The sequence below is a fragment of the Sander lucioperca genome, chromosome 13, assembly GCF_008315115.2.
Source record: "Sander lucioperca isolate FBNREF2018 chromosome 13, SLUC_FBN_1.2, whole genome shotgun sequence".
NCBI classification, from domain to species: domain Eukaryota; kingdom Metazoa; phylum Chordata; class Actinopteri; order Perciformes; family Percidae; genus Sander; species Sander lucioperca.
Genome location: NC_050185.1, coordinates 5,721,413 through 6,009,770, shown reverse-complemented (window position 1 = coordinate 6,009,770; position 288,358 = coordinate 5,721,413). Strand labels below are relative to the sequence as shown.

The following is a 288,358-nucleotide window of genomic DNA, read 5'->3' as shown; positions in this document are numbered from 1 at the left end:
TTCATTTTAAGAATTGCTTTGTCTTTATTATTTTATCTGATTTTGTTTTTGTATGAGTAAATTAAATATGTATACTTCATACTTCATATATTTATTTTGTGTGTGTGTGTGTGTGTGTGTGTGTGTGTGTGTGTGTGTGTGTGTGTGTGTGTGTGTGTGTGTGTGTGTGTGTGTGTGTGTGTGTGTGTGTGTGTGTGTGTGTGTGTGTGTGTGTGTGTGTGTGTGTGTGTGTGTGTGCGCGCGTGGGGATCCGTTCTCCTTACCAACCCAGAATAGCTGATCACATAAAGAAATTAGTGCTTGTTTGGTAATCTAATCTAAAATGAGCTTTGTAGTAAAGTCCACTAACAGACACCATTGTTGGATTTCACTAAACACACTGATACAAATTGTCCAACACTTTTGTCTTGTTCATATTTCTATGTTGCACAGATGAAGCCTGCTGTGCGACCGCACTGAGAATGGTTTGGAAAAAGTGATAGGTCTGATGGCATTTGTAGGATGGTGATGGTTGTGTGGTTTCCCCTGGATCTCTGAGTGAGAGCTGTTCATGTTCAAAGATATTGATCAAACTGTGTTGGGTCACTTTGAATTTATTCTTGGATGAAATGGGATTCACGCTCTCAAAACAGTCATTTGGCATGCTGTAACAGGCTTGAACAAAACAAAGTGTGTAACAGAAAGTGTGTATGGATGGGAAATGTCAATTTTCTGTTTCATTTGAACTCATCTATCCAAAGGGATCCAGTTTTATACCTGCATCAACATAAAACTAAACTCTGTTGTCTAAACGCTGTTTGAGCTGCTGAGCTTCTTTGTTACAATTAGCTTCTGTATATTATATTACATCTGAAAAATTCATGAATACTTGATTGAATAATAATTGTTGCAAGTCTTTCAGAGATTTACTTTGGATTGCTATATTTCATACATTTGTAGATGCATGAAAGAGAACTTCATTCATTGATTTATTTAGTGTCTACATGGGAATCACTTGATGGAGCTACGATCATTTGCTCTTTATATCTAGAAGCCTGCGTGTTACCTAGTTGATGTTGATTAATAAAGTACTAATCACACACACTTCTTATGTTTCAGAATATGTGCAGGTATATAATATACAGCTATAGTGTTGATAATAAGCCACACATATTTACTGGGAATATTTTTTTGAAACCCAGGCAAGTGAAGCTTATGCTTTTTGCACAACTTCTGGAAGTAATTCAATTAATTGGAGAGCAGCTGTTATAAAGTTTGATAGGTTCCACACATGCAGTCTTTTATTGTTGTAAAACCACCTACATTTTAAGACGTTTCATTGTTGTTATTATTATTCTTTTTAACTATCCCATATTTTTTCTCTTTAGAAGAAGAGTGAGAAGGGTCATATTTTATACATCTGTTCGGATTAACTGCAAAGTGTTTTATATACTGCAATAAATCTGTTTTGCCCATTTATATTTTTGGGTACAGGTCCACAAAAAGGAGGATTATCATATAAAATACATAAGTAATTGCTTATAGTAATTGATATACAGCATTGAATAATGTGAAAATCTATAGTCGGTTTCTGTCCTTTACTGCCTTTATTAAATCATGAGAAAGAAAAGTTTGAAGAAAAAAAACTATAAATTGAACTTAATTTTAGGTACATTTATGTCACAGCTGTTTCAGCTGATTAAATAAAATTAGAGCCTATGAGTTTTGTTTTCATCATGTTCTGCATTTTATCAATTTAAGTAAGAGCTAAATTATTAGAACTAACATGCATGCTCTTCTACAGGACTACTTTCATATTTATTACCAAATTAATGCTCACCATAAATTGAGACATGATAAGTTTTTGTTATAAATGGGCCTTTACAGTTGAAACAGAAATTTGGCCAGAGCTTGTAGAGGGTGAAGATCAAACGTTCTGCCTTTTTAAAAAGTGCTGTAAATAGTTTTGTTCAAACTGAGTTATTTCCCTGTTTCTCGAGGCCATAGCGTTTTAGAGCCTCACCTTGGAAAAAAGATACAAGTGAGGAGTTTTCTGTTAGTCTCACTTAAAGCACAGGATTTTAACAAACCAGTCGTTAATGTTTGTTCAGTAGCTGCTGAGTAAACAGTTCAGGCGTATTGTTTGCCAAATTATATCTTATTGCTGTTGTAAATTTCAGCTTCTAGTTTTTCCCTTCCTTTCCCTCAACTCAACTTAGGAAGAACTCAGAAAATACTATTTCACATTTCCAAACTTTTACTTAGAATTAAAATTTACTTTTACAACAGTTACTGTACAACATAATACCATCTATTACAAATAGGTAATGCATGCACAAGTTACACACATTTCTCATTTAATTCCAGATAGAAGTAAAAAAAATTATCTTGGACTAAGAAATATAAACTTCTTCACAGAAAGAAGTTCAGCACAGGTACTCACGGGTAAATTATGAACACACTTACAGTAGAAATTTCTTAAATCCAACAATCTTACAACATCTTCTGCAGAAAGTGAAAATATATTCCCAAAAAGCACAAAATCCCCAGATTTTTAATGGAAAGACCAAGAGACGGTGCCGACTCTGAGGCATTAAAAATGTGTTTTAGACTGCTAGCTTTGAGCTTCTTTGTTGGTGGATTTGCCCAGGCTCATCATGACTCAGTATTGCTCATCGTGTAGGAGATGATTCGCCCGCCATTTCTGAAAACTGTTTCTCTCATTCTTTGTCCTTGCCTGTTTACTTTTATCTGCTGAACTAGTGTATTTCCCCTGTGTTTTCTAATCTCTCTTTTTCTTTTAAACTCATATTCAGCTTTTCATCCAGGTTATATATTTTTAAATTAGTTTTGGTAAGTTTCTGTTTGTGTAGATAGGTTAGGAATTTTGTGATGTGGGGGATGGGAATAGGAGAGGCTTTGTTTCCCTCCAAAAAAAAAAACAAAAAAAAAAACATGCTTGATTTTTGATACCGTATGTCCTAACCATTTTCTATTGTGTAATTTAAAGCCTGATCTATCTGTTAGACTTCCTGTCTGCTTTTCCCATTCACATGTAGGATATCCATTACCTGGTATAAAGTTAATCATTACTAAAAGTTTTCCTTGTTATAATCTCAGTCATTTAACACAATCTGTTTTTTTTCTCACCATAACATAGGTGTGTGTGTGTGTGTGTGTGTGTGTGTGTGTGTGTGTGTGTGTGTGTGTGTGTGTGTGTGTATGTGTGTGTGTGTGCATGCGTGTGTGTGGAGGTGGGGAGGTGGGGAGGGACGGAAATGACTTGCCTCCCTCAGAGAAAGTTGCCAGCTATAAACTCAACCGTATGTGACATGACTGCCCACGCAAACCTGCCTCAACATCTTTGATCTGTTGATGTGTCTCTGAGCTTTGATGAAGCCTCCCCAACATGAACAAAAGACGTAAAAGTGGAACATAGGGAAGGTTTTGAAACAATAGCTCAGGGGATGTAATTGACTGTGTATAGCCACAAAAGAGAATAAGTGAAGGTCTTTAGTATGTATTTGTTTAGTGATTAATCACTAACTCCAGCCTAGGGATGGGCCACTGATTCGCTATTCTAGGGCATTCTCTGCAGTCTCTCGCGTCGTTTTTCTATGTGTGTGTGTGTGTGTGTGTGTGTGTGTGTGTGTGTGTGTGTGTGTGTGTGTGTGTGTGTGTGTGCGCGATTGGAGGGGAGGGGAGGGAGGGTGGGTTCAGTAGTATGCTTGTAGTTGGTGGCTAAATCTTGTAAAGGGTTTCCTAATATGGGCTGTCTTACAGGAGTGCCCTCCCTCTGTGGGCCATCCCCCCCAGATCTCAGCCAGTGATGACACAGTTTGGGTACGACTCACTTCCTCATTAATTGGCTGAAACCAGTTCTTACAGGAACCGCCTGTGATAAATGTGAGAGTTCTGAGAAGTCATTCATTTCTCCTCGCTGCAGCGGCAGAGGAGGCACTGCAGGGGAGTTGAACGAGTTCACCGATGTGTGTGTGTGAGAGAGGGAGAGGAAGCCGAGTATGTTTGTGTGTGTGTGTGTGTGTGTGAGTGTGTGTGTGAGAGGAGAACAGAGCCGAGCAGAGCGGGAGAATGTGGGTGACTACTGCTGCTGCGGCTGCTGTATGAGGACCGGCCAACTTTATTTATGCCTATTTTGATCGTCTTTTGAGTTTTTTTTTATTTTGTTTTTCAGCAGCACTATTTTCTATAGCTGTGGTACAGTCTGTACTTTTTTTTTTCCGTGTGTTTGTTTATGTGTGTGTATCTGTGGGGATGAGCAGTGAAGGGATCGCACTCGTTGCCCTCTCCGTCTTTCTCTCTTCTCGGAGAGAGGAAGCAGGGGAGAGCGACACTATACAGGACATAGGACAGCATGCCTCCCTTTGTTGCTGCCCTTGGGCTGGTGAGTAACAATGATGTGACGTGATTTGTGCCCCCCCCCCTCCCATGACCCCCTCCCTCTCTCTCTTTCTCTCTTCTTCCTTCCCTCCCTCTTTCCCTCCTTTCCCCCCCCCCCCACCCCCTCTCTCTCTCTCTGTTGGTTGAGGCAGAGCTGTTCCACTGCTGGGTGCGGCACTGCAGAAGCCCTTCAGGGAGTACTTGGAGGCCCAGAAGGCCAAGCTGCACCATCACGCTGGAGAGGGGATCCCAACTGTAAGTACAGGGGCCTCAGCCCCCCACTCACAGCCTCTATTCATTCACGTGTACGCCCAGAGAAAAGAATGCAGCCCCCTCACTTTTGCCTCTTTCACTACTTCTCCCTCTACTTTTTGTGTTCCTTTCTTCTCTTTATCCAAGCCTTCCTTTATATCTCTGACCCATTTTCTCTCATGCACACAATTCTGTTTTCACCCTCTTTGTCTGTACCATTTGCTTTCAGTTTAAACATTTTAATCAGTTCAATATATAATTTCATGTTTACACGAGAAATGTTGATGTTGTAGATTTTACTATAACCTGTAGTGGTACAGTAGATTACAGAGGCTTGTTTCGGGCCAGAATGACAGAGTAGGTTAGCGCTGCACTGGGCGGGCTAGAGGGGAGGGAGGAGAAAGAGGGGAGGGGTAGGAGAGGGGCCAGTGTGGGGTCTGGCTCCACTCGCTGTATTGAACTGTAATACTGTAGCGCGGGGCGTGCTGACTCATGCTCCATCTTACCAATTGGGAGTGTGTGTGTGAGTGTGGTCACTCCCCTATGTGTCACATACACACACTTGCACTCAGTGCCCCGCCTGAACCCAGCACTGGCTGTAGACTGGGGCGCCCCCCCCCCTGCCAGTGACAATCCATCAAAAAACCCTGTCTAGAACAAAAAGAGCCAGTTGTAGCTGTAGCCTATTTCTGTTTCAAAGCTTTTTTTCCCTCTTCTCCATTTCTCACTCCCTTTTTCTCTCTCTTGCCCTAAGTGATCCATTAAAAACGATCTTTCTTCTCTTATTTGCTTACTAGGACGGAGAAGAGAAAAAAAGGATAAACTTTGAGTTGCACAAGGACAGATTAAGGCATTTCTAGAACAATGTTCCTTTTTTTCTTGTAACTTGAGCCTCCTGCAGTTACAGGAGGAGAGAAGCGAGGCAATTTAACTTGGTGGAGGCAGGCTGCAGGCTGGGGTCAGTGAGGGCGTTAGGAGGGAGGCCGGTGGGGGCTGCCGCGTGTTTTATTACCCCTGATCTCTATCTGTCCTGCACATGGAGCTGGATCCCCACCTAGCCTACAGCATCAGGAGCAGAGGGGACAGCAGGGGGGGTTAGGGGGTGGCCCTCAACTTACTGAGCGAGCTCCTCTCCTCTCTCTCTGTTCTTTCTGTGGTTCCTTGCAGGAGGAGAGCGGGCTGTCGTGGCTCTTTGAGAAGGTTGTGGTCATCATGGTATGCTTCTTTGTCTGCTCCATTGTTAACTCCATGGCCCAGAGCTACGGCAAGCGCAAGCAGCAGGAGAAGTACTCTGAGGGCAAAACGGAGTGAAGGCCAGATAGCGATCACAGCCAAGCATCAACTTCAGAAGCTCCCACTGATCCTTTACTCATTTCAGCTCTTCCTCCTGGCTGGTACCCCCACCATTATCTAAAGCAAAACATCAGCCTCTATCTGGTTTCTCTCGTTATTGTAGCAACATGTTTTTGTTCTCTGTAAGGTAGGTGCTTGTTGGAGTGTGTGCGAGTAAGCTGTTGTGTTGTTTAAGCTTTCGTGTCGGTGCTTTTAGCAGCTCCCGAGCACGTGAGAAGAAGCTGCTGGCAATAATTCTCCTCAGTGAGGCCTTAAGCTGCACTGTTTGTTCAACTAGAAGAACCTTAAAGTCTTATAACACGTCCGTAGTGAACTTGAATTCACTTGATTTAAATAAGCTACTATTGTTACTTTTGATTATGCGCTGAGTGTTCTGTAAAACCAGCGCAAAGTTATTTGTTCAATAACCTAATTATTTATCATCTATATTTGCTGGTTAATTAATAAGACTTTCTGTACTGTAGAGTTGTAGTGCAGTATCTGATGTGGTTAGATAAGACTGTAAATTATTGTGTGATTTCTATATATTGTAGAGCTCGTAGTTAGTTGTTGTAGAGATGTTAATGAATGTTTCAAGCTGTTCGTGGTGCTTTAGATGACCACTTCTTTTGTGTGTGCAGTAAAGCTGCTCAAGGTACTTTTGGATGAGAAATGATAATGAATCACCCTACTGGTCCCTTTGTCTGCCCTTATTGTTCGGCTTCCAGGAAGAGAGCACATGAGTCAGCCCAGGGCTACTTTACCAGATGCAGCCATATATTGAATCAGATCTACGACCGTGTGTGAGACGGAGAGGAAGAGGGAGATAGGCGGTTGCGTTCGCGGGGCTGCCACATTCGTTGCTCTCCCTTTTATCTTTTATGGATTAAAGCAGATTGTACTTCACTCCTGGAAGACTTAGTATAGCCGATAGTAGCTGTTCCTTTAACTTCAGAGACAGTCTGTGTCGTGGTAAGTGTTTTTCTTTGTCTTCACTTGTCCACAGATTTTTTTTTTTAATCCTTTTCTCTTTTTTTTTTTTTTTTTTTTAACCCCAGATGAGGACAGCGAGCTCATGTTTAATATTACATGAGCATCTCCTCAAACAAAACTCTGCATGCGTTTTATGTGTTTTAGTGTTCCATTTTTTGCCTTTTTTTGCTTAATGGATAACGTCAGCTGGCTCTCGGTATATGCAGTACCTTCTCTTTTTTTCATATTGCCGGAGAAACGTGCTATTTTCCTCTCCCTCTCTGTACCGCTGCTGTGCTACGCTGGACTGAGCACAGTGGGCGCTAGAGCAGGCACAAGCAGGAGAGAGAGAGAAAAAGAAGCCCTTAAGCGCACAGTGAAAAGCGTCTGTGCCGTTACCTCAGCTGAACCTTAGAATGAACTCGTTACACTGCCCCAGTCACGGAGCCAGGAGACGAATCACTCGAGTAGATTCAAAACAGAGGGGTACTGTTGAGCGGGCTGAACTCTGTGCTCTGTGCAGCTCTAGTCAGAACATTTACATCTTCTCGTTTCTCCTGTCATGGTAAGTCGGATGAGGATTCTTTTTTTTTTTTCTCTTCATTATTGTCGTCTCTGTACATGCATACGTCTCAGACATGTCCTCCACTCTCTCGGCCTGTCAGATAGCTTATCAGACTGGTGTTGGCTGTTAAGATTGCAAGGCGACAACAGTCTGTAGGCTGTCTGACATTTCGGGCTCTTTCATCTGACCAGCATCCTGTTTTGTCCTTCTGTTATTGTCATTGTCTCAGTTAGCATCAGTTCCCATTTAGAGGTGTGTGCGACGATGTCACTTCCCTTTATCCCAACCGCTTGTGAAACGTCAGAAACATGGGTCTATTGTTTATTTCCTCCATGATGACGTCTGTGAGGGTTTTTATGTGGTTTTATGTGGGGAATTGTGTTCGCATGTTTGCAAATGCAGATGTAGTGATGTCAATAGTGTACTTCTGTTAGAGAGTGTGTGTGTGTGTGTGTGTGTGTGTGTGTGTGTGTGTGTGTGTGTGTGTCTGTGAGAGTTGGCCCTGTCCTCTTGAATTTCCAGAGAGATCTAGACAGTACACACCTTATTGCAACACATCACATTGTGACACCCAGTCCTAGGTATGGTACACGCAGTGCTCACCCAGCCCCCCTCTTCCCTTTTACACTTCCCTCTTCTCTTTTACTGAGAACTTTCTTCTGTTGCTCAATACGCACTTTTTTGTAGGAGGCTGCATTTTATTGGAACAGCTCTCTTGAGGGGGTGTTTTTCTAACGGCCACAAATTGGTAATTATACAAAGCTGAAAATCATTGCTTGACCAAGCGGATACTTTTGCCGCAAAGCCTCCTTTTTATTTTAGATTTCTTTTTTTTCTAGAACAGAGCAAAAGGGTAAAACCTTTTCCTGGTCATAAAAGCAAAATCATTGAATAACACTGGAATGGCTCGCTGGCTTAGACAGTGTTTTTCTTGGCACTTTCAGGATGTCCTGTTCCATAAGGGAGCCCTCTTTTGGCATGCCTGTCTGAATGTGTGTGTGTGTTGTCTAGAATTTCTGTTTATATTTCAATGTGTAAGTGCCACTATTTCTTGTCGAATATGTCTGTACCGGGGTTATTTTAAATGTATGTATGCAGTGTTTTTTTCATCTGCTTGTACTATAAATAAAGTCTGTTAAAAAGAGGATGGGTTTTCTGTTCATTATGTGATAAGTCTTGACCACACACAGGCATCCAAAGAATCTCACATGTCAGCCGAGAAAGAGGGTCAAGAAGGATACTGAGTCCATTACAACTCTGATTTCCCCTTCTAATGTTTCACATCCAAACGGTTATCACGTTACTGATTTGCTCTCTCCACACTGACATCATCTCCATTTCAGATTCCAAGTTAAGCCTTTGCTGTAAGTTTTGAATATAGCTACACTTGTGCTCTTGTGACAAATTGAAGTCGTATTAAAACTCTACACTCTAACTATCTTACCATAAACAAAAAGTTTGTACTATTATTTGTAAATGTCAAACATTATTTGTGTGTTTCGTTGCAAAATGAGTGAATAATCCGACCATTTATCATGACCTAAATTTGGGTTTGAAAACAATTTTAACAAAATTATAAAATAACTTGAATTATGTTTGGTTGGTATTGTTTCACAAGCATTTACAAAAATCCATACATGAATCAGTTAAATCCATTTATCATACATTATACACTATACATATTGATTTCATGAGGATATGATTGGGGTATTTTTGACCTCAGGTTATGAAGTGAAAAAAGCAAACGGGAACCTGACATCGGTGTGTGCGATTGCCGTGTGATTTTGTGTCCTGAGGTCAGATGTGTAACCTGTGCTAAGAGACCGCTGTTGAGAGAAGTCCTGTTCCCAGAGCAGCCACACCCTGAGCACCACGAAGACGACTATTCCCACCCCACCCTACCCCGGGGCTCCGGCTGAAAACTCAACATGCAAATCCTGCCTGTCCAAACAGGCTGGGGGCCTGATATTCAAATAATGACACTGCTTTTGTCCTTCCCTCCTTTTTGTCTCTGATCTCTCCACATGCTGTACATATACTACAGTTGAATCCGGTGGCGCTGGTTTAATTTCTGGCACATAGACACATCCCCCCCCCACACACACACACACACACCACCTCCCTCACTGTCTGTCACTCTCCAGTTTTTTCCCCCTCCCTGTCAGCAGGCTAACCACAGAGGGATGCTGAAATATCACTGACTTCATCCACCACCCACCCACAGGCCCACTCTGCATTTGGTTATCCACTTAGTTCCTTTCACACTCTGTCTCATTACATTATGCTGACCAAGTGGATTTTTTTTCCTTTCCTTTTTTCAAAATTCAAAATCACATTAAGGTCCTTTGTTTTTGGGAGTGGCAGTCAGGGGGTCATATCGGGCCACAGTGGAGTGAGCAGGCGGGACGAATGGTACAGAGAAAGATGCTTAGCAAAGGAAAGTTACAACATCACTCTGGATTGCCCACCGTTTTATTTGTGGAACACACTTTTTTTTTTTTCACATTTTAGAATGAGAGTAGATACAATATCATACAGTTTGATATGCACAGTAGTATCAAACTAATGTAAGGTTAACTGTAGATTGATTACAAGAATAATTCTAAAGTCTAACAATAAAACCTCAAACCTGTGAGGAGCATAGAAAAATGAATAAATGTCAGCTTTATGTGTGTGGATATCTCTTCATTACCACGTTTATATGTGCGCACGCACACACACACACACATACACACCTACATACATACATACATACACACATACATCATAACTGTGGTTACTGAAGCCCCAGCTCCAAAAGCCTTTGTTTCTTTTATTGTGGCTTTGGCATGCCAAGATCAAACAAGCTTATCAGACTCTTCATAATTCACTCCATCTGAGAGGAGACATATTATTGGTTTCATTTGAATTGGATCACTAGGTCCATTCAGAAAGATTGAGTGAACTTATCAACAGGCACTTGGCTGGCCTCTGTTGTTGCATGATTTACAATGACTTAAAATACCAAACAGTTACTATCTAACAATGTACTGTTTGATTGAATTTGATACATTAAAACACATTCTTCCTGCACTAAATGATGTGAGGGTATTTTAACAGAGCATAGTTAAGCAGGAACATCTGCTGTACCGGGACCAAACACACACACATCTGTAGCTCTTCCGCCTGCCTTTGTCTCAAGGAGATAACACTCCAAGATCCAAGTCAGGTTGTGTATTGGTGGTTGTACTTTCAAAGAAAAATTCGACAACAGCAACATAAATCACGGTGTAGCTGAATTTAAGCTAGCTTTCAGAGGAAAATATCAGTGACTAAACGCTTTGTCCTCGGTTGTCCCAAACAATTACAGTTTTGGGCTGTATGACTTCATTCGTGTGTTGAACACAGAAAATCCTTTTGTCTTTATGTGGCTACATGCCATAACAAGAGAGAGGAGTCATAGACCTGCATAATGGCTTGTTATGCTTTTTCATTTCTGCTTTCTTTTGTGTCCCAGGTGTTTTGGCAAGGAAACTGCGTCATTCAGGTGTGTCATAAAAACACAGGGAATGTGACTGCTGCAGTAAGAACAGAAAGCAGCAGCATGCCTGAGAGTAGAGTGGGGGTAAAATTCTAGAAATGTACGTAATACTCCAACACACACACACACACATTGTGAAACAACCCTTTAATGTGAGAGGACAGCACTGAGTTTGGAATGCTTGAAATCTGACAGAATGGACTCCCCTCTGCAGCAGATTTTATTCTCAGGTGCTAAGTGCAGCTTAAACACAGCATTACGTGTCAATGCAGGTTTCTGTGTCATGATATGATGCCACCTCAGAAATATTACTCAGGAAGGTCTCACACATGCCTTCCAAGCATTCCAATGCTGCGAATGTGTGGTCTGCACTTTCTGTTGATGATGCAAATTAAGTAACACAACAATGAAGTGGTAAAATTGCCTGATGCATATTTGGACAAAGGTTTAGCTTTTGTAGGTACACTGGGTGTAGGGGTGCACTATTGAAGGGTGTGGGAAATTGTCACTTTCCAGCCTCAGTTGAATAGAACCACGGTCCGTGTACTTGGCGGCCAACGGATTTTCGTTTTGAAAGGAAAAAAACAAAAACGAAAAACGGCCAGTTTCCCAATTACCATTAGTAAATAGGAAAACAAAAAACGGAAAACAACCCATTATTCGTTTTTTGTTTTGATATTAAAAAACGGAAAACGAAAAACAATCTCGTTATCCGATTGTCTTTGATGTATTTGTAGATGGAACTCGGAAATTAAAATGTGTGTATAAATCTTATTCCTTTGTCTGTACCCGATCCGTACCGCCTGTAAAATCCGTTCTGTGCACTGCCTGATCAGTTCTACGCTTGCGCGAACACCGGCAAACTTCACAGCTCTATGCACGCATTGGCATAAGGATGTTTGGACATTCCCGGTTACCGGAAGAAAACATTAGACAGTGACAGTAGACCGTTATGATGGCAGAGATGAAGTTTACAAGGTGTTTGCTGGAGTTGCCTAAAGTATCTGTTAATGATATACGGAGCGTCGTCTGGCCATCCAGTACAACACCATGTAGCAAATTAAATAAAGGCTTCAAATTTTACGTTTCATCATTTCTTTGCAACTTTGAAGGTAATTTGCTAACGCTAGCTAGCCTGAGCTAGAAGCCTTGCTTTGGTGTTTTAAGTCATGACTCCGTCCTGCTTCAGGTTAACCATGTTTTAATAAAGTTTAAGCATGTGTATACCTCTCACTTCATGTGTTTGTACTTTTATGAAAGTATCGGGTAAAACAGGGCTACAAATGAGATCTCTGTGAGAGACCAGCATACTCCTAGCTAACTATTATGTAGCTCAATGCTGGACATTTCACCCCTAATTCCGGTCACTTTACTGTATTTGTATTTGTTTAGTATTTGGTTTAGAAGCCTTTATTGGTGATTTTTACGGTACAAAGTCCTGCTACATACGTACATAGCTAGCTATATGCTCCGCTATGTCGCGTTAGCATGTAGCTACAATAGTTAGCTATGAGTATGCTAACGTTAGATTGTAGTGGAACGAAGCAGCACTTTCTAACGTCAAAAATCACAGATAAAGGCTTCTGAACCAAACACTACACAATTGGACATGTTTCAGCAGGAATGTGACCCAGAATTGGGGAGAATTTAACAACATTGCCAGCTAAGATGACCGTTAGCATATAGCTACTATAGTGTTTACTGCCGTTAGCATGTAGCTACTATAGTGGTATACAGCAGTGGTGGCTGGGAGAGCTGTCATCCCATCTTCAAAAGGACACTTATGTACGTTTACACTTCATCACATTAATAATAGACAGTCTATGGTTATTAGTCAAGAAGAAGTATTAAAGTGCCCATATTATGAAAAAATCACTTTTTCTGGGATTTGGGGTGTTATTTTGTGTCTCTGGTGCTTCCACACACATACAAACTTTGAAAAAAATCCATCCATGCTGTTTAGAGTGAGATACAGTTTCTGAATGTGTCCTGCCTTCAGTCTCTGGGTGAGCTGTTCAAAATCGGCACGGCTTGTGACGTCACAAGCCGAAACGAGCAGGCTAACCGCAACCATTAGCTCGTAGCGTTAGCTAACGCTAATGCTAACGCTAGCATGCTAATGCTAGCATGCTACCTCATTCTCAATAGCAAAGCACTGCTACAACACACACAAGTTCACCATAATCTACAAAAGAACTACTTCCATGTGCGCCCTCATTTAGAAGTCTCCCAGCTAATCCTGCCTTGTAACTGACCGAAGTTGTAGAAACAGCCTTTCTTTTACTGCCTATGGAGCTAGCTAGCTGACATGATCTACATCTGAGCTACTGGGCATGTGCGAGTGCAATCAAAGATAGTACAGAAGAAGAAGAAGAAGAAGAAAAGAGGTCTCACTCTGTAGCTAAAACAGAGACCAGCTGAAAAGAGGATCTGCAGCAGTGAGAGAGAGCGGTGCAGTACAATAAAAATATGGTGTTTTTTGAAAATTAAACCATGTAAACCTATTCTGGTACAACCTTAAAATACAATTATGAACCTTAAAATGAGCATAATATGGCTGCTTTAAAGGTAAAAACATTAATGTAAACAACACAACAACGATGTCCCTACACGGTTTTGGATCAGTGACAAGTTTCGAATGTTTGTAGCTATGACTATTGTATAATAAAGATTTAATAAAAAAATATTTAATAAAAAAGTTGTAATGTTTGGTCGTAAAGTGTTGACACATGGTACAAACATAGACTGTAAATCGCACATGGACATTGTTAGTTTTCTACTACGTAATTATGCGCATGCACAGAACGGATCTTACAGGCGGTACTGGCTGTCACTGCCCGATGTGAGTCGAGTGCAGATGTGAGTCGCGCATGCTCAGATTTAAACTATTTACGGCATAACGTGTCATACTGACGTTTGTGAAATCTATAAAATAATAAACGTTTCTCTTTACATACAATAACAGAAGATGGTAATCATTTCAAAAACGTTGTAGCTATCTATGACGGTTTGGTTGCTAACGTTAGCTCAAAATATCATTCAAGTGACAGCCTTTGTTGTGTTTGATTAACTTTTAGCTAGCAGTCATTTCAAAAACTTTTTAGCTATCTATGACTGTTTGATTGCTAATGTTAGCTCAAAACGCCATTAAGTGACAGCCTTTATTGTGTTTGATTGCTAACTTGTAGCCAGCAGCAGCAGTCATTTCAAAAATGTTTTAGCTATCTATGATTGTTTGATTGCTAACGTTAGCACATAGACTGTGCGTTAGCTCAAAAAGCCGTTAGCATCTTGTAGGCTACTTGTCGCAAAGTGACGCATGCGCGACTCACATCTGCACTCGACTCACATCGGGCAGTGACACTGGTCAATAAATGCTATTGAAGGGTGGGTCTTGGCGTGGTGGGAGTAACTTCCGGGTCACGAAAAAATACCAATGCAAAATTAAGGAATACGACTTATACACACGTATTTTAATTTCCGAGTTCCATCTACAAATACATCAAAGACAATCGGATAACGAGATTGTTTTTCGTTTTCCGTTTTTTAATATCAAAACAAAAAACGAATAATGGGTTGTTTTCCGTTTTTTGTTTTCCTATTTACTAATGGTAATTGGGAAACTGGCCGTTTTTCGTTTTTGTTTTTTTCCTTTCAAAATGAAAATCCGTTGACCACCAAGTACACGGAACTACACGGACCAACCACAAATGTCATCCTACTGGTGGCACTAGAGGAAGTCAGGTGATCATCGACGTCAGTAGGATTCTTCCTCTGGGGACCATGGGTAATGCTGTGGCAATCCATTAAATAGTGGTCGAGGCAGTTCACTAAGAACCAAAACTGTCAACATGGTACTGGAGAAAAAGTCAGGAAATCCGCAAAATCAGTAAGATTCTTCCCCTTGGGACCATAAATGCTATCATTACTGTTAGCATGCACAGTTAGAATTTTAAAGCGCATGTTAACAGTCCGATGTGTAGGAATTTCTCCCATCTAGCGTTGAGATCATATATCGCAATCAACTCTCTCGCGCCACGCCTGTTCCTGAAATTTGGATTTTGAATATGTGTGGTCCTCCATGTTTCCTTCTTCAAACTTGCTACGATACCCATTAGCAGCATTAGCAGCACCTGTCAGTTTATCATGTGACAGCGAAAACGCGAAAGGCAGAGCAGTACGTCCTGTATGTCCCTTACCGGCTAACGTATTTCAAGATGGAGCATGAATATGGAGCGTCTACCCCAGTTCATGCGAATGCAAATGTAAAATTTCAAGCCAAAAGGAATACTTGGAATTGATGGTGGTGGTAAATATTCATGAAAAAGGACAAGTTTGTGGACGGGCAACACAGATTTTGATAATGAACAACTAAACATGTTACACACTGGACCTTTAAAGGAACAAGTTTCACATTTTTAGGAAATAGTTGCTTTCTTTTTGAGAGCTAGATGATCTGCCATATCAGATTGGTTTAAGTCCTTCGCAACTAAAGAAAAAAGAACTTTTTTCTAAACATTTTGCCCTGATGTTGAACAAAACATCTTTCAGACACACCACAGTAGCCTCTGTGTCTATATACCGGCATCACAAACATATGACATTACTATTACCAATAAGCTCTCGGCCTTCATGGCATTGCAATCAGTGCTAATTTTAGTCTTGTCCACATACTCTGCATGAGGTCTGTTTACCGCATGCAGCGCGGTTGTATGCAGCGTGCCCATCAACGTGCTGCAAACAACCACAAAGAGCAAACAAAACCAGACATATCCATGCCAGACTACACAACACACTGAGCTCCCAGCTCATCTGGACTGGCTTTTCTGCAGTGATATTCCACCAAAGGACTATTATTGCTTTAACAACCTCACCTGAGCCCCCAAAAATACTTTATTACTTTAACAACCTCACCTGAACTCCCAAAATACTTTATCTGTGCCTGTACCTCTATCCATTGCAGTGGGCCGCAGAATTAATATCCTTTCAATACCAAAAAGGGGGACTTCTTTAAGAGGACACAGGACTCTGTAGACAGGAGGGTTTCTATATTAGTCTCACATACTAACAGGATTTTACAAAACTCTTTCTGGAAGTCCTCAAGTATCAAGGTACATCAGTGCTTGACTTTATTTCCTAATCCAATCAGTATCTTCAGGGAAATTGAATTTCTTGAGGGAAATTAAACATTTATGTCCTTACCTCTCTTTTTATGTTCCAGCAAATTCTCAGTGGTATGGAAGGCCATTGTTGCCAAAAAAAAAAAAATTTGATGAAAGTTGGTTGTGATAAAACATTGAAATACACGAGGGTTTTTATTTTTATTATGACTTTTAATCATGACTTACTTCATCTTTCAGGTAGGCTAAGGTAGTCAATACGTTTGCTTTATCTTAGTTTTTACCTTTTAGCATTTTTCCCCCATGTTTTTCTGTCAATAAAAAAATTAGCTTCCATACCTTTACAATCATCAATCCCTGCTAACATTTCAGCTGGACACCTTTTTTAAAATGTATTTTTCACCTTTTTAAGCGTATTCTGTCAAACTCCTGTTTAGAAACCAATGGCAAAACATTTGTATATACATGGCTATGCATGTGAGCTTCAGCCCCAATTCTGTTGCACAATTTATTCACCTCTCTTACTTTGAGGCATTAGGTTTAGACATTTCAAACATGATTTGCTGTTTAATTGCTCCGACACATCTGAGCCAAAATCCAGCACAGCTGACCTGTCGTATATATATTATGGCTGAGCCCTTTGCACAAAATTAACATCATATGCAGGGGTTAAAGGCACTACTTTACCAGATGTTTAGATATCTGGCTTTCAAAACTGACTTTGCGGCCCTCACAAATACTCTCCCTCACCTCCTCCTGTGTGTTACAGTAAATTTAGCTGTCACCTTTTCACTAGATGTTGCTGTTGGATCTCAGCTCTGATCCGATATCTTACTCATCCATTGTTCATTTGTTCACATCCATTTTTTTTTTTTTTTTTCTGAATCAAAATCAGTGTAGTTCTTTTTTTTTTTTTTATTAATATTTTTGACAGACAGTACAACCTATGTCACCATCACAACTAACAAGACATCGATATCATCCACTGTCCCGTTTTATGAATACAGAAAAAAGAAAAGACAAAAAAAAAAAACAAAAAAAAAAAACAATAGATAACAAAACAAACAACAACCTCATATGCCTTACATTACATTACATTATTCTACCAGTCAAACACTATATTGGATTGGATCAGATTGTTATATTCAGACAGACAACCCATCTATTGCCATCAGGAAGGAGCCCCAAACCTGATTAAAGATATCCTCTCTCCCCATTACTCTGTAAGTGACTCGCTCATACGTAGCCATTCTTGTCATTTACTCATCAATTGTGATAATTTATGTCAGTTACAGGTTGCTGTTCAGTTAAAGGAGAACACCTGCTATTTTAACAGTTTAGTATTGTTCACGGGACAACTGAGCATCATAAAAAAAAGATATGGTACTTTTTTTTGTGATCAATTTTTTATTGGCACCTTCAGACATACATCACAAATTCCACAACGTGTGACAGGTAATAGCAGATGGTGCACAGAACAGAGAAACACAAATTGAACAAGAACAAAAACCCTCTCCCGCCCCCCACCCTCTGCGGTCTCGAGGAAAACAAAACAAACAAACAAACAAACAGAAACCACTCCTTGCCTAATCACTCTCCTCTACTTCTTGTGGGGTTGAGGTATGGTACTGTTTTCTGAAGGTATTATTGTTCACATGAAGGACATTCAGATTACGAAAGAACAAGTCTTTGTCCTGCAGTAAACACCAGGCATGTGCATTCAAGGAAAAAAGAAGAAAAAAAATCACATCAAGATGCTGACAGCTTTCACCCTCCGTTTTGAGTTAATGACCTTCCATATTGAGTCCAAACATGAGAAGACAACGCAGTCCGTTGATACGCAAAGTGATTTTTGAATGAACACAATACTGACCTCAAGTCATCACACAGACCCACAACAAAGCTCTGAGACTTTCTAACAGTGTCTAGTCTGTTCTTTTGTAAACATAAACCAAGCTAAACAAAACAGAGAACACACACAGAAAACATATTTTCTTACCCAGTGCAGCTGGTTTCGATCACCCGGGCAATCAAAATAAAACAAACTATCAGATGAAATTGAGGCAGCGCTCACAGTCATGCTGCCCTGCAGGGGGCCCGTCCTGAGCATTTTGGGAGTGAGGTTTCAGGCAAACCCCCCCACAATAAAAGAAGCTGTGGTAAAGATTGACCTCCTAGCTCCTAGACTGAGGACCTAGTGGGAATTTCATCTGCAATCATTGTCACTTTTACTAAATTATGGTGGAGATCAATGGTTTAACCGTTCAACGCCGTTCTCTTTTATAAAAAAAAACCCCTCATCACTATTTACGTCATGCTGCAGTTAGGACGCCCTGCTGATTGCTTTCACATCAGCTGTATTGGAGGGAAGCAGCAGGAAGGGCTTGCTGAAGATTAAATGTATTTAATTTGCACTTCCAACAGGCTTTCCCGTTTACCCCATCATCATTATGAGTAATCATACCCTTAGATTTGGAAAACAACTGACTTAAAGAGGGGAACTGTTTCCCCCATATCATTATAAAAAAATCCTACAGATGACTTGTTTTATGACTTTTGGAGTTTCATTGCTCAGCAAGTCATCTGATGTTAATTGATATGACTGTGTCCTGTGTACTGAATTAAGTTTTTAAAGTCCCCCTTCACTCAAAAATGCATTTTGCTCATTGTTACTTTACTCTGGGTTTAGTTTAGACCATTTTTAGGGGGTCTTTAGAAGCCACACATTGGCTTTTTGACTTATTGTTGAAAGTAATTTAAAAATATGAATGAAGATATTGCTGGGAAAAAAAATCATTTCAAAATGGCCTCTGTACAAAATTGGGATTAACATATTTTCAATTTATATAAGTGTCTAAATCTCTATGCAGCACATTTAAAAAAATAAAAAATCTTACAAAATATGTAAGGCATGGATTTCTAGTTTTTTACAGTCAATACAGATTTTCTTTCCTTGATTAAACCCTTTACATTTTTTTTTACTGTGTAGTGAGAAATGCCTATCAATTTATCGTGTTAGCTGTACTTCTGATATAGGCGACTGCATTTATAAGAAAACGTCATATTTTTTAAGCTCTTTTCATGTTTTGAATGCAAAAATATTCTGTATGTACAAGTAGGATGCCACAAATATGTATTCCATCATTGGAATACTACATTGTTGCATTTAAAAAGGATCAATGACAGTGTGACTTGCACTAATAATACAGCTTATTTTGAGTGAGGAAAAATATATTTTTTTTTTATTAAAGGGCAGCTGACTCAATTCTATTGTATATGAATCATTCCCCTTCCATTATTATTATTATTGCAAGTTGTCACTTTACTATGTGTTTATGTCTCTAAGCCAACCTGAGCCGAGTAGTGCCGGTGGCCGACACTAGAGGCTTGTTCTGCCCGGTTCTTGTTTTGGTTAGCTGGATGTTAGCCCATGCTTTCTGCTGCCGCCGGTTGTAACGGTGATGGCTCTCCCATAAGGCGGGGGAGCAGGACTGTGTTTTGTGACTGAACACCGAGTGAAGTGCAGTGGCCATGGCCGGGGTTTTCGACATCGATTTGGATCAACCGGATGAGAATGTCTCTGACGACGAATTTGAGGACGGGGTGAGTTCATGTTAACGTTGAGGCTAATACCGCCGCTGTTAGCCAGTTAGCTATCTAGCACTTAACAACTCCGAGGCCTGCGCAGCTAACATCAGCGTCCAGGGAACAGTATCCGTTATCCGACATGTCCTGTCCTACTTAACCCCTTTCCCGCGGAATCTGGCAGTGTCCCATTAAACAGTCACTCCACTGCATTGAAAGATATTTCCATTGCATTTTCTTAATTTAATATGATGGCCGAGCACGGTTTCGTTTTATCAACGATACCGGCCGGTAAAGCTCATCGGTGTTGACTGTGGACAAGTTGGTGTTGTGTTAACGTGACCACCGCTGCGTTAACGTTAGTGAAGCCACAAACGCCACCATGTCAACAATGTGTTGTCGGAGGAAAAATGAAAAACGACGCCAGGAAACAGTCCTAACGAAAGCCGAATACAAAGGAAAGTTGCTACATGTTACTGGGCTGCTAGCTAACTCACATGTCCGACAATGGAGTTGTAAATAAAGCGGTTTGCATTTGCATTCGTCTATTGTAGGGGTGTACATTAACATTACCGTGTAGGTTAATTAGTGACATGACTGCAACATGTATGGTTTGGCAATGTTAATAAGTGGGATATAAATAAACTCACAGTGAAATGGAGATAGGTCTGGCTATGACTAGCTAGCTACAGTAAAACTGACCAACAACAGGCTGAAATCCGACCGGTGCTAGCGGGACTGTAGCTAAAAGCACTGTTTGCACCACACTAACTTAACGTGAAGTTAGTAGCTAGTTAGCGTTGTTATCAGATACTACTTTGGTCATAGGTATATGACCTATAAGTTACAGACATGGGCTTTTTTTAAAATATGTTGCTAGTTAATGTTAAATAAAGTGTGTGTTTATTTAACCAGCCTGGTAATTAGTTACTTGCCTGATTACTTAAAACGAATTAACTAATTTTAGGCTAAACTGTTTGGCTGTGAAATAAAGTAATTAACACTCGTAGTAAAAAAAACATGTCATGTTCATAATATCTATAAATAAGCTCAGGTTGGCTGGTAAGTATCAGTCCTTCGCATTCCTGTATGCTGAGATTTTCTATCCGGTGCCTCTTGTTTTCAGGTCCAGCTCGGTGAATACATGGACCAGTGCAGTGGATTTGAATTGTAAGTAAAAGCAAAACTGTAATGCACTGGGTCCCGAAAGGGGCAACATTTTTTTATGTGATATGTAACGATTTCCTTTTTTACCGCAAGATGATACAATGACTTTACAATGCGTGATGTGGTTGTATGTGTCGGTACACGATCCGTTCTGCACATGCGCGAAATCTTCGCGCATGCGCGGTTGTACGAGTACTAACAGCTAATTCCGCTAACCGCTAGCTGATTGTAGCAGTCTGCCGTTAGCCTCCACAGGCAAGCTAACATTAGTTTGGCTAACAGATAATTCGGCTAACTGCTAGCTGAGACAGCATGTAATAACTTTAAAAGACCCTCAAAATAAAACTTGAAAATAAACGTTGACATATATAACAAACACCTAACATATATAACAGCTGTTACGTCAGTTCTACTTTACTTGTGCTCATTTAAAATACAATCACTCAATACTTGTCTTTATTGTTATTACTGTGAAGTCTTAATTTAGCTGTAGCTGCTTTTCCCATTAAGTTTGAGTTAACGTTATTTTAGACTGAATCTAGCTGTCAGCTAGCGGTTAGCCGAATTAGCTGTTAGCTAAACTAACGTTAGCTTCCCGGTGGAGGCTAGCCATAGGCTAGCGTGGAACAGATCGTGCAGGTCGTATCCTCGGTAAAACAGTATTATCTTGCGCATGTGCAGAACGGATCGTGCAGGCAGAACGGATCGTGTACCGACAGTATGCATTGTTCTATATCTATGGTTGTATGTAAGTAGCCGACGTTAAATTACGTCGTCCTTCTATTTAACGCGGACGTTTTATTCCTTTTAGCCCGGATTTGTGTTGGCCTACTATTTTCTTTTCCTTTGTACTAGAGTGCGGATCGGGCAGCATTTTTCTGTCCGAGCCCGGCCGACAGAGCAGTAACCGAACCCGTCCCGAGCCCGACAGGTATTAAGATATTTATGTCCGAGCCGACCCGAGCCAGACACAGTTAAAATCTCATTTTTTTCTCATAATGACACATGTATGTTTGTTTGTGTGGAAAGCTCGCTTTTATTAAGCAACTGTAGGAAGGCATTCGGAAATGTCAACAGATGAGCGCATCAGCGCACGTTAACACAGGCGCGCACTTACATAATAAGCTGTTTTAAATTTAAAATGTTCAATGCCTTATCACGCTGATGTGACCGAGCCCGACCCGAACCCGAACTTAATTTCTTAATATCTGTGTGAACCCGGCCGTCCCGACGGGTTCGGTTCGGGTATCCGTCCTCTACCTTGTACCCCTGTAGTTGTGTAAAGCGTCCTTGGGTCTCATGAAATGCGCTATATTAAATAAGTTATTATTATGTTGGTTGCTACAACAAACTTAAAGCAACACTATGTAACTTTTCCCGCTTCGGTCCCCCTACAGGTTGGAAGCGGAATTGTCCATTACATTACATTGTCCAGTTCATTTGAACTACAGATCTGCTACCCGATCTGGCAAACTTGCGTAATGTAATGGACAATTCCGCTTCCAACCTGTAGGGGGACAGAAGCCGGAAAAGTTACATAGTGTTGCTTTAATGCTTTGGCTCTTAACACAGTGACACCCGGTTTAGCTTAGCTAAGTTACTGTATGCAACACTTTAAATGCATCTGTAACATATTCTCTTATTGTAAATGAATGATTTTCTGTCTGAGTAAAATATTCATTGCAACTATATGACCTCCCCGTAACGCTAACTCCTAGACCTTTACGACAGCAGGTGTGGTAGAAACACTAGCACTTTTGTCCAAAGGGGCCGCTGAAATCAACACAAACTGAAAGTTACATATTAGCCACTTTAAGTGCTTTGATAGCTTTTGTGGTAATGCCTTTTTAAATTAATCTAGCTACAGTAAAATGTAACCATACACCAAACCATAAGAAATTAGAGATGGGTGACAGCTTAAAAGGGAAAACTACAGAAGGTGTGTTGGACCATCACAAGCCTCCAGAATAGCTTCAGTGCTCATTGCCATAGTCTGTGAAGCTCTACTGGAGAGATAACAGCATTCTTCTTAGGGCTGGGCGATATATCGATATGAGACTAGATAACGTCTTAGATTTTGAATATCATAACATGACGTGTTGTCTTTTCCTGGTTTTATAGGCTGCAATTAGGTAAAGGGATGACATTTTCTGAACTTACCAAACTGTTCTAGCGGTTCTATTATTTGCCCTTACCCACATAGTCAATAAATCCACATTACTGATGATTATTTATCCAAAATCTCATTGTGAAAATATTTTGTGAAAGCACCAATTGCCAACCAATACCAAATATTGTGATATTTGATTTTCTCCATATCGCCCAGCTCTAATTCTACTCTTCAGATATTCCATCTTTTGGTGCTGGAGAGTGATGTGTAACAATGGTCTAAGGTCTCCCATAGGTTTTCAATTGACATTGACTGTGAAAGCCATAACATGTGATTCACAATATTTTCATTAAAATCATTCAGTGACCCCTCATGCCCTGTAGGAGAGCATATCTGCATTTTTCTCCACTAATTTTTCTTTTATCTGTCACTCATCCATATGGACCCAGTATTAGTTATATAATCTTGGATAGGGTATTTTAAGGCAGAAATAATCAAATTGGGAGTCACTGCACTATTGTGGATCTATATTTAGGCCCATATGTTTGTAACTCATGTTGTTAATGTTGCTGTTTGTCTTTGAAATTGTAAACACTATGCTGAGTGACTGTTTCAAATGTGATTATTTTTTTTTCTTTATTTTTTGTTTTGCCAGTAACATGGATGACTGTGAGAAGTTTGAAATTTCAGAGAACATTGTGAACAAGGGAACAGAGCAGATCAGGCCTGAATGCTTTGAGCTGCTAAAAGTTTTGGGGAAAGGTGGATATGGAAAGGTAAGGCATCTAATTATCTGTAATGAAAATCTTCAAACTTATGAATTTGACTCCCTCCATTTTCCTTTATGATGTAACATGACTTGACATTTGGATTTTGAAGGGTGGAACCGTGTATTCTATAAGCAGGTTTTTTTAAACCAAAGCATTGAGTGCAGAGCTGTATAGCTGGGTGTTTAATTCTCAGTGGGCTCTGTGTGTGACCCTTGTCATTTCATTCAGTGTTAATAAAAATATTAGACTATGTCGACTATGTCCTGAAAAATTAGTTTTTAAAAGTGTGGAAAATATGGTTTGTTTTTTTGGCTTGGGCCCTGCCATCACGTGGGTTTATGGGGGAGGACATTGCAATTATCTTGAAATTCCAGTGAGTGGGGACTTTTTTTAACAAAGTTTCAGGAAATTGAGTTTTGCATGCTAGAAATCTCAGCTTTTGCTTTCAACAACCTTTTCAATCCCCAGAGATATATTTCAGTGTCTTTTGCACCTTTTTAAATGTAAGATCTGGCATCCCAGAACCATCTCCTCCATTATCCACATCAACATAATGCAGAACTGTAATCGCCTCCACCCCTGTATCTAATTGTAAAACCATTGAGATGAGGAAATCTGTCTTGTTATGGTTATATTTTGGTGTCAACAATGTTATTTTGGTATTATCAACCCATAGAGCTCTGGGAAGTTTCTGATGTTCTCATTTCTAAACCTGACAATGAAAGTGCACAACAGTTATTTTGGAAACACTTTTCACTTAGCAAGCAGACACATGACTTATTCTTTCTTGAAGTGGTTTTGTGTATGATGACTAAGAAGTAATTTTCTACAGCTTGAGAACTTCTCAGCATTACAAAGTTACTATACTTTGTCATTTGTTTTGATATTCTTGTGTAGTTACAGTATATGTTTATGGCACAGATTCCAAGTTCCTTGGCCTTTAAACTTAGAGCAAATAGTCTTTCAAGAATAATGTGGGTAAACTGATGCCGGAAACACAGACTTTGGCTCATGCAAAATCAGAGGTCACATGAAGACCTTTGTTAATTCCTTGCTTAGTTGAATGAATACACATCATGCACAATAGCAGCTTCTGAACTTAATGTCAGTGCTAAAACAAAATGCATGTTTGTGTGCCCCAAAACGTTTCTCTGAATTTCCCCAGCATGACCTTGTGTATTTTCTCAAGCCATAGTTGAGACATAGAAGAAAACATCTGGTCTACACAGCCAAAGGAATCATTACACTTGGGTATCTGCAGGTCTTGGAAAGTCTTCCAAATTATTGAATTCAGTTTCCTTACAAAAGCCACTTAAATATTTTCTCTTGCCAGCCGTAGGCAATAATGTTAGTAAATGTAAAATGTTTTTTTATCCTGAACGTGCTGTTGGGTGGTGATGATGATGATTATGATGTACAATTTTACAGGTGTTTCAAGTTCGGAAGGTATCAGGTGCCACCTCTGGGAAGATATTTGCTATGAAAGTTTTGAAGAAGGTGAGTGAATCTGCCTGTGAAGATTTGGCTTAAGGTTTTAATATTCAGTGAGAAATATCTCAGTGATTAGATATTAAAGTGCTCATATTATGCTTTTTGGCTTTTTTGTGCACGTAATAGGTTTACAAAGTGAAAAAGCCCAAAGTCCACCCCAAAGGGACTTACCATCTCCAACAGCAACATGGCATCATGACTTTGCGTGAACATACACGCCACTTTCCTAAAGCCAAATGGTGTGTTATCTGTACGCATTTTGAGCTATCCACGTGTATGTCTATGCTGTATACAGCAGATGTAAACATACATGGCGTGTTATCGCGAGAGCGTGCCGTGCTATCGTGAGAACAACGTCACACGTGTGTTTAAAAAAAGGGTTGGGTTTAGAGAAAGAACTTTGGGAAAGGCTTTAGTAACACTAAAAAACGACAAAAGCACGACGGTGACTAACGTCATGCTTAGGAAAACAATATACGGTTGGGTTTAGGAAAAGAACGTTGGGGAAGGCTTTATTTAAAAAAATAAAAAAATAAAAATAAAAGGTTGATAAACGCCACACGTGGGACACAATCCCAGCTCTCCTAGGTGAAAGTCCTAGTGTTTTACCCATCCGCCACCCCATCCAACCTCCCTCCTTTCATACTACTCGCTACGGCAGTAATTCACATGTATTGTAGGTCAATGGAGGCCAAACGGCGTTGATAAACACGCTAAACAATGATTATGCGTCTTGATAACACGCAAAAATGGCATACGAATTGGCGTGTCAAACATACGCCACTTAGTGAGATCAGTCTGCCAACAGAAAACACTGTTCACAAACTGCTCCAAACAGCTCTATTGTAGTCCAGCCTTTACTTCAGAGACGAACGTGCGTCACTTTGTAACACACGTTAGCTTCCTTACCTAGCTACTGAGCATGTGCGGCTCCCAACAAAGATGGAACAGAAGTGAGATGTCTCACTCTGTAGCTAAAACAGAGAGCTCAACACACAGGGTGAAAAGAGGAGCTGCAGCAATGTGCACTACAACACAAATATGGTGTTTTCTGAAAATTAAACCATGTAAACCTATTCTGATATAACCTCTAAATACAATTATGAACCTGAAAATGAGCATAATATGAGCACTCTAAGTTCTTCAATTACCCAGTAAAGGTGGGTCTAGCTCCCCCTAGTGTACATACAGAGTAGTGTAGTGAGAGGAATAGCATCTGCATTATCTAATCCATATGTAAGCAAACACAACTAACCTATATCTATGGGGAATTAGCACATTACATACTCAGTTAACTCCCAGGCTCAATGCAGCTTAACTGTGTATAGTGTTTCACATGTACTTTTCTGGTGACACGCTGGTGCATTCAGCTATGAGGCCAGAAGTTAAGGGCAGACCACCCAAAATAATAGCAGCAGGCTTTTTCCCATGAAACCTCAGATCTGCTGCTTCTGTTCAGCTTGGCCTCCTCACTGCAGCTGACACAGAGCTGGTGCCAGACTTTGCTTGAAAAGCCAGCTCTATTCCCCGAAGCTTGAGGTTTCGGTTAATGACTTGACTGTGGCTACCAACCTGGTGTTGTGATTCTTGCTCTGCCTCTGCAGCTAAAGTTAAAGCTTTGACACTGGCTAATGCCAAAGCTAATGGGGTTCAAGTTATTGCCTGAGTAGTTTCGCACCCTGACTCTCTGTGCTTTTCTTTTGTCCCTCTCCAGGCCATGATTGTGCGTAATGCAAAGGACACGGCGCACACTAAAGCTGAGAGGAGCATTCTGGAGGAGGTAAAGCATCCTTTCATCGTGGACCTCATCTATGCCTTCCAGACGGGGGGGAAATTGTACCTTATCCTGGAGTATTTGAGCGGTGAGCATAACACTCTTAATTGTCGTAAATGTTTTTGATCATTTAATGAGCTTGGGACGTTGTGTGTGTGCGCTGGACACTGGATGGGCGTAAACTTTTCTTTCAATAAAGTGAAAATGTCATTCTCCATTTCCACTGTGTATCAGTTTGACTGACTTTGTATGTTGTGAATGCAGGAGGGGAGCTGTTTATGCAACTGGAAAGAGAGGGCATCTTCATGGAAGACACAGCATGGTGAGTTAGTTTGTCCGTCACCTGTGAAGCCTTAACCACCTGGCCAGGGATAACGGTAGGCTTTAGCTTTCCTTGGACTAATTTCTGGTGATCAAAGGGAGTTTATCCCCAGAAATATAAAATAAAGATTTGAGTTTTTTTGAAACTATCCTCTTTCAGGATGTTATGCTTAAACTTGTCAAATCTTGTCATCCTCTTTTTCACTCCCTTCCTATGTTCGTACACATAATTTATAAAGGCCACCCCCATTATTTACAATGTAAAACTATTTCCAAAAAGCAACAGTATGGGCATCTTAACAAACATCCAGTGTTTTGCCTGTTGTCTCATAGAGGTCTTTTCTTGCTGACTCATGATGTACAACAGGGTCAGGAATGCTGGATTATGTCTCAGTGCCAGTGGGATTTGTTGTCTCTGGCAGACTAATGCTAGCAATTAAACATTTTTTTTTTTTTCTACAAATTTTAAGTGGGAAGCATTTAGTTTTGTAAAAACAGGCAGATGTGTGACACTGTGTCTGAGGCGGTGTGCGGGTGACTTGGAACAGGGACAAAACACTTGCATTACCTGCTGTTCTGTTTTTATAAACACAGCCTGTAGATGAAAACGGTGATTACATGAACCAAGCTGCTGAGCAAATAAGGGTGTGTAATACTCTGAGGATAACCTTAATGACATTGAGAATTACACCTCAACTGCAGATCACTGAGGAGCATGTAGAAAATGTATAAATATACAGATTCAGTGATGGGTCAAAAACAGATTCACATGATGTCAATAAAAGTTTGCTGAATTTGGGACCTGCGTCTTGCTTTTTTTTTTTTTTTTTTCTGTTGACAGTTTCTACCTGGCAGAGATCTCGATGGCGCTGGGTCACCTGCACCAGAAAGGCATCATCTATAGAGACCTGAAGCCTGAGAACATCATGCTCAACAACAACGGTACGCAAACCTCAAGTGTCCCTCACAACAAAAGGCAGATTAGAAAACACCAAGATACACTAAATTCTTTCTCTGGGTAAAATGTTACGTATCTATTGTGTAGTTTCTCTCTCTCATATTTTGGCTTTGGTTCTGTTTCCTTCTAGGACATGTGAAGTTGACAGACTTTGGTCTTTGCAAAGAGTCCATCCATGACGGAACGGTCACCCACACCTTCTGTGGCACTATCGAATACATGTATGTCACACAATCATCATGCAGATTTTGTAGATCCATTCTTGTAGACATATCATGCACATTCAGTCACATTTCCTACTTTGTAGTGTATCTGCTGCATCACCTTGGACATTCCCTCCTCCTTCCTCAGGGCTCCAGAGATCCTAATGAGGAGTGGACATAACCGAGCAGTGGACTGGTGGAGTTTGGGAGCTCTCATGTATGACATGCTGACAGGAGCAGTAAGTGCACACCATTAGTAGCATTGCTAAAGAACGTAAAACTGTAAAAAGGTAAATTCAGGTAGGAGGCATTTGTTACTATTGCTAACTGTTGTTTTCTGTCCTGCTTTTCATAGCCTCCATTCACCGGTGAAAACCGAAAGAAGACAATTGACAAAATCTTGAAATGCAAACTCAGCCTTCCACCTTACCTCACACAAGAAGCCAGGGACCTTCTGAAAAAGGTGAGCTGCAAAAGTCTTCCTTCTGCCTCATGCTTCATGGATGTGTTGTCTCTGCTGAAACATTTGGGGTGGTAGAAAAATAAGTCTCCAAACCTCCTCTTTCAGCTGCTTAAACGAAATGCCTCGTTGCGACTCGGGGCTGGACCAGGAGATGCTGCTGAGGTCCAGGTAAATATATCCGTTGAAAGTAGAGTCACAAGTGTATGCATGCATCTGTGACTTAATACAATAACTCAGAACATGAGAATGCTTCTTGGGAAACCCTGTAGTAGTCACAAAATATAAAAACCCTGCTGCTGTCTATTGTGTTTCTAAGGCCCACCCATTCTTCCGGCATACAAATTGGGATGACCTCTTCGCTCGCAAAGTAGAGCCTCCATTTAAACCATACCTGGTGAGTTTGTCTTTTAATGCAGCAACGTCCTCTGTGAGCCGTCTTATGTCCCTGCAAGATGATTATCTGACCTGCTTCTTTTGGCAGCAATCGGCTGATGACGTGAGCCAGTTTGACTCCAAGTTCACCAGCCAGACTCCAGTGGACAGCCCCGACGACTCCACGCTCAGCGAGAGTGCCAATCAAGTCTTCCTGGTGGGTAACTAGTGCCATACCTCCCAGTAAACAGTGAACCTTTCTGCTTCTCTGTCTCAGTTTCTGGAGTACAGAGTTTCCAGAATTTGTCATAACTTGATAAGGAATAATCCATGATAAAAACCTACAAAAATAATGCATGACTCAGAGGTCCATAATAGATTATTTTGTTTATGTGTCCACTTACAAGGTTAAAGTAGAATTATTGTTTATTTCTTTTGGACCCGTACTGACTTGTCAGTCTTGGAGTGTATGTCTCTTTACAATAATGCCCAGGAGTGTAATGTGTATGTATATCATAAAGTAAGAAAGTTGATCAGACATCAATATCAGTTATCAAAAAAGATAATCCATAGCCTGGGGCCAATTTAGAGTCAAGTATTTTAAGTGTTATTTGACTCATGTTAAGTCTTTAAGACCAAATTTAAAAATAGGCTTGCATAAGGACCTCATTTTGAGTCATTATAATATTATATATAGATAGTCCTGAAGGTGACGTTGCCAAATTTTGGATTGGGCATTGAAAGGAAAACTGTGGCATTGACTCTAGCCCTTTACAGTTTCTGTGTTGTCTGCAAACAAACATACAAACATAGGCCAGTTCTGGACATAATGTTTTTTATTTCCCTTTCAAAAAGTAGGTCTTACGAGAATCTGTTAATGCATCCCATCTGGTGTAGTCCTGTTGGTTTTCCTGGAAGCTTCACTCACTGTTCCACCACATTGCATGATATGGTTTACTCAGCGTTTCATTGCTCATCATCAGCTGTGGGTTGTTTTTGGAAAGATGGTCTTTGAAGAGGTGGACTCAGATCTGTTTTTTTTGTCCCTTCACCCCCCCTCCCCAGGGTTTCACATATGTAGCTCCATCTGTGCTTGAAAACGTCAAAGAGAAGTTCTCTTTCGAGCCAAAGGTGCGCTCACCACGGAAGTTCCCAGGAAGCCCAAGAACACCTGTGAGGTAACAGCAAGTTGTTTTTCTCTCTGGTCCCATTGAGTTACTTCTGTTATTTACAGATTTTGCACACAGCAAGTCTGTACCACGTTGATTACTCATTTGCTGTCCCGAGTAAATGTAGCCGGCTTGACCTCAATAAAGCCATCATTAGAAGGATAAATAGGGAATTTGAGGTAAAAGGTGAACGTTGGCTTGTCATGCAGATAAAGTAAATTGATTAACTTTTGTCTGAACGTCTGCTAACTATTTGAACAATGGTATGATCTATTGAAATCATTCCTCCATTGTGCAGTTGTCTGGTTCCGGTTCTGACTGCAACATTAAAATATTACTAATGCAACAAATATAAAAAAATCATTTTGGGGTGCAAGAATGGCCAAGAATTGGTTGCTAATGGTAACCTGGCAACTGTTAGTTTCGAGGCCCTGCAGAGATAGGCCTATTTAATAGGCTATTTATTTTAGATCAGTTTTTATTTACATGTGTTGCAGCTATACATTTTCAAACAGGGAAGAAAACCCTCTCTTTGCATTTTATTTTAAACACCTCACATCTCACATGTGGCTTTGACTTACCCCTGAACATTTAGCCCACTTCGTAGAAAATACTGAGATATATATCATGTATCACCATTTAGCCTAAAAATCCAGAGATATATTTTGGTCCATATTGGCCAGCCCTAATACAAATAGGAGCTGGTGCGTCACAGACAATAGCCTCTCACATCTTACTCTACCACAGTCCGTTGAAGTTTGTTGGAGGGGAATGCTGGCCAAGGGGACCCACGCTGACCAGGGGCACTGCGGGGCAACCCATGGAGGTGTCCACAGCGGAGCAGATGGACACGAGCAGCAGCGGCGCCTCTGAGGCCTCTGCACCACTTCCCATCAGGCACCCTTCGGGCATCAATGCAGGGTCCTACAAAAAGCAGACCTACCCTATGAACTGCAAGCGGCCCGCTCATCTACGAATGAACCTATGACACTCGGCTCACCTACGAACATTAGGACTCTTCCAATTCCTCAGCCTTCTTCCTTTTGTTGTTTCCTTTCAAAGAGACTTGTAGATTTTATTTTATTTTTTATTGACTGACACTGTCGGTGCAGATCACCAGCTCTTCCAGCAGCGCCTTCCCATCCCTCCTGACTCAGCCTGGCCTCCTCAGCCTGATGTAAATAATCATCAGTAGAAGTACAGTAGATGTGTAGTCAGTCGGAGGAGTTGTGCGAGAGACGTGACTTGCTTGTTGGCTGGCTAATGCCTGCTGACGAAGTGGGCTGAGGCGGTTTCAGTATCATATGATTTACTGGTGCTCTTTTATGCTCAAATCTGGACGTTAGTTTTTAGTAATCACAGTGAGAGAATTTGGTTACAAAGGGCATTTATTTCTCCTTCAACATGCCCGGCTTTGTTTTTGTTTGACAGTTATCTTGCGATAAGAACTTGCAGGTTGCACTGTCGGGTAGAATTATTGAACAATTCCACGATGAACACAGTATTCCTTTTATGTTTGAGGAAAACATTGCCTTTGCCACCGTAGCGTGTGGTTAGGAGTAGGTGAAGCACGGCTTACGGAAAAGCAGCTATAAAAAGATAAAGTTAACGCCGTGGACATAGACTATAGGGGGATAAACCTAGACTTAAATGAGTGGACCATCTCCCAATTCCTGTTTGAGCTGCTATAAGAGCCTCTGGAGTCAAGCCATTCCAAACCCCTCGCCCTAAAACTGACCATGCTGTCGGATGCAGATTCCCACGAGGCTAACTGAATATTAGCTTCAGTTTGAATGGCTCCCTGATGTTTCTTGTTATCCTAATACTTGGTGTTTAATGAATTGACCAAAAGCACTGTTTCAATGAACCAAATGAGTTCTGCTGGTAAACAGACAAACCCCGAACAACGATGTTTTTGTAAGAACGGCAAGGTTTCAAGGGTCAAACATGTTCATAACGTCATATTTGATCAAACTGACTTTGTTTTCCACATTGATGCTCAAAGAGGCAGTTTAATGTGTTCCTTTAAGTTACTTTGCACATTTGTAACCAAGTGAAGCTAGCTTAGATGGCGGTTCTAATATGGATCAGTGCCAGGCTGAGCCCATTGGTTTTCTTCTTCTGCCATTCCGGTACAACAATTGTGTTTTAAGACCAGTCACTCCACTTACTTTCTTTGTTACAATATTTATTTAAAGTGCCATTGTGTTTCCCCTGCATTGTTCACACTATGCAAACTATGTATTTATTATTTAGATAAAGCAGCAGAATGTGTGATCATTTGATTTGGCATTCTTGTAAGAGACTTATTTTGTCATAATAATAAGCATATACAGTATAATTTTGTTTCTGCAAAACATGTCTTACAACTTTCTTTGATGCATTTTTTTTATTATTATTCCAAAATTGAAGACCATGACCTAAACGTCGTACAGTATTGATTGTGTGCAAACCAATGCAAAAAAACCAAGGATGTTCATGTCTTCGCTGTCAGTGTGTCTGAGAAAGGTTGGGAGACTAAAGAATGATTCTTTGTGCTCCTGTACTTGAGTATTCTCCACACTGAGAAGATTGAGAACCATCTTTTCAAGCTTACTTCCAAGTTGGAAACACCATCTTTGAGTAGAATGGGTGTTTTAATCACTGGTGGGCATTAAATAACATTGTTTATCACCCCTAAATCTGCCCCCCTCAGATTGGGTATGTTAATATGTATCATGTACATAATTGAGTCAAAATAAAAAAAGAAATGGATCTAGTCTCTGAGCAGTGCCACTGTAACAGAATGGATAGTACAAAGCAAAGTGGCAAAATCTGTTAATTTTAGCGGTTTAGTCAGGCTATCTTGTGACATTTTAAGGATTCATCACTTAATTTTAAGCAGGCTCTACTCAACCTCTGTACATCAGTCTAAATACTATTTAGACTTTAACGATGGTCTTAGACGGTTACTGTAAGATTCTCATTTTGTTACATAAACGAGTCAAACATTAAAGTTGTAGATCTTTATTCAGATAGTTTATGCATCTAAATGGATAAAAATAACACAGTGAAATGATTTTTGTACATATTAAAATAGATGCTTCTCCCAGTCTTTGGTTTTTATAAAAACGAGGTTATGTCACCTCCATAGAAAAATAATTTGTGTAAATCAATATCTCACAAGCTCTGTTGCATGCTTTTTATCAGACATGAAAAAAAGTCACCAAAAGCTGAAAAGCTAAACTGTTTACCTTTTTATCACAGAAACTTATTTTAGTGCAGAGGCTTCCTAAAAGCCTATGCAGTCTCATTCAAGCTCAAAGATAGTTAGCACTCCTGAGCCGAGGTATGCAGCTGCTCACCTCTACACTTTGTTGTTACAAATCAGAAGTCGCTTCCACAAAATTAGAAAACACTGGATACAAGAGGGTTCATGTTTGTTCACACATTTGATAAGAGGAAACCTCTGTTTAAAATATATATATATATATATATATATATATATATATATATATATATATATATATATTATATATATATATATATATATATATATATATATATATATATATATATATATATATATATATATATATATTTTATTATTTTTTTTTTCTCTGATGTTCCCATTTTCTGTACAAGAAACTACGGAAGTAGAATAATTTGCTGCTCCATGAGGAAAGTTTATATGAAGATAATTAAAAAGGTGAATAACAACACAAAAGGAAACAACTTAAAATACAAAAATCACTTTGGGACGTGAAAATAATCAACTTTCCGTTGTCTGTGAGAGTGACAGCTAGGGATGTACTGGTAAATAAGCCAGAAACACATCATCTGTGGGTTCAAGTTGTGTGTCCTTATTGACCACAGCCCTTAACTCATTAATAAAACAGTGTGTACATTACTTGTCAGTGGGGTTTGACAGCCACAGAAAATAACCTATTAAAACAAACTAATACCAATGCACCCCACCCAAAAGCCCACCACCTGTACCCTAACAATCAATAAATCTGCAAGTGTGACGATGTGGCTCCATCCCTCCATTTGTAAACCTTCTCTGTGATCACGGTGCGACATAGAGGGCAGCTCTTCTCGCGGTTAAACCACAGAGCGATGCATTCATCACAGAATATGTGCTGCAAAGCAGAAAAACAATGGGACGTCAGCATGTCCTGCACTTACCAAACATGACTAGATCTACGTAACTGATGCACTTCAGTTTATCTGATATCTAATTTTAAATAAAGAAGAACATGGCTTATTATTACAATAGCAAATAATTGAGAAGGGTAGTGAATAAAGAGAAATTTCCAGAAAAACTGAAAATTCTGATTTAAGTTTTTCATTGTCACATTAGTTTTCTCTCTTAAGTAATACTGCTCCTGCTCAATGAATATAAAGTTGTGATCTAAAGCGCATGATTTCCTCAACTGCTGTGTACTGAATCAAATTTGATAACATAATTGAAGAGGAGGGATGTGTAACAGATGCCTGAAGGACCCGTAGTGCACACTTGTGTGGTTTTACCTGACAGAGTAGGACCCGAGGCTCCCTGTACTCTCCCTGACAGATGGGACAGATGTCTCCAGCCTCGCTGCACTGACTCCTAGTGGCTGCTGTGCCTGTATGCTGAGAAACAAAACAAACAAAAGGAAACACTTCAACATAGCCGGTTACTGGATGTGACCATTTACCATCTAATCAAGAAATTGTTTACCACTGACCTCGCCTTTTACAAATATCCTCACAGTTTTCATGAAAGACGTCCACTGTCCGTACAATCCTAAAAGCTGAAAGAGAGAAAAAGGACAACAAAGTTTGAAAACCCCACTTATTTTAACCATGAAAAGGACCCGTGTGTAGGATTTAGTGGCATCTAGCGCTGAGGTTGCAAATTGCAACCAAACTAGGGATGCCACGATGAGGACATTTGCCCACCAGTTAATAACTTGTGACAAGACCGGTGTTACTGATTAAACCGGACATTTTACAAGACAAGATATTCCCTGATGATGCTCAATATCTGTAGAGTGCTTACTTTAATCTCTAGACTCGGTGTGGAGCAGCTGCCGGAGCTGATTGTGACCACTCTAGACAAATGTTGCCACCTTCAAAGTTCACAGATTGCCTCATTAATGTTATCAGGTTCCCTCTAAGCATTGGGTTTAAATATAAATAATTTAACAACAAAATAATAACAGACAAACAAAATATTGCCAAATAGGCACCTTTGCCTTAGCAGACACTTTTCAGTTTATATAATTGTAGCGTCCGTCGTCTGTTTAAAAAAAAAAAAAAAGCTGAACTTGGGCGCTTATACGCAAAAATTAACTACATTTTATTTCTATAACCCAAAAAAGCAAGCTCTGTGGAAGAGGACCTGCTCCCTGTGTAGATATGAACAGTTCATTCTAAACTGAGGAAACCACAACCATTCTTAGTTTCAGGTGATTTTACACTTATAAAAACCTAATTGTGAAGATTATATTCCATTTCTGCCAATACACCCCCCTAAACCCTTTGATAATACAAAGATCTACTGCTGGTTAGTTTGACTGTTCACACCTTTAGTATGAGGTAGAGCAGAGCCAGCAGGACCCCCAGTGTGAGTCCGGGGATGCCGTCCACCTCCTCGTATGTGACCAGGTAGCGGAACCACAGTGGAACAGGAGCCGTGGCCTGGTGTACCTGACCCAGCTCCTCCGTCAGCATCACCCAACGTCCCTGGAGACATAAGCACGCAAAATAAGAAATACTGAACCAGCATTGCCAAGACATGACATCAATATGTTTTTTCTTAACCAACAATCCAAAGGATAAATCCACCACACTCACCTGGGTTCTGTAGGTCACCAGTGACGATGGCAGCAGCAGAATAAGGCACTTAATCCCCATAAAGAGAAACTTTATTATGAAGTTGGTGATGCCGACAACCCACAGAACCTCCCAGAAACCCAGCGGCTCAATGCTTGGGCTGAGGAAGATGAGGCTGGAAGGAGGTTGACATTCAGGTTAAATGGCATGTTCATTTTGACACTGTCCACTGCATTCCAGATTTAGCTGTTTACTAAACTACAGTAGGTGGACAATACGGACGTACAATATTGATTTGACTCTTCTGTTTGTACCAGTAAAGAATGTGTTTTGATGTTAAAGTCAGGGGTTCTGCTGGATGAAAGAGCTGTAGTCAAGTCACCCAAAGTATAAAGAAATCACAACAGGGTGTTCTGGCTGCTTAAACTCACAATCCACAGACTAACTAAGATTATACTCCAAGAACAGGTAATTGGTTGAAGGAAATAGCCACATAATCTTGTTCTTTGGGGTTATTAATGTGAAATGATGCATTCACACTTACCAATGGTGAAGTGTCTCAGTGAGAAAGGTGTAGTAAAGCAGCAGGGTGGAAGAGATAAGGAACAGTAGCAGCCAAACACACTGCAGCTTTGACTGACGATCCTGAGGGAACACGCAGGCAAAAACATGGTTTAGGAATCTATGAAATGCATAAGGAATCAACAAATGCTTTCTGTTCTTGACTTACCTGAAGAAACACTTGACTTTGAAGATTTTTATTCACATATAGAAATGTTGTGAAGAGGCCAACCCCAACTGCAAGACCTGGTAAATGGAGAGAAAGAGTATAAGTTGTGTTGAGTCCACAGTTGCAATAATGGTGTTTGCTTAGCTCGTACTCACCCAGAGCATGTTGGATGACCAGTTTAGCACACAGTAGGACAATGAAAGGAAGACTCTTCTGGAGCCAGCGGAAGAGACAGCGAAGCTCAGACATAGAGCTGCTGGGTTCTCCAGAGTCCAGATCAGAGTCAGGCGGGTCAAGCTCAGGCTCCGTATTCGAGTGGTGCGGCACCTGATTATGTGCATGTGGCTGAGAATGAGTGTGGCTGTGGGAATTGACTCTGGACCTCCTGGATGATGCGCCTCCACTGCACTCCCCAGGATTGCTGGTCATGGTTACCCGCACCTCGTTGCTCTCAGGGTTAGCAGCAGCAGCAGCAGGGGCTGGTGTCCTGGTAAGCTCTGGTTGCAGAGTAAGGGATAAACCATTTCCTGCATGAGCACCCCGCTCACTTGAATTAGGCTGCATTACAGTAGGAGACTCCCTCAGTTTCAGTGCTCTTCTGGAATCACTCCTTTGACATAAAAGACAGCCCTTTATAGCCTCAGTCACAATGTGCCCAGCATCAACTGCGTTTACAGCTACATTAACAAGTTGTAAAACGAATGGAAGTTGCACATGTGTTCATCTAAGATACAGACTGAATAGCACTATGTTTTATTGCAGGACTTTGCATTCATGTTTGAATAGAGGATTCCCAGCAAGCAAACAAAACAACGATGTCACTATTTAATTATTATTTGACTAAGTTCAAGTGTCTAAGTGACAATATATTAACCTTTTGATCGTGTTTCAGGTAAGCACGGAGCCCCTGCCCCGTCCGGGACTTAAGGGGCTCCGTAGAGAAAAAAACCTTGATAAGCTGAGTTCACTCCACTAGCTAGCTATGGTGGCTGTGTGGATCTGACGTTGTCAGAGACGCATATGAATGTATAGTAAATTGTCTTGCTCCCACAACAATGCAGGCTAATTAAGGTAAGCTGGACTATACGTCGGTTACGTCAGTCATTTTCAGGCAATCAATCCAAAAGTATAGTGACAGACAGACGATCAAACAGCTGACCCGTGTCCTACACAGCGAACTGGGCTAGCATTAGCAGCTAACAGATGTTCTCTATCATACCAGACTGGCGGTGGTAACGGCGTCAGCTCACCTGTCATTCTGCACCCGGAGTTTCATGGTAAGCTATCGGTCCCCATCTAATACAATGTCCAAGTCGCCAGACGAAACAAAACAAAAGTAAACCAAAAACAAAACTAAGCCGTCATGTGTCAGGCTAAGCTGTGGTTAGCAGACATCTTTACGTTGTTTACGACAGCAGACGTCGCAAACTTCTGTTGGAGTTTTACGGCGTGTCGGATGTAAAATGCGGCAATGCCTCCACCTACTCGAATGTTTTCAAATTACCCTCGACAGATTAGAATAATTAGGAAAGTTAACACAATTAAAACGCACATAAGTGTGTCACTGTTGACTGTAGTATACAGTACTGCTACACATCATCAGAAACCTGTTATTATTACTACTGCTACTAATTATAGTAGTAGTAATGTTATTGTTAATATCACATCCATTTTATTGTTAGTCGATTGTATTATACAGCTTTAATCATAATCATTAGCTTGGCTATATATTCAAATATTTTACTTTTATTAATCATAACCATACACTTTATTATTTTTGCTGCTGCAGGCCTGTATCTTCCCTATTGTAGGTATTCTTATACTTTCTTTTTTTTTGTCTCTTTAATGGTATTGGGGAGAATCCCCTCTCTACATGGATCACCATGTTTATTCTCCCTTCTTTTCATTTCACTTCCATCATGGCACAGGGGATTACTAGTGCAGTAAACTTAGTTGTGCTCATATATTCCTATTGTGGCTTGACCTTTACAAATGGCTTCACATCTTCAGGTAGGCTGGGATGCTGAGGACTAAGTCTGTTAATGAACCAGGCGACGCAGGTTCGCTTCCACTCTGTGTTCTTCATTATCTGCTGGCTGTCTTTACACTCCAGGAGTCATCACTTGCTCACCAGACAGTAGAACTCTTTCCTCTGGGTACTGGCATCTTGTCTTTCCATGGAGCCACCTGCACCTCCATCTGTACTCAGTCAGAGGAGGAAAATTGAGCAAGGAGCCTTATAACTTCAGGTTTAGGGTCATGTTCTTTATCCAATGCAGTGTTTCCTACAGGTTGAGAATTTACTTGTGGTGGTGGGTGGCACAGGATGTGACAGCGCAGCGCGTGATGGCTGGGTTCAGTAATAAACTAGTCAAACAAAGGTTTATGAACTATTTTTTTTAAAACCAATGACTAAATAACAGATAATTTAGAAATAAATAATTATTTACATATTAAACAAATTAGACTAAAAGATGATACCGATACAGATGAAAATATTGCGACACTATGCTGCATCTGACACAATTCCAGACATGAGGAAAATATGCAATATGCCATAAATGTGTAGAATCTTTAAAATCAATTTTTTTTAAAGAGACAAAAATCTTCATTTGAGGGTAATATTGTAAAATAATTGTATGTATGATTGTTGTGCTGGCTGTCACCTTACTAGGGAAAAAATAAAAAAAATAATCGTGTCTTTTATTTTTTTATGATAAATTTTTATTTTTATTTTTTTTTTTTTTTTTACATACAGAACAGAAACCCTCTCCCACCCCCCACCCTCTGCGGTCTTGAGGAATACAAAACAACACAGAACAAACAGAAATCACACCTTGCCTCTCCTCTGCTTCTTGTGATGCTGAGGTCATTAGGACTGATACTTGTGCTGCTGCGTTTTTCCATAAGTCTATAGTTGATTATTTGGCTTTGTTAATCCTTGCTGTAGAGAGCTCAAGCATAACTATGTCTAGAAAATACGCCAACCACTGTTTTATACAAAGCGAGTAGGGGTGGGGGGGGGGGCAGCGTTGAGCTATCATTTTCTTGGTTGCGGTCGAGCCGGCTAGCCAAATTTTCTTCTGTCTCCCAAGCAGGTGTAATTTAAAGTCATCATCATCGGGTCAGAAGGAATTTGACATCCTATCACATCAGATATTATTGATGTTGTTTCATTCCAGAACTCATGCACCTGTTCACACTCCCAGACCATGTGCAGAAAAGATCCAGTTTGTTCAGGTTGACAGAACCTACAATAGGGAGTGGGAATGGCTTTAGAGATGTATCTCTTCTGAGGAGTGCATGTGTCTTTTTTTTATGACTGTAACATCTTCCAAGCTAAAATGCTAAATATTTGCTGGTTCTAGCTTCTCAAATATGAAGATTTGATGCTTTTCTTTGTCATTTATTGTCATAAACTTAATATCTTTCGGTTTTAGAAAAATAACAGTCATGGGGAAAATGACAACATGATATAAAAGACTTTTGCAAGAGTGCATTTTGCTTCTTAATAAATAAATATAACACACAATATAGTTATTGAAAAAATGTTAATGAAATAACAATGAATTGTAATCATTTCTTCAATTATTTAACAAATTGTTGGTTCATTTAAATATTTTACACACTTTTATAGATAAAAGTCCTTTGATTTGATTTGACTGTAAACTAAATAAATGTTGACATCAGTCAGCTAGAAGTGTTTTTCTGCGTTTTTGACCGAAGTCTCTCTCACCACTTCCTCTTTATTTACTCTCTGTTCGACTGATTTATTTCTTTGCTTTATTTGATATATCTATATATTAAACTAGACTTACTATTCATATACCATAATATTATATACATTGATATCCAATGTTACACTGCTGTACTATACAAAGGGTTAACCCTCCCAGGTCTAAGCCATTTTTCCCCATCTTTGGTACGCCTGGTCTCCTTGTGTAATAATGCTTGTGTAACCTCAACCCTGTTATGCACAATCAAGTTATAGACACCTGGGCTATCAGGATATATGCTGCAGGGATGTCACATACATGTCTAATTTTTATATCACTACAAAGACAAAAGAAAAGACGGAATGGAAATGAAATCTCACAGAAATGTATTGAAATAACACAGAGAACATGACAAACTAAACATTTTGGCTTTTGAAAATTGTTCTCCCAAGTCTTGGCAATCAGGGGGAAACAAAAATAAACTAGTTTCCCATAAAAGTCCATACACTTATATCCAAAAAGTAGTTCTGTCATCTCTAATTAATTTTCTGTCAGCTATCACACATCTGTAGGCCAAATCACACTCATTTCAGCCTCCAGGGGTCCTCCTGGCCTCTCTGTGTCTATTTCCAAATACACTGAATACAAGTCCCTACTGACATATCGCCACATTCAGCTGACAAACTGCATGTGATAGGTCCATCGGCCCATCAGTCAGCGCCATCTTGGCTCCTGCCCGAAGCGAGCCAAGAGTGGCTGCAGCCTGGAGACCTTCTGTCTCATGCCTGGGCGTGTCCAATTCAGAGGGTCAGAATATGAAATCGCAAATTATTTTCTAGATTAAGTCACGGTTAAGTTAGTGAGCATGATGCAATTAATTGAAAGCTGTTTAAACTCTTAAATTAAGGATAGCCATACATAGCCTATAGTTGGCAGATTTGTGGATGTTAATGTTATATCCCTGATGTTAACATATATTGTTTATTTGATGAAACCTGCGATGACTTTACAAGTTTTTTTTATTAATGTTTTATTTGCAAATTCACAACAGTAAAACAAGGACAGGCATAACATAAAAACCTATGCCAAGTGAAAAAATATAGCTCAACAATGAAGCCACCCACATAATACTAAAATGAATACACTTTTACAATTATAACCATATCATATCATATTATATATATGAGACCACATAAGAGTAGGCTACAATAAAAATGTTTTCATGCATCCCATTAGAAGGGGATCTGATATTATCTAAAATTTAGATAAGAGGAGGTTAACCAATATTTTATTATAGGCTAGATCTTTTTTTTCTTCTATAATTTTGAAAGCTGCATTTATGGATATGAAATTTGGCAAGAAGAAAAATTTGGATTAATATAAAATATTGGTTAACCTCCTCCTTTCTGAAAGCATAAAACATTTAAAACTGCATCAGCGTTTAATGTTGACGTTTGTTTAAGCCATATTACATGAGAGGGTTTCATCTCGTATCACTGAAGTGTAGGCCTCCTCTTTGAGTGTAATATTGCAATTATACAACAATGGTTACCAACAAAATAAGTGATCAATTTGTATTCATATTGTGGAGCAATTCGCTCTTGAAATAAACTTAGCACAAAAAGTAAGGACATTTCTGTTCAGTAGATTATTTCTCTGTGGTAACAATGTTTTTTGGCAATAAATCTTATACCGTTGGAAAGCCTGTTTAGTTCCCTTTCAAATGGTGCCCTATTTGTAAGAAACATGCATTTGTGGGATGAGCAGCAGTGCTGAGTATGTGGGTTGCGCCCATGAAAAATTTGCTAAATCTTCTCTGCCAATGCCAAACATCTTATTTTGCCATTGACTCGTTTGGTGTTTGGTGGACTGGATGTTTGAAGTTTGAAGAAACAAGACATATTGGCAATTTAACAATTTATTCATTTTACAAACAGGAGCCTCAGTAGCGTGTGGAAGAACCATACACAGCCACAACAGCCTGGCACCTCCTCCTCATGCTGGCCACCAGCCTGGTCACACACTGCTGTGGGATGGCATCCTGTTCTTCAACCAGCAACAACGTGGTTGTGTTGGTCACTCTGGCACGAACAGCACGCCCAAGCTGATCCCACAAGTGTTCAGTGGGGTTGAGGTCAGGACTGCTGGCAGGCCATTCCATCCTCTCCACTCCCACATTCTGGAGGTAGTCTCTGATAAACCCCGCCCTGTGGGGGCGAGCGTTGTCATCTTGGAGGATAGAGTTCGGTCCCAGACTGTGGAGATATGGGATTGCCACTGGTTGCAGAATCTCATCTCTATATCTCTCTGCATTGAGATTGCTTCCAATGATGACAAGCCTCGTTTTTCCAGCGAGGGAGATGCTGCCCCACACCATTACACTGCCTCCACCAAAAGGTGTTACTCTATCGGTGCAGCAATCCGCATAACGTTCTCCGCATCTTCTCCACACTTTGACCCTATGATCCAACTGCCGTAGGCAGAATCTGGACTCATCACTGAACATAACGTTCCTCCACATGTTCAGGTTCCAGTCCACCAAACACCAAACAAGTCAATGGCAGAATAAGCTAGCTTGGCATTGGCAGAGAAGATTTGGCACATCTGGACATTGGAGCCTAATAATTCCTGACAATGGACACGGTCCTCGAAGGCATTTATCCACTTATAACCATGGTCACTTGCCAAAGGACAATTTTTAAAGACCATTAATTTATATTCTAATGTGTTTTACAATCAAAATCAAAAGTTTTTTTCAAATAATAACTCAGTTTCTCTGGTTACACCTGAGGGTTCGACTAATACCTGGAACAATCAATCCCATCCCATAAGGTTCGCAATGCAAACATTGTTCACTGCTAGAGATACGATTTAGCAATGGGAGATATTTATAATCCGCTCAGCCTATAGAAACCTTTGGCTAAAACAGCTACGGGCCAGAAAGCTGGTAAAGCATTGTCAGTTCAATGGGGCAGTGGAACTTTCTTCCTGCAGCTTGTGTGTTAGCGCCATCATGTGGTGTTCAGAGGAAGAGGCACTTAAGGACTACACATGTTGGAAATAAGATATTCACTTTTTCTGCGCATTAATTTAGAACGGTAAAGTGTCACCGGAACTCCCTTAGTAGGTGTCTTATATCAATGGTTTGGTTTAGTTTCAAAGTTTAGTTAGTTGACGGGCAACAGTGCGGCGAACTAGTGAATCTACGGCGCAAAGCTAGCCGAGCTCCCCTGGTTTCGGTAAGTCCTGCATATTTTTCTTGTTAAGTGCTAGGATGTAGTTGTCTGTTAGCTGCTGGTACGGCCATAATGCTCAGTGGTGATTTGAGGGGCTGTGCTTGATATTCAGAACATTAATATAGCAGCAAACAAATATTTGCTATGTAAAGATATAGGGGAGTAATGGGCCTGGCGTCCTGAGCTTTTCACTGTGCATATTTGAGTTTTTTGACTTGATATTTGTCAGGCAAAATGTTATATAAAATGTATCCTCATTCCACAGACATTGTTGGAGCCATTACACCACTTTGTTTTGTTTATATACCGCGTTGGTTATGCTAATGAATCTGCAGTTTTATGTTTGAGCACTGGGTGGAGCATTCCCTTTGGGAAGGCATATGGGTAATTAACAGCCAGGGAAACACAGGTGTGTGGCTAGGGGGAAAAGCAGACAGCCGTGTCAGGTTTGCGTGTCATTATTAGATTAGTGTGCAAAAGAAAATAAATGGGTCACAGCACCGAAATGCATACAGATTGTGGACATTGATTATTGGCACGCAGAACACGCGTCCAAGCAAGTTCTTCCCTGGTCCCACCTCATTGGCCTAATGTAGGAGTTGGTAAAAGACTCTACAGACACTATATGGCTTTGTTAGGCCTAGTAAAACCAAGTAGGCCTAACAAAGCCATATAACATCCCTAGGTTTGTAGTTTGTGCTAGGAAACTTTGTTACAATTAAGGGAAGCATCCAGTGGACTTTTATAAGTAATTGTCTAACATGAAATAACCAAGAGTCTGGTGTGGAAGAACAGAGCCCTGATCTCAACCCGATCCATCACCATTGGGATGAACTGGGACGCCTTCTATGAGCCAGGCCTTACACCATCAGTGACCAACATCACCAATGCTCTAATGGCTGACTGGGAGCAAATCCTTGTGGGCATGTTATAAAATTTTGCGGAAAGCCAGATGAAAAACACTAAAATCTAAATTGAAGCAGCAGAGGCAGAGATACAGTATCCTGGCTTTTAGTGTCTGAAATTAATCAGTACCAAAAACTAGATCCTACAATTCCCATAATGTGACTCGATAACTGCTTTATTGTGCCACATTTTACCCCGGGTATGTAACACAGGCTTATACATTTGCAGTCTCCACGCCAACGTGATGACATCAGTGTTACTTCGTCAGACTTCATGAAAGACAGAAGACCTACCACTGGCTTAAAGTACTCCTCGTGGTTAGTAAACTAATGTTAAAATTGATGGAGTGCACCTTTTTAATGCCTATGGTTTTGGATGATGTTCAACAATCTCATATGGGTGTAATGTTTGACAGTACACATTCCTTTGGCCGTATCTGAGCCATTTTCCCATTTGAGTTCTCCCTAAGTTGACAAGTTTGATTTGTTGGTTTGATTGTGAGATGAACTGGAGTTGGGAGAAGTGATGAGGCTATTTCATTCTCTTCCTGCAATCAGGCAGCGAGCGAGCTAACAAACTTACAGTATGAACATGTCATTAGTCTTCCTCTACTGCCTGTTGCCTCTGGGCTCCTGGCTAGGCCAGCCATCTGTTTTTTTTATCCAACAGCCATGTCTGCCTGCTTATGCTCACCTGCAGCTTAAGGCAGCTGATATGATCTCCCGCAGTTTAATAAATTGGGAGAATCAAAGCAGAGGAGGGGGAAACTGCTTCCCATAATCTCCTGTGTGACAGACTGTATTCGGTAAATTATACTGTGCACTTATCGTCCCTCCAGTTTATCCAGTGGGATTTAACTTGAAAGAGTAACTCCTCAACCACTTTTTTAATTTGAAAATGTATATGGGTGTTTAGTAGTGTTGTTGATGGATTCAGTTCCAAATCTTGACATTTTAGTAGAAAGTATTTGAATTCTACATATTGTGTTATACATATGCAAAGAGATTGCCCTGTACTGGTTGATACCAGGATATTGCAATTACATTTAGCTATAGGCTGATCTGGTGCTGGGTGACGTTTATGGTGCTGGCATTGCATTTCTCTTTCCTCACCAGACAACCAAACCTGTATGCTTCCAAAGCTTTTAAATGAAATTGTTTTTCAAAGCAATCACCTATAAATCATAAAATATAACTAGGATCTTTTTTCACAGAATGCGATCTGAGCCTGTATTGAAGGTTTTTAACTGTACTCTTTTGACCTTTTCTGTTAAAGAGGTTTTGTTTTATCTAAAGCCTGCCATGGCATTGCCCAGACACTGTATGAGTATAAAGTCAGCCATTGTGGTAAAAGGAGGTTAATGTACTACGGCTGTGAGAGCTGTTCCCCAGCTCTGTCCCGCGCCCTGTAATTGTGTTATTGCACTATAGAATTGTCAATGGAGTTGTACTTCCCCAGTCGAGGCATCGGAGCCAAGTCTGTGGAGAGAGGTTAACTTGACATATAAATTGCTATCTGCCAAGATGAATGGAGCATGCCATAGGGCAGATGAGGAGAGCAGTGACCTGACATTGCTTCTGACAGATTCTGTATATCCCCCCCGTCATCTTTCTCCCTTCCTTTCCCTGTACACAGTGCCAGCTGCTGCTTCCTCTGGTGTGTGTGTGTGTGTGTGTGTGTGTGTGTGTGTGTGTGTGTGTGTGTGTGTGTGACCAGAGTAATTCATGATTTTCAACTGCCTCTTCTTGGGTTATTATTTAGGACATTTATACTATGAAATAATTCAGAATCTGAGTGCATATTGAATTGTTTTCGAGAGCAATTTCCACAATAGGAAAAAGATCTGTTAAGTTTCTCAAGATGATTTTACTGTGAAGCTGTTGGCGTTATCTATTCTATCATAACATGAACTAATAACACAAGCAGGTTTAGTTATTGCAGTTAGCTCGTTTTATGGCTGTAGCTTGTTCAACACCTGTTGCTTTTATGCACCAATGACTCAATAATATGTCTTGCTGAATCTTGTTTGTGTTTGATGTTGCAGTGTGTACATACATACCTTACATGAAAGTAAGCAGACTTGTGTTTATGGTATTTGGGGGATGGGAAGAGGAGGATTGGCTGGCCTTTTATTTGACATTAAAATATTACTGATGACATAATAAACAGGGACAAGACACACTTGACAAAAATAACACTTTTTATAGTATCCATAAACATTTGTTTTGGAGACACATATTACCCGTTACTGGACTGTCAATGTCATGTCCGCCTGTCCGGTGCCGACAATGAATGTGTGGGAGGCACAGTATCTCCTCTACTGCCTTGATTTATGTCTGTGTGTCCCCAGAGGAGTTGTCTGGCTGGTGTGTGAGCTGTGTCCTGTTCTATAAAACTAAATGTGTCATACCAGTGTTGGGTAAGCAATAGAATTACTACTTATACCTACCTAGTTCCTTGTTCGTCTTAATCATTTGCAGTTTTCCTACCTGTTTTTGGCCTCCTCTATTGCTGCTGCTTCTCCAAAACCATTGTACCTGGAAATAACATACAAAATGACCCCAAAGCATTTTATATATATATATATTTTTTTAAGATTATTTTTTGGGATTTTCCGCCTTTAATTTTTGACAGGACAGCTAGGTGAAAAAGGGGAGAGAGAGGGGGAAGACATGCAGGAAACCGTCACAGGTCGGATTCACACCCTGGACCTCTGCGTCGAGACATTAAACTCTCAGTATATGTGCTCCTGCTCTACCCACTGACCAACCTGGCCACAAAAGCACTTTATATTTAACCCAACTGTATACTACTGACTTACTGTGTGTTTCTTTAGTTTCATTTTTAGTACTTCTTAGAGAAAGGGTGAAAAGTAAAGTAAGACACTGTTTGCCTGGGGTCCCTGTCGTGTAGCATAGCCAGAGCGTCAAAGATGGGCAGGCAGATTTCTTAAAATTCCAAACAGCGCAGGTTTATTTGCAGGGTGCCAAACAAGTATAAATAAAAAGAATGCAACACTTGAAAATATCAAAAGAAACTGGAACCAAAACAACAATATCTAGGCCTACTTGTACGAAATGGGACAAGCATGTGTTTGTGGCAGCACAACTTCTCATCTATAGGCTGTACCAGAAAGTCCCTAAAGAACGTGTTTGTATCAGCACGGCTCTTACTTTCTCTTTGTACACCTAAACAGTCAATCTTTCTTTCCTATCTGCACGGCTTTCCTCTCCCTAAGCAGCAAAAGGCCACTGTCTTTATAGGGCTCTAATCAGCCCTGGACTGCACCACTATCTTCCAGCGGTGAGTCTACCAAACATTTCTAACTTTACCAAAGTCTGGACAAAGCTACAAACAGTTGCACTCATTTTACTCAAATAAAGAAAACCTTTTGAGGGACGTAACTCATATCAATTATGAATTCTGTGTGATCAGGTGATCACCATGAAGCACAATGACAACGTTGAGATCAAACTCTCTATATCTAAAATATGCTGGATCCCTAAATTGGCACTGGGTCACCATATATTTGAGAACCCCTGAAGATAATGCTACTAAGTAGTATTTGTTCTCTTCTGCCACAGTGCCACTTTTATGCACTATGCATCATATAGTTCACCCAGCTTTCAGGGAGGCATACATCTTTAGGATGGTGATTCTTTAGTATAAGTATATGAAATTGATCTTGGATTTTGAAACAGGGCAAGACACTGAACCCTGAATTGCTCCCGATGCTGCGTCATTGGTGTGTGAATGTTTATCTGATGAGCAGGTGGCCCCTTGTATGGCAACCTCAGTCACAGTGTACAGTGTGAATGGTGAATGGTTCCTGTACGATGCAAAAGCGCTTGAGTAGTCGTTAGTAGTAGACTAGAAAAGCACAATATAAATACAGTCCATTTACATTTAGACAAAATTCCTCTTAGAGTATATTTACATACAAATTTTGGCAATTATGTTTTCATAATGCTTCTTTTAACAAACGTGTGACATTTGATGATTATGTTGTCATAATGCTTCTTTCAACAAACATTTAATACATGTAAAATCAAAAGGGTGCACTACCATAAAGCAGCCAGTGGGTGAGGTTATTCGATTGATTATTATATACTCATTTCTAGCAGTGTTTCCCGTTAGGATTTTTTTTAGCAGTGGGGGCAGGTCTGTCTGAACAACAACCGGAACCCCCTCATTTAAAAGGAAACCGCGACTACATTGTGCGTCTGCCCTATTTCTGATACCGTGGCGGCAGCCGTTTTGCCGTGGCGTGCCGCCACTTCCAAATCAACATAGAGGAAACACTGTTTCTAGTGCAGATTAACTTGTTTTATCATTTTTCATCTTGTGCAGAAATCCTTATTCTATCTTGTTTATTACATGGATTTTTGGTTGCTGTATTCTGTGTGAAATCCTCTTTTACTTCCACTGACACAGTTTCCTGGTGTGACTTTGGTAGATACGCACTTAATTAGTCTGACTGCTTAAGCCTGATATTGCCTTCAGCTGAATTTTGAAAGGGCTGTGGATTTTGTCCCCCACTACTTTTTGACCAGTATGAGCAGGAGAACCAATTACAGCAAACAAAAGCTTTTTTTCAGTGTGCATGCAGGCATGTGAGTGTTATTTTAAGACTAACTTTGAAAAAAATGTGAAGCTATCCTTTAAAGTTTACTACATAGTAACATCTCACCCCATTTCAAACATACAGTGAGGAAAATAAGTATTTGAACACCCTGCTATTTTGCAAGTTCTCCCACTTAGAAATCATGGAGGGGTCTGAAATTGTCATCGTAGGTGCATGTCCACTGTGAGAGACATAATCTAAAAAAAAATCCAGAAATCACAATGTATGATTTTTTTTTAACTATTTATTTGTATGATACAGCTGCAAATAAGTATTTGAACACCTGAGAAAATCAATGTTAATATTTGGTACAGTAGCCTTTGTTTGCAATTACAGAGGTCAAACGTTTCCTGTAGTTTTTCACCAGGTTTGCACACACTGCAGGAGGGATTTTGGCCCACTCCTCCACACAGATCTTCTCTAGGTCAGTCAGGTTTCTGGGCTGTCGCTGAGAAACACGGAGTTTGAGCTCCCTCCAAAGATTCTCTATTGGGTTTAGGTCTGGAGACTGGCTAGGCCACGCCAGAACCTTGATATGCTTCTTACAGAGCCACTCCTTGGTTATCCTGGCTGTGTGCTTCGGGTCATTGTCATGTTGGAAGACCCAGCCTCGACCTATCTTCAATGCTCTAACTGAGGGAAGGAGGTTGTTCCCCAAAATCTCGCAATACATGGCCCTGGTCATCCTCTCCTTAATACAGTGCAGTCGCCCTGTCCCATGTGCAAAAAAACACCCCCAAAGCATGATGCTACCACCCCCATGCTTCACAGTAGGGATGGTGTTCTTGGGATGGTACTCATCATTCTTCTTCCTCCAAACACGGTTAGTGGAATTATGACCAAAAAGTTCTATTTTGGTCTCATCTGACCACATGACTTTCTCCCATGACTCCTCTGGATCATCCAAATGGTCATTGGCAAACTTAAGACGGGCCTTGACATGTGCTGGTTTAAGCAGGGGAACCTTCCGTGCCATGCATGATTTCAAACCATGACGTCTTAGTGTATTACCAACAGTAACCTTGGAAACGGTGGTCCCAGCTCTTTTCAGGTCATTGACCAGCTCCTCCCGTGTAGTTCTGGGCTGATTTCTCACCTTTCTTAGGATCATTGAGACCCCACGAGGTGAGATCTTGCATGGAGCCCCAGTCCGAGGGAGATTGACAGTCAAGTTTAGCTTCTTCCATTTTCTAATGATTGCTCCAACAGTGGACCTTTTTTCACCAAGCTGTATCATACAAATAAATAGTTAAAAAATCATACATTGTGATTTCTGGATTTTTTTTTTAGATTATGTCTCTCACAGTGGACATGCACCTACGATGACAATTTAAGACCCCTCCATGATTTCTAAGTGGGAGAACTTGCAAAATAGCAGGGTGTTCAAATACTTATTTTCCTCACTGTATACTGTATTTATGTCAAAACATGTTTGCCTTGCTATATAAACTATAAGTAATTAAAGTGGACTGAGTCGGATTGTATACTGCTTGAACAGTAGAATCCGTTCCGTCAAGATAAACCTGAGAATTACAATTGTACATATTCAGCACTATCTGGTAGACCTACAGTATTACTCACACATTAATGGATTTTTATAGTATTCCATACAGACATAAAAGCCAGGGTCACCGTGTGCAGTGTCATCAAATATTAACCTCAGGCTTATAATGTATATATCATAAAGACTGCAGAGCATCAAAGACACTGAAGGACATATTGTTTTCTCTAGTACTTCACACCAGTTCCTTGTTGGTCACTATTTTCCTTCATGTCCAGCAGGTGGTGCTGTATGATAAGTGATGAAAGGAAGCTTAAACTCAGCACAGATGAATTATTCTGATGAATTAATATATTTTCGTAGCACACAGTAACAACACAGCTACTACTGCTACCAAATGATGATGAAATTATTCATATATTTTTAAGACTGATAATTGATACACAACAATAGCCAGAATAATTAAGTAGTGTACATGTGGGATGCAAACACAGTTGTTTCTTCTTATAATTGGCTATCCTTAATCAGCCATCATAAATCATCTGAATTTACTGGTTTATACAGATGAAGCGCACAACTCCATATTGGCTCCAGATAGATGTGGAGAGCAGGTTAATGTAGTGCTGTGCTCTTTGCACATCCTCGCAGCACACCGGTGGCCATCAAGGTGAAAAGACTCATCCATGGTGACCTCTGTGTGCCTCTGCTTATTCAGAACATGCCCTACCTCCCCTGTCCTCCTCTTCAGCCCTGGTAGCCACTCACAGCAGTTTTTTGCAATGCCACTGGCTGCACAGTTGTTGTCCTTTTCCCTTTCATCTTAATAGATAAGCTCCCCAGCCGCCGTAGAAAAAAAACAGCTTTATCGGCCACGACACAGCCTCTCAATTGTCAATCTGATCGATGTGTGCAGCCCGGATCTAGGCCACTGCATTAGTTGTGGAGACTGCTAGCCGCTCACCATGGATACACATCGCTGCTCACATCTTGTTGCTGTTGTGGTGTAATTGTTTTGTTATTGTGGCTCAGACTGGGCATAACACGGTGTCCATTTAAATGTTCACATAGCACCGGCTGGCTTAATGTTCATGGTTTGGAACATTTGTTTAATGTTGTCGTGACCAGAGACACAATGGAGGATCCACCTACAAACAATCTACCTTTACTTTGTGAAATAGAGTTTATTAAACTTTAGAAGCCTATACATGATACTTTTTAGCTGAAATAGATTTTTGTTCTGTATTGGTGGCTGATGGTGTGCATTATCTTAAATTGGAGGTCATGTCTTACTGACCTTTTTATTTTCTATTAAATGATCCCCGCTTCCATAACTCTAAGCATTTAACAACCACCTATAGCTGTCAGAGTGAAGAAACCTGCGTGAAGAAGGCATCTCAATGCCAACTCAAACACAAGTTTAAAAAGCTGTTGCAGGGCCCATTAAGAGGCCCCATGATGGTTTGCATTGATGGTATGTAATATCTCAGCAGAGGTCCTCCTCTTCCACCACCCTCTCCTCCTCTTTCCCCTGCTAGCTGGAGGCCAAAAGCTTGGGCCGCCGTGCCAGTCCTAATAAATCCTCAGCTAAGAGTGGCGGCGGCAGCAGCAGGACTGCATTCTTCAGAAGCCAGCACTTCCCCTAATCTGCCCCGGAGATGGAGCAACAGTTGGCCTGGCTGGTGGGGAAGGTAGAGGAGAGGGGGTGGGGGGGAGGCTCCCTGGTGACAGAAGCATGATGTGTTTGTAAAAACATTGGGAATGTTGGAATTGGATATACTCACACTCTTGCTCTCCCTTAAGCAGAGGCTGATTTTGGCAGGTATATTAATTTTCTCCAGCATCCAGTGCTTAACACAGAGACAAACAGAAATCATTACCCTACCTGCCACACTTGGTTTTTTCCACGATGTTCAACTCTTTGATCTCCTCTGGTGTGTTTGTGTTGGGGAAAGCACAAGCACGAAAAGAGAGGAAGAAACTGAGGCACTGAACAAGGAAATGCCTTACAGATGTGTGCAGCAATGGAGCCACTTGTGTCAGCCAAGAGATTTTTGATGGTGTTAAGAAGAACATAATTCTATGTCGTAAACGGGTTGAAGGGTTTCATACACAACATGGAATAACTGAAATGTATTTGCATCTCTTTATAAGTGCATCCAGTTAGCAGACTGTGAAGGTGATTAACAGACTGATTGTGTGACAGACCCTGGTCAATAGGCACGGTTATGTCCAGTTATATAGCTGACACAGCCTGTGTGGTCTTTATAGAGAAGTTCAGGCCCCCATGAATAAATTCCTGCTGGTCTCTAGTTTCAATTGATTGCTTTAATTTGGCCTATAATGAGTAGGATGCCTTCTGCCTGCAATTAGTGTGTGTGTGTGTGTGTATGTGTGTACTTGTGTGTGTGTGTGTGTGTACTTGTGTGCTATGTTTAATTACTGCAGTGGATGGATGCTGTGTGGCCCAGCAGGAGCCTGCAAGAATGGGAGGATCCATGACTGTACTTGGCATCCACTAAAACCTCTGCCCACAGTGTATCAGGGTCAGGTATTCACTTTATGCCTTCCTTTCTAAGGGAAGTAGCCAGATTTTTTTTTTCACCTTAATACCATGAATCCCAGTGTTTGACCTGGTAAACTGAGCTCCAATAGACCCGGGGCTGAAGCTTGTGAGAGTAAATTGGGACTAAATGCGTTTAGTAGAAAGTTCCACATAACTTTACCTTACTGTATTAAGCAATTTGACCTCAGTAGCTGAGGATCTGTTCATTAAACTGCTGTTAACGTCGTTAGCACCCGGCGCTGGTGTTAAGTTCTGGCCGCGTTTGGATTGCTATAACGATGGTGGCTGGCTGCTAGCTGGCTGGGGGCTGACATTAACTATATGTCCCGGGGATGTTGTCAGCTCTCATTCCAACTGAAGTCTCTAAACACCTGGGAAGTGAGGCAGACAGACCAGGGTGTGCTAGCTGGCTAAATTAGCATTAGATTAGTCTATCTATACAGCTAACGTTAACGTTACTGGTGAACTTATTAGTGGGTTAGTCCAGTGCTGTTAACCGTGGTCAAAACAATCATACTAAAAATAACTTTATGAGCGTGTTAAACGATGTTGTAACCTTATGTTTCCCACCAAGCATTAGCATTAGCTACTTGTCAACCAGCACATTTTAGTAACGTTAAGCTGGATGATCGATATTGAAATATATCAATAAATAAGGCTTTATTACTGTGTTGCAAAGTGGCATGTAATTAATGACAAAATGATACCGTGTGGCAGAAAGAAAAGCAGTATTACGGAGTATAACTCTTTCTGTGACATTGTATGATTTACAATTACTCTCGAACGTATCATCTGGGTTCCCCTGTTGTGACGGAAGTTAGAGTAACTCGAGGGGTCAAAAGTTATATGACGCCACTGACAGGCGACTAAATGAAACGTCCTGTGTCAGAAATAAAATTACAGATATTTCTGGGTTTGAAAATTGTTGGAAACATTTGGGATAGTGCAAGTACACAACTCAACAAAATATATAACATAGGTATAGTCATTTTTAGACATTTTAATGCTGAAATGTTGCATATTGTACCATTTAACTATATATAAGCCAATTAAAAATAGCTCCATCTCAACCAGCTACAATAGTAAAATGCTGATTACGCATTGATGCATCAGTATTACCAATTTAAATGTAATATATAATAAAGTGTGAGTCACACGGGCCAAGTAAAAAATCTTCCATAGAGACGTTTGTTATCTCCTTGTCCATCTCCATATTTCCTCTTACCCTGCCTTTTCCTCTACCCCCAATGACAAAACAAGTTCTAAAGTGGTCATGATCTCCAAAAAAGAAAAGTGAATGTGTCGTAAAGTAATTCTTCTACAGGTTATATGCTGAAAGAAATAATTAAAAAAATATTTTTGAAAGTAGAAATACATATGTACACATATATTTTAGGCTGTCCTTTTGGAGACATATCCCTACAATGAATACTATTATTATAAACAGAAGTTGAAATAAAGATACTGTTTCTGATTGTATTATGTATAGTGCTCAAATTTGAGCGCATGTGACAAAACACGAGGGAATGCATAGAAAGCAACAATAATACAATTGTGAAACCTGCATCCAGACACCCAGATGGTAGGCTACCAAAGGAGCTCATGTCCTCAGCATAATGAAAACAACATTCACCCCCAGACACCCTCTGTCTCTCAGTTGTCTCTCTATCGCTCTGTTTTTGTTTAATAAAATCATGCTTGCTCATCAGCAGAGGAGGCCAGGCGTCACCTTTTTATGGGCGATAGCAGCAGCAGCTCCCTTGGGGCATGGTGGTGGCGGTGGTGGGCTTGGTTCGGTGTGTGCCGCCGCTGTCGGTCTGTAGTTAATGCAAATGAGGCTCTGCTCTCTCTGATATACTCGCTGTGTATACCCAGGCACCAACTCTATCTCTTACTATCACACTCTCTCCCTCACTGTCTCTCGTCCCATCTATCTCAAGGTCCTGAGGGTACACACACTCTCCTCCACCTTTGTTTAAATCATGATAACAAGGTGCACTTAGCACTCAGCTGTCACGCTTTATTACACTATAGGCATGCAGACTACTTGGGAGAGATACCAGATAGTGATCATGCAGATCATGAATGGTTTTTGACACAATGCCCGACAAGGTTGCACTATAGTATAGTCCCAAAACAGGCCTCCCGATAAATAATAATTTATTGTGAAATGTACTAATAATGTATGACACCCTTTCATGTTTTCATTATTAAATCCCAGACAGCTGGGCACTTGGTCCCTAGTTCTAGTTCAGCAGGTTAGACTTCCAGGACTGAAATGTCCACTTACCTGGACTGAGTCCTTGATTGGATTTGAATGCTTGTATTAGCTGAAAGCAAGTAGACCTCTCAAGCATTAAAAAGCCCTTTTTAGTAAGTGGAAATATATGAAACTTTGGATGATTGTTTATGCCTCATTAATAAGCAACTGTGATTATTTGTTCACAATTCTCCTATCTCGGTAGGCCTAACCTCCACCTTAACTTAATTATCTTCGAGCTGTTTCATGCTAATTTGAAGTGTAAAGCAGGCTTCTTAATGATGTTGTGTGTTTGATCGCTCTAAAGCTCCTTTACCAGTAGGATGAATACTATTTGTTTTCCTCAGTCATTAAGCAGATAATCTTATGTTGATTGCCAAAAGCTAATTACAATAGTCAATGCTGGAGTTTTCTGTGTAGTATAGAATAAAAAAGCCATACATGTAGAGCTGAAGAGCTTTTAGCGGAGCGGCCCTGTTGTGCCGCCATCCACATTCTCTTTATAATCCTCATAAATATTACTTGTTGTTTCCAGAAGAATAGGAAATCATATAGTTTTTTATTCACTGCTGCTCATCAGCAGTGCAATTTTATAAGCTGATCCTGCAGGATATTTGTGCCCAGGGAGACTAAAATAAGAATTATACAACAGCAGCATTGTCATTTATTTATGGCCTGTAAAGATCATGTGATAAAATATGACACAAGGAAAGCATATTGCAGATGAAAAACCTTGTTTTTCCCCCAGCTGCTGGTTATTCAGAGCATACATTATGGGCATGAAGACATCTTCGTACTGTTATAATTTACAGGGTGACTGTTTGTGTTCCATTGAAGTTAAACAGATATGTTACAATAAAAAAAGGTCTGAAAGGTCCCTGTAGAGGTCTATATGCTTTTTAATGCAGATAACCTTGTGATCTGAGCCTTCAGTTTTGAGGCAAAACATAATTTATGCTTCACAAGAAGTTGAGTCAGCTCTAAAATATGATCCTGTCCTTGTACAGAGTATGGCAAGAAACATCGCCGCTGCAAGTGAAACCGAGGGACCGAATAAAAGGAGGCAGATGATGCAGTAATGGCCAGCCCTTGTGCAATCAACTCAGTCAAGTTGTAAAGTCAGCAATAGAAAATCCAAATAACCAGTGAGTGTAGTACTGAGTCGGTTCCTTCCCAGGTGTTAAGAATCTGTGATATGTGATCCTGGTTCAAGTTACACGGTTTATGCCGTTATTGCAGGAGGAAAACGCTTTGGTCATGGTAAAATCATCTTAAGCCAAATAAAATGTGGACAGCTGTCATTTTCATATCTCGTCACGGATTAAGTAACAATTTTGAGTAATGATAAAAAAAATCATTGAATCTCTTCATTTTACAGTGTGTGAAAACACTGCCTGCCTGCATCTGTTTCCTGTGATCCTCCTTGAGTGTCTGCAGTTATTTCAGGACATCCACTGGCAGCCATTCACCTTAGGGGATCTCTTTCTTACTGAACCCACTAAAGACAGACATTTCCAACATCTCTCTTTATCCCTCTCTTTTACATTCTCTGTGTATGTCAGCCATGTATACCCATGCTTCAATCCCTCTATGTCTATACCATCATAATTGTTGTTATTGCCCTTGGCCTCAGCTGTGGTGGCAGATATCTCTGAGATAACAGCTTACTCTATCTCTCCTCCTCCCTCCTCAGGGACAAAACAGACTGATGCTCCTGGCCCTGGAAAACACTGTCTAGCAGGATGGTAAACAGTCCCGTTAGTGTAACTTACCTCTGTAACAGATAAGGACTACTTAGTGTATTTATATTGTAAGATGAATCACACTAAATAGAATGGATTTGGAATGCATCCCAGTATCTAAACCATGAGGATAATTCTTCCATGCAGGTTAACTGGTTGTGTAAAGGAATGCAGCTATATACAGCAGCGCTGCACTGCTGTAGAAATAGTCAGTGGTTGTGTGTGTTTGCAAATGAGCCCACACAGCAAAAATTTAGCAAATTGTGTGTGTGTGTGTGCACATACTTTTGTGAACTTGAACTTATGCACATGCATTTGTCTTTGCACCTGTGTGTGTCTGTGTTGTTGATTGACTTCTCTCTCCCGGCTGTGTTTGTATAAGCTGAATGTTGTTGCCTCTGAGACCTGGCCCTTCCAGCGCCTCCAGCTGTGGGCTTTAACCCAAGTTGCTGTGGGGTGTGTGACCCAACACATCAAACACACACACACACACACACACACACACACACACACACACACACACACACACCTCTTAAGCTCTAATTTATGCTATCACTGATCTCAATTTACATGCATTACCATAGATCATACATGTTAAGGCTGCTTGCAAGGTCACTGCTGAAACGCTCCCTCCTATTTAAATGGGAGGATAACATGTATGACGGCTGCAACTGTAGTATATCCTTGATTTATTTCAGTAACTAGTGCCTCAGATTTCTGACACTCTATAGCGCTATATGCTACTATGCCTTCACGTTCTCAGCTACCTGCTCTTACCGCTCAAGTAGATGTGAAATGCATAGACCTCATTACCACATAATTGCAGGGTGCACCAGCGAGGATGTCTCTCTTAGCATAAGAGCCCTTAATGCTAAACAATGGGCCCTGTGTTTTCTCTGCGGAGGTATGTAATGGCATGTGAAATGTGCTGGTGAAAAACATGTTGGTGAAAAGGGGAGTGGGCTAGAGCCAGTGATGTCTCCCTCATTCCCCTTTTCCTATCCCTGCCTCCCTCCCTCCCTCTCAGCTGGTTAATATGCATTTCATTAGGCTGCCTGCTGTGGAGGAACCATGCTCTTTTGGCTCGTCTCCTCCACTCGCAGCGTGACTCCTGCCAGGTTTGGTCATAATGACTCTCCGAGATGGCAGCAGGTCCAACCCCACATTCCACTTTGCATCCAGACACAGAGAAAGCTGCGGATAATTCACCTCTGCTCACTCCTCTGTCTCTAACTGAGATGGATGCAGATGAGCTTTTGTGTGTGTGTGTGTGTGTGTGTGTGTGTGTGTGTGTGTGTGTGTGTGTGTGTCTTAAGCAAGAAATGGATTGGTCTGTGTCTTTAGACTCGGCCCGGTGAGGAAGGCGGAGAGTATAATCTGATTTAAAGCATGTCAAGGATTGTGAATAATTTCCTCATTACCCCCACCCCTCCTGTCATTTTCAGGGCATATTTAATTTACCAAGAATAGGGAGAGGGCTTGTATGTGTGTGTGCCTGTATTTGTGCATGTTTTTTGTGTGTGTGTGTGTGTGTGTGTGTGTGTGTGTGTGTGTGTGTGTGTGTGTGTGTGTGTGTGTGTGTGTGTGTGTGTGTGTGTGTGTGTGTGTGTGTGTGTCACGTCTATGCTGAAGACTGTCTCCTATCTTCCCGCTCTAGGAAGAATTACTCCGTGCATACTCTCTCTCCGTCTCTCACTTTGCCTCTCTTTTTCTCTCTCCGACCCCCTGAGAGCTACAGCTGTCACAGTGTCACTTTTCCCATCCATAATTGAGGAGTGCGCACTGCACAAAGCCCATGAAACCATGTCAACCACTTCCAGTTGCTCCTGTTAAATAATCAGGCAGAACCAACAGTGCCAGGGGGGAATCTGCCTGTGCAGCTGCCTGTATCACTGGCTTGTGTAATCAGTCCTCAACGTCCCCCTCTTCTATCTTCTCCACCCGACTACACCCTGCCCTTACCCACCTACCCAAACACACACAGTCCACTGGCCCAGACTTGTCCAATCAGAATCAGGTCACAGTGTCATGGTGGAGCTAAACACCTGCTTTGTTTCGTTATCAGGTAACAGCAGCCAAGACAGTCCAGGTTAGAGTTCCAAGACTTTAAGACTAAGAGTCTTCAGCTATGTCAGCAGCTCTTTCAAGCTGTACCTAAGCACAGAGGTATAATGTGTACCATCTTAATTTAGTATGATTAAGCACTACGGGGTTGCAAAGGGGCGGACATTTTCCGGTAAATTTCCGGAAACTTTCCATGGAAAGTTTAGCTGGGGAATTTTGGAAACATTCCAATTTGGAAACTTTCATGGGAATTAACGGGAATAAACGGGAATTAATGGGAATAAACTGGATATTTTTAATATTGCTTTCCATGGAAAGGTAAGCTGGGGAATTTTGGCAACATTCCAATTTGGAAACTTTCATGGGAATTAATGGAAATTATGGGAATTTGGATGGGATGTAGTCCTTGGGCTCAAATGCAGTACTGTCTTCAATCTGTCTTCAATCAGCTTCAGTCAAACCCTATTAAGCACTAAACACGAAGTACAACTAATGCTGATGATGGGAATTAGTTTTGCAGGTCCAGTATTTGGTTATAAACCAAAGTATTGAATGAACAGATTTTTTTTTTTTTTTTTTTTTTTTTGTAAAGATTTTTTTGGGGGCTTTTTCCCTTTATTACAAATGACAGTGGATAGACATGAAAGGGGGAGAGAGATGGGGGATGACACGCAGCAAAGGGCAGCAGGTCGGATTCGAACCTGCGCCGCTGCAGGACTCAGCCAACATGGGGCGAATGCTCTTACTGGGTGAGCTAGAGGTCACCCCATGAACAGATATTTTGTTACTGATGATGGTGCTACATGAAAGTTTTTACAAATCATCCACTGGGGGAATGTCTGTACCAAATTTCATGGCAATCAAGCCAATAGTTAAGTTGTCAAGATATTTCAATAAAAAAAACAAAAAAAAACATGTCATGTCTCATGGTGGAACTGGAGGAAAGAAAAGCCAGGGGATCACCAAAGACATTAGTCTTCACTCTTTGGCGGCCCTGAATGTATGTACAACATACTATATAATGTCAATCAATCCAATACTCATCCAGTCTGGACCAAGATGGTGGTCGACTGACATCCTTAGAGCCATGAATATAAGCAAGGGATGCTAACTGCACATCAAATGTAATTCACTGTTGCAGCACTAACAAAGATAGGTGTAAATTAGATTAAGTTGCTTTTTGCTTCTGATGACGCTCTACATTGGCGTTTGTCATTTTTTAAATTAAGTCTGTCATAATTAGATCACTATTAGCTAGATAAGGGAGCCACAAGGTACAAGGTGGTGTGTTTTCTTCTTTCACCTCTTTTTATCCCTCCTGTCTACACCCTCCCTGCCCACATCTCTCTTGCTCTCTGTTCCCATTTCCTTCGCCCCCGCCCCTCTTCTCTCCTGACCCCTCCTCTCTTTCTCTTTCCTGATGGCAGGTTCTCGCTGGCATCTCGCAGTGTCATGAATCAAAGCAGGCGGAAAGCTCCCAGGAAGGCATATGGCGTGCTGTGTAACAGGCACCGAGCTCCTACCCCCCCCCACCCACCCCTTCTTGGGTCTCTGTATAATTAAGCATCACCACCTTCACTGTGGAACTGCAATGAATCACACTGTTCACAGATACAGCATCCATTAGAATAACACTACCTACCCTGATGATTGTTAGGCACACACTTCGCTCTCACGGCAAGGTCGCTTATTGGAGTACGTGTGCAGACAGGGGAAAAAAAGGCTGGTTAAGATGCAATGCCGTGTAGCTAGACATGAAAGCAAACCTTCAACCACTTCAAAACAGAGCACAGCTTACATTTACAAAATAAGCGGTGCTGCCAAGATAGGAATTGAATGCCATACAGCCTACGTATATAAATATTCCTATGAGTGTGCGTCTGTGCTGTGTGATCATAAGAGCTGTCTGGAAATGTACACCCCCTACAGATAGGTAGAGTATAGTAAGGCTTCGTAATGAAAGATCTGTAATTACTGTGTAGTGAACAGTAATGGTAACCTCCCACTCTACAGGCTTTTGACAGCCACACAGCTCTCTCTGGGGAGCATGGAATTCTTTATATAACATGGCTCTCTAAGTCCTATAAGAGCTAAAATATACTATACCAGGCCCAGTCGAAAATGATCTGTGAATACAAACTGGGTAGGACATTGGAGAAGTTTGGTGTTGAGAGAGAGAGAGAGAACCGCCTCTGCATTCTTGGTATAAATCCTGTACGGCATCCCACAGTTGGCCTCAGATAAACCGTAAGGGAGAGATGCCTGAAATACAGTACAGTTTGGTACCACTTTCTAATAAGGCATTCTAACTAAATAGTTGATAACTACTTACTAAACACTAGTTTAATTAATAGTTAATACATTATTTAATTAATATGTCAAAGATTAGTAACTAAACAGAACAACATGGGTTGCCAGGTTGTGAAAAAAATCCCATTTGTCTTTGTGTCTAATCATCACACAGAAAGACATCCCGAATGGACAATTCAACAATTTGCAGAGCATCCAGACTAAATGTAATTTATTAAGAAATGATTAACATTGCAAACTAACTACAAACAGTTTTTGGACTTCTTGATTGACAGTTTTGAACAAATAATTATACTCACTTAAGTAACTTTACTTAACAACAAATTTGATGTACTTGTATTGTTACTTTATACTCCTACTCTACTACATTTTAGATGGAAATATTGTACTTATACATCACTTTATCTATTAGACACCTAAAGTTACTAGTTGCTCTACAAATTAGTTTGTTTTTCTTTTAAAACAAAACATGTTTTGAGCTTATGAAATGTGATGCATTGTTAATGATTAAACTACCCAACATGATATAAAGTAGACCAAATACAACGGTAAATTGATACCTACACATTGATCCGTCAGTAATAATAATCCGATGACATACCGGTAATACATAATACTATAACAGTCACAGGGCCCATTTTTCTGCATTGCGTACTTTTGCATTAGACACTTTAACTACCTTTTGCTGATGATTCTTACGTACTTTTACTAAAATCCTTTTAAACTGCATACTTGATGAATTATTAGGGTGGAAGAAGCCTTTACGTATTAATTGGTGGGACTGGCATTCAAAACTATAGCCTTGATGGCTTATTATACATTTAAAAAAATGACTCTTTTAATTTGTTTTTCTCTTTTGATCTTTCATATCACTTTATTAACTCCACTGTTTTTACATACTTAACATTATTTACTACCAAGATACTACTGGTCCTAGTGTTCCTGTGCAATGAATTCCTCTATGTTCTACTCTTGTGTGTAACCTGAATGATTATGTCTGGGCCACAGTGCCTCTCTGCCAAGCTACTGCTTTGTTGTTATTTGCAGTGACACATGCAGGGGCTGGAAAAGGTCAATGGCTTCTCCCATAGAGGGGAGTAAGAGAACCTCTGGATCATAACATCTGCATATCTATGAGCCAGAGAGAGTGGCTGTGACTCGCTTCCGTGGATTTATTGACTAGCATACAGGTCTAAATGGGGAGTCATAATTGTGTGGCGACGAAGGAATCCAAGCAGGCTATATTATGTTAATGTGGGGTCTGCTATAGAGAAGAAAGGACTGTGGAGTAGTATTTGTGTTTTCCTGCCACTCAGAGTCTGCATCTCATGAAAGCCATCAGCTTCAAGGTTTTTCGCTCTCTGTTTGTACCAACTGGAGCTATTCATAGCTGTGATTGCCCCTGAGCAGAGCTTTGTCTGTGTCGTTGATTTACCAAACTACAAAAATATGTCTAAGAAATGTGTGTGTGTGTGTGTGTGTGTGTGTGTGTGTGTGTGTGTGTGTGTGTGTGTGTGTGTGTGTGTGTGTGTGTGTGTGTGTGTGTGTGTGTGTGTGTGTGTGTGTGTGTGTGTGTGTGTGTGTGTGTGGCACTGATCCGACTTTTTCAGTACCAATGCCTATGCTTTGTGTATCTGTCGATACCGATCCGATACCGTTGTTGAATTAATAATATACTGTGTACCTTCCACCTTATACCTTCCTTCAACCATGTGGAAAAGACTAAAGGGACCAGACTTTCCTAACTAAACATTACTGTAACCTAGATGTAATGTATTGAATTGTTATTTATTTGTACACTCAACTCTTCCAGCATGCGACACACGTGCGACAGAGGGAAAAAAACTAACAAAACTGCATTGGCCCGTGGATCTGTTCATTTTTACGATCCCCAATCCAGCTATTTTGTCAATATCGGGACCGATATCCAATCTTAATATCGGATTGGTGCACCCCTAGTGTGTGTGAATCTTTTAATAATTAATTCATTTTTAAGAATTATTTTTAGGAATTGGGATTGGATGTTCAACTCTGTTTGCTACCTAGTGGCGGGAATCTGTACAAAGGTGGGCCCTGCTGAAACAGCCAGCCTCTGACTTGAAAATGCTACTCTACCTTTCCCATGCAAACTTTTGGATTTTGGCTCCTTTAGCAATGACTGGAAGGCAGCTGCTGTCTTTAAGCCTGCCCATCCTCATTACTGGCTGAAATGGAGTAAATTGATTGTAAAGACTTTGTCATTTTCTCTGAGTGAAAGAGTGGACTCCCTGGGAACTGGTCTCACAGTTTAGTCTGTCTGTTTGATGGAGCCTATCCTGTGTAATGGTTTGTACATCATGTGCAGTGACTGGACAATATAGTAAGACTACATGAGAATATATTGTTAAACATACATACGTACAGAAGATCCCTCAGGCACTCGCACATAGAGGAGCAGAATGATGTGGAGTTTTGATTGAATAGTTTTATTGGTTAAATGGCTGGTTCATGAAACTATAAAATATAAAAAAAACTTGGCAAATCATGGTTCCAATTTAATTAAATTTGAGTTATAGTGTCAAATCATAACAGGAGTTATCTTTGGACACTTTACAGATAGATTAGGTCTAGACTTCACTCTGTAATTTACAGAGAGCCAACAATTCCCCCAAGAGCAAGCATTTTAACAGGCAGAAAACTCAGACAGAACCTGACTCTTGGTGGGCAGCCATCTGCCGCTGCTGGTTGGGACACAGATATACAAAAAATATGATTCAGAATAATTATAGCAGTAAGCATGATGAACAGTGCCAATTTTAGTACAGTAACATTAAAGATAATAGAACTATGAGTAGTAATAAAAGTAGTAGCAGTACAGGGCTAAGCAGGGCGTCGAGCAGGACCACGGCAGCAGCTGCAAACACGATCCAAGCGTTGCACTTGGATCGTCAATTTAAGGAAATCTGCGAAGCCAAATCAGGAGACATGTCCTTTTTAAGCATTGGGAATCAGGAGATAATGGCCGTCATTCATAAAATATTGCTCCATGACAAATAGCAAAAGATTTTAAAGAGCAGCCGTTTTTGATTCGTTGTTTTTTAGAGTTATTTGATTTTAGGGAAGGGCCTTCCTAATGGTGCTCATTATCTCTCACCTGTTGTCCCATTCATCCAATCAGGACACTCTCCTGAATGATTGCATAAAGGACAAGCTCTGGTATTGTCTTCTGATTTGAAGACAATACCCCCCTCTCCTTCTAGATGCTCATTACATATTGCTGGAACTCCAAGTTGGCATTTTTGAAGCCAAGTTTTCCCCTGACACAGGTGTGTAATCTGCATCTCCTACGTGTAATCTGGTCGGCTCAGTAAAGGGCAGATTGGATTTGATGTCTTATTGTGTGATAAAGGGAAACAGATTGTGTGGTGTGTGGCATGCTGCGCAGAAGATAAATATATGAACAGTGCACAAACAAATATTCTCCCTTTGTGGTTTCAGGGGAAGCCCCCTTACACGTGGCTTCACAGCCAAGCATTAAGCAACCTATTCTGTGTTCCATGTGTGGGATTAGATGTGACATGGTAGTGGATGGGGGGGATGTCATAGTGATTCCTCCCGCGTTGTTTGTGTGTGTGTGTGTGTGTGTGTGTGTGTGTGTGTGTGTGTGTGTGTGTGGATGATCACTGTGTAGATCGGGAGACTGCTGAGCACATATGTAAGTGTTATTTAGAGGTCAAGCTGTATTTCATGAGGAGTATTGCAGGGGCCTTGCACAACATGATGATAATCTGACGCAGTTTGTTTATTCAGACCGTTGCGATAATATCTGGATATCACATAACGGCGTCCAGTGCTTCCTTGTTTCACGTATTTGCCCTCAGTTAAACATTTCTCATCATAACGAGGTAGTTTAGGGGGATTATTTTGCCCCACACAGGGATGCTTTCTTGCTGAGATGTGTGTGTGTGAGAGGATCGTTCTTAATGACTTTTTGTGTTTTCATTGGCCCACTAGTCAGTGTGTCCTTGACTCTGTCAGCTGCTTGGAGAACATAAGGAACATAAGGAGAATATGATCGTGTGTGTGTGTGTGTGTGTGTGTGTGTGTGTGTGTGTGTGTGTGTGTGTGTGAGAGATATCTGATGTGTATGCATGCTTAGTAGAGATGTTTCTCTCTTTATGCCTATATGTTTGTGTGTCTGTACTGTGTGTGCAGGCAGTGCAGCAACCCCGTCCTCCACTACAGCACAGGCCCAGGCTCTGCTCTTCAGACATCTTGTGTGTCTCTGGTGAGTAATCAGGTAATTGATCATAGAGGCAGGTAATTATTCCTGTGCCAAGCTCACTGGCAAATGAAAAGTCTGGCAAAAAGCATCCGTCTCATCCAACACAGCCTGGAGTAAGAGCACAAGGGAAGAGTAAAAATGGGGCTCTGGGAGGATAGATGGCCAAACAAAAAGGCCTTAAATCAGAAGCGAGGTTTTTTAGCACATTGAGCCAGTAAGAGTATTAGAGAGGCGTGTGTTCCACATGTTCATAACCACAACCCCTTGATGCAGGGACAGATGCAAAGATTGGAGGAGAGAAGGGATTCCTGTTGAGTAACATGAAAATACAGTTGTCTTCCACACAAGCTCCCATGGTTGCCCTTTAGAAGTTTGAATAGAAGCCTGAAATCGTAACGGCAGCAATCCAGTGATTAGAACATTTTAATGGTCATGTAGTGTGTTTTACTTGGGCCTGCAGTCTGTGGGTTGTAAAAGGTGAGCTACTGTCGGCGTGACAAAGTGCTTACAGGCAGAATTTTACCTCCCCCTGCCTACATCTGTGATCTAGATTGCTTGCTTCATTGGTGTCATTTAGGTTTGTTCTGGAGCAGTGAGTAAACCAATCTTCTTACATACACCCCTGTCTGCAGTTTGCCTTGATTTATGAACAGGGAATAACCCAGCCAAACTTGAGGCTCATTTGTCACCTGTCATTAAGATGTACTGGTAAGGTGTTTTCCTGTTACAAATAGCCCCCCTCAGCCCCCTTAGTAGTTGTGCTGCTGCTGCTGCTTCTGGGGCTGTGTTGTGGAGGAGGAAGAAGAGAAGAGAAGAGAGGAGCTTTGCTGCCTCTCCAGCTGTGTGTAGCTCGCACGGAAAGGAAGGGTATTATGTGTTGTCCAGTTTGTCTGTTGTAATTGCATCGCCGTCTATACCAGAAGATCTCGTTCCCCTCACGGCGATCACTCATTGTCATTTTTTATCTTTGCGAGTGAGTGTGTGCAGTGCCTTTTCCTCCCTCTCCTTTCCTCACGCACCCCTCCACCATGTACAGAAGTGGTTGCGCTCTTGTGGGCTGAAACTCCCACAGGAGACAGACACTTATTTGGCTCCAGGATAAAGCTGTATGTGTGTTGAATTGAAATGCTAAGTCTAGCATGAAACTCGGGGGCCATGGGAGACTAATCAGTTGTTGAAAGGCAAATAAATAAATAAAGGTACGCTGCAAAACTAATTTAGCCCAGACGTATGCTCCTGCATTTTGTGAGCCTGACTGCTGCTAAAGCCTTAGTTGTAAAACACAGGCAAGTGCATGAGTCCCCCCCCCCCATCCTTTTGTTTCAGTGCGATGGAGGAATTGAAAAAGGAATAAGAAGCATTAGCCCTGAGAGGTGACAGAGGGAGAAGGAGGAGGAAAAAAGGGTAAAACTGGCTGAATGGGTGAGGTTGAAAAAGGCACAGTTGCAGATATGTCATTAAATATGTATTTCATCCAGCAGAAATCCCTCTAAACACACTCCCTGAACTGACATTCACTTGGTATCCTCCGAGCTGTACGGAGGGAGTGAGGCAGGTGGAAAGAGAGACACAGACACACAAAGAGAGACTTACAGAGAAAGAGAGACAGGAAAATATGTTTGACAGAAATAAGAAACAAAGGCAGGAGAGGCTGTCTGGGGGGGGGGCTGAGCCGACATACCAGGTAATGTAGCTTTAATCAAACAAGCGAGTAAAAGTAAACAATGACAGAAAACCTGAAATACGAATGGGAGCTTTGTTAACCAAATGCAACTTCAGATTTTTCTTTCCAGCGAAGACTAAATTGAGGCTACTGTAAGGAGTGAAGTAATTGGAGCATGTGTGACAGCTAAGATTACACATAGCTACACAGCTAACACTCATTAATATCTGAGCCTAATTTAAGCATTCAGAATTGAACTTGTAGGCTTAACAGTCAGTTTATTTCCACAGAGGCTGAGGTGATACGGTGGCTCGTAACAGAGGCATTAATAAGGGCAAACTTCAAGTGGCTTTTAAAGACATACAGACATGCTAACAGTTAACATATTTGGCATTAATCCCTCAGACTCAAACAGCTTGGGCTTCTTTCCAGAATCATAATTTGCATGAATATTCAACAATCATGCACAGAGGAATAGATCGTAGGAGATGCAAATAAATGAATTTCTCCACCAGCAGTAGCCTCAGTAGCCCAGTAAGCAGAACAACTACAAGGCATGTTGACTTTTGAGTAACGGGCCCAACTTAAAAACCCTGTCTCTCATTCTCACCATCTCTTCTGCTCTCTCCACCTACATGCACTATGATACGACAGCTGTAGGCAACAGGTTGAAGCCCTTTCATTGGTAGGTGATAAAATGTAGAAAACTTTTAACATAGGTCGAAGGAAACTGAATTCACCAAAAAAGTGAATCAAACAAGACAAGTATAAAACCAGCTTTCGTCTGCAGCCATGCTAGCAGCACCGCGAGGCTTGAGCTAAATGCTAACGTCAGCATGCTAACAAGCTCACAACAGCAATGGTAAAATGTTGATGTTCAGTAGGTACGGTATGATGTTTACCATATTCACCATTATAGTTTAGCATGCTAATTGGCACAAAACAAAAAGTATTGGACAAACTGAATTATTTATTTTTTTAGATTATTTTTGGGGCTTTCCCCTTTATTTGATAGTGACAGTGGATAGACAGGAAAGGTGGGAGAGAGATGGGGGATGACACGCAGCAAAGGGCAGCAGGTCAGACTCGAACCCGGGCCGCTGCAAAGGACTCAGCCTACATGGGGTACATGCTCTTACTGGGTGAGCTAGAGGTTGCCCCAACAAACTGAAATTTACACCTGCTGATGGAGCCATATACAGTATAACTGAAATTACTACAGCATAAATATATGCTCTGTACTGTAAATCATATATCCTGTGTTCTAATTTGAGAAAAAATCAGAAGCCAAAAGGGAGAAATTTATATTTCGACAGAATACCGTTAGCAATCAGTAGATGTGAAGAGTCAGTACCTACTAAAGGCTAAAGCCACCAGACACAACATGAGGATCTATGTGTGAGGAACGCAAGCCAGCAATAATGAGTGGAAAGGCACTGGCTTGCATGTTACAGTTATATGTATATAAACTAAGAGGCTACAGAAATGATGATATTCATAATCCATTTTCTTTCTATTAAACTCAATCACTGGTATATTTTTAGCATGGCTCGCAAAAGGGAATCTCAAGTTCCTTTCTGGCTCCTTTATTCTTATGGTCTCGGGCATTTAGGAGCATTACATCCACACCATGTGTATTAACGTGCTATTAACATAATAACATCGGGGATCGGGATGTGTCGTATATGATGTATTCTGCATAGATTTGCTTTGGAGAGTAATAGTTACAATATTTATATACTGTGTTTGTGTGGCACACAGGTCTTCTCATAAGATGTGACTTCTGCTGTTCTACTGTATTTGTTTTCAAGAAATTGATTTCCCTACTGTTTATACAGTAAATTGCTAACATGAACATTATTCCATGCCACCATGATATTGTGCAGCCTGACTCTGGCAGTTATAAAAGTAATTGCATGCAAGATTGTCAGAAATTGTCCACTTGTCCTAAAAAAAACAACCATTTCCCTTAAATAATTTAGCACTCACTCCGCTCATCTGAGGTCCCTTCATCTATTTCTATGGGGAAGTAAAATCTACATTCTCCTGATAGTATAAACCAATACTTACCCCTCCACACACACACACACACACACACACACACACACACACACACACACACACACACACATATTTAATATCCCTGTAGAGAGCTAAGTGTTCCAAATCATCCATTAGAAAAAAGATATCCACAACCTTTATGATTGCAGAGCTGGATTTGTCATTTAAGCAATGCAGGGAAATGTCGTATTGGCTTATTTAAAGTTATTGAAGGCTGAAGTTTGGTGCTGCTATCCAAGGAATTATGTGACGTCACAAAACTCTACGTTGTTATAACAATGATAGTTGGGTAAGTTGTCCCGCCCTAACAGGTGCAACAAAGCTAACAGGAGACTGAGTGAGATGTCAATGAAGCGCACTCACTATGCACACTGTCCAGACATGTTAACAGGGAACATAACTGAAAACCCCTGTGTGGGTGCTTTAAGACAGTTGTTTGGAATTACACTATCCCTCCTTTCAGTATCTGTCTTTCAGCACCCTTATGTTTTCTGATTTAGAATGTCTACCTCCTCTTACTTTGTAAATCCTTGGCAAATCTGGGAATACTGGACCATTTTTAAAAAATCTCTCAAAGTGATAGGGGGAAGCAGGCAGGGTCTACTGCTGTTTCCATCAGTACTGGTACTGGGCTTTTCACTGCTGATCTTGTCAAAAAAGGCGTAAGAAGGCCAGTGAGTGAGGGTTTTTAAATTCTGTCTCAAGGCCAGTTCCTGTTCCCTGAAGGGTTAATCATGAGCTGAGTGCAGCAAGACCTCTCTGACTCTCAGCTGGAGCTCACCCTGATGAACACAGGTAGTGGCCATCCAGTTTGCATGACTCCCTGCTGTGGCTAATGGTTGGAGAAACATTGAAATTGCATTCACAGGCTCGCTGGGAGCTGCTTCATCCTCCCTGTTGGCCTGAGCCCACAAGTTCAGCAAACCCCAACTGTTTAGTGCCTAAAATTGCCTTTTTTGTTGCTTTCTTCCAATCCCCACCAAATGTGGTATAACATATTTTGAGGAGCCTATAAAGCTTTTCATTATTGTTTGACATGCTTGTAGGTAGGACATATTTTACATATCTGCTCTTGTCTTCTGCACATTGTGCAATTACATTTGGATAGCATGTGTAGATTGTATATCAACTCTGAGGAATCCTGCAAAGTTGGATGGCATTTCACCTATACGTGGCACTACAGCAACATGATACATTTAAATGGCTGATGAGTCTGACTTAAGGTTCGCACAATTCAACCTTGTACAAAGCCCTAATGTTCACAGACAGGATGTAAATAATCATGTGGCCATCTGCCACATCCGCATCGGTTTGTTCTTCTATGTATATTTCTAAACGTTTTTAAAATATTTAAATATACTTTTTTTTCCTTCTTTTTTTTTGGTTTAGCTAATGTTATAATTTATATTAGCCTTGTAATAGAGGTATTTTTTAATGCATATTTTATTTATTCATATAATGGTTTAACTCTGTTTATGTTGAATTCATTCTTATTTTGAACACCTAATACATTTGAGAAAGAATGAGTCTGAGAAAAGGCCAGAGTGAATGGTGAATGCTGTGTGCACTGTATGTGTGTGGGCAGTGGGTAGAGGTGCCAGGAGTACAATAAAAGGTTTTAATGTCTTCGAAACCACATCAACACCGAGCCTCTGTGGCAGAGACTAGCAGGCAAATGTTTATCTCTAATCAATAAGAACACAAAGAGATTACTGCAAAGTCTTATCATCTGTCATCTATTACAGCATGGCTCCAGTAAATATACTGTTGTTGTCTGTGCTACCTGTTGTAGGGGAGTAAAACCTGCAGTAGAGAACTGACTAAGCAGCTTTGAGTTCCAGTGGCAGTGGATCAAAGCTGTGGTGGTGATGATGATGATGATGATAAAGCGAACTCAGCCGGTTATGCCCTTCCCAAGCTTTGTAAGTGACATCATGAAAGCACTCGAATGTGTAAGGGCATATCTGATTTGCAAACCAAATACCCTCAGCTAAAACGGTCTCTTTCAGTTGTTCAGAGTATATTAAAAAAACACTTGACACTAAATTATATCATTTACAGTGTGTATATACAAGCTTTTTCACAGCTGCCACAAGCTGCAGATAAACAGACAGAATGATGAGTTAAACATTTCTATTCCATCTACAGTTGTCTTGAGATAAGGCTGACAGAAGCTTTAAAAAAAGAGAATATTGCTGCTGTAAACACTGTAATTTCCCTGCTCTGCTTTTTTTCCTACATAAATTAAAAGTTCACATGATCAACGATGACAATTTCTGAAAATTGGATTCTTAAAATTAACTTGCCTTTTTTCCCCCACATACTGGACAATCATATTGTTAAAGTGCCCATATTATGAAAAAATCACTTTTTCTGGGATTTGGGGTGTTATGTTGTGTCTCTGGTGCTTCCACACACATACAAAAAAATCCATCCATGCTGTTTAGAGTGAGATACGGTTTCTGAATATGTCCTGCCTTCAGTCTCTGGGTGAGCTGTTCAAAATCGGCATGGCTTGTGACGTCACAAGCCGAAACGAGCAGGCTAACCGCAACCATTAGCTCGTAGCGTTAGCATGCTAACGCTAATGCTAACGCTAGCATGCTAACGCTAGCATGCTACCTCGTTCTCAGTAGCAAAGCACTGCTACAACACACACAAGTTCACCATAATCTACAAAAGAACTACTTCCATGTGCGCCCTCATTTAGAAGTCTCCCAGCTAATCCTGCCTTGTAACTGACCGAAGTTGTAGAAACAGCCTTTCTTTTACTGTCTATGGAGCTAGCTAGCTGACATGATCTACATCTGAGCTACTGGGCATGTGCAGTGCAATCAAAGATAGTACAGAAGAAGAAAAGAGGTCTCACTCTGTAGCTAAAACAGAGACCAGCTGAAAAGAGGATCTGCAGCAGTGAGAGAGAGCGGTGCAGTACAACAAAAACATGGTGTTTTTTGAAAATTAAACCATGTAAACCTATTCTGGTACAACCTTAAAATACAATTATGAACCTGAAAATGAGCATAATATGGCTGCTTTAAAATAGTGATGAGACAATACCTCCATAGCTGACTCTGAGTTTCACTCAGTGCAGAAATGGTGCAAGCTGATCACACATTACAGTATGCAGACCATATTGCCCCTCGGAACAAGACACTCTTCACAGTAAATGTAAGACACAGATGCACACATGCATAATGCATGAGTGTTGAGCAAGTGTTCACATTGCGATGCGAGTGTGCTATGTTGAGAGTATTTATGGCATATTGCAACTAGAATAATGACTCAAAACACACATATGTACACACACATTTGCATGTAAACTGATGCTTGCAAGGCTGCAGACACACTGAACAAACTAGTCTGCTGGCAGTACACACGCATGTCTTTTTGGCAGCTTATAGCCCTTATCAAACTACCTGCTTGGCTTGCACTGAGCGAGTAATGACATGTACACTGTATTATTGCATGCATTAATAGAAATGTACACTACAGTCCTCGCCAGACTGTCAGTTCTATTCAGTGTTAATAATGAGAAGTTATTACTATGCTGTTCTTTACATCCAGAACAGATTTAGTGTACTGCATCTATTGATCACTGAGCAGAGGAGGATTCTGTATCTGTCAGTATTCTCTGTTGGGAAGAGATTGTTTACAGAGGCCTTGGCTGCTGCACTTGGTAAACTTATTGACCAGTGGGTAGTATGTTCAAATAAACCCTGCTCATGAATATTGACCGACATCCCATAAAATGTTTGCGAGTGTGCTCTGCTGGATCCCTGAAGATGCATAGATGGGTGGATGTATTTATGAATGTTACAGTCGGCTGTAGATATTGTAAAAGTCATTCTTTACCTAAATGAAAAGATGAAAACAAGAATAATTTTAGTCGTATTTTTTTGTATGGTTAAAATCTTGAAGTTGTTTCCCAAGCAACAGTATTTGTATAATTTTAATAATTTGTAATAATTATGCATTGAAGCACTAAAATGTAATTTAACTTTAAGACAGGATTACAATTCTAAATAGAAAATGTATGAATCAGCTATCAAAAACGAGAACAAAAAAATCCCTCTTGTTTCTAGTGTAAAGTAACTAGTTTACAGAATTTTATAAACATTTATATTTCTATATTTCATAGATATAGTATATGTCTAAGATATAGGAGGACTATAAATAAAACTTAAACTGCATGTTACTCACAAGTAAGTTGTTTTCAGAATGTTAAGGTAAAATATAATTTTAGTTACTTAAAATTAGGAATAGGAATTGATTTAATGTATGCAATATTTGTATTTAAGCACTATGACATAGGCATTCTCATGATCTAGACTTTGATCTGACAAGTATGAGTGCTTTGAACTTTTTATGAAACATGTAACAATAGACTCTTCATCAGACTCTAAATGTATGCACTATATTGACTGGATTCATTTGACCCCAACCTGTTTCACAACCTACTCATGAGTAGACTTGATTTGGGGTGTCACACTGGAGCTCACACTTTGACATGTACTGTAAAAGCTGTAAATTGTATTTAGACTCGGACCTCACGAGTTAAGTGACTCGAACTAAGGTCGTCGCGTCTCACATCTGTTGTTTGTTTGAAATAGAGATTTGGTAAGGTGGCCAACCAGGGCAAACGTGCTACAGCGGCCTAAAACACTTCCATTAGGAGAAACGTGCTGCAGCTTCACAAACGATACAAATTCAAAAAAATGTAAAACAAATACCACAACGGAACCGTGCTGCAAATGAAAAAAACGTGCTGCAGAAAGCCAAACAAATACATAACAAGCAAACAGTTGCAAATACAGAAACAATGCAAAAGAAGAACCAAAAACACATGCAACAGAAAAACACTGCAAATGTAGGAACGATGCAAAGTCAAAAAATTGCATTAATGAGGGTTGACTTTTAGCTCCTATAACGTACAACGTAATGCTCTATACTGTAGTCAATCTACTTTTTGCAGTGATGTCTTTGCTGCTGCTGCCGCATATATTATACAACCATAATCTATTGTTGACCTCATATCGCCCGATAAGTGTCAATTTTTGTTTGTTCGCCTCCCAGTCACATCCGTCCACAGTTTGTAACAACTGTGGACAACTGTTTGTTACATGTTTGATATGTACTTTCCATGTAGGCTTATATTTGTCATCTAGCCACAGACCTAGGTAGCCCCACTTTAATTCGGACATCCTCTCCATCGGCTGACCATATAGGCCTATGATAGGGCCAGCCGCACCAAAAAACGATAACTATAACAACAACGATCTGAGCATCCACACTCATGAACGATTAGTGGTGCCAAGCACATGCGTAATACACTAATACAGCAGCAGTGACTACAGGAATGTCACTAGTAATATCCTACATATTCATGGGCTCGGGTACATTTTATAAACCTAAAAATAAGGTTATTGTCTACTGGTGGACTGCCTTGCTGCCGACACCACATAGTACAGAGCTCCAGAGAGCCAAGGATTAGTGCGACCGGGCAGGCTGTCAGATCACTTATGCGACTTTGGGGTGGGTAGTATTTTTAATTACATTTTTTACTTATACTTTAACATTTTTACGACATACCGACTTTCTTGAATGATCTTTTAAATTTACAAACATATGTGTAATTCATGGCTTAATTCAAGCGGGATCAAATAATTTATCTTTCGCCATTCAATGCCGTTAATATTTTGTCCTAAAAAAGGACCCTGGGTGGTCCACCGCAAGGGGAGGGACTTTGCTTCTCTATCGTTCCTGGTGTGAACGGCCCTTACTTTACTTTTCTTCCAACTTCAAAAACAAACAGTCGTCTGGTCTCTCTCTCTCTTTCTCTCTTTCTCTCTTTCTCTCTCTCTCTTTCTCTCGCTGTTCCACTTAGCGCTCCCCCTAGAGGCCTGGAGAACCTCTGTTGTGTTGACTGTATTTGCAGCGTTTTTCTGTTGCATGTACTTTGGGGTTTTGTGTGTTTTTAACTTTGTGTCGTTTCTGTATTTGCAGCACATTTCACTTAATGGAAGTGTTTTAGGCCGTTCTAGCGCGTTGACCACTGTAGTTTGGCGATATCCATCAATCACAGTGCTACTTTAATTTACACATTTCTGCAAGTGTTGCATTTTTTTTCCAGCACGATCAACTAATGTAATGAGCTCCATACAGGAAGCTAAGGGGCAAGGTTGGGAGGGGGCGGGGGTGCTGATGTGTTGCTGATGGGGCAATGAAATCCTGTCATGATAACTGGAGGCCTACTGGGTAAACAGGCCTCTATATCAATCAGCTGAGGAGAGGAGAGCACATGGGCTCTGGAACCTCCTCCATCCCACACACAGCCTCCAATTAAACAATTAGGGGCCGAGGCTGCTCTAATTGGAAACATGGCTGGTCCTGTTGCACAAGGGCCTCCACTCCATCAGCAGCCCCTTGGTCACCCTTCCCCATGCCACTCAGCATGCCCTGGAGTTGAACTCTAACATCCCCATTGCTCTCTGTCTCACTGTCCCCTCCTTCTCTCAACTCTCTCTCTCTCTCTCTCTCTCTCTCTCTCTCTGTCTCTCTCTCTCTCTGTCTGCTTGTCTCTCTGTCTCTCTCTCTGCTTCTGTTTCTGATCTAATTGCAGCAGTCCATATGGATAAAACTGCAGTGTCTGCAAACTTGGCTGTATTTCCTGTGGCTGCTGTGCCCTTTATTATGGCACACGCTGCTGTAAGCCAAGAGTAAGGATTCAGGATGGCACCGTACATGAGTACATTCTGCATGAGACTGCCTGTAGCCTCCTGCATGTGTCCTTTTAAGTGTACTTTAGCTTTTTTCCAAGATAAAAACTATCATGACAAATATTCATCATGTTCTGGAAAAATAACTCCACATAGAAGCAGATACTGTAAACCTGAGTAATTACACCACCTTTCAACACAGTCAGTGTGAATGCTGCTTCCTCGGATGTGGCCCGTTCCCTCAGTGTCACTGTGAGGAAAATGACAAAGCACCGTGTCACAGAGGAATGCCGGGCATGTTGTAGCCAGTCACCCAGGTCAGCCTCCTGACAGCGGGCCAGTTTTATGGTTTTGCTGACTGCTGCTTTTGATGGTGTAATTGTGACAATGATCTCATTGTCTCCCTCTCTCTGCCTGGTCTCAAGGAGCTCTGTCTCAGCTCCCAGTGGCTGGCAGTCCGGAGGGAGAGGTGGGGGTGCACATTTCATTAGCTTTCAATTCATATTGGATTTATTAATCCCATGCTGGTTCTGCAGGGTGGGAGGCCGCTTTAGAAGGGGAAAAATATACTCTATATAGACACCTTTCCCTCCATCTGCTTGCAATGTGTGGGCAAAAGTGTATGAAAGAGAGGAGTGAGGGGAGGGAGGGAAGTAACCAAGAAGGCGGGAAGGGAGAGGGAGAGTAACAACGACAGCCTAACAACAAGGGCTTGTGAAAAGACTGCAGCGGAGAAAAGTGTGTCAGATCATTTACCAGCGGGGATGCACGACTTCGTCTCTTTAAAGGCAGCAGCCCTGCAGAAAGGCTCTTGTCTAGTCAGCACTGCAACAAAGGCACAGCTATGGCTTTATTTACACGCCTGGAATGTTCCTGTGTGCACAGGGGCAGCACCCGAACAACTAACCCTCAGCTCCATCAAGGGAGGGAACATGGCGCTAACCTCAGCCAGACCTCACCCCAGATAGAGAAGCAAAGAATTGTTGCAACAACTGAGCTGACAAGCACGTCACACTATTTAACTACAGAAGTGACTCAACAAAGAGCAGCGCTCTGCCTAACTGCCTCTGAATAACACCGTTTGACGCCGTTCTGAAGAGACTCATGTTGTAGCACAGTTGTCCTGTTACAAAGCAGGCTGGAGAGTTGGATTTGAGCAGGTGTCAGCTGACAAAGAACTGAAGTTTATCCATTCCTTGTGAAGACAGTTAAATAAGCAAATGGCCCCTATTTGTTCATGTTATAATGCATTGTTGACCTGCACAACTACCCGGAGTAGCAGTACTTGGCTTTTTTTTTTGGTCAGAGCGCTTCTAGTTCACAATCTGCTTTGCCGGACCCCTCACTCAGCGAGCCTTTTCACACTCCACCCGGCTGCTCAGATGGAGGCTGAGGGCACAGAGCCAGCCCCTCTGCATCCTCAGCACTCAGCAGCCCTCTCAAGCTAATGACGAGGGCTGCTCCCACTTTGTCATACCAAGAACTCTCAATTTGCCAATTCTGGGCTCGTTTCTGTATGTAGGAGGGGCTGGGAGGTTCCCATTCAAGTTAAGGTGGTGTTAACTCTTTTTACAGTGGCAGCAGAATGGGGTATAATGTTAGAGTAAAGAAGAACTTGACACACTGCATTTTCTGCCTGTTAAGAACATGTTTCTCACTCCACTGCCTAACCTTATAACATCATAAAACCGTTTTATCGGCACACCTAGCACCTGCCAATCAGCCGCCCCCAGTAACAGCCACCGGTGCCTGTAGCTTACACCAGCAGCCATCAATGCCAGATATTCCATTTCATTCATGAAATGATAATTAGACCTCTAGACAGGGTTCCTTGATAGGATGTTCTACTTCTGTAGGTGTTCATATTTTGTAGAGATCATCAAGAAGAGATCACTGCATTTTGATAAATGTCTTGAATCTTTATGAAAGTGGAATTTCCCTATTGTGACTTCTGCAATTGTAATATTTGTGCGCTTCCTGTGCCTATTTTTCACATTTATGTAAGCTAAAATAATACCTGTATTTATGGTGAACACAATGCAATGCCAAAACATTGTAGCAATAGTGCCACAATGACGCACTGATACTTGACAGTAAACTTGTAAAGAATACAATTTCAAATATGTCTGAACTTGAGCCAAACAAGAGCCAATTAAATGCTGTACATGATGTTCTCTATTTTCCTCAGTTCACGGGTCAAGTTTTATTTTCATTGCCAGACTTACCAGCCAACTGCATCATTATGTTTTATGTTGCAGTACAAGTAAGATTTGCTCTACTCTTTCACAGATACAACTTCATCAGTACACTCTCAAACTGGTACTTTTATTTTCAAGCTTTACTTTTCAGTTTCCTCCTTTCAAAGGGGAATTCCAATATGAATTTAATAAGACACTGTGCCTATTTCACAGAAGAAAAAAAGCTGTATATTTCATTTGTTACTTCTATTTTATTTATTACTGATTACTAAAGGGTTATATGCAATCTAGGGAATATGAACCAAATAGAGTAGGTAGTTAAATCGCATGCATTTATTTTTTATATTTCAAATCCGCCTCGTGGCTCCTAAAACATTCTATCACTGTAATTCAAGCACAACCTTGGCTCTCAAGATGTTTTTATTCCACATTTTAATAACTTTGCAGTCAGGGCCAAGTGCCATTATGTGAGTAAATAAATGGAACAAGTGCTCGTTCTCATTATTTTCAAAAGCTCTCCTCAATCCTTTAGACAAGGTTTGTGTGTGCTTAGAATAACAGCTCAATAGGCTGTGTGTGTGTGTGTGTGTGTGTGTGTGTGTGTGTGTGTTTGTGTGTGTGCGAGAAAGACAGAGGGCAGGAGAGAGGGGAAAGCAAAGAGCACATATCTCTGTGGTCATTAACATGGGGGCTGGGAGGAGGGCTACTTTATTTGAACATGGCACGCTTGTTGACCCTCTTCATAACTATTCCTCCTCTGCAGAGGGCAAGAATGGGATAGTACCACTTAGCCTCTGTAAACACAAGTTAACTCTGTTGAACTATGGACCTCGGAGTCGCGCTCTTAACTGCTGGATGCCTCAGCTCTGTCTGCCAGTGAAGGGAAAAACCTTTCCTGTTGGGGTGGTCAATTTTATTGATTTACAGAAAGCTTTTCAAATATGTCACGTGGCTCTTGTGATCTTTCAGTAGCAGCGCTGTTCATCCTGTCTCTTGCCCTGTGTATAAGGTCATAGGACATACACAGCTTATGCACACACACACACACACACACACACACACACACACACACACACACACACACACACACACACACACACACACACACACACACAATTGACACAAACATGAGAGAATGAAGCCTCACATTACTTCGAACTGTATTCTTACCTTGAGTGTTTCATGCTCGGCTATGTGAGCATGTTAAATGAACACAGACTCTAAATGTGAATGTTCTTCTGTCGTATCTGACCACAGGCACTCATTAAAGTCAGCACATTGTTCTCTTTCTGGCTGAATCTCAGATTTATTATTCACTTTCTCATGAAGGATTTAGTCACACAACAGTGGGGCAGGGCCTTCTGGCAAATGCTTCTATATAACAGAATGGCATGGACCACAGAGCATGTCAAATCAAATGTCAAAAGAGCAGTTGGCCAACTCCAAACTATCTTTACACTTTCATTTTCCCAATATTCTTGAGTGCTGCTGGGATAGAATATATATGACAGAATGTCTCTGTGGGACCTAGATAAGAAGGAGCTGGAGATAAGTGAGAGAAACCCATCAACAGATATGATAGCAATCTGCTATCATCATTAGTTAACCTGCTACGACAACTGTGCTCATCGGCTGTGCTATTAGATGTTTTTCTGTTCAACAATCTTATACAGATGGTATCGTGCCACAATTGTTTGTTTTTTGTAACAAGGAGAGTGGCGATAAAGCGTGGGAAGAACTGAATATGAGATTATCATTTATTCCTATGGGGAGATTTAAGGTTGAGAAAGCTGCTCGACCGTTTGGGATGAGATGAAAGACACAAAGCTTATGTTACATGGCCTTGGAGACTGCACAATACAAGCACACAACTCTTGTTATACATTGTATTGGCAGTTAGTTTGAAGTGCTCGCATAATTAGCCTATCTATGCCAGATCATATCATTTTGATCTGGAATATTTCCTGTTTCTTCATGTGAGGACAGATGCTTCTTTAGCTTTGGAGCAGTGTGGACAGTGGTGTTATTTAATGACGAACACTGTACTCTGTACAATGGAAGAAATAGTTGAAATAGTAGAAGAGAATGTAGCCTACAAGTGTCCACAGTGTTTTCATCCTCTGCAAGTCATGTTGGTGAAGTGTCCCTCCATGGGTCCTTGGAACTAATTGATCTCCTCACATGTTGCTGTTTGATACAGTGTCACTCTTCGTCAGGCTGCCACACCTTCATGACTCCATCAGTTTTCTGCACCCAGGACTTGCTGTCATCTCCACCTTTATGGCCTGGTTTTCCCAGCAGTATTGCAAACATGAAATGTTACGAAGGAAGAAATTTGGTGTTACAGAACCTGAACTGGTTTCCATCTACACATACTTGTGTCTGGTGCTGGAGTATGCAGTCCCTGTCTGGCACAGTTCCTTGACTGTAGACCATTCTAAAAGGCTGGAAAGTACGCAAAATAAAAAAATAAAAAATCCTACTTGGCCAGAGGTACTCAGGATACCCAGAGGCTCTCTGCACTCTCATACTGTGTACTTTAGCAGAAAGACACACTCAACTGTGTCTTGACTTTGCCAGAAAGCAAAATCTTAAGTCCAACTTCATCCCCTACTGCATGTGCAGACTCCTAAATGACACAGGATTTTAGATTTCAGATTTGTGATCAGAGATATTAGTTTTTAGCTTAGATAATTGCAATTTGGATCTATTTTTTTAACTCTTAGTCTATTTTAAATGTGTGGTCTACTTAGTATTGATGTTTCATTGTAATAGTAAAATAATTGTGTGAATTAGGGGCTAGCTGGCCAACCAGTTGCCATTAATTTCTAAAAAAGAAACTACCCTGACTAAAGACAGCTTACATTGTATTATAATTAGGAGGCATTGCACAATGATGAGACTAGGGCTTGCTAAAAACTCATTAATCCTACAGCACTCACTCTTGGAATTAGAGGAAGTAATATTCTGGCTAAGAGTGTGCCCTGGGGTAAAAATGGAAGGAGAGTTCTGTTTGCTAAATTCTGTTCTAATTCCTGGGTTGCCTGAAAAATTGATCATACAAAAAAAGAATATTTGAACCAAGAATAAATAAATAAGAGCGATCATGATGGAGGAGTTTGTTAAACTATGTTGTATAATTCATAATAACATTTTATCCATAGTATAAGAATTGTATTCATTGTTGAAATGAGCTTAATGTCAGCTCCAATAGGACTGACTGTAACTATTATTTGTATGCCTACTGAGAAAAACGTATGTACCCGGTGGTAATGCAAATTCAACTGAACACACAGGCCCTCTAAAATCAGTTAGCCTCAAGCTAAATGCTGAAAAAAACTGCTTTTATTTGGTTCATTCCTCTTACAATTTGCAGATGTAATTGAAGCCCTTTTGGTTTGGTCTAAAACCAGCTTGGATGCTGCTTGTATGAGATCAGAGGTGGAGCTCTCAATTGTGTAATGTTTTGCAATATTTTGGAAAGATTATATGTATAACTGAGCTCATTCTAGAGCAAAATATATGTCATTTAATGAAATACTACTGTCTGGTTTTAGCGACAAATTATTTAGAAGGAAATGGTGGCTGCAGCTGAAATCTACACAAAAACAAATGCAGAGAATATAGTTAAGACAACCATCCATCTTGCTAACGTGTCCTTGAGCAACGTGCTGGTTGTATGGTTGCTGCTCCAAGGCAGTGGCAAGAAAACACAATATGTAAAGAATAACAAACCAAAATATAGTTTGTCAACTGGATGAAAGGTGACCAATTAAGTTAGATTGATTGATTTCTGTTGTGCATAACAGTTACAGTAAATACAAAATATAGTTGATTTGTTACCTTAACAAATTACTGTTATGGGACTCTGAAATGTATTGGTTTTATTTTTGCTCATCTAAAACAATATACAAAAGGGATCAATGTGTGTGCGTTTCAGCCATACTGAGGTTCTATGACAATCTAACTGATATTGTGTCAAAGTCAGTAAAAACCTGTTAGAGAGCTTTGTTTTGGCAATAATAAACTTGGTTTGGCCGTTAGGTTTGCTAATATTAAACAGTTGCCTGTTGTGGCCATCATAGAGACATTTTAAGTTGGTTCTCTCTGTGTATTTGTATAATTCATAACCTTGATCTTTTGTTTTATTTACCTTTGCCTATATTGGCGTTTATATTGCAAGGCTTTGAAGCAAACTGATCCATAATTGTCTGTAAATAGTCAAAAAACACATTTTATTCATTTTTGTGTTGAACTCTGTTTGTCTTCTTGATTTAAGTGCTTCTTACATTTTCTTCAATAATATGCATTTTATTCCTGTAGTTCTGCGCCTAATACATATTTGGTTTTACTGCTTTCTTTCTCACACAAGCCACACTGTTAAATTGAGGTCAAATTAATGTATTTGATTGAAATAAATCAAATCAAAGGGCGCATCAATTCATCTTGGTTGCACATGTCAATTGCCAGTGCAACATTACATGCGCTAGGTGGTGCACTGTGTAAGTGAGCAAGTTTATATGGTTTGATCATTGGTAACAAAATCTGTTGCTCAGTAGCGCCACTTGCGCTGGCTTAGCGGCAATACCTATCACTCTTGTGTTATTACAGCCCTCATGACCACGACAGTGTCAAGTTAGCCATACCAAAACACGGAACGTTTTGTCAGGACTGTCAAAATAAAAGGCGCACCGTTTGTTGCATGCTGCAGCATCTTTTTGGGACACAAAGTACCTAAAGGAAATCAAATATATTTTTCAGTAATGATAAATATTATTAACAACTTTAGGTTTTCCTGATGCAATGTTCATACTCACTAGTCATAACATTAACTACATAATTCTATACTTTTACTTTGCCGGAAATGTTGTCTACTTTCTGATGTGTGTCTGTCTGTCTTCAGTTGGCTTGACAAAGCTTTGACCACGAATGAGCCAATAGGCTGTGGAAGGCAGAGTTGTCCCTGTGGCCGCCATTAAAGAAAGGAATCCATGAATTCAAATGGAAACCAACAGGAACCGAGGCTGAAATTATGACCGAAATAATCGTTAAAATATAGGCCGATGCCATCTTTCGAGAGGTTTTTACAGGATGTATTTCGTTTTTAGACTAATGTTTGCGATGGAGGAGTAAGGCAGGACGTCTTTATTTTTTTAAGCAGAGACCGTTTTAGGGCTAAGGGGGAGGGGGAGAGTTGCTTCTTTGCTCTCCTTTTCTTTTTGTTTTATGAACATTTTTCGCTTCCGTTAATTAGTTTTTACTGTGTGTTTTTGAGATGTCGACATAAAGCCAACACAGTCTCTTTTATCCGCTTTTAGCTCCGGTGGAGGAACTGCAATCGGAAGGTTGTTGAATTAACTATCCTCCAGCCAAATGTTACAAAAAATATTTCTCGTTGATTAAGCCTGCACATCTTTGAAAACACAAATTCGCGAATTGTTCTCTATTTCCCGGGAAGTGAAATGATGGAGTGTTGGATTTCGCAGTGAAGAAGGATGAGTTCTTGTTATGTACCAAACGGGGCCAGCTTGGAGGATTGCCATTCCAATCTATTCTGTCTGGTAAGAGATTTAAAACTAAAGGAAAGCAGCCATTTTTAACTAGCTGAACAGGGGCTAAGCTAACGTTAGCCACACACAGACATCAGTTGATAGGAGCTTAGCTAGGCTTACGGCCCTATCGAGCTGACATCATTTCATGGCAACAAGGTATCCCAGTTCGCTGATGTTGCCGTGTTCCCTTGTTGTAACACTTTGTCACTTAACCTAGTTGTAACGGCCTGTCTATCATAATCTTCTTTCTGCTAACGTTACATTTCCATTTTCTATTCACAAACCAAACATTCAAGGTTAACGCCACTCGCTTCTTGTTAAGCTTAATTTACTACATTTCTCAGGATGGACACAGCAACATATCGCTTACTAGGCACGGAAATAAATGTTGTGCATTTTACTGCCAAACACACGACTATGTTTCCCATTGAGTTAGTTGTTGGAGCACTTTCTCCCTTTCGCCTCAACACCTTGTTTATTATTAACTTGCTATCTCGTTGTCATTACATTTCCTCTATGTTTTATCAAGTGCTGACCCGTAAACCAAACACCTCTTGTAGCTACTTCAATTTGCAGTTTAGTGCTATCGCAGAGACTGGGAAACCGCTGAGCGTTTTTCTGTGAAATACTGTGTTTTTGCAGAACACTGACAACTCCTGGAGGGACGAATGTCAATGCCCAACTCGCACACCTTGCCGATAAACGCACGCCCCTTATGCCTTGCCTAGAAAGCTCTTTTTCTGCAATAAGCATGTAACAAGATTGTTTCTGGTAACAGTATTTGTTTGCAAACGTTAATTATTTATGTAATAAGTCAATTTGTCAATGGCTTAATCTCCTTGACTTCATTTTCTAGTATTCACACCAACTAGGGCACAGGCCCCAGGCTGATTATATAATCTCTGGCATGCATTCCTGGGCATTACAATCCTGGGCATTACAAACATCTAGGTAACTACATATCTAAGCTACACTTTCTACTACCATAAACTACACTATGAATTGGGAAGCGTATCATGTTTTCCCCTTTCTCCTTTTCATCATATCATGTTGTCAGTTTTGGCCAGTTGACATCCACACCCTAAATAGTTGTGATTGTGCTCCTACCCACTTGGAGTTTACAGGTATTCTTTAAATCCGTTGTGAGATAAATAGTGCAGTAAGCATCCCCTGTGTAATCCACAGTCTTCACCTCTACAGCATATGGCAAGGTGTTGCTTGTGTGTACAGTTCCTCTTCTGACTGGATAATCAAGAACATGGTCTGAATGTGTTTGTTGTTGCAGTTAATTGGCTTGTCAGCAGGCTTAACACACATTGACATGTAGGTTAGGGGAAGAGTGTAATGCTGCCTCCATGAGCTCCTCTGAACATCCTGCCTCCACAGTTGGAAGTTGGAGATGTGTTTTGTCAAATGAAATAATGTAACCCTAAGTTTTCTTATAGATTAAATGATACAGAACCACTTTGTGGTGCAGGGCCAGAAGTTAAAGACCACAAAGTGCATCGATCTAGATTGATTTCTTAATATACTATGCAAAAAAATGTTATTAAAAGTTAAGTGAAGAGTCAGAGTCGAAATGCATCAATATGTTGACATAGAATGTAGTATAATAACAACGTAATGAAATACTACACTGCTTCTGCCACAAATTGACACAGCTTCAAACTGTCCGCCCCCTAAAGGTAACATTTCATTGCAGAAAATCCCCATTCTCTCAATACTACTTAGCTGGGTCGATTGTGTGTGCTGAACTCGTAATTACAGTGTTTACGACAGCACTTGAAGGCAGCGTTGGCTACAGTGGACAGGCGAGGTAGAGGCTGGTAGTTGTGGTGCTGTGCCTGTCTGGCTGACATTTTCCTGCACACTGAGACTAAGCATAACACCACTGCTGTTATGACTCACTCGCTGAACAGACTCCACTTTGTGGTTTTATAGTGAAAGAATGCGAATACATTGTGGTACTTTTTTCCCTCTTAGTTTTTCAGTGGATAATCTTCTCCGGAGTATGATACTACTTGTTACTTTTTTTTTTTTTTTTTTTCATTTTAAAGCGGGCATATTGGAATTAACTTGGGTGTGTATGCATTCAGTTTCTGTTTCTGGATTATTATGCACCAATGTAGCTGGCTTTTCCTGACATTTGTAGTTTACTGTATGCTTCCATGCATTTCAGCGCCGTAGGTTCTAACCTTTTAAAAAAGCACTTTGCAAAAATCTTCTGTTTGGTGATATCGTTGGATGTGGCATACACTAACTTAACAAGAGTTCTGTTTATAGTTGCGCAAATGAAACTGATCGAATTTGCATTCTCTTCAGCCAAAATTGCAAACACACACTTGTTAGTTTCATGTTAGCTCCATGACAGAGAGTTAACTGAGAGAGAGAGGTGACAAACAGGCAAAGAGACTTGGTACAAGAGGAGCATCTGCGGCATGATTTGAGCAGCTTCACCTGTTGCTTGTCCCATATCTTGAAAGGCAGGAAGGCAGCTGTTTGAACACAGCGTTCCCTACAGATACTCAGAACCTTAAGTGGCCAGAAGGAAGGTGAGCAGCTGGCAAAACAGGGGTCATAACCCCCCCAAGTACGTGTCACCTCAGGAAAACTTTTTTCCCCGTATCCAGTGCCTTTTGGCAGCAGTGTGATTTTGCTTTGGCATATGAAAAGATTAAACTTCTTATGACCCACAAGCAGTTGCTCACATACTTTTAATAACATTTACTAAGACACAGGCAGGTGGAAAACTTGCAGATTAATAGTAGTGCATCAAGTGTTGGAGGCACACTTGCGCGCACAGCCTGCAAAGCATGAACGTTGGAAGGAAATACACTGATATCTGTGGCAGCCTCTGTTTTTGCACACATGCTGCCACTAATTTATTTTGAAAGGATAGAGAGAAGAACAACTGCAGAAGGCACATTTATTCTTGATAGAGCAGTCTGCCTCTTGGATATTGTTGATAAGGAGTAGAGTACTGACGTGTCCAGTCTTCTTCAGTCTCAGGAATACATAAGGACAGAAGTTAATGTTTTGTCTGTAGTCCACAGTTTAGTTCACAGTCTCATGTATTTCGTACGAAATCTGCCAACAGAACAGAGGTACAAACTACAAGCAATGTCACTAAATGTTTCTACACTGTAACTTTTTTTAATGCTATAAAAACAGTTTAACGCCACGTTTTATTCCTAAATAATATAGCCTACTGTACATCTGTACAACTAGAGAGATTGCTTGTTTAAGAAGTAGTGTCTTCAAAGACCTCTGAAGGTTTTACAACATTCAACCTAAATATCAGTTAATGTAGTTTTCTATTGGGATGAAGTTGTAGAAGAAGCATCGTGTTGCAAGAGTTAATTGCAAGGCAGATGTTTCTTACAATGCTTGCAATCAGTCTTTGTTTTTCTGTTTCCAACCCAGAATGTTGTCACCCAGCAGTGCTACACAAACCTTAACAAATCATCTCTGTGCTCAGTGGAATGTGCAAATACAAAGATAAATGTTTAGTGTGCCAACAAGGACAGTTGGTTTTATTCTATTGTTTGTAGAATCATAGTTTACATAGGCAAAATGTTCAGTCTTCATCATTAGTTACATCCACTATGAACCAGCAGTGCAACTATTTGGCTCATTTCCTGTGTAAACAAAACAGATTCTGCTTTAAGTCTCGTGAGAAGAGACCTGTTTCGTTGAAAGTGACTTCAGACATTTTTGTCTAATTTTCCCAAGTAGTGCACTGCCCTTTCACAGACTGATCTCATGAAGTGGCGTATACATGACACGCCAATTGGTATGCCGTTATTGGCATGTTATGAAGACGCACACTCGCTTTTCAGCGTGTTTATCAACGCTGTTTGGCCTCCATTGACTTACATTACCTTGCGTTTTCGTGTGAATTGTCGCCGTAGCGAGTAGTTGAAAGGGCGAAAATCCGCGGACTTTCACCCAGGAGAGCGGGGATCGCGTCTCGCGTGTGATGTTTCCTTCGTTTTCCGCATGTGTTGTTTCCTCACGTTTTTCTTTTCCTAAACCCAACCCAGTTCTTCTTTTCCTAATCCTAACCGTTTTTTCTTTTCCCCCGCGTGTGACGTTAAAACCAACCGTAGCCTCGCGATAACACGCCACGTGGCGTGTATGTTTTACGCTGTGATATGGCAGACTGCCGTCTGCTGTATACAGCGTAGATATACACGCGGATAGCTCAAAATGCGTACAGATAACACGCCACTTGGCTTTAGGAAAGTGAAGTCATGATATCACGTTGCCTTTCAAAACATGCCTGTTTGGAATGGGGTAATTAATTGGCCTTCTGTATTGCTGCTTGCAGCTTTCTCCAGAACCATTGTACTCTGAAATAACTTACAGAAGGCCCCCAAAGCACTTAATATGCAACTGTAGGCCTATACTCCTGACTTACTGTGTACTTGTACTTTAGAGGAAAACATACATTAGCTATCCAGCATTCTATTAGAGTTGAAAATCTCCACCTTGGGGTGCCTGGATAGCTCAGTTGGTAGAGCGGGCGCCCACATACAGAGGTTTACTCCTTGATACAGTGGGCCCGGGTTTGACTCCGACCTGCGGCCCTTTGCTCCATGTCATTCCCCCTCTCTCTCCCCTTTCATGTCTTCAGCTGTCCTGTCAATAAAGGCCTAAAAATGCCCCAAAAATAATCTTAAAGAAAAGAAAATCTCCACCTTGAAGTACATTGTGCTGAGTGATAATGCCTCTTTTTACTTCAACTAAATATTTGAAAGCAGAACTTGCACTGTGCCGTCACAGGCGGTTTTATATGGCATAAGTAAAGCACCTCCTGAATGTGTTTTTATTTTTTTGTAATTAGTTTTATTTTTTTTATTAAACTCGGCCTGTAACACATGTTGCAGGTTCAGTCAGTCGCGGTTCGGCTGCGGCTCACGTAGAGATTCAACGTGTCCGCTTTTTTCCATGTTGCAGTCACACGTCGTGGTAGTTTCAGTGGTAGAAGCAGGGAACCCGACTGAGCAGCGCGAAGAACGGCTGTAGAAATGTGCGCAACAAAACAAGAGCTGGAGAGCCCCAACCTGTAAACACATGTTGCAGCGCGGCTCAATCAGTCACAGCTCTGATGTGGCTTATCTAGAGATTCAGTGTGTCCCCTATTTTATCATTTGCATGTAGGGTAGACAGCATTGAGTTCTTGGCGGATGATCAGTTTTTGGCAAGACACTTGTAGCCGGTGAACCGCAATCAATGAGCCTTGTAGGGATTCAGCAACTCCCCGCCCCTGCTGCTGTACTGCGCATTTGTGGGGACACAGAGATATCCCAATTTATATATAGATTAAGTTCAGCAGGTTTAGACGTGTCATTAAAATGAACTCATCCAGTGGTAGAGCTGCTTTAGATCTTCACTTTCCTCAAACATGTAAGCAAACTGTATATTTGAGACTAACAACTGATCAAAAGTCTGTGTAGTCACTTCAGAACTTTATAGAGTTTCAGTTTCTCACCACATCCACATAGTATTAAGCTCAGTATCTCACTAGAAGTGGGAGGATTTGAGGTCAAACTTATTGGCCTTTCTCTAGCATCCCTACAATGCAGAAGGGAAAAGACTGATCTGATTGTCAGTGATCTGATTGTCAGTGAACACTTTTCAACTCCGCACTGCAGTGGGTCAACATCATTGTATCCGTAACAAACGTTTGCAATACTTACTTCTGTTCTTTAGTGAAATCAAACTTGCACTGTACTAGCAATCGCCAACTTTTGGTAAAACAGTGTTTTTCATAGTTATTGTCACGATAGCACTTAGTGGTTTTCAGTATTGAATAGATTTCATATTATTTTCATGTTTTGGATGAGGGTCCGATAGATCTTAAACTATGATAGTGTTGTAATTTCTTGTTCTTGTTATCTTAAAATAACTATGAGATGCATCTGCAGTGATCATTTATTACAGAGTAATGATTATAAAGATTTGATGTGGCTGTGACAGTTTAATAATGCAGCATCTGTTAATGATAATGTCAGATATTGAGAGTGGAGATTTCATATATAGACTTAAGATAACACAATCCTTTTGATAAGTCATTTATTGCCGAGGATAATTGCTTGTTGACAGTAACACACAGCATTTGGTTATACAGTTTCCTGCACGGTTGCTTTAGTGAAGGTTAGTTTTGTGCCATATATTCTCAAGGAAAGAGTCATTATGTATTCAGTTGCCCACTTGGCAGAGAAACTGCAGCATAGATGCAAACATCCTGATGGTGACAGAAACAGTCCAGAAAAGGTGATGAATAGAACTGCAATGTAAGATGTAGAGTCTAGCCTTCTGCTCTTGTAGGCTGTTGTATTTCATTCACACATTAACAGCGCAGCAGCAGCAGCAGCTTTTATCAGAATTGTAGCCGCGACTGCTAACAGTTACTAAATCTCAGAAATGAACCAGGTCGTGGCCGGGTTAGCTACGCACATAGAGGTTTATTCCTCGACGCAGAAGGTCCGGTGTTCGAGTCCGACCTGTGACGAGTTTCCTGCATGTCTCTCTCTCTCTCTCTCTCTCTCTCTCTCTCTCTCTCTCTCTCTCTCTCTCTCATATATCTAACTGCCTTATCCATTAAAGGCGGAAATGCCCAAAAAATAAATGAACCAGGTCAAAGTTTCTGTACCCATAGGATGTGGTCAGTTGGTTCAAGTTGCCCAACGTGTACAGTTGTACCACAGTGACTGTAGTCAATAACAAGAAGCATGTCAGGGTTTTCTCTGAGTGCCATTTCAAAAGTCACCTGATACCAGGCTGACTGTTAATTAAACTATTTTACCTTCTCTTGACCCCATGTGCATAGGGTTGCTTGTTTGCTTGAATTCAAAGATTGCCTTACGACTCTGTATTGCTTTTTACACCAATTAAAGCTGTTTGTCAGCTGAAAAAGTGTAATAATCAAATGTTTTTTTTTCTATTGTTACTTTTTGAATAACTTGCAGTTAGTTCATAATCCAAGTTGTCATCAGTTCATTTTCATTTGAATGACTAATCAATTAATGGTCTAATGGAACAGAATGGAACTGCTCAATTGCTGACTCGCGACTGAATAGAAAGCCGTTTGCATTGCCCTATAATCTTTTGTTCTTGTACATTCTAACGTTTTCATGGAAGAAGATACAGTAGGAAATGCTTAGGTTGAGAGGCTTTTTTTATCCTCTATATCTATACGAGAAAGGGTTTTTAACATGGCGTAATGTTAATGCAAATACAAGACAATGCAGTCTACCTTGGCAATAACAAAATGTTACAAGGAATTATGTTGCAACTGTATCCACTTCAGTTTACAACTGCATTAGGTCTGGCCTGTAAGAGCAATGGCGATGTACATCTCCCTTCTATTAAATGGTCCTAGGTTACAGTTAGGTCATCTTATAAGGTTCGAGAGCTAACTTTATAACATTAAGTTATTTTTTAATGGCAAAGCAAGCACAGTTGGATAGTATTATTAGCAAAATGTATTATTACCACCAAGTGTGGAATGGGCTAAAAAAGAGAGTTATAAAAGAGTTAGTGAACACTTATTTGAATAAGAGTTATGTAATTCAAAGAAAGGTATCAGTGCCCTGTCTCCAACTTGATGCCTGGCTGTGTTCTGTGTGCAGCACATTGCAATGTCTAGAAGTGTGAAACCAATATCTATGAGGAGAGCCCATGATAAAATATGTAGGGCACTTGAACAAAACCTTTTACACAATGAAACCCAACATACCACTGGGGACTGGCCATGGTCAGTAAGATGACAGGGGTGTTCACTTGCTAATTGCCTATCTGTACTGCTTATGATGTGGTTTCACAGTTAACCGTTGTCCCCGCCATCCTTTTGCATTGTGTGCACAGTTTCCTAGCAAGATGCAGGTGCAATGTAGTGCTTCTCACACTCCAGCAGGAAGGAGCAGCCTAACCCCTGCAGCTCTGTCGTCACACACAGACCTAGCTCTGCTGTTTGTACCTTGGGACTTAACCTCAGCATGTGTAGCAGCTTTTGAATTCCTCAGGAGCCAGATTGTTCATCAGAGATCATGATGTTTTGATCATGCATCCCGACCGCTGCTGCGTTAAAGTTAGGATGACACCTTGGGCTTTTGTATGCTTGTCAGCCACTTTTCCCCTTGAGTTAGTGGCGGAGAACACCTTTAACACATGCCTTCTGTTTATTGATGGTGCATACAGTGTACTTTGTGGAATAACAAGCTTGCCTGTATGCTGCTGTTGTGTATAACTTGGACGTGTACAGGAGTCATAAATAATTTTAGGCGAAACTATTTTTAACCTCAGGTTTATTAATGATTTGTGCGCCAGTGTGTGCTCACTTCGTCTTATTGCTTACTAACTGGTTGTGATCCAGCTCTGCTCCAGCTGACGCCACACAATGCTCTGATTTGACAGTCCCCAACCTACCCCCACCACCACCATCACAACTAACACCACAAAGCTCCCAGCTTATCCCTAGCCAGGCGAAAGACCACTGCTTTCGCCACAACCCACGGGTAATCACTTGTTCAGGCTCAGCGCCTCTGCACTTGAGTTAAGATATCCCCTGAATTGTAATGGATTAATTGGTTGAATATACAGAGGGACAGCTTGCCAACTCAGCCTGAACGGAATAGGGCTGAACGGCATGAAAATAAACAGTCCATGTTCGCACAGTTGCCACAGGATTGCCAGCGGAAATGGGGTTGTACGCCTTAGGCATTGTGTGTGTTTTTTGGGGTAGCTGGTGTGTGTGTGTGTATGCGTGCATGCGTTAAGGTAGACGTGGGTAGTCTGTCGGCGCTTGGATGATAAGCAGCAGTGCTAGCTAGCAGTGGAGCGTAATGTTCCTGCTTTAACACTTAATAACCCCGCCAGTGATTTACTGCCTATGAGGCTTTTTCCTGTGTGTTTTGTTCTCTCTATAAAAGCCAGACAGCGTTTATAGAAAGGCAAAGCACCCCCCAGCACTCACCAATAATGAGGATTAAGGTGGTGAGACCACATTTACCAGCATTAGGTTTTTCCTATTTGTGTTTCGAACATGCTGTTCGTGGTGATATTGAAATCACCTGAAGCAAGTACATAGTTCTTTGCAGAAACAAACAAATGTCCCAATTTTTAAGGGCAATTTCTCGTTTTTATCAACACACTCTGTTTTCTTGTCATTTACTGCGTATCTTTCAATCTTCCCCTTTTCCCGTTTCTGTTTTGACAGCCCGGGTGTCTTGTACTAGTTTGTGGGTGAACTGCCCCATAAAAGAGGATTAATACTTACTCGTTACACTGTGCTCAGCACATGTTTACTCCAAGGTGCTGAGTGGATCCTGAAGCAGCGACTCTGCAAACTCACAATCTCCTTCTCTCCCTCTCTCCCCCTCCCTTGTCTTGCAGGCTGACTTGACAGGGATCAAATGGAAGAGGTTTGTGTGGCAGGGTCCCACCTCTGCACCCATCCTCTTTCCAGTGACGGAGGAGGACCCCATCCTATGCAGCTTCAGCCGCTGCCTGAAGGCCGACGTGCTAAGCGTATGGCGGCGCAGTCAGCGGCAGGGGCGGAGGGAGCTTTGGCTCTTCTGGTGGGGGGACGACCCCAACTTCGCCGATCTCATCCACCACGAGCTTGCAGGTGGGAGCCCCTTTGCATACACATAAGGGCATGTCATTTGGAAAAACAATGTATGTTTTATGAAGCTGTGCATTTACATCCTCTTTATGCTGCTTCCTCACTACATGGAGATCAGAGGTCAGGGTCAGAAACTGAACAACACCCAGGGTGCTTGTAGAGATTCAGTGATTGAGTTCAAGGGAACAGGGAGGTGGTTCTTATAGTTAAGGAGCAGTAATTTGCCCTTCTGCTGCATGATAGTTACAGATAGTAGTTTTTCCAGTTGTTTTGGCAAATTAGATGATTAAAGAGATAGAGAGAGCACTGCTATTCTATGTCTGAGCCTCTATTCTGGCAAGAAAAATAATCTATGAATATGAAATTCACCTCCCCCCAATGCACCTTTTGTTGGATTTATTCAAGGTTATAAAGCTAAAAGAGTGATGGCTGTAAAAGATAACGTGAAGTGTAGAGGGCTGGCAGCTTTTGTAAAAGAAGCACTTGAACATCGATCACTCTGTCAAGATATCTTATTGGTTGTACACTGAAAAAGGATAGAGATTTCACTGCTTGATTGTCAGGTAGCCACGGGGTAGGTACCCTGTAAAGGCCCTGACACACAAGGCAGATGGCAAAATAGTAGTAGCGACGAAGGCCGACTGTGGCGTCGCTTCGTGTCTCCTCACGTCGCCTGTGCTTTGGTCAAAAAGTTGCACTTGAACACACTGCAAAGATTACAGTCGACGGCCAACTAGCACGTACGTTCTGCAACTCCAGCAGGCGGCGGTTATCTGTTCGTCATTCAAAAAGGGAAACCGGATATATAAACCGTTAATATGATACATACAACAAAACGGCGTTTGCCTGGATCAGGCAGCAGCAGTGCAGAGCCTACGGTCCCTCTGCTTCACTCCCCGCCTGGACGACCGCGGACTGGATTGTCCGTCTCTCGGGCTGTCATCCATTTCTCATGGCAAAGAAGTCTCCCTGCGGTGGGAAGTGGAAGGGCCGAGCGGCCCGCTGCATCCGGCTGACTAGTTAGCTAACTTGCTAATTCCACACACCATGCCTTCATGCTACACTGGTTACAGAAAATGAGCCGAACAAACTGGTCAGTCATCTGGCGAGAGCAATGTGCTTTCCTACGATGTGACAAGAGTGTGTGAATAAAACACTTACTAATTTAGTGGCTTGTTTACGCTTCTGTGTGGCTCTCTCAACTTTAATTGTTTGCTTGCTTTCTTCACTTTTGTTTTTCTTGTCGTTCACTAATTCGCTTAAGCTGAATAGCCAATCAGGGGGATTCCTCTCACTGATGGCAAAAAGAAGTCGGGCGAAAGTCAATGAGTTGCGACGGTGCGTGACACACCGCAAAAACTAGGGCGACAGATGCTCACTGTCCGCCCAACTTGGACCTGCAGCCGACGATCTTGGTGTGTCAGCACCTCAAGTGAGAGCCTTAGGGAAACATTAAAATCTGTGTAATTTGATACCTCCCTAATGCCCCCCCTACCCTCCTCTGACTGAAGCCAGCCAGCCAGGCTGGTAGTGCCAACAGCTGTAGGGCAACTCCCTCTCCCTGGAGACACTGGGCATCAAGCTGTCTTATTATTTCATGTTTGTTTGAGAGAGGGTTATGATATCTAAGTGACCGCTACTGGCACAGTAGAACAAGTAATCTAAATTCGCCATTTCACAAAGGATGAAGAAGTGAAGAAGGTATGAGAAACTGAGCTCAGTCCGATTTATAACTTTCGTGATAAACACCGCAAACAGGAGCAGCCATGCAGGAACGAGGCAAATGCATCCACCCCTCACTTTCATCTTTTCCCTCTTTAGTAACAGTAACATTAGTGGTGGAAGATGGAAAAGCCCACCTTTATGTATGCTCTCTGCCATGTAGATTGAACTTTGGAGGCTGAACCAAGCACAGCCCGTCTGTGACCCTCCTTCATTATGGGACATTGTGCCTGAATTGGACTCAAAATGGGACCTGAAGGCAACGATGGGCAGCTCATTCAGGCCTTACAGGTCCTGGCCCTCTAATAGTGTGCTACATTTGAAGTGGGATGGGGTGGTATGGAGAATCTATATTTGGAAATTGTTGAAGTCACTGCTATGTTCTTAAGCCAGTTTTGGGGAGATTAAACATGATATGTATGTGTTTCAGGAGATCGAAATTAAATAGTTGAATATTGACCAGAAAATCTGCGCAGCATTTTCCTCCCTGGTATTTAAAAACCAAAAGATGAATCATATTTTGGCAGGATTCTTGGCAGGTCTTGTTTCAGATCTGGTGTTCTTTGAATTTGTATATAAACAACACGTCTAGAGCACATCTGTTCCTCTTGAGAATGATGTTGACGTGGACATTCACTGAGACGTGCATCCATGTGAGATTTTGCATATTCCCCACTCACCATGTTTCTCGAGTGTTTTGCACCCTTTATCTCAGTGTGAATGGTTCCCAGAAGGGTGGTGTAATCTGTGTTTCCTGTTGTGGAAGATGCTGCTCCCTTCTCTCTAGTGGAAGATCTCTTCCTCCTGCTTCTTGAGCCTTTCCCTCCTGTAGCCGCTGTGGGGCTCTGCCAGTGAAATGAAGCGAGCAGCCTTTCTAGATGGATCTTAAGTCAGCCAGAGGGACTCTTTTTCTCCCCCAACCTCTGATCTGCAGCTGCTGATCAGTCTGTTCAAGATGGTGTGTCCTGAGACCTGATAACACAGCTGAGGGAATGGAGGAATGTCAGGACCTCTGTCTAGATGGCTTTACCTGTATATGTGCACATGTTTGTACCACTGAGGAGTGGATGCCGATACAGATACCAGCATTTTAGGCAGTATCGGAACATCTCTAGTTGAAACCTGTGTCTGGCAATTTCTGTTTTCCCAAACCGTCAATCTGACATTCACACCCACTTCACGCTGTGATTGGCCAGCTGTAGTATGTAGCCTATCTCTCTAGCTCTCTTTTTGATTCTTTACACATCTATTTCTGTCACTTTTCATGTGAACAACTGAAATGCTATGAATGCCTTCCTGGAGAGACTATCTGAAAATATGTGCCATTATCCCCATATTTAAAAAATATTGTTGACGATCAGCTCTTCACCCTACCTCCATAGTGTGGCCGTTCTGAACCGCTATGAACCCCTTTGCCTTCCGATTCGGCCCTTAGTGCAGTGGTCTGCAGTCAGTCCTTCTCTTATGTCCCCAGATTCCTGCTGGTATTCACTCTGACCATCTAATAGGGATTAAGGGGAGGTCACGTGAATGCTGATAGAATAAAAAAATGTACACTGAGCACCAGGATTGAAGCTCACTGCTCTGGCAGAGTGTATGCATGTGTGTAACCCAAGAAGTAGGATGATGTTTGACAATCTATTGCGTTTGTGCACTCTCCTGGCTGCCTGTTGCCTGTGGAAGTGGAAATGGTCAGATACCAGTGGTTACGTTAGACTTTCTTATTGTTCGTCACTTTGACGGACAGGGTCGTACAAATGTAGTCATAATCTATTATAACCTGTAATTTAGATTTTTTTTTTTTAATGATAAGACATACATTTAATTTTCATTCATTCGTTTTGATTTTTAAATAATTAATGACACTACCACGGTGTTTTCCTAGTTCAGTGTTTACCATTGCACTTTACACTGCATACATTAGCCTAGCAGCAAGCTTTTCGGGGTTAACGCGCTTCACTTTACCGGCAGTATTGACAACAGAAGACACCACTGTGTCTGAGAAGCTTGTTGTTTTCTGTTCACTTTTAAATCACTTAATTTGTCTTTGCTATCTCTTTTTCTTACAGCCGCACTCATACACTACTCTCACCGCTCGCTCTCCTTGCGCGACCACACAGGCACTGATGTCACTCACTTAAAGCACCCTGCCATTCTCGCTCTGACTTATGCTACTCTCGTAAAGGGGTTACGGTTAACCGCCATATCGCGGTGATACATCGCTTCTTCACCGTGGTAAGAAAAACTTCATTCTGTCACAGCCCCAATAATTAAAATATACAAAACAAGAGACATTGACCGTGCACTTTTCATGTCAACACCACATGATGCAGGTGAATGATTTTTTTTCTTGCAGCAGCCGCTCTGCGAACGGTACGCATAGCATTCATGTTCAATGTAGCCTGCCTGTAGCATCTCCATCCACAGAGCGGAGCAGAGGAGAGACTGGTGAATGCTAAGAGGGTTGTCAGTACTAGTTACAAACAGGCTTAAATTATTAAAATTACGGTAGATAACCCTCAGTGTTCTGATCTGTCAAAGTAACGGACGGCCTTGTGATTGTTCCATCATTGTTAAAAATATTCTGCCTTTGGGGGCGACCATTAGAGATGGTCCGATACCATTTTTTGCTTCCCGATACCGATTCTGATACCTGAACTTGCGTATCGGCCGATACCGAGTACTGATCCGATACCAGTGTGTCATATATTTTATTATGTTTTAACAACTGTATACTACTATCCCTGTATGGATGTGATATTATTTCTATCTTTGTTGTCAGTCTGGCTCAGGTTAAACTCTTTGTGAAACATGAAGAAACACAAACAATGAACGCCACAGAACTTTCTTTTATTCTCCAGTTTGACAGCCAGTTATAACGGAAAAAGAACATTTTATTTTTTTTTATTATTTTATTTTAGCTTTATTTAACCAGGAAGAGACTCATTGAGATTAAAAATCTCTTTTTCAAGAGTGTCCTGGCATAAACATAAATAAACTACTTTAACGTAGATTTTCTTTAGGGCTTTATTACGTGGTATCGGATCGGTGCATAAACTCCAGTACTTCCCGATACTGATACCAGCGTTTTAGGCAGTATCGGAGCCGATACGATACATCTCTACCGACCATTGCGCCACCAGCCCAACCCATGCACTCAACTGGAATGTCACAACTGTTGTTGCCTTTGAACCCCCACACAGTTTTCTTCCACTAGTTTGATGGATTTGTTTGCCTTTGGTCCGAGCCGGTCTGGGGAATAAAAAGCTTTCTCTTCTTTTTGGGTTTTGAGTCTCTCTTTAGTCTTAATGCAATGTTGGTGGTAAACATGAAAATCCACTCTTTTCCTTTCATTTCGGCAATCTGAAATGGCGCTTACGCATTCCCCACACCCCCTTCCACCCTCATTAGATTAGCGGCCTGTGAAAGTCTTTTAATTTTGAGCAAGTGCCATTTTTGTATACCAGTGTGCCAGTAATCCCTTCTCTCCAGGGAGATGAGGGGGAGAAGGAGCGAGCTAGGGAGATGAGAGTAGTGAAGGGCGGAAAACTTGAGGGATCTTTTAATGTTGGACCCTTAATCACCATTGAAGTAAGGGTAACCATCAAGCCCTTTCTCTAAACTGTTGGACAACCTGCCTTGCTCGTTTTAACACAACAAGAAAACTAATTCCAATCTACCCCTGGCCATGCCGACAAATTATTCCCAACAAGTGATTGCCTTCCCCCTCCCACTGGTAAGGCATGTTTTCTTATGCAAATGCCATGCTCTCTTCATTGTCATCTCACCTCAAAAGCTGGTGGAATCTCCTGATCAGGGGCATCCAAAGCGAAAGATAAATGGCTGCCTTTTACTCCCCTCAGAGACCCACTGATCTTTTTTTTTTTTTTTGCCTAAAAATTAGGAATGGATGTCTGTCTCTGAGTGTAAATGCTCTGTGGTACATTTCTTACTAGTCTCCCCCTGCCCATTTTCCCACCCTGCATAGCGTCCCTCCCATGTATGTGCCCCACTTCGGCTTCCACAGCTGGCAGTCTAGCACCACGTCTCCCTTGTGTTTCCTAGTTCCCTGTTGGCTTAGCTGCATGTGACCCTAGAGTGGTAGGCTTCACCTTGCAGCCATTCTTTACCTTTCTGATTAAGTTGAAGGGGAAACTCAAAGAACACCGATGTAGGAAAATTAAGCAAACGTCTGTTTTGATAAATCCATTTAATTTGGGTGTTGCATGCTTAGGTTTGTAAAACCTCTATCCATGCATATTCCTCTCTTACTGAAGGTTTCGAAGGGAGAGATGATCATCTGCTGTCTCCACCGTGGTCCCTGGAGCTCACACACATCCATTCAACACTGGGTGTTGGGTCAGATCTCTAGAGTAGGAGAGTGGGGGAGGGAAGAAGAAGACTGCTTTTATATTGCCCATCTCTTCCACTAGTTGATGAACACAGTTTGGGATCCATCCAGGGATAGAGGGAAGAAAAGCTTAATTTAGCAGCACTCTGTGAGCCTATTTTCCACAATGATCTTCTTACAATTGTTTTTGTTTGTGCTAGTATGCAGTCATTTCTTTGATTTTTTTTTTTTTCTTGCTTTGCTAAGTTCATAGGATTTATTGTGTTCTTGTTTTAGCCCTCTCCTCTGTGCCTATTTGAATCAATGTTGAAATGAAAACAACCCTGCTCTGCACCTCAGGGCAGAATATCCAATTCCAAAGGGCATATTTCAGTAGTCTGTGGAGTTGTGTTGGCTGAAGGTCTCACTGTTTTACAAGTCAGACAAGTTTTTCCCGTCTTCTGTGAAGAGCTCACAACTTGATAATTATTGAACTGCCCTCATATCTGTGATCTATACTCAGTTTGAAGCACTACCTGCAGAATACAGATGTTTGTTGACAACAAATTTCCACAGAATTGAACTTGTGTTGAAATGATATGTCTGCTCTTTATTTCGGAGGGTGGAGACATGATCATCATTTAATTATAGGGATAATGGCGCATATTTTCAGACAGTCTCTCCTGGAGGACATTCATATTGTTGGGGGAGGGGGGGGTCAAAAAAATATTTGACCATCCAACATGCAGTTGGTGAAGTATGGAGTATACTAACAGCTTTACACCTTTTGTGGCACAAGCTTTCATTGATCATCAGCGAGCCTGTAGTGAAAAGTGATCTCCATATAATCATAAGACTATTCCTGCCTTCTCATATCCAATACAGAGAAAACCCCAAGTGTGTGCGACAGCGAACATCAAAATGCATCTAGAAATGCAAACGGGTCTTACCGATGTGCGATTGGTTTAAGGTTGTTGAGAAGTACCCTTTTAAATATACTCAACAGGCTGATTTATTGGTTGTGTGGCACGCTGATGTGTTGCTCTTGGTACACTTTAAATTCAGTTTTTTTTTTGTAATCTTTGTTAAACAGCTGTGATTTTAAAACACTTATTGTTTTAAAATAAATAAATCATGTTTGTGTGATTGGTGCTGCTGCCATGAAGCTGCTCTTTCTTTTGTTACCTGGTGCTTGTTTCCCATAGTAGTATCTGCTTTCCCCACTTGTCTGCTTTGAGAAACTTGCCTGTGGATTTTAAGCGTTAAATCTTTATGACTTGACACATCTTGACAATATGAAAATGTAGAATCATATTTGTCTATTACAGAGCCATATTCTTAGCAAAATGTCAAGCCATCTGATATGTGGTTGTGGTTGACTTTGCACTTGCAATCCTATTTTAAAGATTGTAAAAGCATATTTGCTCTCTTGGATAGTGACAGGAGTGATGACACAAAAATGAATGTGATACAGATTCAGTCCCATGTTGATGTAAGGCTCATTGTATACACTGCAGCCTAGTGGATGCCCAAGGCAAGGATTCAGAAAAGACAAATGCCACCTACTCTTTAGAATTTCCAAATGTTATTGACTTGGACAGCTTGGGAAAGTCAAACTGAATTTTAAAACGGTGTCCAAAAGCTTTAAAAGTGGACAGTGAAGTGTATACGACATGAAGTCCTGGCTATGGCTAAAGGCTCAGACACGCCAAACCGACATCAAAGAACTAGTGGCGACGAAGGCCGACTGTTGTAACTCTCCATACCAGCAGGTGGTAGTAGTCTGTATTTTTATTCAAAAAGAGAAACCGGAAGACTGACGGGGCGGATTCAAGATGCTAGTTAGCCAGCTAGCACATCAACAACACATTCCGATTTTGAAAGAACAAATTATGTTTACAGTGCGCTCGCAAACTATAACACAAAGAATTGCATTTCTTTCTTTTTGGAATGAGATTTAAACTTCCTGTTAATACCGTAAAAGCTGTATTTTCTCTTCAATTGGTCCCAGCAAATGGCATATTCTTATTTTCTGTACTTTTTGATCACCACCAAACAACACTGGAAATACTGAGTTTTGGTGAAGGTTTGTTGGTGTGGCTGTGGTCACAGAATGGCCATGGATGTATATCACAGATAATTATGTGGTTAACCTTGGCTCAGGATTTGTGGTGCCTTTTTTTGTTTCTCCTTCAAGGATGGTTCTAACTTGAGTGTACAACCCAGAGAATGATGAATAGATAAACCAAGACTCTCAGGAGAAAAAAGTAGAGGAGGCCGATGGCTTTTGTGCTTGGGGGATCAATTTTCCAGGGCTAATATCCTGCCTGTGAACCACCCTCCGCTTTCCTCTTTTCCTCCTGCTTCATCTCCCTCTCCTGCTCTCTCTCCGTTGACTGGCACAGCGCAGGGACTCGACCATGCATGCAGCTCTGGCCCATGGGTGCAGTCGCTCTCTCTATCTATCTCTCTTTTCCCTCTCTGTTCAAGAAATATTCATTAATAAGTAATGGAGCTTTTACAGAGCACCATTGGTGCTCTCTCTCTTTCTTTGCAGATAAGGATGAAAAGGAGGAAGTGGAGGAGAAAACCTTCTGGCCAGGCTTGGTAGAATCCCCCTGAGCACAGTCGATCACAAGGCATTAATCTTGCTGTTTAATGACCGACTGCAGCTCTAATTGCTAATACACAGACGAGCAACTGGGAGGGGGGCTCAAATACTTTCCCCTTAGCTTTTACTAACTTTCTACCAATTTTTACTTGTCAGTTTACATAGACCCCAGAAACATCCATGTGCTATTTTGTGATAAAAACCGTAGAGTGAAGATATTGGTATATGAAAACTACACGACCTAAGGAATCCATTGGTACCAACCATGCCATGCTAGCATGTTGGGAAGGCGGTTCCATAACAAATTCAAAATTAGGCAAAATTAGGCAAAATTTTGGCGAGGGAAAAATTGGCATGACCATTTTCAAAGGGGTCCCTTAACCTCTCACCTCAATATATCTGAATGAAAATGGGTTCTATAGGTACCTGCGAGTCTCTCCTTTAAAGACATGCCCACTTTACTTCCATTCTAACTTACTTTTTTTTTGTAGCGTCTTAAAATATGAATGAGGATAGTGATAGGTAGATACTTGCTACAGTTGCATTTCTAGTAGTGATAAAAAGGCAGAAATGTTTTCTTTGATTCACTGCTGTAGTCTAACGCCGCTTCTTCTCTTCAGTCAATCTCTAGCTCGCTCGACCACATACTGTGCTTGCGGGCGCTCGTTAAACCTCGGTCTGCCATTTCAACCAGTTGACCGTTTGTAATTGACTTGACCAGCTGACTTCGCAATTGGCTGTTGAAACAGGTGACGCCCCAGCTGAGTCACAGGCACCACCATCAGCTGGCCTGAGTCAAGCTGAGACGGGCCGGTTCAGACCACTGCAATGTTCTAAAACGGTTTCATCTTGTTGTGAATCTTTGGTCTGAACTGGGCTTTAGTCCCCATAGTAGCCATTTCATTGTAGTGAGACCATTATTTGAAACTTGACCTCACCGTATAAACTGACCAATTGTGAGCTCATGGATAATCACAGCCTCATGAAGCTTTACAACCACAAAGTAGAGAACGAGGGCATTCAGGGAATGTATTGCTTTCCTAGGTATATTGACAACAATTTCCAGAACAGAAGTGCTCACCATCCAATTGCCGAAAAATGCAATTCTTACAGAAATCTCCAAATGTCCTAAGGTTTTAATACCAAATCAAAGCACGGACTTTTCTATGATGTTCCTTTACGGTCTTGGTGTCTTAATGTGGTATTTTGGAGGGACTTTTGACCATTTTCTAAATCAATTTTCGAGTGAGTTTCGAGGTTAAATTTAGCAGCAAATCTGTGTAACAAATGGTAAAAAAAAAGACAAAAATGGTGGGGACAAAAAAGAGTGTGGAGTGGAAGAGGTTAACGTGCGTTTCATTTTGGGATAAGCAGAGTACGGATGCTGCACTGTATCTCGATGTTATTAGTTTTGTTTTCTTGCTAGAGGTAGATGCAAGTATTCTTAATAGAGCCGCTGTGCAACTGCTTAAGAGCTCTTATAAAGGTCAGCTCATCTGGGCCTGCTACACAGGAGGCAGAGACATGAAAGTGTCCTAGCCATCAGCTGATCTCATAAATCTTTATCTAAATGAGGCCACTCATCTTTCACCCTGTGCACTGACCACCGCACACCATGTCCCACCCTCCCATTACATGTGCACTCAAAAAGCTTGCATTTTGGGTCACATATAAAAAAAATAAAAAAATTTATATATATATATATATATATATATATATATATATATTTCAACCATGGATGCCTAAAGTGTTCATTATAACCATCTACTACATTAAAACTGAATATGTGCACAAAGTTAAGTACATGAGGTGAACCTTTTTAAATAGAACGTAGCCCTGCAAAAAGCACATTTGCTACAGGCAGTTTGGGTAATGTTAATGTACTCTAAGGAGGAGGTGAGGATTTAATGTTTTTAAAGTGTTTTTAAAGTGTAAGTGTTTTTTTTCATACATGTTATGTCTGCTATGCGATAGTAAACGTCACGTAGGGCTCTAAGAATTTTGTCAATGACATTTCAATGATTAATCGACGATTAAAGAAAATAATCGGTTGATTAATTTATAATGAAAATAATTTTCAGCTTTTAATTCCAAATAAGATTGTGCAAAAAGATGGTTAAACTGAGGATTTGTTCAGTTTGTTGAATAGCTCTGTGCTACCCTTTGCTATTTTGCAGCTTGCAATCTCTGTACACGAATCAAGTGTCACAGGACAAGTTATAACCCACCTTTTTTTCATCAACTATATCTGCGGACTATCTTTTATCTTTCGAAGTGTAAATGGTTTTCTATTCAGGGGAACGTCATAAGATGCTGCTGTTTTTAGATGTTTTTTTTTTTAATGTGATTTGGAGAGTTGAGGCTTTTGTTCTTGCTTTTTTCCCCAAAAAAAAGTCTAATGGGTTTCACTCAAGGACCTGAGAAGACAAGTGCAAGAAAGAAAACAAACAATGGGGGGGGAAGATTTGTCATAGGGCAAAGGCAAGTCCTGTCTGTCCCGGAGCAAAGAGTCACCCCTGCCCTGGATGTTTGGTTTTGTGTGGAAAATAAGTTTTTTTTAAGAAGTTGCATTGCCATTTCTAGTGTCACATTGTGTACATCGAACTTGCATAGACTTCAACTGCAACATTTTTTGTCTCTGTGTCTATCTGAAGAGGGGAGTGTTGCTGCAGGCGCTGCATGATGAACGTGAGGTCGTTAGGAACACTTGATGTAAACCAGACGCCTGTTTTAGAGCTGCTCGGCGCTCAGGGGAGAGACTGAGGAGGAACAAGTGACAGAGAGGAGGAGGCACGGGGCAGATGTGGTCTTGGCAGAGGAAAGCAGATGGGATCGCCATGGCAGTTGATGTAAAAGTAGGTGTAGGGAGATTTCTGCCAGTTTTACAGAAGAGCCATCGTCCACAGAGTACTGGAGTAGGACTGAAGGTATAACTGCAAAATGCAAGCTGGGTTGATGTCACTCTTGCCATAGATTTGAGCCCTGCTGCTCTCCTCATTTTCCTCTGTCTTTCAATTATCAGTCACACTGATCTGTCTCTTCAGCCAGCAGTTTGGCCTAAATCCTATTTTGTTTTATTTTTTTCCTGTCCTTTCTCGTAATCTGCTGTCAGTGCCTTGTTGACTTTTTGCCCTCTTGCCTGCCAGTCTCTCAGAATGCCAGACCAGCTGCCAAAAAAGCGTTCCTGATCCCATGCATACTCGATCACATCTACATTTACTAGAAAGTTAAATGGCTGTATACTGTTGTTGATTTTTTTTCCTGCAGTTGCTGTTCGTTTTGAATGGGAAATTGCTGTTTTCCTTCCTTTTTCCTGCCTTTGCCTTGCTTTTCTGTGTTCCTGATCTTATCCCTCAGGATGTGTGTGTGTGTGCACCTGATGAATTAGTTTGTTGCTCTCAAAATCAGTGGGCACGTAGCCCTCTACTTGGCAGCTAGCCTGAGGTTGTTTTCCCTTGGTTCGATGTAATGTTTTAAAGGCTAGCTGAACTCTGTGTCTAGTAGAGCTGTGGCATTTGGCAATGGATTTGAGGGGGATTTAATTGTGGATGCCTATTTCCCGTTTAATTTTAGAATTTACACTCTTTTTACATTTTTCCAGCAGGTTTACAATTGCATCCATGCAACATAGCTGGCTGTTTGCTCTAAGTCAGGAAAAATGCTCTCAGCATCTCCTTAAACAAACTTTTCAGACCCTGCCAGGCTGGCAAACGGCCCATGGTGTCTCTCTTCTGAAAGGAAAGAAATCAATGTAATTTCGTATTTTGTAAGCCTTGGAATCATCTCAATTTAAAATATATCTATCTACCTTTACATTACAACGGAAAGCCATGTATTCCCTTAAACATGCAATACTTTTTTTATGAACTTGCTTCTGGGCTGGCTTTGACCTCCCTAGTGCATGCCAAGCTGACACGAAGGGTGGGTCACACGCCGGTATTTATTTCGTCTGTGTTCAGGCAGAGATGGCACACTTGCGGAGATGTTTGCTGGAGTCTTTGACTGAAAGGAGCTTAAGTGCTGTATGATGTGAGCAATGGCTGTTAATGAGATTAGAGCAGCATTCAGGCCAGCGCAGACTGTGATTCAGAAAGCAACTCTGATATGGGTGTAACGGTACATTTATTCATCCTGTGACTTGTTTGGATTTGATGCACCATATGCACCAATTAATTATTGTCCTGTGAGCCTTACACAGTCTACTTACAGTCTAGAACAGACAAAAATAAGTGCAAGTTCTACCCGAGTGTTGGCAGTGTGTCACTTCCGCTCTGTTAGCTAAACCATGCTAGTTTGGCTTCTCTTTGTGGTCACGTGGTTTGTACTGATGCATTTTGGGGTTCACTTGGATTTTTCTGTGTAAGGTGACAGAACCAAGGGGAAAACACTCTTAAGTTTACAAAACTCATCAATGTTTCGGACCAGAGCAAACAAAACGGTGTGAAAACACCCTGGGATACATGTCCTTTTCCCCCATGGTATTTAAGCAACGACCCGCTAAAACAGCAACAATGACAGTGAGGCACTGATACACACAGCGGATATGTTAACATGAAAACATATACTCGCACACAGCTATTGCTTTTTGATTAATGCCCGTTACCTTTCAACCATTTGTAAATGTCTGGGTACGTTCATTTTTACAGCGAAATGATTGGTTTTCCCCCACTGTACCGTAACACTCCTAAACCCTGATATCAAAACTCAAATGTGCAGAGGAGCAGAAAGCACCTGAAACCTCCACAGCCTAAAAGCAGGCAGCAGCAGGTTTCTGTCTCCTCTGTCTCAGTGAGAAAACTCCTGTTTGCAGTTTCATTGCCTATTTACAATCTTTTTATGATTCCCAGATGTCACTTTAGAAATGACTTACTCTTTTGCATGTCAGGAAATGTGCAATTTCTGCATCCAGGTGTCCAGCGTTAACTGGCAGGTCATTGAAAATGGCTTGTCATGCTTATTGGACTGCCAGAGTGTGAACATGTCACAATTCTCCTTCAATTGTTGTTCTTAAAAGTGATCGCGCAAGATCCTATTCTGAGTTACCTGTGTGTTTGATTGGAAACCTAATTGCTCACAGCTACATCTGTTTATTAGAAAGTTCATCAGACTGGAGTTGCAGGGTGTTTCATAATGTGATCCATAGGACTGAATTTATCCAGTTTGTTCAGTCAGTGAGCTAGTCATTGTTGATGTCATCCACACAAACAGTGATTGAAAATACTCTTGAAACACCTACATAGTTATGTTTGTTGGAGTTCCAGCAATTTTCTCAAATTGAAGTGCCTTCTTCAAAATGAAAAACAAATTGCTGTTTAAACAAACAAGGTTAAGCTGGGTGATAAAATAAAAAAAGTTTTTAACTTCAAAGCTTGATTTTGGTGATACAGTGTAATGTGACAATACGTTTGGTATGACCGTTGGTGCTCCTATACTTAATCTTGTAAACACTGATGAATATCTCTATCAGTGACTGTGCCATCAGATGCACCATTCTCACTGTAATTGTCAGTTGAGTTTTTGTGCTGTCAAGACTGACATCGTTTGCCCTAGAGAGTTCGTACAGGTTTGTAAATATGGCACCAAAACTCCTAAAGCTTTCCGCTCCTCTTACGTTTGTCTGTCTCTCTTTTTTTCTTCGCAGCTGAGGATGATGGGTTGTGGGAGAACGGGCTTTCCTACGAGTGTCGAACGCTGCTGTTCAAAGCCATCCACAACTTGCTGGAGCGCTGCCTCATGAATCGCAGCTTCGTTCGCATCGGCAAGTGGTTTGTCAAGCCCTACGAGAAGGATGAGAAGCCCATCAACAAGAGGTACGTTCGCACCACTTGTTCTGCTGAGTTCTTATCCACGTTGGCTCTCTGGTATGGCAGTGCTCTGCACATGTACCTGCACTGTGGAAGTGGGTATGTTTTTCTTACCGTTGCCCTTTATGTCTCTTGTTGTCCGTTGTGATGTGGTCTGGTGCAGCTCAGGCTCCAATGGACACAGGTTACACAGTTCTTGTGTGGAGGTCAGTGTGTAGGCTATTGAACCCACACTTCCAGGGTAGGTGTTATGTTTCCACTGGCAACACTTATTACAAATATGTGTTCATATGGATGCTCTGGATGGAGGCAGATATTGAAAAAGCGTATATTGTACCGGGGATTTCCTGCTTATGTTTTATATAGTAGTGCAGTGCCTGTTAAAAACGTGCCTGTTGGACACCGGTTGATTGCCTGGCCTGTGATAATGCTGCTTGTCCCCCCGTAGTAACTTACAGACGGCCCCCAGCACTTAATAACCCAACTGTATACTACCGACTTAATGTGTACTTATACTTCAGATTTTCTACATTTACCTGACAATTTTCTTTCTCTCCAGCATCAACAAAATATTGAAGTTCAAAAGCAGCTCACCTGCAAAATGTTGCTCATATATGCAAAATGAACTTGTTTTTATACCCTAAGCGGTGCAATATGCTTGCCCACCCATCACCATATTATTAGTTCAGTTGAAACCGCTGGCTGCTGGGTTTTTTTTATTTTGTTTGTGTTAACTTGCGGGTCACTTTCTTGCAGGTTGCTTTGCATTTAATTTTTTAATGGAGAGCAATTGGGCACTTTTGACAGCTGCTTTATCCAAGGCAAACAATTTATAACATTGGCCCTAGTCCCGATCCTGTGGATCAGCTCAGGACATCCCTATGTTGTGCACTACATTACAGTTGTGATATGAGAGTTTAAAAAAAAATGAGAGAGGTGCTGTTGTGCCAGCATAGTCTGTATCCTATCTCTCCTCTCTCTGTGTGTTTGTGTACAACTGAGGCATCCTCCACCTCCTCTTTGCTATCTGCTGAGCTGGATTTCTTGCTCTTGGTGTCTGTGTTTATTGATAAGAGATGAAGATGCGGCTAGTGAGGAGAAAATGACTGTAGCGGTTTTTACCCTGCACCCCCACCAACTCCCTGACTCTTCCTACCTTACCCCGTCTCCACATTTAACTTTTTTTTTTAATTATTATTTGTTTTTGATAATTATAGTTGTAGTGTGAGGTGTGACAGATTTTTGTTATGCTTGCATGTGTAAAACCTGCAGGGCAGTATTAGATGAGGAAGCAGACAGCACCATCTAAATAAAAGAAAAAAACCTAGAACTCTCAGCACTTTTTTCTGTGTGCCACTATGCCAGTGTTATTGTTTTTGGAGTTGTAGCCAGATTTCCCAGTCAGGTGACTATGGGGGTAACCTAATCTTGCGTGTGCTAGGACACGCATGTGTTTGTTTGCGGGCCTGTTGCTCCAGTTGTTTTGTCTCTATCATCACCCCAATGTGAGGTGGCAGATCAGAGTTGCCAGCTTTAATGCAGACTGTTTCAGGGCCTTGGTGCTGTAGACAATGACTCTTATCTGTCAGGACAAGCGTGATACATTTGAACCTAACTGGCAGAGTAATAGACAAAAGGATAGACAAATAATACTGAAGAACAAGCCACTTCTCTTTTAAGCTATATTCATGGCTTGTTTTTAGCTCTATTGCCTCTTTAACCAGTACGTTGATCACAGAGGGCCCCAGTCAAGAAAAAACAAAACAATGGTCTTTTCCTCTGCTCCGGAATTCACAGGCCACCCTCTGTCTGTGTGTCTGGTTTTCGCTCTACTTGCTCTCTCTCTCTCTCTCTCTCTCTCTCTCTCTCTCTCTCTCTCTCTCTCTCTCTCTCTCTCTCTCTCTCTCTCTCTCTCTCTCTCTCTCTCTCTCTCTGTCGCTCTGTCTCTGTCTCTCTCTCTGTCGCTCTGTCTCTCTGTCTCTCTCTCTCTCTCTCTCTCTCTCTCTCTCTCTTCATCCCCCTCTGCTGTCACAGAGCAGACTGGGCAGGTTATAAATAGTGGTGCAGCCACCCTGAATCTTAGTTGTCGTCAAGGATGTTTTTCCTCTCCCTTTGGTGTGTTCTGCTGTGCTCCAGCCACGCTGGAGTTTCAACAAACAAAGCAGCACAAAACTCTGACGGAAATTTACAAGTACCCTTTTGTGTTTTGTTTTTTTGTCGCTGCTGCGCCCAGAACAGCTGGTCTGACAGTGAAACGTTTCCTGAGCTGTTTTTGATGTTGTAGGGCTGTGGTATTTGTAATTATTAAATCGCTTTAAGTACTTTAAGTACTTCGCTTTAAGTTAGTTTTTGTTTCTGTGTACACAGTGATGGCTCCCACTCTATTATGCTTGCATATGATCCAGAGCTCCTACCTTTATTTGCATCTTATTAACATGAAGATGCTCAAGTTTGTCCTAATAGTACTGCCATGGCGAACTGAGTGTTCAACCCTAGGGAGAATTAAATCTGCATGCATGGGATTGGAAATTTCCACTCTTATTGTACATTGTTTTACACCCGTCATTCTGGGATACTTTACCTTCTTCCCTAAATCCAGAAACTCACAGTAAACAAATCAGTTAACAGTAGGCTTGCCACAGTTGTTGGTGTTACCTTTTAATTACATGGTGGTCGGGCATACACAGAATGAATTACTTGCCCACCACCGTCGGCTTTTTTTCCCCCAATACTTAGTTGGGCGCCGGCTCTGCAGCGAAAGCTCAGCTGGAGAGGCCAGAGATCAAAGTGAGCGCTCTACAGATATTGATCGCCACTGACGAATACCTTTTCTTGTCAAATGTCTAGTGTAATCAGTAACACCGGTGTTACGTTTTTTAAAATCCTGGGGAAATTTCCTCACCGTGGCATCCCTAGTTAACAGTGTTTGCCATCACCTCATTTGTCTTCTTAAAGCACTCTGTTCACCTTTTATCGAGAAGTAGGTCTTCCTCTTAACCACAAAAGGATTTGCAGCAAGGAAAATCAACAGCCTTTAAACAAATATGGGACCACAAAATTCTGATAAAATATATTTGTATAAGGAAATTGTTTTCTTTAGAGCATAATCTGGAGGGTCATAATAAAACAACCATTTGAATTGGGGAATACCACACAGTTTACTAAGGGGTATATGTTATTCTTGTCTGCAGGATGAGTGATATTCATCATTAGAGCTCTGATAGTCAAAGATATTGTATTTCCCAAAGTTTAAAATTTGGGCCGGAGTGTTTTTTTTTTTTACGTGCTGGTGGAAAACTCCAACATCAGACATGTCTGTTGAGGAGAAAGTCTTGATTAATCTGCCCATTGTTTTCTTGATTAATTAATAATATTTATAACATTATAGTAAATTGAATATTTCTGGGTTTTGGACTTGCGCGAACAAAACAAGACATTTGATAACATCCCCTTGGGCTCTACGTGATTGTGTTGACCAGTTGTTCTGACAGAGTTCCATATAGTTATACAGTCCAAACAATTCATTAATGAATTGAAAAAATGATTGGCAGATTAATGGATAGTGACAATAGTTGCAGAATAAATTTCTGTCTGCAGTTCTACATGAATGCACCATTGTGGCACACAAATCATTGTCAGTCACCAGTCCGAACCTTCGGACTTTTGAAAGCTAGAAATAAGAATTTACTAAAAGATTTTTTTGCGTGGGCCGCTCAAATCAAATCTGCTTTTGGGAAACACTGGCTACCCCTCTGATCATCAGACAACTCCTCTGCAGCATCCAAAGTCTCCAGTTGGTGGAGGCTGTGGCCAGCTGACAGTGTTCATAACCTCATCCCCAGACCTCAGCCTGTGTTGAAATGCTTACATCATCTCTCTCTCTCTCTCTCTCTCTCTCTCTCTCTCTCTCTCTCTCTCTCTCTCTCTCTCTCTCTCTCTCTCTCTCTCTCTCAGTTTAGCCTGATGTGTGTGGTGAGCAGTAGGCAGCAAACTGAATTCTCAGAATCTTTAAGGATGATAACCTCTATCAGTGCCTCCAGTTGCTCCTTTTGTCTTCTTTTGGTATAAGTTATTAGAATTAGCCATATATGTTCAGACTCCCATTTTTTTTACAAGGATACACAAAATATGTCAAGATGGACGTTAAAATGAAATATTAAAAACAAACTGTTTTTTACTATATGTTAAATACATAAATCAACACACATTGATCTGTGGAAGCTTTTGTTTTGAATGGGAACTGCAAATGCAGCAGTATGTGTTGATACAGCTGACAGTAATTCTCTTTGTCTAGAGTACGGGCGGCTCCAAGTTGTGCAGCCTGGTTGTTTCTGTGAACCTTGTGCTGCTAGGTAGACTGGCTTCAGGAAACAGAGAGCGCGGGAGAGAGCAGAAGGGAGGGAGGGAGTGATGGAACGAGCAAGGGAGAGCTCCTCTCGGTTGTCATGGCAGCAGGGAAAAGCACCATGGGATCGTGTGTTTCCAAGGTGAAGCGGGATGCTCGTGCTCTATTGGTCAGCTTAAGGGAGACTAACTCGTTGACTTGCTCCTAGTTTGCTGCATTTACCAAAATTCAGAGCAACACTAAATCTAGCCGGCTCTGATGTTTCAATTTGATCAGGACAAAAAGGATATGATTTATTTTTATCTGCTTGATAAAAGACCTACTATGTACTCCTCCAACTGTGCGGCAATCAGGAGAGTGTTAGATTACTACTCTACTGTATTTAATATGCGTAGTCGGTTGTGCAGTTAGTTGATGTTGTCTGACTGAAAGCATCATTAACAAAATCAAGCTGTTATGAAACGAGGCCAGTATGCAGCAGTTCATGTTACAAGAGTGAATGGTAATGAATGAATGCAAACCATAATTATACAATAACAAATATGCCTGCATAAACACACGCGACTGTCTGCATTATTCTGCATGACTGTGCGTTATGTGGCTGAGCACATTCTTCTTCTTCTATTGTTTTGTTCCCACGTTGGGGGGGTGAATGTGTGCGTCCTGGTGCGCTGTGGCAGGCGGAAGCAGAGAGCAGCATTCTGTTAAGTAGGACAGTGCAGGATAAAGGGCCACTGCCTCCAGTCTGGGGCTAAAGCACTAAATTTATCCCCTCTCTGCTCCCAGCGCAACAAAAACACACAGGGAGACGGCCACACAAACATGCACGTCAACAATCGGCATGCGAGCCAGTCCACACCAAGGGCAGTCGAGGAGTTGGCACATTCACATTTTGGTGAAATGCAGCCAGACAAAACTGCATATATACCATGTAGTGTGCACATGGACTGATACTGCTGATGTAGATATACAGGACAACTCAGTACCTCTCCTAATTGCCCCGCCCCGCCCCCAACACTCCACCCCTTACCCCCTGGTCTTCCCTATACTTCATCAGTCTCTCTAACAGCAGGAACCCCAGGGAGACCGGGCTGTGGGGCCATGTGACCCGGCGCTCTGGATATATCAGGTTGCTGGAGAGATCTTGTCCACAAGATAAATATGGCTCTTAAAGGAAAATACCAGTGCTTCTCATTGGTATGGGTCATTTCCTTAATTGCTGCACACTTATACATTATTAATAGTCAATTTCCCATTGCATCACTTTCGTATTTAAATTTAAAGCAAATTCTTTTGCATCCCTGACCTTACAAAGACCCTCCAATTTGTAGCACTCTGCCAATATACTTATTTTAACCCTATGCCCCCATTTGAACTGCCAGCCTCAAGGCAAACCACATTATTTATACTGACTGCACTGGTTGATCCATCCATCTTATCCGGTAACGGGTCGCGGGGGTAGCAGCTCCAGCAGGGGACCCAAACTTCCCTTTCCCGAGCCACATTAACCAGCTCCGACTGGGGGATCCCGAGGCGTTCCCAGGCCAGGTTGGAGATATAATCCCTCCACCTAGTCCTGGGTCTTCCCCGAGGCCTCCTCCCAGCTGGACGTGCCTGGAAAACCTCCCTAGGGAGGCGCCCAGGGGGCATCCTTACCAGATGCCCGAACCACCTCAACTGGCTCCTTTCGACGCGAAGGAGCAGCGGCTCTACTCCGAGCTCCTCACGGATGACTGAGCTTCTCACCCTATCTCTAAGGGAGACGCCAGCCACCCTCCTGAGGAAACCCATTTCGGCCGCTTGTACCCTGGATCTCGTTCTTTCGGTCATGACCCAGCCTTCATGACCATAGGTGAGGGTAGGAACGAAAACTGACCGGTAGATTGAGAGCTTTGCCTTCTGGCTCAGCTCTCTTTTCGTCACAACGGTGCGATAAATTGAGTGTAATACCGCACCCGCTGCGCCGATTCTCCGACCAATCTCCCGCTCCATTGTTCCCTCACTCGCGAACCAGACCCCAAGGTACTTGAACTCCTTCACTTGGGGTAAGGACTCATTCCCTACCTGGAGAAGGCACTCCATCGGTTTCCTGCTGAGAACCATGGCCTCCGATTTAGAGGTGCTGATCCTCATCCCAGCCGCTTCACACTCGGCTGCGAACCGATCCAGTGAGTGCTGAAGGTCACAGGCCGACGATGCCATCAGGACCACATCATCTGCAAAAAGCAGCGATGAGATCCCCAGCTCACCAAACTGCAACCCCTCTCCACCCCGACTACGCCTCGATATCCTGTCCATAAATACTACAAACAGGATTGGTGACAAAGCGCAGCCCTGGCGGAGGCCAACTCTCACCTGAAACGAGTCCGACTTACTGCCGAGAACCCGGACACAGCTCTCGCTTTGGTCGTACAGAGATTGGATGGCCCTGAGAAGGGACCCCGTACTCCCGCAGCACCTCCCACAGTGTCTCCCGGGGGACCCAGTCATACGCCTTCTCCAGATCCACAAAGCACATGTAGACCGGTTGGGCATACTCCCAGGCTCCCTCCAGGATCCTTGCGAGAGTAAAGATCTGGTCCGTTGTTCCACGACCAGGACGGAATCCGCATTGTTCCTCTTCAACCTGAGGTTCGACTATCGACCGAACCCTCCTTTCCAGCACCTTGGAGTAGACTTTACCAGGGAGGCTGAGAAGTGTGATACCCCTGTAATTGGCACACACCCTCTGGTCCCCCTTTTTGAAAAGGGGAACCACCACCCCGGTCTGCCACTCCTTAGGCACCGTCCCCGACTTCCACGCAATGTTGAAGAGGCGTGTCAACCAAGACAACCCCTCCACACCCAGAGCTTTAAGCATTTCTGGACGGATCTCATCAATCCCTGGGGCTTTGCCACTGTGGAGTTGTTTAACTACCTCAGCAACTTCCACCAGGGAAATTGACGACAATCCCCCATCATCCTCCAGCTCTGCCTCTACCATAGAGGGCGTATTAGTCGGATTTAGGAGTTCCTCAAAGTGCTCCTTCCACCGCCCTATTACCTCCTCAGTTGAGGTCAGCAGCGTCCCATCCTTACTGTACACAGCTTGGATGGTTCCCCGCTTCCCCCTCCTGAGGTGGCGAACGGTTTTCCAGAAGCACCTTGGTGCCGACCGAAAGTCCTTCTCCATGTCTTCTCCGAACTTCTCCCACACCCGCTGCTTTGCCTCTTTCACGGCAGAGGCTGCAGCCCTTCGGGCCCTTCGGTACCTTGCAACTGCCTCCGGAGTCCCCTGGGATAACATATCCCAGAAAGACTCCTTCTTCAGTCGGACGGCTTCCCTGACCACCGGTGTCCACCACGGTGTTCGTGGGTTGCCGCCCCTTGAGGCACCTAAGACCCTAAGACCACAGCTCCCCGCCGCAGTTTCAGCAATGGAAACTTTGAACATTGTCCACTCGGGTTCAATGCCCCCAGCCTCCACAGGGATGCATGAAAAGCTCCGCCGGAGGTGTGAGTTGAAAGTCTGTCGGACAGGGGCCTCCTCCAGACGTTCCCAGTTCACCCGCACTACCCGTTTGGGTTTACCAGGTCTGTCCAGAGTCTTCCCCCACCCTCTGACCCAACTCACCACCAGATGGTGATCAGTTGACAGCTCTGCCCCTCTCTTCACCCGAGTGTCCAAAACATACGGCCTCAGATCAGATGAAACAATTATAAAATCGATCATTGACCTTTGGCCTAGGGTGCTCTGGTACCAAGTACACTTATGAGCATCCCTATGTTCGAACATGGTGTTCGTTATAGACAATCCATGACTAGCACAGAAGTCCAACAACAAACAACCACTCTGGTTTAGATCAGGGAGGCCGTTCCTCCCAATCACGCCTCTCCATGTGTCTCCATCATTGCCCACGTGCGCGTTGAAGTCCCCCAGCAGAACTATGGAGTCCCCTACTGGAGCCCCATACAGGACTCCATTCAGGGTCTCCAAGAAGGCCGAATACTCCGAGCTCTTGTTTGGTGCATACGCACAAACAACAGTCAGAGTTTTCCCCCCCACAACCCGCAGGCGTAGGGAGGCGACCCTCTCGTCCACCGGGGTAAACTCCAACGTAGCGGCGCTCAGCCGGGGACTTGTGAGTATCCCCACACCCGCCCGGCACCTCACACCCTGGGCAACTCCGGAGAAGAAAAGAGTCCAACCCCTATCCAGGAGTATGGTTCCAGAACCGAGACTGTGCGTAGAGGTAAGCCCCACAAGATCCAACTGGTAGCGCTCCACCTCCCGCACAAGTTCCGGTTCCTTCCCCCACAGAGAGGTGACGTTCCACGTCCCCAGAGCCAGGTTGGAGAGAGAGGTGCCACGTAGCTTTTTCGGGCTGTGCCCGGCCGGGCTCCGTGGCAAACCCGGCCACCAGGCGCTCGCTGACGGGCCCTCCATCTGGGCCTGGCTCCAGACGGGGCCCCGGGCTTCCTCCGGGCAGGGTCACATCATCTCTACCTCGTTTTTTCATGGGGTTTTTGAACCATTCTTTGTCTGGCCCCTCACCTGAGACCACTTTGCCTTGGGAGACCCTACCAGGAGCACAAAGCTCCAGACAACACAGCCCTCAGGTTCATAGGGACACACAAACCTCTCCACCACGATAAGGTGATGGTTCCCGGAGAAGCACTGGTTGATTCCTTAAGTTATTACCGGACATAAATAAGTCAACCATTTCTATAAAAAAAGAAAAGAAAATTGGTATTATGGATTTCTATCATGATTAACAAAGTAAAGCATTTCCAAATGAATGAAACCTATGATTTACAGAAGCCAGTATGTCATATCTCATGACACTTTTTGCACAGTGACCAAAACGCTTAGTTTAGTAAGATCTTAGTAGTGGGAAGAAACAAGAGACCATCAGAAAACCTTGCTATAATATTTTCCCATCAATGGATGTTTGCCTGATTTCTTCTAATGCCAGCTAGAGGCCCAGAGAGAACAAAGAATTTATATCTCATTACTAAAGTTAACAGTCGTTGTCGTTTTTTTGTATGTGTTGTAGCACTGAGGAAACCCATATTGTGTCAGCAGTGTAATTCAAGGGTAGCAGCAGGGACACATTTCACTGTTCAGGAGGGAATCCTATGTCCTTAGGTTTCCTCTGCACCCTCTCTGTTCCCCTATTTCTTTACACGCTCCTGCCTCCTCAGCCGCTGTAGCGTGCATTCCTCCCATCTTCCTATGTGACCAGAGGCTATGGCAGGGTTGGGGCCAAGTGAAGGTCTGAAGAAGTCGTCATAGTTAATCCGTCAGGCGTCTCTCCTTCCCTGTCTCCCTCTCTCTTCCTCTCTGTCCTTTTCTAAGTAACTGTGATTGCTATGGTACCATCTTTAATCAAGACTTTCAGACAGATGGCCACATTTAAAGCTAATCCCTTATATGGTGTTGGACCTTTCACATCATCACTGTAGACTACAAGGTGGCTGCCTTTGTATTTAAAGGAAGCTTAACACAGGGTATGGCAAAGAGAAACCTTGAAGTTTCTCCAAACAGATGTGTGCTAGCCAAATTAGGATTTCAGTTTAAATTCTCTGTATCGGCTAGTAATGCAAATAAAGCGTCCTGAAGACACATTTGACGGTTGCAGAATACGTAATCTTGATTTAGAGCGCAGGATCAGGAAGCTGTAAGTGATACTGTCTTTATGTTTCTTCTCACTGTTGAGAAAACACTGCACAGCCATCAGCCAAAAAAAAAAACCTCATGGCTCATCCTTTTTTTTCAAAGCTCAATTGATTTAACATGGGATACATTTTAGTAGAAGTAATATCTAAGAAGGGAATGTCATGCAGTTTAAGTGGAGTGAGGCAAAAATGCATTTTAACATCTAGCCTGTTGGAATACAGCTTTGTGATTTCAAACTGCTCAGCTGACTTAAGGTCTGTAATCCAGTTTTCCAGTTTCTTTAATGGAATTAGACAATACAATACAAGCATACTGCAAGTCAGTAGTTGTTCTGATGCGCTGCTGATTATAAATCTGTTGTAGTTACTACACACTTGTTTCAATGCTGTGTTACGCCCATCATTAATTGAGAGTGTGATTAGTGTAACAGATGTTTTCAACACTTCAACAAGCAAACTTCCATTGCCAAGCACAGAGCATGAAGAACATCTTATTTCTCCACGAAGAGAAGGTGACATTTTCTTGATTAGTCGCCTTTCTTACATTTCACTGAGGTCAACACACATGGTTGATTTACTTGGAAAATCTAGCAGCTAATTTTGCCAGCTAATACTTTTGAAAATAATAAGGACATTTACTGTTTCTTATGTCCCCTTAATTTAACATAAAAACAAAACTTACTACTTAAATTGAGTTTTACATTTTGTGAGTCGAAATAAAGCACAATTCTCTGTAATTTTATGAGACATTGAATTATTAGTTCAGTAAAAGTTTACATGCACAGTGGCCTGGAACCTGAAATCGAAGTCTATTTTCACTACATAGAGTCACCAGGCCTCTGATATGACATTCTGCAAGGTAATTATTTTGTTCAGTAAAACAAAGAGATTATGTCGCCCTCTTAACCTTTTCCGCGTTTTTCTGGGATACAGTTAGGGAAACCCATAAATTTGGTAATGGCTGTGTCCCAGCTGGTGGTAAAACATTTTTTTAAACCACGGTAACTACAGTATAACATGATTTTCAAAAAATCATATCAGCTAATTTGAAAGAAAAAGGGCAAAAGTAGACCTTGGCTTTGTGGGTTAACTGCAGAAGTTCAGCTTTAATCCAGGATGAGGCTGACTAATTGGCCATGGTTCTGGATAATGAAGCTTTTATTATTACAACTGCACAACTCGTATTACTAAGGGTATGATGACCTAATAATCACTCAACGTGAGCATGGCTTAAACAAGATTAAAATTCCATTATTTTTAATCATACTACCACAAGTGCAGTTTTTCACTGGCAGGTTTATAGGATGTTTATGCTACACAGTTAAAGATTGTTAGCAAGTATGTTCTGTTCTTTGAATAGAGTGCATATTTTGGCTATTAAATGCATATCACACTGCAGTGATACTAGGGCTGGGCAATATATCGATATTATATCGATATCGTGATATGAGACTAGATATCGTCTTAGATTTTGGATATCGTAAAATCGTAATATATTAAGTGTTGTCTTTTTCTGGTTTTGAAGGCTGCATTACAGTAAAGTGATGTCGTTTTCTGAGCTTAGCAGACTGTTCTGGCTGTTCTATCATTTGCCTTTACACACTTTGTCATTAAATCGACATTTCTGATGATTATTTATCAAAAATCTCATTGTGTAAATAATATTTTGTTAAAGCACCAATTGTCAATCCTATAATATATCCTACTATATCAAGGTATTGATAGTGATAGTAGTGATATTTGATTTTCTCCATATTGCCCAGCCCTAAGTGATACATCAAGTGGTGCCTCTTTCACAGGAAGGAACAGATGTGGCATCACGATGCAGTTGCAAAGTGATTATGTGAACATGGTAATGAGCATAATTACTGAAAATATGTTTTTTTTTCTTCCAGAAGAGCTAAGGTATCTGGCTCAGAGTGAAACCGTTGCTTTTTAGCTGACAGCAGGTGTATTAGAGGAACCCTGGGGTGTGCATGCTTCTGTGTCTGCATTTGCATGTGATACAGCCTAAACCGGGAGCGAGCAGGAAGCTGACTTGTTGTCAGGGTTATGTCAGTATTGTCTTTAGCTGGCTCCAGCTGTATCTGTGTGTGGCTATGATAGACTTGCAGAGGATCGGATTTCTCCTCTTTTTATGCACTTGTCGTTCTATCTCTTTCCATGTCTGTCTCCCTTCTAAGTTTAATCTGACATATACAAAGAGGCCCACCCCCCTCTCCAATTGTGAAAGAGGGAAATCAATTCAAAGTAATAGAGCTCTGAGTGTGTGTACGTGAATGTGCTTGCCTTAAGAGTTTTAGTTCAGTGTTTTCTCTAGCACCTATTCGCCTGTGTGAACTGTGTGCTAAAGCGGGAGCTGGTGTGTCTCTCAGGGCTTTGTGTGCTTGTGTTACTTTGGCAGCAGACAGTGCTGTTGTTTCCCAGTGGTCAGATGGCTAGACAGTAGGGAAGATGATATCACCCTGAAAATGTGTCCTCTAATTCAATGCTGTTTACCACCTTCATTCTTTTGTTATCTTTCCTCCCTCATTTGTCTTATCTCGGACTCTTGAACAAAATGCCACCTCCATTATTTAATGAAAATATGTACCATTCTTATGATTTGGTATTTTTGGTTTCTTGTCCCATGTCAATTTGTAATGTGGCTTTGATATGAAAGTCAAATTTGCACTGCCTTGAAAAATTCTGCCATAAAAATTGAATGAGTGGAAAGGACATTGAACTGTTTTCTGTGGTCATTTGACCAGTGCAAAAGAAAATGGCTAACGTTGTTAGTCGTTATGATGACAACACGTCATTGGGACCGTAAAGTGTGTTGCAGCTCGCCAGGAGAAGAGCAGACTCCGCTTGGGAGCATCAGGGAGTGAGGAGGAGGGACACAGCCTGCAGTTCGGCTCATTTTCTTTAACCAGTGCAGCATGAAACCGGGGTGGAACCAGCGCACCAACCAGCGGGCGGCTGGCTAGCTAGCTAGCCATGTCCCCACACCACATTGGTCACAGAAAACCAGCCAGACAACATTGTCTGTCATCTGGCTATAGCAATGTGTTTTTATACCCTTTGACAAGAGTGTGTGGATGAAGGATTTAATTGTTAAATTTAACGCATTTAGCGGTTGGCACTCTGTGCCTCATAAGGTTTCTACTCCACTGCTTGTTTGGCCGTTACTGCAAAACTTCCTTCCGCGACTTGCCACAAGTTGATTTATACGGAAGTGAGCCCGTTGCAATGGCAATGGAACACATAAAAATGGCCACCGCTCTGACTATCCTGCTACGTTGATTTGAATGGGAATGCCCTCTCTACTCATTCTATTTCTATGTATTCTGCTGAAAGGTGACTACGGCTATCATTAAAACAAGTATGCAAACCCCCTAGTACCACTGCCTCCTTGCGCCTTCCAAGAAAATGCTTTGATAACTTACTAGAGCTGCAAAGATTAATCAATTTGTTGTTAACTAGAGATAGATCGATTATCGTGCCTGGCCAATTATCGGTCTGTTTTTTGGTAGTTTGCAGATTATCTGTATCAGCGTTTTATTTGCCTGATAACTAGGGCTGAAACGATTCCTCGAGTAATTCGAATAATTCGATTACTAAAAATCCTCGATGCAAAATGATTTGCCTCGAAGCTTCGTTTAATTAATGTTACCAACGTTGTATCGCTCACGGTGTTTCCGCACAGAGGATTATTACTGTCGCACACTGGGCTGACGCTGCTTGCGACACATGCCATGAAGACTGATTACAAAATGAAGAAAGAGCGTAAGGGGCTAAGAGAAGAGACAGGCTGGAGAAAATGACAGGAAGTGTCCAAAGTTTGGAATCAGTTCAAACGTAATTAAAACGAGAACTCTGTACAGTGTGTCTACTGCAAAATGGAACTAGCTTACCACAATGATAGCACGACGTCAATGCTTCAGCATCTCAACAGAAAACATTGAGTCTAACTTATTCATCCATTCCACGAAGCGGACCCAACGATGAAACTACACCAAACACAACCACTGCCAAAAACAAAGACAAGAAAATATGTAGTGGTGACCACAATTTGATCTAAAGAGCCGACTTGTTGACTATCCCTTCGGAAAAACAGCTGATTGTTGCGCACCATTTTCTCTCACTCTCTCTCTTCACGGAGAAACAGCTGATCAACGTTTTAGTAGCATAAGTGTAACAGAGCTGTGTAGCATTGTCATCAAATATATAAATGAAAATAGGTTGAGTATAACTAATATTTACATATAGGCCTATATACAGATCAGTCTCAGGTTGAAACTTGTAGTTCTGAAAGTTATGTTGCACAACTTAAGGTAATGTTTATGTATTATTGGATGTTTAATGTATGCCTTAGTTTGAGGTTGTTGTTGCATTTCAGAATTTTTTTTCTTTAATAACAATGTAATATGGCACTTAAATGCACTTAATATGTTTAGTTTTTTGAGAGATGATATTGTAAGCAATGTAGGCAATAAAAAAGTTTTTTCCGAAAATTAAACCAAACTATTGTATATTATTGCTCTTCAATAAAACAGAAGTATTTCTTATCCGATTACTCGATTAATCGATGGAATAATCGGTAGAATACTCTATTACTAAAATAATCGATAGCTGCAGCCCTACTGATAACCGATAAAGTTAATGAATTAAAGAGTGCGCTACTTTGGCTCCGCAACAGCTCTGTGTCTGTCCCTCTACTTCGGTTTCACTCACCACTGAGTCTGACGTAATGTCCCACCCACAACATTCCAAAATCTTAATTTTGACTAAAAGATTTTAATTGTAACTGTAAATGCATATCGGTTCAAAATATTCTCTGATTCCAGCATCTTAAATGTGAATATTTTCTAGTTTCTTTTCTCCTCTATAACAGTAAACTTAATATCTTTTAAGTTGTGGACAAAACAAGACATTTGAGAACGTTATCCTGGGCTTTTCTAAAACACTAATCAACATTTTCCACAATTTTCTGACATTGTATAGACCAAACAACTTATCGATTAATCGAGATTTTAATAGACAGATTAATAGACAATGAAAATAATCGTTAGTTGCAGCCCTGTCCATAGTCAAAACGATTCAGCCTTGTTCAAGTGGTGGCTGATTGGTATAGTAAGCTTTAATTCCAGGAGCATTGTTTGATAATACTGTGCCAGAAACTGTGCCCATGCCAGCACGTTCTGTCACTGCAGCAGCACATGACCAGTAAAAACATGTTTACATGTCCCAGATCGTAACACGCTGCTGCACATGGCAGATATATCCATGTACACAACAGACTAGAGCTGATTGCTGTGTCCAGCCCTGCAAAATGGCCAGAGATGGAAGGGTGACTCTCCCAGTAGTAAGGACACTACTTGCTGTTGTGTACATCAGCTAAACGGAAGCTCCGTTCATAGAGTGCAGCCAGCCAAGCCCAACAAACATCTGTGGAATGTTACAGCTCTGCAGTCTTCTTCCCTTTTCTACCCTCTCTATCGTCATATCTTCCATGAATAGTCCTTCGGCTTTCATTTGACTTTTGATTCACCTTAAATCAAGGTGCGTGCGTGCGTGCGTGCGTGTGTGTGCTGCCACAATGCCTATAAGTGATTATGTCCGGAAAAATGTGGATTAGTTAAAAATGTCAGAGGCTTGTAAAAACAATTACCTCGGTACAGATAACTCACAGAAGATAATGAGATGGTGTTTCTTACAGAGTCATTGTTCTAATCAGAAAGAACAAGCAATTTGAAGACGTCATCTTGGGCTCTTAATCCAGAATATAATCTGCAAATCAATTGTTAATGAAAACATAAATCAGTCATCTAGTTGCATCCCTAGAGAGTTTGAGAATTGTGGCAAACAGTGGGATATGGAATATAGTGTCCAGTACAATTTAGGAATGTTTGAGGAAACTGAAAGCAGTCTGAATTTTGACGCAGGTGGATGCTGTTGTGCTTCAGTGTGTCAGCTGGTGCAGGTAGAGTGAATAAGCTCTCAGATAAAGTAAAATGTCAAAAGGCTTATTCTTTGTACTGCCAAGAAACGAGCTGTAATTCACCTAAATGTCATATAATGGGATGGTTAAATGGCTGATCATCTGTTTGTGTGCTACACAGCAGACCATCAATGTGACACTGATGGACGCTGTCAGTCCCAAGTGGCCCACTCCCTCCTCAATCCCTGCAGCCGCACAGGTCGCCGCTGGCCTGTGGCACCTCATTTCCATGGCATGCCAGCTGAAGGCAAATGTGCCCACCTGCCCTCCTTTGTGTGTGGGGCCCGCTTCAAATCCTCACTGGATTATCTTATTGTCTCCTTACCGAGCCAAAGGCCACCGGCTATTTGCATGTGAGAGGTGGAGCAGGGAGTGCCTCTGTGGGCAATCCCAGTGGCGTGTGAGCAAGCGTGCGCTGTGTGTGACGGCTCGGAGAGGGAAAGGAGAGCAGTTCAGAGAGCAGCCCAGTCTATTTGCCAGTTAATAGATGAAGAGCAGAGGAGAGGGGAGTGGGAGGAAAGGTGGAGACAGAGAAAGAAAAGATGATTAAAAGGTCTTGTAGCTTTTTGTCAGGCTACAACGCTAACCCTCCCTCCTTTTTATATTCTCTCTCAACATAGAGAGAGAGAGAGTGAGAGAGAATCCCACACATCTCCTTAATGAACAGTATTCTGACAAGCATCTAGTTGTTTTGCAGGCTTTTTAACTGAGTATTTTGGGTACACTGCAGCCTGCTGTATCTCATATTTTCTTTCCATCTTTAAAATGATGCATTTAATTCCTGTAATAATAGATCAAACAAATGAGGTAAGACATATTTAGTCATTTAAAGAGGGACAGTTTAGTTTTCTGTGGTACTCAACACTGGCCTTGGGTTTTGGCCTTTTTTTGAAGTGCAAGCAGTATCTCGCTGCAGGGGAGATGACATTCTAAAGTCCCTGAGAACCTAAGTCTTGAGGCAGGTTTGACATACTTAAACAGATACGACATGTCCTGGAGTAGGGCCCTCAGGGGGTTCCTGGAGACCCTTAGGCAAAGTAAGAAACCGTTTCCAAATGAAATCATAATTTCATTATGATTATTTCATTTGGAGTTATGGCAGATAGAGAACGTTACAGGGGTGCCTATGTTCATTTAAAGGAATAGTTCAGGACGCCACTGTGCCTGGCCAGCACTGACTGCTTGCTGTAGCTTTGATATTTACTGTACAGACATGTGAGAGGTGTGGATCTTCACATCTAACTCTCAGCATTTAACTCTCGTTTCAATGTTACATTTGCTAATTTCACAGAGATTGTTGGTTTGATCACTGAAAATAAAAAAAAGCGTAGTGGATGAGTTTGTTGATTGGTATAAGAGTAAGAAAATGACATAACATTATTTATTATACGTTTATTTGATTCACAGCTGCTATATAGTGTTTTGACCTCGACAACCCAACTGCATTTTACTGCAAACTTGCGACTAGTTAACTTTCTAAAGCAGGCGCAATCACTTGTTTGCTAAGAGTCGGGTCGGTGATTGTGAATGTGTGATTGTGTAAAGGTGTTCACGAGATAGATACCAACCTTTTAGTGAACTTGTGAATTTCGCCAGCCGTCTTCTCTCCTTTGCGGTGTGCACGGTGGGCTCAATGGTGTTTTAAGCCTCCAATGTCGCCTTACAGGCATTTCCCCATACCTACATAACAAGTGAGGTGTATTACTAATTGATATTCAAAAACAAATGTATACCTTTTTATTTTCTGTTTTAGGGCCTGCACACATACAGTACGTCTTTGGAAATCACTCAAATAGTCTCTTCGGTCTGTAATAATATATAGGAAAATACTTAAATCAGTGCTTCGGCTTCCCCATGCCTACACTTGCCTCAGTCACCTAATGTCAGCTACCACACACCACACACATTCCCACCATGCTTACCAGCTGTTGTTTGCGTGTGTGTGTGTGTGCGTTTTCTCTTGTGTTTGCCTCACCAGCAGACTGTGGGCGTTTGCAGAAGAATTGAATTTGGCACGATGCTGCGTGTTTGTGTATGTCACACGTGTGGACAGGGCAGTGAACACTCCTGTACACGGACCCACTGACAGATCCAATAGGCTTGTGCTGCAGTTTGTCACAGCACAAGCGTTGCTAAATCCTTTTGTGTGTCAGCGAGAGACGCAGTGGTAAGGAAACTTGTCATGTGCTGGTGTTGTTTTCGTCAATGTTTCGGTGCTTACTTGGCCAAGGGCTTACCAAGCACCTGTTGACATTTGAATCACCCTTCTGTCGGCAAACACTCTGCAACTTAGTGGCAACTTAGTGTCCAACTGGTCAATACAGGATTTTCTCCGGTGTTCATGTGACCTGAAATATTCAATTTAAATAAGCAAAAAGTAAAATCACTGAAACTTTGTCTGCACCGCAATACTTCATATTTGGTGTTTATACAAGTAGACAGACAGATTTTTTAGAATCATTAAGTGACATTTAAATACGTAAAGAACATGCCACTCTCTAATCACTACGGGATAGTAATGTGATCATTTAGCATGTGCCAGTTTTAATGTCAACAGCTGGCATGTCTGATAATCTTCTTAACCAATCAGCTGACACAGACAGTATCATACCGGATTTAAATCAATTCTTAACAAATGTGATTGTACAGACTGCTCTGTGTGTGAGGGAGCCGGGTTGTACTTCTGCCTGCTGAGCCACAGATGGCAGCCCTCCACCTCAAGCTTACAAGTGCCCTGCAAACACAGATGTGTGTGAATGTGTAGTGTCAGGTTTTCTATGCGTGTGAGAGGAGAATGGCAGACTGCAGTTCTGTTGAGCTCTGCAGAATACAACAACACATTTTTTGTCCATCTGTTGTCATCCATGTCTCACTTGCTTTTCCTTTCCTCCCCTTCTTGTCATTCTCTAGGCCATTTCCTGTACATAAATACACCACAGTGATAGCAGAATGGCCTGCTGGTCAGCTGCTACGTTCTTGTAATGGCAACATAGACATTGCTTGACAGGGCAACCAGCTCATCCATCTCCCCCCAAAAACAAATGGTTTATTCTTTTCAGGTTAGCCTTAAATAACCCCACCAGCCCTTTCCAGCCTGTCTCATTCCAAGTTTGCCACTGTTCTAGTATTCAGCTCAATGCTGTGCAAATGAGGACGAATCGTGCCTGGCTACCATTCTAACCTCCATCTTTATTTTTCGGCGTGCTGTTTCTCACACACGCTCCAGGTGGTTGGGTGACATGCCCTGCCCCAGCACTGGAGGGTGTTTTACACACACACACACACACACACACACACACTCACATTACAAATATAAATGCACACCCTAATTACCTAAATGGTGAGCAACATTTTCTATTAAATGAGGCCCAAAACAGTACTTAACCACCTTGTTAACTGGTTTTTTTTTTTTTTTTTTTCATCAAACCTTTTGTTATTTCTTAGGGTTAGGAATCATAACGACTGAATCGTCACACAATTAGACTTGCACGTTCAACTAAGTTCTGATATTTGCACTTAAAATGTCTTTGTTTCAATACTGATATTGCAATTACCATATGAATCACGATATTGTAGGGAATGATCATTTTTGCATTGTTTTCATTGAAAAAAACATTAGGCTGGTATTTGTCATGAGCGGGTAATATTTTTCAGTCGTGCCTACATTTTCTTTCAGTTTGAATTAAAACATAATTACTTGATATAATCTTTGTGCCGCAAATGTAATTAATTTGGAGGATTGGATGCTACTGTAAACTGGCTTATCTGATATCTGATAGACAGCAGTTTGCTCCACAACCTGATCTGGCCTGCATGGTTGACATGACATTACGTGACATTCTGGTGTTAAGCCTCCCTTTTTAAAGGATGGGTTCAGATTATTTTTTTCAGAAACCACAGTTCTTCTTCCGTGCAAAAATGTTCATCTCAAGCTGATGTGAGGCTTCAGCAGTCACAAATAAGTGGGCATTCAGACCTAAAACGGCCCTGCATTAAAAGAAAATGCAAGCTGGTGAATTGGTGGGGGTGTGTACCTGAGTTTGAAGGCTTATCGGATGCCAAAACACTGCAGAGCAACTCTGGAAAGCTGGCATGATGAAAGATGAAATGATTGCTGTCGCTATGATAGCGAGCTAAACACTAGAAATACGGCGTTCTAAAGTAATCTTCCAGGAATGTGCGCTTACATTTAGGCCTGTCGCGATAGTCAGTGAATCAATTAATTGCACGATAAAAAAAATGAGCTCGATAATTTTTCCGGCCGCAATAATATCCATTTGCATGCTTGTTTGGTTTCCTTGTCTCTCTCTTTCTCTACCAAAGAGACTGGAGGACCACTCTCGGTTCCTTAGCGTAACGAGGAGTGAACCCTCTTGTCAGTCGCATGGTCTTTGTGTGGGGGGAGGCGGGACTCCTGGTGGAGAGAGAGAGACAGAAAACGCTAGTTGTTGGAGCAGGGTTTCCCGCAGCACTTCGCAGTTAAGGCGCCATCCAAAAAAAAAAATAAAAAAAAGTATATGAGCAATATCCGCCGTGTTACTCGGCGTCCCGTTTTCTCCCTTTTCAGTGCAGGTGGAGGCGGTGGAGACAGGCTTGGACATACACGCTGCTGTGGACTTGTCAGTCTCGCAAGCGGTTTCAGGAAAGTGGCTGCATGTGTCCGACAATGCACAGAACATTAACGGAACAAGCCTACAGCTGTCCGCGGACACGGAGTGCGGAAAGTGTGTGTGTGTGTGTGTGTGTGTGTGTGTGTGTGTGTGTCAGCCCGCCCCCACGAAGCTCCGACCTGCAGAGGAGCAGAAGCATCACCTTCGCCAAAATGAAGACTGAAAAACAGAACTATTGGTATAAACATTTACTCGCCCTGTGGCAGATAGCCATATAGATAGATTTAATTTATTAATTATATATTATTTAAATTTAATATTTAGTGTTAAATAATTGTTAAATGTAGTACAGAGTCTGTAGTCTATCGCACAAACACTCGAGGAATGCTGCAAACATTTGACAGCCAGTAGGCTATGAATTGCCTGGGAGAACAAACGTGTCACAAACGGCAATTCCACAACTGTCCAACAGCGTGAAAGACGACATACTAAAGGAGATCAAAGACATATTGTGGATATTTAAAATGTCTTCCAGTTCCAGTGTTAAATATTCTTTAGAAATAAAAGTGCTTTGAAAAGGTGTACCTGCATTATTACGCCATTATCATTATATTAGATGAAAATGGTCTCGGAATGACAATATTATCGTTTATCGCAATAATTTCTGGGACAATTTATCGTCCAGCAAAATTTGTTATCGTGACAGGCCTACTTACATGTATTTGATTGGCCAACACAGCGCCTTTCTGGATGTCCCATTGTGGTCAGGCAGAGGTTGAGTCAGGTCCAACTTTTCAGCTGGACAACCGAACATTATTAGCAGCTGCATCAACAGTGACCTTATTCAAATGACTGAGCTGGCAGTGTTTCTTCATGCAGTGTGTCATCCAAATGCAGCCTTAAACAAATTAAGTGGATATATTTCAAAGTTACTGTCATTTTAAGTGTCAAGTTCCCTTTCTGTATTCCCTTTATGTGCAGCTCAGCAAGGAAACCCTGTGTTGAAACTTAACGAGGGAATTTAGTACTGAAAAGACCATAACTTTGAAAGACACCCACTTGATTACTTTAATTCAGACTGCCTCATATTTGCTTCTGCCAAACTACAGAATGGAGGACTGTTTTGTGTCTAGTTTTACAGGATAAGGACTGTGGATTTTGTCCGGCATGACTGACAGTCACGATAGGACAGGATTGCTATACAGCCAGTACAAACAGGAGGAATGATTACCGCGCTATGAATATCATACATTTATAGCCATTAAATAACTACCACCTTATTTTTTTACAGAAAAAGGGGTGTAAGATGAATGTCAAGCTCTGGGGGGCTTAGGGCATCTCTCCACTACGTAGGTGGTATTATCTTATTGAAGTGCGCTCTCTCCCTCCATATCTCTATCTGCGTTGCTCCCCCTCTCTGCTCCTTCTCTTTAATCCTCTGCAGAGTAGGAGAGAGAGAGAGAGAGAGAGAGAAAACTGATATTTGCTTAACCAAATCCTCAGAGGAGGCAACCCTCTTTGATCCACTTCCAAATTCACAGCGTCCATTTTCATTTGGTCATCTGTCACTTGCGCTGTCTCTCGCACTCTTTGCATTTGTGTGCGTTTGCGGGTGTCTATGATGGATGAGACCGGGCTGAAAGAGAGAGGAAAGCCTGCAGACAATGGCCTGCATTTTGCTCTGCTCCTCTCTCCTTCCGTCTGCCTTGTCCTTGCTTTCTGTTTCTTCTTCAACTTGTCACTTTTGTTGTGTGCTGTTGAGATCAGACTGGCGCAGGCGTTGTTGTAAGCAGAGAGAGAGAGAGAGAAATAGAGGGGGAGAGGGAGAGAGAATATACCTTTGTGTCTGAGTGTATTGCCTAGAAAGCCAGGGTTAGTCAGGGCTTGCCCCTTTGTTTTAAACACAGCGCTATCCACACTCGACGGACAGATGCGCGCACACACACACACATACCACCTGTGAGCACCGCTGTGTCAACTTACTTGCATATTGACCTTTATGTAGCCGTTTAAGTCTCTAAACTCAAATGGAATGAAGGATGCAGACACTTCACTATTGTGTGTAGCAGTATCAGAAAATAGACTTGTCCAGCCATCAGAACAATCTTTGTATCACCAGAGGGTACACAGATTACTAGTGTCTTCTTTTCTATCTCTGGCTTAATCTTTCCTATCAAGAGTCGCAGTCATGTTGAAACAGAACTTGAATGAGAGGAAAGACTTAATTGTAGCCTTTGACAAAAAAAAGACACAGGCTTTTATGTCATACTTTCTGTCTCTACCTTTCCTCTCTCTGCCAACTCTTTCTATTCCCTGTGAACAGCAACATGAACTAGACTATCTGATCTGCTCCCCACAGCAGTCACTTCTCCACCTCACACTATTGGAGTTATTCATTGCACATAGTAGTTCCTTTCAAAGGTGCATATTAAAGTAACTGATCCCAAATGACTCTTCTCCTCTTTCTTTTTCTTCTCTTTTTCCTCCCAGTGAGCACCTATCCTGCGCCTTCACCTTCTTCTTGCACGGTGAGAGCAACGTGTGCACGAGTGTGGAGATCAACCAGCACCAGCCTGTCTACCATCTGACGGAGGAGCACCTCACTCTGGCTCAGCAAGCGTCCAGTCCCTTCCAAGGTGAGTCTTTAGTCCACTACACCTGGCAGCTCAGAATGCACTGGGAAAAGTGAAGGCACTGTTTGAGCTAACACAACTAATCCTTTAGGAGTTATACAGCCCCCTTTTGGGCCCGTTGGTAACAAATACCGAAACATTTCTCGTCCTGCTATGTAATTATGTGGCAAGTTGGGTGCTGGTGGTACACATCATACCCACATGTTTCCTAATAATCTGATCAGTAGCGCAATAGCTGGATAAACAAATGAACAGTGTTGTGCTATAATGTGTCACTTTGATTTGACTGTCAAGTGCCACACAGTTATAGTGAGACACATCATTACCCTCAAGCATGCATGTGATTAGGTGGGAGGAAATGAATGCTCTGTCTTTGCTTTAAGACGGCCATGGAATTCCTCATTCCAAAACAAAGGGCCGTAATCAGCATTTGAATGTCTGTATGCATGCCTGTGCACTCAGACAGCCAGACCAGAACTACTGTTTTTGCTGTTTTTACTGCTTTGCAATTTCAGGAGGATTCTTCACACACTGCAGCCCTGCAGAAAACATTTCACGATAAATTACCAAATGTTAATATTTATTTATTTATTATTAAGACAAATACTAGCCTTCTAATCAATACAAATGCACCAAACTGTGCAGAATGGCCCCGTCTGACCTGGAATTGTGAATTGGGAAACATTTCCCTGGTGGCTGATTGAGTTTAAAACTTTAAACTTTTAGCTAAATGTTTGAAGTAAGAAGAAAGCTGTATTGTTGCCTGAGATGGAAGTTTTTTCACACTCAGTTGCAAAGCTAGTAAACGTTTTCCATGAATAGGTTAAATGGTTACACTTTACTTGAAGGTATCTACATAAGAGTGACATGACACTGTCATGAACGTGTCATAAACATTATAAACAAGTCATAAACGTTTATAACATAACGCTTCTGTCATTAAGTGTCATTCGTTTTTTGTCATGACAAGTTAGGGTTAGGGTTAGGCTTCATGTGTCATGACTGTGTCCTGTGTTCATGACAGTGTCATGTCACTCTTATTTAGATGGCTTCAAGTAAAGTGTTACCGGTTAAATTCATTGTTGAATCATAAGTGGTTACATCTCTGCTGTCAATGATAAACAAAAAATAGTTAAAAAAACAACAACAAAGGCACCATCTATCAATGGGCCAGTGTTTTTGCCAAAGAAACAACATGCCTATTAACAGATATTGAAATGTAATTTCCTTAAACCTGTTGGACAGGTTTTTCCGCTACTTTTACTTTCAGGAAGCCAATTGAAACACACACACACACACACACACACACACACACACACACACACACACACACACACACACACACACACACACACACCAGTGTTGAGCACAGCACCCAACCTGTTGCCTCAAGGAGATAAGTTGGAGTATACTGGAGTAGATAAGGGAATTATGCTTTCAGAAGCATTTCCTTGAATATTTTTTTCTTGTAAACATTAAATGCTCAGTGCAAGTGTAAGAGTGTAGATTTTTTTGAATACATTATATTAATAAGTTGTGTGTGTGCTGTTGCTAAGATAATGCATATACACTCTTCTGTCAGGCGGGTTTTCATTACAAATTGGCCTGCAGCCAGTTCAAAAGAGAACAGCCTCTGTAGTCACTTTAAATTATAGTATGGTGTAGCTGTAAAAATGTGTGGCTCTAATGATATTCCATCATTGGCTCTAAATTCATTACCCCACCCTAAGCCAAACACTATATAATCCCGAAACCATTGTTTGCTTGCATTTCCACTCACACAGAGAAATGTTAATGTAATGACTGTAATATACATTTACTTTGTGAAGGGAAGGAAATAGTTGGCTAGCTAAACAACACTATTAGAATAAAAATGAAAGAATCACACACTTATCCTGTTTGTATTTGTAACAAAACTGAGGTATGAATATCTGCGTCAAGCATTATTTCACCTGCTCGTCGCAGACTTCCCCTGATCCTTCTGTCTTGCAGAGAAAAGGACCCTGTCGTTGACTTCACGACATGCCACCTGAACTAGACTCAAGATAACACACACACATTTTAAACCCATGTGTTTCCAAATAGAAATGAGTGCTGCCCAGAAAACTGACAAAGGAGCACTTTGTGAGACTTTTGATTAGATCTTGAGAGATGATTATACTGTCAAAATCTTAAAATTCCTGAATTTACTCTTTCTACAAGAAAATTGAGGTGAGCGACAAACTAGGAAACATCTCCCTCTTTTCCCTTTCCCTCTATAGTTGGACTGATGTGATTCAGCCCTCCCCTCTCCCTACACCCCTCCAGAGTCATAACAGCGATCTCTTCCTCCTCTCACCACAGTAATTCATGTATAGCTAACCCCTTTACTATGTCTAGAGCTTTCCTTGCTCGTTACTTATGACTCATTTTATTGGTCAATGAATGCCTGTCCTTTTGCGTTTTTTACACACACACACACACACACACACACACACACACACACGCACACACACACACACACACACACACACACACACACACACACACCACCTCTTTGTCCATTGTGAGATTACATTGCTTTAGTTGAATTGCTTGCGTGCGTACTGAATTCTTGTGGATTATCTTGAAATTGAACTATTAAAATAATATTAATTCTCATTTTGATGGGACGCACAGAATCACTGATTTATATGCACCCAATGAAGCAGACACGCGTCTCTATAATGTGAATGTATTTACTGATCAGTGTTTTGTCTTTGAGTACGATGTGTGTCTATGCACAGGTGTGTGTTTTCACCGCCGCAGTGCATCTCCTCCTGGCTAACCAAGCATAGCGTCGAGGAAGGGCTGACTTCCACCCCCCTTCATTCATATATCTCTCTCTCTCTCTCTCTCTCTCTCTCTCTCTCTCTCTCTCTCTCTCTCTCTCTCTCTCTCTCTCTCTCTCTCTCTCTCTCTCTCTCCCTCCCCCCCCCACCTCTGCCAAGCTTGGTTTACTGTGCGGCAGAGCGCTCCGGCAGGCAGACCTTTCCAGGATATGACCTCATAAAAGGGCGCAGAGTGAATGTAATGAACTCTCAGCCCATTACACTGATCTGAGCACATTTGACATGTCTTCAGGGAGCCAGAGATAGGTTCGCAGTCAGACAGAGAGAGAGGCAGAAGGGATGGAGGGTGCGGTGGGGTGGGGTGGTGATGGGAAAAACGGTAAACCATTTCCATAATTGTGCCGAATTTGATCTCTCTTCCACAACTGGCCTCAGGTCTTGTGTGTGTGTGTGTGTGTGTGTGTGTGTGTGTGTGTGTGTGTGTGTGTGTGTGTGTGTGTGTGTGTGTGTGTGTGTGTGTGTGTGTGTGTGTGTGTGTGTGTGTGTGTGTGTGTGTGTGTGTGTGTGTGTGTGTGTGTGTGTGGGAAATGCAGAAATGAAAGGGAAAAGGAGTGGGGTTGAATTAAATTAACGATCGACCGTAGCTGGATGTTGCTGTGTACCGCAACACAACCTTTTGTTCTTCCCTTCGCGGGGTCCTTTTTGCGGAGGTAGTTCTGTAGGCTAGGGTAAAAATGTTATTCTGGACAACATGTTTCATGCTTTAGTTTGTTCCAGTATGTCACCAGGGTTAAGGGTAAATAATCTCTCTCCGTACCAAACTTTGCCTAGTAATGCTCCACAGTGCTCTTACTTCACTACCTTGTTACTAATCTTCCACCACCACCCTCCAGTCACTACCTTAAAACACCCAAAGTGTTGGATCTGAATATTACATTTTTCTATCAAACCAGTAATTTCCAAACCTTCCCGTTTAAAGTTTTAATCCTGAAGATTTCAGTCCAGGTTGATTTGGTGACTCCTGTGGTTAAAACAAAGTTATATATTTATATATATAATACTAGATTGAACAATTCTTTTGTGTGACAAAGCAGACTTTCTCAGAAATACATTGGAAGAGCAGCTAGTGTATCTGTTTGCAGTGCAGCCAAACAAACTCACCTTGTTTTAAACAAGAAATCAGTCAATAATAATTGTAATCACGATCTGATTTTATGCTGCACATGCTGCGAGTAGTTTTCCACACAACAGCACAGGACAGTAAAGTTGGTTACCTTGCAAGGAGTTGGAGGTTTGCAGCCTGTCGCCTGCAGCTCTTAATCGAACAGCTCCCATTTGTTCCATTACTGCAAAAATGAAACTGATCCGCTGACATTAAAATGCCAAAAAAGGACTTGTCTTGTTTACATATTTGATGAAGAATAGCGCTCAGTGCCATAAGTGGTGATTAATACATTGTTTCCTGTGCCTGCTTAACAATAAAAGCCACCCTGTGTTTTGCCAGTAGAATGCTTTTCATGTGAAGCAGTGGTACTAGGAAGTAATTGGTTTGCATTAACAATAGAGCTCTGATTCAGTAAATGGTAAACATTGAGGCTGATATCAATGAGATACAATTGAGCTGGATTGATTCCCTGTAAATCTCTCGTGCTGAATCCTGTGTGGGAATGGTGGACTCTGAACTATATTTAGACTGGGTATAGCAGATAGAATTTGCACCACAAAAATGGGGTTTGGTTTCATGACCGTCTTAATCATAATAACTAATAAGTGTTAGAAGATTTGCGAGGTGAATCACTGCTAATGCATCTCATCTCATCTTCCTTTTCCTATTCTTTTCTGTTCCAACGTCTCCCACCATTTTCCTATACTGGAAGCTGTTCTTTGCTCCAGCCGCAGGATCAATACCTGGGGACAGAGGCCATCTAGTCTAGTAATGACACACTAGATAAGCAGTGCAGAGAGGGACGTTTAATGCTCACTCACACACCCAGCCACCCAGCCTGTCTGTTTGTAGAACCATCTATACCCCTGCTCTCATTCAAATGTATGATATACGCAGAGAGAGAGAATGAATGCATAACAAGCTGACAGGTTGTATGTGTGTTTATATATACATTTGTCTCTAAAGTTGATATGCATATGGTTTCTGTGCTCATATGTATGCATTATGCATGTTAGTTCATGGTACTATCTGCATTCTCTGATGGGTGTAGGTCTGTGATGGGCTCTCTGTGTGACTCTCATATGTCTGTGCAGTCAAGTGTGTTTGCTGAGGAGTGGCCCTTTTTTATAAGACTCTGTTTATGGTCTCTGAGAGGCCACCACTTGCCAATAATTGACGTCTGGATTGCTCTGTAAGTATTTGGCAAGTCAGCTCGGACCGACTGGGTCCAGCGGTGCTCTGGAAAGGTCAGAACGCTGCTGATTCGGCCAGATAGGGCAAAATGACAGGGAAAGGAAAGCATGTGGGAGAAGACAGATGATCAAGACAGGAATTGGATTGTTGCAAGAGTGAAAATAGGAACAGAACATTTATAAAATCTGAAGGCAATGAGGGAAGGCATGAGTTTAAGGCCAGAACTTTGGGAAAGGGTGTAAGGAAGGACTAATGATAGAAAGGAATTAGGACAAGATAGAAGGATAAGTTTAAGGATGAGGGAGGGGGGAATGAAGTGTGAAAGATTAGAAATCAAGTTTGTTGAAGAGGAGACAAAAGGTATGGCAGAAGAAAGAATGAGGACTATGGAATGGAAGGATCAAAAAGTGAGTGAAAAAATGTGGAACCACTGCAAGGAAGCTGTTTAAGGATGTAGAAAATGGATAAAGCTGGAAGGAATAGCTTGGAAAAGAGGAAAGATGGCAATGAATGTAAGAACAAAAAATGGGAAGTAAAGGATGCAGAGGTGAAGGAAAGAAGATGGGAAAAAAAAATTGTTTATATAGTCCAATATCTCAAATCACCAATATTCCCTAAAGGGGCTTTACAATCTGTACAGCATACGACACCCCCCCTTAGACCCTCGATTGTGATAAGGTAGGAGTTAAAGATGTCCATTGACTAACATTATCTTGTCTTTCTCTTCTTCTCTCCACCATTTCCTTCTGACTAGTGATCCTGAGTCCTTTCGGCCTGAACGGGACACTGACTGGCCAGTCGTTTAAGATGTCAGACCCACCCACACAGAAGCTGCTTGAGGAGTGGAACCAGTTCTATCCCATCAGCCCCAGTGCCAAGGAGGGTGTGTCGGAGGACAAGGCAGAGGACATGGACTGGGAGGATGACTCTCTGGCCTCTGTGGAGGTCCTCGTAGGTCAGTTTTTGAAATATATATGATTTCATTGATTTTGATTTTGAAACTGTTTGAAATGTAGAGCTGATTTCTTTGGTTTTGACTGGTTTGGCTCCTGAACATCCACCTCTGTGTGCAGGTGGTGTTCGGATGGTGTACCCAGCCTGCCTAGTGCTGGTACCTCAGTCAGACATCCCTGTTGTGGCCCCTGTGGGGTCCTCCCACTGCACTGCCGTCTACTCGGGTGGCCACCAAGTGCCTGCTTCCCAGCGAGAGCCCGCCATGTCTTTGGTGACTCTCACCCCTCCCACATCGCCTGAGGAGGCACAGACAGGTAGTGGGATGACCACTGTGTACATTTACAAGACAGAACTACAAAGTCTTCAGTTAAGTCTTTAGGGTGAGGCTTGCTTTTGAATTGATCCATATCATTAACGTTTTTTTGTCAAATGTTGCCCCCTCCCCAGTGGACTCTCACTCGGCCCAGAAGTGGGTTAAGATGCCTTCATCATGTGATGCGTTCAGCGTGGACAGAACAAGTCACCATGGAGGCAAGGTTCCACGCCGTCTTGCCAGTCAGGTGGTGGAGCGCGTGTGGCAAGAGTGCAATATCAACCGAGCCCAGAACAAGTGAGTCTGCTTTTGTCTCTACAAAGTAGCACAGATTGATCAGCCAGGCTATAAATGAAAATGAGACCCAAAAGATTTTCATTGTGTATTGATTGGGGCAGCGGTAGATTAAAAAAGGCTAAGAGAGTTGCATGGAAAACATCAGACAGTGAATGAATATTTATCATCTACTGGCATTGGTCTTCTAGTACCAACAGTCAAGGACTTGTTGCAACTCCAAGGTGTGATTTTATGCAGGTGCTTTAAAATGAAGCAGGGTATTACCTGGTACAAAGTGTACATTCTCACTACTAAATGAGCGGGATCCCTACACACAAATGGGTTGTCATCAACAATGGTAGAGGGTTTAAGAAATTATGTCGGAAGCTCCTCTGGGGGGGGTCACAGTTTATGTAAATTAAGCACACAAGCATACAAATAAGGTACCAAAACAACCTTTATAAAAACGCCACCTCACCTGTCTTCCTCCTTATCTTGTGCTCTGTAAAATCATCAGCAGTATGTTCAAACCATTTGCTGACTTTCATCTCAGTAGAGCGAACCAGTCAGCCTCTCCTGACGGTACTTTTTAAAAAAAAAATAATTATGAGCACTCACAACTTATTGGTGTAACAAGCTGAGTAAAGAAGAGCGGTTGTGCGGCAGTGTTCAAGTACTCTTGGAAAGTTGGAAATCTCATTTTCAGTTTAAAACAATACGATTAACTCAACTACTTCAGTTAGTTCAAGTTCTACACAAACCTAGCACCACTTTGAATGAGATGTGTTTTGCATGGGAAAGAAGCTGGTCAAGACTTGAACGTTCTTAATTTATTGTTTGAACACTCTCTCTTGGTGTTATTTTCCTGCAACTTTTGACTGCACATCTATCATATACACTAGATCAACAACGTTCTCAATAATGTTTTATTATTCATACATAAACCGTACAAAAATACCAGAAGAACCTAGATGGAAATAATAATAATCAATAGTAATTAGTGCTGGGCAGTATGTTTTTCCTCCAGATCCTGGAGGTTTCACGGTGTACCCCTTTCTTTTGCATGACTGGGCCTTTATATAGGTTTATAATGGTAATAATATATAAATATTCTATGTCAGGAGTACATAGAATATAAAAACATTTTAATGTCATCATATTTACTGAATGCTTTGATTACCATAGGGTTTGCTTGGCCCCACAAAATTATACAATATATTAAGGAATCAGAATGCATGAAACCGTTGCAGAATGTAAACTATTTTTTTTTTTTGTGCAAACTGCAAAGTAGTAAAAAAATAAAAAATAACTTAAAAATAAATAGATATGCCAACAACTTTAAAATTGCTTTCCTTTCAAAACCAAATATTGTAAGATAGTTGTATGAACACCACCTTGACCACAGGTATGTAGTTGTAGAAAAGTGGGCAACTGTACGTAGCGCCGTTTCTAGCTTGCTTCGGTGTTGGTATAATTTTTGGATAGTAGGTTGGCTGAAGTATTTTGGCAATGGCAAGACATACCTTGAATCCAGTGTTTTTATCATTGCTCTGAACCCGTCTTTCTTGACTGTCTGTAGCAGGACCATAGGTGGATTGTTATTGCATTCGTAATGTCGCTCCAACCCCCTGACAGAGTAGCGTTGGTTAGCACGAACGATTATTTATTTTTTTAAACCATAAAAAACTTTATTAGAACAGCAGACGGCTCCTCTCTTGGGCAGACTGTTAGAGAGAAGACACACCAGCCCGATAATCGGGCGTCGGGCCGTCTGGCGAGGTCAGTGACTCGAGTCTGTTCGGTGTGTCCCGTGCCGTCGGCCGTCCGAGGAGCCGTCGGCCTTCATTTGGGCAGGGCAGTCGGGACTCACCCGGAAATGGGGAGCGGATGAGCCGCTCAAAATCTGACGAAAATCTTTTAAACTGACCTTTGTCAATCTGAAATGAAGACAGATTCAGAAACTACATGGCCTATTTCTCGCTTAAAATGTTTTCAGAAACACGTTTCGGTGAACTATTTTAGTACAATATGAGATCGTATTCTGAACAAGCCGCCATGACAGTCTGGCTGTGTATTTCCGGAGAAAAAAGAACCATGTGACGCGTTCGTCCAATCAGCTGCCGGTTTTCATTTTCTGGGAAATAATCAGACTGTTAATGGAAACAATACAGAGCAGCGCCGCCTGCTGCTATGGAGACGTATTACGTTTCGCGCACGCGCAGACCGTACACTCTAGTCGGCGTCGCCTCAGTGTGTTCTGAGGCATTTTTTGGACCTCGGGACCCGACTGATCAGTCCGACTGGCTTTTCTGCCGACGGTCGGCCCGTCTGGTTGGTGTGTCAGGCCCCTTATGCTACTTGGCTAGCTAGCAGCTATAACGTTACCCAGCATGCCGTTTGGTGGTGTTAATTTGTAGATGTAATTATTGTTGTTAGAAAATTGTGTTGTGCCATGTGTTCTACCACGTTAAAGAGAGTTAGTTGTGGGTTAAACATTTCATGTTATAAAGGTATAACAATGAGTTAGAAGGGAACACAGTTAACATGCTTCTAAATTCACTCACAGCTTGGCCGTAGTGCTCTTCATGACTATGCACCACTGTGGCGGTAAATGAAAAATGTCATATCGTACGGGAATTAAAATTGGTTTACCGGATAAAGCGGTATACTGCCCAACATTACTAGTAATTAGGGTTAGCTTGTAGTTTTATCATATGGTCTGTTGTATAATTCACCATCAGTGAATCTGACACATTGGGAGCAACCCGGGATCTGTTGCCCTATGACCAAGCACAGCATGTCGGCTGGAGTTAGCTATTGGGCTTGTCAGCCAAAATATTATTGCTCCAAGCAGGGAGATGAAATCCATCAGCACTAAGCTTTTCCAATTCACCACTGCATACCAAAGGAACATCTGAAAGGACTGCACTTTTTGGAATTTTGTGTCACAGTTTTAGGATTTGTGTTTAAAAAATGAATTAAAAAAAAAAAGAAGCAGAAGATGGCTCTGTTCACATGAATTACAAAATTAGTAGAATTGTGTTAAAGCTTTTTTTCCCCCCTTCCCCAGGCGGAAGTTCTCAGCCGCAACCAATGGTACCTGTGAGGAGGAGCTGGCTGAGAAAGCGGCAGCCTGGGATTTTGTGGAGCATTCCCAGAGGTCATATTGCAGCTGTTCCAGGTCAGTCACTTCCCACGTGGATGTACAGTATGTGCGGGTATGGCTCATACTGTATATATGTGTGCTTAGACATTTCAAAAAGGGTACACAGAATGTATATGGAGATTTGAACAAAGGCACAGAGGGCCATAGTCAGCAAAACATCTGCAGGTTATATCCATGTCTAGACTTTGACAAGCATATTATTCTTCATATTTTTCAATTTATCACTATTTTTGTCTAAGTGACAGCCTTGCCGGGGCTGTAACCTCTCCTGGGCTGTGTGTTTCTGTAAGTCAGACATTTTTATTCCCGCGCTGATGGGAATAATTTGAGGGAGAAAAAATAGCCTGAACTCTGATGGAGCACTTAAGGGATACTGTGGTGGTAAAAGGAGCGTGGATTGTTGGATGCTCCTAACGTTGACAAATTAGCTCAAAACATGTTGAATGAGTTCATATGTATTTGTTTAATGTCACTGTCGTTGCTATCTACTAGGACAGATAGCACAGTTACAGTTGATGCATGTTGTCAGGACGTAGGCAGGGAAAGACAACTGAGAGCATGAATCCCCTCTGTATTTCAATTGCAAGCACCCACACTAAGAATAGCACTACTCACGTGCAGGCGTATATTTGTCGTATTAATTCTTTCGTATGACTATTTACTAAACCCAGCCTCATGAAAAGCTTGATTTCAGCAGTATGTTTGTTTTCTTGTTAATCACATTTTGACAAAAACCAGCAAATCAGCTTACCCCTGCATCCCCAGTCTTCAGCTAATCATCTGTCCCGGCCAACCACAGTTGCAAGCAGCTGCTTTACTCACAAGAGCAGCATGTAAACACAAGCTTGTGCCATCCACTGCAGACTGCAGGTCCAATCAGTGAGCTGGATAATTGTATGCTTGACTGGCCTCTGTAGGGGGAGCCTGGACCAACCCAGTGGATTGATAGAAAAATCAGATTCATGGTTAATGAACAAGTACTATCTAAACAGAATTTTGTGCAAGTGTGGGCATACTTCCATTGGGGAATCCTTTGCACTAGGCATTTTTTTCACCTAGGGAGAGGAGAGCCGGCTTGGGCTGCAGACCAGAGCAGAGTGGATTTGGCCAGTCAGCTGGAGCGTGTTAATTTGTTGGAAGCACCCAGCACTTCAGCGACACAGATATGGGAAGCTCTGTTCATTGCCAGTTTTATTGGCCATTAGCTTTGTTTTGTAGATGGAAGCCTTCCGTGTGTCTGCTTATCTTGACATCTAATTGTCAGCACACGCAAGTACCCTGGCAATTAAAGAGACACAGCTTCCTCGTCAACACCCTAATGTATAACCGCAACAGGCCGAGTGGTGACCCAGCAACGGAGAGGCTAAAGAAACACTGGTGCTAACCCAACAGAAGACAGTGGTAGATAAGAGAAGGTGAGAGGTTTGGCCTGGTTGGCTGTTGGCAGCCAACCCTGTGGTCTCAGAGCAGGTAGTCCACAGGGTGACCATCAGATCCTGAACCATGGTGAAGACTTGGCATAGTGTATTCCTGTGTAATGCATGTGATCAGCCTCATTTGAACTAGCCGAATAGGCAATGGAGCTAAGAGTGAGGTATTATTTCTTTTCTCCTGTCAGCACTTGGGTTATTTGCTTTATTGATCTTTTGATGATCGTTTTGTAAAAATGTAGAAGATGCAATTTGTTTGTCATGTGTTTGAGTGTGAATAAGGAAGAAAACTATGACTGTGTGATAGCATTTGTGTATTAGATGTTGCAGTCTAACAATGCACCCTAATTGTTGCCTAATGTAGGTGTTTTTTGCTAATTAATTTAAAATGAATTAGTGGGGCTGCCACGTTACAGGTGACAGTAGTTGTTTTTTAGAAGAAGCAGATGTGAAGGTTTAGAGGGAGATTTTACGTAAGCTGCATGTGATTCTGTGAATCGTGAAAATGAAACATTCTCATTACACATCTTTATGTTTTTTATATATGATCTCTGTCTCTGCTGCCATTTTGCTTAGTTTCACCAGTCTCTCATAATCTCAACATATTTCCCTGTTTGTCTTCTCCCCTGCAGATACAAATCAGTGAAGCAGCGAACAGGCAGCACCCCAGGCCAAACTCCGTCAGCGGGCCAGCCCTCCCAGCCTCCTACAAAGCACAAAGCTGGGGGAGAGAAGCCAGAGAAAGGTGACAAGCAGCAGAAAAGACCCCAGACGCCCTTCCATCATCGCAGTTTGACCAGCGACGACGCTTCAATAGAGGCCGAGGCAACAGCTGGCCAAAGGTTAGCCATGAGGGGCCAGGATGGAGGACGATTCACTAGTATACGCTCTACGGATGTGTCTGGCATCCAAAAAGCCCCCCAGCTCCACAGTGGGGGGGTCAGCGCTGGACAGTCAGAACAGGCCAACTCCCCCCAACCCCCACCACTTAGCCCCCACCCCTGCGAACGTGGCGAGGAATCAGGGGAGGGCATGAAGAATCCTTCAACCCCCAACAGCCAACACTTTTACCAGCCGCCCCCGGAGCCCTGCCTCGTCAGGGTGAAAGGTGGCGGCGAGGAACCTGGAGGGCCAGAGGGTCTAAATCAGCACTTCCACTCCCATCACCCCCACTCCCACCCCGGAGCTTCCACCTACTCGGAGCCTCCTGAGCCCACTGTGTATGTGGGCGCAGCGGTCAACTTGGAGGAGGACAGCTCCCACACACCGTGGAGGTTATTCAACCTACCCCGCAGGAAAGAAGCCGAGCTGCCCACCCCACTGCTGCCAGGGGACAAGCTGAGGGACGAGGCCTCAGCATCACAGGACAACCTGGTGTCGGTCACAGAGTGAGTGACACTTGCCAATTAAAAGTCACTATTCAATGCACTCTCTGTCTCACACACACACACACACACACACACACACACACACACACACAGGGCGATAAAGGCTTCAGCCCTTTGCAGACTGACTAAGCATATAGGCATTTAAACCCTCCATTTCCCACCTTTGCCCCAGTCACTGAGTGGCCCCAGGATGCTTTGAAGCACTTTTAAAACAAAAAAAAAAATGTTTTGAAAGAGTAATGATGCAAAATCCACCTTCTCCCTCTTTCTCATTCTCTCACTCTCAGATTCCCCCACCTCACTCCCACTCTCTCAGCCTCAGAATGTTCGGTATAGCGCTTAGCTGCATACAGCATGTTAATCTCTTGCTATGTGCCCTTTTGACATCATACATTACCAACATGCAGGGCCAGCACTACTCATCGATAAATGAGACACACACACACACACACACACACACACACACACACACACACACACACACACACACACAGACAGAGGAGCGCGGAGAGAGGAAGAGTAGTGGTAGGGTTAGATAAATATAAACCTCTGCCTTGTAACACAGTTGAAGATGAAAGAAATACTTTCTGCTGGCTATCAGTTTGCCAGGCACTGGAGAGAGGCTTGCAACAAGAAGCTAGCCAGGAAGAGAATCATAGATGGACAGAGCGGGGGGGGCTTGTCCAGTGTGAAGGCAGGCAGAGTGACCAGCAGGCTGTAGAGTGGCCATAGTGGGAATTATCGACAGGGTTATGCAATCCCAGCGGGCCGGCCTCTTGGAATGGCTATTCTTGTGAGCTGTAATCCTCCCAGCCACAGCTCTGAATGGCAGCTAATCTCTGGCCCAGGCCACTGCACACCATCACCTCACATCAGAGCTGGACAGGCATGACGAAAGGACAGAGGTGCAGAGAAATACAGAAGGGGGAGGGATAACACACATGTTGGGTCAGTCCCTCCTCTCCTACCGAGCAGCCAGTAGTTTTCTTCTTTTCCCTCCCTCCCTGTCCTGTTACATACAAGTAGGCCACAGTCATAGCCACATTTTTATGAGCCAAGTCACAGTAACAGGTGATAAATGTGTCTGTCTGTAAGTGTATACGCAGTCAGTGCTGCAGTCACTACGTCTATGTAATTGTCTGACAACAAACATGATGCCATCCAGTTCTGATGTCTCACAGCTGTCAGAATTGTTTGCAATCACTGCCATTTCTGTTCTGCAGATAAACATGGTAGCATACAACATATGATATCCGGCAGAATGAGGCAAAAACAGAGCAGCTGAGGAAATGTTGTTGTTGTTGTTGTTATAATAATAATAATAATAATAATAATAATAATAATTTTTGAAGTAGTTAGTTTTCTACTTCTCAACTCACATTCGACTATAATATTTGGAATGACTAGGTGGTATCTGTTGCCTGTGAATTGTAAATCTCTCTGGTGGTCTTCTAGTGCTACTAGCGCTACTTATACCTCAGTGTTTCCATCTTCCTAGGGTGATGTCCACATCTAAATGGCCCCTGAAGGTGTCTGAAGAACGCGTACAGATGTATCGAGCCAGGAGGAACCAATACCTATCTGCTGCCATAACAGACGGAGATCACGAACCCGAGGTGGACCCCTACGCCTTTGAGGAAGGAGATGTCAAGTTCACATTCTCGAACAAGAAGGATAAGGCAGGCGGGGAGCGTGAGCCAGGCAAGAAACATAAGGTAAGCCAAGCCAAGTCGAGGAGTGTGGAATGCTACATAATTGCTGAATATACCAAACTAAGTTTTCTTCACTTTTCCTGGAGCACAAGCCGATAGCTGAAAGGAACATAGCGACTGTGTGGAATAAGGTTGGCGGAAAAAAAGGCCCTACGCTTTTCAGTGTCTATTATTTCGCTAAGGGGAAACTCAATTAAAAACTATTTGCCAACACTAAATATCAAACAAAAGCTAGACACTATATAGTATTAAGTTGCTGTGAGCTGTAGCCTACATTCACCACTTCTAAACAGAGGCAGAACATAACGTGATCTGGGAGATTGTTCCTTCACAGCGCTGTGCAATGCGAGAAAATCTCAGAGCTGAACCGGGCAGACACAGCAGTTTTCATCAGAGTCACCCAGGGTGGGGTTAATAAAGTCTACTGCTAACTTACAACACTAATAACATTACCGTCGCCAAAATACCCCCACGAATCAAATCCCGTACTTCACCGTTAACCGTCAAGCCACTAAACTTGTATGGAAATTAACACCTCTGCTGAAGTTAGGGCTGGGACGGTATGGATTTTTTCCTACTGCTGTTGAAAAGCAAGAAATTCCTGCGGTATACCGCAACCCTCTTACGAGAGTAGAGTAAGTCAGAGCGAGAATGGCAGGGTGCTTTAAGTGAGTGACGTCAGTGCCCGTGTGGTCGCGCAAGGAGAGCGAGCGGTAACGGAGAGTAGCATATGAGTGCCGCTGTGAGGAAAAGAGAGAGGAGAAAGAGATAGCAAAGATGATGTAAAGTGAGTTAAAAGTGAACAATAAAACAACAAGCTAGAGCTCCTCAAGACACGGTGGCTTTATCTGTTGTCAATACTGCCGGTAAAGTGAATGGCGTTAACCCCGAAAAACATCGGCTTAAACCTTAGCACAGTGTTTCCATTTCAGCTCAGAGTCTTTACTGAGTTTTGCTGTCATTTAGGGCCACACTGGTTTCTCTCCTCTCCGTTGATCCATTCCACAGACAGTTCAGAAAGCTCTATTGTCAATAAAGTAAAATATAAAAAAATAGTTTGCCGAGTGCAGCCCATCTAGCAGCTGAGCAGAGAGGGCGACTCGGCAGTCCGATAACTTGTTGCTCTCTCTACCAATATAAGCCGCTCTGTTTTAGGCTACGAAACGTGCATGCAGGCTGAAATTCAACCGTGCCGTTTTATCGGGATAAAGCTATAAACAGAAGGAAACTCCGCTAGCTGCTAGACTAATGTGCAATGGTAAACACTGCAGCTGTAATGTTAATGTGTTCTACCTCAGCTGAGAATGGAGAAATGTCTTTGCCTTTCCTACGGTAGGAAAGACGACACAACACAAGACGCCATCTCTCTCTCTCTCTCTCTCTCTCTCTCTCTCTCTCTCTCTCTCTCTCTCTCTCTCTCTCTCTCTCTCTCTCTCTCTCTCTCTCTCTTTTTGTTGTTTAAATAACAGCTAAACTTACATTTGAACCTCAATCACAGTAACCAACACACATGGTATTGAGGACATCCTGTGTCTTAGGGACCGCAACTCCAGAACAATTTAGGATATAAACTTTATACATCAATCCACAAAGGGTATATTAACACCCTTCCATTTCTTCATAGTGACTAGTCTACTTGAAAATCTGCCCACGTTGAAACTCCGCTTTGCCTACAAATAAGCCACACACAGTGCCTTTTCCAAGTTGGTTGCACACCCCATTGGATTTTTGTACTGCATAAAAAAGGCATGGACAGCTTAGCAGTGTGAAGCCTTCCTAAAAGGCAGCATGGAGAGTTACCACTTCATTCATCCTTTCCTCGCTAGTTGCCCAGGGTAAAAAGGGGACAAGAGGGCTGATTTTAAGATCAGGGAGCAGGCGAGGTAGAAAATAGGCCATCAGCTTCTTCTGCAATACTGCACTAAAAATACCAGTACAACCACTTTCTGCATACATCCGCTTTCACTGCCCAAGCCTAACTGAACAGGAAGCTATCCCTGAATCTCCATTGTTAGTTGAGCCCAGAGGAACACAAACTAGTTAGCCTGTCCAATTTCCTTTTAAGTTGTTATGTTTTTCCTATTTGATCTGCCTTCTTCTTCCTTCCCCTTCCCACTGTATTCCTCTGCTCTGCCTCTGGGGTTGTTGGCTCTGGCTCCAGACAAGGGCCACCTGTTAACTGTGGATCGCCCCCAGCATTGAATGTGTGTGTGTGTGTGTGTGTGTGTGTGTGTGTGTGTGTGTGTTTTCGGTCCTTGGCTGCATGCAGCAAGCTTCACAGAGCCTGGAGTCTAACCACAGCAACAAACCTGGCTCACTGAACCATTAAGCTTAAAAAGCACACTCAAATATTTTGCTTCTCTTCTGGAATGTAAGGGTGAAGGCAACTCTCAGTGGAGTGGAGAATCCCCGAAGAACAGTCTGTGCAACAGAGCCCTTCCACTGTCTGTTTTATGTGGTGTGTGTGTGTATATATCCACCACATGTGTGTGGGTGTTCCTCTTCAATTTTTTCTTTTAGATTGATAACACCATAGGGTTAGGGCCCTTTTGAACCGTGCGGTTTTTGTCCTGAGACTGATACATGTCATTTATTAGCCAGGATATCCCCAGCTCTGGCCCCTACAGTATGTAGGGAAAAGTTGTGATAAAATCAGGTTAACACAGTAGCTTTCAAGTTGTGTGTGTGTGTGTGTTCATCTGCTGGAAAGAACAATAGTGCGACCCATTGACCCGGAAGCTATAAATTTGAATAAAACATCCACAGTTCGATGAAAGTAGTGATCATTCATTTTATTTGTGAAGGGCGTAGTATGAAACCAACCAAACACATTTCTGATATAAAAAACATTTCAAAACAAAGGTCAAATTTGACCTGTGGACAACAGGCAGGTTACCTCCTACCAGGCTGATGTGGAATATAAAGCTGGAGCACCATTTTTAGTTTGGGATTCCAGCAATTATTTCTAACCATTTTATCCCATTTTGTGAGTTAGTTTGGAGCTCACCAAACTGTTACATCTTCTTTATTCATTGCTCATCAGACTATTAAACCACTTACTGGTGGCTCACGATAGAGGGCCAGAGAGCTAGTGTGAACCATACATTAGAACCATATCTCCAGCTATCAGACTAAGAAATCCTCTAACCAGAGAGTTATTGATTCTGCTGCAGGCTATGTGACACATGCTGCAATGGACCGTCGTCTGATCATCATGTCACTGCACAGACGTGGCACACCTATGTCAGAGCCTATTGAATTATGAAGTACCATAATTCCTCAAATAACAACCGGGGCCTTTATTTACCTGAACTGCAGAAGGTACCAGGCTTTTATTTTAAGCAGGCTTTTGTTAGAGGCAGGCCTTTTATTTCTAATTCTATCTGTTTGATAAGTATACTTGTTTTAAATAAACTGTTTTAAATGAAAAGCCGTAGCGTTCCAGTGGACAGAGATCATTCATTTTTTTAAGAAACATTTGCAAAAAATATCACCATATACAACAACAGCCAGAAGGACGACAAAGTAATTTGGGTCCGAATTAATCAAACACCACCACTGTCAGTTTGAATCCTGTAAATGTACCGGGTATTTATTTCAAATACAGGTACTACAGTATTGCTGGTAGATTACAATAAGAGCATACAGTAGTTACTGGTTTGCAGCACACCAGTATTTGATTAACGTTACAGACGGTAGCTATTTGTTTCTAGCTCCAGGCTAACTTTTTTCCTCCAGCTAGCCGTGCTCTGCTCGTCGGCTAATCTTGTCAGCTCATCCTTCTGTTTCTTCCGGTATCGGATTCTCCTGGGGTCAATGTCGAAATGTCTCGCAGCTTTTTTACCCGAGTTTTCCTCCGCATACTTTAAAACTCTTTTCGTTCTGTTGTTGAAAACTCCGTCACTAGCACCAGAGCCCGTCGTTCTCTGCTACCACTAAATGAGACCCATGTTACATCCAATGTAGCTACTGCCATCTATTGGCACCTGTACATTACTACAAACTACACTTGGCTGAGTAACACATACAGCTGCATTGACTAAAATACCGGTAGGACAATAATCCAGAAAAACAAAGTGTGGAAAAAAGCATGAATATATTGTTTAATCTGTTAAATTAAATTGGTAGAAACATTTCAATTACCTTGAATTTGATTACTGAATATTACTTAATATTATATGAAAGGCACTTAGGAGATTATCCACACTAATTTTTGCCTGCCTTTATTTGTCCGTGTTGACCACGCCCCCGGCCACTATCAGAGCCCCGGCTTTTAATTGACTACCGGTTTTTATTTGAGGAATTACGGTATACATGCACGGAGAAGCCTCAGATAAATGAGGTAAGCAAGTGAGGTGGAGGAAAAGGGTGATGGGATGCTTTCATGTAGGCAGCTTTGAAACCAAACAAGCTTTTGCAATATGTAAGAATTCGACGCATACACACTTTCCCACCCAAGGCCAGGTTATTGATAAGGGGTTAAGGCATCATTACCACCCATAGATTGGGGCCTTGGTGCAGATGTTGTGGACTGGTCCTTTAAGGGAGACAGATTAAAGCCTGCGTTACTCAGAGAAAAGCCCTGGAGCGTAATGAAATCAATGGCTAGGACATAACATTCTTGCTCCCCAGCTAGAACTGCTCAGCGCACAGTGTACACAGTCACACAACCCTGCATAAGAGCGAACACGCACGCACACAGACACAGACACACAGAAGTCCAGCCCTCCCAGATATTGATGTCTGGGGGAAAGCTCTGATCCATATTGGAAATCTAATTTGCCACAGCAGAGACAACCAGTCCCTTTTCTCTGTTTGTCCTTCTCTTTTATTATTACTATTATTGCTATTTATTTATATTTGCCTTAATTGGAGAAAGGAACCCCCTTTTTGAATCTTGCTGCTTGAGGACACTTATTATTTTTGTGTTATTCTGTATTGTGATTTATCTCAGCTTAGGTCCAGTCAATTTTATTTGTATAGTTCTTCATCACAGTTATGGGCTCAAAGGATTTCACACACCCACATTTTAACGCAGTAATGACGCAGACTCTGCTCAGCCACTGGCCCTCGTTAAGTACAAGAAAAAGCTTCATCAACACGGGATTGATGTCATCTGTCTGGACTGTATATTCTAGGCATTGTTTAGTCAAAAATGTACAGCTTGATGGATCTGCGTGGTCGCATTAGTATGTGTGTTTTTTTTCCGTCTCTATCTGACCTTCCCGTCTTTCTTTTTCTTTTTCCTCACAGGGTGAAGATGGAGGAGCTGGTCCGTCAGATGGTAAGGAGCCTCTTTATTTTCTAATAACCCCCTTGACTTTTTCTATGACTTGGCGGCTGTCACATATAAATATAGTCAGCGTCAAACTTTTGACTGGTATTGTAGTCATACTGCCACCCTCAGAAGACCCAGACAGTGAGACCAAAGCGTGCACATTGCATCTTGGTGTTTATTCAGATCTGGGGTCTTGGCGTACCGAATGAAACTTGTCAGTTACACTTTTAGTTCGGTCTTTTCAAATGTGTCAATAGAAACTACATTCAATCACTAAACAAAGGAACATTCATTTTCGATTCAAATTTTTATATAACCTATCCGTCATGACACAAGCATTTCAGTAATTGAATTGAGGAAATCTACTTTCTCAATTGATTGAATAGAGAGTAAATTGAGGCCAACCTGGGTAGTCAGTTAGCCTAAACAAGATTTTCTCCTTTCATTGAGTTCTGAAGAACCCAATATCTACTTGTGGACATTAATATTTTAGTATTAACAGTGAGTATGTTTGTCTATGCAGATGCTCAGCGGGCAGCTGCTCACAACCGCATGGCTTCCACCAGTCTGATCCACGAGACAGACCTGGCGGTCTCCATCAACGACTTGGACAACCTCTTTAATTCGGACGAGGATGATCTAGCGGTTAGTAGACACCTTGGCTCACACCGCAACGAATATCTCATTACACAGTGTGGTCTGGCAGTGTGTGTGTGTGTGTGTGCGCGCGCGCGCGCGCGTGCGTGTGCGTTTATCCACTGGCATGCATGTGCCAGAGTATTCTGTCCATCATCAGCTGACAATTTTTACTACGCACTCACCAGTTACTCTAAGAAGCTGTCATGTGTGATACTGACTTGCAGGCCCCACAGGTGTGAGAAATATAACGGGTGAATTTAGAGGAGTGTTATTAGCTGACACTTTGAGTTACCACAATGGTCAGGTGCTAAAATACATTTTTTTTTTTTTTTTTTTTTTTCTTTTTTGTGTCCACAGCCTGGTTCCAGGCGACCAGTGAATGGAACGGATGAGAAATTTGGCAACAAGGAACCAAAGCCATCCACTTTGGACCCTGTATCCTGCATTAGTATGTATCTCTACATCTGTCTCTACTGATGTCTCTCTCTTTTCCCTGAACACTGATGTGCCGTGTCTCCTTAAAGTACAAGGATGGATTTACCTCAAATGTTAATCTAGAATCCGATTTTTCATACCCCTGAGCCCCTTGAAAATTAAGAATTGTACACTGAGATTTTTACCTGAAGCCACTTGACAGTTTAAAATGTCGTATTCCCCCCTGCTCACAATATCAGCTAAGTGAAATGGCATAATTTCCTTTTAATCCACTAAATAATAGGCTTTTACTACTCCAGCATCCTTGATGCTCACCCTTGGCTTTGCCACCTAGTGGTGGAGAATATGGCTGTAATTAACTTCACTGTGCATCAGTGTTTAGCTCACAACTGAGAGCTGAGAGTCTCCCTTTGCCTGCTGTCTTGTTGTCTGGCTTTCTATGCTTACACTAGAGTCTTGCCTTAAAGTCCCTCCCTATTCGTTGACTTGAACACAGCTGTACCAGACAGTATTTTCTGTGTTTTTTTTCTTCTTTTCTTGTCATTTATTCTGAAGTTAGAGCTCAGGGACACTAATGTAAAGCTAAAGAGAATTTAATGACACTTAATATTTTACTGTGAAGCAAATTGGTCTCAGATCAGCCATTTTACTTTTCATGAACAGATACTGTACAGTTCTAGACTCTGCCCATTTACCATGAATTGTGTTTGTTTGCCCCCTGGAAGCATCTTGCAGTTACAGCAGTTTGAGGCCTTGGGTATTCCCCACATAGTCTCTGGGCATCTTTACATAGTTATATACACATCTTTACTAGGAAATGTGTCCTTGTAGTGTAGAGTAGAATTATCTTATGAAAATGAATCAGTTTAAAACCCACCTTTCAGCTTTGCCTGAACCTTTCAACCTTTAGCTCAGCTGGATCCGTTAAATAATCTTGCTTATATATATATATATATATATATATATAATTTTTTAAATGCGAACTAACATGCCAAGGTAACTGTGACAAACTATGTAAACATTTCATCGGCCGTGGGCGAGATGCCTGTCAGACTTAAAGCGTGTCTAATAAGTATTCATCTGTTTGTATTTACATGGTAGCTGCCTATAACAACAGCTGCTTGTCACATTTGGTTTGCCGAACAAGAAAACATACATCAACAAGCATCTTGACAGAAGTGGTAACAACGCAGCAGAGTCCTAACAGTTTAAGATTACACATCTTACATTGTTAAGTCAGCCACATGATTCACATAATCGTTATCTTAAGAAATGGTTTGTGTGTGCTGTTTGTAGGGCAATTAAGATACTGTAGCAAAATTTAATTATTAGCATCTCATTATCAGCGTGTATAGCAGGGTAAGCTGTGTGACATGGGCAACAGTGTTGCAATAGATTTTTGATACACCTCCTGTACTTGTTTCTTTACACATTATATTCCAAGTCATATTTTGATGGCTCCATGTTCTTCTCTCCGCCCCAGGTTCAGCAGACCTGCACCAGATGTTTCCCACACCTCCCTCCCTAGAGCAGCACATCATGGGCTACTCACCCATGAACATGTGCAGCAAGGAGTACGGCAGCATGGAGCCCAACACAGGCATGATCTCGCTGGACGGCACCTCATCTCTGGCAGGCCACTTTAAGATTGAGGTGGAGGAGAGCTTCTGCAGTCCCAAGCCATCTGAGATCAAGGTGGGTGTAGAGACTCTGTAAATTATCGCAGGGTCAATTACAACTGACTGAGCCCATATTGCCAGAACCTGTAGCTGTCATAAGTCAGTGAATGCTTGTTGATGGATATGTTTTCTTCACCATGCTCATTTTGAGGCAGCTGGGTGGCCACATGGTCAGAGACTGCCCTTTAAGTCAGGAATACAGGGTTCATTCCCCATCTCTACAAGCATCTGTCTAGCTGAAGTTCCCATAAGCAAAAAAACAAATCCCCACCAGTTCTGTAGTTACTGAGATAAAGCAGCCACATATGTTGTATTCATGGGAATATAAGGTAGCAAAGTATCAGCCAGGAATGCCCTGATTATTTATCATTATGGTGGTTCATCCTATTTTCAACAAGGCATTCACATTTCTAAGGTTGCCGTTCTGCATTTCTCCCTGTGCCCTTACCTTTTTATAGAAGACAGCAGACATAAACGGATGTTCTCTGCAAGGATAACAAAAAGACATAATTATTTTTCTGCCTTGTTTTCTCTCGATCTTGTAGGACTATTCATTTGTGTACAAGCCAGAGCTGTGCCAGCCGTTCGTAGGCTGCTCCATGTTTGCTCCTCTGAAGACGTTACCCAGCCAGTGTCTCCCACCTGTCAAAATACCAGAGGATTGCATCTACCGACCGAGCTGGACCATGGGCAGGGAGATGCTCAATCCCGTGCCTGTCATGGCCTTTCTCAACAAGGACAGGTATGCCGCTGTAGTACTTTTCAATGTGGGTGATGACCCAATGAGTGGGTGTTTGTCTTCTTCAGAGAAGTCCTCAGGTGTTGCTGTTATCACACAGCTGGGATCTTTAATATGAGAGTAAGACCACAACTGTGTGTAGGCAGTACCATGCAGCTAGTGAAATGATCCACTTAAATTACAGCTTAACAGAAGCACATCAAGTGATTCCAGTGAAGAGTCTTTATCATTTTATGATGATCTGGGCAGAAGGTTACTAAGGCATTCTAATTTAGACTTGCAGAGGAAATGTCAAGGCTGTGCTGGCTGGTTGGCGTTTTGTGTGCACAGAAGCATAAACTCATACTCTGCCCCCGTTCTGTCCACACACCCTCTGGTCTCTCCCCAGACACCCCCTTAGCAGGCTGCTTGATTTCCCATGCATGGCTGCCTCAGGCGGAGCAGGGAAATGAGTGTAAAATGCCGTCTTGGTTGAAGATGAGGATTATCACTGGAGTGGTGAGATGAGCCCCCACAGCGGCTCCATGCCACCTCACTGCTCATAGCAGCTGGGAGTCTCTAGTATATCTGTCACTGTTCCTCTCAACTACACACGGAGACACCTCTGCTACTTTCCACTCACATGGGAATTTGTTATTAGCTTGTTAAGCAGAAAAATCCCCAAACAAACCTTGTTTTGTTCAATTGATTTTGTGGTTTTCTGTAATCAGGGCAGTAGAGTAGACCCTTATTACATTTGTATGGACTAGGGGGGTCCCCGGCTAAGAATTTACATAGTCAAATCTGATTGGTCACGTCTTGCCTGTAATCGACTGATCGTCAAATCATGTTTTTATTCCTTTTTTCGCCTCTCATTTGCGACATTAGGTTAAATTTTTTTGCACACAGACAAAAGAGCTGATATGCCCCCGGTGTCACGAGTTGTATTTTCTGTTGAAACTTTATGTATATATATATATATATATGTAACATCGACGTTATTGGCGGATATACATATGTGACTTTTGCTTAGCTGTCGTTTGAGACAAATGGACAGCGCTTTTTGTTGTGTGGAGGTGCAGCGCTGTCTACCTGAAATGGAGCGGAGGAGATTGATAGACAGAACACACCACTTAATTAGCCCGCTTGCTTTTCGTGGTTGTAAATAGAACTTTTGCCCCTTATTCTCTCTCTCCCCCCCCCCATTGTAGCAATCCACAGATATGAGAGAGAGAGAGAGAGAGAGAGAGAGAGAGAGAATGGTTGTGATTGGATTTTATGAGAAAGGTGAGACACGTTGCTTCTGACTGAAAAGTGACCTGTCAGCTGTTTAAGGAATTAATTATTTTTGCATCAGAGCTAATTGCAATACTTTGGGGTTATACTTTTGCCTGATGATTATTAAGATTATTTTTCACATTTCTCTTTTATTAGAGTACACTGGAGCATGGCAGGAAATGTAGATCAGAACAAGCAACAAAGGTGGTCAAATTTGTAATACTTTAAATAAGATTATTTATAAATTAAATTATTTATAAATTTATATTATTTCCTTTTTTTTAAAGTGTGTAATAAGTGTGTCTTAGCATAAAGTGCTAAGACTGGTTATGATGGATTGTGCAGGCAGGGAGAGTTGTCCTTGGTGCACTGGTCATTGGTAAAGATCTTATAATGTGCTGGTGCTGCCTTCGCATCTGCAGCCCATGCTGAACGTGCCCTGGCTGCAGGAGAGAGAGAGAGAGAGAGAGAGTTGTGCTGGGGCTTCCTTCTAATGGGTCCGTGCCAGGAGTTGTTCCCCACATACAGCTAGGGACATGATGTGCTCATTCTCCCTCCCTCCGTCTCTCTCTCATGCACTCTCACTCTCTCTCTATCTCCCTGCTTCCTCACTGTTGCTTGCCAGCCCAAAAATAAACCTTACCTCAGAGGGACACTCTTGAAATGTTTATTGAATGTCTTTCTCTCTCCCTCTGCTTCTTTTCTCTCTCTCTCTCTCTCTCTCTCTCTCTCTCTCTCTCTCTCTCTCTCCCACATTCTTGTTCTATCATGTGTAAACATGTTTGCAGTCTAAGCTCACTCTGCGTTCCTTATGTAGTGAATGTTGTCGTGCCCTACTGCCTTATTACTCACTATCTTCACAAACTGTGAGGCAGTTGGATAACGGTATTTTATTGTTTGATGCAATGTACTGAACATTGCTGTTCTGGGAAATCAAGTATGTTCTGCGTACTAGTGCTTCCATTTTCATGCCACAATTACATGTACAGTACATCAGGACCACAGTTGAGATATGATTTTTTTTTTTGTGTGTGTTATGGAAAATTAATAGCGTTGAATTGAAAGCTGTGATTCGAAGAGTTATTCTTATTCATTGTCTAATAGGGATCATTTCTTATTGTCCACATTCTCCCACGCTTCGTTGGGCTTTACAGGATCCTCTTAAGGACCCTTGGGCCCATTTTAAAACCCTGTCCCCTGTCCGAAACACGCTTCTTTTAGTTCTACACCGTTTCTAATTCATGTCCTTTTGTCTTTCTTCCCTCAGTAACATCCCCAGTGTGGGCAGCACCATGGACCAGGACTACAGCCAGACCTACACCCCTCAGACCCACACGCCTTTCATGTCTAACAGTGCTCCACCAAGTAACAGTGGCGCTGGTATCCTGCCTTCACCTGCCACCCCGCGTTTCTCTGCCCCCACGCCACGTACGCCGCGCACCCCACGCACACCTCGAGGCCCATCCAGTGTCCAGGGCTCGCTCAAGTACGAGAACTCGGACCTGTACTCGCCAGCGTCCACCCCCTCCACCTGCCGACCGCTAAACTCGGTAGAGCCGGCCACCGTACCCTCCATCCCCGAGGCCCACAGCCTCTACGTCACCCTCATCCTCTCCGAGTCCGTCATGAACCTCTTCAAGGACTGCAACTTCGACAGCTGCTGCATCTGCGTATGTAACATGAACATAAAAGGAGCCGATGTGGGCGTGTACCTGAGCGACCCCGTCGGCGAGGCTCAGGAATCCTGCAGCTGCGGCTTCAGCGCCGTGGTCAATCGGCGTTACGGCAACGGCTCGGGCCTCTTCCTGGAGGACGAGCTGGATATCATCGGCCGCGGCTCAGACGTCAGCAGAGAGGCAGAAAAGCGCTTTGAGGAGCTGCGGCTCTCCTCACTGGAAAGAACTGGAGTAGGGAGGGGGGACCGTGTCCCAGATGAGCTGATTCTCCTCCTACAGGACCAGTGTACCAACCCCCTTTCACCCATTTCAATCCTAGAGCATGACATAGTGACACGGGGGCCAAGTGGGGCCCCTGTACCGCCGTGTGTGAGGGTGGAGGAAAGGGACTACCACAGCGACTGCTACATGGCCCTGGAGCACGGGAGGCAGTTCATGGACAACATGTCGGGTGGCAAAGTGGACGAGGCGCTGGTCAAAAGCACCTGCCTGCACCACTGGGCTAAACAAAACGGTGAGAAATGTGACATTCTAGATTTTCATACATCCTAAAATTGGCTCAGTTGGACACCAAATTATGTTTTTCCTAGGCCATTGTAGTTTTATTTAACCATTAAAAATTTTAAAGAGGCCATCTGCAAAAAAATAAAAAAATAAATAAAATCTTTTATTTAACACAAACAACAAAACCACGTGTCTACTCTTTTTTTTTTTTTTTTTTATGTTTTTCATGTTGTTATTAATCTTAAGCTTCCCCTTTACTCATCTGTTTTCCAGCAGTGGACGTGAGTGCACTGTGTTCTCAGGATGTGCTGCGGGTGCTGATGTCCCTCCAGCCTGTACTCCAGGACGCAATTCAGAAGAAGAGGACGATAAGGTCGTGGGGCGTTCAGGGTCCCCTCACCTGGCAGCAGTTCCACAAGATGGCTGGACGGGGCTCTTACGGTAAAGCTGGGGACAAACTGGGGTAGTTTATTCACTTGATTCACAGTTCTGACTGATGCTTTGCTACCATCCAGTTTAACTGCATTGAAATCAGATATCTGTGAATCAGTGTTTTCCACTACATATACAATGGGTGTTTCAGACTATTCTGCCAAGAATAAGATTCTTAGAGTGACTGTGATAGCGATAACCGCATTTGGTTTTTGTGTGTGTGACATTTGGAATGTGTGTATCTTCGGGTAGAAAAACTTTGGATGTTGTCAGGTCAGTAGGCAGTGTGGTCCCTCTGCTGCGGTCCAGACGTCAGCTCTGTTGGGAGGAGCTGTCAGATCGTTTGGCGACCTCTCATTCTGATGCACAATGGAGGGCGGAAAGAGAAGGGAGGGCAGCTGACACCTTACTTGTCAACAAAATTCGCTAACTGTTCTTTCTTTCTTTCTTTCTTTCTTTCTTTCTTTGTATTTCTTTCTACCTCTTTCCACACTTGGTTTCTCCTCCTCCTTCCACCTCACCCCCACAGGCACAGACGAGTCCCCAGAGCCCCTGCCCATCCCCACCTTCCTTGTGGGTTATGAGTATGACTTTGTGGTGCTGTCTCCGTTTGGTCTGCCCTACTGGGAGAAACTGTTGCTGGATCCCTTTGGCTCCCAGCGGGACATTGGGTATCTGGTGGTCTGTCCTGACAACGAGGCCTTGCTCAGCGGCGCCAAGAGCTTCTTCCGAGACCTCACCGCTGTTTACGAGGTACAGATTCTGAAGAAGGGTGCACACACTTCAGTGTTAACGCTGTCCAAATGTAACATCGCTTTACATCTCTCCGACTCCACCTCAGGTTTGGCAGTGACTTGCAAATAGAATAATTATCTCAGACTGATTCATGATCACGTTTTATTGGAAACGTGTCAAATTAAAATGAAAAAGCACTGCAACAACACTCAAGCCTTGTTAACGATTGTTAAATGAAATTATTTGTATGTACCGGTTCACACATTCATGGTCTTTGCAATTTGTGTCTATGTTTTAGTCATGTCGACTGGGCCAGCACCGGCCCATTTCCAAAGTCTACCCCGATGGCATTGTCCTTGTCGGCGGCAATGGAGCAAAGAACCTCGTGGATCAGCCAGTCAGCGACTGGTTCCTCAAGGCTGCCAGCAGCAACAGCGACGCCTTCACTAAGCTCAAACTCTATGCACAAGTGTGCCGCCACAACCTCGGTATGTGTCATTTACAGCCTGCCAGGTTACTGCTGCATTTATTATTCTACGTAGTCCCTGATTCTTCTACTCCTCAATGCTAGGCTCATGCTGCGTTCCAGACACAATTTTTAGCCCGTAAGTCACAACTTCAAGTCACGACTCACGACTTGGTAGCGTTTCAGGCAAAGTCACGACAAACCCTTCTAGCTAGCGTTAGCTAGCGGCTACCTAACATTGACGTTAGCTAGCTAGCACTAGCTGATACTAGCGATTTCTAGTCAGCGACATATTTTGGGCTTCATTTAATAAACATAACCTGTAGTAGTACACAATCGTATGTGTATTGTTTTGATTACAATGTGCAGAATTACTTTACGTTGCCTATTTATGTCTATTTATTTCTATTTCTCACTGTTAATCACCGACGTCTGTACAGCATCAACAGGGGTTGACATTGTTGTTTGTGTGTGTGTGACGTCAAAAACTATAACTGGGAGTACAACCATCTGGTACGAGTTCATGAGTAGTAAGTTAGGGTTTGACTGCCGTTCCAGGGCACTTTCACGGGAAGAAGGTTGTGAAAACACGCGTTACGGGTTGCCTGGAACACAGCATCAGTCAGTTCTTTGTCACTGAATTTCCACCTTCGACACCACTTGGTTTAGTTCTAAAAAGGCTAGCTAGAGAGCCTTGACTGTTTTTGAAAGAGAGCTTGAAATCAGTGAAGAAGGAGGTCAAGATGTAATAGAGTAAATGAAGTAGAGTTTCATTTTCTCAAAGCGTGTTTGATGTTATTAATGAAAGTCCAATGCTGTGTTTTCTCTCTTTAGCTCCATACCTCGCATCACAGCAGTTGGACAGTTCCCTCCTCACACAGCCCAGTCCCTCGCCCTCGTCCAGCCAGTCATCATCCACACAACTGTCTAGCTCCAGCTTAGTTGGCCAGCAGGGCTCAGTGAACACTGCAGGCTCCTCCGTTCCCAACAACAGCAGCAGCAACAACAACAACAACAACAGTGGGTCTGGAAATGGCTCTGCGTCATCGAACAGTCTGGTGACATCCTCAGGCCAGCCTGGCAGCGGGATGCCGTCTGCCAAGCCCAACTCTTTTCCCCCCTTTGGGAGCATGGGTAACCAGGGCCAGGGAGGTGGCCCCCAGAGTGGACAGCTGGGACAGCAGGCTGGTACCCAGAATACTGGCACCTCAGGGGACAACTCCAGCAGCCAGGCCTCGGGTCCCACAGAGCCTCCTGAAAGGTACTGCAGGACACACAAGCCTGCACACCATAAACATAGCAGTTTTGTACATAAGTGACAAAAAGTGACACAAGTCACAACTAGTGTTGATCTACTATTTAAATGTTGTGAAATCACTGTTAAACACTTAGGTGAGTAGTTTATTCCTTCTATAAAAAAATATGGTACAGACAATAATAATCTAATAATTCCATAATAATTTTTATTATCTGCAAAAGTCATTGAACTTTAGCAAAGAGGTTGCTAAGCGACACTTAGATACCAGTTTGAGAGATATTTTTGATCATTGCTATTTAAAATACATTTTTATGAAGTGATAAATGTATTTTTTCGAAGATGTCTTAGTCTTGGATGTAACTCCGCCATTCAAAAGCTGAGGACAAAAACTAAGAACCGAGCTGAGGATAAGACTGATTTAATAAGTAAGTGTGTGTGTGTGTGTGTGTGTGTGTGTGTGTGTGTGTGTGTGTGTGTGTGTTTTATCTTCCTGTGCTTTCCCCTAGCACTTTGGAACGAGAGAAAGTAGGTGTCCCCACGGATGGGGAGTCCCATGCCATCACGTATCCACCTGCCATTGTTGTTTACATCGTGGACCCCTTTAGCTACGAGGAGGCCGATGGAGGCCCGGGGCAAGTGCCGGCCCACTCCAGTGTGTGGACGCTGGGTTTGTTACGCTGCTACCTTGAGATGCTTCAGTTTCTGCCCCCACACATCCGCAATTCTATTTCTGTACAAGTGAGTAAAGTTCCCAGGAGAGCCATCATTATTTTATTGCTGACCATATTGTATTTCATTACCGTGAACATAATTGCATGACTAAAAATGCATTCAATGTTGTTGAATGTCAATGTCCATTACTCCTTAATGTTTAACAGGTTAGGCTCAATGGCATCATTGCTGACATATCCATCATCATCAGAAGCAGTAAAATGTTCATAATTACTAACAGTGTACCCTGAGTGACCAAAAATAGAAACCCCTTATCAAAGTAATGCAATACAATAGCATTAATACTACCTCACTTAAAATGCTCTACATGTTTGTATATAGAGATCTTTGGTATCTATGGTATTTCTTTTTAAGGCTTTGCTCCAAGGTTGTATTTTAGGGGCGTCGTGTTTGATTGCATTATAATGGAAAGTTTTTCTCATATTTTTTCTAACTTATATATTAGGGCTGTCAAAATAATGCATTCATTTCGATTAATTAATCTGAGAAAAAATAACACGTTAAAAAAAATAACGCAGATTAATCCATTCCATATTGACGTTTGACCCGGAGCCGTTCTAGCCACCATTGGACTGTAAAATGAAGGAGGGAGACGAGAATGTGCTGCCTGGATCATTAATTGGAACATTTACTTGTAAAAATCTTCTTCCTGAATAGGGTTGGCTACCGAAATCTGGTGCCACTGATATGTCTGCACTTCTCTCTGATGTTCTGAAACAGACGTTACAGGCAACACAAACACTGCTGCACATGACGCTAGTTAACACTATACTCGACAGCAGCTAACGTTAGCCTACCGCTAGCTAGTTAACACTATACTCGACAGCAGCTAACGTTAGCCTACCACTAGCTAGTTAACACTATACTCGACAGCAGCTAACGTTAGCGTACCGCTAGCTAGTAGCTGGATTAAACACGGTTAAAATGCTGACAGCTAACGCTAAACGGTGTAAAGTTTGACTGTGTTTTACTGTAGAGGATATGTAACAATCTGCAGCTGCTGTCGGAGAAACAACACAGACGGTGCGTTCAATGAAACTGGTAAACTACAGCCTCGTGGTGCATTTGAAGTTATTGTAAATGTCCTTTTCCCATCTGGTGGTTGTTTTTGTCGTTCAACAGCAATTTACTAGTGAAATAAATTATTGTTATTGTTATACATTATTATTAAATCATTTAATTTTGACCATATGGCCTTAGCAATAAAAAAGCCGTTCTTTAATGTCACCAACTGTTGTTTAGTACCCTTTTTTTCTTTTCTTTTTTTACTTTCTTAAAAAGTATCTGTTCAGGCACCGTTAATTATGTATGCGATTAATTTCGATTAATTAATCACAGAGTATGTAATTAATTAGATTACATTTTTTAATCGATTGACAGCCCTATTATATATATATATATATATATATATATATGTATATGTGGAGGGGCACAAAGATGACAATATAATGCAGTCTTACACTACTACACCAGTAGGGCTGCACAATATATCGTTTCAGCATCGAGGTTGTAATGTGCGCATTAGTCGCATCGCAGGAAGTGCGACGTCAAGTCGGGCAAATTAACTCAAACCGGCACGACTTTTTTGCTGCTTCATACAAAAGGAAAAATCGCATGGTTCCCATTTTCTGTGACTAATCCAGTGTTTCCCATTAATCACCTACAGTCTAGGTAGGCCCGCCACAGTTTCATAATGAACCACTTCTCACTGGTGGGGTCCGCTCAGTCTGCCCGGGTCACAGCCGCTCGGTGTGGGAGGTTCCTCTTGTCTCCCCAGCTCTGCCTCGCTGGGTGCATTTCCTCCGTGGCGGTGCGTCACAACCAGCTCTAGGAAGGTGGCTCGCGGCTAACAGCACCCCCCGCATGGACCTCGCCTGACTGTCATCAGTGCGTCAGTGGCGATGTCGGCAACCCACCCAACCCCTCTTGAAACACGGACCGTGTCTCCCCTGCCGTGTCATCACCATTCATAAGAACTTTATTGATCCCTGGGGAAAAAGTGATGGAGTGATAAATAAAAATTAAACAAGACAAACAAATACAAATAAAATAGCTATATATATATATATATATATATACACACACACACACACACACACACACACACACACACACACACACACACACACTCACATCAGGTTTCCACACAGAACAGAAATGAGTCACACTCCTCCGCGTCACTCTCCCCTCCATTTCCATCACTCCTCTCTGTTTCCATCACAGTTAGTTTTGGAGTTAGGTCATTTTGAGACAAAAAGTTAACAGCATGTTGTGCTGTTATCCTGCATTAACTTCTGTGTACCATAACGTTGCAAAAAAAAAAGTGATTCGACTGGCAAGATGAGATTTAACTGCTCGACTGATTATTTAAATCATCAACATTTAGGGGGGGGGGGGGGGCATTGTACAGAGCTTTTTATTTATTGGTCACTTAGTGTACATTATCCAAAATATTAATGAGTTACACAACTGAAAATGAGCCATTAAGTAAGTTTAAAAAAAAAAAAACATTTTCCCCTGACTTTTAGCTATTGCATTTGTAGAAGCATTGTTGGAAAGAGTGTAGAGAGAGTGTTATACTTGTGTTGCCTGTGTCTAACAACTTGTCTTTTTTTACCTCAGATTGTCCCATGCCAGTACCTGCTTCAGCCAGTACGCGGCGAAGACCGTCACATCTACGCCCAGCACCTCAAGTCTCTTGCCTTCTCCGTCTTTGCTCAGTGCAGACGGCCACTGCCCACCTTCACCAATGTCAAGTCACTGACGGGCTTCGGCCCGGGCCTGGCCATTGACACCGCACTGAAGAGCCCAGAGGTAAATGCAACACGTGGCAGTTGCACTTTAATTGTTTTGACGTAATCCATCTGTAAAGCAGAGAAAAGTGTTAGTCCTAGTGTGCAGTTACAGGTCATCTCTTTGGCTGTGCGTTGGCATTAACATGCTAGCGTTGTCCTCTGATCGATAGGCAAGCAAACAGAGGCTGACACTGTGGCCCTCAGCTCTCTCGCAAACGTGAACCTGACCTGATGTGACCCAGCCTTTTGCCCCGGCTGTGTTCAGTTTGCCACTGAAGAGAAAGAAGGCAGGGAGTTTTTTAGTCCTAACCACCCTCGTAGTGTTTTCTCCTGGAACAGGACCAAGGGAACTTGTAACCCTCTGCTACTCTAGAGTTTTCTTTCCATTATCTGCTTGGCTAGCTCCCTGAGACCTCCATAATGGGATCTTGACTCCAGGTTTAGACAAAGGGGCACTTTAGATCAGGACCTAATTCAGTGGACTTCCTTCTTTACAGATAGCGCTACCCTTTCCCTTGAAAACAATGTCAAACCTTAGGCTGCCTTGCTGGGAGAAGTGGGATTATGGATAGCACAATTGGAGTGACACAAGGGACCTTTTTGCATGTAAAGATACCTAGAATGTGAATTCAGCAGAAATTAGGATTGAAAGAGAGGATGTCTTGCAGCTCTGAAAGTCCAGCAGCCCATCACGCATGCACAAACTGTACATAGCTGGATTATGTCCAATTAGAAGGGCTGAACATTTATCCTAAATCCATTATCCTGACATCACTTTACCTCCCAATCTGCAGAGGCCGGAGTGTCTGCGTCTGTATACACCTCCGTTCATTCTAGCACCGGTAAAGGACAAGCAGACGGAGCTCGGGGAGACATTTGGTGAGGCATCACAGAAATACAACGTGCTGTTTGTCGGGTACTGTCTGTCCCACGACCAACGCTGGCTCCTGGCTACATGCACTGACCTGTATGGGGAACTCCTAGAGACCTGTATCATCAACATAGATGTGCCCAACAGGTAGGACTACCTCCGTCTGCATGGCATTAAAACCTACCAACTTCAAAGTCTTTATTACCATATTAGAAATCATGTAACACCACTGGACCCCCACACAAGACCAAGGTTAATAAACTCTGAGTACTAGAAGAAGTACAGAAAGAGTTATTCGTTGTCTTGCCTTAACAGGTGTGACACAACTAATGAAAAATAATTCATAGCTGTCATAGTCGTAAGAAAAGTGTCTGCTGACAGAAAACGTGTCACACAATGTTTTTGTTTGTAGTGCAGATATTGTGAAAGTTATTTAACCCTTTAAACTCTGCAATAGAATTGGTCCGCCAGTGCCTACATTGGTATGTTTGCTTATTGTGATGTCATTTCTTGGAGTATCTTAAAATACTTCATATCCCTAAAATCAGTACAACCTAAGCTAAGAGGTTATGTAAGTCAATAAACCATAATAATTAATAAAAGTAGTAAAATAGTGTAATAAATTAATTAAAACAAAATAATCATTGTTTTACTAAATAAAAACACAAAACTTATTGATCCAAAACATTTCTAAATTAACAATATACAAAATATAATAATAATAAACATTAACAAAATATCTCTCGACACTCCATTAAGTTATTTGAACTATGTAAAAAAAATTGTTTTTGAGATATGCTCATTTTTGTGAGCAGAGTGTAAAGGCGTTTTTCATCTGCAATAGAAATGGTCCCCCAGCTGTTTTACACTGGACGACGCGTAACGTGATGACGTCATCACAAGCGTACAACGGGATGACGAGACGGGCTTAAGCCTTAGCTTTCAGCAGCAAAAAGAATGAATGAACTCACACCAGTGTTGTACATGTTTGAAAGCAACTTGCCATCCTCCTCCACATTCTCGACTTGTTCATTTTTCTCTGTGAATCATCCCACATTCAGTCACAGCTGCACAACAATTATCTGTGACCGTACAAAAGGTGCACGACAGCTGTCACCAACACTTAAAAACTGTGATTTTTTTTTTTTGTATCAATTATGCTTGTCAAATGGCAGTTTTCACTTAAGTGTAAATTAGGCTTGAGAGGGAAGGCACACAGCTGTCAGTCAATTATGGTCTGCACAGGCCCACACATTCCAGAGGTTCACCTTCACCTGCCTCAACAAAATGTTAAACCAGCTCTATTGACTAGCAGCTAAATATACTTTGAAAAGTGGTTTTGACGTGTGGGTCAATGCATGTTCCGCAGAGCACGGAGGAAAAAGGGCTCTGTTCGGCGGCTCGGCCTGCAGAAGCTGTGGGATTGGTGTTTGGGACTAGTGCAGATGACATCAGTCCCCTGGAGGGTGGTGATTGGCCGACTAGGCAGGATAGGACACGGAGAGTTAAAAGGTGAGGACGACTAGTTTAATCATGCTCAAATGCTTTTTTTGTGACCAAACAAAATAGAGCATTTAAGTCATTTAAATGTTTTTCGTCGCAGTGAGTCACATGTTCATTCATCCCTGCTGCTCTCCTCTCTTGATGTTCCAGACTGGAGTATTCTGTTGAGCAGGAGAAACCTCCAGTCACTGAGTCGCCGTCTGAAGGAAATGTGTCGAATGTGTGGCATCTCCGCCTCAGATACTCCCAGCATCCTCAGCGTGTGCTTGGTTGCTATGGAGCCCCAGGGATCCTTTATCATCATGCCAGGTACAGTATGTGCACGTGACAAAGATTATAAATATACCTACTACGTGTTTTAACATACACTTCTCATCTGAGTACCAAGAAAGGCAGTGCAGAGGTGTGTGTGTCGTGATGGATGGCAGCAGCATATCACAATGTGTGTCCCCTCCTTGTCCAGAGCAGATTGATGGCAGGGAAGATCATGTACCTTTCGCTCATACAGCACTAGCTCTCAGATGCCCATTGATCTCAGTGCTGTGTGATGGAGAGCCAGATCAATGGGTTTATTTTGGGAAACGAGTGGGGGGATTGTCAGTGCATCATACCAGGATTGTGTTGAGCGATGCTGGGCTGAGGACATCTCCTTCCTAAAAAGCTCTGTAAACTGAAAGAGATTAGCAATGCTGTTTTAGCCTCAGATGGCTGTGACTAGGAGGGGTTTTCCAACATAGAATCTAAATTTAAGCAAGTCGTTGGCACAAGACGTAACTGCTATTCTGACATTTTAAATCTAGTTTCTTCTATGATTATGAAATACAAATGCGGAAACCTACCATTGTAAAATTAAAAGGACTCTATTTTAATCACAAATGTAAAATTGTTACTTGCTGCTCAGTTGAAGATAATACTTGTATATTATTAACATATTCATTAGTATGTTGCAAAAAAATTGAATCATTTCAAATCAGTAAAATGACTAGATGTAAAGATTAGATCCAGTACACTTTTTAATACCTCCTTGGTCCTCCATGCTTCTGTTTGCCCAAAATTCCCATCTGATACACAGTACAATAGATGCCATCATATCTCTTGTGTAGGGATTGATAAAGAGTAACATTTAAAGCACAACTCTCGCCAAAATGCAACCTAGGGTCTTTCTGTGAATGTACCCGAGTCAAACTTTAGTTTAAAAGCATAATTAGGACGGAATCGCCACTTTTAAGATTTACCGTATTTTTGTTTTTCGGTCAAATGGCCTTTTGAATGGGAGTGCTAGGGGCACTTTTATGATTGCTTCAAAATCACTATTCGACTAACGACTCACTTTAGCTGTTGTTGTTTACGCTATCTGCCATCTTTTCAGTCAAAAAGTGTCAATCTCAGAATGCGAATGAACGGACTCCATAGGAGGCTCCTTTTTCAACTAGAAGGTCAATATTGTTTTTCAGTAACGACAAAACAATAAATAATCCGTGCATTTATATGGAGCTAAGCTTTAGGAGCTTTCCATCTTTACTCTCCTCCCTGTTACGTTGCATTCGGAGATCGACTATTTTTGACTGGCAAGATGGCAGCGACTGGAAACACCAACAGCTACAGTGAGTTGTTAAAAACCTTTCTTTTTAGTAAACTCTAGGTACACAAACAATGTTGTCAATGCTTTCGTTAAGGTGTAGAGCCCCTGGTGATACTTGGAGCAAACTCTCATGTTGTGTCAAGCCTTCTTAGTGTTTTAAAACTAGTGATTTTGATGTGATCATAGTAGTGCCGCTTGCACTCACATTCAAAAGGCCATTTGACCGAAAAAATGAAAATACGATAAATCTTGAAAGTGGCGTTTCCGTCCTAATTATGCTTTTAAAAGAAAGTTTGACTCGGGTACATTCACAAAAACACCCTAGGTCGCATTTTGGCGAGAGTTACGCTTTAAGTAATTTGTTGGCAGTATTCATTAGTTTCAGTTTCCGGTTTGATGCTTGAATGCCACAGAGTTTTAATATGTTCTATTCCTTTGTGAGTTATGTGATGTCCTTGACTCAAACATGGAGAATTTGCTTGGCCCAGACCAGTTAAAAGATTTTACCCATACTAGATAAAGGGATTGTGACAAGGATTCCTATATTTAATTCCATTCTTCTTAGCCACACTGTTTATTGACCCGTCACTCTCTCCTTCCTCTGTGCGTCCCATCAGACTCTGTGTCGACAGGCTCAGTGTTTGGCCGCAGCACCACCTTGAACATGCAGACGTCCCAGCTGAGCACCCCACAGGACACCTCCTGCACCCATATCTTGGTCTTCCCCACATCCGCCTTTGTCCAAGTGGCCAGCTCCAATTACACCAACATTGACCCCAACATCGACATTCTAAACGCCACCACTGGTCAGTAGTGCTCCTTCATCTGTCAGTCATTCCCTGGGATTCTCATGTGTTTTTAATTCAGTGTGGCTCATCCTATTTTCTGGACCTTAAACAAAGTGACAGATGTCAAACGGAAATGCAGCAATTACTGCGTTTCCCCTTTAATCTGTACTGTTTGTTTCCAATCCTTCCTGTTTACTTTTCCAGTCAATTAAAAGTCTGTTTTATAGTGGTGTGTGCTTACATACTTAGCGCATCTACATGAAGCATGGTCACTCACATTCTGCACTCAGTAAATAGCTACATTAACCACATAATGGCCTTAAAAGTAAAAGCCAATGTCCAAATTATATTTTCTGCAATGCATGAAATACATATTTTTTGGCTAACAACATACAGACCAGAAGGAGAACTTTCGTTGAGAGCATTTTAGATGCTTTTCAGAAACACATGGAGTGTATTGGTTTAAAAAAAAGAAAGGGAAAAAAAAAAGATCTTAACACTTCATCACTTGCAGACCTGTTGAATGATTCTTCTGTTCTCCTCAGATGGGTCCGATGCTATCGGAATCTTTGACCTGCTGGACCAGGAGAACGAGTTGGTGGACCCAGACATCATCAACATCTCGCCCACAACTTCACCAGTACACTCCCCTGGCTCTCATTACCACCACGGAGGTGATGGCAGTAAGGTGAGTTAACATGTAGATGCCATATACTTATATGTTGCAATATTGACAGTAGCTTTGGATTAATGTCCATTCCTCTGTGCGCTGTTAAATGCAGTCCTTCCAGAAAAATGTGGAGTTTTTTTTGTGATCGTTGCAGGCAAAAATCCTTGATTATGCGGCACGTTTTCTTAAAAAATGCGATGGAATATGCAGGATATTTATGCAATTTTATGCAATGAAATTGCGGGAACTTGCAAAAACTGCGGTTTCATCATGGCTTCATCGCGGGGTTTGCAGCTTTTCGATGATGTTCACGTCGCGTAATTACGTCACTTCATAACGTCACTTCATAACGTCACTTCATAACATTCCCATGGCAACAGGGGAAACCAGCTGCTCTTGTGTGAAGTTCTGCTAAGATATATGTGACTTTTTTGCAACGAAAATGCGGGGATTATGAAATCATGCAAGCCCCGCATATTTTGCGCGGAAATCGGCGAAAGTGCGGCGTATTTGAAAAAAATGTGGTCCCCGCATAAATATGCGGACTTTGGCTGATTATGCATTGAATTATGCGATCGCATAATCACGTTTTTCTGGAGGGACTGTAAATGAGTCAGAATGTAACAACATCAGATGGTCTGACTGTGTAATCTGTCAGAATCCATACAGTACAACGTGGTATGACACCTTGGAACAGAGCTAACCTTGACTTTCTGCCTTGCTGCAGGGCCAGAGTACGGACCGTATGGAGTCTCATGAAGAAGTTCCTAACCTCCTGCAGCAGCCTCTGGCACTTGGCTACTTTGTCTCCACGGCTAAAGCCGGCCCACTACCTGACTGGTTCTGGTCAGCCTGTCCGCAGGCTCAGAACCAGTGTCCACTCTTCCTCAAGGTACAAGGCCCTGCCCCCTCACGTGTTTATTTAGTAGGCTTCTTTTAGTGCTGCCTTTTTACACATGTGCATGATGAAAAAAATCAAATGTATTTGGTTGAACAAGACAACTTAGAACAATTAAATAGATATTTTGCTGATTTAAATCCAGCTCTGTGTCATGGCAGTGTGGGCGGTGTGTTTAGAGGAATGGTGTGTGGCTTCCCCCGTGGTTGCAGCGCACAGAGCTCCAAGCAGCCGAGCTCTGCTGAAGTATGCCGGATGACTCGAAACGCACCACAGAAGTCCACTGCTGGAGGGAAGTCACACACCAATCATTTAAACACACTGCCCACATAAAGATAACAGAGCTGGATTTAAATCGGCAAAGTATCCCTTTAAGGTAGGTCATAGGGCATTAGGGGTACAATAAAAACAAACCGTAGGTTGTCGTTTTCAAAGGTCTCCGTTTCAGCCTCCAAGACTACAACAAAACCCCAGAGTTTTCAAACTTAAACAGAGTTAGCTGTGTTTCCAAATGTCTCCATTTTAGGGGCTCAGGAAACGCCGGAGTAGTGTGGACGCTAGGCATAAAAAACATAGCAGTGTGGATGTAGCCTTACCCTAATCAATCTCACTCCTTATGCCTAAACCTAACCAATTCAACCAACAAAGGCAACGAGTACTAGCCAGTCGGAGGCAGAGTAGAGCGGGTCATGCCCTCGTCATTTTAGGACTTAGGCAAATTTGCTGCTGGGAAACCTCACTGTGACATAAGACTCCAGGAAGCCACTGCTCCCAACCAAGAAATAGTCCAGCAAGCAACTCCCCATAAAACCATAACTGTCCTTTAAATATGCAGTTAATATGTAAGCCATTAATGAACTGCAAATCTTTTCTGTAACATTCTGCAACTCTGCCCCAGCAAGTGTTTTTGTGGTAACTGAACACCTGTGTGTAATCAAAATGGTAGATACAAGAAAACTACATCATTTAGATTTGCGGTGCTCTCCCTTGCTTCTAGAACTAGCTACAGGATCAATGCTGCTGTCACTGCTCTGTGAAAAGAGCTATATTTATTTAGATGAGACATAACAAAAGGTTAACAACTTCATTATAAGGCCATTGACACCACCTCTTCCCCTGTGCTCCCTCTCTCAGGCCTCTTTGCACCTACATGTGTCTTCAGTGCAATCAGATGAACTACTGCACAGCAAACACTCCCACCCCCTCGACTCCAATCAGACCTCAGATGTACTCAGGTAAACAACACCGGAACACACTCTGTTACAAGTCGAGTGCACAAAATATTAGTACCACCCCGCTGACTGTGTTTTCAGGGGGATTTTTGTATTGCAGATATTATTCAGACTGAAATATGATTACTGATATACAAGAGCTAAACATATATTTGTATATATTGTTTTTTTAATAGTTTTTAAGCATTATGTGCACTTAGTTTCTTATGCATTTTGGTTAATTATAGCCCAGGATGGATCATTTTGAAAAACAAAAGGCTTATTTTATCTATTAATCTTTTAAACCAAGTGTGTCACTCTATAAGTAACTCCAAATTAAAGAGTAACTACATTTCTTTTGTATGCCTGAACAGATTTGTGCTGGAGCAGTACAACGCCCTCTCCTGGCTGACATGTGACCCGGCTACACAGGACCGACGATCATGTCTACCCATTCACTTCGTGGTGCTCAACCAGATGTACAACTTCATCATGAACATGTTGTAGCCAACAGCCTGTTACAGGGGGGGATTTAGGGGAAACATTTCAAAGAAAAGGAAAGCAACGACTCCAAAGGGCGTTTCATCAAGACTGAAGAAAACTGCAAGAACTAGTCCAGCGTACGGAGCTGGATCCTGCACCAAGATGGGATTGGACGGCTGTTACTGGTTAAAACAGTCCCGTCCCTATGATTCAAAGACATGCACATAGAGACAAGGGAATAAAGATGAGGGGGGAAAACAGAAGTTGAGTCGCAATTAATGAACGTGATAGAATGACAGATTGGTTGTCATGGTATGTAGCATGGCAGCACAGTCACTGGCCAGTCTGTATTGGAAAGACAAGTCTATCTGTAAAGTTATTGGAAGAAAAGGGACATATTTGATCAAGGAAAAAACTCAAGAATGGATCTTTGGTTTTAAGACCTGAAATTCCTTTTTATTCCTTTGGATGAAATAGTATCCAAATGAAATGCCTGCATCTTATTTATTGTACGTTTTTAAATGTATAATTTGTCTTATTTCTTAACCTCTTTTATATATAAAAAATGGCGAAGGTTTATATCACCTTCCTGCTTTAAAGCAATTGGTCTAAGATATATGTAATTGTCTTAATTAAAAAAAACAACCAGGAATAAAAACCCCATAAAAATTAAATAAAGTCCCAGTAGGTTGCTTTTAGAGTATTATTTTTTGTAATGGAGACAGAATATTTGTATTGCCACAATGTACAGAAGAATTAGAGTGGAGAATTATGTTTCATGCCTTTGAGCATGAACGACTTACAGCAAAGCTGTAGCTACAGAGGACTTGTACAGCAATGAACTTCACTGTGTTCAAATAAAGAGGTACATTGTTGTATATAGTATTTTATACCACACATTTAGACACAAAAACCAAACGGCAATATATATAAATAATTATATATGAATGCCATGCCAGCAGTTGGTGGTGTGGCTTCTGTTTTAGGAATAAAGTGTGTCAACTTATTTCCCTGTACTTGTGTTTATTGCTTTTGGGAGGGGGACTGTGATGTGCAATTGGACAAGGACACCGATAGTGGAGAGGAAGGAGAACTATTGGCATCTCTTGGAGGTAGCTGACCTCAGGTTTGACTTTTTTTTAGGAGAGCGAGAAAATTAGAGCTAAAATGTAAGAACAGTTGTCTTAATGTCAGACATGCAGTGACCTTTTCAGCACATTTCTTTAGTTTACTATACCTCTCCTTTAATCTGATTGGCTGAGGTCTGGCTCTTTCTGCACCTTTTCTGATTGGTTATGGATACATTTAGACCAGATTCATTTTACTTCTGTGAAAGTAAATGTGTGGTGTAAATGAACTTTAACCAGCTATGAATGGCTGCCCATTGGATATGCAGTGTCTGCACACAGGAACATCTACTGTCTGGATTTCTCCTGTTCAGAGGGAAACTGTACTTTGACTATTGGAAAATCCATTGGTATTGCTCTTAACCATGCATATCTGCCAACATTTGTTGGCTTAAAAGATTTGACCATTAAAATGTATGTGGTCTTTTGAGTGTAGAAAATACATTCAATATTTAATAAAACCCTGAAAATGTATTTTCAGTACAGTGCCATGTTTTCTTTTTGGGAAATCATGGTTGGTTGTGGTAACCATCCTCTTCTACTATACAGTAGGTCTGCAAACATGCTACTACACTTACTATCCACAAGTGGGAAAGCCATTGAAATAACCCTGCATAATAGATCGAGTCACATTTCTTACTTGTAAGTTGCTGAATTGCCCCGAGGTTGCTGTCAGCAGCCTTTGAATACACAGAGGTCCTGCTCTGTTTTCCTTCATCCCACAGCAAATGCTATCAATGTGCCCTTGAAAATGTAGTTAAATTTGCACTGACATATCAATGACTGGGTAGGTAAAAGTCTAGAATTTAAGAGGTAAATCTAAATAGTTACAAATCGACAGAGACTTGGGATTTTTGTTTGACCTTTCATATAACTGTAAAACCAAGTATGCCATGCCACATAACATTTGAATATGATTTAAATATGGTACTTTTAGATAACAACACATTAATGACCTTTGTTTATTCGATGTTGTACTATATTAATTTCTGAACCTTAACCAGATATAGATATCAGGCATGTCCCCCACAAGAGCTTGGAGAAAAGATTAGATACTAGTAAGTATGTCTCTATTTTCCATTAGTTATTAATGGTGCAGAAATTTCTCTACACAGGGCCATGGTGTGATGTCACAATTTTGGGAATATGTTGCCCATATCCAAGGAGCCGATTTCGAACAACTTAAAAAGTATACAAGACCAGATCCACTGCTTTGTTCTGAAAGTGAAATACGTTTCCCATTATATTTCTATAACGTGTCAATATTGCCCAGCCCATGTTTTGTTACACATCACTGCCTGTAGCCAGGGCAGGACTGGAGTCTGGTACTGCCTCCTCCTGTCACTGTCATTGCGGGCAGTCAGCGCTGCTCCACGGTGCTGACTCTACACTGGTTCCCTCACTGTCAAAGCGACATAGTAATCACTGTAGATAAAGATACAACCCAAGTGGATGTGCGGAAACCATAATAGACAGAGCCTTACAAAGACATATCCATAAACCTACTGGGGCAACAGCTAGGACAAGCTTCTTTCTTTGCCATTGGGTTTGGAATCGCCGTCTGTAGCGATAGAGGCTGACGGTACACACCGTAGTCCGAGGTCTGAAGGCCTCGATGGTGACGATTTATTTTTTAAATATCATCCTAATAAGTGAGGTAAGATGATTCTTTCGAATTATCGTTATTGTATTTACACTGAATATTTACACGGCAGAGACGGACCAGACAGCACATGCGAGTATTTTCGTCTAACAAGTTAGCCTAGCCTAGCTGTTAGCTGGCTAATAGCATGCTAAGAGTCGATTGGGGATATCAATGCGATATTGAATGAGTGTTATCTACTGCCTGTTAACGTTAGCTATTAGCTAGCTAGCGTTAACTGTTGGAGTTGGCTGTATATTACGATATTGCTTGTGCTTAAAAAAGACATATTAAACATTTCTAAGTGCAAACGTTACTCATGAATCGGAATAATGTGTTGACATGGGCAAACAGGTTAATGTTAAACAAATTCCACGATATAGCTAACGTTACCGTTAATCTTACCAGTATTAACTAACTTAGCATTAGCACCACTAACGTTGGTGTTAGCTAGTTATCCGCGATAGCCACATTAACAAACACATTAATTACATATGATCCGAAGATTTACTAACGTTATTAGTAAATGAGAAATGAATGCATTGGCACTTTGTGACAGAGTTAGATAGCGTTAACTCAGCTTCTTATGTCAACAGAACTCTAACGTTACTTGCCTGGCATTTTAAGTAACGTTAGAGTTTCTGTAGTGTTTGATAAACCCTTGTATCAGTGAATCTTCTCATATCGTACAATATGCTCAGACTAAAAGACTGTCCCCTTTACTTGCTTCATGAGACATTCGATTCTGCCCTTATAAATGGTCTGTTTTGCCTGTTCCTTACAGGTTTAGTTGCAGAGAGATGGCAGACAGTGCAGGGCTGCAGTTTGTCAGCTCCTATGCCTTTGAAGCCATGCAGAAGGTGGATGTGGCGAGCCTGGCTGCCCTAAGTGACCCTGAGCTGAGGCTGCTGCTACCCTGTCTGGTGAGGATGGCTTTATGTGCTCCAGCTGACCAGAGCCAGTCATGGGCACAGGACAAGAAGCTTATCCTCCGCCTGCTCTCTGGAGTAGAAGCTGTCAACTCCATTGTAGCACTTTTGTCTGTTGACTTTCATGCCTTGGAGCAGGATGCACGGAAGGAGCAGCAGCTCAGGTATATCTGAATAGTCTGTGGTAATATAGTTATTGCTACAGTCTGGTAATGATTAGAATGAACTGCCTCTGTTTTGTTTTTTTCATCAAGTCATACATATATTGCTTTCTTCATAAAAACTCAATACAACTGATCACTGTTTTACAAAAACTCACGTGGAGTTCATTTTAGCATTATACACAACGTGCTGTCTTTTCTGCCAGGCATAAGGCAGGTGGCTCTAATGGAGAAAGCATCCTGGTGTCACAGCTACAGCACGGCCTGACCCTGGAGTTTGAACACAGTGATCCCCTCAGGAGACTCCGTCTGACCCTCAGTGAACTGTTGTCTATCATGAATAAGGTACAGTCAGAGGTCCCCATATGATCCAGTCAATCAAAGGACATTGACAACATGAATGAAGTTATCTTAAATGGTAATGTGGAAATGGGTCTTGGATGTAAGAAGATTGCACACCTTCCTTTACTTTTTCGTCAAAGCTTAAATTGGCCTCAGAAATTATTCCCAAATTTTGGGCAGCTGATCTTACATACAATGATATACTTTTTTTGTACTGCAATTGCCCTTCAGTACTTCACGTAATAGGATGACTTCGATGATTGATAAACACAGTCTGTTTTCCATTACCTTGTTATTTCTTAGGTGGCAGACTCAAATGGAGAGTTTTTCTTAAAGTCCTCTGAACTTTTTGAAAGCCATGTTTACTTGGATGAGGTCGCTGATGTCCTCTGCATTTTACAAGCAGGTACCCAACTCCTTTAATCTTCTTAATAGTTTTACCTAAAGGTTCTGTGGAAGTGGAATGGTGCTGAATACAATGGATTTTGTACACACATACTGTATATGAGCAAACATGACCTGTATTTTAAGAAAAAAAACCTAATATTTCTGTAAAGCCAGCCTAAAAATAATCCACTTCAGTGATATTGTCCTCTGCAGTTGACAAGTTGTTGTCTAGAATGTGTGTTTCTTTTTCTTTTTTCTTAGAGCTGCCTTCTTTGCTCCCCATTGTGGATGTGGCAGAGGCTTTGCTTCATGTCCGCAATGGAGACTGGTTTCTGTGTCTGTTGGTTGCCAATGTCCCTGACAGCTTCAATGAAGGTAATTCATCTGTCTCACAACACTGAACATGCTGTCAGCTGATAATTTAAGATAGAGTGGCTGTTTAATTGCCAGTACTAGCTTCATATGGTTAGTGAGTGTGCCTGCTTGTGGCAGAAATAGGGCTTTACTTAACCATAAAAGGTTTCTGTGGTAGCTTCATTATAATCATAGGCAGATTGCTATTGAGTTGCCATCTCATGTTTTTTTTCTGAGTTTAGATGTTTCCCCTTTATTCTAACCATGCCACTGGCCCAAGGGTATATGAATTTGTCTTTGATTGATGATGAACATTATTGTGTTGCTCTGGCTCACAGTGCTTTGAGAGACGCATTATATATAAAAACTCTCGCTGTCTCCAGTGCAACCTTATCACACAGAGGGTCAGGTCTAAGTCAATAGCTTTTGTGTGTGTTACATAGCAGTCAACATTAAGGAATCCTTTTGGCTTTGTTAAAGGAAAAGACCTTGTTTTATTGAATTGAAAGTGAAATAATTCGATCTAAGGGTGAAGTGTGGGAAATGGCTCTGTCTAGAAGCATCAAGGTCTGTAATGTTGAACACAAGCTGCTAACCAAACCTAACTCCACTGGCTCCTTTATGGCATATGAAATAATCCAGTAGTGGCAGAGATGGAAACTGATATCATTTCAGTGCATGCCATAGTCCAGGCCAACTAAATAGTTGGCCTTCTAAATTGTAAGCTGTGGAAAAAGTACAAGGAATAATGAGATAAGGCTGTGGAAATGCTGTCTTGTGATGGCTGTTAAATCTTATTTACAGGCAGATAAATGAGTCATGATTGTACGGTTTAGGGTATTTATGGAGGAACATGACATTGGAGAAATGATACAGTCTTACTGTGGAGACCTTAAAGCAAGGGTCACATTATAAGCAAATATGACCAACAACATTAAAATGTATCGATTGAACAGTATTTCCTTTTACATTGTGGGAAAATCAAATGCAGTGAGCAAGTTGCTAATAGCCAGGTACAAAGTATCAAAATAAACAAGTCATAGTACATTTGTTTTGTTGTTTGCACATGTCTGCACTTTGCAGCATCTGCACACTGTAATGATACAAATTAAACATTTTGATCAAACAGATATTTGTTATTTCACAATGCCCAGCGAAGATTTTTTTTTTGGACGTCCAAATAATGTTTTTCTGTCTCTGCAGTTTGTAGAGGTTTGATCAAGAACGGAGAGCGTCAGGATGAGGAGAGTGTGGGTGGTCGACGCAGGACTGAAGCCCTCAGGCAGCTCTGTCAGATGAACCCCTCACAGGCCCTCAACATCAGAGCTATGGTGGTCAGTAACTCACACTATTTCATCAATAACCACCCAAAGTGTATCTACTTCAGATGAGAGAATCCATCACAGCTGCCATATTCTGCTGGAGATGCATCTGTGCTGAATTTATTCTGCTATCCTGGCTTTATTTCACATGAATTATCTATGTTTAAACTAAAAGTAATACTTTTTAACTTAGCACAATGTTTAGTATCTCGTCTGTTTGTGCGGCATGCTTTCATTACAAAATGTTACAGGATGTTTGTGTAGAAGTCAATTAATTATTTGCAGAAAGTATCATCTCAACATAGGTATTTACTGTAACGTCGTAAATGATTTGCAGTTTCTCGTAATACCTAAGAAATTTGATGCAGCATAACAGACATGCCTTATCAGTTTATGCCTTCTTAAGTGCTAAGGCCGTGAATTTTCAAATGCTAAACATAATGGCTGTAAAGATTTTTTTTAAAATTTTTCATGTAACCTTTATTTAGACAGGTAATTCCGGCTTCTTAAATGTAAATATCTTCTGGTTTCTTTAAACCTATATGGAGTAAACTGAATATCTTTGAGTTGTGGACAAAACAAGACATTTGAGGATGTCATCTTGGGCTTTGGGAAACACTGATTGACATTTTTCACCATTTTCTGACATTTTATAGACGAAAGAAATAATTGATTAATCGAGAACTTAATAGATAGATAGATAGATAGATAGATAGATAGATAGATTAATCGACAATGGCAATAATCGTTAGTTGCAGCCAGGCTAGGTCTGGCAATGCGAGACTAGTAGTTTATAGTCAGGGTTCAGCTAATTGTTTAGCTGTCCGTCCCACATCTTTGGTTCGATCTCACCGCTCCTTATGGTGTCCTTTTCTGTCTTCAGAAAAAAAAAAAAAAAAACTCAAGCCCCTTTTCCACTGGACAAAAAAACCTACTAACGCCCACTAACATGTGGCTTTTGTCTTGAGTGGGAAAGGTTACAATTGGCATTCATTCCCAGGAGCAGTTACTCTGCAGTAGTCATAGCTATTTATGGGCTCCAGCTCCAATTGGCAGTGATGGAAACATAACACCCGGGTGGACATGCTAATAACGGCATAAAAGGCTTGTCGCCTCCGTCGGTAACTTCTGCGACTAACCTAATCTCAGCTGCAAATTCTGTCCATCTCCGTGCAAGCAACGCTTAAACTTGTTCCAAATTAGTCTACAAAAAGTTTGAAAGAGAGACCGAATAAGTGACGGATATAATATAAGAAGTAACCACTGTAACTTTTTTTACTGGCTTCCATGCTGCTTTCTAGTGTTTACAACCCTGTCTTCCAGCAAGTTTGTTAAACCAAACAACCAATCGATTAATCAAAATAGTGAGCAGATTAATTGATGAATTTAATCAACTAGTGATGGGCTCTGTTTGGCCAGGGGAATTTTATATCTAGTTATTTCACACAAACATTCACATCATGAATGTTAAAAAGATGTTTTGTCTTTACTGATTGATGTTGTGATACACTTTGTGATACTATCCCTGAAGGGAGAAATTTGTCTTCTTACTCCCCCCTGCTCTGAAGAAGGTTACAGCACCATGTCAGTTATCGAACGAGGCCCCAGGAGGTAGTAGAAATTCATTGCCTTCCTGAAGAATGTATCAGCAGGACTTATAATCTACCAAAAAAATGTCCCGAGAATGGTCAAATTACCAGATAACATGCAGGGACAAGTGATAAAGAATGCTGGAAAATGATGTATAGCAGAGCTTAAATGATTAGTTGATCAACAGAAAGTTAATCAGCAACTAATTTGATAAATAATAGTTCGAGTCAAAATATGTGCTTCTCCACCTCCCTTTCCTCTGCTTTATATCATTGTAAGCATGCCATCAGAATAATTTACTAATATAATAATATAATTTACTGTGTTTTTTCTTCTTCATTCTGTGTATTCCCAGGTGGAGGAATGCCACCTGCCTGGTCTGGGTGTGGCTCTGACTCTGGACTATAGACCAGATACACCAGATGAGGCAGTCAGTCCCCTAGTCTCTTATGTCAGCGGTCTACTACTCGGTACCAATAGCAAAGTCCGTACCTGGTTCAGCATGTTCATTCGCAATGGACAACAGGTAAGAGGCCAGGCTTGACTCTGTATTGCATTAAATATTGATTAATTAGGCGCCCACAAACACTGTAGTTTGTTCAAATAGGCACAAAACTGGTTGCAGAAGTATTTTGGTAAAAATAACACAGAGAAGATTGCAATGCCAATATGTAACTTTGGTATCTGGTCTCATCATGTTGAGCAGTGGACACTGAAGCAAAAGTACTCTGCGTGAGGTGGCAAGAAAATATGTTGTGGTGTACTTCTGGACACACACACACACACACACACACACTAACAAACACACACACACACACACACACACACACACACACACACACACACACGTTTCTCTTTCCATATTTGTGAGGACCCTCATTGATATAATGCATTCCCTAGCCCAGCATGGGACAATTTGTTTTGACACCCCTATTCTTTTCTGTCATATCTTCAATTGAATTGTCCTAGACGTTTAAAATATAACAAAAGATAATAATGAAAGCATGCATCTTTCCATCTGCTGGCAATTCTGGCACTTTATGAAGACAGACGGATACGTTACTGCCTTTCACTGCAAATGCCATCATTTGTTTGTTTCCCTTGGAATGTTTTTTATTGTTGAGGCTCTCCCTCAGCTCTGTAGAAAAGCCTCTCTGCATCATTGGGGAAATGTATTGTTCTGACCATATTTAGACAAAAAATGTGTTGTTATTAATAATTAATAATTTTGTTAATTTTTTTTGTTTATCGTCATTTTTTTATCATAAAGAAATGAAACAAACATTCACTAGTTGGAGCCCTAATGTAAGCACTTGGATGAAAGCACAGTAGTGAACTCATGCCTTTCTCTATGTACTGCCAGCGAAAGAGAGAAAGCAGCTCTGTGCTGTGGCAGATGCGCAGACAGCTGCTGCTGGAGCTGGTCGCTATCCTGCCTCGCTCCCGCAGCACCCACATGCCCAATGACGGTGATATGGTAGAGGAGGCCAGCGCAGGGTACTCTGGCCTCAGAGAGGAGCATGTGGTGAAGGCCAGCGCTCTGCTCCGACTGTACTGTGCCCTCATGGGCATTGCGGGCCTCAGGTAGGTCAAAGAGGATGCAGTAGCCCTACTGATATTTGATACTTCTTTGATCAGGATTTTGATGTGTATTTGATTGTTTTTAGAGTTTGATTTTGATATTTGAAAGCAAGTGTGTGGCCTTTTGTTTTTAATTATAAATGCTTTATTTTATTATTTAAATGTTCCATAGTCAGTGAATGCATTTAGAGCATTGCTTTAATTATAAAAAAAAAAAAGTTCACTTTGAGATAGATAATATACTCAATGTGATCCCTCTGCAGACCTACAGATGAAGAGGCAGAGCAGCTCTTGCAGTTGATGACCAGCCGGCCCCCAGCCACACCTGCCGGCGTGCGCTTTGTCTCTCTGTCCTTCTGCAAGCTGCTGGCCTTCCCTACTCTGGTCAGGTACGTAACGCTAGTCTTATTGACTCCTACTTTTAGACATCTTTGCACAAATACAGTTGGTTGGGATCACAAACCCTATTTAACTCAAGGTGGTCTTGAGTTTTGATTTTCTGCCAATGCAGCATGCAAGTCTTTTGGAATTGAATATTGTCACTTTGTTATATGGAGTGTGAGCATTATCATCTTTGTGTGTGTCTAGCACTCCAGAGCAGGAACAGCTGATGGTCATGTGGCTCAGCTGGATGATCAAAGAGGAGGAATACTTTGAGAGGTAAGGAGAATCTCTCTAACTTTTTTTCATGATAATGAGGCATTATTGAACAGGCATTACTGTGTGGAGAAACTGTGTTACTTAGTTTGCATGTTCAAACAATGGTGAGTACATTTTTACCAAAATCTGTCACAATTAAGACCTTTATGACTTGATACTTAAAGGTGCTCTAAGCGATGTTGGGTGACGGCACTTCTTGTTGACGTCGAAGTATTTTCAAACAAAACGAGGCTAGCTCGCCCCTCCATCCTCCTCATCCCGTCCCCTCGCCATACCCTTCCGTGCTTCCGCGCACTAACCCCAACCCCCACCCCAAAATCCTTCTTGTCGGTTATTGACTGGAACACTGTTTGTTATGTTTGGTGGTGCAGGTTGGCACAGTTTGTTTTTGTTGCTGTTTGTGGAGCCTGAGCTGTCTACAGAGACCACTTTTTTTTTTTTTTACAGTGTGTTCAGGGGACAGGCAGCTAGCAGATTGTGAGGAGATGTTTGCTGTATGTGAAAAATGTTGTAGCCTAAGAAATGCATGACATCGCTTAGAGTACCTTTTTAATTAAATGAAGCGTAACTTTTCACTGTGTGATTTTAAATATTTGGGTAGTAGATACACTTTGTACATATCTAATATCTATTCACAATGAGATTTTGTAGCGCTTACCTCTGGTTGGACCAGGGTTATTTGACCTGTGTTCAACCCTTATTTTGTCAATTCTAACCAAGCCATTCAACACTGGTCATTACAATTCAGAGACCACCTGGGTCAAAACCTGCAAGAGATGCATACCAATTACCTGACCTGCTGGAAATGTGCTGGGCAGTTTACACTCCTGTTCAGTGAACAGCTAACATTGTCATATACCAGTCCTTCCAGAAAAATGCAGAGTTTTTTTGTGATTGTTGCGGGCAAAAATCCTTGATTATGCGGCACGTTTTCTTAAAAAATGCGATGGAATATGCGGGATATTTCTGCAATTTTATGCGATGAAATTGCGGGAACTTGCAAAAACTGCGGTTTCATCATGGCTTCATCGCGGGGTTTGCAGCTTTTCGATGATCACGTCGCGTAATTACGTCACGTCATAACGTTCCCATGGCAACAGGGGAAAATGGCTGCTCTTGTGTGAAGTGAACGCAACATTTTTCAAATTTCTGCTAAGATATATGTGACTTTTTTGCAACGAAAATGCAGGGATTATGAAATCATGCAAGCCCCGCATATTTTGCGCAGAAATCGGCAATTTATGCTGCGAAAGTGCGGCGTATTTGAAAAAATGCGGCCCCCGCATAAATATGCAGACTTTGGCTGATTATGCATTGAATTATGCGATCGCATAATCGCGTTTTTCTGGAGGGACTGATATACGACCAGTCCAGCTGTACGCCCTCAGAACTAGTGTTTTGTATGCTACTTGAAATCCTCATTGTACAGTAGGCTATATATTAGTACATCACAATGATAAACACAGTTATCTTTGACATTAAAAAAGACTGAACTGGTTTGGACTGTAATAGTATGATTACTCCATTTCAAACACAAGGTTTCAACATCAAAATAAAAAAACAGCCATTAGCAGATTGGGTTTGTAGGGTTTAATTCTGCAGTAGCATGGATACAAACACAAATGTGCCAGTGTTTTTTTAGTCTCGTCCTCAGTAAATATCTTATTATAGGATTCAGACACTATTCTTACCATAGTAAACTGGTATGGCCTTGGTCACTGTACTTCTGCTCTAGAAGAGCATGTCAGCTACAGAATTTATTGACACTTAATAACACAATGAGGGAGAAAGGGTTAAACAATATGGCTCAGAATAAATGAAGAGCAGTAGAAGTTAAGTGATGAGTTAAATGTGGTAATTCTGTGTCTGAATTTGTACTTCAATGTATGTTTGCTTTGTGTATGTCCACTATTTGAAGGCATTTGATGTTCCCTCTGTAATTGTTTGTTTTTCATCAAAATAGGGCATAGATAAACTCAGCAAAGCTTTTGTTTGTATGTTAAAATGAAGTCAATATGGCCTGTCTTAACGTCACATTATAACTGCAGCAGTGCATATGAATGTGTGTTGTGACTCTAGTCCATAAAGCATACATCATCACAGAGTCTTACAGGACTTTAGGGGCGAAGAAGAAGAGTAGAGTGAGTGAGTAAGTGAGTGTGTGCGTTGATGCAACTAGCATAATCAGTTTATTAAAATTCTGCCCTGTAAGAGACAGGATTAATGACACTTTTCTCACTCGCCTCCCATGCATATGTGTGTCCTCCTCCTTACAGTGCTGCAGGCGTATCTGCTTCTTTTGGAGAGATGCTATTACTGGTTGCCATGTATTTCCATAGCAACCAGCTCAGCTCCATTATTGAGTTGGTGTGCTCTACTTTGGGGATGAAGGTAAGGTGGTAGGTGGGAGGGAGACAGTGATCAATACATCAGTCTGGCTGACCAGCTACTGGCCCCACTCCTCCACTGCAGCAGTGGTGCATATAAAGACTATATCACTGATGAAACACTTGCAGCATACACATATAATCTACCAAGACACTCTATACCCTGTGGCCAATTTGCTGTTTTATTACTTATTAAGTGCACTATTGTTTCCTGCCTGTGTGCTAAGTAGTTTTCCTGTCTCAGTGCATTTTCCACTAAGATGTGTAATGTAATTGGATTTAGAGCCTGTTTGTTTCCACCCCTAGGGCAATCCTCTCAATTCGACGTTGCGCCTGCCATGTAGAATCTTTCTTATGAAATATGAAAGGAGGGAATTACAAAATACCAGCACAGTTGCCTGCGGGTTGTTTTCACTCACAGTAAACCTACCATTGTTGATGTTCTTTTTCTTGCCAATGTTCAACTTACTACAGATTGCCATCAAGCCCAGCTCTCTAAGCAAGATGAAGACTATCTTCACACAGGAGATCTTCACAGAACAGGTGCATACTTTGTAATCAATAAAAAATGATTTAACGCTACCCAACTGTTTTGGGTAAAGGTATAAATACCTCAGTATAAGTCTCAGACACATTTCTATCATCTCACTGCACATCATGTGGCCCAGTCCTACATCTGTGTATGTACTTGATGTATGATGCAGTCAGTCATGTTTACTCCCACGTATGTTGTTAACCGTAATTAGCAATCAAGAAGTTTCATACGTTACCATACTCTCAGTTCTGCACAATCTCACTATAATGTGACATTGAACTATGCAGAATTTGTAGGAGTGCTTTGTCTGTTTTCCATTGTTGCTTTTCAGATAACTTGTTTTTGATTTCTGGTGTGTAGGTTGTTACAGCCCATGCGGTGAGGGTTGCAGTGACCAACAACCTAAGTGCCAACATCACAGGATTCCTCCCCATTCACTGTATCTACCAGTTGCTTCGGAGCAGAGCCTTCACCAAGCACAAAGTGTCCATCAAGGTAGGAGATGTGCACTAAATGGCTCATTGATGAATGGATGACTAGCTGTGTTAAGTCGGTTTCATTTTTTTTGTAATTTTGCCCTCGGGTGCTGTCCTTGTGTGCATCTCCAGGATTGGATCTATCGCCAGCTCTGTGAGACAACCACCCCTATCCATACCCAACTGATTCCCCTAATTGACGCCTATATCAACTCCATCCTCACTCCAGCATCCAAAGCCAACCCAGAGGCCACCAACCAGCCCATCACCGAGCAGGAGATCCTTAATGTCTTCCAGTGCTCTGCTGGGGTGAGTCAGCCCGAGGGTCTCATGGGAACTGCAAAAACCTTAAACTTTTTTTTTTTTTTTGGTATGTTCTATAGTTTTACATATCCTATTTTGTTAATATCTGACGGTCTGTGTGAGTATTTAAAGGCAATATTTTCTTCTTAAATTACCAGAGCTAATAGAGTTTACCTGTCTTCAATGGCAATGCTGCCTTTTAATATCAAATCTTTTTTTTTCTTCAAAACCCTTTTGTATTTAAAAACAAGTCTTTTGTTGCTGCAAATGTAACCAATGTGATCTCTGCGTTGTGTAATAATTGAAGACTTCACACTGGATTCTCAATCTTGTCGGGTTTATTCTGGTAAACAAAGAATTATATCCTGGTCAGCCACGTAGGATACAGCGTACACACGTCATTCACGGGCACACTCCTCGTGCACTGGCCCCGCTAAATCACGTACAATGGCATATATAATATCACAACATGACATTAAATTGAACAAATATGTAGACAAAAAAATACAATATGTACCTGGTAAACAAAGAATTATATCCTGGTCAGCCACGTAGGATACAGCGTACACACGTCATTCTAATTACAGGACGACAAAAGCAAATTAGCGATCTAGCATGCTACGCTAACTAGCCGGCTAAGCTAACTAGCATGACCTGAGCACTTTCTGTACATTGCATGAGATAAGCATTTCAAACAGTATACATAGCCGTCGCTACATTCTACCGAAGTATTTATACATCATCATATCAGCATGGCATGTAAATGAAATATTATTAAAAGAAACAATTCAAACGTGCTTATGACTGGGTGCGATCCAACCTACCACGGGCACACTCCTCGTGCACTGGCACCGCTAAATCACATACAAGGGCATATATCTACAGAGGGGACACCCACTGACCAACCACAATACAGAATGTCAATGCAACCTCTTGGTATTGGACGATTAAACCCTGGCAAGTGGAATCACTAAATAACTCTGTTACACAAACACAATGTTTATGACATCAATGTGTTAATAATGACTAACGTTTTTTATAGTCCATGTAAATTGGCTTGTTTGAATGGAAACTCAAGCATTCCAGTTATATGTTGCTTATGAATCTAAGTATCCATCCCCACATTCACTGATGATGCATAGCCCTATTTTTCTGCCTGTCCCATCCCTGACCTGTAGCTGTTTTGCTTCTCTTTTGCTGTTGGTTAGCAAGGAGAGGGTAGTAGAGGAGGACGGCAACGCTACTCCATCACCACCCAACTCCTTATCCTCTACTACATCCTGTCTTATGAAGAGAACCTGTTGGCGAGCACCAAACAACTGGGTATGTACCTGACAATATCTGTGTCCCATATAACACTGCACTGTGACTAGGTTCCCACTGTGCTGTTGACTCACTTCCTTCCATTTCTTCTTTTCTCTTCTTCTGCCTGTCCAAAGTGCATCCATTGTCATATCCTCCACTGAAGGATGTATTGTATGTGAAATGGAGGGAATTTGTCAGGCAGTGCGAAGAGAAAGGCAGCTTTTGTCCTCTGTTAAGTTGTAGGAGATGCTCTCACTCTGGATGTGCAGTCATTCATCCTTTTCTCTCTCTGCACTGAATGTTGGCCACTTCTTAGAGAATAAATGGAGGGCTGACAAAAAGCCAAGTACAATGGCTGCGGGAGCTGAGCTAACTAGGACAGCTGTAGGTTAGATTGAGCATTAGCAGTTAGCCTAGTCAGTGTTTATTCTCTCCCATGACGAGCTCTCCTCCTGCCCTTCATTAGGCCAGATTTATGTGAGAGTTTATGCCCATCTCTTTAATTGCTGTGTTTACCTAAGTGCTCCCACAGCCTTCAAGGAAGGAGTAATGAAGCCCATCAGCAGTGGTAATGAACCCACGTCATTGAAAAATCACCTCCGCTCCTCTACCGCATCGGCACAGCGGCTCTGGCGTCCTTACACTGCCAAATAAAACACTTATGCTCCGTCTTGTCCTTTTCTTGCATCATGTTATCATCCTCCTTGTTTCCTGTCTCATAGTTTCTTTGCTTCACTCATCCTTTCTCTCTTATTTAAAGCCTTGATGCAGAGGAAACCAAAGTCCTACTCAGCAGCCTTGATGGACCAGATCCCCATTAAGTACTTGGTTACCCAGGCCCAGGGACTGCAGCAGGAGCTAGGGGGTGAGACATGGGCTTAACGTTTGGTTACATCTCTATATCCACCTTTTATTTTACTTATATGGTATTACACACTTGGAAGCACACAAGTTACATACCAAGATTGTAGTTGTAACCCTACATTACATATCTCAGTAAATATTAGTACTCCACCAGATAGGCCTCCAATCTGTTTCTCTTTCAGTAATAAAGAATGTGAGTGATTATCCCTTGGTGAAAATAATTAAGTTTTTTATGTTTGAAAAAAAAAGGAACACTCAAAAAAGGAAATTAAACAACACTAAATTCTTGGGGGAAGAACACTTTAAAATAACCTTCCTTTCTCTTTTCCTGTTCCCAGGTCTGCACTCTGCCCTGCTGAGGCTGTTGGCCACCAACTACCCCCACCTATGTCTAGTGGAGGACTGGGTGTGTGAAGAGGAGGTGACTGGTACCCTGCCCCTGCTGAGGAGGATGATGCTCCCCAGCAACACCTGCAGATACACTCAGAGCCAGCTCCACCAGGGTGAGGAGGGTGGGAATAAGGGATGAAAGAAATAGGGTTTGTGCAGAAGGTTAAGGCTGGTAGTTCCTTATTTAGAGCTCCCATGCCTTTCTGCTAGCATTGCCAGATTTTTTAGAAATGTGAGAAATATTATCAAAGTCCTTTAACAATCAGTGCCATATACTGTATATGCATAAGTTAAATAGAAATAAAATAACACTACAAGAGTTGATTAGATACAATTCAAAGGTAAATAGACATTGTTAAGATTGAAAAGAGTTTAAAGGCAAATCTCAGAGTGAAAAATGTACAGTTGTAAGCCGTTATCTAACTGAAATCTTATCTCAATGGTTAATCCCTCAAGGTTTGGAGGATAATGCTGTAATTGGTTTTTCTTTGATAGAGACCCTTGACAAAATGCAAAAGTGTAACAGATAATCAGTTTCACACACTATTATGCAGGTTAATGCGTATGTGTACCTTTACAAATTGATATTTAATATTTTATGCAGCTATGCACAACTGTGTTGTTCTAACATATCCAGGGTGTGTTTAAGGTTTCCTCTGCGTTGCAACGTTCCTCTGAATAATGGTCACAAGGAAAAGACAATGGATTCATTAATTATGAATAGGAAAGTAAGGTAAGAATAGAAAAATAGCTCCCAGGGCTTGGCGGTAGGAGGTGAACGGGGGTTTCAACTGAGTTAGAACAGCAGACTGCAACGATGGTGTGGAACTTAACCTTTCAAGTGGATGACCTACTCAGTATCATTTTTCATTCTGTAAATTAGACACTTATCTTTGATTCACACTTTTTTGTGGATTAAGGTTAAAGGGTGATGCAGTTTTATTTTCTTCTTACCACCATTAAGTCAAAACAAACGTGTTTGCCAGATGTTGCTACTGTCAACTTGATGCTCCAGAAGGATTTGGTTTTATCTCTTTGGTTTCTTTTAATTTCAATATGCATATTTGTCTTAAATATGAAGATTAATTTAGCTGTTTGTCATCCCTCACCCCACTCAGCCTTCCAGAAGTTACCATCTAGCAGTCCCAGGCTGATGCGGATCCTGGAGCATTTAACGCTGCTTTCACCCGGAGACCTGATCCCTTATGCGGAGGGCCTCACAGCCAGCATGGCGCTGCTGCTGGAGCCCGCTGTGCCTCGCCGAATACTGCAGACCCTTAACAAGCTCTGGATGGGCCTTAACACTGTGATGCCCCGCAGGTACTTGCTCTGGACACGATTAAATGTTGTGACAAAGAATAAAAAATGCTACTGTTACAGCCTCAGGTGAGAATTCCACTGAATGTCAAATGGGAATGCTATATCATGGTAATTGGAAAATTCAATTTGTTTACATTGTGCTAGTTGAACTCTCATATAAGATTCCAGATAATTGATATGATATGTCGAGTGAATATGATGTATTTTCTGGCTTAAGGCGTTATTAGCATGCCTTAAATGAATGGCATCACTTGAGTATTGGGGCTCAAAATCAATCAAGAGTCCAACTAAGTATCTTTTCTTCACTAATTAGAATGCTGAATCTTTTGCTCAAGTTAATGAGAAAAAAGTAAACAAACAAAGAAAAATGTAAGGCCCTTTTCTGACCTGGGCTTAACATCCTCCTGAGTTATTGGATCACAAGTGGACAGCTCTAATGTTGTGTTCACAAATCTTCAAAACTAGTAAGACAGTAGGTTCTACACGTGCATTTTGAGAGACCACTTGTGATCGGATCTCACTTACCCGCTCTTAGGGGAGGTACGGTTCAAGAAAAAACATCCGAACCGTTCAGTTCGCTAATCTCGGTTCGGAGCGTGTACGCGTCGCACGGTTCGTCAGTACACTGCTAATGTGCACTAACCACTTACTGCCGTAGTGCCCACTTTCGACACTTATGTTAAAACACCTACCGGAAATGACAAGCGGGATGACCGTGACGAACGCAACACGTAGCAGCTGATTAGACAAACGCGTCACATGGGTCTGGCTGCTCCCAAATTTCAAAACAGACTCTAATGCTATTCCTTCAGAATACGATCTTGTATTTTAAGAAAATAGTTCACCGAAACATGTTTCTTAAGCGAGAAATAGGCCATGCAGTTGCTGAATCTGTCTGTTTTTTTGATTGACAAAGGTCAGTTTAAAAGATTTTCGTCAGTTTTTGAGAGTCCGCCGAGCCGACCGCTCCTCAAGTGGAGTGCATGGATGTATTAAGAGAACGGTGGAGTAGTGTTGACGAACTGACCGAAGAGCCGGTTAATTAACCTGACTTGTGTCACTGAACTGGAAGAATCGAGTGCCATACATCAATGAACCGACTCACTCCTGTTTTTTTATCTCATTCGTGCCGTTGTCTGTAGCTGGTATTCTTCTGCTACTGTGTGTGTAGTAATCTAGCTCATTAGCGCCTCCACTGGAGTGGTGGTAGAATCAATCAGGAAATGGGCTACCTAGACCGCGCACCAGGCTACTGAACGAGACCGAATGTAACCGTGCAACCGGCTGCTCGAGTCTAATGTAATCAAGCGGTGTCTTATTTCTCGGCAAGTTTGAGTTATTAACCAAGCCTTGTTTCTGGTGCATCTTAGATGCTTGTGTTCATGGCAATTCACACATTATCGATGGGGAAGTACTTCACAATCAAATACACGTCATGTTATCTTGGTAGTTATGTTAAGTTAAATGTTAGAGAAGTGAATGTTGCTACATGGTAGGTAGGCTGTCACGAGGAGACCGCGCACCAAGCTACTGAACGAGACCGTAAGGACCGTAACCGAGGGTACTGCATGAGTCTATTTTCAAACGGGTGTCTGGGTTCTCGGCAAGTTTGAGTTATCAACCAATCCCAGAAGCCTTTATTTCTCATGCAGCTTAGATGGTTGTGTACATAGAAATCATAGGCTACATTATCAATGGATATCACATACAAATAATGTCATGTTATCTTGGTAGTTATGTTAAGTTAAATGTTTGTTACATGGTAGGTAGGCTGTCACGAGGAGACCGCGCACCAGGCTATTGAACGAGACTGTAACCATGCCTAGTGCATGAGTCTATGTATTGAAACGGGTGTCTAGGTTCTCGGCAAGTTTGAGTTATCAACCGATCCCAGAAGCCTTTTATGTCTCGTGCATTTTAGAATTGTGTTCATGGAAATTCATAGGCTACATTACCAAGGGGAAAGTGTTATATCACATACAAATACACGTAATGTTATCTTGGTAGTTATGTTAAGTTAAATGTTAGAAGTGAATGTTGCTACATGGTAGTTAGACTGTTACAAGGAGACCGCGCACCAGGCTACCAAATGTAACTAGTCTAGTGTCGGTCAGTATGAGTATGTAAATAGTATGTCGAGACTGAATATAACTGCAACTGCTCGAGTCTTGGTTCCTGGCGGGGGAAGTCAACGCGCGATCACCAACCCCTCTTCTATTATAAGCAGCAGGAGGTCCTTAATGTGACCGAGGACACATTCGCCTACACACTGCTAAAAGAATGTGGCGATATGCGGCCCAGGCTACCTGAATGTGGTTAGATTCATATTTGTATGTATTTTTAGTCGAAGGTTAACAGTAGTACTTGACTTGGTGTCGTCTCTCCTAAGGCTGTGTCAAGTTGCTGTGAGACTCGGTAAATGGATTAAAGGGAGACCTGTGGAAGAAGAGTTGTTGCCCTTAACCCCAGGCTGCTTGCTCAATGATTATTGTGTGAATAGATCAGAGGTATTGAGCCAAACAACTCTGTCAGCCTGCGTGAACTCTCTGGACAAGAAAGGGTAACCCTCACTCTGCCCCAGGGCCCACAGGAGCACAGTTACCAAAGCTCTGAGCAGACATCCTATCGATCCAAAATGGTTGTGTAACAAGAAGAGCTCAGGGCAGGAACACTGAGGGAGACTCTCCATGAGGGAGCTTTAAGGGATAGTTGCCCACTCCCTCTTCCCTTCCTCACTCTCTTCTCAAAGTATTGAATGTTGCAGAGGGCTGGGCTCTGGTGGACCCAGCAGGAGGGTCAAATTTCACTTGATTCGCAGGACGGCTTGGAGCTCCAAGAGTACCCTGCTGTTTATAGTTTAGCATTGGTCTGATAAGAGAGTTTAAAGGCGCTGACACACCAACCCGATTATTGGCCGTTGGACAGTCTGGCGAGGTCAGTGACTCAAGTCTGTTCGGTGTGTTCCGTGCTGTCGTCAGTCGGAGGAGCCGTCGGCCTTCATTTGGGCCGATTTGACATGTTGAATCGGAAGGCGGGCAGTCAGACTCAATGACCAATCTGATTGGGAAATGACGAGCGGGAGGACCCTGACGAACCCCTCTCAAAATCTGACGAAATTCTTTTAAACTGACCTTTGTCAATCTGAAATGAAGACAGATTCAGCCACTGCATGGTCTATTTCTCGCTTAAAATGTTTTCAGAAACATGTTTCGGTGGACTATTTTCGCAAAATATGAGATCGTGTTCCGAACGAGCCGCCATCATGGTCTGGCTTTGAAATCCGGGAGAAGCCAGACCAACGTGACGCAGCTGCCGGTTTTCATTTTTTGGGCGACAATACAGATTAGCGCCGCCTGCTGTTATGGAGACGTATTACGTCTAATAGACTAATTTGTGAGTAACTTGAAACTTGAAATGAAATTCTTTTGAGTTATGAAGATCCAAATGCTGGGCCAAAGAAACCCCAAAGTAGTCTATTTCCTCTACTTTGTAACACTTATTGTTATATGAGTGGAAGTTTAAACTAATGTCTGTGTTGCAGGTTGTGGGTGATGACCGTAAACGCCCTCCAACCTTCAGCTAAGCTGCTCAGGCAGCAGAGGTACACTCAGAACGACCTGATGGTGGACCCTCTCATTGTGCTGCGCTGTGATCAAAGGGTTTACAGGTAACCACAGGACATATTCTAAAGGACCATATATGGATAGATACAGCATACGTATACAGTTCTGTTTATGCTACATTGGATGATTGCATACACACACCTGTTCACACGTTTGTTGGTGTCTATGGTAATGTACATCCTTGTGGTCATAAGTTTTTGGCTGCATGTTTACGGTCCATGAGGACATGGGCAGATGACGATATATACGTCACATGGACCCACACAAATGGCTTGCATTTATTTTCATAATATATAAGAATGGTTAGGATGTCTGTCAGATAGCTTGAAAGAAAACGTTAAACCTTAAAACACTTATTATTGCAATGTTTTAATGTTATTAATTAACAAATCATTGTAGCTATGTCAGTATATGTGACTCTTCTACCCAGACCAATGGAATCGACAAAGGAAATTTGTCGCTTTTTTTTTAATTTAAACATTCAGTAAAAAAAAAAAAAAAAAAAATTACAGGTTCAACTTTTTTTGTTAGGTGTCCTCCTTTAATGGACATTGTCCTTCACATGCTGAATGGCTACCTGCTGGCCTCAAAAGCCTACCTACACTGCCACCTGAAGGAGACGGCTGACTTTGAGCGGCAGAGCCAGACGGTCTCAAACCTGGGTGTGCCTGGACAGCCAGATACACCCGAGGTCACCAGGGAGGAGCTGAAAAACGCCTTGTTATCTGCGCAGGTATTTTAACCACTAACTGACACACAAACACACTTTGTCTAGAAATATGGCATGCAATTACACCCAAAAAAATATGTTAGAGATGACCTTTCCCACCTAGTCATGATAACCACCTGTTTCTGTTTAACCCAAGGACAGCGCAGCAGTCCAGATTCTCCTGGAAGTGTGTCTGCCAACCTCCGAAGAGCAGCAGCAGGGGGCCAGCACAGAGAGCCTGCTGAGTAGTATTGGGGGCCCCTTGCCAGAAAAATTGAAACAGGGAAGCCTGGGGCCCAGAGCCAGGCGGGGCGTAGAGGACGCCGAGCCAGAGGGAGGCCTTCTTAGTGACTTGAGGGAGGTGCAATGTCTCATCTGTTGTCTGCTGCATCAGATGTTCATTGCCGACCCTAACATTGCCAAGTTGGTCCACTTTCAGGTAACATTATAGGAAGAAGATGAAGTGGGCTGTACACTTGATATTTTTGTGTTTTACTGTGACAGTGGGAAGGCTGGTAGGGTTACAAACATAAAAGAGAGTGTGTTGTAACAGGTCTGAATAAAAGGCCAACAGAAGCTCTTCATGACATTCCTGCTTCTTATTAACATTACTGCATGACTAGATTTTCTTGCTTCCCTCCAAATGTAATCATGCAAATACCGTTTGTGTGAGTAGTTGAGTGGACAGTTCCATATTACTGTAAAGTCAGTTTTTCAAAAGAGCCAAGTCATGTTGACCCCATTAGTCATCACATTCGGCCATGGCATTAGTGGTAATGGCATTACTGCAGCACTCCCAGTAGTAGCAGAGGGCCATATGGTGGATTTCATCAAACCATCCTGCCTCTGTCAAGCTAATCCACGCTTGTCCGCACTGCCAAAGTACTTGTGTGTGCTTAAATGACTACTTGATTGAATTTACTGTGTATTCCTCATTCCTCCCTTATCATTCTCCATCTTTGTGTCTCTCTCTGTCAGGGTTACCCTCAAGCTCTGCTGCCTCTAACTGTGGCAGGCATCCCTTCCATCCATATCTGTCTGGACTTCATCCCAGAGCTGCTGGCCCAACCCCAGCTGGAAAAGCAGGTGAGGCCTTTAAACACCCCCTCCCCTCTCATCTTCCCTGTTTTTCCTGGCTTTAAATCCCAGACTTGCCCTGGGCTTGTGCCAGAGCCTCTCTTACACTTGCATTTTTTTCTATTTTAAAGCAGCTCTATTGGGAGCTCGCTGCTGAGTGTTTGCATATTTGCTACATAAATATGTAAGGGAAAATGTGTAGCCGTTCTGAATGTGTGTTTCCACACAGATCTTTGCAATCCAGTTGCTGTCATACTTGTGTACCCAGTATGCGCTACCCAAGTCCCTCAGTGTGGCCAGGTTGGCCATCAGTGTCATGGGCACCCTCCTCACAGGTCAGTGAACTGTGTCTTGTCTCATACATCTCATACATTCATGCTTTTGGTTGTAGCCTCCTTTACTCACCACACTTCTTTTTATCTACTTTTGTGTCTCCATCCTTGAATTTGCTCCCAGCAGACTTACTGTATACTGTAACTTAATGCAGCATTTGCATACAGTATGTCTTAATATTTGTATCCCTATATTTGGCTGCCACCATCTGGCCTTCAGCTGTTAGTGCAGCATTCTCTCTCCATTACATAAGTGCATAGTGTGTACCAGCCTATTAGCCACTGTATTTATTGTTTACACAGTTCTTGTGTGTACTGTAAGTATGTTCTGTTTTTTAGTGCTGACTCGTGCCAAGCGTTTTTCCTTCTTCATGCCCATCCTGCCATGCCTGGTGGCCTTCTGCCAGGCCTTCCCTCCGCTCTATGATGATGTCGCAGGTCTGCTAATACAAGTAGGCCAGGTTTGTGCCTCCGACGTTGCCACCAAAGCCAGGGACATTGACCCGCTCATCGCTCGTGAGTATAGTTAGTCACTTGTGTGGCTTTCATCAGTACGCAGTTTGTAACAATTCCTTTTCATTGTTGTGACCACTAGTGTAGAAACACTGTGTAGTATACATCTTTGAGCTTATCAAGTAGGGACCTCCTAACACAGATGTTTAGGTAAATTCCTCTTCCAAAAAGATTAACAGAAACTTTGCTGTCCCAGAATTGCCTCTATTTATACCTGATGTCAGCACTGACCGGGAAACAATTTGCACTTACATTGGCAGTCGCTGCTCTGATGGCATTATTTATATTAGACACTAAGAGATCAACCAACATGAAAAAGCTCAAATGCAGCCATTGACACACAGACATTTTTGGCTTTTTTGGTATTAGATTGGAAACTGTCACTAAGTAATATTAGTTGATCTTTTCTGTAATTAGCTGTACCCTTTACCTACACATGGGGTTAGACCAAATTAAACAGATAGTAATGTCCAGATTTAAAATTGAGTAAATAAAAGGCCCCCAGTGTTAGTCATTTACTATTGAGTCTCGATCCAATATTTAAATGTTACTACGTAATGTAGCTGCATATGTTTGACAGTTGAATATTTCCGAATTAAGAAAATACATCCTTTAAAGATTCCCTTCAATGGTTAAGGGAAAGGACACAATCTTTCACTGGATTCCTAATGATTTAACCGCTGCCCTTGCAATGTTGGACATGTTTTGTAGTTTTTGGCCTGCTCTATCCAGGTGCCATCCAATTAATATCATCCGGTGATCCTGTCCTGAGTGTGCCAGATCTCATCCAATTATAAAGCCTTGATCAGCTGTAAATACTGATCTTGCCGATTGACTCTGGGCAACTCCAACTATAGATAATATGTACTGTATATAGTGTGTAGATTTTGAAAAGTGATGTCCGTTTATTCAGAAGCTCTACATGGTAAGACCACATGGACAGAAAAAGTGAGAATTTAAATTGTGCATGTGCCTTGATGTTTACACATTTTTTTGTACGTGGACATGGTATATGATGACTATTTCTAGATATATGTGCATACCAGAAACTGCGAACAAATCTGTATTGTAGATCAGTCGGAGCCATACTAATATAATGAAGACAGATGACAAAGTGTATAGTTAGAAAGATCTATCAGTGTTTAATGAATAACATTAATAAGAAGTTTATTAATTTTCTGCCGCAGGCCTGCAGTATCTGAAGGAGAAGCCTCAGGGGGCTGTGGCTTCAGGAGGAGGTTCCTCCAAGCTGACTTTACCCCAGAGAACAGCAGAGGAACTCGGCGGAGCTGACCCTGATGTCCAGCTCTGTTACTGTGTAGAGGCCACCTTCATGGACATCATCAGCTCCACCCTTCACGGACTATAGACACACATATTCTAGAGGAAGAGGAAGGGACTGGACTTAAACCAACAACTCTGTACACTGCCTCTGAAAGACTCTCGAGAGGGCTACTGTCAACACGCATCCATTCATCTTTCACAAATGGACTGGGACTGATCACATTTGTCATTGGCTTTCAGAGGATGTAAGGTTGTGGGTTACTCTCATTATGTGCATGTGATGGGACATGTTACTGTACATCCATTCTAATCTGTTCAGTCTGGACTGAAGCCAAGTACTGAAAAATCCATTCTCTACCATTTGACACCCTGTAAATAAATCATGATCTTCAATTTATTTAGAAAATGTATGTTTATGTGTTCGGAGTTGTAGAAAGTAAAATACTGAAAATGTTAAATGGGTCCATTAAACTGACTTCTATAGGCATATTTTTTAAAGCTTTAAGTGACCTTTTCTCAGCTACTGAAAAATGGAAAATGTTGCCTTAAAATAATATGTAGAGCTTTTGTACTGTGTTTGTTTGCAATAAAACAAAAAAAAAAAACTTTCATTGATGAGGTGTATTTGGGACAAAGGGAAACATTTTGATTAATGAGTTTGTGTTGTGTCCATCTATCCCTTCATCTAACTATCAAGACGTTCAAACTCTTGTCGGTTTCCCGATTCGTACAGTTGTGTCTTGGCCACACGTTTAGACTATAACACTCTCCGGTCTGGACGAGTTGGTTAACAACTTTGTTTAGTTAATTATAATTTCGTCCCGCCCCCTGTTCTCGTGATTTGTGGAAGTTTGTGATATTTAAGTGAATTTCGGCGTTTCGACAGGTTATTTGACTTAACTTTAGACACGTAACGTCACTAAACCAGAAGAGGTGAAGAGCGGACAACTACTTGCTGGTTAAGCCTAAATTCTGAGGGGCTGTAGACATGAATGAAAAGCTAGTCAAAATGTATCTAGACCTGCCGAGGCTAACGTGTTTTTTAAGAAATACCTGCTATTGGGACACGGAGGAGTGGCTGAGAGGAGACCAGGGCCTGTATCGAGCTGCTAACCGTGGCATTTTGGACTAAAAGGTAAATAACCTCCACTTTTACTCCCACAAACGTAAGAATAAAAACTATTTATCCTAATTTCTTTCGACTTAGCTAATGCCCTTAACATTTTGAGAGCTCCAGAGGTCTCCTAAATCCTTCAAATAGTAGTATTGTGGTATAGTATAGTATAGTGGTATTGTGCACGATGGCTTACTGGAACATTTAATATAACGGAGCCATAATGTTATTAGTAACACCTGTGCTTTTCCTACTATGTCAAGTCAAAACGGCTGCTGTGAAAAGGGCCTATTGTTTAATTCCTATTATTAGCAACTGAATGTATCTACTTTAGTTTGAATATTTTATTTAATCTCCATTTAAGTATTACAAGTACACTGTTGTTAATTCCACCTGCTACCGAAGATATTAAATATTTTACGCAAAGTAAATTAACTTGATTGAATGATTTATCACAGAGAAAATGTGACTTCCAAGTTGTGTGTGTGTGTGGGGGGGGGGGTCTGCTTATGTGTGTGATGTGGTCTGTTTTTTATGAGTGTAGTTAATTTCAGTGGAGGTGATCCACGTGCCAAACTGGGGCACTGGTGTAAGGTTGTATCTCACTTAACTCTTAAATAATAACAATATTGAATGGACTGTTAAAATCATTGTTCAGGCTTGGTCTTGGGGGAGGTCTTGGCTTAGTTGTGGTTAATTTTGTTTGGACTTGAGTTGGACTGAATTTATTGCCTAAATACCTGCTATATATATATATATATATATATATATATATACACACACACACACACTCACGCACACACACACACACAAACATTCACTGGTTTAGCTCATGAGTCATGGCATATTCAAGATAGAACGTCTTTGTTGTACTGGAGGGAGATTAGTTTTCGCTGTCTGTTCATATTTCACACTAAACCATACAGAACAGACGTTGCAGCAAAGCACGAGATAAACATCTTGAACTACAGAGCCTCTGTTGGTCTTATCTTTGTGGTTTACATGGTAAAAGCATCTTATTGCACCCAGCAATCTATAGCAATTGCTTTCTGACTTATAAATGTGGCTTCTTCTAAAATGGCTAATGCTGTATTTTGCGATTGTTAAAGGGCCTAAAGTCTTTAAAGCCAGTTTAACGTTCAAAACCCACTGTCAATAATATAAAGAATTGCTATAATTGAAACAGACTGTTAAGTTAACAGACCGTTTTAGAGCCTAGTTAAAGCGATGCCTTATTTTATTTGATACCAATCACTGACTGCACTTATTACTACACATTACAGTTTTTTTCTATTGCTAAACGACAGTGGGCACAACTGGAGTCACGTGCAAAACTCAAGCCACAGTCTGCATTACCAACAGTCACCTGAGCTAAACAGTTCACATCACCTGCAAAACTTATTCAAAGCAACACAACTCTTAACACACGTCTCAAAACAGGCTCAGTGCAGCCAAACACTCAGAACAATCCTCACTGAGATAACACACACACTGTCACTCAGAACACACTGAGAGTAAAAACACTAGCTTCAAACACCAATACAGAAATTACAAACTTTTTCATCTTTACAGTTTGAACAATTTGAGTGACTTGACACTACTCAATAGTTTATTTAAGGAAAATGTATACCAATTTTTACATAAGGTAAATAAGAAGGAATGAAAATCAGCAGTTTTCTTTGATATAGTATTTTGTCTCTAGTAATTTATGGAATTACTGGGAAAAAAACTAAAGGTACATACGTAACAGTAACAAAGAATAGTGTGACTAATCCTGCCTCTCTCCAGCATCATGTGGCAAGTTTTCTTCATCACGTTGGATGTCTGCATCATCTCTAAATACAAATGAATGTGGTGTTTCCGTTGCTTTCACCTCCATTACTTTCTGAAAAACAGTACGAACGCAGTTTTACTACTGTAAATATATAGTGTTTTTCATTTTTTTTATAGCTGTGTATATAACCTCAGACATCTTACCTAGACATGTTGGTATCTTTGCTCTTTTACCTGTTATTCTCAAATGGTACAGTGTATAATTGTTTCCTTCTTATTTGGTGTTTGTATACAAAAAACGGCTTTCTGAGCTTTCTCTGTATACATACCATATATGTTCACTAACTAGTTTAAAACAAGACATCTGCTTAGCCTTTCAGCTAAAATTGCAATCAGCAGTGTTTGATAGGCACCAGATTGAAATCTGTTCTGTTTTGAATGCGTGGTTAACAGTTTTGACAGCAGTGTGTTAGCATTTGAACAAAGTGCTGTAAATACACAGTGTTGTGCACGTTGTGGTTAAAGTCATGAGATACGTGTGTAGAGTTTTGAAAACTGTGTTCAAGCAATGAAAAACGAACTAGAATTTGGTCCACATGAACTGCTGCGGTGCAGACTGTAGTTAGAGTTTTGCACATGTAGGTCCAGTTGTGCCCACTGTCGTTTAGCAATCGAAAAAAACTGTAATACAATTGCAGCTGTGCCATCATATTCTAATAGACATATCCTGGTAATTCACCAGAGGGCAGTCTTTCCACACTCAAAACAACAGATCCATCCTGTCAGACTAAACCCAATTAGTTAAAAAATAAATCCTCAGTCAGCAGTGAAGAACCTGAGAATAGGTTTCAAGATGTGCACAGGTTTGCTGAAATATAACACTATTACTGGTATAGAAGTTACAGTGTAAAATGGCCTATGAGTACAGTGTTTATTAACAATAAGTTGATGCAAGTGGAAATTATTTTTTACATTCTCATTTAAGGTACTTCCCTGCCTCCATACACAGTAATTCACTCCTGTATGTGCAACCAGAACGATCATGTACATGCAGTACATAAGATAGAATTGCCAAGGAATGAAAAAAATAATCACACAGGAAGATATACATTTTATCGAAATACTAAAAAGGTAATGAATAATATACAAATTTGTGGATGGTATCTTGTAATCTTTTATGTGAAGGGGTTCGAGTGATTTGCATCCACAAAATCAAGTTCCTCATCTCTGTGTTGTGGAGGCATACATAGGGCACTCTGCAGTAGTTTGTTGTGTTGCTGCAGTTTCCCAATGCTGTGAGAGATGCCCGAAGCAAGTGAGGGTGAAATCACAGAGCACTTTTGTTTTAACTGGCATGGCTGCTGTGCTTTCAGCACCAAGCACACAAAATACGACCTCTTGCAAACTGCAGAGAAAGGGTGCTTAGGAGGAGACCGAAGGAAGTGAGAGATGTATTTATTCTTTGTTGAGTATGAAAAGAAAACTCCCAAGGTTATCCAGTTAAAGTAAACATGTTGAGCTGGTTGTGTGATGTCATATTAAACTAAGATTTCATGTCAGAACACTGGCAACAGTTCTTTTGTAGCTGTTCACGGCATTACACAGTTTGATTACAGTCACAATCTTAGATTAATCTTTTTGGAGGAAGTGTAAATGACATGCATTGTACTTATAATATGATCATATTCTACAGGGATATAAAAATGTCTATTGTGATCAAAAGTTGACTAAATATTTGTTGGTGTCATTATACAACACATAATTGCATTATGTGATGGTTATAGAGGTACCCAGACTGTCATTTGTTGTTAAGAATTCAGTTCAGACACATGATGGTAGTTGGGATTCAGGACAATGGGGTGCACTGGATCTGTTGACTTTGAGCTGAATCTCTTATTTACGATGTAGTCTTTTTCTTTCCCATGCCTTGCACTTTAGCCAAGGATGTGTTAACACCAACCTTATTGAAAAACAGTTTCACAACAATGCCTGTACCTCTTTAGAATTCTCCCCAAGAACACCAGAGGGAAGCATTTAAATGGTGTTCTTAATGCACTTAGCTAGGTATACACTACCTCCAGCTTTTTCAATTCACATCACAGGTCTATTTGCTTCTGTTTACTTACTAGTAATAAAAGACGGGTGCTTGAGAGGCAGCAGAAAATACCACTTCAGCCTGTTACAAGAGTCATTGAGGTGAGCAGAGCATTCTTTCCCTGTTGGCCTCAGTGGCTCTTTGAGAGAAAGGCACTTCAGGTATAATGCAGTAAAACACCCACATACTGCTGCGACTACTGCAAAGCCATTCACAAGGACAATGTTTGTCTCTCTAGTGCTCTTTGGGTGTTTGACTTTTCAAATCTGCTCTTTGAATTTGGAGGGAAGGTCCCTTTATACAGACTAAAGCACCAGATGTCTCACTTGTGTTTCTTCCAAACTGGAGTTTTGAATATTCCAAGAGCATTTTCACCTTGTTACATATAACATCATTTATAGTTCTTCTGTTTCTGTCTGTGCCCATGTTGGTTTAGTGGACAGTTTGTTTTACAGATAAATGCCTTTTATGTTTTTTGCCTGTCCTTAAGCCATGTTGTCGTCGTGGCTCTATGGATGGAAATGTTCTTCAGTTGTTTAATTGTTTGGTCGGTCCACTACTCTGGTCCAAACTGAAATATCTTCACAACTTTTGGATAGGGATAGACAGATTTTTCGCCCTAGCCGAAGCCGATTATCGTTCTGTTTTTTGGCAGTTTGGTTAAGGTTAAAGGAATGGCAATTCAGTGTGTTTTCAACCCTTTGATTAACAGAGAGCGCCATCTAGTGAGCTCAGAAAATAAAGACCGTGGTTCGCGAAGCTTCATTTGACCATCACTAGTTGAGGGACATTTGACAAAATGAGAGATGAAAGTCCTTAGAGTGTCTTGTATTGAGTGAATCTCTGTGGTTGAGTATAAAAATTTTGGAAAGTGCTGGGCAAGTCTTGGGTCATGTGTACTTATTCATAAACACACTGGTCTGATATCTGGTAACAATAAAAATTTATAAAAGTTTGTTTTCTGAAGAGAGGAGCAGATGAATCGCATCTTTTAGCGAAACAAATCTATTTCTTTTGGATTTGCAGAATCTTATTTAGGTAAGTGGGACAATTGGTGGCCCAGACAGTATTACAATACACGATATATGGGTAAATTAAACTGTAATAAAAGTTAAAAATGCAAGAATGATTTATCAATGAACGAACTCTACTCAAAATGCCAATTGACTTCATAGTCTTTTTACACTCATTCAATATGGTGCGTCCATGTTAAATTTTCATCTACTATGACACCTAGGAATTTGATATAGTTAACTTGAGTTATTTCAATATTGTCTAGGAAAATTTGGGCTTTTTCTTTGCATATTTTTTGATTTTGTTACAAAATGTAAAATTAGATTTTATTACATTGAGTGAGAGTTTGTTCATCTGAAACCATTTATAAATTGTTGATAGCCCTTCATCTGTTTCTCTAATCAGTGTGCAAAAGTTTCGATGTGAAGCAAGAAGACATGAAGATGAAGTATCATCAGAAAATAATATAGGCAATGCATTATTAGACCTATTAGACAGATCTTGCGTAGATCATTCATGTAAATCAAAAACAGGAGAGGTCCAAGTATTGAACCTTGAGGTACGGTCCCACACAGTAGCTTGGCTCTTTTTGAGTTTTGCCTGTTTATGGATACTGTTCTCTGTCTTTCAAACAATGATCCAACTATTTTAAAACAACCCCATGAAAAACATATTTTAATTAATTATGCAATAAGGATATTATGATTGATTGTGTCAAAGGCTTTTGACAAGTTTAAGAATATGCCAAGAGAGATTTTTTTGTTATCTAAATCTGTAGAGATCGTATGGACAAGCTGCAAAAGAGCCATTTCTATTGACATTTCTTTTACGAAAACCATATTGATGCTCCCATCTAAATGTTTTTTCATCCTTGAATAAACTCATTTTTCAAGAACTTTAGAAAAGCAGGGCAAAACAGATATAGTACGATAGTTGGTGAATTGGGTGGAGTCACCAGATTTGAACAGAGGTGTGACTTTGGGTACTTTTTAAAGTCACCTTGTATAACACCTGTTTTGAGGGATAAAGTGAAGTAAAACTTGGGTGAGGGGCTCAACAATAGAGGAAGCTACCTTCTTTATAAGACTACATTTTATCTCATCATGGCCCACAGCAGAATCTTTCATTTTGAATATATATATACTTCTTTGCAGGTAGGAGGGTCAGACATGCTTATATAAGGATATTGCTCCTTGATATTAGCAAGGACAGAATCACTTGTATTTTTTATATTTTTGGCCAATGAGGGACCAATATTTACAAAAAGTCGTTGAAATGATTTACTATGTACAATGGGTTAGTAAAGCTTTAGCAGCATCTGATAACTGCATATGGAATAGTTGTGTTGGCCTTTTTCTTATTCAATAATTTTACTTAAGTTTCCATGGGTTTTATATCATTACGAGATTTTTTAAAAATGTCAGTAAAGTAAGTATAGATCAGAGGTTTTGGTGATAAATATGCTCTCAGTGAGTCACATTACTGGTCGCACCGCTGTGAAACAGCTGAGCCAAACACAGTGACGCATGACAACAACAGCTTAAAAAGTAAAGGATATAGTTAAAGGTAAAACCACCATTATCCTCATTATATATCCGTACTTTAAGGCATTAAAAACATTAGCATATGGTAGTTGGCTTGGTTGGAATGGAATTGCTGACCGGACAGTGATCACAGACTGGAGGTCAATGGTTACTGACCTTTTTAATTGCTAAAATACATAACCAAGTGAATGTATATTTGTCCTACACAGATTAGGTGGTTTTCTCTTTATCTACATTTCTTCGATGTAAAAAGAATCTTGTTTTGCCTGATCAAAGAACAATGGCAGACAAGTGAGATGGTGGTTTCTCTCAGATCTTCCCTCCGCCCCATCTTCTTCAACTGCTAGAATCTGACAGAATTGATTACACGGAGCAGGAGCACTTTGTCAGGCATGAATGCATTTTTCACAATGTGTTGCTAGGAACAAAGGGACACTATTTAAGCTTTCATAACACCCTCTAAAACTTTTGATTTCCCCCTCGGTTGAGCAGAAAATGTCAGGAAGACGGCGATTTAAAATTAATTGGCAGCATGTCAACGGTCTATTTACATTTTATTCTTTTAAAGATGCAATTAATTACAAGAGCTAAAGAAATCTGCAGAGAGATGAGATGCGTTGCGTTAGTTGCCCTCCTCCCTGCAGACTGTCTCCTGCTCTAAGGGAGTGTAGGCAGGCTTGCCAATTAACCACATACTAAAAAGACCCAAAGCTCCCATGTTTCAGCAGGTAAGAAAAGCACCAAATTTAAAGTGCCTGGCAGCAGATGTAACAGACAGACGGTTGCATGTGGTTTGCATACTTTTGTGCTTCAAGCTACACTCAGAAGATGCAACAAAAATGTTTTCTTTCAAGAGTTTTGTAACTCCAGGAAACTATTGCAAATTGGATGCAGGGAAGGCATAATCTGAAAGTGCTGTATGCAATAAGGGCCCCTATTGGTTCTGCTTTTATCATCAAATTAGCTTTTATAACTAACAGGACTGAACCAGGAAAATGTGTTTGAAGTCATGTTCACATAAAGTCTGTCTGGCATTCATCATCATCATCATCACGGAGCAGTTACATCGACATCCCACAGTCTTCCCTGTCTAGACTCTTGGACTATTATATCACTGAAGTTAACAAAACACAGTACACATTCAGTAAAAGAAATGAGGCAATGACGCGTCTGTGTCTGTCAAAATCACCTTGTTGCTATGTTGATTACTTTGAGAGCATGCTTTTTTCTTATTTAGATTTAACTGCAGAGTCCTACATTTAAATTGCAAATGTTTTTTTCTCCAGCATCTCTACTTGTGAAATGTGGCTCCACTTTTTCTCTTCCCCTTGGGATGCCCATAATAACCTGTTCCTCCCGCCGCTGGCCTCCACAGACTTTGACAGAGAGACCCATGTCACAACAAAGGAAGGGTTTGGCTCTATCATTTCTTTTAATGCTGAAACACAAAGTGACGCTGTCAGAAATACCCCGAGGCAAAATACAGAGTATTTCTGTCCCTGCCCCAAGCGACCACACAAACATGGCGACAGTACCCAGGAGTTGCTGCAGAGCTTTTTTAAAAGCAACATATGCTTTTGTACTGGAAATACATTAGTCATAAGGGGAAGGAGAGGGAGGGAGGGAGGGAGGGAGGGGGGCAATTGAAGTTTTGCAATAACATCTCAAATGCCCCACATTTCCACTCTAGCAGTAAGTATGGAAAAGTTTGAGAAGAAAGAGAAAGTTTGATGTAAGAACATAAAAAGGAATAATGCTAGACACCTCGGGAGCTTGCTCGCTTCGCACATTCCTGTGAAGACCAAAGAGGGCCTTTTTAAAAAGCTTGTATAATTGATTCCACCCAGAGGTAACCCAAGGCAATCACCTACCCCACCAAAAGCGAACACTAAAGCCCTGTGTAAAGAGCGCCTGTTTTTGTGCCATGCTATTGCTCTCCAGTCCCTGCCATCTTTTCTAGTGGAGTTTTCATCTACGAGGGTGAATAACTGTGAAGTGATGCAAAGCTGAATAAACATTGTCTCAATAGGTGATTGATGGATCAATTTGAGTCCCTCGTTTCCTAGCGCTGGTGGCGGCATTCACATTGATTATGTTGCCTGTGATCGCTGGCCAAAATACAGTCCTTGAAATGAGTATGTCTGTTGGAAAACGTCCAGCACTGCCTCAGTCAAACAGATGGCTCCCAATGCTGCAGTCATATCCATATTAATGGCGTGATTACAATGCATTACAATCGAGAGATTTTGTCATTAACGTTGTGATTTAAAAAGCAATTATGGGTTTTGATTATCCTTCACCGCAGCTATAAGGTGTGTGTGTGTGTGTGTGTGTGTGTGTGTGTGTGTGTGTGTGTGTGTGTGTGTGTGTGTGTGTGTGTGTGTGTGTGTGTGTGTGTGTGTGTGTGTGTGTGGAGATGGCAGATTGATTCCTCAGCTGAGGACTGTGTTTAGCCTCCTGTCTGACTGACACCTAATGAGCTGAAATAGTATCTGCATAATGATGAAGGGGAGCAGCATCCAGCAAGGATGAGCGTGAAGAATATATAGATGGTCATAAGTGCATGATTGTTGATGAGGATGGATGTTATGCAGATATTTGTGTGTGTTAGTGTTTGTTTCTTTGCTTCAGTTCATATATTGTGGAAATACAAAACAAAGGAAATGAGTTGGTATTTCCTAGAATGTTGTGACAGCTGTACCTGTTGGTGGTTGGTGGGAATGTATTTTGCATTTGTGGGTGGATTGTGTTTTTTGCTTTGTTATTCCCAGAGATAAGCTTGCTAGAAGAAAACACAGAAGGCTTCACTTTCGGCATGATTCCAGGGATGGCAATGTCAGTCTTATTGGTTGGTCCAATCGGAAACTCGATTCCGATCCTTTGAAGGGTAGAGTTAAAATGGGTCACATGCTTATTTCACAGATAAGAGGAACATAAAAAAAAAAATTCAATGGTGATTTACAATTTTACTGGGCTTTTTCAACGTAAAATAAAGCCACACTTTAGAGCGCCACTTACTGTGCTCCATGGCTGCAGCACAACAATCGCCTGGAGGTACGGTGGCCACCACGGAAACCAAAACTTGTGTGTGTTACATTTTTAACCGATGATCAGATTCCAAATGATTCCAATAAAGAAACAATTCCATTGTAATTGTAATTTTTGAAACGTTTCCAAGTTGGAACCGGTTCTTGATGCAAAATCTTACTAATACCCGAGTGGAGACCAGACAGTGTGTGTTCGAAGTGTATCTGTGACCACAAGGTGGTAGGCTGCCAAATGACCTGCACAAGCGAGTGCCCTTGTTCAGGAGTTGAAGATTCAGAGAGCACTATGGAGAGCACAGGTCAGGCAGCAAATTAGTAATGCTAGCAGTGCAGCCTTAACAATGAGCAATCGTTATTTTAGTTCAAAAGGGCAAACAGACAAAGGTATCTTTATCATGCTAATATTAGGTGCAACCATAGTGAGTATATAAGAATGGACCAACAGATCCCGTTACTCTGGACGGAGACCAGTGAAGGATATTAGAAGCACTTTTCCAGTGAGCGCTGAGCGTTACTGCGCAGCCTCCAACTGAGAGAGACGACGTAAATGTGACGTGAGCAACCTGTTTGAAAGTTGTAAGTCTTCTGGTAGCTGTGCCAAGAGAAATCTCAATCATTCCCAATTTTGCAGAGACGGAGAGCGTAGGTATATGTAAGGAGATAACATGGACACAGGCTAATTAATGCTAACTAAAATGCTAGTTAACATTAGTAATTAAACTTAAACAGCTAATGTAAGTCGAAACTGCCTGCGAGCTTCTCCTGTACTATACGGTAATTCCTCTACTATGCGACAGGAAGTGGCGTGGTTATGACACAATCGTTAGCCTATTTTTATAAAAACATCTGCTACAGAGCCATAACGTGAGATACAAGGTAATGGAGCCTTTTATACATTGTCATGTTTCTTTAGAAATAAACAATGGACAAAAAAAGTCTTTAAACTCTTCAGATGTAAAGTTATTCGCTGTCAAAGTGACGTCAAAATGAATGGCAGTCAATGGAATGCTAATGGCGGGTGATCGTTTGGTAGCATCAAAATGGCGCCATAGGAGGTTCGAGCTCTGAAGCGAAGGTTATCCCCTTGGGTGCAACAAGGCTGCAAAGCTAATTCTAAACGAGCCGGCGTTTGTCATGATCTAGCATCTACCCAGGCACAGGGGAAAAGGCTACTAACGTTACATTAGGTAAGACAGAAAGTTTTGACAACTTGTAAATTGACATTAACTTATTAATAATAATCAGCTGTCAAATCAGTGCCGCTTGGGTCTGGGTCTCCCGGGTCCGCTCGGGTTCTGCACGGGTCCGAGTCCCAGCTTTCAGATAATAGACGGGTCCAGTTTGGTTCCGGATTAGTACATTTCCGGGTCATTTTGGGTTCAGACATGAATTTCTGGACTCGTAAAGACCTCTATTTGGTGATACCCTGACTTTATCTTGTGTCACCAGCAGGTAAAAGTTTTCACCTATCCAGTGAAATATCTATATATAATGTACAGGATGGATTGGCACAGACATTCATGGTTCCCAGACGATGAATCCTAATGACTTTGATGACTTTTATTTTAGCGCCACCATGACGTTGACATTTGTGGCTTTGAGTGAAATATTTCAACTATTAGATGGATTGCCATGAATTGTTTGTCAAACATTCATGTTCCCCCTCAGGATAAATTGTAATTACTTTAGTGACTTAACGTTTTTGACTTAACTTTTTATCTAGAGTAATCATCAAATCAATTTTTTTAATTTGTCCAATGTTTTGATTTATGACCAAATACCTGCAAAACTAATGATATTACCATCAGCCTCAGCTTTACTTTGTTTTAATACTCCTAATGAGCGAATGTTTGCGTGCAAACTGCAAACACGCTAAACTAAGATGGTTAAATATGGATGTAACTTTTCCACATTAAAATGTCTAAACACGACTATACCCAGGTTATATATTTTGTTGTGTACTTACATTATCCTGAATGTTTCCAACAATTTTCAAACCTTCAAAAATCTGTAATTTTAATCAGTGACACGGAGCGTGTCATTTGGTCGCCTGTTAATGGCGTCATGTAACCCTGGGAGTCAATCCTCATAGACCCCCATGTTAAAATGCTGAACTTTACAGCAGAGTTAAACATGTTTTACGGTTTTGTTCTCTATAGCTAATTTCGCCCTTAATGACAACTACGCTGGGTGAATTTTATTTTGAACTCACCCATTTAAATTATTACAAGGCTTAGTTATGCATAATTAAGGGGGTTTCGCTTAAGTGACATTAGGCTGCCGTCACAGGAAGTGAGAACACTGTTGGCTCTATTCAGAACGCCTCAGCTCCTTCCACGCTCCACCTATGCCCATTTTTTAGGTTAGCCAACGGCCGAAGCCACCGGGAGCCCCCCACTTTGAGCTTCATTTTGGCTCTTCAAAAACCCATGGGTGACGTCACGGAGACCACATCCATATTTTATAGAGACTATGATTTAAAGTCAAATTAAAACTTCACAACCTCACAAAACTTCATCGGCAGATTAAGATATTAACATTTAAAGAGTTTGTAGAAGAATTCCTTTGATTACAAAAAGCTCTGAAATCCAAACACAGATGCACAATTCTCGAGAGAGACACAAAAGAACTTGTAAGTCTACCCCTTGCACCAATAATCTCACCAGATGAATAAGGGCTAAATGGAGAAAAATGAGTACAGTTAAGGAAATGTAAGACACTGTGTTGCTCTTTTAAAGCATGTGCTGTTTAAAAACTTGTAAAGGGCAACACTGTCTTCCCTGACGAAGGGAAACAGACAGTGTAAAAATGTGATCCCATCTTCTACCTCCTCTCTGTTATTACCTCCAGGTGTGAAATCTTTCCCTGCTCACACCGGAGAACCAAGCGGGCGTGCTCAGCTGTGAAATTGTATCTTTTCTGCTCCCTCCGCCCCGTCCCACCAGCTCCTATCCCGTCCTCCGACAAGATGGCTTTAAAAAAAAGCAGTGCTTCCTGTTGTGAGGGGAAGCATAGATTATTCAGATGTGGAGCAGCTGAATAATCTATGTGCCTTCTTCTGCATTCTGGCTAATAATGAAGGGATCAGAAACACCTTGACATGGCAGTTCAATGGCTGTAAGATGCTGTTACGAGTTGAGATGGCTGACTTCTCACATTACTTAGTGCTAATTTTCTCTTGTAAGCGCACTCAGAGAAAATTAATCATACACAGAGCTGAAAAGCTCCATCTGGGGACATTTGAATTGAGATGTAATGAAAGCACTGCAAAAAGGTTCCATCTGTTAACATTACAAGGTAGTTTGAGCACATTTTTAAATGCAGTCTGTGATGATGGGTTGGTGCAGTCAGGCAGCTTGGGGCCTGCTTGCCTAATCCTCTGCAGGTCCACTGTGGCTTCTCCCATGTCTTGACAGCGATGCCCTATTTTCTCTGTGGCTTCCCCTGTGAGAACAGATATTTCTTCCACACCTCTCAACACTGCCAGGGGGGCAAGAGAACAGCATTTTGCCTGGAGTTTTATGGCTCATGCAGTACTGGCCTGAACGATGACATGTCACTGTGCTAAAGTAAAATACACAATCCAGAGGGCTCCTCCTCACATGGCAGAGACTTTATTTGCTTTTACTCATTCAGAATACAATAGCTTTACATTGCATTTGAGCTAATTGCATCAGGTATGGTTGTATGAGAATTTGTCACAGGGTCAGGTTAAAGAAAAGGTTAAAAAAATAGAATTATTAAAGATTTCAGCTCTATTTATTTGGTGACACCCGTGGTTACTGGTGGTAACAGCAAGTGTGGTTTAATACTCCAGGTCCCAGAAGTCTGTTTACAGTGCAGCCAAACAAACTGTTTTAAAGATCATTTTTAGGGCATTATAGGCCTTTATTTGAATAGGACATGCAGCAAAGGCCGCAGGTCGGAGTCGAACCCGCGGTCGGTGCGTTGGGGAGTAAACCTCTATATATGGGCGCTCGCTCCACCAGGTGAGCTATCCAGGCGCCCCAAACAAACTATTTTAACCAAAAATAAGTCAGTAAATAATTAGCCTTTTCTCTCATTCCATGAGCAACCACGATTTTATATCATGCTGGCTACGCTAAGTCAGGCACCGCTCACCGGTGGCCGCTCTCCTCTCTTGCTTCACCACTCACACACTGGCGTCACTCATCAGCACCTCCCGTTCTCGCTCTCACTAATGCCTGATTTTTTTATTTTTGTATGTATTTCTTTTTATGCTTGTTTAACTTTGTATGTTGAGAATCTCTCGTGCGTGTAAAGGAAATTTGAATCCTGTGCGGGATTGGTGGACCCCGCCACTAAATATGAAAGCTACTGTATAAAGAGGTATTTACTGAGTGTAAATACATTGATTGGCTGTTGCTGAGAAAATGCAGACCGGAAATTCTATCAAAAGCGTGTTTGGTTCCATGAAAATCCTAAGGATCATTACTTTAAAAGATGACATCAGAGGTCAACAGACACAGCTGTGAAGTCAGCTTTTTCTGTGGTGATGGTTCACCAGCACTAACACTGAGGTATAAGCTCAAGCATAGATCATTATTATCGCTCAACTGATTTACCACCTAGAATGATTTTCAAAGTGTGAGCTTATCCCACTGGAGTGTCTTTCTTGTGTGATTTACTTCCTCTGCAGCACAAAATGTTGGTGAGACATACTGCCTGCAATAAATCCCTTCCCCATGAAAATGTTTCTGAGGATCTGTACTGCAAGTGAAACATAATATTCTAGCTTTTAAAAAATGTGGTAATAACACCAGTGGGGGCATTTTTATGTGAGCAATAGTACAGGTTGAGAACTGCAGGCTGCACCAAAATGTCAGTAAAAAGAAGAGGGTTACATAAATGAATGAACTAGACAAGGTTAAAATGTTGCATCTCTGACCAAACACATAGCATGGCTAAAACTACTCATGGTATAAATTTACATATTTTGATATACTAGCGCACCTTTACCAATAACTATATCTTTGGAAGCCTTTCAACAGGCAACCTGATCTCCAAACTCTTTATACCAGAATAGTGTTTCCCTCCTGCAGCCCTCAGTGGAGTGAGGCTGACAGTGTGAATGCCTGCAGAATAATTTAACAGGACTGTGGGGAGAGCCAGAGAAAAGACAAAGCCCTCCAATATGATCTCTGAGGACCCCGCAGCAATCCACTGTTCTCCTCCCGCCATCGCCATTACTGACACTATTGATTATGGCCCTGGGAGTGATGATAGCTTTCCACTCTCCCCCTCCAGCGGAAGCCACAATCATGCCGCCGTGTTTCCCAAATGATAGACTGTCTCGAAAATGAAAGAGGAGGTGAGGGCTGGAGAGAGAGAGATAAGGGTGATTGAGAGAGATAGGAGAGGGAGGCGGTGGGAATGGAGGCTGCTGAGGGGGGGTATTAATATGGCTCGGTTAGTTTTTCATAGCAGCTGAAGAATGTAATGTTCCTGTCGGCCGTATTAAAACACGGGGGCACGGTGTCAGAGTTGTGTCGGAGGCAGCACGGCCTCTGTGGATACATGAAAATGGCGTAATTGCCTCTTTGGCTGTTTGAATTTCTAATAAGGGAGCCTGACATTTTCAAATAGTCCTGATTGTGGAGCGCTTGGAACACCCAGGCAGTCGAGGTTCTTATGTTATCGGTTGCTTTTAAATGAGACAACGGGCAGCCTGCTTGTGCATATGGAGAGAATAAAAAAAATCAACTGGAATATCATCTGGAATGTTGACATAAAAAGGAGTGGGAAGTTTTCATCTGTTAGGACACACACACCGCACGTCACACGCCAGTTGGCTCCTTGATTTAATTAGCACAGTGGAGCTCCAATTAGCTGCAATAGTAAATCAGATAGTACTTCTTTATCAAGGCACCAAGGCGATAGGCCCAGTAGGGTTGTATTCTCTGTCTCCTCCAGGGAAGACAGTGGATCACAGTCGGCCTTAAAGTGGAGGATTAGAGAGGGATTACAAGAGGACTTTACCACTTCAAACCACTTCTGTATCTGGGTCTTTGTCTTTGACCTGCAGCAGACTCAGTCCCTGTCAGGAACAGAGAATTGGAGTGTTAAACTAAATCACCTTTGGTTGGTTGCTCCAAGTTAGGTTTGCAGCTGTGACTTGGATGCTCAGTACTGTATATTCTCTGCCCTGATAGTCAAGATAACAAGAATAAAGCACAAAGGATTTTTGAGCATGCACATTCTTGTTCAGTGCTACCTTATTTCATGTTAGTCCTAGAGCCTACCACTGCTTTCCATTCCCCCTAGTATTATACCTGTGCATGCATATTATCTGTAATCTGTATTATCTCTGTTGCTACTGTCTCATCTGACATTCTCAGAAGAATCCTAAAATAAAATCGTATCTCTTACCTTGTCCCATTTTATCTTTTTTGGAGGTTACAATCAGATAAGAATTTACTTTCAAAAAAATAAAAATAAACTATCTAATACCCCATTAAACTCACCTTTCTACAGTAATACTGCGTGACATAATAGTGTTGTCCTAATCATAAATACAGTAGCTAGTGTTAAATGTCATAATTGTAAATGTAAATTAATTTTTGTAAGACACAATTTCAACAATCCTGTCACATGATAGCAGGCATCGCCCTATTTTTTTTTTCTGCTGAGGTACCATGGCCCTTGACTTGGAGGTTGTGACCTTCATCATAGTCACTTCCCACTCAGCTGCGAACCTCCCCAGCGTGCGATAAAGCCAGCAGGTATACATCATCAGCAAAGATAAAACACATAATCCTGTGTCCACCAAACTGTACACTCTCCATTACTTGGCTGCCCCATAACATGCTGGGATTAGACTTAAATTCCTTGCTCAAGAGTACTTTGTAGATGTTTGTTTCAGTTTTTCCCTCTCTTTGGAATTAAACTACAACCCATTTGATTTGAATGCAGCCATAGTAAAGGCAGGATAGACTTGACTGAGGTTTGAGTGACAGCTCAGTGTGTTGTCAAGCACACACACACACACACACACACACACACACACACACACACAGGGTAACAGTGTTTTCCAGATAAATCAGCAATAGCAAGGTTTCCACACCTGATTGAGCTACCAACTGTGTGTGTGTGTGTGTGTGTGTGTGTGTGTGTGTGTGTGTGTGTGTGTGTGTGTGTGACTAATTGAATTCAGAGACCTTGGCACAATCAGACAGTGTTCACTGTCTTGGGAACCCTGCTCTGCGTTTATCTTATGAATCAGGCCAGCATGTAATTGCTATTTTGACTGGGATGTCGTGGCACCGACTTTCTCTGATTCCCTTCATCCAGACTTATTTTGTTCATATTTTCATACCTCAAGGCCTGTACTTCTGATGTGGAATAACAATATGGGTGGGAGAGCACACTGTAACATGACAACTATTTGCATACTTGTCCTCTTTGAAATGCTATAACAGCATTTTGAGCTTTGAACCGATTATAGCTGTGTAGCAATGATGTGTTACTCAGGCAAGGTTCCTGTGACATGTGCATGTGAAACTTGTGTTTGAGAAGAATTGCATGTTCACTTATATCAGAATCAGCTTTATTGGCCAAGTATGTGTATACATTAAGCAGATTAGATTAGATTCATATTTGACAATGATGATATGTACTAGAGCCTGACCGATAAAGGATTTTTAAGGCCAATATCGATACAAATATTTGGTATTTAAAAATCCAATATTCTGATATATCGGCCGATATATATTTAAAAAAGAAATCCAGAAACATGTACCAAATTATAAACAGATTTCCCTCACATTAGTTATTTGTAGTTATTTATGAGTCCTCACTAAAATAATATGATAATGCAGTTTAAAAATAAACTTGTTTGTTTTGTTGTCACAACAGAACAGAGGAACATCAAAATATATTAAAGTTCTGATAAATAAAATGTATAAAAATACAAACTAAAGATATGAAACTTAAAGGGTTAAACACGAGTGTTGCCAACAGGGACGTTGTAGAGCGCCCTCTGGTGGACAAACTATACAACGCCAACACTCAGAACATGGTTGAAGGGTGTTTCGTCCGTTTTTATTTTATTTTTTAAATATTCATTTATTGGCCATTATAAATGCAGATAGTGATAGTTTGGAAAATGCCTAATATCAGCCCGCCAATATATCGGTCGGGCTCTAATATGTACATGTTAAAATTATGCTTAGCGTTGCAGGGTTATTGCACAGAGATCGTTTCTGACACTATGTGACTGATCATCAGAGTGATGGCGAGCGCAAAGAAATAACTGCACAAAATACACTCAGGGGTTTACTAATATCAATAGGATTCATCCTTGAATATCAAAGGCACATTTTTATAGAAATCTGGCCATTAGTTTTCAAGATACCTTTTGCCTTAAGTGTGTGTCCTATTCACCTTCTCATTCACAGCTGCAGAGCCAGCTAGACCCATCAAAGGACCAGATGAAAGGCTGACCCAGAGAGCTCAGCTCAGCTCTCCAATCCAAACACTGACATATGCTGCTGCAGCCACGGTGAGGGCCAAGCAGATGGAGAACGGCCCTGAAAGGTAGGATCCACAGCGATGATTGTGTGTGTGTGTGTGTGATGGTGGGTGGGAGACACAGTCAGGGCTTGATCCTGAGGACTTCAGTATGACTTAAATCTCGCTTTGTGTTTTATATGTGCATTTTGATACACACCTGCCGCACTGAGCCAACCGAGCTGCTATGGGTTTCCAGATGTTCTGCTTTGCATGTGTGCAACACTCTAATGAGGACCGCTACAGTTTTCCTACACGTCAGTGACAGAGTGAAGAAATTAAGTGGTACTGATGTATGTTTGAATCCCATTTTTAATGGCTTTGAGTAGAAGTTGATATAGGATTTATTTTAGCTAAATATCATGTTTTGGTGTCAATCCCTCAAATGAATAAATTCGCCAGTCCAATATAATAAAAACAAATCAAAATAAGTAATTAACAGAGGTGTCAAAAGTATTCGCATTCAAGAAGTCTAGATACTAGGGTTTAAAGAGACTTCTGTTTTTACTCAAGTAAAAGTGTAAAAGTACTGGTTTCAAAACTAAAAGTATAAAAGTAAAAGTAATGTAAGGGGGAAAAAAATACCAAGGACAAAAGCTTAGGCTGCGCCACAGGGGCCTATAGTGCACTACCCCACCTCCACAAAAAACATTTTTCTAAAGGCCATAATGACTATAATATTAAATTATATTAATATAATAATAACTATAATATTATAATTAAAATGTTGAAAAATTTGGGATGCACCTGTTTCAGCCGCATTTATGCCCATTGAAAATGAACACATTTTAGTACAATGCAAATACATTAAAGAACCATATATGTGTAGGCCTACTGCTCAGCATTAACATGTGTTTCATGGAGCGGAAGATATGATGACTAGTTGCCTATAAGTATTGTAATTAGCTCGTAGTACTTAGGTGCGCAGAGCTTGCAGCGCATTCGAAAGGAGTTGTTTTTGCATCCAGCCATTTTGAAAAATTCCTCCAGGTACGACCAGCAGGGATGTAAAAGGGTTGGCTGGTCTTCCTGGCTACCAACCTCCTCGCCCATGTTTGGTTGGGACATTTCACTCGAGTTCTCTTGAGTCTCTTTGTACTAGGCTATAAATGTCTGTTATTTCCTTGCTGGAGTGTGAATTGATTTGTGTCGTGCAGGTACGATGGATCGCGTACAAACCAATAGGGTGTCGGAATGGTATATGTTTATACTTCTCATCCAACCACAATCAAATTCACTCTATCAGGATGGCGCAATTTATCTGGATAGGTTTTTTTTTTTTTTTTTTGGTAATTCTCTGGTAATTAATCATTGCCCTCTAAATGATCCATTTTCTTATCTGGCATCTCAAATCAATGGGGCGACATCTGTCACTGTTGTTGGTTGTTGTTAGCTGTTGTGTAAGTGTATGCCTTGTGGCTTGCTAAGGTGGTAGCTGAGGAGGATTGTTTGATGTGCTAGGTCACATGCTGCCGGTGAGGCAACATGCTAATTAGCTTAACATGTTTGTAGCTGGTTGCTGGTTGTTACTAGCATGTTACTAGTTACTGATGATTTTATTGCTGGTGTTATCGACAGAAGTGTATATAGCCTGCTTCGAAGGGCTGATGTGTAGGTACAGGTAAAGTGGTTTTGTGAAAACCATTTTCTTTTTGTGGTAAGACAGGTCATCATTCATGCATGGAAACTGGAAACTTTCTGGTGACTATGTGTACTCCTGGAACTAGATAAACAGGCACGTGCACACATAGACATCAAAAGAGGCTTGAGCACCTGCCCTTTTTCTTCCTCGAGAGAAAGTGCCCTTTTTTCTGGATGCATGTTTTTTATTTTATTTAATTTTATTTTTTTTATTAATTATTATAGCCTATATATGTTATTATATAACATATATAGGCTATTATATACCTATATATATATATATATATATATATATATATATATATATATATATATATATATATATATATATATACACAATATACTAGACCTATTATATGTCTAGTAGCATAGAAAACATGCACATTGTGGCAGTTTCGTTTTGCGATTTGCGATTAACCGGGTGAATACTAAAAAGTCTCTGTGTGAACTGATTATTTTGTTGAGTATTTATTAAATCTATTGAATAATTCCGCAAGGTAAATACAATAAATTGGTAAGGTAGTCAGAGTTGTATAAATATATTTAACGTTTTGTTTAAATTTGAAATAGATAATTATTTATTAACTATTAGGCTATTAGGCTATATTTTCTTTTCCTTGAGCCCCTGCCCTGTAGATAAACATTGATAGTGTCTGGACAACTGAGCAGGCCATGACATTCAGATAATACCACCTATCAAGTCAGTGGGGCTAGCCATTGTAGTTCAGCCTAAGCAGATACAATGCAGATATAAGGCAAACCAGCAAGCTCTTTGGTAGGATAGGGCCGAATAATGGGTCAAAACTTGTTTTAACTTCCATTAGAAGCCCCCCCCCCCCAACTTTTGGCACATTTCAACTATGTATATTAATAACCCTCCAACATTTTCATGCACCCTGATGGTTAACTTTGGTTGAATTTAGGCGACTGAAACTACTTGGTTATGGTTAGCAAATTATTATGGTCATGCTTAAAACAAAGCAACACACTGTTGGTAGGAGACAAAATGCACACTGCAGTTTCCGGTTTTGTAGCACTTTAAGCAACGTCCAGGTTTTCTCTGTAGTCTGACAAATGTAAACATACTGTAGGCAAGGTTAAGCATTTCATCAAACAACCAAATAAATGCTGAGGGAGGGCAGTCTTAAATTTACATAAAGACTCTCCTCACCTGTTATACCGCAGTGTAGTGAGGACTTCCACCTAGTCATTTTTATTTATTTATCCAGGTAAGTGGATTGAGAACAAATTGTCATTTGCAACGACGACCTGTCACATTCACACAGTTACACATTCATGGAATGCGTCCAATTCTGGAAGCTGCCCAGTACAACAACACCACTGAGCAGCTTCACTGGAGCGGTTGAGGTAAGAGCCTTGCTCAAGGGCACCTCAGTGGTGGTGATGAGGGAGGGACAAGTGCTGCTCTTTCATTTTCCCCAGCCAGATTTTATCCTGTCGGTTTGGGGATTAAACCGGCGACCTCCTGATCACAAGCTTGTTTCTTTAACCTTTAGGCCACCACTGCCCATAGTTGGAAGAAGTTGGCAAACTTTTTGTGACACAGTTCCAAAACCTACATGAATCTAAAATTTGAATGACCAGATGAGCGTCAGTCAGGTTATAAAAAGTGATGTGATTTCTCAGATAATACACATTAATATGAATGACGGTTGGTCAGAGCCATTAAATGTCCATCTGACAGGAGAGGGTGGGAGGAAATGGAAGATGTGAGGAGATTGGATGGAGTGAAAAATGGGTCGGTATGAGCAATACTGTTACCATGTAAAGTAGTGGATTGACAAAGATGGATTTCCCATAGTTCCCTGCTCTCCAATATATCACCAGGGGCTGGCTTTGTCCTTCACTGTAAACCCTGTTAAGTACAGTCTACATCAAAGAGTTGCTAGAAAACAGTTAAGCAATGTCACTCAGCTCACATGAAACACATGAAAAATATCCATTCAGTTAATTCAACTTTTCTTGATGTATTGATGTTTTCTTTGTTTTTCTGTTTAGCAAGTACAGGTTCTGTTTTTTAAGAAACGGTTTTCATTGATTCCACCAATTTCTGGAGTCTTTGCAGGAAGGTCTGTTTTCCATTTACTTCCTAAACTCATATTTAGACTGATTTGTTACCCTAACAGCTATTTTTCTGTGAACCAATTATATTTGGATTGGACATTGTTTTATTCAGTTCAATTCAATTTTATTTATAGTATCAAATCATAACAAGAGTTATCTCAAGACACTTTACAGATAGAGTAGGTCTAGACCACACTCTATAATTTGCAAAGACCCAACATTTCCAGTAATTCCCCCAAGAGCAAGCATTTAGTGCAACAGTGGTGAGGAAAAACTCCCTTTAGAGAGAAACCTGGGACAGACCCAGGCTCTTGGTAGGTGGTGTCTGACGGTGCCAGTTGGAGGTGTGATGAATAGTGGCAGTTATAGTAACAATAAGGATAATGGAACTATGACTAGAATAGTAGTTGTAGTAGTTCATGGCGTAGCAGGGCACTGCAGTGCGTAGCAGGGAACAGCAGGGCATTCTTTGCAGGCTCAAGTGATCTGGCTCAGGAATTACATTTGTGTGGCATCTAACATTTCTTGTGGTGGGAACCACAGTGTGCTTTTGTTTGGTTTATTACCTGTTTGTTATTACCTGTTGGCTTTTTCAACTTCTTGGAATCAATCTTTTGCAGAGATAAACATAATTTCCTGTTTATTTATTTTTTCTTCTGCTGTTCAGTTCTGTGGTTTTGTTGTGGTTTTCCCCTAACTAAAATGCATTTAAGGTCATTATTAACAATTTATCTTGATTAAAAAAAGGGACTGGAACAGTTTTCTCTGGCATAGAAGAGTGGCAGCCACCCTGTGAGTTTTCCTTGTATCTTAACATACCCAGTAACATCTCAACTAATGTAATCTCACTAAAACCAGACGCAGCGGCTGCTGGCTTCCACCCAGCTGAGTCTGACTGTGCTCCAGGCATATTAAGATAAAGGATGCTAGATTATAACAGTTAAACACACTGAGGCAAAAGACCTTCAGACAAACACAAGGCTGGGATAATCACATCTGTGGCTATTTCTATTTACTTAGCTATCCATCTTTGATAACAGAACCACAGCTTTGTTTTGACCAGAAGGAGTGGAAAAGCTTCTATCAAACCAACAGTTGCTCTCTAAACACAACCAATTAGGATGACGGATGACTTGCTCCTCGGCAAGCATCCCACAAGAGACATGAACATACAACTCGAATAACAATACAAACAAAGAAAAACAAAGAACAACATCAGAGAGCAAAGTGGAATATTTTTCATCCTGGGAATTTTTGTGCTTTGATTCCCTCCCTCCCCTTGGTCGATTGTTCTTTATCACGTCTGACACTCTGTTCTATTTGAGGAGATTTGTAGTGCGGGTTTTGATGCATAATGGATGGGGGCTGACTCGGAGCAGTGCCTTGTGGGAAGATGGAGGAGAGCTGTGGAGGGCGTGCCGCTGTTGCTGATTGCTTCTTATTGAGCCCTGGCGCCCTTGGGATCATCGTTCCCAGCGCACAGCATGCAGAAGCACTGTACTGTGTCATGCCTCATGCTATGACCTACATGAGTTACATGCAGTTTATCAACGCTAACACTTACTGTGTCCACAAAAGAGCTCCTTCCTCTGATTTACACTGCAGCAATGCACCATCATCGCCTTGAACTTCACTATCTTCCTTGGACAGTGAAAGTATCCTTGAAGAAATAAACCAAGTTGTAAACAATGTTGAGAAGGAAACCAAACGTGGTCTCGCTAAGAGTTTTCCGCAAATCTGTTAAGAAAACTCATTACAGAGAATGTGCATTACTGTTGAAAAATCTGTTTAATGAGCACAATTTACCCTGATGGCAGAATAGCAGAGCAACAAGAGGAATCTGTATTGTTTTATTGATTCTATATTTGTAGATTCATATTCCAAGGGTCAAATGGTTACCATGGCACCGGTGAGTACGGCAGCCGTAGTACCTGTTCCATCTGTTTTTTTTCTTCATTTTTTTTTACTAAATCTACTAATCTAACCTGAGCTATGTCATCTACATACGACAAAAAAGACACTTTTAAATATACTGGACTCCTGCCGTCTCCCGGAAAGTTGAGGGGTGGTGGAGTATGTCTCATGGTGAACAACTACTGGTGTGACAGCAGGAACGTCCATCATCTCACACATTCCTGCTCACCCAACCTGGAGCTCATGACAATCAAATGTTGCCCGTTTTACCTTCCTCAGGAGTTCACCTCAGTTATCATCAGTGCTGTTTATATCCCACCACAAGCAAACACTGTCACTGCTCTGTCTGAACTACATGAGGCTCTCATTAACCACCAGGCTGAATGTCATCGTAGCAGGAGATTTTGACAGTGCTAACCTGAAGAGAGTCAGACCTGACCTTCGGCAGCACATCACATGCCCCACCAGAGGAGAGAGAGAACGCTGGATCACTGTTACTCACCCTTCAAGGACGACTACAAAACCAAGTCCCTACCTCCGTAATCTGACCATGCTGCAATTTTCCTCATGCCGAAATATAAACAACGGCTAAAGCAGGAAGCCCCGATGCAAAGGGAGGTGACCGACACGCTGGACTGACCAATCAGGACGCTCTGGACGGCACAGACTGGGATACGTTAGTGCAGCTCTGACGATATCAACATGGTTACCTCCATTGTGACATCTATTGTTACTATTTTTATGGATATATTGTTATTGTTTTTATGGAGCCGGAACAGGTATACAATGGATTTTACTGCACATTGTACTGTGTATGATTGTGTATGTGACAGATACAATTTTTATTTTAATTGAATTTTAATTTGAATGTTGCTTAGAGGTTGTTTCATTTCATCATCAACATTCACCTTATTTAATTCATTTTTATTTATATTGTCAAATTATGACAAAAGTTATCTCAGGACACTTTACAGACAAAGTAGGTCCAGACCACACTATAATTTACAAAGACCCAACAATTCCCCCCAAGAGCATGCATTTGGTCCAACAGTGGCTAATAATACAACTAATAATACATACATAGAACTAATAATGTATGATGTGAACATTCACCTAGGATGCATGTTACAATTTGACAAAATAATCTGGTTTAAATTACCAGCGTTACTGTGCTCTCCCTCCAGCTGTTTCTTTTCTCATTTCTTTATCTTGCTCCTGTCTGCTTTCATTTTCCCACACAGTGGTATCTTTGTCGGAGCTGCCGTAGCCTACACAAATACGTTTGAGCTGTGGTTCAACTAAAAAAGCGAGTTATGTTCAGTGATGACAAGAATTGATTTCCAATTTCCTCCACAATGACTGCATCATTTCCAGCGACTCAGGCAATTTGGCCTACATTACTGAGGCGGTCGAGGGCTGTAGATCAGGGTGACAGCTGTCTTCACCTGAGGCCCTGCTCGCTGAGATCAGAGAGTCTTTTCACTGATGCCTCCTCAATCAGAAATTGGTCTAGTCCTTTAGAGAATTCAAGAATTGAACCCTTTCATGGACACACACAAATGCGCATTTGTGTTTGTAGAGTATATGTTCAGTATAGAGTATTTATGTGTCTGGGTGAGGATATTTTGTTTTAGCTTTTATATGATGTTTTCATTTGGCTTTCTTAAATACATTTCTTGCTGAATTTCTGATGCTTTCAGTTTACATTTGACATTTATTTGTATATCTGACATCGCCTGCCAGCCGTAGTCACTTAAAGGGCTTTGTGATGGGAAAGGAGCTGGAAAATTTGCCTCCCAGGGTCTAGTGACGGAATAAACACATCCAGACAGTAAAAGTATTCAGTGCAACACAGCTGCAAATATTGTTTGGGGACACCTGACTGGGTAGGATGATCCGGCACGGATTTGGTAATGTTTCAACTGGCCTCATTCTCCATTCCAGAGAAGAGAAATTGTCACTTTAATGGACCATACAAACTCATCCTAAAAGTCATGAAAGTATATGCCATGGAAATATTTGGACAGTATTTTTTAGTATCGTGCATATATCTCCAAGATGACAGAAAACAAATTTTACAGCATCAAAAAAAACATGACTATGGATTTATTGCATTAGCTTTTTGATTATTCTAAAGGAAAAACTCCAGGATGTTAAATGTAGTCAAAGACACCAAAGTCTTAATCAATAGGTCATCTTATCAGAATGTCTTACAAACTGAATACATGAGGTTGTGTTTTTGGAACTTCCACCTGCACTCGTTGCAGTAGGTTTATATCTAAAGCTTAGTTCACTCAGCTTTGCTTTAGTGGGCCCAAGGGCTTTTGATAAAGGTTTAAGTGCAGAGGTTCTTATGCTGTATTGATTTGCTTTCTTGTTCAAACCTATCTATCTCCCACAGGCAGGGGAATTGCTTCAGTACATTTCAACATTCAACATCACCTCTTCACTACTTTACTGATTTAGATAATCTAAAACCAGTCAGGGTTTTAAGCACATTGATCCCAGATTGGCAATTGACTTGCTGTTGTTGCAGAGCCAACGGCGCTTTTCACTGGTCTTCTCACTGATTTATCCAGTTTAAATATGATAAGGTTGAAATACTGAACCATGAAGTTGTGTTTGTTGGTCATGCTGTGTATTGGGTCCTTCAGTAGAGTTTTGTTTTCAGAGGTTGCGCGTGTGTGTGTGTGTGTGTGTGTGTGTGTGTGTGTGTGTGTGTGTGTGTGTGTGTGTGTGTGTGATGGAGGATTTGTAGCGATCAACCACTCTTCAACAATCAGCCTCCAGCTCTACACCAGCCTCCTCCACTTTTGCTGCCAAATGTCAAACTGTTAGGACAACAGGTTGTGTCAAGACACAGAAAACATCCACTGCATGGTTTTCTTTTTGTATTTTTTAATGCTGTTGTTACTGCTGTGATGTGTGGACAATAGCCTAAATTAAGAAAACGCAACAAAAACATTTCAAATATATATCGACGGTAACAGCCAGCTAATTTGCAAACCACAAATGCAGCAACACAATATTAATTATCCATCCCAACATAAAATCCTGACAATTAAAAATTGAAAAGCCTATTGCATTGAAAAGGTCAACGTGATGACTGTGCCCTTTGGATATAAATAAATTAAACATGAATAAAATTACATTAGATGCTAAATAACAATTAACCTTCAACACTTTGTGGATAATTATGTCTATCAGGCCCCAGTTGTTTAATTTCTAGCATTTCTCTCAGTCAGCCTTTTGATTATGTGCTTTCAGAAGCAATTTAACATGTATTAGTTGCAGAGATGTTGCAGTGTGAGTATCAGCAGCAGTAAGCCGCTCGACTCTTGCATGTGTAACCGCCGAAAGTAGTTTAAATTGACCACAGGGTCATCTACTGTTAGGGTCGATGATTTACCCACCCCAAAGACCCATAGAGGGCAAAAACTGCATTATGATGTCGACCAACAGCAAGATAACACGCAACTCAATGGAATCTGTCTTGTGAGTAGGTCAAACCGCCCCATGCTTGCTTATAGATCAGTAACCTAAAGATTTGACCATTATATATTTGAAACGGTAATATTTGCACACAAACTACACTTTTATTTGCATTTTAAAGCTAATAGATAACTTATTTATTTATATATATAAATAAATGGCTGCCACTGGAGTTTGATGCACCACACCATTTCCTAAAAGCAACAAATCCAAAACCAGCAAACAAGATCATCCCACAGTGAGGATTACAGAGGCCAGGGTGACTGTGCACCCATTAGAAAGCCATCATTCAATTTACACCACATGTAACATGTTAAATTGGGTCTTGATAAAGTGACAGTGGCTCCTATTAGACATGGTGTGAGGATGGAGCTTTATCATAGTGCTGGTGCAGAGGGATAAGTGGGAGGCCATTTGTCAGCTGTAATGCATTGCTTACAGCAGTTGTAATCAAAGAGCACTTTGTCCTTTTGACGAATGGTCTGGTGGAGGGGTATTCAGCACTAAAATACTTTGTGTCTGTGTTAGATGGCAGCATGGAATTAGGCTTCAGTTACAGTATATATGCAGGGTCTGAAATTAACTTTCTTCACTGCCTGCCACTGTGGCAGGCAAGTATTTTGTCTGTCACTCTGAACTTTTATCTGCTAGACTTAAAATCTATTCTCTAAAAGAAGGAATGCCATTTAGATTGTTTAGACATTAGTTCATGTAAAAAACATTTCATTCAATGTTTGATGTATTTACAGAAAAAAACATTACATGCATGGTAAATCTGTATTGACCCGAATACAAGACGACCCTGATTATAAGACGACCCCTTCTTTTTCAAAACAATTTTTTTGGAAAAAGACTTTTTGAAGACCAAATCTTGTTTTTTGTTTGATCAGCATTGCCTATCTTATCCAAGGGGTATGAGTGATTGTTTCTTAAGTTAATCACAAAGCACTGAAAAGACAGCAGCTTCTCTCTGCAGTCTGAGGGCAAGTGCTGGGCGAGACGCAAACACAGCCCATCACGTACACAGCGAAGGGTACTTTACAACAACTGTTTGAGTTTCTTAGAGTATATGAGGTGCACCGGAATGCCTAATGATGTCCTGCCGGTGCACACCTGTGACTTTAGGGAAGGGGATATGCATGTATATATGTATGCTAGGGGTGGAACGGTACATGTATTTGTATTGAACCGAAACAGTACAGGCGTCACGGTTTGGTGCACGAATTTACATGGAGAATACACAGTATAAAAATATAAATATAAACTCACGTGCAAATTAATTAATGTAATGCGGAACTACTGTAATGCGGAACTACTGTTAGATACGCGGGTTCTTTAGGGACACCTAATCTGTTGCCCCGTCTTAGCTCTGAAGCTCTGGCGCGCCACCCATGTAGCCGAGCTCCGCCTATATATTACTACTATGTATGCAGTTTAAAGAGTCAGAGGACCCGGCGGCCTCTTTAAGATCGCAAGTTACAGTAGTACAGGCGAGAGAGTGGTGGAAGACTGCTGCTGTAGATTAGTGTTGCGTTTCCAGCGTCGCGGCTCCGAACCGTAACGCTAGTCGGGACAGACGCCTTGTTTCTTCAGGCTAACTATATTAGCTTTAGCCAGGCAGGGAGCAGCTTTCTGCGGTGAAAAATGGCCGGGAGACGTCGTGATAACGTTGCATTAATCAGGTAATTTAGTTTGTCTTTGCAGAGAACAGAGATGCTGTATTTTCAGTTCTATAGCGAATTGTCTTATTTTGTTACAAGTTCCAGATGGAGTCTGGAGATGATGTGGGGTACTTATTGTTTACTGTTTACATCTTACTTTACAGCTAGCTCAGGGAGACTCTATGACACTAGGTGGTACAGCCTGAGACATGCACAATAAAAAAATTGCCTTCTCTGCATTTTTGTTTTGCTTTTCCCTCCATTGTACCGAACCGTGATGTCTGAACCGAACCGTGACTTCTGTGTACCGTTCCACCCATAATGTATGCATAACAGTATTCAGTTTTGGCCTAGGTGGTTTCTCAATCATGACAGTGAACTCTCCATATCTCATCAGAACTCTTGTTCTCCTAAAGGGATCGTTGCAGCAAATTAGTGCTTTTAGTTTTTGTACATTTAAAGGCTTCACATGGAATTATAATGAGATGAGAGATTTAGTCCATCCCCCTGATTGATCACAAAGAGAATGTGATATAATTAAACTAATCCCAAGATAGCTGTAGCCGTTTAAAGGAAAATTCATTACCTCTTATTCAACTGGCAACAGGTTTACAAGTAATTTCTGTAAAAATTACGGTGATGCGTAGACTGGGTAAACCCAGCCCGATCTGCCAGCAATTTGGTTTCACCCTGCAACTCAGGCTGGAAACCTGTACGTTTATCTATCCTGCTTCCGTTACAATTTTGCGGGGACCAATCACAAACTAGCTTATCCACCTGGCGTGCTATTGGCGGGTTTAACACGATGACGATAGAGAAGCGACCAAGCAGCTTCTTGTTTACATTCAACATGGCGGCCACCGAAACGCAGCGACCCGTTGATGCCGCTGTCGCTGCTACGTCACCCGGATCGTTGGTCTGATTGGTTGAAGGACTATCCAATTGTGTACAGAGTCATTTGAACTACGCCCCTTGATCACACCTCTTGTGCAGTAGAAAATACAGAGCAGACTCCCCAGACTAATGTTCAATCTTAAAAGATTGAGCTTGGTCTGGTGATAGCCAGACTAGGTGATGCTTTTAATGTTCAAGACATTTTTTTGTTGAGGAAGGTTCTCTTCTTTACTTTGAGTAATACAGTGGTTTAGCTACTACAGCATTACATATGGACCTAAATACACAGTTCAAAGGTCAGAGCCTCAATTTTTTTTGCAAGATTGCTATAGCATGAAATGAGTTAAGACGTAAGTGCTTAGAAAAGAAACATAGTTTGATCTAACAAAAGAGTCCATTTTTTAAACTGGCTTATCAAACCATTTTTTCTACTGTTCCCTCGTCCCCACCCAGCCATGTAATATTCCAAATAGCTGAAAATCTCTAATACCGTTGACTAATGATTTAGCTAATCCGAAACATGCAGTAAATCAATGAAGAAACTAGTGTCTGGATGAATGAAAAAAGATGCTCAACGCGTCTGGGTGCTTTCTGGTGGCCCAGCTTAATTAAACTTAGGGAGGCGAGGGGGAAAAAATCAATAATTGAATTCATCTTCCAGATCACAGGAATGTGTTAGCGTTGTTAAACACATTCCACTTAAGGCAGCAGATTAGCGCTTTTCAGACACATAAAATGAGTCATCTTTAAACCTTCTTTTAGTAGTGTGTCTCCACTAGCCATTAAATGCTGCCAGACCATCATTAAGCTACGTCTCATTTCTTGTCAAATGGTCGTGTCAATGGCACTAATTCATAGCCGCAGACGTCTCAAAGACGCTCAGCTGATGGGAAAGCACCTAAGGGTCTCATCAATTTAAAGTTAGGTCTGCGTTGTCTTAACTTCCTCTGCCCCCCTCACACAGACAGACGACCACCCACACACAGTAAAACTGTAGTCTAAAGCACATTAAAATTAGCATTATATAAAGAAAATTCAGGAGCTGCTTGCTCTAACTGAGGTCCTACAGCAAGATTTAGGGAATTATCTCATATTCCACTTAATGTGATCTTAAACAGTAACATTGTTACTCACTGTTTATACAGGGATGCAATGCAAGGGAACCACTCTGCAGGTTATTTACCTACTTTTTGGCTGAGTGGAACCTATCCTTAGCCACAGGGTGGTGATGTTTGCCTATGAATAATCTCTGTGATTACACATGATCACAGTCTGCTCAGGTGCAGCATTACCTTTTATAGAGAGACTTTCCAACTTAACAAGCAAAGATGCTCTCATACCAGGCTGGAGAGGCTCAGGACACAGACATAGACTCTAGTGATCCTCACAGTGTAGGTGGTCATCATTACTGATAAAAACACTGTCATGCTCATGTATGATTTTATTCATACAGTTTAGCTATAACATTGGAGCAGGTGACACAACATAACGAACAGTTGCAGGAAGGCATGGAGTAGCATTTGTTTAGCAGTGTTGTCCAAAGCAATTTCTTTGGCTAACTTAGGTGATAAGTATAAGCCTATGTAGTATTTTAAATGCTCTGCTAGATGTTGGATTGGTCGGATGAAAATGCAGGATCTGGCTTTTTCAATTTTGTACGAATGAGCAAGTCATCAAATGATCTAAACCACCTTACACGCAGTGAACCTAGGTCTTTGGAGTTCTGGGGGCTTTGAGACTCTCATTCGATTTTCAGTTTTGATTGTTGTTCCCTAAACAGCAGAAACATTGGTCTAGTATCTGATGTTCCAGTCATTTAGTGACTGAACAGTTATTTTATACTGGACCAATCAAAAGGTGCTTTGCCACCCAGACACTGAGGGACAATAGAAAATTAAAGTGGAAGTACTCCCCATTTCCCAGTGTTGCTGTCACACCGCATGCCAAACACGTTTTAAAAGCTGCAACTGAGCATGAAAGCACTACGCCCTCTTGCAGCTCCTCCACTCTCGGGGATAAGCCTTAATTGGCTCTTTTCTTGTGTAGTGATAGGTCCCCCTGTGCTCATAAATCTTAAGTACAGTGAAGCATTAGCATTTGCTCATGCAAAGAGGGTTTCCTAAAGCTTTTCCCAAAGAAGTGTCCCTGATCTTTCCCAGGGTTCAGTTCAAAGGGAATGTCATATCGGGCCAGATGGGTGCAAGAGAAGATCAAGCCTGCCAAAAGAGTTCTCTCCCTCTCTCAACCACCTGCACACAAACACACATGCACACACACTCTTCTTCCCCTGATCAGTCATTTTACTGTAACTCAGATCACTAGTTAAGGGTGACCCTTTTAAAGGGAAGGGATTTAATGTATGTGGTAATACAAAGATAGAATCTGATCCATTAGATTGTGTAATACAGATGTACAATTGTTTGGCACTAGTCACAAATTCAACAAAACACAATATCCTGTTACCCACTGTTAAATTGGATCAATATTTCCTGTTTTCTTCTTCTGTGTGTTTCGATGTGATATTCCTTTTACTCACAATTGTATAGTCTATAAAGGGCAACTGACTGGAACATGAGTAGAGATTTGGAATAGCAGAGTGGAGAACAAGTGCTTCATTATCACTGGAGGTGGTAGTCCATGTTAAGGAACAACACATTCTTAGTTAGCGCAGATGTCAGGTCGACTATATCTGCTTCATCAATCAGATGGACTGGGATACATCTCCCTATATGGGCCTTCTTCTACTTGAATCTCCAACACACACAGTACAGCATTTACAGTATTCACGTTGTCACTGTCTCTGCATTTGTCTCACAAAAAGCTGAACTAATCCACACTGGCACAGGAACAGGAAGTGTCCAAAGTTTGGGATAATTTCAAGCTGAAACAAAACGAAAACTTTACAGTGTGTGAAACCGAACTAGCTTACCACAATAGCACAATGTCAATGCTTCAGCATCTCAGCAGAAATCATCCAGTCTAACAATACCACCTAGTCCACAGAGCAGTCCCGACACAAGGTAACATTATCATTTAACGTAAAATCAATATGATTGCTAGTTGAGATGAGAGCTCATCTGCCAAGTCCAGCAGGGGGTCAACTGGTTTCGCGTCACCCGGCGGATATGGCGGACAAGAGAGCCCCGGCCTGGTGTATACGGTACTTTCTTCTAGCCTTTTTCTTGCAGGGCCTGGTGTAAATATCCTTTAGGCAGGGTAGGGCACCGCGTATGTCAATGGAATAGTCGGTAGAATACTCCACCACTAAAATAATCGATAGTTGCAGCCCTATTACACACAACGTGGCAGCACAGCAGGCAGCAAGGCAGAGGAGAAGCAAGGCAGGAATGAAGGGCTTTACAAGCTACAGAGGTTTTAACATCTTAACTAGAATCTACTGTCGGGCCTCTGCTCATTAACACAGCTTTCCTTCCTTTAAGGGAAAACATGGCTTCCTCTCTCTCCTGGTCTCTCATCCTCTTTGTCTCTGCCGTGCTGCGTCGGGAAGGTGTTGCGTAGGAAGATATAGCAGCCGAGCGAGACATATAGCGAAGGGCAAGGATGTTGACACAGTCAGTTATCAAAGGAAGTCATGTTGATTAGGCAGGAAACTTGCCATCTTGTGAGGCATTACATTATTTATTTGAAGCCTCTCTCTTTCTCAGAGTAGGCAGCACAACAGTACTTCAATTCAGTTTGTGTCTTACCTGAATAGTTGATAAGCAGTGGGGAAAGGCAGGTTGCTTGGAGTTTTGGAGAGATTTGATATTGCAAGACGAGATAAATATGAATGGAAATTCTTAATAAACAACAAAAATAAAATGTTGCTAAATAAGTGGTAACAGCAGTTACCACTTTCACAGTTTCAAATGAAATATTGTGTGTGGGTGTGTGCGTGCTACAGAGTGCCAAACAAGCAGACATAGAGAGCAGATAAATGACCCCCACAGACATTGTCTCTTAACTTAACCCCCCCCCCCCCCTCCAAATCACTACACTTTGCATCAACCAACATCCTAAACTACACTCCTGCCCATTGCACATACTATAATTTTTTTTTTTGCACATTCTGCACTCAATCCATTCCTTAGATTCCCCCTAAGATAGTACCTCGAGGCCACGAGATAGTACCTCAAGGCCACGAGATAATATCTTGAGGCCACGAGATAATATCTTGAGGCCACGAGATAGTTATAATTAATTTTTTTGACAAAGTGGGACCAGGGGGGCTCCGTAATTCCACCTTGTTCTTATGTTAAACAGCTATTTTGTAAATATTTATTTCTGTGTTTATTGTTTATTTCATATTAATGTTCAATATATTTGTTTGTTTAGGTATGCACCAACCACCAAAGCAAATTCCTTGTAAGTGTTACTTACTTGGCAATAAATCCTTTTCTGATTTCTGAGATGTGGGCTGATATGTTCAGATAACATGATAGTGTACTGCTGATTGATGAGGATTATAACCAGTGAGCTCTTCTTGCCAGCCGGTTTCCTCTTCAGGTCAGTACCAGACAGCAGACAGAGGTGATTGATGTTGTGCTTCTGACTGGCTGATCGACTTAAGCCAGACAGACTTCACTGGGTTCCCTAAAAAGCAACTGTCCCAATTACTTGATTCTGTGGCTTATTTTTATTAGAGACTTAGACTTTTTTTCAGATTTATGTAGAGAATAAATCTATGTGATCTGTGTAAATGATGGTGTTTAATTGTGTTGTGTTTAGTACTACTGTAATTCACAAATGTTAGCATGCTAACACACTCAACTAAGATGTTGACATTTGTAAGCATTGTAACTGCTAAACATCAACATCTTGGCGTTGTCATTGGGAACGTTAACATGCTTACATTAACATTTAGCTCCAAGTACTGTACAGCCTCTCAGCCACTAGAATGGCTGTAGACTCTTAGTCTTGTTATGTTTCCCTCGGCTGTATCATAAATCCAGTTTGCTGCATTTAATGTTGCTTTCAAAAACATAATTCACCAGATTCAAGTTCTAATATCTAGCTTAATTTCTTTTAATCCACACTTGTCCATCTAACCTATCTATCTTCACACATGAGGTTGGGAGCTGCCCATCAGATCTGTCATTCACTGTTGAGCTCAGTGCCTGTCATCATCTTCAGCCTAATCATTTTCCTCTGGCAGCTGATTGCTTTTTATTACATGCACCACACTAATAATCCAGGAGAGAGCTTCCCCCCCATATATATATACACACACACTCACACACTCACACACACACACACACACACACACACACACACACACACACACACACACACACAAACCACACATAGCTTATCAAAGAAAGATGTCTGACGTCTGACAGCTGTGTTCGATTCAGGATCACTCCACCATGTTAAGTTTCTGCCAGAGGAGACAGAGATAAAGCGTTTTGATTTCTCATGCAGCGGGGAGGGACAGCATGGAAATTCATTAATTCCAGCGTTTTGCCAGTCAAAGCTCCAGACCGAACATAAACAAACACAATCATGTGCAAATGAGTCCAAATGAGATGTGACAGTTCTATTGGGCTTAATTTATTAGCAGTGATTATGCAGGCCCACTTTCCACCGGCAGCCAGCAGAGACGACTGAGCGTAAATAAAAGAAATCAGCAGCTTTATGAAAAGTGGATATTATTAATAGTGATGGCTAAAGCTGCTGGCATGATGAGATTCATTTAAGCACTGATATGCTCAGCCTTTATGAAAGGAATTGTATTTTTTCACTTCTTGAGCACTCAATCCATACTAGAAATGAGCTTTTCATGTCCTGCTCCAGGCACTTTTGTCACAGCAGGGGTTAAACAGACAATATGAATTGTTAATGCAGTACTTCGGGTTTCTACATAATGGCACACAGTGTGAAGTAAGCTTGATGACAGGTTGACAAAAAGATTGCAATTTAAAGATTGTTTGTGCTCAACATGAATGACCTAAAGCTGATTATCTGAAAGCTTTACTACTCTACCCTCACAGCTTGTTTTCGTAAAGTAAAACCCTTAAATGCTTGCAATTTTCACAAAACAGAATTGGTGATCAAGTCACAATCCTGTGAAACTGGACCACACCAATGTAGGGGAGAATAAAGACGTACATAAGCCACTGTATTTTAAAAAGAATGAAACAGCTTATATTGTCTGTAGTCATGCAGTGGCACTGAGGACTTGAAAAATTCAACCAAAAATACATAGGGTACATGATACAGGACGTCACACTGAATGCACAGGGGATACTTGTATATAGTAGAGGTGTGAATCTTCACTGATCTTTTGATTCGATTACAATTATCATGTCTTCGATTCAATATCTCGATGCATCACGATGCGTCAAATACATTTTTCTATTAAAGCCATATAGGATATTTAATCTTCAAGCTTTTCAAGCTTCAAAAACAAAACATTCTGTAGTGCGCTAATACTAAATAAATTGGATACATAAAACTACGGCACTGAGCACATGGCACTTCCTGAATGTGCAAAACATAACAGAATATGTAAACGGAAAGGTTGTTAGGCATACATTAAATTGTAAACAGAAATAATCGATTATGGCCCGGACGATTTTCGATGCAGCATCGTCAATGTCCACAATTCGATGCATCGATTATTTGATTAATTTCAACACCTCTAGTATATAGTGTACATTACTAGACATTAGGGGTGTCACAGTCCCTAGAAGTCACGGTTCGGTGTGAGTTTGGTCCAGCAAAAACAATGCATAAGGATACGTTTCTTTTCATTTATTTAGAACAGACAGTAGTGCAAGTGTCAAAGACAGACAATCCACCATTGCTGGGGACTGACATTTTTCCCACTGGAAACTTTAGTAAACTATTTCATTATAAAAATGAGGAACATTTCAAACACTTCTGTATAACACCGTACAAACACTGAACAAACACTTGGGTTACAATAGGCTATAAAACTGAAAAGCATCTGTTATGCTATGACACTGAAAAGACAGAATATGGGTTGCTTTTTCCTTGTTCCAGTGATTCGCACAACTGGGCGATGCGTCAGCATGTTGGAAGTGTTTCCATTCACAGACCCTACAATGCTGAAGCAACGCCGATACACCGTCCTTGTCTTATACACAGCTCTCTCTCTCTGTTGCTGTTGTAGCTGACCGGGTCTTCCAGCTCCAGCGTTTGATTTGCGCTCGCCATAGTGTTACTGACTCACACTCCAATCAGATTGTTGTGCTAACCTCAGCACATGTTGCTGATGGCGTACCGTTAAAGGTTTCCAGATGGAACCCGCGCTTGTAAAATTTGGTTCCGCATTATATACACCAGTCTACATAATCAAATTACGCATAATATGATATGCAGCTGCATGCAGTGGACCGTGACCTCCGAACCGTGACACCGTTACCGTTAGCCTACATTCAGTCTTCTCTCACTGTCCAGCAGTGCACTGTGGGGTAGTTTATATTAATCTGAGTGAAAATCAAGAGGCTAGCCTAGTAATACTTGCACATATACAGTACATGTAACACCTACAATATTATGTTATATAAAGCGATTTAATCTACATCCTACTCATGCAGACAGTTCTCCATGATTCTACTCATTTGTCCCAATCTTTTTCTTTGGACTATGTATGCCTCTCCCTATAATCTAAGGATATACACTTGAGTTTACTGTAAATTTGAAGTGAAGACAGACAGGCAAAGAGAAAAAAGGGCGATGTGCAAGGCATCGATTTCACACTGCGATTACACTGTGCTGATAGCTTGCCGTTAATCATTTCGGGTGGCGTAGAGGAGCTGATATATACAGCATTATCACCCCTAGAAAACCAAATTCACTGCCATTCCTCTGATCAATAATCCAGGCGGCTGTGACTCTGCTGGCCACTGGGACTCATTTAATCAACCTGGTAGCTGAAGCTGTCCATGCTGCTCTGCAGGGTATTTCTCAAAGGACCACCTGCACGGGGGTCAAAGGTTACAGGGCCTGTGGGGGTCTGCAGTGTAATGTGGAAACACAGAATGGTGGCTGACTCTAACAAAACAGGCTGTTGGACTTTTTTGGGGTATAATGCAAAAGAGAGCATTTAATTTGATTTAATTTTAATGTCTCTTCATATTATCATCATCATCATCATCATCATCATCATCATCATCATCATCATCATTCCATAGTCATAAAGTTATCTCAAATAATTGTCTTTTATCTGTGCAGGTTTGTTTGACAATGTGTTTAATTTGCCAGATTAGCATAATTTGCATGTTAGACATGAAAACTAAAACAACTGACAGAACAACAGTTGAAGAGCCTTAATTAGGCGTGCTCCATAATTGTTGTAGCTTTGGTATTGGAAAACAGGTGTGTGTGTGTGTGTGTGTGTGTGTGTGTGTGTGTGTGTGTGTGTGTGTGTGTGTGTGTGTGTGTGTGTGTGTGTGTGTGGGTATTTCATTAATTGGGGAATGGTCTGGGAGAGCCAGGTGGAGACAATCCCAGCAAACTTTTTTTTCTTCAGTATTTCAAGTACAGCCTCTTTAACTAAGACACCTTCACTGAAAACTAAAACCTTAATTTATATATTCTAATTTAATGAGGTCAGATTATGAAGTTGATCATTTTAATCATCTTAAATGACATTTTAGATGTCTTAACAACTAGTCTTGCACCCTTTGCTCACCCTGGCCACCTGATACAGGTGATTTAACACGAAAAGTTAAGTTGTCACTAGAAGTACTGCCCAAAACTGTTGTATAATGTCTGCTGTAGCTCTAAAGGGAGCTTCCAAAGTCATCCTGATGATTGTTATTCATTAGACCCCAGAGTTTGATCCATACTAGTAGGGCTGCAACAACGAATCGATAAAATCGATAAAATTCGATTATTAAAAAAGTTGGCAACAAATTTCATTATCGATTCGTTGTGTCGCGCGACACGCCACTCAGTCGCGGAGATAAAAGCAATTGAGTTGAGTGCCGTGCGAAGAGGCGCGGAGTGAAAGAAAAGAAAAAAGAGCAGAGCGAGGGTAGAGGAAATACGGAGAGAGACCGGAGTGACCCGTAACATTGTTCTGAAACACACGGCGGAGGCAGAGAAATCAGTTCAACCTAAGTCATCCAAGGTGTGGGAACATTTCACACTAAATAAATCGAAAACGTGTTAATTGCAAGATAAGCAAAAGCGACACGGCATGGCACAGGCACACCACGGTGATGATTGAGCACCTAAAACGTAAACATGTTGGAGTCCTTGATGAGGAGCAAGGGAGTTCAACAGCAGGGTAAAGTCACTACAGAATCCCACGTATGTTCCGTTTTGAAGTGAGGAACGTAACGTCCCTCTTCTGGCGCTGATGGGGTATTTACTCGTTATCCAGCTTGACAAGCATGACAAGCTAGCGTTAGCTCGTTAATAACAGTAGTAAAGCAGCGGTGGTATAATTTGCAAGACTAAAGACACGTTTTTATTCACTCGCCTTTTTTGGCCCATTAATTTTTCAATCTATTATCATGTATATATTCTGTGCTTTGTCCCATATCAGTTATTGTTGACAAATATATTTGTGTGTGTTGTACTTTTTAATTTCATTTTAAAGTTATTTTATAGCACTTGGTCATCTTAAGCTGTGTTTAAATGTGGTGTACAAATGAACTTAACTTGCACTTACTACAATGATGGTAATAATTTAATGAAGAAGCTTTAAGTGAATTGAGTGTGTGTGTGTGTGTGTGTGTGTGTGTTGTCTGTATCTGCTCTTTGGGTTACTTACCTTTACACAACTATTACCTAAAACAACAAGTATGTATGTAAGTATGTATTGAGTTGATGTAAATTAAGGTTTTTTTGTTTTTTTATCCGATTCATCGATTAATCGAAAAAATAATCGACAGATTAATTGATTATTAAAATAATCGTTACAGCCCTACATACTAGACCAGTGGTTCCCAACCTGGGGTCCGGGGACCCCTAAGGGGGGCGGCAAAGATCACAGGGGGTGCGCAAGTCTTTATCTGGTTTGAGGTTGAGGTAAAAAAAAAAAATATTTGCACATGTTAAATAAATTGTGATAATACACTAGAATATATAATGTATACAAAAGTCTGTATAAAAACTATTTATTTTTGTTCTCGCTTAAACTTGTAGGCAGGCTACTTAGTAGGCCAAACCTCCGGGACCTCTTAACCTGTGGACCTTGCTGTCATCAAGTCAGCTGCTAGCTGTTAGCTGCTATCATCCTCGTTTTTCCTGCCACCACAGCATCACTATTTTATGAACGAAACATGGCGGAGAAACGTAAAAGTGCTGATAACTCCTCTGTATCAAAAAAGAAAGTAAGGGAAAGTTACCTCAACTTCGGTTTCGGAGGGGGGGGGCTCAGGTTTTCTTAGACATAAGTAGGGGGTGCGCCAAGGAAAAAAGGTTGGGAACCACTGTAATAGACCATTCTTGTTTAATGGTCTTAATTCACCAAAGTACCCTTTAAGTGTTCTATTATATATTATATTTTATAATATCTATATGTGGCCATTTAGATGCACATGTGAATTTTACATGTAATGCGACATGCATTTCATATTACAGTGCATTAAGTCGGGCTTCACATGTAAAACATCAATGTCTCTTTTTTGAAGAGACGAAAATGTACATATCATATTACATAAAAATACACTTATGGAATTCATTATTTTGCTCATTAAGGGAAAGTGTTATGTGTATTTTTCTTTTAATATGGGAGATAAAAATGTCTTATACGTTTCTGGAACAGCTGCGTTTGTCCAACGCCCCAGTGACTACAGCCCTCTAGAGCAAAACAGACAAATCTGTCCAGACCTCCCAGAGTGTGTGGTGGCTCTGCATGTTACACAGTAGATATAGAACCAGCTGAAGGTTTTTTGTTCAATTTGCTAATAATTACCTTTTTGGATCCAGTCGCAGTTGTTGAGTGATGAGCCTGTAGCCAAGGCCTTAAAACCCATTACATGTTCTGATTGTGTCAATCTAATGAGCTAATTGAATGCTATCCCTCAGCCACTTTTCATCAGTGAAGCGCCCATGCTGCTCAACTGATTTGGATATAATTTGCACAGCGAGAGCTTCAATCACAAGAGACAAACATTTTCCCTCTCATTAAAGAGCACATTAAAGATTATCTTCTCTAGTTGCCACAGTGACTCTATCTAATATGATTTGCTGGAAGTGTGCAGAGAACAATTTTCCTATGTGATCCAGCGAGACTTGTATTTTCTCTCCTCCTCTCTCTTCTGCAGTAAGTGAGTCTAAAGAGACCTCTTTGATCTTGTCTCATTGCTTTCGATACTCCAGACTGAATTTAAATCACAAGGCCGACTATTTTAAGAACAAAGCTGCCGTCGTGCTGAACAATGGAAAAGAGGAGCTGACTTTTATTTCTCCCACTATCCTGTCAGAATGAAATTTGCTAGACAGTAAGGCAAGGCAAGGCAGCTTTATTTATATAGCACATTTCAGCAACAGGGCAATTCAAAGTGCTTTACGTAAAACATTAAAGAGCAGTTAAAAATGAATACAAAAATTAAAAACAGATAAAATACGAGAATAAAATTCACAGTGCAGTACAATTAATTAAAGAAAGGCAACATCAAAAAGAAAGGTCTTCAGCCTTGATGTCAAAGAACTGAGAGTTACGGCGGACCTGCAGTTATCTGGAAGTTTGTTCCAGATATGTGGAGCATAAAAACTGAACGCTGTTTCCCCCTGTTTAGTTCTGACTCTGGGGACAGCAAGCACACCTGTCCCAGACGACCTGAGAGGTCTGTGGGGTTCATAGTTTACTAGCAGATCAGAAATGTATTTTGGCCCTAAACCGTTGCGTGATTTATAAACCAGCAGAAGTATTTTGAAATCAGTTCTTTGAGGCACAGGAAGCCAGTGTAAAGACTTCAGAACTGGAGTGATGTGATCCACTTTCTTGGTTTTAGTGAGGATTCGAGCAGCAGCGTTCTGAATCAGCTGCAGCTGTCTGATTGATTTTTTTAGGGAGACCCGTAAAGACACCGTTACAGTAGTCAACTCTACTGAAGATAAAAGCATGGACAAGTTTTTCTAAATCCTGCTGAGACATAAGTCCTTTAACCCTTGATATATTCTTAAGGTGATAATAGGCAGACTTTTGTTATTGCCTTAACGTGGCTGTTGAAAGTCAGGTCTAAGTCCATGACTACACCAAGATTTCTGGCTTTGTCTGTTGTTTTTAACATTTTCATTTTAAGCTGAGCGCTGACTTTTAATCGTTCCTGTTTTGCTCCAAAAACAACCACCTCAGTTTTTTCTTCATTTAAATTAAGAAAGTTCTGGCACATCCAGTCGTTAATTTGTTCAACGCACTTAGTCAGTTTTTGTATTGGACTATAGTCCCCAGACAATACGGTTATGTAAATTTGTGTGTCATCCGCGTAACTATGATAACTTATTTTGTTGTTTTCCATAATCTGAGCCAGTGGAAGCATGTAGATGTTAAACAGAAGAGGCCCCAGAACGGAGCCTTGGGGAAGGCCACACGTCATATTTGTATGCTCAGATGCATAATTACCTATAGACACAAATTAGGCCCTATTCTTTAAGTAGGATTCAAACCAGTTTAGTACTGAGCCAGAAAGGCCGACCCAGTTTTCCATTCGGTCTAGTAATGGTCATGGTCATGGTCGACCGTGTCAAATGCAGCACTGAGATCAAGTAATACTAAGACTGTAGTTTTGCCACTGTTTAAGTGGATGTCATTAAAGACTTTAACAAGAGCCGTCTCAGTGCTGTGGTGTGGTTGAAAACCCGACTGGAAGGCATCAAAATGGTTGTTTAGTGACAAAAAAAGGTTGAGTTGTTGAAAAAACACTTTTTCAATGATATTACTTAAAAATGGAAGGTTTGATATCGGCCTATAGTTGCTCATTTGTGACGTGTCTAGCTTGTTCTTTTTTAAGAGTGGCTTGATGACTGCAGTTTTCAGGGCCTGTGGGAAGATACCTGAGAGAAGAGACACGTTTACTATCTGTAGAAGATCTAAAGCCAAACAATTCGAAACATTTTTGAAAACACCCGTAGGTAGAATATCAAGACAACAGGAGGAGGTTTTCAGATGTTGTATAATGTCCTCCAGGTTTTTATGGTTGATCGTATGAAATTGTGTCATATTGGAATTTGTTTTGCCTGGACACTGTGACAACGCATACCCTGTACTTGATATGGAGGCACTGACTGTTTGTCTAATTTTCTGAATTTTTTCTCTGAAGAAGATAGCAAAGTCATTGCAGGCCTTGGTGAATAAAAGTTCAGATGCTGCTGATACTGGAGGGTTTGTTAACCTATCGACAGTAGCAAACACAGCACGTGAATTATTATTGTTTCTAGCAATAATGTCAGAGAAGAAGGATCGCCTTGCATTCCTTAGTTCCAAATTATAAATGCGAAGTCTCTCTTTATAGGTGTCATAATGGACCTGGAGAATAGTTTTTTGCCACCTGCGGTCAGCTTTTCGACACTCTTTTTTTCTGATGTTACCAGTGTGGCATTTCTCCATGGAGATCTTTTCTTACTAGAGACAGCTTTGAACTTAGTGGGAGCAATGGCATCAATAACATTTGCAATTTTACAATTGAAATTATCTACAAGCTCAGTGACCCCAGAGAGGGCGGGTGTGGAGGAGAAAAGCTGAATGAATGTTTCACTGGTGTTTTCAGTGATGTACCGTTTTCTGATTACCTTTGTTTGAACACTTTTGTGCACAGAGATAGTGCCATTAAAGAAAACACAGGAACAGTTACGTAGTATGATGTGACTCCGATAGTTATGCAGTGAAATAGGCTATTATGTGTGTTTGAGACTAATTGCAAAGATGTATCTACAGTATATGTAGTGCTTTGACTTTCAACAATTTCAAGACTGCAAGTGAATAATTTATGACCTAAGGCGTGTGTAGACAAAAGTTCATTCTGTGAGTTTAAAGCATTTCCATGAGCCCAACACTTTGCAGAATTTTATATGATCATTTAACTGAAGTTACATTTTGAAAAACACATTGTGAAAACCTACATTTTTCTATGTTTTTTTGTAAGCGCATTTATAAATGTTGTGTACCAGCCTTTTTTTTTAGCAGCAGCAGCAGCAGCAGCTCATGGAAACAGATGATTAAATTCCAGACCGGCTTTGATCTCCTCGTAGAGGAGTTGTTTTGGCTTAGGTCTGAAACTAGTTATTGAATAGTTAATAGCTGGAGTCTCCATCCTGATTCAGATTTTTCTCTTTACCCTCTCTGCTACCTTAGATGGTCCTTTTGGGTCATAAAGAGGGGAAAGGTTTCTGCCCTCCAAACACTTTGGTTTGTCCAATCTGTATATATAACTCTAGTATATCAAACAATAAATATCCATATTTGAGAATGGAAGTTTATCTATATTTGTTGCAGTTTGTTTGAACTTCCTTTATACTAAAGTAGTACGTCACTTTGTGATTTTGTTTGCCTGTTTCTGTAATGGTCGTGCTGTATCACTGCGCAATCAGTATCGGTGTTGTAATCAGCTTTACATGCATTACAAACACTGTCAGCATTTCAAAGGCATTCCTCTCTGTTTTCTGCCTGTATGAAAAGGCCTGCTTCAATTTTTTTATACCTGCCCTTTTCAGAAAAGCCAGCAAACATGCCAAGAGAAAGGTCAGCATGATCTGAATAACATTAAAGATCTTCACAGCCTCTTTTCTGCTCGTCTCTACCATCAAAAAAAAAAGACATCAGTTTACTCCTGTTCTCCACAGGTAACTCTTAAGGTAGAAAAGCTGTCTGCAGACCAGTTCTGCAGTAAACTGTAATGTTTGTTTCTCCTCCCTGACTCTCGCGCTGACAGATTCTTGGCATCTCTATTGCTTTTATTTTGCTGACATGAAATCTACTGGCAGAGGGTTCCTCACTGTAAACAAGGAGGGGAATATGTCAAAGGTTGGAGCGATTGTGATTTAAGCTTGACAAGGGATCTAGGCTGAAAGCCACATAAAGCCTTACTTATAAAAGGGCACAGCTCCCTGTAGCAGGTGTTGAACAAGGAAGTTGCATGTAATGGCTGTTTGCTGTTAGACCAACACAGGGCTGCCAGGAGAGAATAAGAGAGGCAGGGCTCTAATATCCACTCTTACCATCTAGATCTTCTCACATGGGGGCAGTGTTGCGCCACCTGTCACCCTTCCTTCCCCCATTCCCTTCATCTCCTTCTTCCTCCTCTTGCTGATGTGTTCTTTATCCACCTTTGCTGCAGAGGCATGCAGCAGGCATCCTCCATTCTAGGTCTCCTCACTTCCTTTTTCATGTTCCCTCTGACAAAGGATGACCACAAAAGAGACAACCAAAACCCACAGTGACCAACATTATGAGCATCACGAGGAAAGTGACACGGGCCCCTGTCTTTGTACGTGGATAACCGAGTTATACAGATCAGACATGAGATTTGATATGGTTCGTCATGACCAAGGGTGAACCAATACATACTATTTTTCAGAATCAAATTGTTTGGTTTCTCAGTTTATACAGTAATGAAGGAATACTGACATAATTATGATTTTAGATGAGAAAATGCAGGCTATTAAGAAATCATCACAATCTGAAAATATCACAATTTAATTTTTATAATGAAGAGTTACCTATACTTGATCAAATATACTGTACGTGAAAATAAAAGTTTGTACACTAAATAAAAACCAAATCTAACTTTAGTTTGAGATACTGTGAGCAAAAAGACATCAACTCAGCCTAAAGATTCGGCCTGTGAAAAGAGCTGCCGAACTCACTTTGCTGAAAATTTCATACCCAAGTAAAACGGCTTTTTAGAGATTTTAGTCAGGTTTCAATTTCATGGCTTATGATTATCACTGAAAAGTATATTGCACGTCCATTGGGTAGAGCCTCACCAATCATGCACCCAGCATCATTCGTAGTCTGACCACATTCACTGGTAACATCGAGTTGTTTAACAGTGGCGAAGGTTTGCAAAATGGAAACATTGTGGAGCATAATGTAAAACATAACACTAGTTACAATGCAGGGACACACACCATTTAATTATGGTCCATTAATCCAGCCAGTCCAGCCCTAGTGCATGCTGGAAGGGTTCACACCTATACTTCATGTAACTGCAGTCACATGATCAGCACTCAGCCAGCCAAATGTAAGGGATAATGCTGTGAGACGGTTCTGGTCTCCCCGTCGTCCATTATGATGATTATGGACAGCTCAAAGGGCATTGTCCATGGTCCAACATGGTCACTTGCCAAAGACAAATAATTAAGATTTCATCAAAATCTAAAGTTTTTTTCACATGTTTTGACTAATATCTTGAACAATCATTCCCATCCCATAAGGTTCTTATGCAATGGAAACGTTGTTGGCTAGACTTTACCAGGGAGGCTGAGAAGTGTGATACCCCTGTAATTGGCACACACCCTCTGGTCCGCCTATTTGAACAGGGGAACCACCACCCCGGTCTGCCACTCCTTAAACGTGGGGTTTACTCGTCACAGCCGACCTGTCGAGCGCCAGTGTGACGTCATGGGAGCGCCGTAACTGTTTATACCCAGTGTGGTGGTCGCGACCCTAGTTGCAGTCTTCTCCTGAACAGAGGTGGCGCTAATGAGGAAAGGCTACCGACTTTGCTCTTTCTACAGACTAGAAGAAGAAGAAAAAGGTAAACAACGGCAGAACTGGCAGCAGCATTGACGTCAATGCTTCGATTTGATTCGATGACCTACTTTGTCGGATCAAGCCTTTCATTCGCCATAACTCATCTTAACCCAGTAAGTTTACAAGAGAGACTTGCAGTCACTCTGAGAGTTTCCACTTGGTCGTGCGCCGCTGACAAAAATAGAGTGGTGGGCGCCCTCTGGTCTCACACTCAAAATCCTGGTGCACCAGCGAGATCTACATCATTTTGACGTCACATTGGTGTGCGCCAGCTCGGCTATGGCGACTGTAAAACGGCCCCTGCCATGTGATCTTTTAGCTAGGCTAAGTTATGCTAATGATGACTTTCTTAATTCACATCGCTGTTGATTACACTATGTTAATAACAATTCTCTACTAGTGTTACTCCATAAACCTCTTTGTTGGTTTCCTAACTGTTAGCTGGCCGGTTAGCCGAATGCTAGCACGTTCAGCCATGCTGTATTAAAGGCTCAGCGACATGTTGTCAAACATGGAGACACTGCACTAAAGCTACATGGAGTCTATCCAGGGCGACACAACACATGCTGCTCACCTTTAGGGGTTTAGCCTCCGCGACAGTGTCCACATCGTCCTCTGTGGCTTGATCTTCGGTATCAAATACGATTTTTGACGGCATTTCTCTTCTTGATGGAATCCCTTAGTGTAGACACACAGGTTAACACATGGGCACGCGGATGGAAAGGAACGCGCAAAGCTGCACAACCCAACTCGTGAGGATGTGTGTTCACCATACAGTAGGTGTTCACGAGCCAGACATAATAGCAGTGACAAGTAAATTGTTCATTTGATTTTAAGATAAACATGCATGCTGCTGCATATAAAGACAACCAGCACATTAGTGTTGACAGCTCTGACTCAGGCTGTCCAAGGACTCATTAAAAACAGTTAGTAGGCACTGTCCCAAACTTCCACACAATGTTGAAGAGGCGTGTCAGCGTGGCCTGAATTAGTTATCTATCATCCACTGATGCTGAAGATGGTGATATTTATTGATAAAAGCAGCTCATAGCTTTGCCCCCATATTTTTTTAATATCTTTAAATGACTCTTTCATCAATAAACAAATATTTTACTACCCCAAGTTTTATTTATATCCAGACAAAGACACTACAGTTCTCAAGAGAAATAAAGTGTCCTTCAGTGGAGAGACAATGCAGTATTGATACAGAAGCTAAGTTTATTATAAGTACGTTGTAAATGTGGAAAGCCCTAACTCAACCATAGTAACCAACCAAAGAAAGAGCAAACCATAGGAAAAGCAAACCTTTCTATACTTCCTTTGACCTCTCTGCTCTCACTGTCTCCCCTGCCTTCTTTCCTCCCCTTCAGCCTTTATTGTGAGGTTAGTTATGGCTGTGATTGAGGCCATATTGTCTGAAATCCCCCCAGCTAAAGCAGAAACACCCCACACAGTGCCCCCTTACACAAGTCTGTTCCACAGGTGGGAGAAAGCGAGTGCAATCTAGTTCAGTGTATCAAAGCGGGCTACATTTCTCCCTGGTTCACAATACCCACTGAATTGGGATCTGGGCTGTTTCCTAGGCAGTCTCAGGCATATCTCCTCTCTTTCTTCCTCTGCTTACTCAGCCCCAGCATGGCAGAAGTCATCTGAGGAAAACTGCAGCGCAAGAAGACGGCAACACATCGCCGGTGGGCAGGGTGTTGTTTGTTTCATTAAACATGGCCCCAGTGTGCTGTGGAAGAGGCAGTTTATACTGACAGCAAGTACATTTATTTTGCCGGTGCTGGAGGGAAAGAGACACACACAAATTGATTTTGAAGTAGCTTTAACAGCTGTGCATCTGGATCCTAATGAGAAATGGTATGTTTGCTAAATAAGCTCAGCAGGAAATATTTCTTACTAAATATCTCTTGTAAGTCCTGATGAATTTCCTCTATATCATAAGGTCATAATTTACATTTTACTCATTGAACATTCCTAAGATAAGACACTTTATTTATTCTGAGGGAAATGCAGTAGTTGCAAAACAAAGTTGGAAGACTGCAAATATACAAAAGACTAAGATAACAGAACGGTAGGTGCAAAATGTAAAAAAAACTAGATAACAGGTGCAAATATATACAGTATATACCATGCCAAATATGGATGTAATAAATATAAATGTATATATGTTTGTACAGTGTCAGATCTGGGGTATAGTGTATGAGTGCATAGTTAACAGAGTGTTCATGATTATGCCTATGATATTTCCTTTAATGCACATTTAGGTCCTGTGAATCAGTTGTGAGGATTTGAGTTGTAATGATCAAAATCCAGTGTTGTCCACGAGAGACGTACATCTAGAGAGAAGGAGAGCAGAAATAGAGGCTGGACCCACCTCAGGTCCCCATGTCTCCACTGTCCATCGCTCAACCTGAGATAGATGATTTGTAGAAGAATGGAAGAAAGGACTTCCTGTGGTGTTCAGTGGAACATTTTGGTGGTCTGTTGCTGAAGGTGCTCCTGTGTGTGTGACCAATACATGGTGGAGAGTGTGAGAGTCATTGTCCATGATGCCCCGAAGCTTGCGCAGCATCCTCCTCGCTGACACTACCACCATAGAATCAAGCTCCACCCCCAGGACAAAGCCAGCCTTGTTGATTGAGGAACACTGAGTTCAAGGATTTTCTTAGATCCGTGACTATGTGATAGAAAGAGACAGCATGGGGTTGTTGTATATAAATTCAGGCTGTGCCAAGCACTGCATTTAACTTATGTCTGTTTGGACAGGAATGCAATGTGACCTTTAACCTCTATCAAAGGCATTCCTGAGGAAGAAAAGTCATTACAGAGCAGGATATTGGAACAGACTACTTCCAGTGGGCTCAGATGAAACTGATTATACCTAAACCACACTTCATATATATTCTCATTTGGACCAACGTTTGCTGAGCTTTCGGTTCTATTCCTTTTGCTCATTCTTTCTTTCAACCTCTCCATCTGTAACAGCCTGGCTCGGGCTGCTAGATCACCAGGATGGATGGAGGGATTTAAAGATAGACCGCCTTCAAGAAAAAGCCAAGATCAGGGAAGTTGGGCTAAAATGAGGGCTTGGTTTAAAGGCTGTATATCCCTGCTGACAGAAAAGAAGTGTGAAACGGATAACCATAAACTCGTCCTCTTTCCTTTTTCTTTTTTTAAATAGATATAATAATATATAATATAATAATGTTTTTTTTTAATTTAGCTTTATTAAAATTTTACAGACAAACAGTAGGCTACATATCATACCCCTTCCTCTCATCTCCGTCTCTGCCACCAGTTCTTAATTCTTCTCTTCGGGAACCCCAACATTCCTGTGGTGGAAAGTCACTGCTGGATCCTATTTTCTACTAGTCTCTGCTGAGAGCACACAGACACATGGAGATTGTTACCAATTGAAAGACCGTGTAATCCAACCAGTTTTCTTTAGGACTTTCCTCCCTCACTATAAAATACGATTTATTTCAATCAAGGTTAATTCTACCAGCTGCAGTGATCTCTATAAACAAGAATAAGCTTATGTGTATTTAGAGCCAGATAAGTCATCACAAGCTTTCAGTGTCATTGAGGGCTCAGAACGGAGGGCTGAGAGTTTTTCTCATGGTATGGACTGGACATTAATGATGGATAGCTGAACGCCCAAGTTCTCCACTAGCTCAGGATCATATTCCGTTAGAGATGAGGGGGCGTTGCAGTGGTTGATGACCTGTTGAAATGTCTTTGAGAAAGACATTTAACTCTTAGCCTGTCCATGATCTGACTGGATCATTTTTAAACTGTCACTCTTGGAAGACATTCACAGAGTTGCACTGGGTTGGAGAGAGAGAGAGAGAGAGAGAGAGAGAGAGAGAGCTGCTATAATGTTTTGAAAACTGCAACAGTGTTTAAGATAATGTAATGGTGGATGATCTGGCATTGGCTATATATTAATAATAAAACTACCCTGGCCAACAGTGCTCATACAGGAGTACATTAAGATGATGATGCACTTCTGTATTCTCTAAATACAAAGTAGAAGTTTTTCACCAGAAATGAGTGCCTTTTAAAACTTTTTTCACTCGTTCTTGTGTGTTGCATTGGGAGTTTTGTAAAGTATTCTTTCATTAGGAAGGTGTTGAGGCTTGTAGAGGAATATATTTTAGTCTCTGGCTCCAGTGGAAAAACCTGCACATTTAGTACCTCTGTCTGACATGTGCGACTATTATTACCCTGCACAGTGTTTGATCACATGCTTGGGTCACTTACTGCTCACTTAATCCTCTCTAATTAAAGTATTAGAGGTTGGAATGAAACTAACAGACCTCTCACTCCTTCAGGACAAGATAAGTCCATCTGTTACATAAAACACACCCCATATAATAATACAAAAAGTCCTTATTGCCGCTGCTGCTCAAAGCCTATTATTATTATTATTATTACTACTACCATCCCCCCCCCCCCATTATGAAACAGCTATTTTGAAAACCTCGTATTTGGTGTGAGGTTTTGTAATTAGACAAATAACATTGTCATATTGCACTCAGTTATATGATATATAAAGGAATGAGTTAAAGTTGAATGAAGGGTGGGAAACATTACAAGCTTCGGCTTCATCCTGCTCCTTTTCGGACTGTTTTTGAAAATATTAATTGTAATAGTATTTTTAATATTACTTGTAACACTGTATAGATATTGTTCTTTTTCCTTTGGTGTGTTGCTATGCACTGAAGATCTTGAATGAGTATCAAATCAATATCACTTGACCCAAGGACGTTGTTGAAATGAGTTGATTTGCTTTAGAATAAAGTGGAATTATCTCACCCCATTGACAGTATCCTACTATTTTCATGATTCAATACCCAACGGCAGTAGAAATAAGTTATTAAGATAGACATTTTCTGCAGTGAAACATACAGGATTGACTGTCTCTATTTCTCTGCCTTCCTCTCAGGATGTTTCCCTTGCACGTAATGCTTCCTATCTCTTTCTGCACAGTGTTTTTGTCCAGAAAGACAATTTTCTCCAGGATATAGTGAGTCAGAAGACCAAAGGGAACCTTTCCTAAACCTAATATCTCACACCTCCAGGGACCCCGAGTTTACATGTTGAAGCGTCTAAATCTGACAAACTCCCTGCAGGCTCTCAATGGATCTCACTAAGCCAGCACAACACACTCATGGCACCCACATTTCTTCACCTGCAAACCCCCTTCATGCATATCAAAGTGTTATGGATTGAGTGATATTACCTTTCCTGGTGATGTGAGGAGAGGGGATAGATGTGTTCTGAGAAATAATAATAAGAGACTAGTGTCCAGTGTATGTGGATTCAACATGTGAAAAGTTAATTTGTGTTATAGTCTTTGCCTCCTCTGTCAGTGAACTACACCCTCATGAAAAAGCTCTTTTAAATTTTGTCGGAGATACCAATCAGTAGCCTGGAAACAAGACATATCTGCAAGCTCATGTTTCATTTGCTCTGGGAAATAAGTCTGGCGCCCCTCTCATTCAAACAGATTTCCAGTCGTCCAGAACCTGGCCAGACCAATCACAACCGCTTATGTCATATGGGGCGGATTTAAGACGTTGATTGACAGAGGGGCATTATGCCTGAATGTATGTACTGGATGTAATTTAACATTCTCCGTCCAGCACAGGTGGACAAACAAGGCTCCAAACTAGGCGATGCTGATCAAATTCGATCAAGATTATGTTACTATATTGTATATGTCTCACCTAAAATGTTTTCAGAAACACATTTTAGTGAACTATTTAGCTGTAGTTTAAGGAAAGTTTGTGCCCTGGCCGCCATTTTTTTCCTGCTTCAAAACCAAGGGGGTAAGCGTCTCCTCACAACCCAAACCTCCTATGGCGCCATTTTGATGCTAATAAGCACTCACCCCCTGTTAGCATTCCATTGACTGCCATTCATTTTGACGCCACTTTGACAGCGAATAACTTTACATCTGAAGCGTTTAAAGACTTTATTTGTCCATTGTTTATTTCTAAAGAAACACGACAATGTATAAAAGGCTCCATTACCTTGTACCTCACGTTATGGCTCCATAGCAGACGTTTTTGTAAAAATAGGCTAACGATTGTGTCATAACCACCGGACGTACTGTCGCATAGTAGAGGAATTACCGTATAGTACAGGAGAAGCTCGCAGACAGTTTCGACTTACATTAGCTGTTTAAGTTTAATTACTAATGTTAACTATCATTTTAGTAATCAATAATTAGCCTGTGCCTATGTTATCTCCTTACATATACCTACACTCTCCGTCTCTGCAAGATTGGGAATGATTGAGATTTCTCTTGGCACAGCTACCAGAAGACTTACAACTTTCAGACAGGTTGCTCATGTCACATTTACGTCGTCTCTCTCAGTTGGAGGCTGCGCAGTAACACTCAGCGCTCACCGGAAAAGTGCTTCTAACGGCCTTCACTGGTCTCCGTCCAGAGCAACGGGATCTGTTGGTCCACTCTTATATACTGTCTATGTTCAAAACAGACCGAGCACTAAGCGCCAACTTATATTTGTCGCTCAGAGCTATGTCATTTCGTTGCTGTGATTGGTTGTATGTCACATTCCGTTGCTGTGATTGGTTGTAGGTCAGATTCCGTTGCTGTGATTGGTTGTAGGTCAGATTTTGTTGCTCTGATTCAATTGTGTGCAGAAGCATTTTGGTCTGCACTGTTGATAATGCCCCTTGGGAATTGAAAATTAACTGAGAGGTTCCAGACTGATACACATTTGTATGGCTGCCAGGCTAACCAGTCCGTGTCTCAAAGCACACTTCGTCCTTTCTAACCATTCGCATGGTCCTTTGACTACAGGACATTGATGCCTCATTACCTAAAGGACGCAGGATCCCAAGACGTCAGTGACTGTTTTTTTTATTAAGACTTTACAGTACTTTATGTCAAATGTTCAAATGTCACACTTCTAATTCCAAACAACTAAAAGACATAAGCAAGACTGTATTTTGGTAATGAACTGTATTGTAGTGTAGTGTAGTGTAAGTATTGAAGCATGAATTGACTGTTTTATGTTTTCATTTTCACTGTAGAATCTTTAGATACTTTAGACGCATTTAGTGCTGCAAACCCAATCAGGCATCACTTCAGTTATATATTTAGGGCTGGCTAGAGATCATCTTTTTTATTATCTTTGAGGATTATCTCCCTTGATTATAAATGGTTTTAAATATAAAGTTGTGGCAAAACTGGAAATATTTATCATTGCCATCTGCAACATTCGTGGCTGATATTCATGCATTTTTACTATCAACAATTTAATAAATTGCAGCTTGCGTTAATACCACCCGCAGCTATTTATATAGTGTAAATACAGCATACTATATTAAATGTAGAGGTAATTGTCTTGCCATTGTTTGGCAGGATGGAACTAAATGAAGTCTGTAACACTGAGAAGAACTGGGTTTGCTTAATTAGAGCACACACTTGTTTTTTTTATATCATACAGACAAATTGTGCATGAAGATATATTTGTAGAAAAGGTCTTTTACAGATCAGTATGTTATCTTGTAGTTAATGTTTATGAGTAAAATCAATCTTCCTGTAAGATCATTACAGGATCTTTATTTCCTGAGGGAGAAACTCCATTGAGTTGTTACCTGTTAAACCCACTTGAGTCAGTCGGATGGTTGTTTAAAGAGGGGATTTTTTTATTTAGGCCTTGAGCCATGGGAATTTGCAAGAGTAGGTGCACTGGGATTTTTATGCAGCAATCCTCTAGACACAACATGCACTTTCTTTACAAATATAGTAGGCAGCTAGTGTAACACAATTGCCCTTTAATTCGAACAGTGGGTAGTAAATCATCTGCAGAATTTTCCATGGCAACCATGCTGGTTAATGGTTGTGCTACGGCTTAATGAAATGCCTAGTGAGAGAGATGATAATAGGAAAGTCTTATGAATAATCATTAAAATAATGTCATCCACATCAACAGCATGTCAATAAGTGTGAAATTAAACTTGACGTTTCTTTTAGCAGCCATTAACAGTTGATCCAATTAGCCAAATGGACAGGGAAATGTCTCATTCTTTCATTTGTTCAATTCCAAATCAATCTAATAATTAATCGGAGGAGGAAAAACGGTGCATCAGGCAGTACCTGCTGTTGTGTCATCGCCATAGCAGTAATGATGTGGCCTGCAATATACGTTATATGTGTGTGTTTGTGCGCATTGGGGACTGTTTCTGTGTGCGCTATACACAGACAGCGTCTCCAGGTGTAGACTGTAGACATGTGTCAGGCTCTGCATTCTGATGCAGAGCTCTCCTCCATGTCACACACCCGTTGCTGTCAAAGTAATGATCACCTCTCTCTATCCACTTGTCTCTCTCATACCTGCACAAGGTTTTCCATTTCTTTTTTCCCTTCTCAACGTGCGCTCAACAAACTAGTTTGACGAACATCATCTCTAATTGGAGTCACTCTGCTCAAATAGATGTCATAAATGAAACCTCTTTAATTATTACATCATTGTGTCACAGTTCATTTTTCAGTGTGCAATTTACTGTTGGTATGCTATACATGGTGAGCATTTTTAAGGACAGAAAATGAACATTTGCACACTGGAGTGAAAAATACACTTAAAGCTATAAGACAGCGTAGTTGCTGTCTCCCCCATTAGGAATTCTAAGTAATAACAACAACACTGTCGGCGCGTCCACATGATACAAGCCTTCCGTGATCGCGCACCACCCCCACCCCTCCTCCACGCAGGTGCTGGTATGCAAGGAGGACACGGAGGATTAAAATAACATGATGGACTCTTCAGAAGAGGTCATTGTCTTCACTCGAGTGTCTGCGCGGGAAAGTCACCGGACGCCACAATCTTCTGAACATAGTCATACTGAGAAATACAGAGAGAGTTGTGTGGATCTGATAGTCTTAATCAGCTTTGTAGCAACTCATTTGGCAATGGCTTGAATGTAACGGACGTTCATTAATATCAAAAAGTTACGCACTAAAGCTTTAATGTGATGGTGTTAGACTGTTTTTGTAATCATCAATTCTATCTATGGGAGCTTGCTGTGGTGAATGAATGCATATCTATTTGGTAAAGGTGTTAAATTTGATTTTTGTGAGAACACCATACATCTACTTTCTGTTAATGCAATCATATCCATGTTCTCTGTGATTACTGAAGTATATGTATTGATTTCTAGGTTTTTGTAAATAGAACCACAAAACTACAGAAAGTTGCTTGACATGGCACAGAGTTGTGTGAACTATGTACTGTCTAAAGGCAATGGTGAGATTCATACAGTTTGAATTGTAGAATCTCTGCTGTCTAAACGGATATGAACTTTAATCTAAGATCGGTCAGTTGTAGGTGCAAGTATAGTAGTAAGTAGTGACAGCACAGGCCATGCTGACACTGATGCCTGAGTCAGAAATGGTCACTGCAGCCTAGTGTATACTTATCTCCACAATGTGGCGTCCTAAGTACAATTCCGGCAGGGGGCATTTGTTGGATATCATGCCCCTCTCTTTCTCTCTCCCCTGGTTTCCTTCTCAGTCGCTACATACCCATCAACTATCTACTAATGGCAAAAATGCCACAAAAAATTCTAAACAAGCTTTTTGAACATGTCACCTTAGGTTCTGAGAAATAAATAGAATTTTGCACTATTTTCTGACATTTTATATAATTAATCAATTCATGGAACAATGTATCACCAAATGTATCAATAATAAAAAGAATAGAAGAGTCACAAGTGACAGAAATTTGTCTTTGACAGGGCAGGCTCAAATGACATAAAATACATATAAGAACATAAAATATACATATAGAAACTGCAAAAACAGTGCACAAAGAAGCCTGAATGGAGCTGTTGGATGTTGTCTTTGTATGGCTGTTCAGTGTGGTGATGGCAGTGGGTATAAAGGATTTTTTGTTATATGTTTTTCCGTGCAAATGGGACTCTGTAGCGTCGACCTGATGGCAGTAACTGAAAGGATTGGTGAAGGGGGTGGGTGAGATCCTGTGTGATTATAGTGGCTTTCCTGAGTACTGACCGGGTGTGGAGTTCTGTTAGGGGGGTTTGGGGGGAGCCAATTATCTTGCTGGCCGGATTTATTATCCGTGCAAGTTTTGTGTTGAATGGTGAGGGCATTGTACAAGGCTGAGATATTGAAAGTGAGTATGGACAGGTAAACCACAGTTAAAATGTCCTTGCTGAAACTAAAAGCTCTAAGTTTCCTCAACAGGTGCTGCTGGGCTTTCTTATACACAGTGTCTGTGTGCTGTGAGAAAGACAGAGATGTGTCCATCTCTGTCCCAAGGTAGAATAATCAGCTTCTATTTTTCATCCCCCTTTTCCTCCCCACCCCATGTTTGGTTACTATAATTCATTACAGCTACTGGTTAACTGATCAAAATTGTAATCAATAACATAAACCAAAGGATTATCCAGTAATGTCAGTACTGTCTTCTGAGTGGTGGAAGATGTACTGAGATTTTTTTTACTGAAGTAAAAGTATCCGTATCATAGTGTAAAAATAGTCTGTTACAAGTAAAAGTCCTGCATTCAAAATGAAGTCAAGGTAGCCATTTTGCAGACTCTCCCATTTCAGAATAATGTATATTATATTATTTGATTATAATTTTTGGATGCAGTAATGTGTATATAACATGCATTTCACTTCATTGACTTCCTCTTCAGCAAATCAAAACACAAGTATCAGTTTTAATGAGCTCATAGGCACAGGTTATCTCCATGTTTTATGTGCACAAAGTGCATGTACACTTAATAAAAGTAATATTGTGTTTAAGCGTACATGTTGACTTTATGTCACTCTCTCAATAAACATAATAAAACTCTCATTCTCAAGTGTCTCTAGAAGAGAGGACACCACAGGGAGTCAGCGCCCTTCATTTGCACTCCCTCTCTCACTTGCTGAGTGGGGTCAAAGGTCAAAGAACTTATATGCTAAATCAACAAGTGCTGCCATCTGCCTGTTCATTAGCACTGACCTTTCACTAGTTAAGTGGGGTCAGCAAGGAGCAGAATAGGAGCAGTGTCTGTTCAGTGTATAGACACATAATGGCCTGCCCTGAGTTGTGTGGGTTGGATGAGCTTATTATAATATATGTCACTCTCTTTTTCAGCTCAGTCATAACATTTAAAGCACGTAGACATTTAATGTGATAACAGCGTTCAACTGATTGTGATGGCATACATTTTTGTGTGTAGAAAAACAAGACAATCCCAGTCAAACAGTAAATGCTGAGATTTGCAGTTGTTTCCTCCATTTTTCCACATTTGGAATTAACAAAAACAATTACACATATTCTTTAATTGTACATATTTCAATTGAAAAATTATTTCCTTATGGTATCGGTATTGCATTTATTCATCTGCTAGGTTAGCATAACGTGAAATAATGCAAAGTTTGACACAATAGAGCCACAATCTGAGTATGTTTGAGAGCCTACATATGTCATACACTCTTGTACACCTGTACAGTTTCTGTGCTTAATGAGTGTGTGTGGGAGTGGGAACGAACAGCATATGTGTAGTCCTTGCATTTTCTCACACACACACACACATACACACACACACACACACACACACACACACACACACACACACAAATGCAAACAGAGAAACAGGATTACTTGCAGTGATAGTATATAGCTGTACCTACCTCGTATCAATACACATACACACACACACACACACACACACACACACACACACACACACACACACACACACACACACACAAAAGGTAGCTGTTATACTGGAAGAGATGAGGATTTGGCTGACAACAATTTACTGCTGATACAGAGGAGGGAGGCAGGGAGGGCAGTTTGAGGAGTTGGCCCAGCGTAATGGCCTTCACCTGACCACCTGGCCTGATTTTACAGAGTCATGCGGAGGTGAGAGCGAAAAAGAGAGAGAGACAGAATGTGTTATTTTCCCGGCCTGGCCAGACATGAGTGATAGCAGATGAAGATAGCGCTGATAGAGGGTAATGATTGTGATCTCTCTTTCTCTCAGTCTCGCTGAGCCTGTGTCTAGGTTAATGGGAGTCAGGTCATGGGGGTCCAGGGCCTCGGTGTGATGGTCATCTGGTTATCTGGGCTGACTCATTGTGGAATGAATGGATGTTGATAGTGTGGTCACCTGCATCACTCTCTGAGGTGCAGGTGTCTGGCTAGGTGGATGTTGGAGATGCAGCAAAAACACAACAGGAATAAGTGGAGAGGAGGTGTTGTAGTTGCTATAAAATTCTCTACAATTCACAGCCAGCACTGAGGTCCAGTGGATCATTGGCTGTGCAACAAAACAGGACAAAGAGTGTGTGAGAATGCCAGCACAGCTGAGGCAGATGGGAATGTCATTAGTTTTGCAGGTATTTTCATATTCATAAACCAAAGTATTGGACAAATTGAAATTTTGACCTGACAATGGCGCTACAGTAGATGAAAGGTGGTTGATTCCAATTTACCAGGGGGAAATGAATGTATGTACCGAATTTCATGACGATCCATACATTAGTTGTAATTTCAGACTGGGCCAAAGTAGTGGACCAACATTACCATCCATAAAGCCATGCCACTAACCTGACGTGCCAGATGGTTTGTTACGCAGAACCATCTGAGAATCCGTCTTTGGAAACTGATTTGAAAAGGGCAGGCACTTTCAGGTTATTGGATGAATCATCTGTCTATTACGTTGCCGTCACACACACACACAACTAAACCACGCCCGTAGCTGCCAGCAGGTCCTCACTGGACGCTGATTGACAAGATGGATTTTCGTGTGATATGTGATCCCGCGATTCTCGTGTGATCTTATGATATCGCAAGGGATCCTTGCCACTCGTGTGGCTAAAAATAAACTCTTGTTTGGGGAATTGTAATATAAAGTAAGTAAAAATAAAAGTGAGGATTCTAATAAGGCACTTACACAGAGAAAGTATGTGATTGCTGGATTGTAAGCACCACTTCTGTGTCCACAGTTATTCAGATTTCTCAAGTAAATGGCTAGTATTATTCTACTAGGAGCGCTTACAGAGTGGCCAGCTATCCTGTCAAATAACCACATCTTAGAGTGATCTGTTCATCATGACACGTATGGGTAGATGTCATGGTGTATCTGATGATATACATGCTGATTTTCTGTATGAGCTTGGGACATATCCGGCTGAAACATTTGCACACAAAGTCTCACTTCACCCTGTAAAAGGTAATAACCTATGAGCTGCAGGTCAGGTAAAGGATGAAGGATGATGGTCATATGGGAAAAGCCTTGCTGAGCCTTGGTAATGGGAGCATAGATTGAAGAAATATGGTATAGAGAATGAATTAACTTACTGCTCATCTACTATATCTGGAGATTCAGTTGGAGAGCATATAATGTACTATTATAAAATAGAAGTTACACATCAACTGCAGTGAATTAGCATATGTTTCTCTGTAATGGTATTGTCTGGAAATAAAATGTCTTCGTAGGCTGAGGGAGCACAGGTGTAAATGCAGTTAGCTGTTGGTTACACTGGTACCCAACCAGAAAAGCAGCCCTCATTCTCACTGAGTGACACCTAAGCTCAGAGGCCGTGGTACTTCTACATTTGTTCAACACCAGCATGTTGAGCATTCCTCTCCTGTCTTATGTCATTAAGAAAACAATTACTCTGCTCCCCATACCTCATATGAGCCCTCCGGCAGCATTCAGAGCTGACATATGGTTTCACTGAATAGTGTATATCACCATTAATGTTAGTCTTCAGGCATGTTATCGTCCATTCATGTACTCTCATCTAAAACAAGGAACTTTTCTCTATGTATTACATATGGCTGCAGTGAGTTCATTTTATGATATGGGGGATAGAATAGCACAGAGATGAAACAACACACTGAGGCAATAAAGATGTAAAAGCATTGCCACACAGCATGCCAGTCGATGCTGAGGAAAAACATCTAATAAAGTAGAGAAACCTGTCAATGTTCTGCTGAAGCCTTTTGATTAACAGTGTTCCAGCCACTTCATTTCCCTTGTTTCATGCCACGAAGACCACAGAGTTTATGAGAGCTAGGAGTACTGTAGTGTTGTCAAAGCACAACATTTCACTTCAATAATATAATGTAAAGCAGCCCTTAAAGGGGTTTACATTATATGATGTTTCTTAGCCTATGTGAGTTAATTATTCTTAATGAAACACTATGCCAAGCAGAAGATGCTTTGTTGTAAATACTGCTATCATCTGTTCCGTGATTAATTTTAGCCCATGATATTATTATAGATGAAAAATGGCACAGGACCAATAATTTGATTTCTGTTGTGCTGCCATTCTCATGCTGAGAAAACTGAACTGGACCCTATCCATCAGTTCACACTGTGTCCTTTCATGGTGGGAGTTTTCATATGACTCACAGCTAAAAGCACAAGATTAACAGTAGGGCTGGGCAGTATATCGATATATGAGGCTAGATATCGTCTTACATTTTGGATATCGTAATATCGTGATATAACAAGTGTTTTTTTCCTGGCTTTAAAGGCTGCATTACAGTAAAGTGATGCCATTTTCTGAACTTACCAGACTGTTCTAGCTGTTCTATTATTTGCCTTTACCCACTTAGTCATTACATCCACATTACTGATGATTATTTATCATAAATCTCATTGTGTTAATATTTTGTGATGCACCAATTTCCAACCCTACAATATCGCCACAATATCGATATCGAGGTATTTGGTAAAAAAAATCGCCTAGCTCTAATTGTCAGTGTTTTCAATGCAGTGAATTCACAGTTTTATTTTCCAAACATGATGTGTTTTGAGAAAACTTAACATTTTAAAACAAGCACCTAAAGCTGGGGATTCTTGGGTTTAGGTTCTAAAATTCTAATGAATCCTGTGAGCTAAAGTTCCTAAATCTCCATTTAGTCTGAAGAGAATCAATGCACTACTGTAGTAGTTACTTTGCAGATGAGAAACAAACAAGGAGTGTGCCCATGCAGTGCAATTATTTGTATGTTTTCTTGATATTCATTTTGCACTTCAAAAAGCACCTTTTTAAATTCCAAACAAAATTGCTTGCCAGAACCTGACTCACAAAGATGTGTCGTGACAAAATGAATAAGAACACCCACAGCCGAGGTGGTGAACTCTGCCTACTGCTTGTGGGATCCCCAGAACTGTGTGAGTGTGCGCGTGTTAAAAAGCATCATGCTCACATCACTAGCATGAAGTGTCACTTAGGTCTCTTACTGAGGCAGAGTGAGTCCTGAATTAGCGCTTAGCAAAACTCTGAATGGAGACCCAATCCACTGAAGTAAGTAATGTCGCTGCTCTTGCAGTCGTGTATTTGCATCTTTCCTCCATTTCTGACTGTGGGAAAGTCCATGTTTTATGGCTCTGTCTTTAATTTATTTGAGTGTGAATCCAGTATTGTGGCAAGCTTGGCCTAGATAGGTATGTTTAGTTCATTAGAAGCGTCTTGAACACATCTAGTAAGGAGGTCAGTCTTTCTGGCCACAGCACATCATGGAAGGGGGTCAGAAGATCACAGCTCCCACAGTTAAGATCATCCTCCTGGACACCATGACCGCACAGTAAAAATGTTAATGCCAGGCACCTCCCCCTTGCATGGAAAGGTCCCTTAATAAATTCCACCAACCAAATCCTCTCCTGTTTGCTTGCCAGTGCTTGTGTATGCAGACTAAGACATGTGACTTTGACTGCTGCCACTACAAGTGCCTCCATACTTTTATGCCAGTCAGTGCATAAAAAGTTCCGGGTTTATGGAAAAACTTAGAATATAGACAGGAATAAAACTTTAAAGATTGGTGTATGTAAGTGCTACTGAAGTGGATATTTCTAGCTCAGAGTACAAGAAAAAACGGCCTTTAAAGATGTATTTTAAATTGTAAATTCCTAATATGTTTTTAATGGAAACCAATATTTACTGTACCGACACAAGTTCTAATCAAATCCTTAGCATTCTAAACCGTAATATATATATATATATATATATATATATATATATATATATATATATATATATATATATATCAGTACTTAACTATATTATAATAAGTAGTGATTTTCTCTTAAGTCATGATCATTCTGTCTGTCATCATGCTTAAGTTACTAATTATCTGCTACATATCTGACTTTTTGTGTGTGTATATATATATATATATATATATATATATATATATATATATATATATATATATATATATATATATATATATATATATATATATATATATAAGAAGACAAGTTATGGAAGCACTTGATGTATCTTAAAGTTGTGAAATCTTGTTGTTGATGATGATGATGATGATGATGATGATGATGTTGTTGTTAGTTGTTGTCTTCTAATTGTGTCTTTATACTACAGTTTTAATTTTCTCAACAGAGCGTTTGGCTGCCCAGAAGCTGAGTTTTCCTGTCTGTGCTGTTGGAGGCTTGGGACTGCTGCCTTTACTGTCATCGAGATACCAGGAAATACTGCTTCACTTCACCAAGGTAATGATAACTATTTGCACATTTGGTTCTGTTCAGTTTGTATGCTTGGTGATTGCTCTCCTGCAAATCTGCTTGCAGGTGATGTTTTGCAACTAGTGGTTGCTACATTCTCCTTCTATGCTGCAGCTTTCAACCTACAGTATGTGCAGTATTTGTATTGGTATTAATTGTAAATCAAACTTTAGTCAAAGTTAATATTGTATAACGGCTATTGGGGTTGAAACATGACTATTGTCTTGCATACAGCCCATTCATATAATTATTTCCAGCTAATAATGGCTATATAGAAAACTCAAAATGGCTTTTGTCATACACACAGGACAAACATTTACGTTGCACATATTTCATATTCATCCAAACACTAGAGAAATACTTCAACTCAAAGCAATGACTTGCTACACTATTGTTTTTCTTGTTTATGGTTTATACTACTGCCATATCTAAGGTTGTAGCCATGTACTGCTGATAGCCATTTGCTGGTTATCAGTACTTAACTATATTATAATAAGTAGTGATTTTCTCTTAAGTCATGATCATTCTGTCTATCATCATGCTTAAGTTACTAATTATCTGCTACATATCTGACTTTTCGTAGTCTGCTGCTGCATATCATGTTGATTGCAGAGTTTACACACATCACACTTTACAATATAATATATTTTCTGCAATGGTTGGAGGCGTTTTGTTTGGTAATTGATAGCATGAACGCATACACAGATCTGCATTCAAGCAGGTTGGGGGGAGCAGGTTATTTGGAATGACGTGGTCCGTCATGACGTGGTCCGTCACCAAATATCAACTCTGTTAATACTCTGAAATTACATAGAAAATCTGTTCCAGATTGTTGGCTGACTGAAATAAGGCTTCTTGGATCACAGCAGAAACAGTTATTTAGGTCATCCCCTATTTGGAGGGACTATATAGGCTGTTGGATGACCTATGTCCTTGAGATCGTACCAGACAGAATATCCAAATGCAAGATAAAGGATCAGATGGAGAGATATTTTCACTAGGTCAAGAACAACGGTTATCAGATTTGTTTGTGAATCAGCTGTACATTATTCACACAGTATATATTCGGTGGGGACATGTATGCCATTCTAATATGATACTATAGTATGTGACTTAAGTAAAGGAGCAAAACATTATTTTTGAATGATATGACACATTCTGTGACAATGTATTGCAATCCTACTTGAGATTCTTTAGATCATTTGACCTTAGAAGCTTATATTATTCGGAGCCTTTTTCATTTGGGTCGTCAGACCTAATCTGTTTTTTATAGATATTTTATTAAATACCATTAAGAACTCACAGGAGTGCTATAATCCTTGTATTTTTTTCTTTCTTAATTAGTGAGGCTGATTGAGGAATACATGAATCCACAATAATGTAGACTCAGCATGAAGAAGAGACATATTAAACACCAAATTAGAGGGATTTCATTTATGCACTGTACTCTGTTAGCTTAGTAAGGCAGGCATATATGCAGGGTTCCCACAGAAATGGATTTAAGTGTGACATTCTTTTTTTTATTTGACCTTTAAAGTTCTTCATAACCTTTTGAAAATCACCTAACCCTGACCTTAACCCTAACCCTAACCATAACCATAGCCATAGCCATAGCCTAAACCTAGTGCCTTCCAGGCAGCACTGCCTGGAATGAGACGTTGGGGGGCTTGAGACACCGATAAACGCAATCTTCCCCCTGTCAGTCAGTCAGTCAGTCAGTCAAAAGGGCAAACAGAACACTGATGTGCCTGCCTGTCTCAGAGGCAGTGTAACGTTGACTGCACCACGACCGCTTTCGCCTCGCCATTAATGGATAACTACCGTTTTTTAACCTGGACCCCATTTTCCCATGCATTTGTGTCTAATAGACCAAAAATCTTTGAAATTGGTCCAGTATTGAGCAAGATTGCAGTGACAAGCCGGTGTGAACCAAGCTGCAATTACACACAAATGCATGGGGAAATGGGGTCCAGGTTGAAAAAAAGTTACCCTTTAATATTATATTGCAGCGACGCTGTCTGCGTGGAGTTTTGAAAAGTGTAACTACACTTGCAACTGCTTTATCAACATTGCCGTGACTCATTGTGACTTAAACTGCCGAGTCGACGTAGTTTCGCTCCGTCCACCAGCTCTGCGTGTATGTGTCGGAGTCCCGCTGTCTGTCAACATGCAGAGAGGACAGATGAGCTTGTGGTACTGAAATTTGGCACCGTTTGATTTAACATTAATCGGTCCTCGGTAGTACCCACGTAATTCTGTAGGTACCCAAAAAAGTACAGAGTATGGTACCCAACCCTAATTACAATGTTCCCAAATCTGAAGGTGAGGATGAACAGGCACGCAACACCACTTTCAGATCAGGTGACGCACAGGCCTAGAGGGCCATCAACAGGGCCAAGCACAGCCAGGATTGAGGAGCACTTTAACAGCAGCTCCGACCCCCCACGCATGTGGCAAGGCATCCAGGCCAACTTTTATGGACACTTTCATAGGGACAACCAGGAGTTAGCCATCAAGGCTGTGATGTGCCATCATCACTTCTTCCTATTGAGCATCACTGAGTAAATACCACCTTTTAGCATTGATCCTTTCTATTGGTGGCAAAATGAAGCATTTGTGTACCATCAACTTTATTTGTGTCCCCGAAGGGCGATTGGGTGTGCAGCAGGTATAAAACACATACAAGACATAAATATACATACAAGATTCAGTCATGAGTGGGTTTGTATGTTTTCTTGATAATAATTTTGCACTTTTGAAAAGTGAGTTTTCATCTTTGACAAGAACCAAGGATGGTTGGTATATCTATCTATTGAGAGCCAAGGGATCAGAGAGCTCCAGCTGGGCTTAACAGCCAAAAAGCTCACCTGTGACAGGAAGTGTAATAGTGAAGCCAGTTAGCTTGCTTTCCAGGGTGATCTTCCCGTCCCACTGGGTTTGTTCCAATGAGAAAGGATGGTAGGGAGAGTGAGTGTGAGCAAGGGAGTGAAGAGTTTTCATAGTCACAGTAGACCACCAAACCTTCTCTCATATTGGGGTCTGGAGAATGTTTCTGAATAGCAGGTAATAGAGCTTCCTCACTCTGGGTTGCAGTATGTGCTCAGTATGCAGGGAAGGCTGTCAGCCCATTGCACTCAAGTTTCAGATGGCCAGCCATGAGCTCATTGCTGGGTCCTGGAGATCCCTTTAACTGTGGTAGTTAATGAGTGGTCCTGTTGTCTCTGGTAATGTGCTGACCCAAGAACAAAGTTGATGGTAATTGGATGAGTCTGGAGTGCTTGTGTGCAAAATAGGATTTGATTTATAAATTGGCCTATTGAAATCGACTTAACTGAAGTTTGTTTACAGGATTGCACAAATTAAGCCTAATGTTTTCTTGGTTTTGAAACTAACGATATTTGCAAAATAGGGCCAGATGAAGGGTAGGCATGAAGCAAGTATCATTAGCTGTAATAAAAATATCCCATTCCCACTTAGCTTTTGCTGAGTTCCCAAGAATCCAATTCTCAAAGCACAAATGAAATATTCAGTAATGCTTTCAACTCAATTATGGGCAGCGTGCAACTGTATCCCACAAGATTTTGGTAGCGTGATTCCTTGCAGACTTTGAGTCCTGCCATAAGCTTTACTGAAGAGAGCCATCCCACCTTGCTCTTGCCTCATTTTGACAGTAATGACTTCAGTTCCGGTGTCTACCTGTCTGCCTGATATACAGGGTCAACTCTGACCACCGAGGTGAGAGGATCTCTCCTGCCAGGCATTGTGGAGAGGAAGCCTTACTCTTATCCTCCAAAGACTCATCAGATAAGAAGTGGGTAAAGTCGCCAGAGAATCTCTCCCCAGAGGGAAGGGATTTCAGCTTCTTTGTGCGCTCTCTCCTCTGCTGTCTCTCTTTCCTTTTCTCATTTTTCCTCTCTTTTTCCTCTGTGTGTCTCTCCAGCTGGCTGAGGGAGAATCCTATCCTCCCAGGGGCCTATGATTGAAGGAAATATCAGTAGTTCAGAGTACAAACAGTCGCTTTTAACATTTGAGACTGTGGGGATTTGGAGCGCATTGTGTATGCAAAGGAAATAGTTCCTAGCTAAACACTGTGTTCTCAACATCTGCTTATCAGAGTTCAGTGATATTATATTAGCGTGATCAAAGATAGTTGTGAAGCGCTTTATTGAAGGAGCAGTTTGCGATTCCTAATAGGGAGCTACTCTCCATTAGTACTAACCCTAACACCTGGGGGATTTGCTGAGCATGCCAACTATGTTGGTGTGTTTTACAGCAGAAATTGCAGAATTAGGCTTTGACAGTAACCCAGTGTTTTTAGCTGAGATGAGCACAGACCAGCAGATTGTGGGAGCAATAATCACCAGGTCCTCTCCTTATGATCAGAGAAAGTATAAACTCTAAGGCAGCTATTTTGGCAGCTATTTTAGATTTAGTCTAAGTCTTTGGACGAAAATCCTTAGTTTTTGTCATTTTTATCCTTCATAGTTTTAGTCAATTTAAAGTCATTACATTTTGTCAACTTTTTTTCATTACTTTGTCAAAATGTTTGCTCTCTGAAATTTGTAAGCTATTTTTTTATTTAGTTTTATTACTGTGTCAAATATCCTATATTTCAGTTAATCTAGTCCCGCCAAACACTTAACTCTCCTACTGTTATGTATGTACATGTAAACTTATTCATGGACTCTTGGCGGTGCACCACTGCAGAATGAAACACTGATGTATGAAACTGCCAATCACATTAATTTACTTATTAATCGAAATTGCCGGAGCGCAGTTCTGAGACACAGAGCGACAAGAGAGGGGAAGAAAAGGTGGAAAATAAAGAGAGTTTTAACTTTTAGTCTCGTCATTTTTTCAATGTAAATCGTCAGAGTTAGCGTTTAATGACGGCAGTGGCGTCTCGTCTAGTCTTAGTCATGGAAAAAGAGGTTGTTGAGGAACATATTTTGTCGTGATTATCGTTAACAAAATTAACAATGCTCTAAAAAATACACCAAATAAAGAGATCCTTGGCAGTCCAGGGACCTTACAGGGGGAATTGCATTGATTGCCTGTTGATTCAAGTCAGGTCTATTGGGTTTTTAGAGTAGTTTTTTTTTTTTTTTTTTTTAGATCAATTTTTTATTATTTTTATATTTTTGAACATACAGAACAGACAAACACAATTGAACAAGATCAGAAACCCTCTCCCACCCCCCATCCTCTGCGGTCTCGAGGAAAACAAAAACAAACAAATAAGCAAAAACAGAAACCAAAATCACACATTCTTGTGATTCTGAGGTCATTAGGACTGATACTTGCGCTGCTGCGTTTTTCCATAGGTTTATAGTTGATGATTTGGCTTTGTTAATCCTTGATGTAGAGAGCTCAAGCATAACTATGTCTAGAAAATACGCCAACCACTGTTTTATACAAAGCGAGTCGGGGGGGGGGAGCCAGCATTGAGCTATCATTTTCTTGGTTGCGGTTGCACCGGCTAGCCAAACTTTCTTCTGTCTCCCAAGTAGATGTAATTTAGAGTTGTCATTAAGTAACAAGACAATCGGGTCAGTAGGAATTTGACATCCTATCACATCAGATATTATTGATGTTGTTTTATTCCAGAACTCATGCACCTGTTCACACTCCCAGACCATGTGCAGGAAGGTTCCAGTTTGTTCAGGTTGACAGAACGTGCAATAGGGAGTGGGAATGGCTTTAGAGATGTATCTCTTCTGAGGAGTGCAGTATGTCCTGTGACATATGTTGAAATGGATCTGCTGGTGATTTGGGTTCTTGGAACAATGGGAAATATTGTGCCAAACTGTCTCCCAATTAATTGCGTTCCCCTCAGTGCTCAGCTCTCACTTCCATTTCCTTGCTATTGGGAGTTCTATGGATACTTGCATCAGTTTAGCATAGATCTTGGACGCTAATCCTCTCACAGGAAAATCAACAAACCATTTAATAACTGGGTGCGGCTCAAGACTGTTTCCCCATGGCACTCCGTAACATTTTAGGGCTGCTCTTAAATGCAGATACAAGAAGAAGGATGTCCTGGGGACCTCAAAACTAGCTCTTCAAAACTCAACATACCTTTCTCATTGAATAGCTGGTTTACAGTATAAATGCCTCTGTCACTCCACTGCTTACAAGCAAAGGGTTTGTTACCAGACATTAAGTGTGTATTGTGCCAAATTGGGGTGTCCAAATGCCACTCGTTGGTGTAGCATAGTTGCTCCTCCACCTGTTTAAAGTTAGTCAATGTGTTGGTGATAATGGGGCCATAGGCTAGCATACACTTTTTTTGGACACACACCTGCAAAGGCCAGGTCTTGCAGTCTTAGACTTCCAGTGAGGTTTTGCTCTATTTCTCTCCATGGGACTGTAGATGAGGGGTCTATCCACACTCTGAGGGCCCGTAGCTGAAAGGCTCCGTGATACACTTTAAGGTTGGGGAGGGCCAAGCCTCCCGTGTTTGAGGTACGTTGCAGGGTAGAGTATTTTAGCCTAGGTTGTTTATTATTCCAAATATATTGCCAAATTAAGGTTCGGCAATATAGTTTCTTCCAGAAATGTATTGGTAGGGGTAAGGGGATCATTGTACTTAAGGAATTCACACAAGGAAATATGTTCATTTTAACAACAGCAATCCTGGACCGTAGTGATGCCGGCAGCGCACACCAATTGGCCAGATCCCTTTGAACACTACTTAATATAGTTTCATAGTTGTTCTGGACAACTCGCTGTAGGGATGAGTGTATGGTGATGCCCAAATATGTAATTTTGCTTTGGGTTGGTATTGTAACACTAATGGTTGATGCCACATGGCTGTTGTTCAATAAAAGGTTAGATTTATTCCAGTTAATTTTATAGCCTGAGATTGAGCCAAATTCGTTGAAAATCTTAAGAATTTTTGGGATAGATTCCTCAAGATCAGCAATGTACAACAAAATATCGTCTGCAAATAATGATATTGAGCTGCTACTGGATTTAATCTGGATATTACAGATTTTATTTTGCCTTATGGCTTGGGCTAACAGTTCAAGAGAGATTGCAAATAGCATGGGGGAAAGCAGACATCCCTGTCGCGAGCCCAGCTTAATGGGAAATGGCTGAGAGTGCAATCCATTGGTTGAGACTATGGCAGTGGGATTCGCATATAAAGTATGCACCATGTCAATGAATTTGACCCCCAAACCAAGCCTCTCCATTACTTGCCACAAGTAGTTCCACTCTAGGCGGTCAAAAGCCTTTTCCGCGTACACTGATATAACTGCTGCTGTTGTTGGAAGGTTTTTGGCTTCTTCTATTACATGAAATAGTCTGCGTATATTGTCTGCAGCATGATGCTTTGGTATAAAACCTGATTGGTCGGGGTGGACTAGCTTTTCGATAAAGTGCTCTAAGCAGAGAGCCATGACTTTGGAATAAAGCTTAATATCAGCCCCGATGAGGCTTATGGGTCTGTAGTTTGAGCAATCCGTAGGATCTTTACCCTTCTTTGGCATAATGGAAATCAGTGCGGTGTTGGTTTGTTGGTAGAAAGTGCCCTTCTCTATGGCTGAAGTTGAAGCTTGAAAAATCGTAGGTCCTAATATGTAAAAATACCGTAAAAGAAGTTCTGATGGAATTCCATCCAACCCCGGTGTTTTCCCTTTTTTAACTATTTTTAATGCTGATTTAAGTTCCTCTAAGGTTATCGGTTGACCCAGTTCTTCTGCCTCCTATGGGTCAAGAAGAGGCAGGTTTAGTTCTTTTAGGAACTTCTGGCACTGTGTCTGATCTGGGTTGCAAGAGGACTCATACAACTTTGAGTAAAAGGATTGAAAAGTGGCGCTGATATCCTTAGGATTTGTTGAGATACCTCGATCTGTGCGGATGCTGTTGATAGTAGCTCTGGATTCGCTTTGTTTTAATTTCGGAGCAAGCAATTTGCTTGGTTTACAGCCGTTAAAATAGTAATTTTCACTCTGTGCATTGTGAACTCAGCTCTCCTTAGCAGATCATTTAGCTCTGTTCGACTTATGACTAGAAGAGTTTGTGTAGATTTAGAAAAACAAGGCTTAAGAGATTGCTCTTGATTTACAGTATTCTTCCAACTCCGCTATCCGTGCCTCTCTTTTCCTCTTCAAATTGACCCCGAAGGAGGATGTAAAATCTCTAATAAATCCTTTAGTTGCTTGCCATGTATATGCAGGGTCAGAAACTGAAAATTCAGCCAGTTTGGTTTTAAATTCTGCATCAAAAGCTGTGTTCTGGAGAAGGGAATTATTAAATTGCCATCTCCTAGATCTTTCTCCTAACATATCACAACGGAATGTGGTTATCAGCGCATTGTGAGCAGACAGAATTGCTGGTTCTATTGCTATTGTGTGGAACATTGTCTTAAGCTCACTGGAGCGCAAAATATAATCAATGCGAGAGTGGGTGAGGTGATGTGTGGAAAAGAAGGTATAATCCTTGCTAGTAGGATTGTGCAGCCTCCTTATATCTGTAAGATGGTGGGATTCCACAACTGCTTTAAACATGTCCGATATGCGTTTTTGGGCTTTCGTGTGATTGACCCCTGATCTATCCTGATTTAAATCAAGTACTGCATTCATGTCTCCCCCTATGATTAGTGAATATTCATTGAGAGAGAGCAATTCATTGGTTAGGCGTGGGAAAAAACTTTCATCATACGTAGACGGTGCATATACCGAAACAAAAGCTATTTTCCTACTCCTTATCGTGGTACATACATAAGATATCCTGTCTGATAGGTGTTTACTACTTTTATCTACGGTGAGTGCGCATTTCCGCGAGAGCAACACAATGGAGCCCTTGGTTTTGGTTTCGTCACTAGATGAGGCAGCAACCTTGAAGTATTTATTTTGTAGACGATTTACATCTCTTTTACGTAAATGTGACTTTTGTATAAGCGCCACGTCTATGTTTTTCCTTCTTAAATAGTCTAGGAATTTAGCTCGTTTGATCGGCCCGTTTAGCCCCCTGATGTTAACTGAAAGGATTGAAAGCTCAGCCATCTTCAAAATTTACACGCATACGTGTCTCGAGTACCCTATCGAATTTTGCCAACAAATCTGTAGCAAATGGTGAACTGTTAGCTCTGAGCAAGGTGTGACAAAAACATTAAAAGTAAAATAAATCCCCTAGCCCTCTGAGAACGCAGACTCCCTCCCCTATTTGTAAGATGCGTGACCACATCAAACGCAGTTTACGCAAAACTCCAGCTCAAAACTGCACCTCCTGTCTTAAGTCACAGGTTAATTTAAACAGGTCTAGTGAATTATTATGTTAAACATGAACACTATTATAAACACATTAGAACTAGGTCTCAAGCAGCTGTTTTGAAGTAGGCTATGTGAGAAACAATTTCTGGAATAAGCTATGTGTAAAACACACCAATCTAGTTGGAGCAATAAGCAGACTATGAGCTGAACAGACAGCATCCATCATGTTCTTTCAGTCCAGCTACATGTTAACAAACATAGACTGTAAACCGACCACCCAGTATTTATCATGTACTTTCAGTCTGGTTAAGTGTCCCTTTAAAGCTTGGCTCTGAAACTTACATATAGTGTCCTCAGGATTTATCATGTTTTTTCAGCCCGATTAAATGTCCACTAAAGCATTGACTATAGACTGAGTAGCCAGCATTCATCATTTTTTACAGTCTGGTTAAATGTTCCTTCAAAGGTCGATTCTAAAACTTACACACAGCGTCCTCCAGTCAAACTCGGTACAGTAGCCCAAATACTACCGTTAGTCCACCGGTGCTGAGTCCTCCAGTTGTGGCACCGAATGCAAAGTTCGGTGCCCTCCGGTTCCTCTGTCAGTAACGGACAGCGGCGCGGGGCGACCCGTGCATGTAGCACGTTTTCCTCCACTTCTAGTTCCAGCCAGTAAACACCCGGTTCCGCGGCTGCAGCGAAGGTGAACTCTCTCCCTCCGTGAATCATTCCTAGGGTGGGCAGGCGGCTAAATGAGTCCGAGTTGTGTTCAGCGTGTAGTTCGAGTCCATTCAGGCACCCGAAGCCGCTGGATCGTGAGTGTGACACAGTCAGATTGATCCGGCTCACATACCATAATTTCTTGCATCTCAGGTTCTGCCTCGATGTGATGCTTCGAGGCATTAATTTCCGCCAGTGCTCCTTTCACTGCGTTGTAGATCACTGATTCAAGCACCCTTATCTGCCTCTCCAAAACCCGAGCGATTAAGTCATCTGTGTTAGAGAGCGCGTTCACATCAGTTACTCCATTAGCTAACATTCCATTAGCCCCTGCCATGCTAACAAATTTCTCTGACCAAGTAAATAGTTTAGGCAACAGCGAGACCCGCTTTTTGCTGCCTGCAGGCGTTTCACTGAGTTGCGTTTCACTGAGTACCGTGATAGCAGACAAAACGGTTTGGCGTCAAAGAAAAAGTAATAGACCTGGTTATTTAATGAAATACGGAGGTGAGTGTGGGAGCCTCAGTCTTTTGCAACCATAACGGTGGCTGGTCACATGATCCCCCCTTTAGAGTAGTTTTAACAAAACTGATTCAGGTTATCAAAAAAGTGAAAGCGGGGTTAAGCAAGTGTTTACTGTAGAGAATGACAGTTTAGAACTGTGAGTAAGTAAGGCAGTGTTAAATAAATTGGCCTTGAGTCTGGATGTTGATACTGTGACAGTGTCTGATTCAGTGTTAGGGTTCTGTACTTTTGAATAAATGGAGTGATAAGAATCCTGCTTCCTGTGAGGTGAAAGTACCTGCAGACTTTTAGGTTATAAGGATTTCAATACCCCTGTCAAGTAAGAGCATACAATGAAATACAAGAGGGTCGAAATGCAATCCACAACTTATGAAACTGAAATTATATCAATAAAAAGTTAAAGCAGGCATTATCCACATTTTACAGGTGTCAGCTGAAGTTAAACCTAATAAAATGTATTGTAAGTATATCATGTATAAATGGAAATATGCAGGGAAAGTCACATAGGACTTGGAACTAAGAGTGAAAGCAAGCAAAGCAATATTTTTACAAGCCTACCGTCCCAATCAATCAAGGGAAGATGCCACAGCACACATCCTCCACCGCACTCTGTCTCACCTGGAAACAAAGGGAACCTATGTGAGATTGCTTTTTCATTGACTACAGTTCAGCGTTTACACCATACTTCCTCCCAGGCTTGTCACAAAGCTCAAGGTCCTGGGATTAAACAGCTCACTGTGGATGTGTATCTTTGACTTTCTGACACGCAGACCCCAGGTGGTGGGGATGGGCGGACACACCTCTTCCAGCCTTATCCTTAACACCGGAGCACCCCAGGGCTGCGCTTTGAGTCCCCTGCTGTACTCCCTGTAAACACACAACTGTGTAGCCACTTTGTGACTTTGTGACACAGCTGTGGTGGGCCGGATCACAGATAACAATGAAAAGGCCTAGCTGAAGGAAGTAGAGGACCTGACCCGCTGGTGCCAGGAGAACAACCTGCTCATGAACGTCAGCAAGGCTAAGGAGATGATAGTGGACTTTGGGAAGAAGCAGGGAAAATATCAACGGGTCCTCGGTGGAGAGGGAGGACAGTGCCTTGTTATCCACATCAGGGTCTGACCCATACTAACTCAGTGGTGAGAAAGGCAAAGCAGAGACTGTTTCACCAACCTGAGAGGCTCAAGAAGAGCTTCTACCTGCATGCCAATACGATCCTAAATGAGGACACTGCCAAAGAATGTGTGTGTGTGTGTGTGTGTGTGTGTGTGTGTGTGTGTGTGGTTTATACACTCCTCAAGGCCCAAGCCAGCCCCAAAGCTCACGAAAAGTTTGGCACAGGCTCACTTAAGGTGGACCAGCTATTCTCATTTTACCAGGTAGTGGAAACACTGCATTAGTCACGAGACGCTCCTTCAAGTTTTGCTCACCACCTCAGACTGCTAGCTAGTGAAGCCGTTAGCGGAACGTGTATGCAAATTAACTGATAGACTAACATCCATAACTGGTCAAAAATATTCTCAGTGGCTAAGCGTTGACATCCCTAATTTTGTCGTTATTAATTGTGGCTGCATGGGCACTGTTCGGTGCTGAAGTCTTTCACCTTTGCATGTTAAAGACATTGTTGTCATTGCCTTGTGGTCACTTGTATCAGGCTCAGCCCTATAGCTATTTTGTTGAATATTTTTATTTGTTTATTTAACAGGGACAGAGTTAGATAGATAGCTAAATTTCATCAGCAGTCCCTGCAGACAAATAAACAAAAGAATTGTGACATCAAATGTAATTCAGACAGGGGTACAGAGAATAAACAGTACATGTCCTTTGGCTAAATTCTTTATTTTTAAAACTACATTTATTGGTAAGACTTCACTTGAAGGTATCGACATAATCGTGACTTGACACTGTCATAACTATGACATGACACTGTCATGAACGTGTCATAAACGTTATAAACAAGTCATAAACGTTTATGACTTCTGTCATTAAGTGTCATTTGGTTTTTGTCATGACAAGTTGAAATTAAATTTCTTTGGAGTGTCCTTATTAAGACAACTTGACATTAAACAGGATGACATTATGTCAAGTTGTCATGACAAAGACAGTCTTTGGTGTTTTTTGCCCCCAACGTCTCCTCCCAGGCAGCGCGGCAATGGTTATGTTTAGGGTTAAGGTTAGGGTTAGCTGCCTGGAAGGCACCGTTGAAGGCAAAAAACACCATCGAGCTGACAAAGACATTCTCTGGTAATGTCATCCTGGTTAATGTCATGTTGTCATTACAAAGACATCCCAAACAATGTCAACTTGTCATGACAAAAAACGAATGACACAATGACAGAAGTCATAAACGTTTATGACTTGTTTATAACGTTTACAACACGTTCATGACAGTGTCATGTCATAGTTATGACAGTGTCAAGTCACGATTGTCGATACCTTCAAGTGAAGTGTTACCAATAAATGTAGTTTTTAATTGAATTTAGCCAAAGGACATGTACTGTTTATACCTTCAAGTAAAGTGTTACCCATTTATTTCAATTTTTTTACACAGCAACCAGAAGGAATGAATTTAGGATAGCCTAGTATCAGTAGAACATGACGAGGAGCAGGAAGGATTTTGATTCTACAACAGAAACAGTCTGCTACATGTCTCCTCGAAGGTTGAAAAAAAGATTTTGCACAGTGTGTTAGCAGACAGGACAATAAACAATTTAAAATAAGAGGATACTGCTGTCATGTATACTGGATGTATGCAATTGCCTAGAATATTGGCAGAAAGAATGGTTTCAAACCAAATCAATTTTTTCACATGTTAGAAAAGATATTTTTATTTTTGGACCACTGAAATGACCGAAATTAATTTAGTTGTGACTTTTTTTCTTAACAGCCAGACATTGTCAGAAAACCTTGTTTCCCTCCAAGAAAACCAGCCATTGTACGTTTTGATACACCACAGTTTACACTAATTTTGTCTTTTACGTTAGTCATGCTTTCACTGTGATCGTAATCTTTAAATGATTAAAACGTGATGTGGGTCTGGAAATTCTGCAGAGTGAGCTTTGCTTTTTGTCAATTAGGTTGTATGGATGAAATGATGAAGTACAGACTGAAAACCGCAAAAGCTGCTACTGTACCACAAACAACTGCTTGTCAATCACAATGAATAAAAAATGGGATGAAAGTAAAGCCATGCACTTGAGAAATAGTTATGCATGTAAGGAAGTGCATATTGTCAAAGAAGTAGAAAAGTTATTCTGACTGAAAACAGATTTTATATTCTTGAAAAATCTCAACAACTGAAAAGTGTGTGAAAGGGAAAAGTGGAAAACTAAAATAAAAGATGATATAAGGCAATACCAAAGGTTAGGGCAAGACACATCAGTAATTGTACATACATTTTAGGAATAGTATATACAGTACTGTAAGTAAAGGAAAAGACCATTCACTGTAATTACAGGTCACGAGAGTCTTGGCAGCATCGTGTCACCCTAGTCCACATAGACAGAAAATGCACTTAAAGTTTCATTTTGTAGGCCCAAGCTGGAGAGAGTCTAAACAGATGAGTGGCCAACTAAAGCAGGCTGGGAGACTTTGTGTCAGAGCAACCTGGGAGTCTCTCCTCCATCTGCTCAGATCAGTCTCATTAAGTCAAACAAGTGGCCCACTGCTCCTCCACTCAGTGCACTCTCTATTTCTTATAGCCTACTGCTGTCCTGGGGCAATGATTACATGAAGCCTAACCTTGTAGAAAATGACATTAGAGAATGCAAAACTATGGTAATGACTCGGTCGCACGGTCCACTGGCTGTCAGTTAACCCTGGCCCTTATGAAAGCAAAAGCTAATGTATGCATTTAATGGTAGTGACTTAATGGTTTTCACAACTTTTACTTCATATATTGATTGTGCATGAATTGTCAGGCCTTATGCATGTGTATCTTTTCCTGTTCAAATGTAAATCTCTTATATATATTATGTTATATTAATAATAATAATAATAATAATAATAATAATAATAATAATAATAATGTATGGAAATGTATACTAGTGGCAATGTTTATTCTCGGGAAGGAAGTGCAATGTTCTTGTACCACGCAGAAGTTGTACAGAGGTTGTGAGGGCTGACTGTAGCACTGGACCTTGACACTGGAGTCTGGGGTTGGCATCCTGAGTACTTAACTAGTTAGTGGCTATAGCAACTTGAATTCAACCTGCACAAACTCCAGCACCAGGGGTCACAGAGAGCTGGTGACCAAACATTAAACACATAACATAAATAATAGTCAGGGTTGGTCACCTATAGATCAGAACTGAGTACAACTCCTGAAGTTTCAAAACACGCAATAATACAGCACTAAGGCTGGGATGGTATAGATTGTTTCTTACTGTGTTTGAAAAGCAAGAAATTCCTGCGGTATCACAGTATACCGCAACCCCCTTACGAGAGTAGCGTAAGTTAGAGCCCGTGTGCCCGTATGGTTTTATAGTGAAGACCAGTGAGTGACATCACTACAGCTACTCACTATAGGCAACTACAGTACCTGTTTTTGGATTCATATGATGGTGTGATCTTTACCCTTTTAAGGGAAAACTGTGCTTAATGACGTAAATAGTATTTCTCTATCCCATAGATAGCCAGGAAACACCACTAGCAAGGTTCAGACTGTTGAAGACTTCTCACAAGGCTTTTACTGTGCAGAATGTAGTCTGAACCTGTACACATTTTAAATGTGAGCACTGCTTCTGATGTGCATCATGCCTGAAGGTCAAAGATTACATTTGGGTCGGAAAGTGGAAAAAATTCTTCGGCAGAAATCGAACCCCATCAAAAAGCCCAATATTCGGCTGAACCCGAACCCGAATCCTGGATTCGGTGCATCCCTACTTAGAATATTTAAGAAATATTATTTTGGTTGCAGTTTTTGAAGTTTGTGAACTTCTGAGGAGGTTTAAACTACTAAGTGCCTCTTATTTACTGTATGTGGTGATGATATTTGATCTTGGCACCGTCAGACACCGCCTACCAAGAGCCTGGGTCTGTCCGAGGTTTCTCCCTAAAAGGAAGTTTTCTTCAACACTCGAGGTTTCTCCCTAAAAGCACTAAATGCTTGCTCTTGGGGGAACTATTGTAATTGTTGGGTCTTTGTAAATTATAACGTGTGGTCTAGACCTACTCCATCTGTAAAGTGTCTTGACAGAACTCTTGTTATGATTTGATACTATAAATACAATTGAATTGATTGATGGATTAATTAATCCATGTCCATGGATTAGATCCATGATCTTTGTACTTGTTGCCTGACTAAACAGGCTGACAGTAGTGTAGTTCAGTTTTTTTTTTATGGCCCATGCGTATTATGGGAACACCACCTGCCCATTCTAGGGCACCTTTTGTCCCCTGCCTCACACTTTCTTTTGTGTCGTGTCTGTGGTAGAGCAATTTTCTAATCAAAGTACAATTAGGAGAGGAAGCTCTGTTAATGATCGACAAAGCAGCTAAATTGTCAAGCCTGTGGAGTCTCTAATGGGAGAAGTTGAGGGGCCCTGGGTGGCAATGCAGCCAATGAACCGACAGCATTGAAAGAAAGATCATGAATCTTTACTCTGAAGCAATTACAAAAGCTGCTGAAAGGACATTCTCGTACCATTCGTTATTTAATTTGGCTTTGTGGTAGACTGTTTTCATAGGCGCCCAAAACTCTTTGAAATGTGAAGTGGTAAATTCAGAGAAGAAGGAAAGGACTCGACGATCATTTACTTTTTGCTCTGGGAGCCACATGAAACAATGTGACAGATGTGGCTGGAGTGGGGCTAATATTCGCTGAATGCCATTGCACTTTGGGTAATGCAAAGTAGCTTGACATTTAAGGAGCAGAGGCTGCGTGTAATTGGAGCTGTGGCCTTACAGTAGCTACTCTCCTCCCACTCTGTCAGGACAAAGAGCTCCAACAGAGCACATCTTGGTGAAAAATACTGCATCTATTAAAAGGAGAGGCAGGAGTCTCTTCTGCCCAATAGTGGAGAACAATTTACATTGACACTTCCATTTTAATTAAGGTAAGCAATTTAAACTTCAATCACAAAAACACAACATGAATGACTATTGTAGCCAGGGCAGTCATAGAGCTAGTCATTCTGGATGGTTAACCCTGCTGAAGACCTCTGTCTTAAGACTTGCCTAAGCTCTGTCCTGTTTAATTTGTTAGAAGTCAGAAAAAAATTTAATTCCAATGGCATCATAAAAGGGCAATAAACTGGCATTAAACGGCAAATTAATGTGTGATCTTGCTCGTAAAATTATGTAGATTCATTGCCTCTCTCTCTGAGATGAAAAGGCAAGGGGCAAGAGAGGATTTGCTGCCTTAATGGCCAAACTGCCCACATGTCATCTCTGAGAAGATGTACCATAGTCAAGTGAGCAAGTCAAGGACAAGATGTTGTACTTGCAAAGCAGACAGAGTGAAACACATCTGTAGTGCCGTCATAGGTGTTTTTCTCAAATGTTTTGGTAAACTTATAGCTGACTAATGGAAGCCAAACAGTGTATCCTTAAAAATGCTTTTAATTTGATTATAAGGCAAAATATACAGTAATATTGTCATTGAAACATAATCGGCGTGCAGCTACCAATATACAATTTATCTCAATGTATAAATTGTACCATGAGAAAGAAAATCCTATAATTATGCTATGCAAAAAGGGTCTTAGTGGTATAAACATGCAATACGTTCAATATACTTACTTGAAACCTTATATATTGTATGTTTTTGTTTTCTGCAGAGTTGTTTTCATAGCTCAGCGTCTAAATTATTAATATGGTAGAAGGCCTTCACCGTTTTCTCTGCAAAGTGTAAAATCCATGGCCTGCATGGCTCTTCATCAGAAAGCTTCAGTTCCCGTGAATGCACAGCAGCAGCTCTGCTCACTCATGCTGTATAAAACAGCTGTGTAAAATACACAGTCATTTCCTCCGACTGTCTGGGTGGAGGGTTATTTGAGTCCATGACCCTGTAATTCCCCCTCTCGCTCTCGGATCGGCCCACCCAATTACACTTTTACAGACTGCTTCAGACTCCCGTTGCTTGGCTCAATTCTTCTCAATTTCCCCTGTCTGTCAATATGAATTGAGATCTTGCGCAGATGGCCCCATTGTGGCAGTCAAAATGATATATTCCACGAATGTCATATCAAATTACCTGCAAGGAAGCCGCTCATATAGCACGCCAATGAAATGTTGACTGTGTCTAAAGTCTGTCACTGCAATGAGTCCAAAGGGAAGCTGGTAGGAGGACCAAAGAATTCTAGAGGACCATGGGGAGATGTTGTTTGTATAGATGTGATCACTGTGCTCTTAGCCTTCACATTGCTACACCTCCTCACTATCAAATCAAATTGTTGCTGGCTAATAAATTAAAACAACAGGGGGTATACCCCCCTCAGCCCACCACGCTCAAATCAATAGTGTCCCCTCTTGGCTGACAGCTTAATCGCCTGTACTGCCTGACCCAACAAAATAAAAGCCCATTGTGCTGGCCCAGCACTTTGTCTCCCTTCTCTCCCTCTCTCCCTCTCTGACCTTGCTAAAGCCAATAAACTCCCCCCCTCCTCCTCCTCCTCCTCCTCCTCCTCCTCAGTCTCCCCCCAGTGGTGTCTCATTCAGAGGATGGAGACCAGATAACACATGTAATAAGTGCGACCGTCCTCTCCATCGACGGGAGTGCCGATCCAAAGTAGGTATTAATAAAGAATGGGTGCTCGACCGAGGCAGGGGCAATGATTTTGCTTGATACAGATATCGATAAGAAATACAATAGAGGCTGTTGTCAGTAAGAATCAGGCCCAGTATTGGTCCATTGTCGGCCTAAGATCCCCTGACATGCTCTGGCTGATAGCAAGAAAGAAGTGACCCCAGTGCAAAATCGATGCAGCCGCTGCATTCTGAGAGCAAAGCTGTTTTTTCACTTGACTGCCTTTTTTGGAGAACACAATCCAATCTGGCTTTATTGGTTTTACAGTAAGTGTTAAAGTGATTGCCGCTCATCTGCTCTGTTGGTTAATGGAGCAAAAAAATTAAGAATCAAAGCTGAGATCTATAACTTTTCCCATGTTCACACTACAGTAAAGATGACATACAGCATACATACACTGCATTTTTATTGTTGTTTCTCCTTGATGTCGTTGGTAAACCATGAAAATGGAATCGACTGATCGGGTAACATTAACATAACATGAACTTGTGGCAATCTGCAACAAAAATGGGATTTTATTTTGTTGGGTCAGGCAGTACAGGTGATTAAACTGTCAGTTCATAAACACACACCCACGAGTACCATCAACACCCACTGTACAAGAAGCACGTAACTTAACGTAACTTAATTTGAAAACATCAGATCTGTGTGGACCAATAACAAAAACTGTAACCTTTCTCAAATGAATACATGAAAAAAATGCCATATTTCTATCACGTGTTCCGCATGGTTTTCCATCTAAGAATTTACATATTCGTCATGCCTATCGTCGAATCGTGTGTGTGTGTGGGGTACTGTCGGTCATGGATCATGGAAAGTGAAACTTAAATCTGTCATGGGGCGGTTGGATTTATTCATGCACTTTTTATCCAACTATTTTTATTTCATTTTCAAAATAAATGACATACATTCTACAGACAATAGTGAAGGAAGCATAATTGAAACAGCATGTCATTTCCAGCCGGTGGAAATGGCAGAGTTTTGGACGGAGGCTAGCTGAATCTTCAACGAGCGCCCACGAGCATGATAATGTGGTCGAGCAAACTCGAGAGCGACTGAGTAGAGCGAGCGGCGTTAAAACAAAGCAGTGAATCAGAGAAAAAAAAATTTCATCACTAGAAATGCAACTGTAGCAAGCATCTCACTATCACTAAAGTTATCCACATTCATACTGTATTTACAGTGTTATGTACAAATTACATATATCCAGCTACAAAAAAGCCTGAAAGTCATAAGGGTCGTTCCTATGAAGATGATACACCGTCTCGTCGCATTGGTGTAAACTGGCAGGTTTCAGAACGTTGCAGACTGGTGCATTACAAGTTGTTGCAAGTTTCAACTTGTCTCGTTGCAAAACTTTGGTCTGAACTGGGGCTTTAAGACTCTGCAAAGATATGACTGTGAGATTGGCAGTTGAAATCCGGCTCCTTCGATCGAAGCCTTGAATATTCAACTATTCAGGGTTACCCCTATTTTGGGCTTTAACTGGCGCTCCTTTTAATTATGTCATCTCATTGTGTCCTCTTCTTTTGTAATGTTTTACTGGTTCCCAAATGGAAAATGTTTGCGCAAACAGCTGTTTATCTTAATGTGCCTATACCCTAATATTCAGATAACGGAAGTAGATGGAAAGATTCATTCATTTGCATTTTCTTTTGCCGATTTTCTGGAAATTCTGTTAGAATGTGCGCTACATTTGAATGAAAACTTGACCAGTGTTGTTTCTGAGATCCAATTTTCTTTTCCCATTTTATTCACATAAAAGCATCTTAGAATAAGATGTCATTTTGAGATCCACATTTTAATTCAGAAGTTATGAAGTTGCAGCTCAGGGGCCGTGTATAAAGGATTCACTGTCATTGCGAGTTCCCTTCTCTGGCCTCACAGAGACAAATTAGTGGCAAGGAATGTATAGGTATACTAAAGACCACAAAGGATACATCTGTCTTTCCAGTTTTTGCAAGAATAGGCTGCATTATTTTGCCAAATTTGGAGGAGCTTTTGGACTGAGTAAGCCTTTTCAACCCATTGTGATGTATTTAATATTGAAATGCACACAGAGACACTGTTAGTAGTTCCCATGTTGCTGTTTGTTTAGATGCCCCATGAGGGACTTTGAAGTATGATGGATTACCATTGTTTGTGAATGCAGTTGACACAGTCCACAGATAAAAGTGCAGTCTGATAAAAGATGTTTACTCTCCCACGTCTTTCTGCTCCAATTAATACCCCGCTAATTCTATAAATATAACAACAGCTTTAATTAGGCCTGCCTGTAATCTCAGCACCGTGAAACAGATTGCCACAGGTAAAGAAACACTCCATAGAAATGACACTACATCCTGCTGGGGGGAGGGGGAGGCGCGGGGGTGAAGGTAGGAAATAAAATCTAGCGATAAAATTGAAATGTGATCCCAACGGAAATTAGCATGCTAAAATGGGCCTGAAAATATTTGTGATCCCTTCACAGCTGTTTTATTTTTTTGTTTATCTTTTTCAGTTTTTTAATTACTGCCACAGCCTTCAATGTCTCATTCAGAAGTGAATAACACGTGTACTTTGGTGCATACACGCTCACTGAAATTAGCAAATATACGGCACAAGGCAGAGTAACATATTAGTAGGGGTGTGACCAGAGATATATATTGGGGGGGCCTGTGCTGGGAGACTGGTGGCAGGAGAAAACCTTTGCATGAACAGCCATAAAATGCTTGTTTCCAATGCTTTGGCAAGTGGCCTAGAATTAATAACTTTGAGCTTTGTTGTTTATATTGTAGTGTATATTGCTTTTAATATCTTTATACATTTGTAGAGTAATTCTATAATTGCCTTGGCCTTGAAACCAAAGGTTTATTTTATAATTCCTGTCATTATCTGTTAATATTAACTGAAAATATAATCAAGTTTCATGTAGGGAAATTATAATTATAATGTTTCATTCTTTTAAAGAACAATGAATTGACAATCAATTGATTAACACAACTTTGTTGATCATACTGTAGATCTATATACTAATATCTATGTTTTAAACAAACCCCCGGGTCAGGAAAACCTATTTTTTAAAGAGATGTGCATGTCTACAGATATAAACTAATTTTTTTTTTATATATATATATATATATATATATATATATATATATATATATATATATATATATACACACACACACACCAATTAACCGTTAACCGACTTTTGGCCCATCAGTACTGTCAGTTAAACAGTTAAAAACAATATTATACTGACTGGTACGAGTCCACAGCTATCTTTGGATGCCCAACGCGGAACTTGTGTCCGAGTCTCCCGGACGGGTGAGCCGGAGTGAGTTGCCTGCTTGTCGGTTAATGAGGGTTGACTATCAGTCAGAAAAAAAATCTAAATTAGCATCCCTAAAACTAATATGTAAACAAATTACACTTGACACCACCTGAACCAGCTCCAAAATTAAATTGCCCTTTTACCTGTTAACCTGTCAACAAGTTAACACACTGAAAGGCGGCAGCTTGTAAAGCTTGCGAGTTTTCATCATACCATTTCCTTTTTTTTTCTTCAACTATGGCTTTCCATAAAGAAGTTTTTTTAGTTATACATTTTTTATTTTCATTTTAAATCTTTGAAAGTGTCTGTAGTCTCTTTTAAAAAAAGTGATTTCTACAAAAGAAAAAGTTTGAGAGCAGAACGTCATGGCAGTTGTGTTGTTGACAATTTAAAGCTGTAGGAGGAATTTGATTTTTGGCGTTGTTGGACAAAGATTCCATAATAATCTTTCAGCATATCGTAATTTCAAGTGGTCTGGGAGAAAACTAGACTTGTGCACCTCCTGATAATGTAGATGTGACAGGAGACTTTGGTCAACCACAGGTCATTTCAGTCAGTGCGTTACTATTGGCTGTTTTGGGAGAGCTGCAGGAAGAGGTCTCACTCTACTTCAAATTCTAGCGTTTTTTGCATTCTACCCACTGCAGCATTAAACATGCATATTCATAACAAAATAACAAAGTCTGTTATGTGTTCATAACAACAGACTTTGGTTCCAGCTTTTGAATGGTTGCAAATTTAGAAAACTCTGATAAAAGGTGCTGAGACTGGAATCTCAGCAGAGAGTAGGTGTCACCCCTTGAATTCGCTGCAGTTAATCTAGCAGATGGCCTTTATATATATTAATGTACTGTAGTGAAACATAACTTGAAAAAGTATTGTTTATAACTGCACAGTATAGTTTGTTTTCTCTTAATACTTTAATAATTACAAAAAGTAAAGTATTCAAATGCATTTGGAATGCCAAAACATTAAAATGCTTCAGTAATTAGATATATGTGATTGCAAACTATTAAATACAATGCCAATTACAATAGTTGTTGATCCACTTTAGAAACCCTGCAGCATAACCTTCAATCACAGTGCAGTAAAGTGGGATATGTGGTCAATGAGATGGAACATTCTGGGTGAAGTAAACAAGGTGAGCGGTTAGCCCAGAAGCATACATGGTCGAAGAGTTTTCTACCATTTATGTTAAAATTGCGAGAGGGACATACAATGCCCCCATGACTCTGGCTTCTTGCCTTTTAGTGTCAACTTAATTGACTCCTGTTCCCTAACAATTCCTCTGTCAGACTTACAAAATGCATGCCTTGTAGTCTCTCACAGATTCTCCCATGTGTTGCCACCCAAAGATCTTACCATAAACTGCACATTGCATATTCATCAATTAGAATTTGCCTTCACCTCAGAGATATCTTCGGAGTAAAAATGTACTCTCTCCCTCTCTCCTTCCAGCTGGGATGCTCAGTCTTGCATTGGCTGAAAACACAACAAGGATTTTCATGTGCATAACACAGCGGCCCCTGCTCTCTGCATGTTAATTTGCCAAGGTCACAGAAAGTCTGTAGCATGTGCTATTTTCATCCCACAGTCCTCCAACAAGAATGGCCATCCTTATTAGGGAAAGCACAGATCTGGTGATCATGTGGTAATTAATATTCATAAGGAGGGAGGCTTGGGAGCGCCTCTGACTGCCTACCAGCTATTTTAACTGATCCTACATGGGTTTTATGTAAATGCCTTTGCAGCTCTGTATACATTATTGAGATAAACTGGGAAAGTTTGAGGACATATGCTCACCCACAGATGTTAAGACTTAATGGGAATGGTGCTTAAGGTCTTTGCTGTCACATTAGTTTTGCCTGCATGTAACAAGCTCTTCATATCCTTTCGTGTCTAGCTCAATAATCTTTAAGTGATTTATTTATTTTTTTTTATTAAGAAGATTCTCCTGAACTCGTGTGCCACTATTAACCACTTTGCCACTTTGGTTTTCTCCGTCTCACTGCCTCTCTGTCGAAGCATGTACCGGGTAATACATCAATGAACAGCAGTGATGCCAAAATAGTGGCTCGTTCCAAAATAGTTTTAGTTATCCGTATCAAATGATAGAAAAAGAGAGCCTGAATATTAACGGTGACCACAGATTGCTAGGGGGGGTTTGCATGTGACAAATTTAAAAATAATTATATTGTCTCAAGGTTATTGGAGGTTTACAGTGGGCTACAAATAATTAGCAGAGTGTGTATGGGCATAGGTCTTTTCAAATATTAACACACCATCTTAATAGCTATCTTAATTGCATAAACTGTCTCACACTGGCTCTTAATAAGACATTCCTATCTGAAATGGATGGTAATGGCCTCAGGGCATGGTGCTAAGAACCTGAACCTGTCAGCTGTTTAAATCAAATCAAAATCATCTGTACTGAACGTCTACATTTTCCTCCATGATTCATAGCCTTTTCATTATTGTAGCTTTTTTAAATGAAAGTATGGTGTGGAATACATTTATTTCATTTAAACATGTGCTTAAGGTATATATATCCATTGAGTTTAACCCATATTGCCAGCGTACTAAACTCATCCACTCTCTGCCGTAGCTTGTCTGTAAGCATTCCCCAGATGGCAGAGTGCTCAGTGATATGATCAGAGCCAGAAGCAACAGTGCTGTATCTCCTGTTTATGTCTCTACACACTGACAAGAAGCTCATTTGGATAAGTCTTGGTGCCCTGGCAGCCCAACATCCATGTAAAATTCCTGCTTCCAATTCAGGAGTGGCATTTGTTGCATGTCATCCAACCAAACTTTCTCTGAAATTTAAGCTCTAAAGGTTTTACCAAAAGTCTCCCACAGTGAACTCATTCAGAAACTGATGTTTTTGTTGAATTGACAATATCACATAGCCTTTCTCTCTCAGGATTCAATTCAATTTCAATTTGATTTTATTTATAGTGTCAACTCATAACAAAAGTTCTCTGTGGACACTTTACAAATAGAGTAGGTCTAGACCACACTCACTACAATTCTCAGAGAGCCAACAATTTCCCCAAGAGCATGCATTTGGTTAGGGTTAGCGGATGAATACATGCTTGCAGTTCCAATGTGTCTTCTCTTCAGTCAATATTCCAAGTTTCGGAGCAGAACATGTTTTTTCTTGCGCTCCATTACTTTCTAGACATGCACAACACCTGTCAAAACGGTTGAGAATCAGATCTCATTTATTGGCACCATATGCAAATCAGATGAAGTGTGACTGGGCTCATTTTCATCCATAGTCTTAGTATAGACCATGCAAACTTCTCTTGCTGACGGTAATTTGTCACTGGCTTAGTAAATATTAAGGGTGTCACGATTTCGATTTTAAATCGAAATCGACCGAAATTAAGTCACAATCTCGAATTTCGAATAAAAAAAATGGAATCGCGATGATCCAAGCAGAAAAAAAACACACGTGTAGCCTGCTCGTTGATTCTACCACCACTCCAGTGGAGGTGCTAATGAGCTAGATTACTACACATACAGTAGCAGAAGAAGACCAGCTACACACAACGGAGCATTCACCGATCACACTTAGCTTGAGAGAAGCGCCGGCGCGAATGAGGTTAAAGAGTGAGTCAGTTCATTCTCCCAGTTCAGTGACACTACTCGGTTCGGTCAGTTCGTCAGCACTAGTGTTAAAGTGCTGCGAGTCAGTCAACCTCCTAACTTAGCTACAGCCAGTCAAAAGGTAGCATGGCAACTGCAGATGCTGGAGACCCATCGACAGAACTTGAACCCCCTCCTCTTTAGCTGAAGTTGCCGGTGTGGAAGTATTTTGGATTTCCAGTGAGTTATGAAAAAAAAAAGCCAGTTTGCAAGCTGTGCTATGTGCGTGTACCATATTCTTCCACTGGCAGCACGACTAATATGGCGGTTAATCTGTGTGGTATATGTTACTGTTCAGAAATAGTTTAAGACACTTAATTGTTCAGAGAAGACTATGGATGTGGCTGTTTTATTGTTTTTTGTTTGTTTTGTTGTGAACTTGAATGTCATCTTCTGTGAAGAAGACTGCAGTTACAAAAGAGAAACTAGATGGCAGGTTATAGATATGTTATTGTTACATTATGTTAATAAATGTTTTAAATTTGACAATGTAGTGTGGTACATTGCGAACAAAGGTCAGATATTATATTGCATAAAAGTCTAGTCTAAAAATGGCATAGCAACCTGTGCTTTAAAAAAACGTAAAAATCGAGAATCGAATCGAACTGTGACCTTAGAATCGAAAATATAATCGAATCGAGGATTTGGAGAATCGTGACACCCCTAGTAAATATCCCCCCATATAGCACACTACAGAAAAGGTACTTACGTCAAAACAAAAATCTTTCTGTATTTAAATGTCTTTCTTTGTCAGCTGTACTCTATTTAGCTATTCTTCTCTCGTGTTTGCACTCAATACTTTAGCAATATCAGTAAATTAACTAATTTACACTCAAATGCATTTTCTAGATGGAATTTCACCAGTTTTCATTTACACTCAACACTATAATACTTACACGTCAAGTGCATAACATCCAATTTCTGTTTCATTTTTGTTCAAGCCCTGGAGCATTCCTCCACTAATATTTCTTCTTAAAACTGACACCGCAACTTACTGTACAAGTTCCTTGTGCTAGTGTTTAGAAGGTCTCTGCTTGACAAGCTTAATTTTTCATTGTTTTTCAAGTTATTCTGTGTCATACACTGTAGCTGAAACATAGAGTCAGCAGATTTGTCCTGATCAGCCAGGATGATTCCCAGGTGTAAAGAGGGT

At 41.2% G+C, this 288,358-nt stretch overlaps 5 protein-coding genes and 2 long non-coding RNA genes across 16 annotated transcripts in view; 5 read left to right on the top strand and 2 right to left on the bottom strand.

Moving 5' to 3' along the window:
• LOC116058159 (vacuole membrane protein 1) overlaps positions 1-8,646 on the top strand; it is a 68,260-nt gene extending 59,614 nt beyond the window's left edge. For all 5 annotated transcript variants that reach the window (XM_031310861.2, XM_031310859.2, XM_031310860.2 and 2 more), the window contains 2 exons: positions 4,533-4,635; positions 5,800-8,646. In XM_031310861.2, coding sequence (XP_031166721.1) covers positions 4,533-4,635; positions 5,800-5,943 — 247 coding nt within the window. In that variant the 3' untranslated portion in view covers positions 5,944-8,646. The remainder of the gene's footprint in view (positions 1-4,532; positions 4,636-5,799) is intronic.
• A 10,840-nt stretch (positions 8,647-19,486) lies between these two features.
• Positions 19,487-33,707, top strand: rps6kb1a (ribosomal protein S6 kinase b, polypeptide 1a). Of its 3 annotated transcripts, none has more exons than XM_031311044.2 (15): positions 19,487-19,744; positions 20,853-20,896; positions 23,659-23,779; positions 25,202-25,270; positions 26,979-27,126; positions 27,303-27,360; positions 28,201-28,301; positions 28,448-28,538; positions 28,669-28,759; positions 28,876-28,983; positions 29,089-29,151; positions 29,300-29,377; positions 29,465-29,572; positions 30,421-30,533; positions 31,272-33,707. In XM_031311044.2, the coding sequence occupies exons 1-15, from the start codon at positions 19,673-19,675 to the stop codon at positions 31,510-31,512; spliced, it is 1,506 nt and encodes a 501-aa protein (XP_031166904.1). In that variant the 5' UTR covers positions 19,487-19,672; the 3' UTR covers positions 31,513-33,707. The 3 variants fall into 3 exon arrangements, with proteins under 3 accessions (XP_031166904.1, XP_031166906.1, XP_031166905.1); XM_031311046.2 differs by having other exon boundaries at positions 19,488-19,744; positions 23,694-23,779; XM_031311045.2 differs by lacking the exon at positions 19,487-19,744 and adding an exon at positions 19,806-20,302.
• Positions 32,129-53,236, bottom strand: LOC118493000. Its single transcript, XR_004894932.1, has 4 exons — positions 53,226-53,236; positions 50,207-50,212; positions 41,088-41,091; positions 32,129-32,206 (listed from the first exon to the last, which is right to left on the bottom strand). It is a non-coding gene; the product is annotated as an uncharacterized LOC118493000 (long non-coding RNA).
• On the bottom strand, positions 34,168-38,522 carry rnft1 (ring finger protein, transmembrane 1). Of its 2 annotated transcripts, none has more exons than XM_031311047.2 (9): positions 38,304-38,522; positions 37,209-37,663; positions 37,054-37,130; positions 36,868-36,968; positions 36,345-36,498; positions 36,075-36,233; positions 35,234-35,299; positions 35,037-35,138; positions 34,168-34,645 (listed from the first exon to the last, which is right to left on the bottom strand). In XM_031311047.2, exons 1-9 carry the CDS (start codon positions 38,327-38,329, stop codon positions 34,511-34,513), a joined length of 1,275 nt encoding a protein of 424 aa, XP_031166907.1. In that variant the 5' UTR covers positions 38,330-38,522; the 3' UTR covers positions 34,168-34,510. The 2 variants fall into 2 exon arrangements, with proteins under 2 accessions (XP_031166907.1, XP_031166908.1); XM_031311048.2 differs by having other exon boundaries at positions 37,209-37,550; positions 38,304-38,509.
• LOC116058283 lies at positions 37,976-38,385 on the top strand. Its single transcript, XR_004107002.1, has 2 exons — positions 37,976-38,124; positions 38,276-38,385. It is a non-coding gene; the product is annotated as an uncharacterized LOC116058283 (long non-coding RNA).
• Positions 53,237-83,814: 30,578 nt separating the features above from the next.
• Positions 83,815-173,804, top strand: med13a (mediator complex subunit 13a). Of its 2 annotated transcripts, XM_031311043.2 has the most exons (31): positions 83,815-84,225; positions 84,339-84,441; positions 93,832-94,066; positions 108,368-108,536; positions 131,617-131,762; positions 137,683-137,883; positions 138,002-138,196; positions 138,330-138,492; positions 141,542-141,652; positions 143,700-144,455; positions 145,954-146,170; positions 151,421-151,451; positions 151,969-152,090; positions 152,442-152,532; positions 154,003-154,214; positions 154,744-154,940; positions 157,462-158,384; positions 158,648-158,815; positions 159,336-159,559; positions 159,840-160,029; positions 160,842-161,268; positions 161,772-162,003; positions 164,620-164,811; positions 165,587-165,810; positions 167,033-167,175; positions 167,317-167,475; positions 169,366-169,554; positions 170,082-170,224; positions 170,934-171,098; positions 172,239-172,339; positions 172,690-173,804. In XM_031311043.2, the coding sequence occupies exons 2-31, from the start codon at positions 84,376-84,378 to the stop codon at positions 172,820-172,822; spliced, it is 6,525 nt and encodes a 2,174-aa protein (XP_031166903.1). In that variant the 5' UTR covers positions 83,815-84,225; positions 84,339-84,375; the 3' UTR covers positions 172,823-173,804. The 2 variants fall into 2 exon arrangements, with proteins under 2 accessions (XP_031166903.1, XP_035846855.1); XM_035990962.1 differs by having other exon boundaries at positions 83,815-84,441.
• Positions 173,805-175,254: 1,450 nt separating this feature from the next.
• Positions 175,255-198,616, top strand: ints2 (integrator complex subunit 2). Of its 2 annotated transcripts, none has more exons than XM_036008974.1 (25): positions 175,255-175,582; positions 176,358-176,660; positions 176,864-177,002; positions 177,303-177,405; positions 177,648-177,761; positions 178,944-179,074; positions 181,008-181,178; positions 182,016-182,236; positions 182,497-182,622; positions 182,822-182,893; positions 185,170-185,284; positions 185,755-185,823; positions 186,176-186,310; positions 186,424-186,600; positions 187,803-187,917; positions 188,660-188,764; positions 189,102-189,266; positions 190,272-190,473; positions 194,015-194,140; positions 194,628-194,829; positions 194,963-195,244; positions 195,784-195,891; positions 196,112-196,217; positions 196,554-196,730; positions 197,915-198,616. In XM_036008974.1, the coding sequence occupies exons 2-25, from the start codon at positions 176,368-176,370 to the stop codon at positions 198,094-198,096; spliced, it is 3,636 nt and encodes a 1,211-aa protein (XP_035864867.1). In that variant the 5' UTR covers positions 175,255-175,582; positions 176,358-176,367; the 3' UTR covers positions 198,097-198,616. The 2 variants fall into 2 exon arrangements, with proteins under 2 accessions (XP_035864867.1, XP_031166817.1); XM_031310957.2 differs by having other exon boundaries at positions 176,352-176,660.
• Positions 198,617-288,358: the final 89,742 nt, after the last annotated feature.

What these genes read in the sequence shown, in the direction of transcription:
- rps6kb1a (XM_031311044.2), top strand. Translation starts at nt 19,673, where the DNA reads ATGGCCGGGGTTTTCGACATCGATTTGGATCAACCGGATGAGAATGTC. An exon ending in CAGTGCAGTGGATTTGAATT is followed by an intron (nt 20,897 to 23,658) that starts GTAAGTAAAAGC and finishes TTGTTTTGCCAG; the next exon opens with TAACATGGATGACTGTGAGA. An exon ending in ATGACATGCTGACAGGAGCA is followed by an intron (nt 28,760 to 28,875) that starts GTAAGTGCACAC and finishes TGCTTTTCATAG; the next exon opens with CCTCCATTCACCGGTGAAAA.
- rnft1 (XM_031311047.2), bottom strand. Translation starts at nt 38,329, where the DNA reads ATGAAACTCCGGGTGCAGAATGACAG. An exon ending in GGTCATCCAACATGCTCTGG is followed by an intron (nt 37,131 to 37,208) that starts GTGAGTACGAGC and finishes TCCATTTACCAG; the next exon opens with GTCTTGCAGTTGGGGTTGGC. An exon ending in ACTGAGACACTTCACCATTG is followed by an intron (nt 36,499 to 36,867) that starts GTAAGTGTGAAT and finishes ACCTCCTTCCAG; the next exon opens with CCTCATCTTCCTCAGCCCAA.
- med13a (XM_031311043.2), top strand. Translation starts at nt 84,376, where the DNA reads ATGAGTTCTTGTTATGTACCAAACGGGGCCAGCTTGGAGGATTGCCAT. An exon ending in CATCCACCACGAGCTTGCAG is followed by an intron (nt 94,067 to 108,367) that starts GTGGGAGCCCCT and finishes TTTTCTTCGCAG; the next exon opens with CTGAGGATGATGGGTTGTGG. An exon ending in ACGGAGGTGATGGCAGTAAG is followed by an intron (nt 170,225 to 170,933) that starts GTGAGTTAACAT and finishes GCCTTGCTGCAG; the next exon opens with GGCCAGAGTACGGACCGTAT.
- ints2 (XM_036008974.1), top strand. Translation starts at nt 176,368, where the DNA reads ATGGCAGACAGTGCAGGGCTGCAGTTTGTCAGCTCCTATGCCTTTGAA. An exon ending in ACGCCTTGTTATCTGCGCAG is followed by an intron (nt 194,830 to 194,962) that starts GTATTTTAACCA and finishes GTTTAACCCAAG; the next exon opens with GACAGCGCAGCAGTCCAGAT. An exon ending in CATTGACCCGCTCATCGCTC is followed by an intron (nt 196,731 to 197,914) that starts GTGAGTATAGTT and finishes TTTCTGCCGCAG; the next exon opens with GCCTGCAGTATCTGAAGGAG.